Source organism: Ursus americanus, chromosome 24 (genome assembly GCF_024610735.1).
Source record: "Ursus americanus isolate L20-20 chromosome 24, mUrsAme1.1.p, whole genome shotgun sequence".
NCBI lineage: Eukaryota > Metazoa > Chordata > Mammalia > Carnivora > Ursidae > Ursus > Ursus americanus.
Window position 1 is genome coordinate 2,467,213 of NC_142150.1, and position 219,394 is coordinate 2,686,606.

A 219,394-nucleotide genomic window follows, 5' to 3' on the forward strand; every position below is an offset into this window, starting at 1 on the left:
GCCCCGGAGTTTGGTTGCCATTCTGTTGCTGTCATTTAGCCAGGATAAATTTGGGGTGCCGGGTTGTTTCACAAGAGCCCACGGTCCTACCTTTCCATTCACGTTTCCACCATTTGTGTTACCCTCCTTTGTACAAGCCATTGAGCTTCTAGAAACCGCCGTTTTGTAAGCAGCAGCAGCCTCAGCCCTGCTCTCAGAACTTCATCAAACTTCTCACCCTGGGATGGGGGTGGAGAGGAGGAACATGGATATGCCTGAACACATTGGGGTTCACTCTCTCTTCCCAGAGCCGACTCACGCTCTTTCTGGACACAAGACATGGCCTAATAACTGTACAGGTAGAAAACCAGGGAAAGAGCGAGCTCCTCACCCAATAGCCCTGGCAAAGACACTGGGAGACAAGAGTAGCAGGTCGCTTTGCTTCAGCAATGCCTGAACCCCTGATTTGTACCAGGATCCGTGTTGGGTGTGGAGCCCGGGGAAAACGTGGCCTCCAGGCTGGAGGGTCTCACATGCACACACAGACAAGGCCGCACGTCCTGCAAGGGGGCACATTTGGGGCACCCTCCCTGCTCCGGGCAGCCAAGGGGCGCGGGCGCAGGCCCGAGCGGCGCGGGCCCCGAGCGCGCAGCTCCTTCCAGGGCGGAGGGCGGCGCGAGGGAGGGAGAGAGGGAAGGGAAAGGCGAGCGTGAGCTGCCTCAAATGCTTGGAATAATTCCGCTTCCGTTTGGAAAGCCGCAGCCTCAGTCCCGCCGCACCCGCCCAGCGCCAGCTCCGCGTCCCGGCCGGCCCGCGCGCGGCTGCCCGCTCCGCCGCCATGGCCACGTCCCCGCAGAAGTCGCCCTCTGTCCCCAAGTCCCCCACTCCCAAGTCGCCCCCGTCCCGGAAGAAAGATGACTCCTTCTTGGGGAAACTCGGAGGCACGCTGGCGCGGAGGAAGAAAGCCAAGGAGGGTGAGTGCGGCCCGGCCCGGCACGCCGCAGGGCCGGGGCCGAGGGCGAGGGCGGAGGACCGGGGCTCCAGGGCCGGGCGGGACCGCGCCGCGGGTGTCCGACGCGGTGGGGGCGCGCGGCGGCGCGTGCGCGCGCTGCCCGGGACGCGGGGCCGGGGCCGAGCGCGGCCCGCGGGTCGTCGCCGCCGCCCACCTCGGGGCGGCCGGGGGCGGGAAGCTGCTCGCCGGGCCCGGCGGCGCCCGGGTGCGGCGGCCCGTGACCCGGCGAGGCCCGCGCTGGGCTGGGGGAGAGCGCCGCGGGGCCGGGGAGGCGGCCGGGCCCCAGGCGGAGGCGGCGTCCTCCCGGAGGCCCGCGTCCGCGGGCTGGCGTTCCCCAAGTTCCTGCGCAAACTTTCCTGGGCGCCGCGCTCGTTGCCTTCGTTGGCCTTTGAGCTCAGCTCGTTTCCTGGGCCCACGGAACCCCAGAGGCAGTGTTGGCCTCTGGATCCTGTGTCCGCCCCCAGGGCCCAGTCGGGCGCTATTAATGTTTGTTGAATGAATGAGCGGCTTTCCTGGGGTCGGGCCCTGTAATAAATGACAGACTCGCGCTCAAGGGGAAAACCTGGATTAGACACACTTAGCATCGCGCTGTGACCCTTCTGTGAACTCAGGAGTTGAGGGCTCTTGTAAAAAAACATTCTCTTTTCCCCACCAGGGTGAACTGAAGTGATCTTATTTTGTTGCAGGACAGTTTGCGTGTAAAATACTGTCTCATTGGCAGATTCCACATCTTGGGTTTGGGTTTGAAAAATGAAGTGACCGTTCAGAGGAAGCTCTAGTGATAGACGTGGAGATAGAAGTTGCTTGGGTCAAGTTTTTCATAGAGTGCCTTGTGGTTTGGGAATAACCCTTCTGAAGGCTGTGATGCTGCCGTGGAAAGTTCCCTGTTGCTGAGTTAGTTACCTTCAAGTGTAAGAAAGAGCCGCGCTGAGACTTACCAAACTTAACACAAAGGACCGAATTTGTTTTCTGTGTTGGAGTGAGAAGCAGCCAAACACGGCCCCAAACCTGTTTTCCCCGGTTTGGTTATTTTGGTAAACCACCGTCTGGGTAGCGTATAGCTGGTAGCCAGTCATGAAATCCTGGCTTGGAAAGCCCTTTATTACCCTTCTGACTTTTTCCTCCTGGAGTCCTGGTGTGGGCTCGCTCGCTAAGACTGAACAACTCGGAGTTTCTGAAGCTCATGACCTACCCGGTGCGCTCAGCCCACCTTTGCCGTCTCTTTAGGAAGGTTTGTTGTAAAACTACAGAGTTGGTCTCTGTCTAGAGATAGAGACTCTCTGGAGCCAGAGAAGGAGGCTGAGGGTCACCCTTCACTTTTTTCAAGTGGATTAGCCTGTTTTCCTGGAGGCTTCCCTTCACCAGGACAAACAGCCTCTGTTCTTACAGTGGGTCCTCATAGGCATGATTTTATGGCCCGCTGGCTTCCTACCCCTTCAGTTTCGTTTGGGAGCCCTGCAGGAAACACAAGGTCAACTCAATTGGGATTTTGGAAATACTGTAGTGAAGGGACTATTTTCAGAGGTGTGGGCAGGGGTATGCAAGCCCGGAAGGATGATAAGGAACGTGGGGGTTAATGACAGACAGGTGGAAGCTGTTACCGCTCTAGACCTGAAGGGACACGGGGAGCCAACTGGAACCCACAGAGAGCTGGAACCATGGAAGGGGCGCTGCCTGACAGTAACTGTAGCTGCAGAGAGACACAACGACTGTCAGCAATGTGGAGATGGAGCAGGAAGACATTGGCACAAGAGACACTCTGTGTCTTCTTAGTGCCCTTGAATCTTTTGCGGGTGCTTCCGATTGGCTGGACCCAGGGGGAAGTGACCCTGGCAAGGAACCCGGATGGTGCAATGTGTAGGGGTCAGCTCCCTCAGGGCACAGAGCAGTGCAGGGATCATGGTGGGGAGTGGGGGCAATGAAAATAACCAGCAGACCCTTTCAAAGTGAGCTGCCCAGAAGCCCACATAGTAGTGTCGTGGTCTAGTCCGGCCCACCCAGGTTGGAACAGGGCTGCCCCCTCCTTTGTTCGAGCCCAGACACCAGGTTCTAGAACTGAGCCAAGGCTGCTTGTCCTTATTCTGTCGGCTGCATGACACTGTTCGTTCTCCTTGAGGTGGCTACCAGCTTACTCAGAAACATGTTCATGTTTGTGGCTCCTGAACCAGTCTCTTCCCTGTCTCAGATTTACTCACTTGGGTTTTTGAAACCAGGTGCAAAATCTTATTTTAATCCTTGCTATCCTGAACTGTGAAGCCCTGATTTTGTCGTTCAGCCTACTAACGAATCCAGGGGCTGTAAATGGTGAGTTTGCTTCTTCTAAAGGGGCCCACCACCACCTGGCCCCAACTGCTTGCTGTTGTAAGTGGAGTTCTGAGAGCCCATAGAAGGCAGCTGGGTTGGCACGGAATAACCTGGTCTTACTGAGTGTGTGCGGGGTCTCAGTGATGAGTGCTTTACCTGTCAAGGGCCCACTACCCATAACTTCAGTGAGAGTAAGGCTCGATCTTGCTCTGGATCTTGCATAAACTCACAGCTCTGTGCTTTGCGGAAACTGCTTTCTCCTACTGCCCCCCTCCTAATGTTCTAGAACATGATTCCTCAAGGTCACTGATGTGACCTTGAGCATTGCATTCTCCTGGGCCCAGGGACTGCCATTCATTCACTTGACACCTGTTATGTCCCACTGTAGGACAGAGATTGGAAAGACATAATACATATTGGAATATGTAGTCAGTAATTTCTTATAAAAATTTCATATAAAAATGTATCTGCCTACAAATACCTACTACATACATCATAGAATGACTTGTAAGTCTCATAAGAATGTATTAAAAGTAGTCATCACTCCTGTGTTGTCAATAAGAAAAAATAATCTTAGAAAGAAAATAGAGGTTAAAAGCATGGTCTTTGGGACCAGACACCTTTGGCTTTGATTTCTGGTCCAGCCCCTTATTTATTGCTATGACTTAGGACAACTTTATCTTTTGAAGCCTCTGTTTCTTCATCTATAAAATGGGAATAAAGTATGTAATATGCATAGCATGGTATGAATAATGAATGGTAGCTATTAAAATTTTGATAGCTCAATTTGATATAGTCCTGAAAATTTGGAGTAGCCTTTTCATTCTGGCCTGCGGAAGATTCTACAGTTTCTGCAGATAGCCTAGTAGCTCGTGGCTGGGAAGCTCGTAACCCTGCTTTGGTCCCTTTGGGAATTAGGAAGCTCTCCTTGCACATCACATACTCCTGTTAACATAATGTCCTATTTCAGCATTTTTAAAAAAGATTTTATCCATTTGGGGGAGAGAGAGAGAGAGAGGAGCGTGTGTATGTGCAAGTTGGGGGCGGGGCAAAGGGAGAGAATCTTGAGCAGACTTGCGCTGAGGAGCCCCAGGGGGGGGCTTGATTCCACAGCGCTGAGATCGGGACCAGAGCTGAAATCTGGAGTCAGACGCTTACCCAACTGAGCCACCCAGGCGCCCCACATTTCAGTATTTTAGAATATTTGGGCCCATTTTCAGGAGTTGTAAATTGGCTTTTGTTTTTCTCTGTGGATCTTCTCTTTTGTGGTTCCAGCCCTCTTTTGTGCTATACGCAGCCCTCTTGTGTAGGTCCTCAGACAAGCCTTTCAGAGTCCTTTGCCAAAGGGTCACCTTTCATCTTTCTCCGGATCTGTCCTTAGGACTCCCTCTTTCCAGGGACTCCATCTTGAATTGTGTTTGCCAGCTGGAGGTGCCCTAAGCTGGGTCAATAGCAATGATTATTCCTATCACTTACCCATTTATTTATGATCCCTTAGAGTTTTACATTTTGTCCGGTGCCCAAAGTATCCAATAAGGGCTTTAACTTGATAATTTAAAATAATACTAGGACTTACCACTTGGCTCTCATTGGCTTCCAGTGTAACTGGGGAAGATCCCCAAACTCTGCAACATATTTATGGTTTCGGGAGTGGGGGGAGCCCCCAGCCCTGCTGAGCAGCCCTCCTCTCCCCGAATCAGCATGCATTCTCATTTTCCAGAGTGCCGCCTCAAACCCTCACCACCTTGAGACAGAAAACTGAGTACTGGGTGTGAACTTGTTCAGTTTCCCTTTGCTTCCCCAGATCGACACCTCCTTTCATGCTCCTCGCCTGCCTAGTCCCTTCCAGAGAGCTCCCTTGTCCCCTTGTTTGTGAGGCCATTCATTGCTGCTCCCTCCCAGATTTGGCATCGCCAGATACCCTTGCTCTCGTAGCCTCAGTCTCTTTCATGCTGCTCTACCCCTGACATTCTGTAAATACGTTTGAGTCTTTCCATTTGAAGACGATCTCCTGATACCGGTTTCTTCTTAAGCTAATCAACCGCAGGCCTTGAAAGAGTTGCCTTAATGGCTTTCCCTTGCTTATGTCCTAGTCACTTCTTGACCCACTAGCCTCATTCTTTCAGTAATCATTTACTGAGTGCCTGCCATATACCAGGCACTGTGCTGGGATATGGCAGGAGGAAAAAAAAAGGACAAATCTCTGCCCTCATGGAGCTTACAGTCTGGCAGTGGAGACAGATAATACACGAGATAAATTGGTAGATCATGTGTATTGTGAGCGTAGCGACAGGTGCTTTAGATCAAACTAAAGCAGGACAAGGGAACACAGAGTGTTGAGGGTTGAGAGATGGTTGGCATGTAAAATGGGCTGGCTCGAAAAGACCTCCCCGAGAAGGGTATTTCTGAAAGATCTGAGGGAGGACAGGGAGAGAGCCCTGTGAGTGTCTTGGAGAAGAGCATTGCAGGCAGAGGGAATGGCAAATGCAAAGGCCCTGAGGCAGGAGTGGACCTGATGCGTGGAGAGCCAGCACGGAGGTCGCTGCGATTGGAGGAGAGAGGGAGCACAGTTGTGGAAGGTGATGAGGTCTCGGGGATTAGATGGAGGGTAGGTGCGGGTTGTGTAGGGCGCTGGAGGCCATTGTATGCCTGGAGCCTTTACTCAGAGTGAGATGAGACGGTTTCAGGGGGCTGGCGTAGAGGAGTAAGACGCCTGCACTTGTGTTTCAGCAGGATAGCTGTGGTGTGCTGCTGCGTGACCGCGGGGGCAGAGGCGGGAGCAGGGACGTGAGCTAGGAAGCGGGGGAGAGCGGCAGTGGCCTGGAGTGGAGGGGTGGGCGCTGAATCCTGGGTGTAGTTTGAAGAGGTGGTGGGTAGGATTTACTGAAAGGCTGGATGGAAGATGAGAGGAGACTCGAGATGACTCCAGGGATTTGGGTTTGAACAGCTGGAGAGAGAGAGCTGACTTTTACTGAGCTGGAGTAGCCTGCTGGGAGAGCTGGCCTGGGGAGAAGGAGGGTGGGGCCTGCTGGACTTCACAGCGGCCATGCTGAATTCACAGTTGGTTCCGAGAGCCCAGCTCAGGGGGTGTCTGGGCTGGAAAGTAGAGAGGTCCAGGGCCTGCTCCCCGAGGCTTTCGAACATCAAGGACCCATGGAGAGAGGCTGAGTAGGAGTGGCCGTGGGATGGAGGAAAGGGGGAGCACATCTGCCCGTTCCCACAGTGCAAGCTTTGCTGGCTGAGGGCTCCCAGGACCCACGGTCTCCTTTTCCACCCTCATTCCACTTGGGCTCTTGGTGGCATCTGACACTTCTTCAGTTCTCTCTTTTCCTCAAAACATCTTCTCCCCTTACCTTATTCACACTGAAATTGTTCCCTGTGTCCCTGACTAGTCTTTCTCAGACTCCTTCTTGGGTTTTTCGTGCCTGTTTACCCCCTCAGCAGCATTTCCTGGGGTTCCGACGTCCCCAGCTTTGCTGTTTTGGGGTGCTCTTTTTTCCTCTCCCGTGGATTATCTCACCCACTCCCATGGCTTCAATGACCATCTGTCCATTGGTGCTTCTCAAATCCATACCTTAAATCCAGATCTCTTCCCCGTAGTGCAGACACCTCTCTCCACCACCTCCTGGGTGTGTCACGGGTCCCTCCAACTCCACACGCCCTCGAGGGCGTTACTACTCTGTGCCACTTGCCGGACTCTGCTTCTCTCCTTCCACCATCCCCCCAGTTGCCCGAGGCCGTGGTCTTCCTCTGTCTCAGCAACCTCTTCTTAAAGGGCGAATAGTAAATATTGCAGACTTTGCTGGCCCCCCAGCCTGTCCTCGGTGCTGCCCTTGTTACCGTAGATGGGAGGTGAATGAACACGCGTGGCTCTGCTCCAGGCCAACTGGACCCTGACATTTGAATTTCGTGTCATTTTCATGTGTCACAAAATACTCTCATTCTTTTTCAGTCCTTTAAAAATGTGAAAACCATCCTTACTGGTGGGGCTGCATGGAAATAGATGGCAGGCCCGCCGCAGCCTGTGGGCAGTGGTTTGCCCACCTCCGCCCTCTCATGTCCGCGCACGCAGCCGCCTGTCCCGGAGGCCTGTGGGTCCTGCCTTGCATCCCTGCCCCGGGTCAGGCCCCAGAAGCGCTCCTTCTCTTCTTTGAGATTCTTTCTTTCTTTCTTTCTTTCTTTCTTTCTTTCTTTCTTTCTTCCTTCCTTCCTTCCTTCCTTCCTTCCTTCCTTCCTTTCTTCTTTCTTCCTTCCTTCCTTTCTTCTTTCTTCCTTTCTTTCTTTCTTTCTTTCTTTCTTTCTTTCTTTCTTTCTTTCTTTCTTTTTTAAAATTTTACCATTTTTATTTTCCACCTGAAATGTTGCAATATCCACCCCACTAGTCTCCCTGTCTCTGGTCCTTTTTTGTTCAATCCACCCTTCATCTTTTTGCCAATATACTGTTGTTGTTGTTGTTGTTGTTGTTGTTGTTGTTGTTTTAACACAAAGATAATGCCCCCTCAGGGCAAACTTCTTAACATGGCATTCGGGACCTTCTCAGTTGCTCCTTAGTCACCTCTTCTGGTCTTGCCTCTGTTTCCCTTTCAGGAAGCCTCCATTTTAGCCACACCCAACCACTCTTTATTCCCAAAACACATCACGGTCTTTCACATGTGTTAACCTCTATACGTGCTATGCCATATTTCTGGAATGACCTTCCTCCTTTTCCTATACAAGAAACTCCTATTCAGTCATTAAAACCCAGTTCAGATATCCCCGTCCGCTGGATGCCTTCCTCAGCTCCCCCAGGAAGTGAGGTGCTTCCTTCTCTGTCGTCCCATGCCCCCTTGTCGGTGGCTGTGTTGTGGCACTGGCCACATTGTCCTGCGGCCATCTGTGGGTGTGCATGTTACATGCCCTGCTGAGGGCCCCCTTCCCGTAGCCCCCCTGCCTGGCATAATATTTAATACGTGATGATACCGGAGTTTCCATGCGATGAGTTTCCCCATATTTACTTTGGTGAAAATAGTCCCCTGCTGACTGGTTGGGTAATCTTAGGCCTCTTCCTCTTCGCCCATTTCTCACATCAGCGGATTAGGCCACCTAGCCTTTGAGGGCCCCTCTCTTCTATGATTTCTGAGCTCTCGTTTCACCAGGCTTCTCTCAAGTTCAGTTTTATTGTCTGGGTAGGGTGGTCTGGGAATGACATCATCACAAAGACTTCTTTCTTTCCTCCGCTAATGAAGGCACCTGTGTGTCCGGAGGAGGAGATGGGAGCCAGGATAAGCGGGCCCCAGCCCAAGGACACCTCCATATCAGGAGCCGTTGTCTCATGGAATATCTCTGTTTGGTTAACAAGTGCAGTTCATAATGATGTTTTAGCCATTAGTACAGAAGAGATGAAATCCTCATGTAAACACGTGTAAGCATCTAAAATCACTATTCGCTGTCATGGAAAAAAAGAACACATTTGGGAAAAGCTCTACAACGATGTCAGTAATAAAAAAACTTTTAAAAATAAAATGTTTTAAAAAGGGCATGAACATTCTGTCAGGTGTTCAATATGTTCTGGAAGAAATCCCCGTGAAGGTTTCGTCTGAGGACTAGAGCCCCCAGGACAAGGCGGCCTCCTCTAGCTTAGGCCCTGGCCCTCATCCCTTGCCTCCTTTTCCCTATGGTCTCTGGGAGGGCAGGAGTTCTGTCTGTCCTGCTCACGTTCGCACCACGCGTGCCTTGTGTGGCTGCAGGTACTAAACAGTGCCCTGCAAAATGGCGGACTAACTGCCCAAATCATCAGTGGGCATCTGATTCCTCCTGAGGGTGTCCCCAGCTTACTTCAAACTCTGCCTAAGCTCGAATGACAATTCTGGTCCCCTGCTTTCATCCCGGTCTCAACTTCTGGCTGCGTGTGTGTGTCTGCGTGTATGTGGGGGTGTGTGTGTGTGTGCATGCGTGTCTGCGTGTGTGTGTGTGTCTGATAAACCTGCCTCCTCCCACCAGGAATCTCTTCACCCTTTGTGGAAGGACATTACCCCTTAGCCCTGCTCTTTGACAAGCACACTAAGGCCCTCAAGACCAGACGTTTGGGTCCTAGCGTCTATGGGCAGTGATGGTGCAGTGGAGGCAGGGAGGCTGCTGGTCAAGGGTGGAGACCCGTCCGAGTGTAGAGGCCGGCGTTCATTGTTTTCATCCAGAAAACCTTGCTCTGGTGTTGCACATTTTCCTGACGGTGCTTAAATGATGAGGGGCTGAGGTGAAACAGCCTCTGGGCAAGGTTTGGGGGAGACGAAAGAAAGGTGCAGAGCAAACCTCTGCAGGAGATTCAGAATTCCTGTAATTCCCCAAAGCCTGCTGGTTGCCCTCCCCCGCCTGCCTGTCCCTTCCCGAGCTTCTCAGCTTGCCTTACTCACTAGATGCCAAACCAGGGAAATCCAAAAACCAGCCAGAGCAGGGCCACCATCGTTACCCCTTAGCGAGAGCTCTCCATTGCCGCAACGCTGCCACTCCGACCCACCCAGAAAAAGGACCTACTGAAAGGAGAGCCTGGCTCGGTGAGCACCATCTGTGAACTGTGGCTGCTGCTTCTGTGCTCTGGCCTGGGACGCGCGTTTGCACGGAGTGCGGATCGCCATAGGACTTGCCGAAGGTCTGCTTCCGCTAGCATCTGCTAAGTGATAATTCTATTTGCCGTGAACGCACCAGCCTGCCAAAGCCTTAGAAAAACCGTCTCTGTGGCTAGAGACCTTGTGTTCCCTTCAGACCAGCCTTGGGAGAAGTCAGGCCATGGACGGAAGAAGCGCTGAACTTCAGCAGCTCAAACAGAAATTCTCTGTCCTGCCGCACACTCTCTTGGGGAAGGAAGAATGAACCAAATTGCTTAGCATCTAATTTTTTAATAAAAGTGGGTTTTTTTTCCCATTATAAAATTAACCCATGCTTTGGGGGTTTATGGAAAAATAGAAAACAGCCATGCGAGTCCCGCCTCTCAAAGGCAATCGCTATTAGAGTGTGGTTTTACTTCTGTCTCTTCTTCCTCTTGCTTAGAACTTTTTTGTTTTTTATAATTGTAAGTATACCATGTATATTAGTTGGATAAAAATTCTCTATCTGTATTTTTCATTTATTATATAAATATATTTTGTGTTACAAATCTTACCTCACATACTTTTTATAGGTGCATAATATTCATTGAGTTAACGTCATCTTGCTCACGTACCCATTTCTTTTGGTCCTTTCCTGTTTTTTTTCTAGAAATAATGCTGCCTAAACCTTTTTTAAAAAGGAAGAATAATTTTCTTTGAATGGAGCCCCAGAAGTACCGTTACAGGGTCAAAGGGTGACCGTTGGCTTGCTTAACACTGATGGTTTATCACTGATAACCGGAGAGATTCCTGCTTGGGTCTGGGTCGTTTCCCCAGTAGGCTGTTTGAAACGAAAACCAACATCGTTAGGCCGAAAGTTTCTGTCTGCTGCTGGCAGGCAGGACCAGGTCATTGAGCTGCGGGGTGGGGTGGTTTGGGAGGGTGCTGGGTCAGGGGAGTGCAAATTTCCCTCCCGGCCAGTAACATGTTCACGCTGAGCTCTAGGACAGGCAAGTCTTGATTTCAGAACATTCTCTTGCGGCCATCCTTCCTTCCATATGTGGCCCAGTGCATCATCCCAAGTGCCTGCTTCTTCTAACAGGGTCCAAGGGGCCTTGGGAATGGTCGTCCTTGAAGTTCCCCTGGGAGTCACAGCCAACCCCCTGCCCCACTGAGTTCTCACCACTTCATGTGAGACCCAGTGAAGGTTCGGTCAAGAAGTCCCCCCTTGTGTTGATCTCTTCCTCCCCACCTCCCAACTGCTGAGTTCTTGGACTTGCCCCACGCTTGGTAACCACCAATGGGAGGTCATGGCAAGACAGTGAGCGAAGGGCTACGGCGGACAAATTAGAGGTGCCAGAGTCGAGGGCTCCTTAGGACACATGGTGCTTGCAGCTGGAGGAGGAGACCCCTCCCCGCCCCAGGCTGACAAGCGGTAGGATTCCGGAGCTTTCTGAGTGTCCGAGGGATTTTGACGAGAGTGGGCTGGGCCGATGCCTCCAGGGCTCAGGTTCCTCAACCTGCATCAGGAGCCACCGTCAGGTGTCTCACTGCAGCTGCTAAGAGTGGATCTGAGCCAGTTGGAGCATGTAATTATCACACCCAGCACCCCAGAGAGCGTTTCTGGGGAGCCACTGGTGGAGGCCGACCCCCTCCCTGGGAGTGGTGCGTCAGGGCCTTTATTTCGTCCTTGAATCGTACTCCGCTCCCTTCGCTCATTCTCGTATCTCTTTTAAAATCCAGAGGCCCCTCCCTGCTTCTCTTCGTGAAAAACCCAGGCTGACCCTGAGGAGCCCTGAACACGGTGGGTCTCCGGGGCGTGACGACGATGTGGGACTACAAAAAAGTGAGGCTGCCGGCCTGCTTCTGCTCCCTGAGTGACAGCCCCGGGCGCCGCAGACACCAAGGTGCTCTGCGGAGTAGGCTCTGCCCTTCGTGCTCGGATATATTCCTCGGAGAACCGTTAATCTGCCAGTTGTAGTATGACGTTGACTTTTCAACCCAAAACAATTCTTTCTAAAGCAGATTTTGTCGCAGCTCACGTGGCTTTGGCTGTCGGGTGTGCTGGGAGCCCATGTGGAGAGACAAAATGAGAGAGGGGTCTGGGAAGAGGGTCTGCAGCCCCAGTCTCCAAGCTGAGGGGACGGGGCATGCAGGTTTGTTGGGGCAGGTGTTCTCGGCATCTGTGGAGTGCCTGGGTTCTGAATCCAGAAGGCTTCTCCAGGTCCAGGCTGGGGTCTCGGCTTCGGGGGTCTGGGGGCAGACACCGGCAGAACCTAGCAGGCAGGTCAGGACCCTCTCGGAGCAGGGGAGGGGCCAGGCAGGCTACGGCCTCAACGCGGACTCGGCAGTCCCTGGCCGCACAAGCCGAGGAAGGTGAGGAGTCCGCCAGTGCTCACACAGGAAGCCTGGGTCTTGCCTCACTCCTTGCCCCCACCCCCCGACACTCCAGGCTTGGAGATCAACTTTCCTCTAGTGGAGAGGGGTTTTCCTATTTACCATAAGCCTGAGCTATCCCTGAGTCCCAGCCCTGGTGGGGCCGACCTGTAGATGACAGGTGGTTCATAGTGACAGCTGGGAGAGGCAGGGGCAGCAGGAATCAACAGTTTTGATGCTGTTTGCAAAACACAAAAGGAGGGCAACACAGTTGCATTTTAAAGCAACTGAGGACATAGGAAGTGCAGAAATAGCCCTTTGCAAGGAGTAGCGCTGCCTCTTGGCTGACAGTTGCGAGGCCTCTCCTGGAATAGCCCCTCCAGCATATGTCCAACGGCCTGGAGAACAGAACGACCCCTTCGCCTGCTTTTCCTCCATGCCTGTCATTATGGTAAATTACAAGGCTCCCACGATGGCTATGGAGATGGAGAGGGAGATTGATTTGTTCCTCGTGGCTGTCGCTGTGCTCAACGTGGCTGGGGTGATGGGCACCCAGATTTCACACCTTGTAATGGCCCTGCCAGGGGTGGATGTTAGCACAATTGGGACCTGACACTTCAATAAATCTGAGACATTCTGCTGTGGAGATCAAAGTTCAGAATTGCTTAAATTGGTGTTGGAGCAGGTGGGAAACAGGAGTCCGGAGCCACGAATTGGATAGATAGCAATTGTCGTTCAATTTGTACGGCCTCAATGTCAGCTTTTCAAATGATATGACATCAATTTAAGTGATTTGGGCTCCCAGCCACCCAGCCTATTTAGCATGACTGGTTTGGGGAAGTGTGATTCGTGGTCTGGCTTATCTTCTTAAAGGGGGAGGGCTTGGGGACCCAGCCCTGCTTGTACCTGTCAGACCGTTGTGTTTGGGGGGGTTGGTATCGTTGGGTTATCAGTGTTCATGGGGGTGTGGAGGACAGTTCCACCTCCTACCTGGACGTGTCGGTAACCCCCCAAGCTCCATTTCCAGCCGTGACCTCTGTCCTGAGCTTTACACTCATCAGCATGTGTATGTCACGGCGCCATTGCCTGCACACACAGGTGAAGCCGGATTTTAACACAGGCTGTGTCATTCTCAAAGGCTTCACATGGGGTGGGGATGAGCTCTCGTTTCTGACGGCAGCTCAAGTCCAGACGAGAGGTGGTTTGACGTCTGTGAAGGAATGGGTACCTTTTTTTTTTTTTTTTTTTTTTAGGATTGCAGCTTTATTGAGATACAGTTCACCCATTTAAACAGTGTAATTCTGTGGTTTTTGGGATATTCGCAGTTGTGCAACCATTGACACAATTCTAGAACATTTTCATCACCCCAAAAAGAGACCTTGTGCCCATTAGCAGTCACCCCACTTTCCCTCCCTATTCCCTTACCCCCCCAGGAGCCGCTAATCTGTATTCTTTCTCCAGAGTCGCCTACTCTGGACATTGTGTATAAATGGAATCATACAATCAGTATGCGGTCTTTTGCAATTGGCTTTTTTCACTTAGGGTAGTATTTTCTTTGTTTTTCTTTTTTAAGATTTTATTTGTTTATTTGTCAGAGAGAGACCACGAGGCGGGACGGGGGGTGAGGAGGAGGGGCAGAGGCAGGGGGAGAAGCAGATTCCCTGCTGAACAGGGAGCCTGAGGTGGGGCTCGATCCCAGCACCCTGGGATCATGACCTGAGCCGAAGACAGAGGCTTAACTGACTGAGTCGCCCAGGCGCCCCTGAGGGTAGTATTTTCAGGGTTCATCCATGTCGTAGTGTATATCAGTACTTTGTTCCTTTCCGTGGCTGAAAAATAGTCTGTTTGGTGGATAATACCACATTTTGTTTACCCATTCATCGGTTGATGGACATTCTGATTGTTTGCACTTTTTGCTATAACGAATAATGTAGCTATCAACTTTCATGTGCAAGTTTTTGTGTGGACATATGTTTTCATTTCTCTCGAGTACAAGAGAGTATGTTTTGCATTTTAAAGAACTGCCAGGCTGTTTTCCAAAGGGGCTGCGCCGTTTAATACTTGCACCATCAGGGCGGGAGGGCTCCGGGGTCTCGGCACCCCCACCAACACCGGGTACTGTCTTTCTTTTGTGATGGTGGCCACCTCGGTGGTGTGACGTGTAGCTCTCTGTGGTTCTCATTTGCGTTTCCCTGAAAGGTCACGATGTCGATCATCTTTTCATGTGCTTTTTGGACATTTGTAGGTCTTCTTGGGGGCACAGGCCTTCAGGTCCATAGAGTTCAGTGCACATCGGCCCAGTCCCAAGCATGAAGAGGGCTCTGGCCGCTCACCCAGAAAGGTACATGCCAAGAAAGTCTCATCCTCCCATTTTTTTTTTAACGTTGGCAGGGAGTGCCGGAGACTTGCCCCATCCTGTAGGAGGTGCCATTCATCTTGTAGGAGGTGCCATTCATCTTGCAGAAGGGCTGTACTCCTGACACATTTCCTGTTAAGCAAATGCTCATAATCCTGTTATACCACTGGCCGTCAGTGTTAAATTGGAAATTGATTGGAATACAATTTTAGGCCCAGATTGTAAATGTGGGAAATTCCTGATGGTATACTGTTACATGTCAAAGAATTATACTAAAAACAATGATAATACCGTAAGGACACCAGGGGCAAGCACTTACGATGCTGTAGGGGCCAGGCAATGTAGTAGACGCTTCAGATATATTAATGTTTGATCTTCCTAACAACCCCATAAAATAGGTACTATTAAGCAGTTTTGCCCCTTTACAAATGGGGAAAGCGAAGAACAGAGAGGCCAGGTAACTTGCTCAAGGTCAGGGCTCAGGTACTAGTTAAGGTAACACTGGCTGCTATAACAGATAAGCCCCAGATTCTCAGAAGCTTAACATAATAAATGTTTATTTCTTGCTTAAAGCAGAACCCCATGGCATCATTCTTCTTCTTCTTCTTCTTCTTCTTCTTCTTCTTCTTCTTCTTCCTTCTTCCTTCTTCCTTCTTCCTTCTTCCTTCTTCTTCTTCTTTTTTTTTTTTTAAGTGATCTCTACACTCAGTGCAGGGCTTGAACTCGTGAGCCCAAGATCAGGAGCCGTATGCTCTAATAACAGAGACGGCCAGCCCTGCACTCCCAGCCCCCTTGATTGGATTGCCTTCCACATGGTCATTCAGGATTCCAGGTGCCTTTCATCTTACCCTCTTCCTTCTTCCAGGTTCTTTGAGTCCTCACCAATCAATCAAGGGGGTCTGGTGAGAAAGAGAGCAAGACTTCAGTGGGAGGTTCTTACCCGCCAGGCATAGACTCGATGCATATTACTTCTGCCCACTTACCACGGGCCAGAGCTCAGTTGTGTGGCCGCACTTCAGTGCAAGAGAGGCAAAGAGACATAGTTGTCTGCCCAGAGGGAAAGGAAATGAATTCTGGCAAACGCACGCATCATTTTGCCATCGCTAGCAAGTGGAAGACCTAGGATTTGAACCTGGGCAGTCTGGCTCCAGAGCCTCCTCTTAACCAGAACATTCTACCACCTCACTGTGAACAACAGCTCAAAGTCTGAGAAAAATGTGGAGAGTTACACCACTTTTTACTCCATGTTCTTTCCACCTGGATGCTGTGCTTGGGAATTCTATCACATTCTATCCAAGTCATTGTCTTTCAGTGCCGGGCTCTGTTCTATACATTTTACATGTTCTAGTTCATAGAATCCTCACAGTTGCCCCCATGAGATAGGGGATTATGATTATTCCCATTTTCCAGATGAGGAGGCTAAAGCCAAACGCTTGGGTACGCCTCCCCGTGTAAGTAAGTGGCCTCTCTGAGCTTCTCGCACCTTTACACGAAATGCTTGAGCTCGGCGGGGTTTGAAGGGAAGGTGAGAGAAGATGAGAAAGGCCACACCGCCAGACCGCACCTCGAACCTTGTTTGATCCTGCTTCAGAAAAATCAACTTCTATCAGTGATTGTGGGACAATCAGGAAAAAGTAACCACTCAGTGGAGATTTGGTGATATGAAGGAATAGTTATTAACTTGGAGGGTGTGAGAACGGAGTCGGGGTCATGTTAAAAAAGAAGGAAGTCCTTCTCTTTTCCAGGTGCGTACTGAAATGTGTAGTGGACAGCATGAGAAAACGTCTGGAAGTTGCTTTGGATAATGCAGTGCTGGGGTTGAGGCATAGCTGGACAGCATTGCTCGTTGTTGCAGAACGATGACGGGTACGGGGAGGTTTGCTGTACTAGTCTCTCACTCGGGGGGATATTTGAAATTTCCTGTAATAGTTATAATAAACAAGATGACTTTAAATGAATCGGCTTTCTGTAGCCCCCCAGTTTGTAAATGAAGTGATGGGGGGGCGCTCAGAGCACAGAACACGTCCGTTAAGAACAGCTGAGCAGCCTGGAAGGTCTTCTAAAGCAGGTCTTCAGGGGCTCTGTTTGGGAGCCGTTGGCCCGTGTTTGAATTCTGAGGTGCTCCCAGAGGCAGCGTTTTGTGCCCGGAGAACGGAGCTCCTGCAGAGGAGCCTGCGGCCTCCCAAAAGCAGATGCACAGGCTCCTGGGTGAGGACGTCCAGGCAGAGCATGGGCTTTGCCCTGGCCCAGCGGCCTCTGCACATCTAGCTGTGCAGCCAGCGACAAGTACCTCGCTGGAAGTTGCGGCACGACCCCGGGCCCCAGCTGCACTGTAATTAAACAGTGAAAATCCATCCAAGACTCGGCCAGTTCTCTGGGTCCCAGGTGAAGCCCGCTCTCGGCTGGCTGCGGGCCAGGAGGAAGGTGAGCTGCAGGCCCTCCCAAGTCCCTGCCTAAAATCAACAGCCAGGGCTCCGCAGCCCAGCTTCTGACCTGATGCAAATTAAGCTTGGCATTTGGAGATGGTATTAAATGTCCTAAATCAATATTCTAGAGGCAGGATCAGAACAATTAAAAACCCTGATTTCCTCCTCAGATCGTTGGAGTATATATGAACATAAATTGTCCGTTCTCTTTTCAGACTCTGCAGGTGGAGAACGATGGAGGGCGGCCTGGTGATGCTCTGAGCATAGTTGATTCTGTCCTCAGCATCTTTCCCTATTTTTACATGTATGCAACATGTGTCAAGCCCAGGCGGCATTCGTATGTGATGCATCATTTAATCCCTGCAGTAACCCTGGGAGGTTCTGTCGTCCCCACTTTACAGATGAGCAAACAGAGGCTCAGGTGAAGTGACTTGCTCAAGGTCTCAGCTACTAAGTGGTAAGGCAAGGGTTTGAGTTAACTTCTTCAAGCTCAAGTCTGATGATTTGGCCCCTTGTCACACAGCTGGCTTTTCTGCACAGTGCTTATTTTTCATTCATCAATAATAATAATTAATAACGATGAATGAACCATAACAAGAGCAACTATTTAATAATTTAGTTTCTCTAGTCTTTAAAGATATTGGCAGTTTTTATGGTTTGTCCATTTGTTCAACCAACGTTTATTGAGGGGCAGCCTGGTAGGGAGGTTTCTGAGCTTTGGAGGGCACCAGACGGGTCCCAGCACACGCTGGCTGGGTGACCTGGGACACGTTCATCATCCTCTCTGAGCGCAGGCTTCCTCATCTGTAAAATGGGTTGGTACTTGTACCCGCCCCCCCCCCCCGCCCAGGGTTGTCATGGAGATGAAAAGAGTAGGTACTTGCAAAGTGTTTAAAGTAGGGCTCGGCTCTCAGTGGGCATTCTAGAAATCTGAGCCCCTGGCAGACACCGTCAAGGCCCTAGAGGAAGTCCTGTATCTTTGCACTCATGGAACTCACCTCTTACATTTAGCCAGTTAATACTACTGCTCCTATTTTTAATTAAACTAGCTAAACATGTTTATGTTTATAGTGAAAAAAAAATACAAAGGGGCCAGAAATATAAACTGAAAAGGAAGGGCTCCTTTCTACTTTCCTATAGTCAGGATTTAGATAGACTGGTGTAGCCCGTGATAACAGTAATAATAATAATAATAATAATCTATAATAAAGTAATAGTGTGTCGGGAATGCTCTGTTGTGCAAACTTACACACTTGTCTATTTATACAACTGGAATGCCACTGTAAAGGGTGTTTGGCAGTTTATACTTTTTCATTTACCTATTTATCCATCTTTTTTTTTTTTTAAATAATGATATTTTATTATATTATGTTAGTCACCATACAGTACATCCCCGGTTTCCGATGTAAGGCTCGATGATTCATTAGTTGTGTATAACACCCAGTGCACCATGCAATACGAGCCTTCCTTACTACCCATCACTGGCCTATCCCATTCCCCCAACCCCCTCCCCTCTGTAGCCCTCAGTTTGTTTCTCATAGTCCATAGTCTTTCATGTTTCATTCCCCCTTCTGATTACCCCCCCTTTCTTTATCCCTTTCTTCCCCTACTAATTATACTAGTTCTTATGTTCCATAGATGAGAGAGATCATATGATAGTTGTCTTTCTCTGCTTGACTTATTTCACTTAGCATTATCTCCTCCAGTGCCGTCCATGTTGTAGCAAATGTTGAGAACTCGTTCTTTCTGATAGCTGAGTAATATTCCATTGTATATATGGACCACAACTTCTTAATCCAGTCATCTGTTGAAGGGCATCTCGGCTCCTTCCACGATTTAGCTATTGTGGACATTGCTGCTATGAACATTGGGGTGCATATGGCCCTTCTCTTTACTACGTCTGTATCTTTGGGGTAAACACCCAGTAGTGCAATGGCTGGATCATAGGGTAGCTCAATTTTTAACTTTTTAAGGGACCTCCACACTGTTTTCCAGAGTGGCTGTACCAACTTGCATTCCCACCAACAATGTAGGAGGGATTCCCTTTCTCCACATCCTCTCCAGCAATTGTTGTTTCTTGCCTTGTCTATTTTTGCCATTCTAACTGGCGTAAGGTGGTATCTCAGTGTGGTTTTGATTTGAATTTCCTTGATGGCTAATGATTTTGAACATTTTTTCATGTGTCTGTTAGCCATTTGTATGTCTTCATTGGAAAAGTGTCTGTTCATATCTTCTGCCCATTTTTTGATTTATTTGTTTCTCGTGTATTGAGTTTGAGAAGTTCTTTGTAGATCTTGGATACCAGTCCTTTATCTGTAGTGTCATTTGCAAATATATTCTCCCATTCCGTGGGCTGCCTCTTAGTTTTTCTGACTGTTTCCTTGGCTGTGCAGAAACTTTTATCTTGATGAAGTCCCATAAATTCATTTTATCTTTTGTTTCTCTTGCCTTTGGGGATGTATCATGAAAAAGGTTGCTTTGGGCGATGTCGTAGAGGTTGCTGCCTATGTTCTCCTCTAGAATTTTGATGGATTCCTGTCTCATGTCGAGGTCTTTCATCCATTTGGAGTTTATTTTTGTGTATGGTGTGAGATAGTGGTCAAGTTTCATTCTTTTGCATGTAGCTGTCCAATTTTCCCAGCACCATTTATTGAAGAGACTGTCTTTTTCCCACCAGATGTTTTTTCCTGCTTTATCAAATATTAGTTGCCCAAAGAGCTGAGGGTCCATTTCTGGGCTCTCTATTCTCCTATTTATCCATCTTGTGTACAAGCATACCTCGTTTTATTATGCTTTTTTTTTTTTTTTTTTTTTTTTACACACTGAAGGTTTGTGGCAAGCCTGCGTCAGGCAGGTCTGTTGGTGCCGTCTTTCCAACAACATTTGCTTACTTCATGTCTCTATGTCACATTTTGGTAATCCTCGCAATATTTCAAACTTTATCATTATTTGTTACGGCGATCGGTGATCAGTGATTACGACTCACTGAAGCTTGGGTGATGGTTAGCATTTTCTGGCAATAAAATATTTTTAATCAAGGTATATACATTTTTTTTAAGATTTTATTTTATTTATTTAACAGAGATAGAGACAGCCAGCGAGAGAGGGAACACAAGCAGGGGGAGTGGGAGAGGAAGAAGCAGGCTCTTAGTGGAGGAGCCTGACGTGGGGCTCGATCCCACAACGCCGGGATCACGCCCTGAGCTGAAGGCAGGCGCTTAACCGCTGTGCCACCCAGGCGCCCCAAGGTATATACATTTTTAAAGACATAATGCTATTGCACACTTCATAGATTATAATATGGTGTAAAGATAATTTTTATATGCATCAGGAAAACAAAAAATTCATTTTACTCTGTTGTGATAATTGCTTTATTGCAGTGGTTAGGAACCAAACCTGCAGTATCTCCGAGGTATGCACGTGTCTTTCACATACAGATTTACCTCATTTTTTAAACAACTTTATGCATTGCCTGGTGTGCCTTAGTTAAATGTAACCATTTCTCTGTCGATGCACATTTAAGGTTTTTGCAGTATTTTGCTGCTCCCAACAGTGCTGCATTAAGCATGCTTGCGAACAAATAAAAACATTCTGTATCTGTTTGTGTAATAAATTCTTAGAGATGGAATTGCTGAGTCAAAAATTTGTTAGGTCTGAATTTTGTTGGATATTACCAAATTGTTCTCGAAAAAGGAACTACTAGGGAAGGAAAATGCTACCCAACCTTTAAAATTCGTATTTCTTGTGAAGAATTCAGTTTTCAGAGAGAGGGTGGGAATGAAAAGTCAGCCTGATCTTTCATTTTACTGGGAAGGCTTTTCCTTGGCCACACATTTTGAGGCATCACATTCTCAGGCCCCTGTCCTCGGTGCTTGGTACAGACAGAATGTTCTAGATTTCAAGGCAAAATCCTGTGGTGTGCTTAACTGTCTCTCCACTCTCAGGGCCCTTGCCCCGCATTCTCTGAGGGAAGGACTTCTGTTCTCTCTCTAACTTTGAGCATACATTGGCCTCACGCTTTTCTGGAATGGCCTCTCTTTGCTGCAGAGGTCGAGATTTCTCACTGGAGGAGAAAGTCCCGCGAGAGCTGCTTCAAGTGGGTATCTGAAGCCAGGGTGTTGCCAAGTGTCCACCAGGCTGGCCCAGGCCTTTCGGCCTCCTTGGATTCCTCCAGGCCCTGAAACAGCTGGGTGCCGCCAGTGTGCATCCTCCTGCCTCCAACAGACTGACTGCCTTTTAGGGATGACTGCTCCACCACCCCCAGCCAACCAGGAGCAGAAAGCCCAATGACGAAGATCGTAAACGGCGTCCAGGGCCATGGGCGAGGAGGGGAGAGGAATGACTCATGAGCCCCTACATCCTCCTGCTACATTCCAAGAGCTGCCTTCCTCAGGGCTTAAATCACTCCCGGAGAGCGGCACCCCGACCAGACCGACCAGGCTGTGGAGGAAGGCCAGCTGCTGTTTGCTGGCTGGGGGAGGGGGGCGCGGTGAGGGCCCAGGCTGGAAGCAAGTCCTGGATTTTTGTTTTCTCTGCGCCAGCTCTTTTGAACCGGCTGGTGACCCTGGCTCCCCCTGGGAAGAAGGCACAGGGCAGGTCTGCTCTCAAGGGGCTCGTGGTCTAGCCTCTAGGGACCCTGTCCTCCTATGCCTAGCTCAGCGCCCTGGAGGGAGACAGACCTAATAGTGTGGTGACCCTGGGCGAGTCACTTCATGTCTCTGAACCTCAGTTTCTCCCCGACAAAATGGGAAAGAAGAATTTAGTACCGATCTTCAGGGTTGTTCGTAATTAACGCGGTAATTCATGTCCGGTGCTTAGCACGGAAGCCAGCACTCCCGAAGCGCTTCGTGTCACCTGCTGTTAGTACTCCCGCTGCGCTCTTCTTGACCATTTTGCAAGTAAGAAATGAGGAACCGTCGTCCGGCTGTGGCTCTCGCCCCTGCCCATGAGCTGTAATAGTAAGAGTGGACTTTTACGTAGAGCTTCCTGGGTTGTAGGGCTTTATGTACGTTGACTGTGCGACGGCTACGCAGCAGGTCCTGTTCTTAACCCGTCTCATCCCTGAATACCCGAGGCACGCAGAGGCCGAGTAGCGGCCCCTAGTTAGTCAATAACCAGAATTCAGACCCCGGCTGTCAGCTCTAAAAGCCACTTTCTTAACCACTGTATCATCCTGCTTCTCAGCGTACGTTTGCACGTTTCTTTAAGACTGTTTTCCAAAGATACCAGCACTTAAGTGACATGTATTTTCTTCTTTTTGCTTGTATTAAAAAATTGTTCATTTTTCTTATACTAGCCACATAGCGTTATTTAAAAAATAGGAAAATATGGAAGAGGAGGTGGAAGTATTTGTCTACGGCACTACCACCTGACCAGTGGGCTAAAGGCTCGTTCTTTTTTGCTTTCCCCACTCTGTGGACTGTGGTAGCCTCCTGTGTGTGACCGCCGTGCTCGCGTAACCTGTAACCGCCTGCTTAAGTCTGACAGCACGCAAGCTGGTCTATACCCTGTTCACCTGCACGAGTCCTTGGAGCTTGTTCTTGGACGTCACAGCAATAGCAAATTGCCAGAAGTTTCTCCGTTATTTTCTTGTCACGTGAAGTGACACACGGTTCACAGACTCGTGCTGGTCTGTGAATCATCCCCTAAGCAGCACTGACCTAGACAAACACTGTTTACATTTTAGCGTATTTATTTCCAGTATTTTTCTTTTTTTTTGTTTATTTTTAGTCTGTATACACATTTCTTTTGCTCACTACACTTCCCATTACAATGTTACTGTAAACTGTTCTTGAGTATAATCTTTTTTTTTTTTTTTAAGATTTTATTTATTTATTTGTCAGAGAGAGCACAAGCAGGGGGAGCGGCAGGCAGAGGGAGACGGAGGCTCCCTGCTGAGCAAGGAGCCTGAGGCGGGACTCCATCCCAGGACCCTGGGATCATGACCTGAGCCGAAGGCAGATGCTTAACCCGCTGAGCCACCCAGGCATCCCAATTCGAGTATAATCCTTAATGATAACAATAATATTCCATCTGGAAGATGTACCATAGATTACTAACCCAGTCCCTCTTTCATGGAGTTAGTTATGTTTCCAGTTAATTGCCATGATGAAAATATGATGGTAAATAATTTTAGTATAATTACTTTTCTGTATTTAACATTATTTCCATAGGGTAGATTTCCTAGAATGAAATGACTGGGTCAAACAATATAAAGCCTTTTAAATTTCTTGTTCGATATTACCAAATTACTTTTCTTTAAGATTTTATTTATTCAAGAGGGAGAGAGAGACAGAGAGAGATAGCAACAGAGAGCACAGTAGGGAGGAGAGGGAGAAGCAGGCTCCCCTGCTCCTTCCTCGGAGCCCGATATGGGGAGCCTGATATGGGGCTCGATCCCAGAACCCTGGGATCATGACCTGAGCCAAAGGCAGACGCTTAACCGACTGAGCCACCCAGGTGCTTCCCCCCGTTTTTTAAGATGTTATATATTTATAAGAGAGAGAGAGCGGGGGAGGAGGTTGAGGGAGAGATTCTCCAGCAGACTCACCCCTGAGCGCAGAGCCTAACGCAGGGCTCTGTCCTATGACCCTGAGATCATGACCTGAGCTGAAGTCAGGAATCGGACACCCAACTGACTGAACCACCCAGGTACCCCCCCAGATTCCTTTCTAAAAGAGGTATGCCGATACATGCTTCCCACAGTAGTCTGCGAGAGTGCCTGTGAACTACATCCGTCCCTGCATTCATTATTATCATTTAATTACGGGAACAATCTTAATTGTTTTGAGTTTCTTTGATTACTGATGGTTGAACACTTTCCACACTCGTAGCCATTGATATTGACTCTTTGGCTTTATACTCAGTTGAGCACTAGAATAGAATGTTATGACTTGGCACAGATTTCACACCAGACTGGAAGCCAAGTACGCCCATATATAAAGTCCGTAGCTAGGGAATGTATGGTATCTCCATGACTGAGGTCCTTCCCCTTTTCTCTGCTGCCAGAATTGGGGATGCTTTCATAGGCTCTTGATGGTGGTCGTCCTCTTTAGAAAAACCCATCTGAATTCATACCTAATACCCTGTACCAATAATGTGGCAAGTATATGGTCTGAATATTTGTGTACCACACCCCCCCCCCCAGCCCCAAATTCATAGGTTGAAATCCTACCCCCCAAGTGATGATGTTAGTCTCTGGGGCCTTCGGGAGATCATTTGGGGGAGATTAGTGCGTTCATAGAAGAGGCTCCAAAGAGAGCCCTTGGCCCTTCCACCGTGGGAGGACACGGCAACGGGGTGCCGGCTGTGAACCAGGACACACCCACGCTGGGGCCTCGATCTTGACCTTCCCAGCCTCCAAAACTGAGAAATGTACTTCTGTTGTTTTGAAGCCACCCAGGCAATGATATGTTGTGTAACAGTGCGCGTGGACTAACACAGGGACTTCGAGTATTGCCAATATTTCCCCAGCTATGTTTCCTCTGTTTTCCTTTTTCTTTCTCTCTTTCTCCTTTTTTTTTTCTTAGACCTATTTAGGAAGTAAGTATTGCATGCTAGCTTGAAGGAATCAGTTTTTGAAACTACGGATCCATTGGAATTCCTGATGTACTTTTGTTAATTATGGGAGAAGTAGGAAGACCTTTTGAAATCTGGACGATCTGGGGAAATTCTAGATGCCTATTCCTGTGTGTATTAGCAGTGTGGGCCAAGTGAGGCCTGAGGAGTGACGAGGGCAGTTTGGGCTGGAGTCTGGCACTAAATGCTCATCTGTATTTCCCCCAAAGGGACTTGTTGAGGACTTGTTCGCTTTTTAATAACATTAGGAGATATTTATCAATAAGGCAGGGATATCTCTGTGTGCCCCAAAGTGCGCCCTTTCAAAACGTATGCTGATGGCAGAGTGTAGTGGTAATGATGGGACCAAGTATTCCCCTGCAGCCCATGTCCCCCTTGACAAGCCTTGGGTCCCCTCCCTGGCTTAGTAGATATTTTTAAGTAATGCAAAAGACCATAATTGGAACCTGTAGTGACCTTATAGGCAAATAATTAAATCAGCTAAAATATGTGGCTATTAATGGAATTTAGAAAGAAAGTTTATCTAATTTTATATATAGGAAAGCTATTAATAAGTGTCCACAAAAACACACTATGTTCAAATTAGTTCAGAAAAGCTAGGTTAAAAGAGCTTCATTTCCTCCTATTAAAGCTTACTACACTCTGATTTTCCAAAGCAACAGCAAAGTAAGATATAGTATTCAGTTTTTCCAAACTTCTTTTGCCTACGGGATCTTATTTTTCAAGAAGCTCCTATTAACTCCTTGCAAAATAGTTTTTTGCAGTACACAACAGACCATGGAAAATGCTGGAGCCAGGCCAGCTTCTGTGGCATTGATGTTCACATTGGTCATGAATCTTAGGGAGCCCTGAAGCTGGGATTCCTTGTACTGAAGCACAGATCCTTTGGGAAATGGGAGTGATAGCTCATACTTCATAAGGGTTGGTTTTTGAAATGTAATTCTTTGCCTACCAGCCCTCCTTTATGTCCAATGGTAGATCAATAACCTTTGGGTAGCAATAGGGTTGGGAAACCACGATCACAGTTCCAGTCTTTAATGGCACTGAAACTGTTTCTTCCTCTTACTAAAATAGACCACGATCAAGACAGCCCCGTAAGTGGAGACGTTTTACGCATCTCTGTTTAGAGAACAGTATCACACAGTCATTAAGGAGAACACGGGCACAGGGGTACGACCGCCTGTGCCGAATCCAGCCTTGCCACGGAGTGAACTGTGTGGCTTGGGGCACTTAGGGAACCCATCGTAATCCTTAAGTTCCCTAGCTATAGAATAAGGATAATTTCACCCACTAGGATTGACATCGGGAATAAAAGTGCATGTAAAGCGCCCGGAGCCCCGGGTCAGCTGAGGTCCTGGGGAAGGGTCGGCGCACTGTATGGAGCAGTTGCGGGGGGATTGAAGGGACCTTTACACAGCTGTGGGTGGGGCTGAAGGGAGCCAGTGAAGCATCCTAGGGCTGACAGCAGCAGGGAACACGGGCTACCCTGAGGCTTTCCGGGACGAAGGAACAGGGTACTGCCCAGCTGCTGGGGACATAGCTGTGGCTGTGGGAGAGGGAAGCAGTCCCTGCCAGTTCATGGCCCAGCAGGCAGGGACCCACAAGTGAACATTCCACCGCATCCCCTGACTGAACCCAGCCATGGCAGGGAGGGGATATGGAGTGGCAGATGGATAGCTCAGGTGGGAGGAGCTCAGTCCGTGTTGACTACTTTTGATGGGTTCCGTGCCGTTGATTTCCATTTTGACCTCCGTCACTTACTACCTGTGTCACTTTTTGACCTGACCTCATTGTGCCTCAGCTTCTCACTCCGTCTACAAAGGAGATACTAACTAGTACCTTTCTTGTGACATCAGATGATGAGTACCTGTGGGTGTCTGACGTGTAATGTGCTCTCAGTACACGTGAAGTGTGGAGCTGTTACGTTCTGCTTTGTTGCAAGTAATGCTTATTTTCCTCCTGGGTCTGGCCTTCTCTCTGAAAGCTTAGTACCTTGCCGATCTCATGATTCAGTGGCTGAGTCTCCATTCCGGACGTCAGTTCAGTCCCAGAAATCCGAACACATTTTTCGGATGCTTATGGTAACTTTTCTGTAATGTACTTGGCACAGCCGAGAAGGTACGTCTCAGTCCCTCTCTATAATCCGTGCTTAGCTCTGCGCATTACATCTTTGTGCTAAAGTACATGTCATTAAGCCCAATGGCGCCAGTCTCAGCTCCCCACCTCCCTCCCTCCCCACAGAGACCAGCATGGGGCAGCTCTAAGGTGTGGTCTTTTCTCTTTCCCTTCTCTCTCTCTCTTTTCTAAGGCTTCACTGTGAAACTGTATTCCATTCTGCCTTCTGCTTTCCCCCCTCCTCCCCCTCCTCTGCTATTTCTGTTAATCATACTGGAGGGAGGAGGGGCAGGAGAAATTCTCTGGCTTTTCCAGCTTTGTCCTGCGCAGCCAGAGGCCTTGGTTTTGAGGTCACCAGGATGTGGAGCGGGTAACCAGATTAGCGCCCTCGTGGGGGGTGGGATGCCCCACGACCTTCATGGACGCTGATTCCTGGAGGCTTCCACATGCTGCGGGTAGGAGCACCCCCCTTCCAGTGCCCAGCCAGTGCTCTGAGCATTTCAGCTGTGCCGGAGGGCTTCTGATGTGGTGGGACCCAGAAGAGTATGAGCCACGTACTTGAAGTACGTTGTCAGCGTTTATGCAGTGGGGATGGGGAGAAAGTGTGATTTATATAAATAAAGCTAGTAAGCCTGTTTCTTTATATTTAAACTAGAGGATTACATGTGTTTATTTCATGTGAGTTTCTGAACTAAGCAAGATCTTGGAAAATACAGTAAAGGAGTTAAAATTTAGTTACTCAAACACATTATTTATTCCCACGAAATGGCTCCAATGTCTAGGGTTAGTGTGGTTTCAACATTTCAGCTGACCTGGACCTGCTGACTTTAGGTTGCTATCAGCCGGCTGGTTTCAGGGTTGGTGGCCCTGTGTGGCCTCTAGTTACACCTTGCGGCTTGCAAACATATTCACTCAACGTAGCTTTCGGAGCAGAGTCGGCCTTTTTTTTATCCCCTCTCACCAAGCGCACTATCTTCTTTGACCAAAGTAGGACCAATTTCCACTTTACCAGCTGTGGAAGAAGCAGAATGTGGAAACTTGACTTAACTGGTACCACGTTCCCGGTTTATTCCAGGGAGTTGTAGCATTTCTTATAAACTTTCATCTCTGGCTGCCCAACTAGCTCAGGATTTCATATGGCGCTTTTTTTTGTTTTAATTGGGAAAAATGCTTAGGAGATTTTTGCCAGGATCTCAGTTATGGCCTGTGTGCGGTGTGTTTATTCATCTGTTCAGCAAACACTCTGTATTACTCCAGTCTGGATTCCCATTGGGTGTTGGGGCTGCAGGTGATAGCAGGATACTCTGGGGCACCGGTGCTTGGGGGTGAAGGGCTCATAATTTGGGGAGATCAGCCCATTTGTTGCAGAGATGCTGGTACAACAGGGCTCAGTTTCCTGGACGTGCCAAGGAGGGCATCGGGGTCCAGTCGTACAGGGGTTTAGGAATATGCTTTCTCTGGGCAGACCCAGGAGGAGAGAAGAGGGGAAGCCCTTGGCGCTGGAAGCCAATCCAAGAACTCGAAGTTGCCGGCTGGGAGAATTGCTCTTGGATCCCAAGTCTTCTGCCATGGGGCCATCCCTTCATGGGTGCAAGGACAGCAGCTGGCCAGGACCTTCTGCCTGTAATTAGGTGGGGACTGGAGAAGCTGCCGAGAGTGCAAAGAGAGCGCTGAACTTGGCCCCACTCGGGGCCATGTGGGTGGCCCCGCTTGCTTCCAGCTGTGCAGCTTGAGTCATCAAGTGCTTTGGACGTGTAGCAGAGCCCAGAGCCATTTCGGTCCTGGCATCTGACCCCGCCATCCTCATCTTCTCTGGAGCTTAATGCTTCCGTTGTCTGAAGCCCCTGAGGAAGGCTGCGGAAGGCCAGGGAGAAGACCCCATAATGTAACTGACATGGTGCTCACACGGTCCACGTGGGAGAGTAATGAGAGTCACTCACCTGTGCCCCGTTTTACGGTGTACGAAGGAGAGACGTAGGGCTGTGTGTGTCAGCTACCGGTGGACACCTGTGTGCCAACCACTCAGACCTCTTAGCCTTAGTCTCCTCATTTATAAAACAAGGATGATAAAAGTTACTGCCTTGCCCATTTAATGGGTTTTTCCTTCAAGAGAGTAAAGGAAGGGGCAGGAAGCAGAATGGGACGCACAAGAAAGTGGGGCTGGGACGGGCCTGCAGGAAAGACCAAGAATAAACTTTGACTGGAGTAACAGGTGGGATGGCCACTTAAAATCGCACAGTGTCCCTGGTAAATCATACAGTAATTATGTTTTCCCTGATTACATAGGAAACACATGCTTAGAGTAAAAAATTTAAGAAAAAATATTAAGCATAGAGACACCTTAAAATAAACCCTGGTCTTTTCCACTGTTAATATTTGGATATGTTTTCTTTTCTTGCATTGTTCATATACCTACTATTTTAATAAAATCAGAATCATACTATAGATTCAGTTATGGAACCTCGGCTTTTTCAGTGAGATATATATATATATATATATATATATATATATATATATATATATATATATATATATATATATGTTTTTAGCTTTGTTTTTACAAAATTGGAATCATACTATGTATCAGTTCTCTGGGGTCTCCAGAGAACCAGAACCAGTAGGGGATACATATATGTATATGTATTTATACACATACACTTCTAAGCTCATATGCATATGCATCTACATATTAAGAGAGAGAGAGAGATACTCACACATGCACAAACACATATATAAAGAGATTTATTTTAAGGCGTTGGCTCACATGAGCGTAAAGGCTGGCATGCCTGAAATCCGAGGGCAGGCCAGCAACCTGGAAACTCACATGGGAGTTAAGGCTACGGTCTTGAGGCCAAATTCCATTGTCTTTGGAAATTCTCAGTTTTCGCTTGTAAGGCCTGCAGCTGATTAGATGAGGAGCACATACATTACAGAGTGTAATCTCCTTTACGCAGAGTCGACCAGTTGTAGACGTTGACCACGTCTACAGAATACCCTCACAGCAGCATCTGGTGTTTGATTCCATAACTGGGCACTGGAAGCTAGCCCCGTTGACACATAAAACTGACCATCACATACCATATACCCCAACTATATTTTGATTTTTTCACTTTGCATGTCATGAATATTTTTCCATAGCACGAAAAATTTTTCTAAGAACTTGATACTTACTGTTTTCTTCATCCAATGACTTTACTGTGGTTTATTTAGGAACTTCCCTATTGTCAAATGTTTAGGTTTTATCAGGTTTTTACTATACTTTAACACCGTGGTAGACATCTTTGGGTGCATTTTCTTTTCTTTTTTTAAAGATTTATTTACTTATTTGAGAGAGAGAGAAAGCATGCATGTGTGCAGCAGGGGGGAGGGACAGAGGGAAAAGGAGAGAGAGAATCGCAAGCAGACTCTCTGTTGAGCATGGAGCCTGACACGGGGCTTGATCCCACAACCCTGAGTTCATGACCTGAGCTAAAACCAAGAGTCGGATGCTCAACCAGCCCAGCCACCCAGGTGCCCCAGTGCACTTTCTTTTAATGTATTCCTCATTAGTTCCTAGAATGTATCATTAATGGGGAATTAGTGGGTCAAAAGTTATGGAGATTTTAAGGCTTTTGATATATACTGCTAAGTTTTCTCTAGGACAATGCTTTTCAAGCTGGAATCCCTGCACCAGTACAGCTGGAGAGCTCTTAAAAAAGGCAGGTTCCTGGGCCTTTCCCTAGGCCTACTGAATCAGAATCTGGATTTTATGTAGCTCCCCACGTGACTGGTAGCACACCACAGTTTGAGAGGCACTGCCCAAGAAAATCGTACAGATTTTGGCGTCCTCCGAAAATACATCTGTTGAACTCCTAATGTCTGATTTGATGTTATTAGTAGTTGGGAGCTTAGCTAGGGGCTTATGTCATGAGGGTGGGACCCTCATGAATGGGATTAGTGCCCAATAAGCTCCAGAAAGATCCTTAGCCCCTTCCACCATGTGAGGACACGAGGAGAAGGGAACAGCCATGAACCAGGAAGAAGGCCCTCACCAGCGAACTTGACCTTGCTGGTGCTGTGATCTTGGACTTCCTGCCTCCAGAACTACGACCTATAAATTTCTGTTGCTTATAAGCCACCCAGTCTTGGGTATGTTGTTATAGCAGCCTGAATGGACTAAAATATACCAGAAGTACATAGAGACTTGTTTTACTTCACTCTCATCTAAACTGGGCATCGTGTCTTTCTCTTTGTTAATTTGCTACCCCCAAACGATAATCTATTGTTCTTTTGATTTTTATAACGAATTTATTGAATAGGTGGACCACTGTAGGCATTCAATCAGGAAAAAGCTTTTTATTTTCCAAGGACAGCCTTAAAGCATGCTCTGTGATATCTTCGGTGGATTGCATGACTTTCCAGTCTCTTCCAGCTATCAGGGCAGTCTCATTTGGGTCATTATGCAGGTTTGGCGGTCTTATCCCGTCTGAAATCAGAACTTCAGTGTCCCATCCAATTCCATGCTCTGCCCCTACTGTGTGCTCAGCTTGCCCCCTGACTCAGGCACCCATGGTGGAGCTCAGGGAAGGGGGCGGTGGGCCTGCTGGGGCCTTTCACACCTGCTCCACTGCCTCCTCCTGTTGCTCCTGCAATGTTGGTGCTATTATAATACTCTCCTGATTCTTGCTGCCTTGCTGGCTCTTTGCTGATGCCCCATAGTTGGTTCTTCAGAGGCCCCTGTAAGGAATTTCTAAAGAGTTCTTCATTGTGGTTAGCTGGGTTGGGATTTCAGTCTCTGGAGCCCGTGATACAATGGACTTCCCTGCCATGCATTACAGTGATGGTACTCAGAGAAACCTGATGACATCTGTTTAGACTCCCCACACGTGATGGCAAAGTGAACCGACAATTCTGATGTGTCAGAGTATGCAGCTGATGATTAGACTATGGGGGGATCAGCTCCTTTGGCGGTTGGAACCATCTTTTGTCTTTTTTAAGGCTGATTCCTGAACCTCACTTCTCCGTTGGATATCTTCAGGGAAAATGGAGAAGCCGTCGTTCTCTACTGCAGGCAGCAGGTGGGATGGATGCTAGGGGAAGGCCGTAGAAACACGGAATGTTATTCTTTGGAGTTGCAGAGCTTGTCTCCTCTAAGGGATATGAAGGGATATTTTTTTAAAGGTTTCATTTAGGGGCGCCTGGGTGGTTCAGTCGGTTAAGTGTCTGCCTTTGGCTCAGGTCGTGATCCAAGGGCTCTGGGATCGGGTCCCGCATTGGGCTCCCTGCTCAGCAGGGAGTCTGCTTCTCCCTCTTCCTCTGCTACTGTGTGAGTGTTAAATAGATAAATAAAATATAAAAAATAAAATAAAGGTTTCATTTAGAACATGCTTGGTGAATCAAAAATTCTTTCCAGTCAGCTTTTCTTTTTTTTTTTTTTTTCCGGGGGAGAGACAGAGCTGGGTGGGGGGCAGGGCAGGGACAGAGAGAGAGGGAGAGAATCTTAAGCAGGCTCCACGCCCCTCCTGGAGCCCAACGTGGGGCTTGGTCTCACGACCCTGAGATCACAACCTGAGCCAAAATCAAGAGCCAGATGTTTAATGGACTGAGCCACCCAGATGCCCCTCCAGCCAGCTTTTCAAGTTTTCTAAAATCAGGAAACTGTAACTGTTCACTTCGGGGCTTGGGAGAGGAGAGTGCTTGGGCTCCAGGTGCAGGTTACCGTTCCCAGGGTTTTCCTTCCCTCTTGGTTGCTTCCATCCCCTCCCGCGTGTTCCCAGCTGCACAGATGATCCGCGGCAGGACATGCTCAGGGCCTGGAGTGTCGGCTTCTGCCTGTGTCATCCTCACTCAGGGCATGCACCTCTGAGCCCGCTTGAAGGCCCTTAGCACGAGGGCAGGGCTTAATCCAAGGGAGCAGAACCCCAGCGGAAGGCTTTGTGGTGTGCAGCGTTGGTGGTTGGAGGCCTTTTGGCCCCCGTGCCACCTAGTAGAGAACAGGTCTTCCTGCTGTCCAGGGGGTGCTACCTTCCACTGCTAAAATAAGTCTGCCTAAAACACAGGCTTCTATCCGCTCCAGAATCTGCCAGGACTCCGTCCTCCTAAAGGATAAAGCATAAATTCCTCAGTCCAGCTTTTAGGACTTCCAACGTCTGATTTTTTTCCTCTGCTTTCTCATGTGCACCTTCTGCTGACTGTCCTCACGCATGTCCAGCCAATTTTAGGGTCTGTGCCTTTGTTTCTGTACTCCCGTCTACCCCCCCACCCCCCGCCGCCCCAGCCCTGCTAGTTAAACCCAGCCGCTGGGGCCCGCACTGTGCTGTCCCGTGTCTGGCCCTGCAGCCCTTCCTGCCATAGCAGTGAACCCTGGATCACATGCCTTCTGGTGCATCTGATTGTTTCATGTTTTGGATTGGCTTCCTTGACTTGATTAGGAATTTCTGGTTTGCAGTGACCATGTCTCTCCTTGTCTCATTGCCTTCCTGGCCAAACACACAGACCATACTCGGTCATGCTCACTGATTGATTGGGACATGGCAGCCTGGTCAGCAGGCCTGTGGCACTGTTTCCCTGAGTGGGGGACTGCTTGAGAGCTGGTCCCGGTGTTTCCAGCCCTGCACCTCCCCCTGAGCTGTGGGTTTCCGATGGGAAGCTTGGGGGTGGTTGCTTGAGAGGCTAGGTGTAGCATATGGCCTGTGCTGGAATCCTAGCCGATCAGCTCTGGGAACTTAGGCATTATCATTTCATTTCCTCGTTTACATAGTTCAGATTTGCTCATTTAATAACTACTGAGTGCCTACTAGGTGCCAAGTGCTATCTTAGGAGCTGAGAGTGTAGCACTGAACAGGATAGAGATCTGAACAATGAGAGAGGGCCAGCGGTGCGAAGGTCTTGGGGGCGAATGTTGTAGAAGGGGGGGGTCAGCAGGTACAACCACAGAAGTTCGAGGAACTAGAGGGAGGCCCACAATGGCTGAAGCACAGAGGCCGAGCGGAGGCTGGTGGGAGATGGGGCTGGGAGTTGGGACCAGGCTGGATTCCCCAGGGCCTCACATGGCCATCAGAAAATGCTGTGAGTTTTCCCCAACGGCACATGGGGAGCCAGCACAGGATTTTAGCAGGTGAGCGACACAATCTGGTTTATTACCAGAGCCTGCCTCATTGAACATGAACTACCATTAAATGAGATATTGTATGTAAGGTGCCTAGTGCTGGGCCTGGTACACAGCAGGTGCTTGACAAGTAGTAATTATTATTTTCCTGTTGTGGAGAAAAATGGTTGCCTCCTATAGTTTGACCTTAAAAGATGAAGTTTGTGATAGGCTGACTAATGGCACCCCCCCCCCCCCCGCGCGAATGTCCACGTCCTAGTCTCCGGAACCTATACATATGTTAGCTTCCATGGCTGGGGAGAATTGAGGTTGCAGGTGGAATTAAGATGCTAAACAGCTGACCTTAAAATAGGGAGAGCATCCTGGATTATCCAGGTGGGCCCATGTAATCTTGTGGGTCCTTAAAAGTGAAAGAGGGAGGCAGAAGAGTCCAAGGGAGACATGACCATGGAAAGTCAGAGATTACTGCCTTTGAGGATGGTGTAGGGGCCAAGAACCAGAAATGCTGGAAGCCACTGGAAGCTGGAAGAGGTGAGGCAACAGATTCTCCCGAAAGCCTCCAGAAGGGAATGCAGCCCAGCCAACATCTTGATTTTAGCCCAGTGAGACCCATTTCGATTTCTGACTGCCAGACTTGTAAGATAAGAAGTCTGTGTTGCTTTTAGCCACGAACTATGTGGGGATTTGATACAGCAGCAATAGGAGCCGGATACGAGGATTTCACACCAGGTACTCGAACCTCCAGGTGAGTACACTGCAATATGACCTATGACCCATGCATTGTTAAATCGCTGTTCTGTTCAGTATGGCTTGGCATCTGTGCTTTGGGGGGAATTGACCAGCTAGGTGACTTGCTGGGGGTACCAAATTCCTTATGTGCCTCTAGGTGGCACGTTATAACCTCCAAGCACGCTGGGGAAAAGTCCTGCTCTTCCCCGATCTGGAGGGGCAGGGGGCGCTACAGAGCTCAAGGTAAGAGACTGGGCTCTCAGCCCCAGTACCCCGGGCTGGGGGACACAGAACAGGGACTGCAGGGCGGGTGGGATTGCCTTGCACTGGCCTCCCCATCTGCCTTTCCCCAGTCTGCAGGGCCCAGCCCCCAGGCTGCCTCCTCCATGAAGCACCCCCTCCCACCAGCCCACAGGAAGTATTGGCTCTGAGACTTGGCCCCTCCCCTTGCATGGGCTCTGGGCCGGCCTACTCCGTTTTTCAGGCTGTGCTTATTTTCCCTTTACTAACCATCAGGTCCTGTCTGCGGAGGCAGGCCCCGGGCCAGGCACACATTTAGGGGCTTAGCGATGCCCGTGGGTTGATTGGTTGGGGCTGGATACAAAGGGTTCATATGCAAGGGCTTTTTGCTTTATCCTTTTAGGGAAATTCATTCTCTCCAGTTGGTTCTCCTCTTCCTTTTGGAGACATTGTTAGAAAAATCACAGGCACAGGGGCGCAGCGCCTGCACCAGTCCTTCCTTCACACTCTGGCTGCCAGAACGTTGGCTCTAAACCCTACCTCTGACCCAGTCCCTCCTCCTACCCACCCCATCTATAGCTGTGGTTTCGAATGTTTAAATAAGAACAATCATAATATTAGTAAAATCACTGGAGAGTCTTCTTGGTCTATAAAACTCCAAGTCAGGAGGCAGGAAAGCATGGAGTCATCCTTAAGTGTGTGGACTCTGGCCTCAGACAGAGTGGCTTCAAATCCAGGCTCTACCACTTAGTCGTCTGAGCACCCTGTGCCTCGGTTTCCTCTTCTGTAAAATGGGGACGCTGATAGTACCTAGCTCATGGGGTTCTTGCAGAAATCCTGCATCACAGGGTATGTAAAGTACTCAACAGAGTGCTTGGCCAGGCTTAAGTACTGCTGTTCCTGGCCTACAAGCTGATTTTCTAAGTTCTCATTTATAACACTTAATTATCATAAAGCCCATCAGGGACCGTGGTTTGGCTATTTGGATGAACACAGAATTTTTTTAAAAATACATTTTATGTTTTCAAACACTTAGATTTACAGAGAAATTGTGAGGATAATTCAGAGTTCCCCTATGCCCTGCAACTGTTTTCCCCTCATCGTTAACATCTTACATTAGGGTGCATATTTGTTAAAATTTGTGAACCAACACTGATCCGTAACCCTTAACTAAGGTCCGTACTTTTTCAGATTTTTTTCGTGTTTACCTAATGGTGCCGGTTTTCTGTTCCAGGACTCTGTCCAGGATAGCGTATTACATTTAATTGTCCCATCTCCTTAGGCAACTCTTGACAAGTTCTCAGACTTTCCTTGTTGTTGATGACCTTGTCCGTTTTCGGGGGTCCTGGTGTTTCATAGGTATTCTGCAAGAGGCCCCTCTGTTGGAATTCGTCTGATGTTTTTCTCCTGTTAGACAGATTGAGCACAGGAATTGGAAGTCAGTGGGTCATGGATGGCTACTGTACTGTTCTGTTAGCCTCAGCATCCATGAAATTAGAATCAAATGTCTGTGGGAAGCCTCAAGCCCAGTTTGGAATATCACAGTGGGGAAGATGAAGTCCACGTGTCTGGGTGTGGCCTTCTAGGTCCTCTGTCCTCCCCGCCCACTTCCCCAGTGTCCTGGCCATGCCGCGAGCACCCTGGCTTCTCCACGTTTTCCGAAGAGGTCTGGGCTTTGGGGCATGCCCATCCTTCTACCTGGAATGCCTTCCGCTCCTTTCTCCACCTCACAAATTCCTGGTCTCTGAGAAGAGTAAGATCCATACCTCTTCTCTGATGCCTCTCCGACTTTCCCCTCAGACGGCTAGCCCTGTCCCCAGGCTCCACACGACCTGGCACATCTCTTTTTCGACTGCCCTTTTTGGGTCACATCTCCCCTCTTCCTCCAGACTGGAAGCTTCTTGAGAGCAGCAACTGAACCATAATCCTTTTTCCTCATGCCCATTGTGGGGCCTGGCACACAATAGGTGCTCAAGAGATGCTTAACCCATGACTGGCATTGGAGAGAGGGGCTGTATCTGTACCTGCCTTAAGGCAGGTCCTGTTGCCCTTGTCCTAGAAATGTGGGCTACCCCAGTGGATGACGGATGCCAATGAGGAGCCCTTGGGTGGAAAGGCGCTTTCTCCCTGTCCCAAAAGGGTACGAGTACACAGTGTGAACATGGAAAGGGCCAGCAGGGGGCTCCGGGAAGCAGTTCATAAGCCCAGCCTGAGAGGAGGGCTCAGGAGTGGCTTCTGCAGCAAGCCTTGGGTCCGACAGAACCCACAAAGAAAGTGTGTCAAAAGAGAGGTCTGTTTTGCTACTGATGTGCCAGGCTCTGTACCAAGGACAGGATGTACCAGCCTGTTCTGAAAACATGTGTGGGCCCCGGTGGAGCTCTTGCTCCCAGAGGTCTCTGCCTGCAGAAATTGGGACAAAAGATACTGATAGCTAAGAAATAACGTTTGCAGAAGCAAGTGGTCTTGTTACAGCCACGAGCAGACCTGCTCTTCATTCACATTTCCCAATTTCTGCTTCCACCTCCGCATTGATCATTCTCCTTGGATCGGAAACTCTTAATGGCTATTCCTAAAAGTGAAGATTATCACTGAGACGTTGGAGCCAAAATTTCCAGGCTTTCTTTTTGAATTCTGTGAGGAGGGGAAAAAAAGAGCTGAGTTAATTTGAGATAATGAAGCTTGAATAGAAATTGCTCTCTGGGATCAATAACATCTATTATGTTGTTCTTGTGGCTGATATTATTACCGGTAGTAATAGTAATAGTGTATGGAGGGCCTACTCCATGCCAACCTTGGGATGGAGACGTCTGCCCGTGCCAGGCATTTGCCTTGGGCCATTCAAGGGAATTAGACTAACTTCATCCCTGCCCATTCTGCCATAGAGATATTAGCTCCATTTTATGGACGAAGAAACTGAGGCTCAGCACATTGATTTTTCAAGGCTTCAAGACCTGACCCCTTATCAATCCCTTAAACACACCCCAAAAGGATCTAAAATATTTGCTAATCCTAAAACATGATGAGAGGAAGGTAAGGGATAATCGCAGAAGACAGAAATGTATAGACATTACAAGTAAATGCATCATTAATGATAAAAAGAATGATCTTTTACTGTTCTGGGGCCATGAACTTCCTAGCCTTCAGGATAGACAAGTGAGAACACAGGGGGATACTGTTAGAATGTAATACTGTTTGTACTCAAAGACGTTAACAAAAAAGTTTACTTTAAAAAGCAAAGTTATGATGGAACCTCTAAACTCACACTTTTTTCTTTTTAATCACCCGGTGCTCATCAGGACAAGTGCCCTCCTTAATCCCCATCACCTGTTTTGCCTATACCCGTGCCCACCTCCCCTCTGGTAACCATCCATTTGTTCTTTATAGTTCAGAGTCTGTTTCTTGGTTTCTCTCTCTCTCTCTCTTCCCCCCTTTTGCTCATTTGTTTTGTTTCTTACATTCCACATGAGTGAAATCATATGGTATTTGTCTTTCTCTTATTTCGCTTAGCATAGTACTATCTAGATCCATCCATGTCATCGCAAATGGCAAGATTTCATTCTTTTTTATGGCTGAGTACTATTCTATTGTGTGTGTGTGTGTGTGTGTGTGTGTGTGTGTGTGTATACCACCTCTCCTTTATCCATGCATCTGTCAGTGGACACTTGCGCTGCTCCCATATCCTGGCTATTGTAAACAATGCTGCTATAAACATTGGGGTACAAAAAATAAACACCAGGGTGCATGTATCCCTTTGAATTAGCATTTTCATATTCTTTGGGCAAATACCCAGGAATATGATTGTGGCATCACAGGAAAGTTCTATTTTAAACTTTTTGTGGAACCTCCGTACTGTTTTCCAGAGTGGCTACAGCAGTTTGCATTCCCACCAACAGTGCACGAGGGTTCTCCACAGCCTTGCCAACACTTGTTGTTTCCTGTGTTTTTTATTTTAGCCATTCTGACAGGTGTGAGGTGATATCTCATTGTGGTTTGGATTTGCATTTCCCTGAGGATGAGTGATGTCGAGCATCTTTCACGTGTCTGTCGGCCGTCTGTGTGTCCTCTTTGGAGAGATGTCTGTGCGTGGCTTCTGCCCATTTGTTAACTGGATTACTTGTTTTTGAAGTGTTGCGTTATATCAGTTGTTTGTATATTTTGGATACTAACCCTTTATCAGATACGTCATTTGCGAATATCTTCTCCTGCTCAGTAGGCTGCCTTCTAGTTTTGTGGATTGTTTCCTTTGCTGTGCAGAAGCTTTTTATTTTGATGTAGTCCTGATTATTTTTGCTTTTGTTTCTCTTGCCTCAGGAGGCATATCTAGAAAAATGTTGCTACAGCCGAAGTAAAAAAAAAATTACTGCCTGAGCTCTCTTCCAGGATTTTTATGTTCAGGTCTCCTATTTAGGTCTTTGATCCATTTTTGAGTTCATGTTAATGAATGGAATAAGAGAGTGGTCCAGTTTCATTCTTTTGCATGTTGCTGTCTGGTTTCCCCAACACCATTTGTTGAAGAGACTGTCTTTTTCCCATTATTTGTTCTTTCCTGCTTTGTTGAAGATCAGTTGACCATATATTTGTGGGGATGTTGCTGGATTTTCTATTCTGTTCCATTGATCTTTGTGTCTGTTTTTATGCCAGTACCATAGTGTTTTGATTACTACAACTTTGTGATATAACTTGAAGTCTGGAATCGTGATACCTCCGGTTTCGTTTTTCTTTTTCAAGATTGCTTTGGCGATTCAGGGTCTTTTCTGGTTCCATACAACTTTTAGGATTGTTTGTTCTAGCTATGTGAAAATGCTGCTGATATTTTGATGGGGATTGCCTTAAATGTGTAGATCGCTTTGGATAGTATAGACATTTTTTTTTTAAGATTTTATTTATTTATTTGACAGAGAGAGAGACAGCCAGCGAGAGAGGGAACACAAGCAGGAGGAGTGGGAGAGGAAGAAGCAGGCTCACAGCGGAGGAGCCTGATGTGGGGCTCGATCCCATAACGCCGGGATCACGCCCTGAGCTGAAGGCAGACGCTTAACCGCTGTGCCACCCAGGTGCCCCTGGATAGTATAGACATTTTAACAATACTTGTTCTTCCAACCCATGTAAACTCCCGTGTTTTAAGAGACAGACTCCTCCTCCTTTTCCGGGTTTTGACCCAGCTGCACGTGATCCTTCCGCAGCTCTCCTCTGTCCGGTCCCTCAGTTACGATTGTGCTCACACGAGGTGCCCATCAGGAGGCCCCGAGAAGCTGGCACTGGTGGCTCCCTGTCCCGAGGCTGTTCTATCATTTCTGAGGAGGAGGATGCTAAATGGTAAAGCCCAGAACCAAACTTGGAGAACACTTGAGCCCCCAGCTGAAAGACATTAATCGTCCACGGACAGCTTTCTTAAACAAAAGAGAATTTGTAACCGGAGAGCAAAGCGATTTCTGCCCAAAGCCATGACTAAAGGAGGATGTGCAAAAACCATTCGGACTTTTGTCCCACACGATAGCCTCAGTCCCAGTAGAAGCCACTGCGGTTTCCAGGACCGGGTGTGCGTGGCGCCCTTGGCCGGGCCCCATGGGGTCTGCAAGCCACTCGGCAGCCCTGCCTGGTACACCCTTTGCCAAGTTCACTTCCCTGCGCGAGATTCACCCGTGCCAGCACGGAGCTATTAATTATTTTTCTTTGTCAAACCTTTGTCAGCAACTTCATCCCAAAAGTAGTGGTTTATTTTCCCTTTGGCAGTGTTTGCGACTCTAGTAAATAAGAGATAATTATACTCCAGTTTTAAAATTAAAATGGCAAAGCTGGAGATGCCAGTGAAGACTTATTTACATTTTACAGCAGCTTACTTCCCTGGTCAGAGATTCCACAGAGCGAGTTTGCTGTGTTTCATGCAGACTGCAAAGGGTTTAAGTGGTTTACATGTTAAATTTTTATTTTAAGAGGCCTGAAACTCCTCCTCTTTTGCTTCGAGGTAGCCTTCAGTGGTGTTTTAAATTCTTTCGCGTTTTAGTGCCTCTGGAGGAATTTAAGGTTCTAAAACTGCGATTAAAGTGTGGGGCTGAAGGAACCGCAGGATGAAACGAGAGAGCACGTAGTAGCACTTGGAGACGGCTTGGTTGCGTGGTGGCCTTTCCGTGTGCATAAGGCTCCGATTTGGCAGCTGGGGAGAAAGCCGGGCTTGTCTTGTGGCTGCAGAGAATTTCCTTTTTCTTTCTTTCTTTCTTTCTTTTTTCTTTTTCTTTTCTTTTTTTTTTTTTTTTTTGGTCGCCTAGTTTGTGCTCGGAAAGTGAAAATATATTCAAACGGGTCCTTCCAAACATTTGATCTTGTTGTTATAGGAAGTGAAAGGAACCGTGAGAAGGAATTTTAAAAATGGAACTGGGTTCCTCATGTCGTTTGGCCAGTGGCCCCATGTGCGGGCCAGAGAGGTGCCGGGGGGTGGGGGTTAGCCGCCTCGAGGGACATTGAGAAGCCTCTCCTCACGGGGCCTCCACTTTGCTACGTGAAGGCTTTGGGAGGAGAAGATACCTTCCACTTGTGTTAGAGGAACAAATACTCAGATTCAAGGGCCGTGTTTTCAGAGCCTAAGCCTGGACCCAGGAGCCTGCCTGGACGCTGGCTAGACGCTGGCGGGCTGGCCTTGCTCCCTGCTTTTTGCCCGCCTCCCCCACTGTTGGGGTGAAATGTGGAGGACGGTAGGGCAGTGCTGAGGACCTCACCACCTGGGGGAGAGTTCACCTCTGACAAGTGAGCTGTTGGCTGCATGGATGTGGGTGGGCCTGTGAGCCCTGGAAATCTCGGAATACTCCCAACAGGCCCCTGGGGCCCCTGGAGCTGAGACGGAATGAGAAACTGGAAACCAGGCTGCCAGAACAGCAGGGTGGGGAGAGTCAAGCTTTGCCTGCTATGCGTTCCACTTTCTCCTAGGCCTTCGCTTTGGTGAATCAGTCATAGGAGAGAGCCGTATTTTGACAATGCTGCATTTGAGACATACCAGCCACTTGGACGATTAAGTGGCATTGCCCTTCCCACCCCCACCCCAATGTGCTGTGCTAACCTGGCAGCACTCCCTGATGTCATCGATACTGAAATTTATTTGGAGGGATGGGGAAAGTTTTAGCCATGAGAAATGACAGCCATGTTTACTCCCAAGGGGGGTCAGCTTTTACATCGTCTGAACCGAAGACGTTTTCTGGACTGCAGTGTATATTATCATATATCTTCATTTGAGGCATAGACGTTAGAATAATTTCATTTTGAAACATGGTGGTAGTAAAATTCAGCATCAGCATGAGCAGTCAATAATTCAAGCTTTTATTTGCTCTGATATCAAAGGATCTCTTTCTGCTCCCGTTCAGCCAGGGGGCAAAAAAGAGAAATCGAGCATTTTGCCAATAATAGTACTTCTTGCCCCCCAATGTCAATTTTTTCTTTTAGAAGAACCTTCTGATTTATTTGGTCTCTGAAATCCACAGGAGCCCTGTAGAGCTTCCTGGATCTTTGTGGAAAGGCTCCTGGCCTCTTGCACTTTGCTGTTGGCGCCAACCTATGCATGCCTTATTAGGGGCAGAAAGTTTGGGAACTTAGGAGAACATTATGAACATCAGTGGCTCTGTCACTCTCCAGCAGGCAGAGGGGACATGTGCTTCACATTATTAATTCAAGGCACCATTAGGGCTGGTGGAAGCAACTTTTAAGAAAGCTAAGTCTACACATCCCATCTTGCTTCCAGTTCCACTGCAAAAGACAGTCTTAAAGTCGTCCAGGGTTGTGGAACAGCCCCTTCTGATGGGAATGCTGTGTGACATGAACCTTGCCAAAAACTAATGGATCATTTACAGGAAATAAGAAGTTAAAGAGGAGGATGAGTCAGTAGACTTCAAAGCTCGCTCGTTTCCACAGAACTTAAATAATGAATACCAAAAACTGAGGATTTCACAGACCGTTTATACAACTCTTGGTGCAGCTGGGACCTTCACCCGGCTCCGGCACTGTCTGCTTTGAGGAAGGGTCCCCACTGCCTCAGGAAGGAAAAGAAGATAAGGAGGAAGGAAGGACAGAAAGGGAGAGAGAGAAGGGAGGGAATGGAAATGAAAGAAGGGAAGCAATCTTGAAAGGGCGAAGAAGAAAGAAGGATGGATGGATGGATGGATGGACAGATGGACAGATGGATGGATGGATGGGAGAAAGAAAGGGAAGGAGGGAGTGAAGGAAGGAAGGAGAAGGGAAGGAGAAAGGGGCAGAGGAGGGGGGCTGATCAGACGGTGGGTAGTTAAGTCTGACTTTGCACAAATATATTTTGTGCGGCAAATATCCTGGTACATCTGTCTTGTGGATCTCTGTTTAGCTGATTACTAAAGTCAGATAGAATTGTGTATTTTTTAAATGCCACTGAGTCATTTCTGAGCTCATAGACAAGGAGTTTAAGGAGTTCTATTTTGGAACTACTTATAATGGAGAACTGTACTTGAGAAAACCAGGGGCTGGTTCAGATTATAAGCACAGTGCAAAAGTCTGTCACTTTAAAGAAACTTGTGTATCAATGCAACAGACCGATTAGGGAGATTTATGCATATTATAAAAACATTTTGATTCAGCAATTCCACTTTTATGAGTTTATTCTTAAATCACTGGACATCATATACGATTGGACACCAATCACATGGTATAGCAAGTAGTGACATACTATAATGTCATTAAAAACAAAATACAGTTGTGTGTTATTGACATGGAATGATTTTCACAGTATGGTAATTGGAACTTTTTCAGAGTGTTTATACATGTTTACATATGTGTGTATATATATATATATGTACATATAATATATACATATTTATATATTTTCATTGAGTAAAATCTGGGAATGTCTACCTAAAATGTTGACAGTGATTAAATCTGGAAGGTAGGGTTTGGAGTGATTTTAATTTTCTGTCTGTTTCCTAATTTATTTCCTACAGAGAAGACGTATTACTTGCCTAATATAAAAAACAACTGATAGGAAAGGAGGATTTTTCACTCTGAGAGAGGATTTATTTAATAAGCTCTTTTTCCACAGAGAAGGGCCCAAGTTCAGTTTGTGTTTACAGAGCCCCTCCCAATGCTGGGAGGCGAAAAAAACTTTCCCAAATGTCAAAATCCTGTTTCTGGATCTTTTTTGCCTTCAGGGCCCCCTGGCGCCCAGGCTTCCTTCTTGCTTGTAGCCTGACCCGAGTCTCCTCAGAAGGTCGGAGCCAGCAGTTACCGGTCCAGTTTGGGGCGTGGGGGCAGCGAGCCACCTCTGGCCAGGTGACACCCTTACCTCTGACTTCAGTACCCCAGTGCTACCAGGGTCTGATGGGACGTGACCCTAGGCCACTCAAGGCCAGCTGGGGTGTTTTACAAGACTCGGAGTCGAGGTGGAGAGGAGAAAACATTTATTTGAAAGAAAAAAAAGCCCAAAGTGCAAGTCATTGTAAAAGTTCCTGCTGGCACACCCCTCTGGGCCCTGAGGAAAATCAGGAACTGAATTCCCACCCTATTGTCAGAAACTCTCCAAGGCAGTCGGCTTGGACCCAAGGAGAGGCCAAAGTGGAGCATGGCCACCTACCTGGGCTTCCTTGACAGATGCTCCCAGTCTCTGGCTGGGGGGCATGGGTTTGTTCCCTCAGCGTGGGCTTGGCGAGGCTGCCCCGGCAAACCCTGACCACGACAGGCCTCAGAGGTCTCCCCTCTGGATCGTGTGCTTCCGTGTGTTTGGGGGCTGTGGTGACCTCTGGGACCAGCTTCCCACTCTGGTCTTGTTTTCTCTTTGTTAGGTCCAGCTGGTCTCATCCCTGGGGCAGGATGGGTGTGGGAGGAGGACGAAAGACAGTTGGGATTCTTCAGCTGGTGGGCTGTGGGCCTGGAGTAGAGCCGAGCTTCTCGGCCATCCCTCCCCCAGCCTCCCCCAGCCCTAGTTCACGGGTGGGACCCGAGGTCCAGTTCTGACTTGATCTGGAGGCGGCGCGATGATCGCTTCTTCTCCGAAAGGCCATTCTACTTCATGGCAGCCTAACCGAGTCTTCGTCCTGCCACCCACTGGCTTTGGGAGCCAGGCAGATCCCTTCACCTCTCTGAGCCTGTTTCCTCACCTGTGACATGTCAGCTTTCTTGGGATGGACGTGGGGTTGTCGAAGACTAAATGCGGTAACAGGAAAAGGCTTCCAGGAGCGCCTCGCACACTGGAATCATAATAAGCATTACTGCTGTGATAACTGACGTTTATTGAAGAATGCTTTGTGCCAGGCGCTCTTATCAACACTTCAGGTGCAATAATTTCCTTAATCTTCACAATGGCCTGTGAGGTAGGTACGAACAAATCCCATTTACAGATAAGGACATGAACCACCACGGAGAGACTGAATAACCTGCCCGAGTTAGTAAGTGAATTAGTGAAGTAACCAGGCTGTGACCAGGGAGGTTCTTTTGTTGTTGTTTTAATTGTGGTAAAATGCACATAGCATAAAATTTGCCGTCTTAACCATGTTTAATTGTACAGGTCAGTAGTGTCAAGTGCATTCACGGGGTTGTGCAACTCATCTCTGCAGCTCCTTTCATCTTGCAAAACTGAAACTCTAGACTCATGAAACAACAAGTTCCCATGAACCCCGCCACCCCCAGACCCTGGAAACCACCACCCTACCTTCTGTCCCTGTGATTTTGACGACTCTCAGTACCTAGTATTTGTCTTTTTGTGACCGGCTCATTTCACCCAGGGTGATGTCCTCGAGACGTATCCGTGCTGTCGCCTGGTCAGAACTTACTTATTTTTGAAGGCTGACTAATATTCCGTTCAATGTGTAGACCACATTCTGTTTATCCATTTATCTGCCAGTGAACATATGGGCTGCTCCCCCCTTTGGGCTTTTGTAATGCTGTCATGAACATAGGTGTGTCTGTGTGAGTCCCTGCCTTCAGTTCTTTTGGGTATAAACCCAGAAGTGGAATTGCTGGGTCATATGATAGTTCTATTTTTAATTCTTTGAGGAACTGCCAGACTGTTTTCCACAGCGGCTGTAACATTTTGCATTGCCCCCAGCAGTGCGCAAAGGCTCCAGTTTCTCCATGTCCTTATCAACACTGGTTTTCTGGGTTTTTGTAGTGGCCATCCCAGTGGGTATGAGGTGGTATCTGACCGTGGTTTTGATTTGCATTTCCCTGATAACTAGAAACTTCAGTATCTTTTCATGTGCTTTTTGGCCTTTTGTGTATCTTCTCTGGAGAAATACCCATTTAAGTCCTTTACCCTTTTTTTAGTCAGGTGGGGTGGTTTTTTGTTATGGTTGTTGAATTACAGTTCTTTATATATTCTGGATACTAACCCCTTATCAGATATACGGGTTGCAAATATTTTCTCCCATTCCATGGGTTGTCTTTTCACTCTTCTTGGTTGTGTCCTTCGATGCACAGAAGTTTTAAATTCTGACATGGTCCCAATTTATCTACTTTTGCTTCTGTTGTCTGTGCTTTTGGACCAAGGGGTTCCTTTGGAGTTGAAGATCTATAGTTGAAGAAAGCTGGAGGAAGCAAATTCGACCCAATTTTTATGGAAGGTGAGACACGAAGACCGAAACCACCACTCTGCATGGTGTTGAATAGTACAGAGAGACTTAATAAAAAAGATAAAGTGTATCTGGGGGAAGGCAATTTGGGATTGGATCGCAGCCCAAAATCAAGAGAATACTGAATACTGTATTACCAGACACTCTTTGAGGCAGAAAAAAGAAAGGGTCCTGAAGGGCTGGGAGCCAAAAAGTCCAAATAAGAATAAAAAATTAGGAGAAGATAGGGGAAATGACAGGTCTTTGAGGATCTAAGTGGGGGGAAAGGGGTGCACATTGGGGAAGGAATTACTGGGTGAAATTTGAGCAGAGAAGTTGACAAATTCTCCTGGCTAGGGAAAAGGGAGGTTGTACAGACTGGGTTAAACTGGATTTCGCAACTGTGTAGGAGAAAAAGCAGGACCAGGAGGAAGCCGAAGCTGCTAATTAAGAGAGAGGGAGGGCTTTTCAGAGACCCAAGGAAATGACTGCAGAGCTAAATTCTGAGTCCCTTTCAGCCTTCCCCGTAAGGGTGCCAGTAACAGTGAATCCAGCACAGCCAGAACAGGCGAGGAAACAGGCGGAATGGGAGCCCTAAGGAGCACGCAAAGAAACATCTGAAGCCCATGCACGCCCATTGGTTTCTGTTATTTAGTTTTTAAATGGAGGGAGATATGCCGTGGCAGGAAGAACCCTGGCCATGATTGTCCTACCAACCCCTGAGAGGCGGGGCACTTAAAAAAAAAAAAAAAACTTCTTCTTAAATATCCTCTCTCTCTCTCTCTCTCTCCCTCTCCATAACTGAAGTGTAGCTGACATCCGATCTTACGTTAGTTTCAGGTGTACCACACTGTGAATCGGCCATTCTCCACATCACCCAGTGCTCACCAGGGTAAGCATGGCCACCATCGGTCACCACACACGGTATTAACGATATTATTGATTATGTTCTTGGTGCTGTACTTTCCATCTAGAAAACAAAGGCCATAGCAAGTTGATCCTTTTTCAGAGAGGCGAAGAGCCTTAGTCAAATGACCTCAAGGAACGGGGGTTTATTTTAAGGACGCACATGGGTAAGAACTCTGAAAAAGCAGAAAAGTCAGAGACTATGGGCTAAGCAGCCACCGCACAGCGACTAGACCTTAAGGAGGAAGGAACATGGAAAGTGCTCAGAACCCAAGGTAGCAGGAGAGGCTTTGCAGGCAGAAGTTTCTGGATGTGCAGTCTGGTGTGCCACCACCATGGTGACTCTGTCTGCTCCAGATCTTTTTTTCTATCTCTGCTTCTACTTGCCCATCCTTTCTACTTGCAGCAATGATTGTTCTGTGGGCTCAGATCAGAGCCCAAAGACTTGTTTTTAGTGCAGGATGAGGGTGATGGTAATAGCTAACATTTATTGAGTGCATACTATGTGCCGGGCACTGTTCTAAGCACTTAATAGGTCTTACATCACTTCATCTATTATTCCCAGTTGATAGATGGAAACCACTGAGGCCCAGTGAACCATTTTGTTCATGGTCACACAGCTGAGTGAGCGGCATAACCCTCATTCAGGTCCAGAGCCTATGCTCGTCACACCACCCACTGCCTCCCAGAAAGGTTGGAAGGAGTTAACTGCCAGAGGTCTTAAATTCCTGGGTCCTTCAATGGTCACCCAAGCAACTGTCAACTCTCTATTCATATCAACCTGTTTAGGACTTTTAGTATTTCTCAATCTGTAGCAGCTCTGAGAAGTGGTACTATTCTGAATTTACTTACTCTGTGTTGTAGCTTAATGGATGCGGGTGTTTGCCATTATGGGTTGCTTGTCATGGGACAGGCAAGGGGTCTGAGGATCAGACCCAACTACAGAGAGTGGCCCCGGTGAGGACATCCAAGCCTGGTAACAGGGATTACAGACATCTCAGCCCTAAATACGAGTGTTTACATTATATCCGATGAGAAAAATCTAGGCAGGGGCGCCTGGGTGGCACAGTGGTTAGGCGTCTGCCTTCGGCTCAGGGCGTGATCCCGGCGTTATGGGATCAAGCCCCACGTCAGGCTCCTCCGCTAGGAGCCTGCTTCTTCCTCTCCCACTCCCCCTGCTTGTGTTCCCTCTCTTGCTGGCTGTCTCTATCTCTGTCAAATAAATAAATAAAATCTTTAAAAAAAAATAAAAGAAAAATCTAGGCAAAGACATGGGACTGGAATTCGGGGTGGGAGTTGGAGTATTAAGCCATGAGAATGAATGAACTTTCCTAGAGAGAATGTACGAGGCAGTGAGTCCAACTACATGTATCAGATTCTTCTCTGAGAGTCTAAATACCAGATCTAACAACAGCTACGTTTTTCTTTAACCTGCCTTTTAAGATCTCCTACCTTTGCGGTAATTACAGAACAGCTTTGCTGAAATGGACCTCATATGGTCTTAGGATACCTACCAGGGCATATCTCAGCTGCCCACCTAGTGACACCTAACTGCCAAGGCCGTCCTTTGTGGGCAGGCTGGTGATGATTACAAGGGCAGTGATAACGTCAAACCCTCAGTGCCCTAATTGCAGTGTTTTTACTCATTTATGTATTTCAGTGGAAAACAATGGTTTAAATTCTTGAACTGGAATTGCACAAACAGAATCTGGACACTCCTTTCCTTAATCCACAGGATAATTGGAAAAACCAAAAGGATGCATTCTAAAAATGCTGGGGCGGATCTTATCTTTTTCTGGTATGTTCTTTTGGAGCTAAACTGTCCACGCTCTAGAAATATCAGAACAGCTCAGGCCTGGAGCATTCCTGATTGAGCAGTTCATGATCTATTGATAGAATTCAAAGCCTTACCAGATGACCATGCAAGCCAGATGCTGCAGCTTTAACCTGACTTCTTCCTGCATCAGAGGGCATTCCAGCCAGGGAAGGGCTTTGACTCACAGCTGTCGAATTGTCAGCTTCTGAGTCTAATTGGAAATGTTTTGCAGTGCTTTCCCATTTAGGAGTCTTATGCTTGTTTGTTTGTTTGTTTTAACTCTAAATTGTTCCAAATTTACCTCTCCATCCATAGATCTACTACTCACATTTTTTAAAATAATTTCATAGAATCCCAATGAATTGCTATACCCAATTTACTTTACCTGCTCCCCTGTGGTTGGACATTTAAACCGATTTGATTTTGGTTCTTATCAATCTGCTGTTAGAAACTTTGTTCACACTTCTTTTCTTTCTTTTTTTGTCTCTCTCTTCGTCTTGTGTATTTCCTTGGGATGTAGTCCCAAAGAGGAATTAAGGATCCAAAGGTTTATGGTTCTTGTTCCATAATGTCAGACAGCCTGCGGAAACCTTGGAGTCATTGGCCCCAGCAGTGGCTCAGTACATTTGTTCCCAACAGCTCTGCCAATGTTGCTTAATCATTGTCACTTATATTGTTTTTAAATAGGTATTCGGTTATTTTGATTCCTGTTTCTTTAGTACTGAGACGGAACCCCTTCCCAGGTGCTGATTTACCCATTGTGGTTCCCAGCGTGTGTAGTGCAGTTATGGAGCGTCTGACCCAGGGCTGAGACGTACTGATGTGCGTCCTCTCTTTTCTGTCCTTTCGCTCTTGGTCAAGTGGCGTCTCATTGCTGATGGCAATATATGTTTGTATCATAGTGTAAGATTTCATTCCTATTTTTGGATCTTAAATATTTACCCATTGTCTATGTCATGACTTAGAACTTCCTTTTGCCCCCTTTGCATTTGTTACTTTTTATAAAGGAGACTTTAAGTAGACTTTGAGATATTTGAATTCACCTTTCTCTAGTCATACGATACTGTTTTGTTTTTTAGTAGGCATGGATTTCTCTCTCTGCTACAGCTGACATAAATACACAGGTTTTTTTTTTTTTTTTTGCAATGCTCTCTGTGTTTAATTAGTTCATTGACCAGTTTGGAAAGTATTATCGTATTTGGCAAGTTATGAATAAAATCTACTTTTCTTCATAGTAATACCAGAGTGTTCCATGAGCATTTATTAAAAGTGATTCCTTCATCCATTACTGTGATTCTTTGTTTTGTTTGCTGTATCCCAAGGACTTATCAGTGCTTAAATCCATCTCTGGAATCACTATTTGATTAGTCTTTGTCTTGGCTTTGATCCAGCAAAATTCAGTCTTGATGAAGATCACTTTATAATATATCCTTAAATTTGATTATTATATCCTCCTCCAATCTTCTTTGGTATTATTATGTATTTATTTTTCCTTATTAATTTTGCTAGTGATTTATTACATTCTAGAACATTCTAACAGGAATTCAATTGTTCTTATGTTAATCTATTTTTTTATGGAACAATGTTACTGATATTACTCTAAAGTTTACAAGTGAGGAGCAGTGGATGTAACTTTGTTTATTTAGGTATTCTTTTATTTTTCCTACTATGATTTTATCATTTTTACTTCACTAGATATCTTATTTACCTAGATACATAAATTCTCAAGCATTTCATTTGTTTCAGTATTGGGCATAGCACTATTTTTCATCGCCTTTTCTAGCTTTACATCAGTGGTATGCGTTTGGTTGATCTTGCATTTTCTATTTGCTCTATTGTATCACCTGCAAAAACGTGATATTTCTAATTCTGCCTTTCCTACATTTATTCTCCAGTTCTTTTCCATCTTGTCTTGCAATATTTTCTAATATTACCTCCAACGGGAATGCTGAGAAGGGCATCTTAGGCTTCTGCCTGTGTTTGCAACTACTGGCTGCTCATGGCCGTTTAAATTTAAATACATTGAAAGTTAAAGTAGAAAATTCAGTTCCTCTGTCATATTAGCCACATCTGAGTGCGCAGTAGCACCCATGACTTGTTAGGACTGCAGGGGACAGCACAATTAAATATGCCATCGTTGCAGAAAGTGTTAAGGGACAGCACTAATCTACAATTTCCACATAAATAATATTGAGGGCGCCTGGGTGGCGCAGTCAGTTACGCGTCCGACTCTTGGTTTCGACTTAGGTCATGATCTCAGAGTCATGAGATTGAGCTCGTTGTCTGGCTCCGCGCTTGGCACGGAGTCAGCTTGAGGATTCTTTCTCTCCCCTGTCTGCTTGTGCTCTCTCTCTCTCTCAAATAAATAAATCTTTTTTTTAAAGAAAAATAATATTGAAACTGATTTAAATCTGTGATCTTTTTTATCTTGAGGTATCCATCTCCTCTTCCTATTTTGAAGACTTCTTATAAATAATTAACATTGAATGTTAATGATGGCCTTCTCAGCATCCACCAAAATAATTCTTAGATTTAAAAATTGATTTTTTTTATATGAAAATATTGAACTGTCTTAATAATTTCCCCCACCTAATGCTGGTTCTGTCTTTGTAAAATAGCTCACACTTGTTTATTTTTTAAACATTCCCCTTCGTCTATAGGAAATTATTTATGGTTTATTACACTATATTCTTGTACAAGGTAGTCCTAGCATTCTCTCTCACTCAGTGTGGTCCTCAGGTGTTCTGGATCAGGATCTTATTTACTCCGTAATATGACTTACCGAATATACAATGTTGTCTGTATTTTGAAAACTTTTATGTAACTGATATTTGAAAATGTGTAGATGTTCTCTAGAGAATCCATTCAGGGCTTCTTTTAGAAAGGTATGGAGGGGAACAGAATTTTTTTATTTTTTTATTCAACATAATTAGTTCAGTAAGCACCGTCGAATACAGACCTCTCCTGTGAAGCACAGGGCAAAACACTATCTGGCAAGATGGACATGCTATTGGCCATCGAAAAGAATGTGGCTTTTCGTGTCCCCTCTTCCCGGAACTCTTCAAGGCTCTCTCCCACCCCTCCGTCTTCCCCTGTTGTGCTCCCCAGCTTGGAGCACCAGGTCAGTCCTCTCACACACGCCCCAGCCCCAGTACGGTGATCACATTCCCTCGTCCCAACTACGAGTTTCTCTTGCAGAGAATGCCCCTTTCCCCCTCACCTCTCATTCACCCCGACAACCCACCCAAAGTTCCTGTCTTTGTGATTTTTCCGAGTGATTTCTCTCTGCTCTCATCTTAATGTATTCCTTGAGTGTGTCATTCTTTTAGGCAAATAGCTATTCACAGCCTTGTCATATCATCTAATTATCTTGTGTTATTATGTACCTCTCCTGTGTCTGAGGTCCCTGGAGGGATAGGAGTGAAGGTAGATTTCAGGTCTCTTACCTCTTCTCTTTGGCAGACTTGGGCCAGTATGTAGCGCTAAGTGTGTGGTGGACATTCAGAGATACTCAGTGAATAAGTGTCTTGATAAATTAGCGATTCTTACTCTATTACCGGGAAAACCAGCAAACTCTCTGGCCAGGGGCAGGTTTTAGTAGCTTTTGTAAATTAGGATAACCTATTTGGAGAAACAGGCAAAAGAGTTTCCAGAAAGGACCATTCTCATCTTCCCGACTGAATTCAGCCACTCGATCCCACTCGCTCAACAGGTAACTGCTGAGTTCTGCCCTCCCACGTGCCTCAGGTAGGAGATACAGAGTTGAACAAAATAAACATGGCCTCGGGCTTCATGGTGTCCACAGTCCAGTAGCGGAGATTGGTATTAAGTAAGTAAAGGACCAAATAAAGATGTTGTAAGAAATTGTGCTAAATGCTACAAAGGAAAGAGAAGGATGTGGACAAAGTTAGCCTGGCTGGCTGGGCGGGGTCTCAGTCAGATTAGGAAGTGACATTTAAGGCGAGAGCTGAAGGATGTGTTACATTACATTCATATGAATGAAGAAGCCAGGTAGAGGGAAGAGCATGTACAAAGGCCCTGAGGTGTGAGAGAGCTCTGTGGGTTTGAGAAACAACCAAAGGCCAGTGTGTGAGTAGAGCATGGTAAATGTGTTGGGGGGAACTGACATGGGTTGAGGCAGGTCCAGATCCAAAGGGCCCCTTCTGGTGCTGGATTGGATATTTGGATTTTTAACTGGTTTTAAGCAATCTGATATACATTTTAAGAGATTTTTCTAAGCCATTATATGTGCCTAGTATTTCTCCAAGCAAAATACATGTTATCTTATTTAATCCAGAGAAAATCCATATGATGTAGGCACTTTTACTATGCACATTTTCCGGTTGAGGAAACCAAGGCCCAGAGATGTTAAGCAACTAGCCTGGAGTCACAAGTACATTTGTAAAGAGGCCAGTATATAACCAGGTCGTCTTGAGCCTCCAGAGCCCTGGCTCTGACCACTGGGTGCCCTGGCCACAACATCACTTGGCCACCGTGTGGCTTGTGGAGTTGGGCAGAGTAGGAGCAGGCTGATAAATCTGGGGTGTCTTTCAGCAGTGCAGGTGAGAGGTCGTAGCTTAGACCACGGGGTGCTCTGTAATTGGAGAGAAACCGATATTCTGGGGTGGGGCAAGGATGGAGAAAGAGAAACATGATACATGGGAAGAAATAGGTATGATTTATTTAGACATTTTTAAAAAGTCTTTAAAGTCTCATTTTAAAGAATTTGGAATTTAGAAAAGAAAGTAATCAGCAAAAGCACAGCATGAAAAGGAAATAAAAATAGGATCAGAAATGAAATGCAAATCAGACTAATAAAACAAGCTTTTCCTTAATTAATACAGTGGAAAGAAAATAAGAACCGAGAAAGGAAATGTAATTATTCTAAAAGAAATGTGTCATTTGTATGGAATACTGTTTATAACTCCTCGCTAAATTAGCTAACCAAGCCGAAATAGATAAGTAAACCAACGAGTAAATAGGTCATGAAGTTGGTGCCCAGTTTAGTGTCATAGAATCAGATGTGAGGTCTGCTGCCCAATCTTTTCCTCCCCTCCCTTCCTCTCCCTGCCCGCTGAAGTCTGACCAGTCCTCCTGACCCTGTTCACATCCCTCCCCAAAAATAGAAAAATGAAACTATCACCATGAACACGTGGTTGTTTTAGCCCAAATCCACAATTACCAGCAGCACAGATGGCCTTGCTGTACTGGAAGCAAAGGTTACGTTCTGCGCAGACTTTTCTGTTGAAGAGAGCAGGGAAGGGTTTAATCTGCTTTAGAAATGGTTTCTACCCGAGCAGACACATTTTTTTTAAAGATTTATTTATTTGTGAGAGAGAGCAGAAGCAGGGGGAGGGGCAGAGGGAGAAGCAGGCTCCCCAATGAGCAGGGAGCTCAAAGCGGGGCTCGATCCCAGGACCCTGGGACCATGATCTGAGCTGAAGTCAGACGCTTCACCAACTGAGCCACCCAGGCATCCCGAACAGACACATTCTCAACAAGCAAGTTTTGGAGCATGAAGGCATAAAAATTCTCTAGAAACTGACGTGAATCACCTAGTGGGCCGAGCAAAGTCAGAGTGAAGCATCTGTGCGTGAATCGAGGTTGTAAGGTTTGGGGTGAAAACCTCAGATACGGCTGCCATGTTGTGAACTGTATTCTCTTGAGAAAAGGTGAATGACAGGGGTGAGAAGTACAACTCCATCAGGTTATCCAGTGGAGATGGGAGGAGACCTGACGCTGGTTTCCAGGGACCCGGACTGGGTCCAGTCTCGGTGTGTGCCCCCAGAAGCTTGAAGAGTGACAAAGAGTGACGAGAGCAGGAGAGGGTAGCCAAGTGTGGCTGCCATTCCCACCTCATGCCCGCCTTTTTCAACACTCCCTCCTCCTGGGAGAAGTCTCCCCAGCTGTGGCACACCTAGGACAGGGCTCACGACCCGCCTGTGTGACTTTAGCGGGCGAGCAGCCCTTTGAGAGGGTCCCCGGGGCTGTCAGTGAGGGCACTGGGAAAGCTGCAGGGCCGCACGGAAGGCGAGCAGGGCCGGAGGCACGGGCGGGGTGTCAGGCGTGTGCACCAGGCTCTGCCAGGTTACAGACCTTAGGAAAGCAGTCCCGCTTGCGTGTACCAGGATCGGGTCCCCACAGCTGCCTTTTCCTTACAGAGTCCCTCGTGGGAAAGGAAGGAAGGTTAGTAAGGGGTGCAGGAGGAAGAAAAGAAACCGAGGGGGTGGATACCTAGATGCTAATACTAGGCCAGTGGCTCATTCGTGGACATTTGGCATGACTAAGGCAGGACAGAGCCGAGTCCCGGGAACTGGGATGACCAAGGTACAGTCTCAAGTTAGCTTCTTTAGCTAGTCAGCCACATGTCCACGAATACTGGTATGTCCAGACATTCTACGCAAAGTCCTAGATAGAGCGCCTGGCACGTATTTGGTACTTCGCAAAGCCTGGCCACCCTCACATAACCATCTCCGCCGTCATCAGGAGGCTGGGAGAACCTTGAGGACAGGCGAGTTGCTCACGTGCCTCCAAATCTTTGGCTTGACCAAGCGTCTAGTGCGGAGGTCAGAGTCCGGGAACGTATGCGGACCTATTGACTAACTGAATGAATACGTTTCTGAGCACCTATGCCCTGCAGGCACCTTTAAAAGTCATGGAAAAAGCCTGTGAGACTAACCTTTGTCCTAAAACGAGAGGGGGCATAAATAAAAAATGTTGTGAATTGAAAAGCCAGTGCGGAGGAAGCATTTGTGAAGTGCCACGTGAATTAAAAAAAAAAAAAACAGAAGGAGCTTCAGGAATTTGGGGGAGGAGTAAATTATGTGGGTTGGTAGGGAGAGTGTGACATGTATTAATCCAGAATCAGGTTCAGAGTTTGGGAAAAGTGCTAACCCTTTAACCCTGTGACAGTGGGAATGGGGAGAATAAAACCCCTTCCCGAGCAGGGCAAGTGTTTGCAGACAGCCTCGTATTTACCAGTCGGGTGCTGGTAAATATTTAACCACCAGCTCTCTAGGAAAAAAAAGTGTGTGTGTAAATGCGTATATAAATGTAAATTTTTCTGATACAAAGTTTCTGTAGCACAAAATTCACAAATGATAATAAGGTGTCCAGTACTTCCTAGTAACTCCATAAGCCAGTTGGTTGCCATAGAATGTTTTTGTTGATTTTTGTTGAGTTTTGTTGAGTTCTTGTATCCACAGCTGACTTGCGGGTGCAGTTCAACCATTTCAGTAGAATTTCATCCCAGTCCACTAACTCTTTCCCAATACATTCATTGTTATTAAATCTGATAATGTGATCTGCTAAACTACTTTTCACCCCTGTGCATATTCATTAAACTGAAACCTCTTTCGGCTTCAGCACTAACTATGTCAGAACTTACTCATTCACCAATGACATGAACATCTTGGCTGAATCAGGTAAGAGCTTTCGCATACTAGGAGAGCATTTTCCTCTCTCTCTCTCTTTTTTTTTTTTTTAAGAACACTCTTCACAATGTAATGACTACAGATGCGACTCGCTTTTAAGTTTAATCTGCATTATTGACATTCCTTCCATCACTTTCTTAACTCTAGATAATGGACAAAACAAGAAATCAAGCCCTGACTTGTAATGTGTGTGGATTTCCAAGATGCACATATCCCCACCGTGGCCAATTTCGTGAGATCCTTGAACGTGGAATTGGAGGGAACTACACAATAGCACAACATTCTGTCGTATTTCTACCATACAGAGACTGCAAATGTAAATCGTCCTGAGGGCGTGGCTAAAATTAGTGATGAGTCTGAGTATTACCTCTGTTTTTCAGCATCATTTAATTATAAGTTTATGTTTTAAAATGTAAGCATGGCTGTTTTTAACAACCAGCCCAATGAATTCTGAACAATTTAATAATGGAGAGCTGGTAGGAGCCGGCCTTCCTGCCTAATGAGGGCGAGTGTCTCGTCTTTGGGCGAGGAGCTCCGGGCTTTTCTTCACCTTGCCCCTGCCAGACACGCAGGGCTCCGTGGCCCAAGCTGCCTCCCGCGGAAAACCTCAGGCAGGGGTTCACTTCCTTCCTGGGTCTGACCCCACGCGTGCCGCAGGGCCTCGGACACTTAAGCCCCAGGACTCCCCCTCCTCGTGATCTGCAGCGTATTTCCTAGAACTTCACCTTTCACACTTCTTTCCATTGTATCTTTCTTTAAAGACAGAAACAAGAAGGAAGGCTCTGTGTGGCTGTGACAGAGGACAGTTGTACATGGAGCACTTGGGCCGGTCTCCCCGAAGTGTTCTTCAAAAGCTCCCTCCTGACCTGCCTCCCGAAAGAAACCCAAACCTGCCTGACGGGTTGGAGAAGTTCACGGCCTTTTCCGCTCCCAACCGCGTCACAAGAACAAAGAGACACAATTCCTACTATCGCAAACGCAAACTTTTATCGGCAAAGCAAACTTTTATTGAGAAACTGGACAAAAACAAGCTCCCTCTGGCTCCAGCCTCGGCCTTATTTTCCTTTCTTAAGCAATATCCCTTTCACACAGATGTGGAAAAGCGGCCACGTGGGAGGCGGGAATAACCTGTCTGCCCCACTCCGCAGGCTGACTCACCGAACTTTATTTTTGCTCTGGTTGGTAAATAGCTGATCTCCCATCCGCACCAGTGCCCCCTCACCCCCTGCAGGCCCCCTTGCCCCTCCCCAGGCCTCCTGTCCATCCCCCCCACCCCCAGTCTGGCGATAGCAGGTGCCTCCAGACCTGCTCCCACATCGGACAGGACAGTGCCTGGATTCTCCCCATTGCTAAGTATTTGGACTGTGCCCCTGCCTGCATCCTCCCAGTCACAGGGTTTGAGCCACAAAACACCCTGGGTGCTCAGGCCCCACCTCCAGATCCCAGCCAGAAGGCTGAGGCCCACCTCGTGGCTGTGGGACCCATTTTGTTTTTAATAGAGAAGAACTCAGCAGCTTGGAATCCAGCGAGCGTTTTCCGTATCCAATGATTCTGGTCGCGCCAGTCCACGACTGGTTCGCAGGTAGCTTCACTCACTTCCCACCACATCCCAGTTCCTCTAAAACCCTGGGTGCTCTCACTTGCACCGACACACCCCCAGCCCCGCCCACTAGGGCCTTACCACCCCTTAGACCTCCCAAACGTTGACCCTCTGCCCTACTGGGCCTCACCGTGCCTGTGTCCTGACACCCTGTGCCATTCCACGCCCCACCTCACCCTCTCCCGACCTCCCTGACTCTCACGACTGTCTCTGTGCTATCAGCGCTCGGTCACGGTGCCTCACTCGCCCACGGGGACTTTTCCTCCTCTTCTGCTGTGGGTTCTGAACCCCACTGTTCATCCGAACCCAGCTGGGAATTAGTCGTTGGGAATTCCCAACTTACCCTGTTCTGGCTACAGCCCTGGCCTTCATAGAGTTTACATCAGGGTCTCCTGCCTTTTGACCAACATCATGAAAGAGATGGAAGGGAAAGGATTCTGCGAGGGAACTGTAGTGTGATCGATACGCAATCATGATAAAATCATTTTTGCGTTGCCATGAAATGTTTCCCACTCTGCTTTGGGTTGTGGAATTACTACTGAAGTCAAGTAATTAGATCATGGGTTGTTGCCTTTTTTTTTTTTTCCTCCTCATTTTCTTTCTTGCCTGTTGCTTTAAAAACATTGCTCACAGATGTTTAAGAATTTATATTAGAAGTGAATTCCAGTAAGAGGCCTATTGACTAATTATTCAACCTCGTTCAGTAACTCTTTTTAAAAATAATACGCAAAAATAAAACAGGAGTGTTTTCCAGTTGTCGTTTCATGAGATAAATGTGTTGGGAAATGAAGAGAGTATAAATAGATGCGAATGTCGTTTGATCTAATTGAAGATGAATGCTGAATTTGAGGAGCTGTTGTAGAATCGAGTCCCGATTCCAACTTGCCTTGAAAGAGATTTATGATCATGGGATATGAAGCCTTGTCTCCCAGGCTGTCCGGGTGACTGTTAACTCCTTCAGCTCAGTACTCAGCCTCCAGAGGGGCCGGTCTGCAAGGTGGATGGGGGGCGGGGGATGTTGCAGATGGAGATGGTTTGGCAGGTCCACAGAACAAAGCAAAAAACAAAAACACGAAAAAACAAAAAAAAAAACGCAACTGCTTCATTCTGGCCGTGAGATGGAAAGTGGTTTGACACACTAAGAGCCACATTCTGTCCTATGTATGTTTTGCCAATCGGCCATCCCTTGGGCTTTGATGTCTTCTTCTGTTCATATCAAGATTTTCCAGAATGTTGTTTGAAGAGGGAATTCGTAATAGTTCCAGCACTGTTGTTGGTTGTAGACCTTATTGTTGAAGCCTGGCATAGCCATTGTGTTTGAGCTTGTTTCCTACCCTGACCTCTGAAAACCTTTTTCCAGAAAACGGACTGCTTATGTCTGATCTGTGGCTACCCACAAAGGAGGTCGTGGTTAGAAATGAGGGCTCTGTTGTAGTCTCGATGCTGGAAGGGGCTTCCCAGCTGGAATACCGCAAGGCAGGGTTTAAAATATTAAAAGGTGCATGAAATTGAATTGTTTTGTTGGGCTTAATACCCTTCGAGGTTGCTAGGGAAAGCTAGAGTTCTTAATGACCCACTTGAAGAATAAAATGCCCTTGAACCTGTGGGTCAAATGCTGAATTCCTTCTGCAGGTGGAAAAGCTGCACCTTACGAGGGAGGCCAAGTCTCATTTTTGGGATGACCTTACCCATTTGAAACTTTCCTGGAATCTCTTATCATTAGCTCCCCACCCAAAGGATGAAAAACACCATCTGATTTCTAGTTTTTTTCCCATCTCTTATTTGAGTTTGCAACTTTCTTGAATAACAGATGGCCCGAAAATGTGTAAGCCCAAATAAAAGCAAAGCATGGGCTTTACTGTGTCTTCACTGCTGTCAGTTGCTTTTTAAAATTAAAATTATGTAAATGATCCCTTGGCTTTAAGTAGGAGAGTCAGAAACGAAGGAAACAACCCTCGCACTTGAGCGTGTTTTAGTTTGGGTTGTGTGTAGGGCTTTTTTTTTTTTCTTCTAAGCTTTTAATGTTTCCTTTTAAAGAGAAAGAGGAGAAGAGGCATTTGGTAGAAGCATTTCGCGAGTCGCTCGTTCACGAAGCACACAGAATTTCACCGGCAGCCGGCCCCGACTGTCAGGGCTGGCAGAGGCCGTGGAGATCCTTGTTTTAATTGACTTGAGGAGGGAGGAAAAGATTCTGGAGGCAAAGACCAGAGGAGGGCCGGGCCACCCCGGGTTTGGCATCTCTCTTACCTCAAGGAGTTAAAAGTCTGGGTCTGAGCGTGATCAGCCAGATGGTCTTGAACAGTAACGTGGTTCGTATTGTTTAGATTATCCCGTTGCAAGCACCGTGCCTCGTTTACCTTTTATGGAAGAAAGTGTGGAAAATTGACCACAGATGTAAGTAGCCAAGAATGACGGGGAAGCTGTTGTTACCAGGCCTCCTCTTTTCTCTCCAACACTCCTGATCCCGCAGATAAAAATAGAGAGAGAAGTGGGAGGCGGGCCGAAAGCTAGCCTGCCTCACCTCGATGGCGCAGGTCGGGCCCCATCAGCCCTTCTCTGTCGTACGGTTTCATAAAGCCACGGTTGGCCTCGACACTCGTGCGCAGGCTGCCTCACGTTCTGATTTTCCAAGTGCCCTCCAGTGAAAATATCAGACCACGTAAGCAGTTTTTCCATCCCGTTTTCAAAGGCAGGGGGGCAAGGCCAACACGCTGCCACGGGGCCCTCCTGCAGCCCTCCGTTCCCTGCAGGAGAGAAGCGAGGGGCATTTTGCTGCCCGAGGAGCGCGGATAAATTCTGCATTGCCGTTGCTTTGATTGCTATCTCAGCTGCGGGCTGGGCCAGATTAATTAGAACGAGGCCCTCGTTATTCCCCAGAATGTGTTTGTGAGCTTTACAGACGAGCTGGCTACCCAGAATGGGCCAGGCACAGGGAGGGAGCTTGGTGGGACAGGCCTGCGCTTTCCTTTACGGCATGCTTTTTAGGATTATAAAGGCATTTATGCCTTTCTAAACCCTCAGAGGAGAATGCTCCAACCAAAGTAATAAACTAGGTTTAATGAAGTCCTTTTGTTTTCGCTCACTCCCTCTTCTCCTTGTTCCTCAGTTCTGTGCTCCGCTGCCAGGCCCACGTTGACTTTTGCCCCTCGGCCTTCTCTGTGGCACTTGCTGCCTTTCCCTGGAACCAGTCAGGTGACGGGGCATCTGCTTGCAGGTCTGGAGGCAGTGAGGGCCGGAGGCAGTGAGGGCCGGAATTAGCCACTTGGGTAGCAAGGGGCCTCTGGAAAATGGACGCCCCTTCTCAGAGTGGCCTACTGGCTTGCGTTCCCTTGATGTGGGGCCCAACACAAGATGGGGCCCACTCCTCTGCTCATTTGTATTTTCTGTCTTCTCATTCCCATCCGGCTCAGCTCCCCCTTTCTCCTGCCGGGCCCTTCTACTCATCTCTTCCACCAGGCTCTCCCTCTGGAGTCCTGGCTTTACTGTCAAGAAACTCCCCAACATCAGACACCCCCATAACTCCTTAACCCATTCCTCACACACTCTCCCTGGAAACCCCGGCCTGTCTCCGGACACGGCTTTCTTCCCAGGCTTCTCCAGTTTTCCATGCACACTTGCAGTTCACTGTCCTCCAGGACCCCTTGGAAACCTCTCCTCCTTTTAAGCAGAAGTGCCCGGTTAGCCCACTCCCATCTGCTAGGAAGTCCTGGGGGCTGCTTCGCCCTCACCGAGGACTTGGGCGCGTGGTGTTGTCACACACTCCTTCCTTCCTCCCTGGTGAACTCAGTAGTCTCCTACTGGTCTGTCCCCCAGCCACGTAGTTCCTCTGTCTTCTCTGCTCCCATGACTTTGCTGTCTACTCCCCCACATGACTTTGCCACCAGGCTCCTGTCTGGAATCACCAACACTTGATCTCTGAACTTCCCTGCCTAGAGCCTTCCATGTCACTGCTTCTACCGCTCTGTCGTTTGCGTAAGGACCTCTAGCTCCTGCCCCTTTGTTCTCCCAGACCCTTGGGCCCTTCTCACCCCAGCCTGGTGGGTTGTGGCTGATTTCAGCCACATCCTCCAGCAGCCTCCCTTTCTCCCCCGCCCCCACCCCTACTCGCTTGTTCTTCCTCTGCTCCAACCGAGCAATCCCCAGCCTGAATCAATTCACACGGCCTTTATCCTGAGCCTGCCACAGGCCTGCTAAGAGCTGCTGGAGATAATCACTTAATCTGTTTAAATGCCTTGGGACAAGCCCCTGGCTTCTAACATTACCCCAGCCCTCAGTGCCACCCCAGCCCTGCTCTTCGGTCAACTCCTTCTCTTCCCTTCTTCACCAAATGTCGGGAAAACTCATCAGTAGTGCTGCTTTTTTGTTTCCCCTAAAGCATCAAACTGCAGTCTGGCTTCTGCTGCTATCGAAGTTGCTCCATCGAAAGGTTACCTGTGACCCTCCAATTTCCCAGTTTTCCTTCTTCATCTCACGGGTCTCTCTTCAACTGTCTGCTTCTTGCAGTGTCCGAGCGCGTCTTCCTCCGCTGTGACAGTTGTCACCCACACCTCCCCTCTCTGTCTCTGAACCCTTGTTCCATTTTCCCCATGGCTCTCCCTTTTCTTTCGGCTTCTCAAAAAGTGTTATTGCCTTAGTTCCCATCCTCTGCCCCCCTCTCCTCTCACACTAGCCAAGACCTTCATCCTGCAACATGGGAAGAAATGAAGAGGGTGGGCCCTACCAAAGGCCACTTCTGAAAACATCCTTCTCCTTAAACACAGATGGGAAATGAAGCACCCCGGTGATTGGCTAGTGCCTAGCAGTCTGCTTCTGAGATGATGGGCATGAGTCCCAGGACTGAAAAGTGTTCATTTGGGTGGTAAGGGCAAGTGTCCGGGTGGGCAAACCCATGGCATTAGCTGCGGGTTTGAGCCGCCATGCTGGGTGTTCACAATCTAACAGGCCATCAGGGGCGACGAATGGGACGTACCTGGAACCTGGAGAAGAGTTGCCATTTCAAAAGTTGGGGTGTGTAGTGGAAACAGGTGGAGTTTGAATTTAGACATTACATTTCAAATCCTGCTCTCCTCTTACCGCTTGTGTGATCTTGGCTTCTCTCTTGTGAATTGGCTTCTCTCCTGGCTGTACCTCAGTGTTTGCATTGGCAAGGAGATCACTTTATCTTCCTCTTCCCAAGATTAGGGATAATGCACATCTTAGAAAGATACTATTATTTGCTAGACTTAATTCAGTGGGATGATTGAGCTGATATACGCATATTCTCTTAGGCTAACCATAAACCTGACAAAACTGGCAACTTACCAAAAATCACTTAATCACCTCTTTTATGACACTAGGTTCAAAAATCAATGGAGAGCATGAGCAGAAGTGGTCCCTGCTCTCAGACCGAATGTAACCACACGCCATGCAGCCAGAGCCCATTCCCTTCCTCTGTGCATTCAGTAACCATCTCTCATCCAGGTTTCATTGATGTTGGACAGCAGGAGTTCTGGAGATGGAGAGATGAGTGTGGGCCAGAGTAGACGGCACAAGTGGCCTGGGAGAATCTTTGATGGCCTGGAACAGAAATGTCATGTTAGTACAAAGCAAGTAATGAGTGATATAGTCAGAGGCTGCTGCTAAACTTAGGTGGGAGAATTAAAATTGATGCCAGAGGCCCCAGGGAGCCACTGAATATTTTTGAGTGACAATATGATGAAACACTGTTTTAGGAAGATTGGTTTAGCTTCCTTATATAGAAGACATTTTTGATTGGGAGGATGGAACCAGGGAGGCATTGGACAGACCGTTGAAGGAACCAGAACCTGATTTGAAGATATATAGGGTAGGGGCGCCTGGGTGGCTCAGTCATTAAGCAACTGCCTTCGGCTCAGGTCATGGTCCCAGGGTCCTGGGATCGAGCCCCGCATCAGGCTTCCTGCTCAGCAGGAAGCCTGCTTCACCCTCTCCCACTCCCCCTGCTTGTGTTCCCTCTCTCGCTGGCTGTCTCTCTCTCTGTCAAATAAATAAATAAAATCTTTAAAAAAAAAAAAGACATATAGGGTTAGGTCAAAAACGAAAAGATGGAAATGCAAACTATTTTAAAAGAAAAAAAAAACCCATTAAAAGTATTGGTGACAATTTTTGTATTCTTAGTGGACACTGACCAGGTGTCCTACAATTGAGCTCAGTTATAACACTGTTTACCTGGAGATAGCATCAGATTCTGCAGGTTAAAAGCTCAGACCTAAAAAAAACAAAAACAAAAACAAAACTCTGTCCTACAAGACTGTCCTGTCTACCCACCCCCTTCCACTTCAGATGCCACCTGTGTTTGTGACTGACTGACCATAGATTGAAGGCTCCCACGATCCCTTCCTCAAGTTCAGTTAATTCTTAGGGTGGCTCACAGAAATCGGAAAAACAGTTTACTTACTAGATTACTGGTTTATTAAGAATATAACTGGGGAGGGGGGGTGGGTGTGGTGCCTGAGTGGCTCAGTCGTTAAGTGTCTGCCTTCGGCTCAAGGTATGATCCTGGGGTCCTGGGGTTGAGCCCACATCGGGTTCCTCCGCTGGGAGCCTGCTTCTTCCTCTCCCACTCCCCATGCTTGTGTTCCCTCTCTCGCTGGCTGTCTTTCTTTCTGTCAAATAAATAAATAAAATCTTAAAAAAAAAAAAAAAAAGAATATAACCCAGGGGGCACCTGAGTGGCTCAGTCAGTTAAGCGGCTGCCTTCGGCTCAGGTCATGATCCCAGGGTCCTGGGATGGAGCCCCATGTCGGGCTCCTGCTTCTCCCTCTTCCCTGCTTGTGCTTGCTCGCTTACTCGCTCACTCGCAAATGAATAAAATCTTAAAAAAAAAAAATACAACCCAGGACCAGCCAGATGAGAGAGATGCATAGGACAAGGTGTGGGGGAAGGGGCTCAGAGGTTCCACGCCCTCTCTGCGCTCACCACTCTCCAGTACCTCCCTGTGTTTATCAACCTGAAGCTCTCTGAACCCTGTCCTTTGGGGGGCTTTATGGAGGTTTTATTACATAGGCACGATTGATTAAATCATTGATCACTGGTGATTGATTTGACCTCCAGCCCGTCCCTCCCCACTCCCAGAGGTCATGGGGTGGGGTAAAGTGCCAACCTCTAATCATGAGGTTGGTTCCCCGGGCAACCAGCCCCCATCCCTGGGGGCTTTCCAAAAGTCCTTTCATTAACATCAATTCAGGTGTGGTGGAGAGGGGCTTGTTATGATACCAGAACTTTTTTCCTATCACTTAGAAAATTCCGAGGGTTTCGGAGCTCTGTGCCAGAGATGGGGGATGAAGACCAAATATATATTTCTTCTTATAAATCATAGTTTCACACAACTGAAAGCAAAAAAATGACTTAAAAGTAACTCCAACGTTTCCACTGGGATGTTATGAAAATGAAAGTGAAACTTTTCTGTGTGGCAAAATATAACAACGTAAATCTTACATTTTAGCCATTTTTTAAGTGTGCGGTTTAGTGGCGTGAAGCATGTTCACACTGTCGTGCCACCACCACCACCACCACAGAAACCTTTCGAGCAATGTGACATTGCCGCAGCAGCTGAGCATGTGATCAGTGTGCTTGCGTTTGTGTATGCTTTGTTATTTCAACATTTTCTGGTCATTTATTTTATCGTATATTGCAAAACATCAGTCTGCAATGATTTGGAAATTTAAAAAAAAAAGAAAAGAAAGAAAGAAATTGGTCCTTTCTTTCTGGTTGCTTGATAAACACTCTTCTAGAGGAATGAGAAAGGTAAAATGTCCCTGGGAAGGAAGAGGTGAGGTAGGGGAAGGATATCCTCTCCCCTCCTCTGCCAGGTAAGAGCCTACACATTCCCAAAGCTCAACTCCTGGGTCCTTTCCTCCAAGAAGCCTTCTCTTCCCAACCTCCCCCCACACCCCCGAGCCTCACCAGAGACTAACCAGGCCTCATGCTGCCACTGCCCCGTGGACATATTTCTGTTGCTGTCATCGTGGCACTGTACGAACTGACCATCTTGGTGGGCTCCGCCACTGGAATATGAGCTCTGAGTGGAAACCATGGTCTTTTCATCTCTATATCCCCATTGCTTGGCACACAGTAGGTGCTCAGTGAAGGTTTGCTCACATGAATTGAATTGAAAGAGTAGACTTGGATGGTGGATATAGAGCGTGGTAGATACATTTTATAGATAAAAGAACATCAGGGCCGTACTTGGTATCCAAGACTCCTTCGGGAAGGAGGAGGCCATTAATCTGTTGTGAATAAAATGTGTGGAGAAGGCATGGAAGCCAAAGCCCAGAATTGGATTTGGGCAGCCTGTGTAGGAAATGTGTGCTGGGGAGGCAAAGAGAAGAAAAGAGGGAAGGACAGCAGCATGGTCTCTGCTTCCCATTCTCTCTCTGACCTTGCACTTCTGCTGAAGCATTCCTCATAGTTTCTTCATCAATATCCAATCATCAGATATACTTCAAACTTTCTCATTCATTAATTTATTCACTTATTCAACAGGTGTCCACGAAGGCCCTACTCTGTGTCCAGCTTCATGCTACAGACTTTCCTTACGTTATTGCTAACCCCTGAACACCCTTTCGAGGTAGGCATCTCCATTTTGTAGAAGAGGCTCAGAAGGTTGAGTTACTGGCCCCAACGAAGGCAGCTAGTCCATGGAAGAATCAGATTTTGAACCCAGGGCTTGAACCCCTCCTGCCTTGCACAGTGTCAGGAGGCTGGCGCTCCGTAAATGTTGGATCCGTTCTAGGAAAACATGGACCAGGATGGCAGCAGAAGGGAGAGAAGTGGCAGTTTGAAGTTAGGGATGGGCTCAGCCAGTTCACAGGACGATTGAGGAAGAAGGCAGCTGGGGCAGGCGCTGTGGAGCCTGAGTGGCTCTTGTCTCCGGGAAGGCCTCATGACCAAGGAAAGGGAGGGTCTGCGTGGGTAAGACTGTGTTTAGGACAGAGAATGGACAGGTTTGGCGATGTGGCCGAGGAGACCCCTACTAGTTCTGGTCCCAGGGGGACGTTACAAACGGTAACTGCTGATTTCTGAGCTGAATGTGTCCTAATGCACTCTCCTCTCCTGGGACCTAAGGATCAGTGGGGAATGGGACCACTCTGCTGATTCTTCTACAGAACGACACGGCAGGAGAGAGGGAAGAAGGGCCCAGGCGTCTGCGTGGGGAGCAGCCTTTCGTACAGACACTCTTCCCTGCATTTACCATTGCCGCCTGTGGACTTCACTCTTGATTTGGTCCTCAGCCTTCCCCTTTAGGAAGTGGTTGAAACATGATTGGATTAACCAGGGCTGGTCTTAGCTATACTGGGGGCATGAAGTCTTGTCTACCTGACTTGCCTTCTTTGGGAATGGCAGCACCCAGAGGCCCAGCTGAAGGGACAGGCTTGGGAGGCCATGCTCTAGACCTTGTTTGGGTCTCTGACCCGAGAGCAGCCAGTCCCCGTCACTGCCTTGCAGTCAACTCTAGTGGTTTTCCAAGGTCCCTATCACAACCTCTAGACCCTACTTGTCTTGGCCCACACCTTCTCTTCCACCTCATTTCCTGTCATTTCCCCTTGCTTCCTCCATGCCAGCTCCACAGGCCTCCTTGCTCTTTACACATGCCGAGTCCGTTTCCATCCCATAGCCTTTCACTTTCTGTTTCATCTTCCGGAATGTTCCTTCTACCATGTATTTGCATAGCCTGCTCCTTCACTCAAATCTCTGTTCAAATGCCCCCTCTTCCCACCAGGCCTTACTACCTATTTACAAACAGCACTTCCCGTTTCCCTCTATCCCCGTTGCCCTGTTCTGTTTTCCTTTATAACCTATCATTGCTGGCATAACATACGTATTTGCTTGCCCTTTCATTGTCTCTCCCCTCCACTAGAACATGAACTCCCTGTGAGCAATTGATCTTGTTCATTGTTGTATCCCCACAGCACCTAGAATGATCCTTCATACATTGTATGTGCTCAGTTATTACTTGCTGGGTGAATGAATGACCAGCGACCAGCTTCTCTTAAGGAATCTGAACGAAGAACATAGTGCCTTTCTTGGCTGCTGATAGGTTCTGGCCGTGTGGGGTCAATCAGCTTGGGGCTGACAGCCATGTTCATCACATGTAAGCACAGGAAGCCGGTTGAGATCAAAAAGAGAAGCTGAGCCGGGGCACCTGGGTGGCTGTTGATTAAATGTCTGACTCTTGATTTTAGCACAGGTCATGATCTCAGGGTCTTGAGATCGAGCCCGGAGTTGGTCTCTGTGTTCAACAGGGAATCTGCTTGAGAATCTCTTTCCCTCCCCCCGCTCACTCCTCTGTGTGTGTATGTGTGTACGTTCTCTCTCTCTCTCTCTCCCAAAATAAATAAATAAAATCTTAAGAAGGAAGGAAGGAAGGAAGGAAGGAAGGAAGGAAGGAAGGAAGGAAGGAAGAGAGAGAAGCTGAGGGGAGAGAGCCCAGATGTCCCTGAAAGGGGAAGAGAAGGTTTTGCTGGCTGGGGGGCTTCTCTCTTTCCCATTGTGTCCTGAATGTATTTGTATTTGTTTTGCTCACTGACTTGTCTGAGGATCTGTACTCGGTTTCTCTGCCTGCAGGACAAATTATTACAAATTTAGCAGCTTCGGGCCACACCCGTTTATTATCTCACAGTCCTGTAGGTCAGAAGTCCGGGTGGGCCGGGTTCTCTGCTCAGGGTCTCATAAGACTGAAATTAAGGTATTGGCAAGACTGGCCTCTTATCTGGAGGCCCTGGGGAAGAATTCGCTTCCAGACTCCTTCTAGCTTATTGGCAATCTTCAAGTCTCTGCAGTTGTAGGATTGAGGTCCCTATTTCCTTGTTGGCTTTTGGCAGGGGCTGCTCTTAGCTCCAAGAGGCCCCTCTCAGACCCTTGCCATGTGGCCCCCTCCACATCAGATCGCTCCCACAGCTCTCTGACTTCCTCTTCTGCTACCAGGAGGAGAAAACTCTGTCTTTTTAAAGGGTTTGTGTGATTAGGTTAGGCTCTAGGCTTGCCTGGATAATCTATCGATTGACTCGAAATCCACTAACCAGGAGCCTTAATTACATCTGCAAACTTCCTTTTGCCTTGTAATCTAACATTGTCAGAGCGTAACATCTCATCATACTAGAGTCCTAGCATTAGGATAGAGAATCTGGAGGGACCATTTAAGTATTCTGCCTACCACAGTCTTTATATTTTTTTAATCTGCATTAATTAATTAACTTGAAGAGGGGATAAAAGGCGGGGGGGTGGGATCTGTCATTTGAAACCAAAGAGCAATGGCCATAGTCCACAGGGGCCTAGCCTTTGGGAGTAGAGGTGGGGGGTTGCAGTTATAAACTTTGTCCTCCTGAACTCTGCTAAACTGTAGTTCTTTATTTTTCCTCTGGAATTGAGTTCAGAATATAGAGATGTAAAAGATTAGACCATCTGCCATACTTCAGATGCCAAAAATAATGAAAATAGCTCCTTGCCTTCAAACTCTGGTAGAAAACTTTTTTTTTTTAAATGCTTTTCCTTGCAGCTCACTGTCCAAGTGAGATCATTGGTGATCCCCCCAGCCTTTTCCCATGACTTAATTGATGAGGAGAGGACCGCCCAGCTAAATCTCACAGAATACGCTCTGAAGGTAATTGGCTGAAAGCCTCCAGGCTCTTGTTGAAATGAGTGGTTTTGGTTAATCCACACCATGAAGCTGAAAAGCTATTATGTATGTATATTTTTGTCCTGAGGTATTATCAAGAAATTCCATATAGAAGGAAATACATTGTGGTTTGGGAATGAAAAAAAAATTTTTTTAAAGAAAAATGCAAGACATAAACTCTGTTTCCTGTAGATGTAAATCAGAACTTTTAAAGCTTTTTGTGACTCAGAGAGAGGTCACCGACCCAATCCGCTGAGGGAGGCAGTGGGAAACAAAACGGTTACATCTTGGTGATTTTTCCTCTGCTGCTGTTAGCTCTTCCATTGTGCGATGTGACACAGTTTTCCAGAACGCTGTAGGAACTTGGAGATATGCAACAGCTCCTCCAGTTCACTGCCTAGCTTCCAACAACAGATAGTAGGAGCTGGGCGTCAAGCATAGCATAGCATGTGGTAAATGGGGGGGAATTGCAGGGGGGAAGCTTACTCTGTGGAAAATTGCCAGCAGGTTGAAGGGTTGTAAGATGATCGAATCCTAGAGAGCCTCAGAGTTGGAAGGAGACTCACCCCTTGTAGGCTAGTGGTGCCCTTATTTGATGCCTGACCGGCTCAATAACAGAGAGGGGGGGCATCGGCTCTGCTTGATCCCACTCTTTAGAGTGAGTCAGAAGAAGTAAAGAGGCAGCCACTGTGAATGAAGATAAGGAGTCCTAGACCTCGGGTAGTGCCTGGTGCTGCTGCTGGGGGACCCGGCACAACTGAGTCTAAGTGCCAACTGATGATCATGATACCTAGTTAGCAGGGTTACAGAATGAAGTCAAACATGTGGGCAAGCTTTGTAAACCATAGGGCAAACGTAAGCTATTGTATTAGTGGTATTAGTAGGAGGATGTTGAGACGCTCACCCAAGATGGTGGGTCGTCAGTGTCTGAAGAAAAGGTACATGGAGCCCCAGGCAGGTATAGGAAATGCAGGGGGAGACCTTGCGTTCTGGAAACCAACAAGTGTAACACTAGGAGCTTGAAACTGCTTTAAAAAGGGAGGAGGGGATAGCCACTGTGCAGGACAGAAGCCTCGGGCCCGAGACAGAAAGCCTGCACCGATCCAGTGTATATAACTATGCCAGTTAGAGCTCTCGATAGTGCAGCCTAACAACTGAGCTCTTATGAGCTACTCACCAGGCTCCTTGAGAAACCAGAGGCCAAGCTTGAGTCTGAGGACCCGAGGGGACAGGAGCCCGCCCTGCCGCTGTCATAGCCCCTCAATGAAGTAAAGGCAGTTTCCATAGCCATTGGACGGTTGTGTCCACGTGGGCCATGTTGCTTGTTGACTTCTTTAAACGTTTCTGTCCCAAGCTGTCTCCTCTCTTGGGTGACGCTTTACCTCTACAGATGGAGGATTCAAAGATAGAGAGATGAACCCTTAGCGTTTGGCTGTAACAGGGTTAAGTGCATTTGTTCATTTCTTTATTCCAATAGCATTTATTGATGCCACTCTTACTCAACCCTGTTCTGGGCCCCAGGGAATCGGAGATGCAGCCTCGTGGCTGTCGTAGAGGAGCTGGTGTAGTATAATCGTGGCTTTCCCTCCCCCAGGCCTTCAGCCAACAGTGATTTAATATAGTCACTGCGGCTGCTGATTTCTGTCCTGAAGATCTTGCTTCCAGACATGTCCTCTCCTCTGCCTTCAAGTTATAGCTTGAGCCTGCTTCTCCTTCAGAGCCTTACCGGTCTTCTCATGCCTGTGGATCACTGTTTGCCCGTCGTCTCTGCCCTAAGTTTACCGTCTCTGATCACGTTCCCGTTGGCCTCATCCTTGTCAGCCTGGTTTGATGGTCCCAAGCTGGCTTCATGGGTGCTCGTCGAGCAGAACATGGGGCATGTCACTTCCAGCCCTGTGGGACAGCTGCAGGAGGCAGGTTTGCATCTCCTGCTCCCTGACTTCTCTCGGCTCGTGGTTTCCCTGGAGAGTGGCCATATCGGTGTTGCCCCCAAGTGGTACGGACTTGGCAGAGCTGGAATCCAGGTTGTCAATGGGAGCGTGCAGTAGGGCATCGGGCAGTGCTGTGGTTAAAGGTGGGTGAGCAGAAAAAGGAGGTGTGGCAGGGTACTGCAGATGGCACCGTGAGCCCAAGTTCCAAGGCCGAGAAGAAACGAGTCTCCACTAATGAAGGTGTGGGGGCCAGGAACAGGAAGCTCTAATAATTATCAGCCAGTGCTTGTGATGACTGACCCCATCTTTATGTAAATGACACTCAGTCCAGAGTGTCCCGAAGGCCTGATAGAGTCTCTGGCATTCGGTTGCTCCTGAAGAAAGAAGTCGCTGGCTATTGCCAGCAGAGGCGAACCTTGAGTCATTCCAAGACCTTGGCCCCGGCCTGGGGGGAGGGAAAGCAGCTGAGATGGGGTACGAACAGGGTGGGAGCTTCAGGATTGCAAGATGGCGTGAGTAGCTGGTTGCGGTGCCTGTGGTCTGTCCGCAGCAGAGCCATCCTGTAGGCAGTGGGGGGATTGAGAGATCTTTTCCTCCATGAAAGGGTCTGTCCTGAAGATCTTGCTTCCAGACATGTCCTCTCCTCTGCCTTCAAGTTATAGCTTGAGCCTGCTTCTCCTTCAGAGCCTTACCGGTCTTCTCATGCCTGTGGATCACTGTTTGCCCGTTGTCTCTGCCCTAAGTTTACCGTCTCTGATCACGTTCCCGTTGGCCTCCTCCTGCAGAGCTGTCAAGGCCTGAGTGATTACCGAAATCCAGGGACAGGAAAAATGGTATGAGGAGGGGCCACCTAGCAGACAGAGCCTAAGGTGACTCCACAGCAAGCGAGTCAGGAAATAAATACCCCAAGTTCCTTGCTTCCCTGGTCTTCTTGGGGGCACTTCCCATTGATCCAGCTTCAACTGAAGGCAGAAAGTAAGCGTGCCTGTTAGTGCAGCCGCTCCTGGGCAGGAAGCAGGTGAGGAACGGAGATGATCTGGACGGGCAGCAGTGGGCATTTGAAACAGAACGAATTCTGGATCCTTCTTCTGGTGGGACTGACCCTCCCGACACCCTGCCAGCCCTAGTAAGGTTGGGCTCAGGACTCAGGTGAGGTGAGCCTCGGGCTAAAAAATCACCGTTGCTTGGAGTCGACAGGAGCTGAGAAAAGAGGGCCTGGCACTGCACCTTTAAAGTAACAGCTTGCTCTGTACATACAGGGGCCATATGTCCTCAATTTTCCAGGACAGTCTCAATTTCGAATATTCTGTCCCATTTTGCCCATAAGAATACTGGCACTTGTCAGATCACATGTTCCAATTTTTGATTCAGAAAATATGGTCACTGTATCCTTATACCACAACAAATGCCAGATGGTTTAAAGAGCTAAGTTTTTTTTTAATGCTATACTTATCCCAATTGTTGAGAAAAGACAATTTTCTGACTATTGAAGCAATTGAAGAAATTATTGGTGACAAGTTTGATGGGTTCAATTACATTTAAAAAAGAAAACACCTTTTTTTTTTGTACAAAGAAAATCAACAAAACTAAAAAAATGAAAAGAGAAGCAACAGATTGGGGAAATAGTTGCAATAAACATAACAGCTAAAAACTTAATACCCAGACACTTTGGAGTTTTATATAAAGCTTAAAGGGCACAATCAAGACTCACTGGACAGATGGTCAAAGATATGAGTAGACAATTCACACAAGCGAAACATTCACTGCCAACAAATCCCGGGGAGGGATTTTAATAAATTCAGGTTAAAACAACGGTGAGTTACCGTTTCACACCTATCACGTAATCAAAAATAAATAAAAGCTATGAAATATAACACGGGCAGGGCTTTGTGGATACCTGCATTGCAGAAGACGTCGTAAGTCATCTTTTCTTTTTCCTCCTGGAGAACAGTGTGATGATATGTAGTATAGATCACAGAAACAATCCACCACCCTGAGCCAACAAACCCACTTTGAAACTATGGCCTAAGGAAACAATATTGGTTGGTTAGCTAAGTAAATGCTTATTTTTATGTAAGTTAAATGTGTGTGTGTGTGTGTGTATATATATATATATATGCATATATAAATATATATTTATATATTTAAATATATAAACATATGCATATATGTAAATTATACACACACATAAATATATATTTATATATATAAATATATAAATATATGCATATATGTAAATTATATATACATATATATGTAAATTATACATACATATATATGTAAATTATATATATGTATATATTTAAGCTAGGCCAAAACAACCCAAATCACCAACAATTATGTGCTATAGATCGCCTACAGTGAAACACCCCAAAGTGTCAACAATTGTATGATGATTAAATATAATAGTCTAGGATAAATAAAATAAATATTTTATCATTAAAATACCAAATATGTTCACTTTGTGATGACGGAAGATATATTTTAAAATGTTAAAATAACATTTTAAAATGTATTTAAAGCGTTGAATGAAAAAATACAGTGAAAGTCGATGGCAGTACTGATTGTGGTCATGTGAAAGCTAGTTTGGTCTAATTATAAGGATCAGATGAAAGTTTAAATTGTATAGTTCCTCGGTTTCCTATAGTAAAAGTGTATTCTGTGGTGTCTGGCAGATTGCTGCATTATTGTGGGTGTAGGCAGTCTAATGGAGCCAGGTTTCCCACAGAAATGATGAGAAGAGTCAGAACAGGGCTCTGACTCCGGTCTTCTGCAGATCGACTCAGGGGAATGCTCGCTGCTTGTTTAGGTACGTCTCCGTTCAGGGTGGGTAGCTGCTCCCACTGTGGTGCTGTGATCTTCGTCTGCAGAACCCTCCGTCCTCTGTCTCTGCTCCTTGTGTCCTGAATGTGACCCATGAATGCCCAGGCGCCTGGTTCTAACAGGTGGCGAGCTTCCTTCTGTGTGTTGCTCAAATCCTCAAATATAGCAGTACATACTCAACCATAAAATCTTATCAAGTCCATCCACATAAAGATCAATCTAGTTACCCCCGCGGAGAGAGAAAGCCAATACGATCTCTAGTGTCTATTTTTTTGTGGTATTTTTAATGCCTTCAATGCTAATCTGTTCAAAGGAGGAGGGGCAGGGAGAGGGTTCATTGAGCAAATGTGAAACTCGCAAATACCCAAACCCGCGTGCCTCCTAGGAACGCGCAGCTGGTGCGTGGCCGACACTTCGATCTCTGGCATACCTCTTGTCCCCAGCAGGGAGAGAGAGGCCAGGGCACGCCGCTGAGCCCCGAGCCCTGCAGACAGGTCCCTATCTGTTGGGGTACATGGACTTCCTCTGGGAAATCCAGGTCCCACTGGTATCTTGTCATGGGGCAGCGGCTCCCGTAGATGTATAAGTACTTATATGCACACCCCTTGAGAGTGTGGAATTCCACAGCTCATTTCTCTGTGACCTCGAGTAAAGAGCTTGACGCCTGAATTTTCATAGCAGAAACAAATCTGAGGGAGGAGACTGAGGACAGTTGGTGTGAGTGCTCTGAGTTCAGTTGCTAGCTCTGGAAGTGGGTCCCATGTATATTATGAAAATTTATAAAAGGTGAAAGAGGGGTGCCTGGGTGGCTCTGTTGGTGAAGTGTCTGCCTTCGGCTCAGGTCATGATCCCGGGGGTCCTGGGATCAAGTCCCACATCGGGATCCCTGCTCAGCGGAGAGTCTGCTTCTCCCTCTCCCCCGTGCTTGTGCGCTCTCTCACTATCTCTCTCTCAAATAAAGAAATAAAATCCTTTTAAAAAATAAAATTTGAAAGAAAGAGAGAATAGAAACCCTGTAGGGTTCCAGTTACCCAGCCCAAAGACTACTTCCTGTTGTCAGGGAATGGGCCTGAGTTTTGAAGTCAGCAGGACCACCGTTCAGGTGCCTTATGGCCTCTTCCTCATATGGAACACGTTCTTGACAATGTCTACCTCTTAGGACGGCTGTGAGGTAAGATTAGATAGTTCTGTGTGAAGCACATAAGTGAATGTACAGTGCAGAATAAACCTTCAGTGTGTACAGGTTTTCCTCTGCTCCCCTCACCCGATAGGGTGTCTGGCAGACAGGATGTGCTCCATTTGTCCCAGGTACACATTTTCACTGAGTCCCACATGCAGAGCTGCCGTCTGATTCATCTACCACACCGCAGCCGTAATGGTCACAGAGAATGCGATTCTGTTGGTCGGATTGGGGCATAGCCAGTTACCAACAACAGAAGGGGAAAGGCAGGGAGGGGTGGGACGTGGATCTGACTCCTTCCGCGGTGGTAGGATTGCACCCAGACTGCTGGTCCACATGCTCACAGGGAAGATGCAGTCTGGCCACCATGGGGTCCAGCAATCTCTGATTGCCACCCCAACACAGCAGCAGCAGTGAAGGGTCCAAACTGAAACAGTGGGCTCTCCCAGCGGGTAGACTGAGTCCAGCCCCAGGAACTTGAAGGGAAGATGCTCAGATGTTCAGAAAAGCGGGTGGCAGCCTCAGGCAGCCTGACTCTAGGTGGGGGTACTTGTGCAGGGCTTGGGATGGGGTGCTAAGCAGATTCTGGGACAGTAATCAAGGCAGAGGTCAACCATGAGAACTTGGGTAATGCAATGGGACTGCCTTTAGTACCGGCATGAAGCACTGTATTGGGGTCAGGTAATGATGCTGGGGAACCCAAGACAGCCTCAGGTCAGGTTGGATCCTGAAAACCGAGGCAGGAGTGAGTTACAGATGAGGATCCCATGGTCTCAGTCATGGGGATGAGATGGGCTGCAGCAGCTGGGAGTCAGGGTGGACCGACGTTATGTCTCTTTGAAGGCAGATTCACTTGTTGCTACTTGGTTAAAATTTGGAGTCACCTCCACAGATGTCAGTGATCATTGCTCCAAAGTTCTTCAGGGATGACCTTGAAGGTTCCATTTCCCTGGCCTCTTCCCTCTTTTTCCCCTCCCCAGCTTATCTAAATCAGTGTAGACTAACACTTAGCCAAGAACTTATAGCAGGATTTTGGTGCAAGAAGGGAACCATATATAATGGAAAATTATATTTCATATATTATAGTTGCTTTGATGTTTAATTTGTATTGAAATCTCAAATCTCAATAAGGTGATTTTATGTTTATCAAAAGGAATGTAGATTCGAAATGGTCATGAAGCACTATGGCCCCTCTTTTTTTTTTTTTAATATTTGATTTATTTATTTGACAGGGAGAGAGTGAGAGAGCACAAGCAGGGGGAGCGGCAGGCAGAGGGAGAGGGAGAAGCAGACTACCCCACTGAGCAGGGAGCCTGATGCAGGGTTCGATCCCAGGACCCGGGGATCATGACCTGAGCCGAAGGCTGACGCTTAACTGACTGAGCCATCCAGGCACCCTTGGCCCCTCTTCTAAGCTGCATTTGCTGGCTTTCTGTTGACAGGCTCCCTCATTGACCTCCTGTTGCTTTTTTCCTCATGACCACAGATCCTAGCTCTTCGTTGTCTCCCTTCCTCCTGGTACGTTACACTTCCCGGCTGGACCAGTAGTTCTCTATGCGGGTGATTCTTGCTCCTAGGTGGCATTGGGCAATGTCTTGAGACATTTTTGATTGTCATGACTGAGGCAGGGTGTGGGTGGATACTCCTGGCATTTGGCGGGTAGAGGCCAGGGATACTGCTAAACACCCTACAAGGCACAGGACCGCCCCCGCAAAACAAAGAATTATCCAGTCTGCAACATCAGTAGTGCTTCCATTGAGAAATCCTGGGATAGATAGTAAGCATATTATGGGCTGACGGTACTACTAGCAACTAATATTTATCACATTCTTAATGGGTGTTGGGCTTTGTTCCAGACATTTTCTACATATTAACTCATTTAATCTTTTTTGTTAGGAATTACTGTTACTCCATGGTATGGATGGGAGACGTGAAACATGAGGGAGTTAGGTAACTGACCCAAGGTCACACAGCTAGGTAATTGGTGAGACCGCTCAGTAATGACAATAGTCATGGTAATAGCAATGGAATTTGTCTTAATATGTATTACGCACATATTGACCCATTTCATCTTTGCCACAACCCCCTGGGATAGATATCCTGTAATACCCACTTCAGATATGCAGAAACTAGGACTCGGTGGAGCTTGCCTTGTACTTACGAATTTGTACATTTTTAAAATCGGTGTCCATCACCCCCACTGCACTGTGATCCTAAGAATGCAGGGACCCGATGGCTTTCTTGCTCCTTGGAGTAACCCCCCTCTTTAGCTCAGGATCTGCCACAAGAGACTGAAGGACAAGGGAATGGAATGGCGGGGTCTTAGCGCCCATGGATGCTCTCTGCCCTGGTGCTTTCCTGGGACTTCTGCCCTCCACTGGAATCCATGAAAGGGTCTGGTCCTCATCACCATGTGGAGTCCTAAAAGTGGAGGGGATGGTCCAGAGCAACCACTCTGGCCTCTCCTGGCCTTGTCAAAACCAGCAGGAGCATCTGTTTACAGCAGCTAGAAATTCATGACCATGTTAAACCCCAGATTTCCAGGCACCTTTGAAAATTTTTATGACCTGCTCTCAGAGGAGAGATGGGCTCTCTTGTTGGCTGGATACTCATGTCCCTACCTAATGAAATTTGATGACATATGATACTAGGTAGAAATCCTTTTTTTTCTCTTCTGATATCTGGATATTTTCAGAACTTAGATAATTTTATCCTATTTACATCAAACAGGCAGGTAACTCTAGACTTTTATATCTGTATTATTTCTTGGGAGGTATAACAAGATTATGAATGACAGTAATTGACATTACATGCTTTAATTAAATTTCCTTTGCTGTGAATCAAAACCTTTTAGTCCAGTCCTGCAGTGCTATTTCTAGCCTTCTCTTTTACATACTCTGATGTGTTAGGCAGCAGGTATGACATAAATTTACTTTTACAAATGCTGCATCCCATAGACTAAATGAGATCATATGTGTGAGGTCAACCGACTGCCGGCCACGTGATCATTATGAATCCAAAAATGTTAGCTAAATTTGCATACTTGGTGCCTTTGGGGTTTGGGCTCCTTGAAGAATATGGTGCTTCTTAAAGCATAATCGTAAAGCTGGTGGTTGTAAAAGGCCCCGTTTTTCAAATGATTATGTAGCATGGCAATTACATCCCAGGATTTCTCCTTGCAGAGCTTTTAAGTGGTCTGTAAGACCTTGGGGGATTACTCTTTTCCAAAAGGGAAAAGTGCCCCAGATAGCCTTCCAGTCCCTGTGACCCCCAGACAACACCTTCTCCGCCATCTGGAGCTGCCAGCCTGCTAGAGGGGACCACAAAGGAGGGTCGGGCCCATGCCTTGAGCCTAGCTCCCCTCCCTTCACTTAGGAGCACAAAGCGCCTTGCCTTGGAAAATGCACCTGCAGCCTTTTTCAGCCCTCCCGAGCTTTGAGCCTCCTTGAGCACAGCTGCAGCCCTGTCTCCCAGCATGACCCCTACCGTGGTCTTCAGGGTCCAACGGAGCAGCAAGTTAAGAATCCCCTGCTTGATTGGCTGTGGTGCCTCCTTCCAGCCCAGGGCTTTTCTAGGAGGGACGCTCAGTAAGGCCCTCTCTGTCTCCCTGCTGAGTCGCTCCCCTCCCCTAGAGCAAGGGTCCTGGAGGACCGACCGCAGTGGTGGGCATCCCTGCCGAGTCCCCCAGGATCCAGCACCTGGGGAACCGGCGCCAGGTCTCTGCAGAACTCCACCAAGGCACAGATGAACTGGTCCCAGCACCTGAGGAATCCACTTAGCCCAGTGCCAGTGCGGGGGCACCTCCCTGCTTCATCTGCACGCAAAACAGGCGCACAGCTCCGGGGCCTGCCTCCCCCCACCCAGCAGCGCTTTGCGTTAGACCAGCCAGCCCACAAACTCAAAGGGCCCCAGCGACAAACATTCAAATACAAGAGAGCTTTCTTCTTTTTCTTAACACTTGACTGAGATGGTGAGTTCATGCCTAGGAGAAATATGTAGGTACCCTCATACCTTCATTATCTAACTATAAGGTTAGGTTCCCTCTCCTGAAAGGACAGGTCCCCCACAACAACTAAGAAAAGCCTGAGGGCACAGCATGGCTGCTCTGTGGCCTGGGGTCACCCAGCTGTACCCCCAGCCTGCCTCTGCCTAAGGAGATGCTTCTGACCTGGAGTCGTGGCTGGACTAAGAAATTCCCAATCAGCCCAGATGAGACGCACTTCTCCACAGGCCCCGGCAGGTGACCCCTGGAAAATACGGAGTCGGGCCACCGCATGCACCCAGCTCTGACAGGTAGCTCGAGGTGTAGAGCCAGGCTGAGCCGAAACAAGCAGGCCCTCTGGGTTTCCAGTTGCCAAGAGGCGAGAGGCGGAATCCTGCTTGCTTTGCAGCAAGTCTATGAGTCTCATGTGGCATGATATTAAATTATATAGGCAGCCACTTGTTTTCAACTGATGCACTGAGCCGAGAGTTGTATCATGCAGGCAGCATTCTCCTCAGGAAACAGTTGAAAAGATCCCACAGCCCCGCAGACCTCCCAACCTCGGAAAACTGGCCTGACGACAGAGGAGTGTGGGGCCATCGCAGGGAGTGGTGAGCTCTGGGCAGAAGGTACCATGCTTGTGGCTGAAACCCCGGACCATGGGCTGTGGGGCGCTCTGCCCTAAAGGTACGTCGGAGCCTTGACAAAGTTGCACACGCGGCCGTGGGGGTGATTCTCTGTTGGGGGGCCCTGGCCAGCTCCTGGCTCCTCTCTGGTATTGGGGCTTCTGAGATGGTAGGTGCTCCCTCCTTTTGCCTCTGAAAGTTTATATCAACCTACCCCGCACTAGCCTCGCTCTGTTGTTAGCGATAACTGTGGAGGGAGGGTGTGTGTGTGTGTGTGTGTGTGTGTGTGTGAGAGAGAGAGAGAGAGAGAGGGAGAAAGAGACGTTTAGGGGTGGGGGGACGAGATGAGGATGGACAAAGAAATGAACAAAGGAGCAAAAGACTTACGAGAAAGCTCTGCCTAATTTCACTGCTTGCTGTCCTCTGCTCCCGAGTAAGGGTAAATCTAAATGTGCATTGTGAACGTGGAGAAAGAAGCTTTTGGCCTCTGCGAGCCATTAGACAGCTAAGTGCTTGTCCTAAGACCTAACAGCCAGCTCTGCTCCAGTAGCTGGAGTGGAAAGGGTGTTGTAATTCTCATTAGTGACAGTAATATGAATAGGACGGATATCTTACTTGACGAGCTCATAATCAATAATGCCTAATGGGCCTTTGCAATTCCCCAAATAGTTTGGGATAAATCTATTAAGACAGGGACTGAAATGGGTTTGATTGATGTGCACACAAGTTCTTGGCAAGACTTTCCACTCAGTTTCCACCCAGATTAAGCATGGTTTGACAATTCACATGTTTGGGTTTATGGCTGGGCTGAAATGCCTCCTCGTGGATTTTGACAGGTTAAAGGTTGTATCAATGTGGGTTCCTTGATCCCGGTTCTGAAAAGACCACAATTAATAAAAGAGTGAAAAGAGCAGTCGTGAGCACCTTTCGGCCACATGGGGATCTGAGGGATGGCCATGGTGAGTGAGGCTTCTCGGCTCCTCTGAAGATGGATAGGGGCTCCCTGGGCTCTTTCATCACAGAGTAACAGCCCAGCTGCTGAATGTCTACACCCCAGGGTCACTCATTTGTACCCTCTAGGAAGCATTTACTTGACAGTCTCAGCCAGAGAGAATAGCAGTTCTGGGGGGAAAGCAGGAGGTTTTGAGCGATCTGGGGGTTAGAGCTGACCCTGGGGTCCTAAGAAGAGCTGGTGTTGGCCCTTTGATTGATTGGGGTGGTGAGGGAAGCAGAGAGAGGGAAAGAAGGTGCAGAGGGGGTCCTGGGAAGCCCCTGACACGTGTTCCCTTGTTGCCCTACTTCTCCGTGCAAACCCATGGGGGTGAATGTTTCCCCCAATATTTACTAGTTATTTACATATTTTTTTCTTCATATAAATCGCCACTTAATATAATTGATTAACTTTCCTTGGGGGCTTTGTTATTATGGATTTTTATAATGAAGTCATTATATATTGAGAATATTAATCTCTGCTTGCCGCATTAGTTGCATTTTTTTCTAGACTGACCTTCTTCTCAGTTGTTTGCCCCATCTGCCTCTTTCTTTTACAAACAAGCCTGTGGGTTCCTTCTGCTCCCTACACCCAGAATCTAGTTCTTAAGTACCATGACGAATATGCAAACAAGAACTTCTTAATATGCGTATGTAAAAGTAGAAGGAATCCCGTAGCACACCCCAGGGAACCCATCACCTATTCAATGATTAGTCCACGGTGGACCTTGTTGCATGTATACCTCCATCTGACCTGCAGCCCCTTCCGAAGATTCCTTTGCAGTGAATCCCAGACAGATCATTCCAGTACATATTTCTCATTTGTGGCTCTTCAAGATAAGGATTCTTTTTAAAAATAGAATTATATTACATGCAGATGAGAATTTAATAATTCCCTAACATCCTCAGCTATCCAGGCCCATTCTTTTGACTGTTTCATTTATTTATTATGTTTACAGTTTGTTGGAATCGGGAGTGAAATAAGGCCCATGCATTGAGATTGGATGATATTCTCTCACGTCTCTTTCATTCCTCGGTATTGAAGAAACCTATGGAGTTTCCCACAGACTAGGTCTTGCCAGTTGCATCTTAATGGTGTCAGTTAACATGTTCCTCTGACCCCTGTATTTCCTGAAGATTGGTAGGTAGATCTAAGACTGATGCCGGTGTGCCTCTTTGGGGGTCAGGGGAAGGGGAGACATCGTACACCTGGTTGTGGTCTCATTTGTGGGGAGCCATTGGCCATCATTGCCCAGGTGCATTAATTCCTTAGGGTTTTCCAAATGGTTATATTCTAATTCATTTATTCTATCATTTAATGTTAGATTCTCTTTCCCTTTACTTACCAGTTTTCAAAATGAGTGGGTTTCCTAACCTCCTCCAGAGGTGACTTGAGAGGTGTCGTGCTATGTTTTGTTTTGTTTTTCTAGTATTAACTCATGGATTTAAATATATTTGATGCATTTCAATCCATTGTCATTATTATCCTTATTGGTGCTCCATTTTTTCTGTCTTTAGCAAGTGGAAGCCTCTTGGATAGGACCCTACCTGGTGGAAATTCATAGCTTCTGGCAATAAGATGTTTGCCTCAGATCTAGAATCAACCATTTCTCCAAGGAGTCCTGATTCCCTCTAGGGGGAAATGGAATTGTTATTCAGAGGCCACAATCCAGATGCTGTGGGTCCTGAGCACTATTTTTTTCCACCTCTGAAAATTCATCCAACCCACAGTCACTGCTGTCAGCAGCATTACTGCCCATTAGGGTCACCATGGCTGTCACCCCCACTGCCATCACCAGAGAGCCCTCCCTTTTCCTAAGTGTCCACGTTCCAGGCTCCATAACACCCCCGAGATACTCCTTCTTCAACATGCCTGGACACCTTCACTATGCTGCTTGCTCCAAAGCGCCCTTCCTCATTGTAAAGCATTCCTGGGCCTTCTTCTCTGCCCTCTCTCACTGTGCTCTCTTCATCTGTTTGAAACCCACGACAAGGGGATAAATCCTAATTTCTTAAAATCTCCTCCAACTTTGTTTCTGAGCTCCTGCCAATGTCATTCCTATTTCCGCAGCCCATCGCTGAGCAGAGCTTCTCTCCCGTGCTTACACACGTTGCCAGCACACTGGAAAGAAGGTCGGGAAGCACCGAACGTGCACTATAAGACATGTCCCATGAGGCTGGGCACTTGGTGTGTGTTGTTATGTCATCGAAGCTTCATTACAAACTTGTGAGCTAAGTGTTATGATTCCCATTTTAGGGAGGAAGGAAAGTTCAGTAAGAGACGGAGCTGGGGCTGAGCCGAGGTCTTCCTCCAGAGCCCAGGCCAGCTCAGACTGTCTGATGGCGGTACATCCCAGGACGGCTTGTGCGTAGATAGACCCACTTGGGAACTTTCCGCAGCCATCCTGCAAACTTGCAGAACTCTGCTTTTCTTGTCCCTCCGTGGCTCCCAATTGCCTTCAGGATTAAATTCACATTTTGTACGTTCTGGCCCTTGGCTTAATTCTCTAACAACCCACAGACGCATTACTCCCTGGCAATCTTCGTGAAAACAGGCTTCCTTTCCTGTCTCCAGATCTTCGTGAAAACGTGCTTCCTCTCCTGTCTCCAGCTCTTTGATACGCCTTGCTCCCTCTTCACCTACTAAACCCCTAGTCCTCCTTGAAGAAGACAATAAAGCATCTCCTTTGAGAAGCCCTCCCTGACTTGCACTGCCAGATGAGTTAAGTGATACTCCTGTCGTACCCACAGAGTGCGATGTTATACTCTGGGGCTGAGTGTTACTCATCCCTCTGACCCTGGGACCCAGCATGGTGCCTGGCCCGGGAAAGTAGCTGGGAATGCTGTTGAATGCATATTTCAACTGATGAGCGAGTAGGTGGTACCTGCTGTCCCACACTGGGTCCCACGGGTACAATGTTATCTTCTTTGAAATGGCCTTGACCGTTTCTTGTGGCCTGTTTGACTCTGTGCTCCAGTCGTACATGTTTATTTTGTCTATAAGTTCAATTATGCTGTGGGCCTGGAAGATGCACTGGAAGGAGGCTCCTAACACATTGCCTCACCCGTCGTCAGGTCTCAATAATTACCCATAGAATTGGATCAAATGGAGGGTTGCACAAAGGGGAGCTACGGTGGATGTGTCGGGCATGCAATCAGCAGAATGCCAGGCACACAGTGAGAGCATCTTGGATTTACTACAGTTTCTTGTAATAGGTTCTCTGTGTAGATTTGCTGTCAACATGGATTGTTGATTTCGGGGGGGGGGACCCAAAAAAACCAGGAAGCTGCAATGGTTCTTGTGACGCACAATGACCGGCAGCATTTTGCCCCTTCTGGTGTGATGGTCTCGGATTTCCAGTTGGGGATGGGACTTAGTCACTGGTGCTGAGGCGGTCTCAATGATAAGCAAAACACCTCCCACCCAATTCTCGGACCCTCACACTCAGAACCAATACGCACATGCCCTCTCTGCTCCCTCCCTTGCTGCGTCCAGTTCCTTATCCTTCTCTTCTTAAAGCCCAGACCTACCCAGCAGGAATGTGTGGCTGTGATGTAGAAGATTATAAAGAGGTTGGTTTGGCCGTGGGACTGCTGGAAGGGCAGCCTTCTCCGGGGCCAGCATTACCGTACTGGTCATTCATTTGGTAAACACGCGCTACGCACTCATTGTGTGGCAGGTGCTGGCGGTGCAGTAGTGGGCAAGGCCTCCGTCCTCTCGAAGCACTCAAGAGAATGGAGGAGACAGGTGTTCTACAGATATGCACACGGATGTGTGGTTACCAACAGTGGGAAGTGATGTGGGAAAGAAGAACAGAGATCTGTCCACAAAAGGGTCTGGCACCGCTGTCTTCATGAAGCTCTCCCTGATCCCTCCTGCTGCTTCCCCGTCACCTGGAGCCACACCTGGGCCGGCCCTTGGCCCACTGAGATTTTGGGTGTATGAGACCGTGAGCTCCATCTCAGCGCTATGGCTTCCGAAGCCCCTCAGCCAGCACCCCACACGGCCTGGAGGTGTGGAAAGCTAGCACCCTCAACTAGGGAACCTCAACTACGGGGGAGGGCTCCCGGAGGCAGCCTACAGGTTCCTCAGAGAGCCCGCACAGGGGATGGGGCTCAGTTCCCACAGGTAAGCGGCTCAGGAACGCATGCGCCCTTCGTTCCTCCGTCTTACGTCGCTCTCCTTGCCCCTCACCCCCTTTCTCTAGGGTTCCTTCCTGCTTTCAAGTGTCTCCAAACCAAGACACAGGGGAAAGGGGATGACTAACTGTTGGAAATCATTTTCTAGGAAACTCTTCAGGCAAGTCTCTTAAACTCTGAACTTGAGCTTCCTTACCCATGAAAGGGAGAGAATAGCTGTGGCCTGACTCACACGGGTGGTGCATCTGGCTCCCCACGGGCACCGCGTTGTGCACAGGCTGGGCCTGTCGCTGGAGGCCTCCTCACCCTTCATAGCTGGGGAATGACTCAACCCTCCCTGCTCGGCCCCCTCCCCCCACGGTTGGAAAGCACCTAAATGTCCAACAGTTATGGGTGGTTAAGTAGCGTACGTGTGTCCCTTCAATAGAAATTGAGAGCACTGTTTAAAATGGCATTTTTGATGGCGTAAGGAAAGATCATGAGATTCTGTGATACAGAATATAGAGCCATGTGCTGTGTGTGTGTGTGTGTGTGTGTGTGTGTGTGTGTGTGTGCGTGTGTGGAAACATAGAAAACCTGGTAGCAAAATAGAACATGTTAGCAGGGTTTATCTGTAAGCAGCAGTAGTATTTTCTCTCTTGGTTGTTTTATATTTGCAAAGTTCTCTTAAATGAGCCTGTTTTTCTTTTATAGCCAGAAATAAATCAATCTATTATTTAAAACAAAGCAAAAAATACTGTTCATATATCACCTCCTTTTTAATCTGTTTTCACAGAGGCTGAGCCTCCGTAGGGTGACCAGACAACCGGTAGGGCTTGGTATATGCAAGATGATTCACCATGAAACTTTCTCCTAGCTTTACGTGGCAATGCAGCAGTGACCGTGTTCTAGATGTTTTCATAATAAATAAATAAGTAAATACATACATACATACATAAATGGCATTAAACGGGGACAACCTAGAGTATAGTGTTAAGGATGTGAACTCTGCAGCCAGCTGGCCCAAGACCCACTGAGTTCCACTTTCTAGCTGTGTGGCCTTGGTCTGGTTACACACCTTCTCTGGGTCTCATTTTCCTCATCTGTATAATGGGGATAATAACAGTACCTACTCATTGGATTGTTGGGAAGATTAAATATGTTAATATGTGTTTAAAAAAAGAAGTGCCACGTTTCCATGCGTGGTACAAAGGAGGGGCAGTGCAACCGTGTGTGTTCTCTTCGGGTCGCCATTATTGTTCATTTGAGAGAGAGTTCCCACACGCTGTGCTCCTTCAGGATAAACCCCTGACTGACTGGCCTGCAGACAAATCCAGAATTAGCTCACCAGAGAACGGAGCCAGTCAGGACACAGCAATGCCATGTTCACTTGCCAGCCACACCCAGAGCTCATTTCCACGGAGGCCACCACTTGGGAGTGCAAGTGGGCTGGTAGTCGATGTGGTGCTTTTTAAGCAGCATTGAGCCACCGCAAAAATAAATGACCGGCTGTTCAGGATTCATAAGTAAGAAAGATACCGACATGAAGGTCCAGGAGCCACAGAGAATGAAACGAGGGAAGGAAAGTTCACTCAGTTGGCGCACAAAGAGGGAAGCAAGCGAGGTGCAGAGGCCGAAGCACGTCCTGGGGCTCTCCTGCCCTCCCGTGGCCCCTCCGTCTCCCATACATTCCTCTGTTGCTCCCTCCACTCTGGAAGGGCGCTCTGCCCTCAGGACTTGGTTCAGAACCACATGGGGGCCCTTATTCATATTGCATTGCAGTTTGGGTATGTATCTTTCCCCTCCCGCCCCCAACTAAAGCATCCTCTCAGCACTTACTGAATGCTTCTCCCGTGGCTGGCCCTGTGCTGGGCTCTACGGACCCCTGAAGGTAACTTCCCTTTAGGAACCTACTGACCCTAGAAGAGAAGTAATTCTTTATCTGTGTATCCATAGCCCCTAGCCCAGCACCTGGCTCGAGATGCCCGTATATGTTCAGGAAGGAAAGAGCTAGTAGGAGTGCCATTTCCACCCTAGCTGTCCTGGGTTGCTCCTTGTACCCATACTTTCCATGTAATTAGGCAATACGCCAGATCAAGTTCTGTGGTCTCCCCAAGGCTGTCGTGAGGGCTGAGGTGTATGGACGCACACAGGAGTATACATGTGCACAATGGCTTAGAGTTCATCAACTCCCAGGCTGGCACATCCATACCACCTTCTGCTTAAGTAGGAGTAGGTCTCCTTTAAGACCAAGGGAATGGTTCTGGTTCTCAATATAAAGACATAACAGGACATAGCATGGCAAAAGACAAAGAACAATGATGTATTTTTCCCCGGGGACCCTCTGCACCTGTGCGGTGTTTAAATTCCCATGACTTACTCGAGACCTCCACCAATTTTTCGGTTCAGATTGCTTTGACTGCCCAAAGCCAGCCAATGGTGCATCCATCTCCCTCCCCGTTTACTAGTAATTGGAGGGCAGCTGAATCACGTGCTTGGCTGAACAATGAATAAATGTCCAGGGGCCATTTGCTTGGCCGCCTTCCAATTCTGCAGAGACTATAAAACTGACCAAAACAAAGACTCTGGTGGAAACTCTAAGACTCGTAAAGACTATAGATCTCCCTGTCAGCCCCCATCACAACACCAGCCTCTAAGTTCCTTTTTCTGGCTTTGCTCCAAGGGCCGGATTTCAGACCCTGGTGACTAAATCGTTGTGTCAAGTAGAGGGGAATGTGTTGAGACCCTGACAGTCTGCTGAGGCCACCATGGGCTGGCTCCCATGTTTCCCTGATGCTTTATATTATGGCTGCTGAAACAAGTATCCTTTTAGTTAGAAGTAATAAAACTCTAGTTTAAGGGCTGGGATGGAAAGGTTTGGAATTTTGCATTTTCTTTTGGCAATCTCACATAGAAGAAAAGTGAACCCATATGTCATACCCAAGGGTGAATATTAAGAACAGATCTTGTCCCCTTAACCAAGAAAGCTGCTGTAGGCGGAATAATGGTCCCCCCAAAGATGACCCTAGCCCAATCTCTTGAATCTGTGAATATGTGACCTTACATGGCAATGGGAAATTAAGGCTGCAGGTGGAATTTTGGTTGCTCGTCAACCCTAAAAGAGGGAGAGGATCCCATATTGTCCAGATGGGCCTGGTGTAATCACACGGTACTTAAAAGTGGAAGAGAGAGGCAGAAGGACCAGCTCAGTAATGCAGTGTGAGAAGGATGTGGCTCCCAGCCCCCATTGCTGGCTTTGAAAATGGAGGAAGGGAGCCACAGGCCAAGGGATGCAGGTGGCCTCTGGAAGCTCGAAAAGGCAAGAAAATAGACTCTCCCCTAGAGCCTCCAGAAAGGAATGCAGCCCTCCTAACACCTTGATTTTAGCCCAGAGAGACCCATGTTGGACTTAACAAAACCTCCAGAACTGTAAGGATAAGTCTGTGTTGTGTCCAGCCACCCAGGATTTGTCATTTGTTACCACAGCAATGGTAAACTAATACAAAAGCCCACGGTGTGAAAACCCCCATCAGGGACCATGGAGAAACATCGTTTCCAGAGCAGTTCCAGAGAAGAGCATTAAAATCATTGAGGAGACCAGTGTACTTTCAGTGACGGTTGCACTAGTGGGAAAGCAGAAACGGCCTTGCCAGGCATCCTTAAGTTGCGAGGAAGCTTTGTCTTTTCATCTCAGCCCTGGAAACAAACACGTAAGTGATGTCCTTTCTTCCTGGAAACTTCGGTTCCCACTTGGGAATGAGCACATCTTGCACTTGTAGTGTTTCGAAGTGGTCTTTGTACTTGGCCTTCTGCATGGATGCGTTTGGAGGGCTCAGCTACTATTGGATAAATTACCGTTGTCTCCTTGCTGATGAAGGAAACCTATGTGTCCCATAAAATCATGGCTTTCCCCCCAGTGAACACTATATTTGGTTGGGAAAATAGCAAATTCGGGTTGATTTTTGTAATAGATTATTTTTACAGTAATTTTAGGTTTACAGAAAAATTGCAAAGGGGAGGACAAAGAATTCCCCTATAACCTACACCCAGTTTCCCCTCTTATTAACATCTTATATTAGTAGGGTACCTTTAAAATTCACGAACCAGTATTGATATATTATTATTAACTAAAAGTATATAACTTATTCAGATTTCTTTAGTTTTTATCTAATGTCCTTTGTTGATCTAGGATCCCATCCAGGACACCGTATTACATTTAGTCATCGTGCCTCCTTACGCTCCTCTTGGCTGTGACTGTTTCTCAGGCTTGTTTTTGATGACCTTGACAGTTTTCAGGAAGCACTAGTCAAGCATATTTTAGGATGCCCATCTATTGAAATCTGTCTGATGTTTTTCTCCTGGGCTTATGGGTTTGGAAAGGAAAGGAAGAGCACAGAGGTAAATGCTATCTTCTCCACATCACCTCAAATGCCATGAGTTATGACCGTGATGTTGACCTTGACCACCTGACTTAGCTAGTGTTTGTCAGGTTTCTACACTGTAAAGTTACTCTTTCCTTCCTTTCCCTATTGTACTCTTTGGAAGGAGGGCCCACGTTTAAGGGGTAAAGGGTCATGCTCCCCTTCTCTGAGGACACAGGATCTATGTAAATTATTTGGAATTGTACAAAGGAGATTTCTCTCCTTTTCCCCATTTATTAATTAATCCAGTCATTTATATCAAATGGACTCATGGCTATTTATTTTGTGCTTTGGGTTATAATCCAATAATACTTTATTATTTTGCTGCTCAGACTGTTCCAGCTTCTTTCCTTTCTGGTTCCAGACTCATCTTGCAGATTCCCTTTCCAGTCCTAGCATCAGCCATCTTTCCAACAAGCCCTGGTTCCTATCATTGGAGAATCACTAGAAACCAAGATCAGCTGCTCGGTATGTGCCTTGCTACCGGAGTGTCATTACTTTTAGGACTGCTCGGCTAATAGAATAAGAAACTAACCCATGTATGCACAGTTGACCCTTGAACAACGCGGGGGGCCAAGGGCACTGACCCCCTCACAATTCAGAAAATCGGCGTATGACTTTTGACCACCCCAAAACTTAATTACTGATAGCCTGTTGTTGACTGGAAGCCTTCACGGTAACATCAACAGTCAACTAACATGTATTTTTTGTTCTATGTATTATGTACTGTATTCTTAACAGTAAAGTAAGATAGAGAATAGAAAATTTTATTAAGAAAACCATAAGGAAGAGACCATACATTTGCAGTACTCTAGGTATATTTATTGAAAAAAAATCCACATACAGGCACACCAGGCTGGGCCGGGACGGGGACAGGGAAGGCAGTGGTGGGCCTGGCACCCCAAGATGGTAATGTTCTGCAGCCTAGAGGCCTCAGCTCAGCAGTGGCAGCCACCAGGCACACCTGTGGGTGTGACAGCAGCCTAGAGGCGCAGTACAGCCGCTCCATCTGCCTGGAGGGGTACCACTGGCCTGGGGCCATTGGCAGCCGTGGCTACTTGTGAGTACTCTGGCCCCCAGGAGGCCAAGGGGCTGAGGTGCTGCTACAGAAGAGGGGTCCCTACCCAGCCCGAGAGGGTCTGAGGCCTGCAGGCAACCTAGGGCCGCCCTGGAGCTTGAGCGACTCAGTGCAGGGGTGCCACGGGCATGGGGCTCCGAGCACAGTGCCACCCCTGCCCTCTCGACATGTGACTCCACTTCAGCTCAGCCTCCTGCCGGCTGGCCCCGGGTGCTGGACCCGACCATTCTGGTGGCGTATGCGTGACCTGCCTGCCCAGGTCTAGGGCCCCTAGGGGCTTCTGACAGGCTTGGGGGGCCTCTTCAGCTATTCAGGGGGCAGCAGATGCAACCTCTTTACCAGCTGCCTCTGATTTGGTGGGGACTGGAGTGAGCACTTGGAAATAAACGCCTAGTGGCTTTTGCTGTCGACTCAAAAACAAAGTGCATAAGAGTGGAGCCATGCGGTTCAAACCTGTGTTGTTCGGGGTCAGCCGTATGCCCACCGTGCAGTATTTCCGTACGTAATCGTCTGTATCTATATTAAGCTAAACATGAGTGCTTCCTGATATCTCCGCCTCTAATCCATTACCACATAGATTATCCCAGGCCCTTCCCCTGCTTGTCTGCAGCCTCCCACTCCAACAGTGAGAAACCTGGCTCCTACCATCCACCGTCCGTTTACGTCATTGTTTGCTTCCGGTGTGCGTGTGTCACAGCATCAGAACTGTTGACCTGCATCCCGTGGGAAGAAACTTTATCAACTAGAGTCCATGCCCATGTGCGGTTCCTTTTGAGTTGGGTTTCACAGACAGCACTCGTTTCCAACAATATTAGGTCAGCACCATCCCCCTCACCCCTTCCAGTGAGATTGTCTCATACATTTGTAATTCTATTAGGGTCTATTATCACAGGCTGCATCCCACCCTTGGAGCCGCCAACCACCTACATGATTTTTTTTAATTTGCTTACATTGAGGTTTACTCGCAGTGCTATAAAATTCTGTGGGCTTGATAAATGCATAAAATCACGTATATACCATTACAGTATTGTACAGAATAGTTTCACCTTCTTAAAAAAGTTCAGTACTTTGCCCGTTCGAACCTTCCATCAAACCGCTGGCAACCACGGATCTTTTTACCGTCTCTATACTTTTACCTTTTCTGAACGTCATCTATTAGAATCATACATGTGTCACCTTTTCAGACTAGCCTCTTTGACTTAGGAATTATATATTTGAAGTTCTTCCACATCTCTCCGTGGCTTTATTGCTCATTTTTTAAAAGCACCAAATACTATTGCACCATATGGGTATACCACCGTGGGTCCATTTGCCTACTGAAGTATGTCTTGGTTGCTTCAAGTTTTTGGCAATTATGAATAAAACTGCTATAAACATGCACGTGCAGGATTTTGTGTGAATGTGTGTTTTCGAGTCAAGTAAATACTAGGAACACGATTGCTGAATTATACGGTAAAACTACAGCTTTGTAAGAAGCTATCACACGGTCTTCCAAGATGGCCGTACCATTTTGCATTCGTAAGAAGCTATCACACGGTCTTCCAAGATGGCCGTATCATTTTGCATTCGCACCACAATGAGTGAGAGTTCCTGCGGCTTCACCTCCTTGTCAGCTTTTGGTGTTCCCAAGGTTTGGGGATTTTAACCATGCTAACAACTGGGGTGGCTCCTCATTGTTTTGTCGTTCCCTAATGACAAACGATGTTGAACCTCTTGTCATGTTCTTTTTTGCCATTCGTACCCCCTTTTTGGTGACATGTCTGTTTAGATCTGCCCATTTTGTACTTCATTTGTTTTCTTATTCCATTTTGCAAGTTTTTTGGGTGTTTTGCATATAAGCTTTTTATCCAATATATGTTTTGCAAATATTTTCTCTCAGTCTATGGCTTGTTTTTTCATTCATTTTTAACAATCTCTTTTGCAGAGTAGAAATTTTAATAAAACCCAGCTTATCAATTTTTCTTTCATGGATTGTCCTTCGTGTTGTATGTTCAAAGTCACTGCCAAGCCCCGCATCACATGGGTTTTTTCTTATATTTTTTTCTAGGAATTTTATAGTATTGTATTTTATTCTTAGGCCTGTGATCATTTTGAGTTAAATTTTGCAGGAAGTGTATGATTTGTGTCCAGGTTCGTTTTTTACATGTAGCTGTCAGTTGTTCTCCATCCATTCTGCACTGAGTTGCCTTTGCTCCCCTGTCAAACATCAATTGCATGGGTTTGTGTGGGTCTATTTCTGGGTTCTGGGTTCTGTTCCAGTGACCTGGGCGTCCACTCTTTTGCCAGTGCCACACTGTATTGACTGCTGTAGCTTTAGCGTAAGTCTTAAAGTTTGGTAGTGTCAGTCCTCCAACTTTGTCATTTTTCTTCTGTGTTGTGTTGGCTACTCTAGGTCTTTTGTCCCTCTGTGTGAACTTGAGACTCAGTGTGTTGATAACCACAGAGTAGCTTGCTGTGATTTCCAGCAGGTTTGCATTTAGTCTATGGAGGAAGTTGGGAAGAATTGACACCTTAACAATATCAAGTCTTTTAATTCATGAATACTGAATCTATCTTCATTTATCTAAATCTTCTTTGATTTCTTATATCAGAGTTTTATCGTTTTCTGCATATCAATTCTGTACGTATTTTGTTAGATTTATACCTAAGTATTGCATTTTTTGGTGCTACTGTAAGTAATTTTGTTTTAGTTTCAAATTCCAATCATTCATTGCTGGCATAAAGGAAGGCAGTTTTGCATATTTACTTACCTTGTATCTGCAACCTCGCTATAATTGCTTACTAGTTCTAAGAGTTTGGAGTTTTTTGTTCTGTTTGTTTTGGTCAATTAGTTGGGATTTTCTACATAGATAAATGTGTTATCTGCAAAGATAGTTTTACTTCCTTGCTCCCAATTTCTATACCTTTTATTTCCTTTTCTTGTGCTGTGCTACTAACTAAACATACTAAATTTAGTATGATTTTGAATGGCATGGTGAGAGGAGACATCTTTGCCTCGCTCCCAGTCTTAGGGGAAAGCATCCGGGTTCTCACCATTACGTATGGTGTTAGCTATAGTGTTTTGATTGATGTTCCTTCAGGTTGGTTTTTCACATAGACAAAAATTGTTGGGGCTTGCTGACCAGACCGTTATCAGGTTGTCTTGCTGCCAAGAACGTCTATGCGGGCCCTTGATCCATTTAGGAATTAAGGGAGCTTGAGTAGCTTTCAGAAGGACCAGAGATTAATCATCAGGACTCCTGATAAAGATCTAGAACAGCCCAAATATCTCACTGGCGCCCACTTGCCCTGAAGGAGAAAGAGCATCCCAGCTATTCTCTTGTGCTCCCTTGGTATGTTTGGTTTGGTTTGGTTTGGTTGCTGTTTTCTCTGTAGAACAGGGAGCATGGTCCAGGGAGTGCTGGGGAACAGATGAATTCATGACCCCTGACTCTCTGGACCTCGCCTACCTATTTGATCCTCTGTTCCTTCCCCTCTCTTCCCCTCTGTGCCCCCCTCCCCCCATTCCCAGTGCTCAGGCATAATCATCACTCTCAACACCTACCCTGTTTTTACACGCCTTGATGTTTTTTTACACAAGATGTGCCTTTTGTGGGGCACCTGTGTCAAATGAAAAGTTCTATTTTTCAAAGTCCAACTCCAATTCCCCCTTTCTAGGAATCCTCCCCAGTCTTCCATCCAGAGCTACTCTCGCTCTGCCTGAGCTCCCACAGCCCTGTGGTCACATGGCTCTCACCCCTCTGCGTAGCATCCTGCATGTTGTGTTTATGTCTGCCCCTCCCGCCATCCGTGAGCAGATTAAGGCAGATCCCTGTCAGATTCCCAGGCCTATATTCCCAGTGCTGGCACCAGGTCTGCTTCAGGAGAGGTGCCTAGTCATGTTTACTGGTTGAACGAATGAAATTACTGGCTTTGCATAAAGGGACACTTTTGTAATTTGAGAAACCTCTGTCCATTCTTCTCTCCATAGTTGTTTTCTCTGTGGTATTCTTTGAATCCCTGTATGTATTCTGAAGTATAAGAGATGCCTGCAGCTCTTCTGTTTCTCATGGAAAAAAGGAAAGGAAAATTACCATTCATTGTAGACCTACTCTATTCTTCTATCAACTTTATAATCCTGGTGTCCTGTGTATTAATTAGGGAGTTTGAGCTCCAAGCCCCAGAAAATGCCAACTCCACAGCTTAAACAATAAGGGAGCTTATTGTATCTCTTATAACAAGACACATAAAGCTAGAGTGGCTCCAGGGATGGTGGCTTAACGGTATCAACAAGAACCCCTTTCTTCTCTGCCAAACTTAGCATATTAGTTTCTTCTTTGGATTTGGGCTTGCTCACCTCGTGACTACAAAATGACTGCAGCAAATCCAGGCATAGCATCCTGATGAGAAGGATACCTTCTCTTCTTTTGGCCTCTCTTTAAAATGGAGGAAAACTATTGTTAGAAGCTTCTCGAAATTTTCTCTCACAACTTGTATCACATGGCAACACTTGAGTCAGTCACTACCAAGGGAATTAAGATTATCGTGATTAGCCTAAACCAATCAGGATCTTCCCTGGAATTTAGGAGGGAGAAGTGTACCCTGGAACAAAATGAGGGTTCTCTCAGCAGGGAAAAAAGAGTAAAATAAATATTAGCGAGGAAACCAGCAGTGTCAGCTACAACGTTGTCTTATAGAGAATTGTTTTATGCTGAATTTTGGGGAAGTTAAATTGCTTATGTCAGGTCCCACTGCTGATAAAAATAGAAGTAGGATTCAAATCCAGCTCTTTTAAACTCCAGAGCCCATCCTTCTGCTGCTGCACCGCTGGACCCAGAGTCAGCCTGCGTTCCCGGAAAAGCCGAAGCCCCCCCTCTGATGGCGAGCACTTCAGGCAGGAGTTGAGGCAATCACCCTGCTTTCCCGAGCTCGACCTTCAGCTGGGTATTTAATCTGTTTATTAAGTTATGACTAATGGCACTGCGAGACACTGAGGGCTACACATTCAGCCCTAGTTTTAGATTGTTAGAGGAGGTCCCAGGGATAAACATCATAGTCCTATTCTGTGCCGAGAAAATTCAATTGCAGCTCTTTTCTCTTTCAGAGTACAGGGATTGGCGAGGGGCTTCTGCTGCGTCCTGCTTGGGTTTAATAGGAATGAAGCCTCCAGAGCAGGCGGGCTGTTTTGGGCAAGTGGCCACTAATGCGGCCCCATGGGGCGGGGGCCGGGCCTGAGGCGGGCAGTTTGCACATTCACTTTTACAAACAGTTGGCCCAGAGTCAGCAGTTAATGGGATGGGAATGATGTTCCTGTACCAAATCATTTCCTGCAAAAAAACATTTCCAATTGCAAACATATCTCAGCCTTTCTTCTAGGGTTTGTTATGTCTCTGGGAGTGAATTAAAGAGGCTGGGCAGAGGGGAGTGTTTCTGACTGGGGATTTTTCATCTGAAAACATTTTAACAATGATGTACACATAAAAAAGATCCTGTTCAGACCCACCTTTAGGAGTCCTTGCTGCAAGTATTGTATTTCTAGCCCCATTTTGGGGGTGTAAATATCTCTATATTCACAAATTGGCTCAGGCCATGCAACAGTCTTGGAACAGATGCGGCTTTTCTCTCCTTACAAAATATAAGCACACACATATGCACACACATGTGCACACAGGGTCAGGCCAAAATATAATTTTTTTTTTTCTCTGAGAACAAGCTAGAATCCTTCTTTGTATCCTCTACACTGCTCTGGGAAATTCTGGCTTAATTTATAACCCATGCTGTCAAACGGTGGTCTTAACAGTTTGGGTTATTCATTTACTCAACAGGGTGTTTTTTTTTTTAATTTTTTAAAAGATTTATTTATTTTAGAGCGCAGTGCGTGCATGTGAGAGGGGGGAGGGGCAGAGGGAGTGAGAGAGAAGCAGACTCCCCACTGAGCGCAGAGCCTCCAGGGGTGGGGAGGCTCCATCTCGTGACCCTGAGATCATGACCTGAGCCAAAATCGTGATTCAGAAGCTCAACTGGCTGAGCCACTCCAGTGCCCCCATGTAATGTATTTACACAATTTTTACCAAGTATGAGGCCCTAATTTAAGGGCTTAACATATATTAACTCATTTAACCTTCTCAACACCCTAGGAGATAGGTAATATTATCACTCCCATTCTACAGATGGGGAAACTGAGATGTAAGAAGTTAATGAACTTGCCCAAGGTCATGGAGCTGGTAGATGATGGATTTGAATGTAGGCACTCTGGCTCCTCTCTGGGGATCTAATAGTGAACAAAAGAGAAAAAGTGCCAGCCTTCCCACAATTTATTTTCTGGTCAGGGGGAAACAACAGACATATGAATAATTATTATTTCGGGTTGTGATGAGTGCTCTGAAGAAAATAAAACATGAGAGGGAGCAAGAGGCTAATCAGAGGGCCTTGCCGGTGTTAGTAAAGAGTTGGGGCTTTATTCTGAGTGTGATGGGAAGCCATAGGAGGGCTTCAAGCAGAAGAATGTATGATGCCATTTACATCCCTATAGATCATTCCGACTGTGCTGTGGGAAGTAGACGGGGCGGGGAAGATGCATCAGAAAGCAGTGGACCAGTTAGAAGGTGGTTCTGTTGTCCAGGTGAAAGATGATGGTGGCCTGAACTAGAATGGGGTGGTAGAGATGGTGAGATGTGGTTGGCCGTGGATCCTGGTTTAGGGGTGGGGCCCACAAAACTTGCCAATGTATTAGATGCAAAACACGAGGAAGGAGAAGACAAGAAGAACAGGGGAATGACAGTCTTGTGTGAGTGTTGTTGTGGTGGGGGTGAGGGTGTTGTCATTTGTGGATGGGCACGTTCGGATGTATACATTTGAGATCTTTATTAGTAGACAAAAGAGGAGACATCATCAGATACGCCTGGAATTCGGGGTCAGGCCTCGTCTGGAGATTTCAGTGTGGACATCATCAGCATTTGGGTATAGGGGGTCGACTAGGACACCACCATCCAATTGGATTCCCTGTAATGAGGGACATCATTACATCTGTGGTGTCCAGCATGGTAGCCACGTGTGAGCCACTGAGCGCTTGCAATGTGATTGGTACAGCTAAGAAGCCAAATGTTTAATTCACTTAAACACGAATAGCCACGTGTGGCTGGTAGCTACTGTACTGACAGTGCCGGTCCGGGGTGGCGGGGAATGTGGGTAGAGAAGGTCCTGGGCAGGAGCACGCGTCTTCACCGGCCAGTCCACCCAGCCTTGCGCCCCCATTTAAGCGTGACTTGACTTCCACTGCCGGGTGCTTGCACGCTACTGCTTGTCCAGCAGCGGAAATCTTGCTTCTTTGTGAGAAACAGCCTGGAAAAGAAAGCAAACTGCCAGTCTTAGGAGGAACATTGGAAGAAATTGTAGGAGTCTCACGAAACTACAGGAGTCCGTTTGTTTTTCGCCAGAAAACAAACGTGATCTTATGCTTATTCGAATCATTTTAGCCTTGAAGGTGCGGCTTCTGTTTTTCAGTTGTGTTTTATGAGGGGAATTATAGAGAGTGGTGGGTGGCTGTGAATTTGCAGATTCAAGACCATGACTGGCTGATATCCCGTATGAATGTCAAGAGCCCACAGCAAGGGGACTAAATACCAGCTTCATAATGCAAGTTGTGTCTCTTTAGGGTAGAGTGTGTTTCACTCCCTTTGTTAGGCAATCTCGTTCCCAGTCCAACTGCAAACATCAGTGAGTTTGCGAATATGAAAGAACTCTTTGTCAGTGGCTGCCTTGTGCTGAAGAGTGCTTGCAAGTATATGCTGGCAGTCAGGGAGGCCAGAGTCCATAAAAAAAATAAATAAAACAGAAAGATGGGACATTGCTTTTATTACGGCTGATCGCTGCTGCCATATTAGCTCTTTGAGAGCCCTTTGGTGACCACTGCCTTTAGAGAAAATGGTCTTTTTGTGCTTAATTGGTGAAAAGTAATTATTCAAACTGGAAGTGAATAGAGGTGAGGAGATTTCAGTCACTGATTGGGGGAGGGGGGTGATCCAGGGTCAGTGCTCAGCAAGTGCCCTTCACACAGTGGTTTTGTGGTAGGGATTTGTTTTTCACTGAGGCTTCATTTGGAGGGCGGTGGGTGCATGGGGGGGGGGGAGCAGGCTGGAGGTCTTTAATGGCCATTGACCTCTTTTTGTTTTCCTTGAGGAAAGTGTAATTGTAGATTTCTAGGATTTGAAAACTGCAAAAAAGACTCGCAGGCCATCCATCCAGTCGAGCTCTTGACATTGAGCTGAGGAAATGGGCCTAAGTGGGGAGATGCCTGGCCCCAGGGCCTCCTACTCATGAGAGCTGAAGGGACAGGACCAGAGCCCAGAAAGAGGCCAGACTGAGGCGTTCTCGAGCAGCGGCTGGGGTGGGGTGGAGGGAAAAGAGAAGATAGAATGATCAGAAAATACTTAGGGAAGCCAAATAAGGAGAGAAGCCGGAGGAGGCTTGCAGCGAGGGTGGACATGGCTTACAACGTAAATGTGGCCTTGACTTGGTGACCTCATTCATCCCGTTACCGGGCACCCGCTGTGCCCCAGACAGAAAGTCCTGGAAGGAGAGGCAGGCAGGAGGCGACAGGCAGAGACCTCAGAAAGATGTGAGTGCCCACCTCGCTTGTGTTTATGCTGAGAGAATGTCTGGGAGCAGGCAGAGGCCTCCCTGTTTCCCCCGAGGAAGGCGAGTGAGGTGGTAGTTGGAAGATGTGACACGAAGGGGCCTACTTGGTCCTTTTTGCCAGGAGAGGCAGGGAATCTGTTGCCGGCTGAGTTACAGCTATGAGCTAACCTCAGTGGTTTTGGTGTCCGTCTCAAACACGCTTGTTACGGAGCTCCTCCCCGTCGTCGGCGGGCTGCAGTGTGACTCTGCCTGTCTTCTCCTTGCAGTATCGGAACTTCAGGAGGAAGGCATGAACGCCATCAACCTGCCCCTCAGCCCGATCCCCTTCGAGCTGGACCCGGAGGACACCATGCTGGGTAACTGGGTCTCTTGTTCTCTGGGTTGGCCTAATGCCTTCGAGTGGAGCCACCCCCACTGACTGCCTTTTCCTTTTAAAGAGGAGAATGAGGTGCGAACAATGGTGGACCCGAACTCCCGCAGCGACCCCAAACTGCAAGAACTGATGAAGGTAAGAAGAAATTAGGAGGGGCGTCAGCTGCCCTACCCCCACCCCCGGGCTCAACAGGCATCGGTAGACCACCTGCTCTGGGCAGGCAGCACGGGAACCACTGCACAGCAAATAGAAGGTCACGGGCAGCTCAGGGTCCCATAGGCGGACATCTCAGATTTCACAAAAATGGCACATGGCGGCTGCCCATGAATGGTGTTGATCGGTAAGTGCCAGGGAAGTGAGTGCAAATGAGCTCACGTTCGCCAGGGTCTTCAAGTTGACACAGTCTTTCCACTGCTTTTCTCACGGACCCTCAGAGGCACCCTGCAAAGTAGGACTTCATATCATCCCCACCTACAGATGAGGAAAGGGAGTCTTAGAAAAGCCAGTGGCTTGTATATGATCACAGCTGAGCAGAGGAGATGGAATTCAAACAGAAGTCAATAGGAGTGAATTACATCGTGTCCATTGTGCCTGGCACGGTCGTCCCCTGAAACATACTCAAGCCACCCCCTGTGGATTCCCCGTCCTGTGCTGTTCTGCTGTAGTTTCTCCCAGCTGCACTCAAAACAGGACAAAAAGGCACTGGATGCCGAAGTGGTTTGTTCAAACTGCAAATCAGATCTGTCCTTTTCCTGCTCAAACCCGGGTGTAGATTCCGATCAACCGAAGGCTGAAGCCCGTGCTCCTGAGGGTGGTGTTTGGGGTCTCATGCTCTCGCTGCGTCTTCAGCCTCAGATTGTCCCTTTAGAGTCACCACATGCTGACTAGTTACCACTGCTCAGATCCTTCTCTGTCTCCTCCAAATGATGAGCTTCTGGGGGTTAGAGACCACCTCTTTTTTCATCATTGTACCCCCAGGATCCAGCACAGAATGTGACGTGGAGCAGACGTTCATAAATGGTGGGTGGGCGGGTGATAGATGGGGGACGGCTGGATGCAGGGAAGGGAAAGGAGGGAAGCTCCTACCCACAGTAGAACAGTGTAGAACCATGTGCTCTGAAGGCCCGGGCTCCCCCAGGTATGGAAACCCAGCCCAGCTACTGCCCCTGTGATAAAGACAATCTATTTATGCTAAGTTGAAGAAGTCAAACACAAAAGTTGATGTTCTGTGTGACTCCATTTATATAAAATTATGGGTGGTTGCCTGAGGCCTGTCCTTGGTGGGGGGATGGAGGGGGGACTGAGCTCCCACAAAGAGCCCAAAGGAACCTTCTTCTGCTGAGGGAACAGCTCTGCATCTTGGTGGTGGTGGTGGTCACACAACTGTGTACAATGACCAAAACGCACCAAACTGTATCTTTAAAATGAGTTAATTTTACTGTATATAAATAATACACAAATAAGCTGAAAAAAATTAAAATAAAAGGCAATGGACTTGAGCAAGCTTCAACTTCCTCAACTGAAAAATGAAACAAATGATCCCTCCCTCTCATGGGTGTTGTGCAGAGTAACTAAACGGATGCCCGTGGAATGGCTCCGCTCAGTGCTTGATGCCAAGGGCCCTCGGGTAATGACAGCTGCTAAGAGAGAGCCGAGAGAGGAGACAGCGCTGGCCCCACGGAGAGGTGGCTTGGGGCCAGGAGAACAGTCCCATAGAGGGGGATGGACAGGAGTTCGGTTCCTGTGTCTGGCCACGGTCAGCAATGCAACCTTGGCAAATATGTTCACTTTTGTGCTTGATCTCCCCCCGAACATAGGGGTGCTGGTAACACCTGGCCAAATGTCATAATGGGGGGAGAGCTTTATGTATTCATAAGATGCACCTTTAATGAACATTTGGCCCTTGCCATATGTGATTCTTTTCTGCTACCTAAAGTGGGAGGTCTTTTCCTCCTCCATTTTAGAGGTGGGCCATCAGAGGCTCAGAGCGGAAACCAGCCTGCCTCGGATTCCTGGATCGTGGAGGCACACACAGAGGCACACAAATCAGTTAGTGGGTCACTAACCCCAGATTGCGTAACTCCAAAGCACATACCATTACAGGCTACACACCCAAACACTGCGTGCATGTCGCTTGCCGTTGGGGTAACGGGCCCAAAGATATCAACAGGGACCACAGCGGCACTAGAGGGCCCTTACAGCTCACCCACTTTGTGTCATCTGCTAACTCACATGGACCGTTCTGCTGCTTTCCAAATCTGAAGTTCATTTAGATTTTAATTATCCGGGATAAGAAAGCTGATCAATAAGAAAATACCCATGACTCTTCCCTTAGTTGGTGTCTCTTCCTGTAGGTATTAATTGACTGGATTAATGATGTGCTTGTCGGAGAAAGAATCATCGTGAAAGACCTGGCTGAAGATTTATATGACGGACAAGTCCTGCAGAAGCTCTTTGGTGAGAAGGGGGTGGCGTGTTGCGGTGGAGAGCTCTGATCGGCAGGCGGAGGGCTCCCCGACTCCAACTTAGGAGCTGTTCTCCGTTAGGGCAGCTCACGTGCCGTAGCCCAGGACAGTGCAGAGTGTGGGATGACAGACCAGTGGGGCCTTCAGATGGCCTCCCGGAAGATGTTTTACGGGAATGAATTGCAGAGGGAGTTCAATGACCAGATGGGGCTGCTCCCCCTGGCAGTCTAAGGTCATCAGCTGGGTAGATGGAGAGACTCCACTGTATACCGGAAAACATGTCTTACGCCCTCTAGAAAATTGTGCGTGTGTGGCCTCTGTCACCTATGGGCCTGCGCGTGCACGTATCTATGTGTGTGGGGACCTGTGTGTGTCCCTCAGTGTCTCTCTCTCGAGATCAGGGGCACGTATATGGGAGCCTGTGCCTCTGTGACGTTTGGCCTCTGCGTGTCTAGGTGTGTGGTCTCTGGCCGGTGTGTGCCCATTCACAGGGTTCCTGTGGAAATAGAAGGCCTCCGGGGAAAGAAAGGCAAATTCGGGGGTGATCTTAAGTGTTGAAAGGCCAAATTCAGCCTGAATGAATTCGGACTTTTCCTCAGCTGTTCCCATTTTCCCTCTCATCCAAACCTCTGCTCCGAGTTGTAGCCTTTCACTCCTAGCTGCCCACTCAGCTGTCCGCACCTCACGCTGAGCTCATCTACTTTTCCAAAGATGTTTCTTGCCCTCTTTCTTGTTTTGTTTTTTTAAGATTTTATTTATTTATTTGATAGAGAAGGAGACAGCCAGCGAGAGAGGGAACACAAGCAGGGGGAGTGGGAGAGGAAGAAGCAGGCTCCCAGCAGACGCTTAACGACTGAGCCACCCAGGCGCCCTGATTGCCCTCCTTCTTGTGACCCCCAGATAGGTGGGGGGCCTCCAGAGCTCGTTTCTTCTTGCCCACATTGCCCCTGCATCCACCCTCCCTCCCACTTTCACTCGTCTGAACTCCTAAAGCAGCTTCCGGCCTCACCTCTGTGCCTGCCAGCTCACTGCCCCCGCCCGGCGGAGGAACCTTCTCAAACTCAAGGCTAGTCTTCCCAGTTCTTGCTGTCCCGGAGCTCCCGATGCATGTTGACGGGCCGCGGCAGGGCCCTGTAGCGCCGCATGCAGACGGTTCCTCAAGCGACCCCCGGCTGTCTTTTCAGCCTCAGCTCCAGACAGGCTCACACGCGTGGCTTGTGCAACATTAAGGGCTTAGGGTCACGCCTGACACACCATGAATGCCCCATCCATGTCTTCCATCCTTTTCATGGGTACTGGTTTTATTATTGTTGTGATCACCATTGCTACGTCACCCGCACGCTGTGCCTGTTAACATCTCTATGCTCCGCCCATGCTGTTCCTCCGGCCTTGGGCCCTTCCTCTCTCCGGCAGGGAAAACCATTATGGTTCACCTTCCAGTCTCGGGGGTCTGTGGAGCGCACCTGCTCTCGTACCTCCGGCAATCACATCTAGAAGTGATGGTCACGCACCCTCTGTGTTTCCCGGATGTACACACGCATACATACAGATGTGTACAGAACATACATGCCCTTTATTCTACGGCATTCCATGTTGCTTGTAGCTGTCGAGGGAAATGTCCGTGGGCTCCTCAAAGTCAGGGACACCACATCGTACTCGTGTATCCAGGCGTCTCCAGTACCAGCAGTTTGCCTCCACGTGTGGCCGGGCACTTAATCCGTGTGCATTGAATGAATGAATGATATAAAATCTAGTCATTTCTAGGAAGCTAAACTGATTTGGTACTCAAACATCAATATTAGCAAGTGTTAATATTTAAAGGCTTGTAAATGCAACTGAACACAGGAAAAGGCTTTGGCACATGTCCGCGTAGAAAAGCCGAGAGCCTCAACTGAGCATCTCTTCAGTGACTGCAGCTTTTAACTCCCCCAGCAAATTTCCTGGCGGGATCTGAAAGTGTCTTGAAATGCTCTGTGTGGGACTTTCAAGGCAAGGGTGGAATGTGGCCACGGAGCGATGGAACGTGGTCATGAGGTCATCTTGCCTCTGCACGTGGTTCCAGAACTGCCCAGCTTCACGTCCGTGGAGCCCCGAGTCCGGCCCGGAGCAATCACATTCGATTATTTCAGATCTCAACCTTCCTGTTGACAAAGTCATGCTGCTTTTGTCAACCTAAGTTTAGACCCTTTGTAGGTAGATGGCTGGGTACACGTATTAAAAAGCTACAGGCAGGATAGCCGGGTGGAGAGAACCAGCCTGCAGGTAAAAATATGCATCAGGAGCTCCTGGGAGGAGTCAGTCTGGAGATAGAGTTTGGGATGACCCCTCCAACCTCGACTTCCCCTCTGTTTTTCTATCTTCCTCTTTCCCAGCAAAGTTTCTCAAAAGAATATTTGGCACTGTATCTGCTTCCCCACCACTGATCATTACCCCTGAGGGACAAGCTGGGTCCCACCCCAACCTCTCCACCAGCTTTCCCTTCTGCGGTCATCAGTGTCGATTCTGATGACCTCCTATGCTGTGGCCTCTGACACTACTGAACATCTTTTCCCCTTTCCCCAGTGCAGGGTCTCCTGGGGCCCCATGCCGTCCTGGTTCTTTTCTGCTTCCCACATACCCCAGTTGCCCCAACTTCCACATACGCTTTTCATCTCTGTGTAATGGTGGGACTCCTCAGTCTTCCATGCATGGCCCCCTCCCCCCTCTCTCTCACATCCCCTTCCTGGGTGTTTCATCTGCTTCTGCTTTCCAGCCATCACCTCTCTGCGGGTCACTCTCAGAAGCTGTAAGCCACTCCTCTGCCTTCCGGGCATGCCCACCTGGTTGTCAGCTAGGCACCCTGGAACCAACCTGCCCCAAACTGAGCTGCTTCTCTCCCCGCTCCCCACCAAAGCCACTCTGCTTTCCGGAGGGATGAATGGTGTCACGACCACACGGCTGCTCAGATTAAAAACCGAGGCGTCCTCCTCTCTTGCTCCTTCGCTTTCATCCCTCATATTCTGTCAGTCACAAATGGTGACAACCAGACTTGCAGGTGTAATGTGTCAAACCATCCCATTTCTCAACCGGGTAGGGTACTGGCTCCCTGTGTGCTAGGCTGGTGGAACTTGCCCCACGACTTTCCAGCCCTGGTAGCCCTCTGAGAGCTTCCAGATCCTCTTTGTATTTTACTATTTGTCTTAACGCTTCATAGGCCATTTGTCAGTGGGTTTTTTGGGTTTTTCCTACTTTTCTTTTGAACTAATTTTAGACTTAGAGTTGCAGAGAGGGTGCAGGGTTCCTGAGCCCCGGCACAGCTCCCACGCACGCTCACATCTTACCCGACCGCAGTACAAGGACCAAAACTAGGAAATCAACCTCAGCATGATGTTTAAGTTACAGAATTTATTTGGATTTCACCGGTTTTTTACATTCATGTCCTTTTTCAGCTCTAGAATCTAATCCAGGATCGCACACCGCTTTCACTCATCCCCTCCAACCTGTGACAGTCTTTGCCTTTCCTGTATTTCGTGGCCTTGACACTTTAGAAAAAGAACTGATTAGTTATTTTGTAGAATGGCTCCCAACTTGGGTGTGTCTGATGTTTTCTGAGGATTAGATGAAGGTTATATATTTTGGGGAAGAACACCACGGACGCGATGGGTCCTTCTCAGTGTGTCGTATCAGGGAGTGTGTGATGTTAGTATGGCTTAACCCTGATCACGTCGCAGTTACTATTTTTCTCTTAGTAATTCATGTATTTAGGGGAGGGGGAGATAATTTAAGATTATGCAAATATCATTTTTCCTTAAATTTTCCTCACCGATTTTAATTAGTGGAGCATATTTGCCTGATTGTGGTGGTCTAGTGAAGATTTTCTATTTTCTTCATTCATTCATTTTTTTAGAGAGAATGCATGTTTGTGGGAGAGTGGGGAAGTGAGGGTCAGAGGGGGAGAGAATCTTAAGCAGGCTCCACACACACCACGGAGCCTAATGCAGGGCTTGATCTAATGACCCTGAGATCATGATCTGAGTCGAAATCAAGAGTTGGACGTTTGACTGAGCCACCCAGACACCCCCATTCCTTCCACATTTATTAATTGGAATCCTGCTGTAAGGAAAAGTCCTTGTTCTCCATTTACTTATTTATTCAGTATTTGTATCAGTGTGGACAAAAGGGTATTTATTTTATACTTTGGTTTATAATCCAGTACTACCATTGTTCTCCCCCCACCCCATACCTCCAGCTTTGACTGTTGGGAGCTCATTCAGGTTGGCTCCTGGCTACTTTGGACATGCCACCCCATGTTTTTTGTTCTTAGCACTTCCTTACTCTCTGGCATCATGAGATGTTCCATACTCCTCTTACATTCTACTTACTCTGGCCCTGGAATCAGCCATTTCTCCACAGAGCTCTGATTTCTTTTATTAGGGAATGGAATTTAGCGATCGCTATCTGGGCCTATGAGAGTGTTTTTACTTGCTATCTATAGCACACATAAACACCTCTACTCAGGCACAGTACTATGATCTGGTAGTACGAAGATGAATCAGGCATGATCATTTCCAGAAATCCACTTTCAAATTGTCCTGGGGCTGGGTATGGGAGTAGGAGGGAGATGAGGTCGGGATTAGGAAACTAACTATGAAACACTGGCACTTAGAGGAAAATGGAAATGCCACAGGGACCTCTGGGAGTCCAGATGTGCCGGGCGAGTCACATCTCAGGAGCAGGATGTGGAATCCAGGGAACCAGGTCGATGACCTCACGGGGCAAGGACTCAGAACCCAGACATGACCAAGATCTGGAGGCAAGAATCTCTCGGCAAAAAACTGTGTTTTACGGCCTCGGCGAAAGCCCAAGTGAGCATCCCCGAGATGCTAGGCAGACCCTTCAGAGCAGCTCGGGCTGGGAGTTCTCTGACCACAAACTCTGTGAAGGCAGTGTCATCCCTGGGCCTCCCCTGCACAGCCAGCTGCTCCTTGCTCAGCAGCACTCTCTGCTCTACTTGCCTTTCTCAGAGCCCCCAGGCGTGTCTGGGAGGCTGTCCTGCCAACCTTCCCCCAGTCCTCTCTGAGCTGCCTAAGCCAGCCGTCTCTGTTCCCTGGGGCTTGCCCTGGCAGCAGTTCCAAGGTTAGGTTTTCCTGAAAGCAGGTGCTGGGACAGGGACAGGAGTGGAGGAAGTGTATATGAGAGATGATCTCGGAAAGTGAATAATCAGGTGGGGAACATAATAGGGGAAGAGAGAGGCCCGTTTGAGGGTGCATTCATAAGGATGGCGGCTCTCCTTGCACCCAGCGCTCCGTCCTGCGGTGTTCCCTCTGAGAGACCAGGTGACCACACACCTCAAGTCATCCATCCCAGGACGGGACATCACCTGGTGGGTGAGGGCTGCCTGGGTAAGAATTAAGAGCCTCCAGGTTGTACTCCTGCGGGAGAAGCTCTTGGACAGAGCAGGAGAGCTTTAGGGCCGGAGATGGAAACTGACGGCGTGCTGGGTACCATCCGCAGGTGAGCCAGGGAGCTCCGGGAAGGGGCATCCACAGCATCCGGGAAGGTGAGCGGGTACACGTTCTGCCTTAGGGGCTGCTCCTCCTGGCCTGGCTGTTTCTCTGTAGCCTTGGTGTTGCTACCGGAGAAAACGCAGATGCTGGCCCCCCGGGCCTGCCTCTGTATGATGCCACCCCCACCCTCTCACATCTCTCACACCAACAGCTCTGGCCCTTCCACACCTCAGGACAACAGCTTGCTGTATTTGCATCCCCAACAGCTAGGCGATAGATAGGACCGAGAGAGACGGGAGATGAAGGATTCTAGAAAAATGCCTGCACAAGATAATCATTTCATGTGAACATAAGCTTTCCTGACTTGGGAGAGCTCTGTGAGTTTCCTTAGGGTCTGTTTTTTTTAACTGATTCTTATCTTTAAACACATGCATGCCCTCGCCTGTTTTGAGGGATGAAAGTCATAAGGCTCTTCCTTTTGGTTTTCCCAATAGCATATGCCCGAAACAGGAGATCTTCTTCCAGCATGAGATGGAGAAGGGTCCCTTGGGCATAAAGGTTGTGCAGGAGGTTTTTTGTTTCATTTTAGGATGTATGTTTGTGCCTTAGTCCCTGATAGACCCTAGAGAGGACATCTTACGCTGACCTTAGTCTTGTCAATTAATAGTCATTGAGTAACAACCATTTCGTTCGCTACATGCTAACTGCTGAGTTGGGGATATAGAAGTAAACATGCTGCAGTGTAACATAGGATGTAACACAGTGCCTAGTGGTACAAAGGGCTGTGGATATCGAGTAGTTTAGGAAAGGTGCCATGAAAGGGGGGATTTTGAATGGGGCCTTGTGGAAGGAGAATTTCAACCAGGTACAGAAGGAAAAGAACATTCTAGTCAGCACAAGAAAATGTTGCTGGTAAGGCCCTGTTGATTTCCGCGTGAGTGCAGGGAGAGTGTTGCCCAGACAAGGAGTGCTTGGGTAGGTGAACATCAAGATTGGTTGTGTGGGACGTGTGCCGACACAGATGACACCCTGGATGCGATGCCATGAAAAGGGCACTTCGCTTCTCTGGTCTTCCTCCCCAAAATCCATAACCTCAGTCTAACCATGAGAAAGACATGGGAAAAACCCAGTGCTCCTCAAAACTGTCAAGGGCATGAAGAACAAGGAAAGTCTGAAAACCTAGAACAGAATAGAGACACTAAAGGTGACAATGGTGAGAAGGTGTGAACAGAGAAAGGACATTAGGGAAAAACTAGTGAAACCCAATGTATGGAGTTAATAGTCCTGTACCAATGTCAGTTCCGGAGTTGTGACAAAGGTACTATTGTAATGTAAGATGTTGACAATGGGTGAAACTGGATTCAGGATATGCAGGAATTGTCTGAACTATAATTTCTGCTTTTCTAGAAATCTAAAAACCATTCTAAAATGAGGGCATTAAGGAGGGTATGTGATGTGCTGAGTACTGGGTATTATATGCACTACATCTGAAACTAATGATGTACTCTATGTTGGCTTATTGGATTTAAATTTTTAAAAAAAAAAATTTGAAGAGGAAGAGCCTGCATTATAGAGAACCTTGAACAAAGAGTTTTAGACTACGTTGGGTGGGGAGACAGTGGTAACTGCCGATGGCTTGTGAGCCAAGTGACGTGATCAGAAATGGGGCTTTGAAGATGATCTAGGAGCAGTAGAGGAAGCAGTACAGGCTGCATAGAGGAAGTGAAGAAAGTACCAGCAGAGCACCTCCTTGTGAGTTAATGATGATGTCAAACTAGAGGGGGAGCTGTACAGATGGGGGAAAGCTTCAAGAACCTAGCGATGAAAGGAATCAGCAGCTGAGGGGAACCAGTGGACGTTGAATGGAGATGACCCCGGGAATCCCAGGAGGAGCAACATCTTGAAGGGTCTGATCATATTGGTTTTGACACTCACTTCCCCACACCCCAAAGTACGCAGGTGAAGTAGAAGCTGTGCTAAGACTGAAAGAGGAATGAAGAGAAGGACAGAACTAAGTTCCAACCTTGGTTCTACCACTGAAGCATTTCTCTGCAGCTCAGATCACTCTTTTGTCAAACCGGGACGACGGCCTCTGCAGCCTTCCAGCTGAGCTAATACAGTACCGCTAGCCATGTAGCTATTAAAAGTAATCACAAGTAAAAATGTATTTACTTACCCCAGCTACACTTCAAGTGCTCGAGAGCCACATGTGTCTAGTGACTCCCTTTGGATGGTGCCGAAAGGAATGTCTCTGTCATAGCAGTAAGTTCTTTTGGACAGGACGCTCTAAGGTCTTCCCGCTCTAACAGTCATTGATTCTAGAATACTTTCGGATAATGCATACTGCTATTCTTAAACTGGAGGAGGCATTTTCTGGCCTCAAGCTGGACGGCAGTCATTTGATTTTTATTCTTTTAAGTAGTAGAGAAGCTCTCTAAAATCTCTTACTAAGCAAAAGTGCAGAACTGTGCATAGAGTTCACTGTGTTTTTGAGTTGAGGGACACATGTAATGCTTGAGTATGTAGAGGATATCTTCAGTCGTACTCACAATTAACTGCCTTTGTAGAATGGAACCAGGGAACTTGGGACTACAGTGGGACCCAAGGGACTTAAGTTTCATAGCTTGATCCGTGTTTGTATAATATCGATCTTATTAAAAAATATACAAGAGTTTAATATGTAAATTTCAGTAACAAATGTGAATTAATCTATCAGATGTCAAATAATCCTTTATACATTTCAGCAGCTATCCCAAGTGAAACCATAAGAAAATGAAACTACCCAGATATGATAAAGACGAAAACAGTGAATATATTAAATAGTGCCATATCAAAGACATGGTATTAGGAACAAGTCAGATTTTAGTGTTCAACATTAGGTGTTCAGAAAAATCCTCTTGGCATGCTTTAAAAATCTAGATAAGACTTTAAAAATATTTTTTTGTATTGCATGGCTAAACTGGTGTGGAAGGGAAGGAAATTTTTCTGATGCCAAAACGAAGGAAGTAGAAATCCAGTAAGATAAGTATTAATTCCTCATGGCCTATAGCCTAAGGTTTAATAGGTCACACATACAGGGTCAAGAGAAAAAGCCTGGAGGAGTTGGATCAGAGACCCCTGAATAAAGCCAGGCGTCTCTAAAGGGCAACGGCTTTGGTGGGTAAACTAGAAAATCTTGTCCCACAGAGAGTCAGTAAGGATATGTCTGAGCCTCAGATACGTGTGGAACAACAACAATAAAAAGTCTGCCCTTGATAATTCTTTATTAAATGTCTGTACCCACACAGATTTAGGGCTAGGAGTCATGCTACTTATGTGGCTTTAAAAGCCCCAAGACGGGAAGGAGAGAAGAAGATGGCAAAGAAGAATCCTGAGCTTGCCTCCTCCCACAGACACACTAAAGCGACAACCGAGTGATACAGCTCACTCTGAAAATGACCCACGACTGGTAGAGCAGGTCTCTGCAACCAAAGGCTTAAAGAGAAGGCCGTATCGAGAAGCATAGGAAGGGAAGAGACATGGTAGGGAACCAAACCCCTGCAACAGTGGTGACCCACATGTGGGAGGGATATTACAGGCACTAGAGGTCCTCCCTGAGGAGTAAGGAGATTAAGCCCCAAATCTGGCACCTCTGGCCCGGGGGGCCTATGCATTAAGCCCCCATAATGCTGGCTTTGAAATTCACTGGGGTTTAACTCTGGGGGTGGGGATAGGAAGCCAAGTCTCTGCTCTTAAATGGCCAACACACTGTCACTTGACCTGAGACCCAGCACGGAAATAGCCATTTGAAAAGTGCCTGGCGTGTACATCAAGGAGAATTATTAACTTTAGGACATGTGCCAGAGTGGAGTAGGTATCTGCAGGAGATTTCTCTGGGAATGGAGGTGGTGACAGGCATCGTTTTTCTTGCCCTCCTTCAGCCTAGCTACCTGGGCAGTTGGAAGAAACCAGTTGTGACACTCTCCATCTACCCTGTAACTCTAAAGCAGCTCCTCCCACACCCCTGGGACAGCCCCAGACAGCACCAGAGGCCTTCTACAGAAACTCCTTTCCCGGGGGGGGGGGGCGTGAGTCCCACCCCTCATACCCACAGTAGTTACAGCCATCCATGCAGGGGCAAGTGTTGCCCACCAATGTGCCCACAGCAGTTGCACCAACCACAACAGGAAGGCATGCCCAGCACGCACGGGGGACACCCGTGGAGTACTTGTTTCTGGTGACTGGAGGGATTGTGCTACTATTCACAACAGGATGCAGTCTACAGAAGACCACTATTTTCAAGATGAGGAGGAATACCTGACCTACCTAATACGTAGTAAGAGACACAGAGAGTCAGACAGAATAAGAGGAATATGATCCAGACAAAAGAAAAGGACAAAACCCCCAGAAAAACAGCTACACAAAATGGAGATAAGCAATCTACCTGATAAAGAGTTTAAAGTAGTCGTCCTAAACTACTCACTGGACTTGAGAAAAGAGTGAATGAACTCATTGAGAACTTAAAAAAAAAAAAGATACAAAATATGAAAAATAACTAAGCAGAGCTGAATAATAACTGAAAAGAAAAGCACCTTAGAAGGAATCAATAGTAGAGGATGCAGGAAAATGGACCAGTAACCTGGAAGACAGGAAAGTAGAAAGCACTCAAGCTGAACAACAAAAGGAAAAAAGAATTGGGGAAAATGAGGATATGTTAAGAGAACTCTTCATCATCAAGAATAATAACATTTGCATGAGAGGGGTTCCAAGAGGAGAAAAGAGAGACATGGGGGCAAAACTTATTTCAAGAAATAACAGCTGAAAACTTCCTTAACTGGGGAAGAAAACAGACATCCAGGTCCAGGAAACACAGAGAACACCAAACACGATGCACCCAAGGAGGCCTACACCAAAACACATAGTAATCAGAATGACAAAAAGATAGAGAATCTTAAAAGCAGCAAGAGAAAAGTGAGCGGTTACACACAAGGGAAAACCCATAAGGCTATCAGCTAATTTTCCAACAAACTTTTCAGGCCCAAAAGGAGTGACATGTGATATTCAAATTGATGAAAAGAGAAAACCTACAACCAAGAATACTCTACCCAGCAAGGTTATCATTCAGAATAGAAAAAATAGTTTCCCAGACATTAAAGGAATTCATCACCACTAAACTGGCCTTACAATAAACATTAAAGGGACTTTCTTAAGTGGAAAAAATTTCTTAATTAGAAATTTTAAAAATTATGAAAAGAAAAAATTTCATGGGTAAAAACAAACCTACACTAAAGGGAGTAAAGCTGGTACGAAGATTAAAAGACAAGCACTATAAAACCAACTATATCTTTAAAAATAGTTAAGGGACTCAAAAAGATGTAAAATATGACATGACGTACATAAAACATGGAGGGGAAGGAGTAAAAATGAAGTTCTTTTAGAAAATATTGAAACTTAAATGACCATCACCTTAATATAGACTGCTCTATACCTAGGAATATTACATATGAACCTCATGGTAACCAAAAGCCAAAAACCTCTCTTAGATAAAAGATAAGGAGAAAAGAATCCAAGTATAACACTAAACAAGGTCATCAGTGATGAGAGAGCAAGAGAAGAAAGGAACAGAGAACCTACAAAAATAACCAGAAGACAATTAACAAAATGGCAATAAGTACATACCTATCGATAACTACTTCAAATGGTCTAATTGCTCCAATCCAAGACATAGGGTGGAGGAACAGATAAGGAAGAAAAAAAAAAAAAAGACCCATTAATCTGCTGCCTACAAGAGACTCAGTTCAGAGCTAAGAACACATCCACACTGAAAGTGATAGGATGGAAAAAGATATTCCATGCAAATGGAAGTGAAAACCCCAAAAAAGCAATATTTACATCAGCAAAATAGACTTTAAAACAGAGACGATGGGTTCTGGTCCAAGATGACAACTTGGGAAGATCCTCAACTCACCAAATCTATACGTATTTATAGGGTGATTCCTCCTGAAGAAATGAGGACTGACTGAAGAGCTGCCCAACAAAAGATAGACATATAGAAAACAGCAAGAGAGACAGAGACACGGCAATGAAGGGAACCTCACCCCTGATGCTGTGAATTGCATTGGGGAGGGACAGTACTAAGTACTAACAGATTCATCTGCCCCTGGACACAGAACAAAAAGCTGGGCTTAAAAAGGCAACTAGAATATAAAGGAACCAGCCCTAGAGCCCTGTCAGATGGCAAGGGAGCTGCTGGAACTCTCTCTGGGTCAGAGGAGCTAGTGAGCACCATAGTTTACACTTCCTTCCACCTTGGTAGTGCAGACAGGAGCAGGGTCATAGCCAGCCTGCCACCTCAGTGAGCTCCAGGCCACTAGCCCACACCAGTCCCAACATGCAGGGACACAGAAAAAAAAAACAAAAACAAAAAACCTCAGTTTAGAAGAGCAACTGGAATATTTAAAAGTCAGCCCTAGAATTCTGCCAAACAATTGAAAAGCTGCTGGAACTCTCTCTGGATTGGAGGAGCTGGTGAGCACTATGGTTTACATTCCCCCTTCACCTTGATAACATGGATGGGAGCAGGGTCTGGGTGCCTTAGCTGGACTACCACTTCAGCAAGCCATGGGCCCCTAGCCCATACCAGCCCCAGCTGTCCCACCAAGGTGGCCCCAGCACAGCACACAACAGGACACCCCTGGTCCTCTCATTACAGCTTTAGTCATCATGCCAAGGTGATACAGGCACACAGCAACCCAGAACATTCCAGGCCTGTACCACTTCCGCTTCAGATGGCTTGCTAGAGCACCCCCAGCACAGAGTACTCTGCAACCTCCCAGCTTATGCCTACATTGACTCCAGCCAACCTCCCATATGCAACTCCATGCATGGGATGCCCCATATGCAAAGCGCTCTGGGAACTCCCAGATTGTGTTCACCTCGGTTCCAGCCACCCTGCCAGGGCATCCCATGCATGGAGTACCCCAGGACCCCCCATTCTGCAATCCATCTTAGCTCTAGCTGCCCTGAGAGGCCACCCTCTGTGTTGAGAGCCCTGGGACATTCCAGCTTGCACCCACTTCAGTTTCAACTGTTCTTCCAGGATGTCCACTGCACAGAGACCCCAGGGACTGCACCAGCTTATGCCCACTTCAGCTACCCTATCAGGGCACACTCTGAGCCCCAGGACCACTCCAGCCCATACCCACTTCATGACCCATGGCAGCCATAGCTCCAACTAGCCAGCCAAAGTCACCAGGTGCACACAGTCTACACTGGGGATGAATATACTCAGGACAATTCCTTCAAGTTTAGGAGAGGTGGTGCTCTGCCTAATTCTTAGAAACAAACAGAAAGTCAAGCAAAATGAGGAGACAGAAGAATATGCTCCAAATGAAAGAACAAAACAAAACCTCAGAAAAAGAACTTAATGTATTGGATATAAACAATGTGCCTGACAAAGCGTTTAAAGCAATGATCATAAAGGTGCCTACTGGAATGCAGAGAAAAGTGGAAGAACTCAGTGAAAACTTCAACAAGGAGATAGAAAATGTAAAAAAGAACCAATCAGAGTTGAAGAATACAATAATGGAAATGAAAACTACACTAGAGGGAATGAACAGATTCATAGATGCAGACAACTGGCAGTGGTCTGACCAACATTGTCATGGAGTGCTCCCAAGCTGCACAGGAAGAAAGAAAGGAAGGAGGGAGTTGGAAAAAAAGGAAAAATTTAAATGAGGTTAGGTAAAGGGACAACATCAAGCACAATGCAATTTGCATTATAGTGGTCCCAGAAGGAAAAGAGAGGGAGAATGGGACAGAAAACTTATTTTAAGAAATAATAGCTGAAAACATGACTAACCTGGGTAAGGAAAGACATCTAGGTTAAGGAAGCACAGAGAACCCCAAACAAGATGAACCCAAGAAGGTCCTCACCATGACACATAATAATTAAAGAGCATTTTTAAAGCAACGAGAGAGGGGCACCTGGCTGGCTCAGTTGGTGCAGTGTGTGACTCTTGATCTCGGGGTTGTAAGTTCAATCCCCACACTGGGTGTAGAGATTGCTTAAAAAAAAAAATAAATCTTTTAAAAAAATGAATAAATGCAGCAACAGAAAAGAAAACAGCTACATACAAGGGAAACCCCGTTAGAGGCGGTCAGCTGATTTTTCAGCAGAACTGTGCAGGCCAGGAATGGCATGCTATATTCAAAGTGAGAAAAAGAAAAAAACCTACAACCAAGAATAGTCTGCCTGCCAAGATCATCATTCAGAATTGAAGAACAGATAAAGAGATTCCCTGACAAGCAAAAGTTAAAGGAGTTTGTCATCACTAAATTGGCCTTAGAATAAATGTTAAAGGAACTTCTTTATGTGGAAAAGACCATGATTAAAAGAAAAATATGAATAAGAAAATGTAAATGTGACAACGTATACATAAAATGTAGAAGGGAATGTAAAAAAGCAGTTCTTTTTGAATGTGTTTGAACTTAAGTGACCATCAATTTAATACAGACTGTCATATACTTAGATTGTTATATATGAACTTCATGGTAACTAGAAACCTATCATAGATACAGAAAAAATAGAAAGAAAGCCAAGCATGACACTACAGAAAGCAATCACAAGGAAAGAGAGCAAAAGAACAGAAAACACAAACCACTAGAAAACAATTAACAAACTGAAAATTAGTGCATACTTTCAATAATTACTTTGAATGTAAATGGTCTAAATGCTTCAGTTAAAGACATAGGGTAGCAGAATGGATTAAAAAACAAGACCAATCTATATACTGCCTACAAGAGACTCACCTCACACCTAAAGGCGCATAAGGACTAAAAGTGAAAGGATGGAAAAAGCTATTTTATGCAAATGAAAAAAGAAGGTGGGGATGGGGGGAGCCAGAGAAGCAATATAAACATCAGACAAAATAGACTTTAAAACAGACTTTAAGGGCCGCCTGGGTGGCTCAGTCGGTTAAGCAGCTGCCTTCAGCTCAGGTCATGAAATCAGGGTCCTGGGATCGAACCCCACATCAGGCTCCCTGCTGAGTGGGGAGTCTACTACTCCTTCTCCCTCTGTCCCTCCCCCTCCCCTGCTTGTGCATGCGCTCTCTCTCTGTGTGTCTCAAATAAATAAAATCTTTTAAAATATGAAACAGACTTCAATAAGATGCAAACAAGGGCATTATGTAATGATAAATGGATCAGTCCAACAAGAGGATATAACAACTGTAAATATCCATGCACCCAACTTTGGAGCACCTAATACACAACGCAAATATTAACAGAAAAAAAAGGGCAAACTTGGCAGTGATATATTAATAGTAGGAGATTTAACAACCCACTTACATCAATGGGTAGATCACCAAGGCAGCAAATCAATAAAGAAACAGTATGAGGGTGCTTGGGTGGCTCAGTTGGTTCAGCACCAACTCTTAGTTTGGCTCAGGTCATGATCTCAGGGTCATGAGATCGAACCCCATGTTGGGCTCTATGCTTAGAGCAGAATCTGCTTGGGATTCTTTCCCTTTCCCTCTCCCTCCCCCTCTACCCCTCCCAAATAAGTAAGTAAGTAAATAAGTAAGTAAGTAAATAAATAAATAAATATCTTTAAAATATAAGGAAACAGTATTTTTTAATAATATTTTTTATTATATTATGTTAGTCACCATACAGTACATCCCTAGTTTTGGATGTAAAGTTCCATGATTCATTACTTGCGTGTAACACCCAGTGCACCATGTAATACGTGCCCTCCTTATTACCCATCACCAGCCTATCCCCTTCCCCCACCCCCTCCCCTCTGAAGCCCTCAGTTTGAGGAAACAGTATTTTTGAACGGCATCAGACGAGATGGACTTAACAGATACATACAGACCATTTGATCCAAAAACAGCAGAATACACATTTTTTTTCAAGTGCACATGAAACATTCTCCAGGATAGATCACATGTGTAGGCCACAAGTGTCAATAAATTTAAAAAGCTTGAAACCATACTATGCATCTCTTCTGACCTCAACAGTGTGAAACTAGAAATCAATCACAAGGAAAAAAACTGGAAAAAACACAAACACATGGAAACTAAACCGTATGCTACTAAACCACCAATGGGTCAATGAGGAAATCAAAGAGGAAATTAAAAAAATACATGGAGAAAAGTGAAAATGGAAACGGAACAGTTCAAAGTCTTTGGCACACAGTGAAAGAAGTCCTGCGAAATTTATAACAATAAACAGGCCTACCTCAAGAAATAAGAAAAATCTCAAACAACCTAACCTCACACCTAAAGGAATAGAAAAGGAACAAACAAAGCCCAATGTTAGTAGAAGTAAATAATAAAGATCAGAGGAGAAATACATGAAATAGACTAAAAAATGTATAGAAAAAAGCTGTAAAACCAAAACCTGGTTTTTTGAAAGGATAAACAAAATAGATAAACCTTTAGCCAGACTCATCAAGGAAAAAGGAGGACCCAAATTAATAAAATCAAAAATGATAGAAGTAACAATCAACAGCACAGAAATACAAAGGATTATAAGCTACTATGAAAAATTACATGCCAACTAGTTGGACAACCTAGAAGGAATGGGTAAATTCCTAGAAACATATAATCTTCCAAAACTGAATGAGGAAGAAACAGAAAATCTGAACAGACCAACTGCTGATAATGAAATTGAATCAGTAATCAAAACAGTCCCAACAAAGGCCAGGACCAGAATAATTCACAGGTGTATTCTACCAAACATTTAAAGAATTAATACCTATTCTCCTCAAACTATTCCAAAAAGAAGAGGAAGGAAAGCGTCCCATACATTCTGAGGAGGACAGCATTACCCTGGTACCAACACCAAACAAAGACACTACAAAAAAAAAGAAAGCGAAAGCGAAAAGGAAAGAAGGAAGAAAGGAAGGAAGGAAGGAAGGAAGGAAGGAAGGAAGGAAGGAAGGAAGGAAGGAAACTTCAGGCCAATATCCCTAATGAATGCAGATGCAAAAATCCTCCTCAGAACATCAGCAAACCACATTCAACGATACGTTAAAAGAATCATTCATGACAACCACATGGGATTTATTCCAGGGATGCAAGGATGGCTCAATACCCACAAATCAATCAATGTAATACACAACATTAAACTGAAGAATAAAACTCATATAATCATCTCAATGGATGCAGAAAAAGCATCTGACAAAATTCAATATCCATTCATAAAAAAAAAAAAAACCTCAACAAATTGGTTTAGAGGGAACATACCTCAACATAATAAAGTTCATATATGAAAAACTTCAGCTAACATCATACTCAGTAGTGAATAACTGAAAACTTTTCCTCTAAAATCAGGAAAAAAAACAAGGATATCCATTCTTGCCACTAGAGAAGTGGAAGTTTTGGACATAGCCATCAGAGAAGAAATAGAAAAAGGCATCCACATTTCTAAGGAAGAAGTAAAAATGTCAATATTTGCAAATGACATGATATTAATACATAGAAAATCCTAAAGACTTCACCAGAAAAACTACTGGAATAAATGAATTCAGTAATGTCTCAGGATACAAAACCAATATACAGAAATCTATTGTGTTTGTATACACTAATAACCAAGTAGCAGAAAGAGAAATTAAGAAAACAATTCCATTTTCAACTGCACCTAAAAGAATAAAATACCTAGGAATAAACTTAACCAAGGTGGTAAAAGACCTGTACTCTGAAAATGATAAAACACTGATGAAAGAAATTGAAGATGACACAAACAAATGGAAAGATATTTCATACTCATGGACTGGAAAAATTAATATTGTTTAAATGCCCATATTACCCAGGGCAATCTACATATTCAATGCAATCCCTATCGAAATATCAATAAAATTTTTCACAAAACTAGAAGAAAATCCTAAAATTTGTGTGGAACCACAAAAGACCCCAAATTGCCAAAGCAGTCTTTAGAAAGAACAAAACTGGAAGCATCCCAATCCCAGATTTCAAGATATACTAAAAAGCTGTAGTAATCAAAACATGATGGTATTGGCACAAAAATAGACACATAGATCAATGCAACAGAATAGGAAGCTCAGAAATAAACCCACATTTGCATAGTCATGTGACAAAGGCAAGAATATAATGGGGAGAAGATAGTCTTTTCAATAAAAGATGCTGGGAAAACTAGACAGCTACATGAAAAAGAACGAAACTGGACCACTTTCTAACATCATACACAAAAATAAATTCAAAATGGGTTAAAGCCTTAAATGTGAAACCTGAAACCATTGGACTCCTCAAAGAAAACATAGACAGTAGGAGGCTGGAAAGATGGTGGTGGAGTAGGAGGACCCTAAATTCTTCTCATCCTGTGGATACAACTAGATAACACTCCCATCAGCATAAACAACTGAGAAGGTGACTCAAAGACTGGCAGAAGAAATTCCACTAAAGGTAGAGAAGAAGCCACACTGAAGAAGGTAGGACAAGCAGAGATACAGTTTGGAAGTGAAATGGACTGTGGCTGTCTGCAATAGGGAGAGAGCCAGGGGCATAAAGAAACAGACTGTCACCCTGGGAGCCCATATGGGGAAAACCAATCCCCATATTTGGCATTGAAGGCAAAAGGGGCCAAATCTTATAAGTTCTTACAACTAGTGGGACTTAAAGCCTGGAATTTTAAAAATCAGTAGGTCTGTTACAGGAAAGTCTGGGGAGCATTAGGAAGCTGAGTCCTAGCTCTTAAATGACAGGAGGACAAATAGCCCAGGGAGATATAGCAGTTTGAAAAAGACCTGGGGCTCACAGGAGGGAATGTTATTTATTCATCTCAATATGGCCCAGAGAGTCAGGCATCACAGGTAGACCCCTCCGGGAACAAAGGAGCTGGTAGCCACCACTTACTTCCGCTGCCCCCCAGCTTAAACACACAGCCACCTACAGGAACCAGCACAGCACTATACTCACTGCCTAACTTGCTTACACCAAGCCCTGTTGCCGCCCTCCTCCACCCCACACACAGACATGTCAGGGGATCCACCCTTCCCAGTTACGCTTTTCTCAGTACTGGTGCTGCAGGTCCCCTCCCAAGAAGACTGGTGCAAAGTTGGCCAATACCACCTCTCCTGACCCATGTCTTGCAGGGCCTCAGTGCAGTGGTGGCAGGTCTCATTTCAAAAGCAGACCAGCTTACATCTTGTTAAACGTGCCCCACCTGGCTGGGGACCAAAAACTGCCCACAACAGGCAAAAAGAGCCTCTGCAGATGACTAGACTGAAGGAAAAATGAACAGGACACAGCAGCAAGGCACATACAACACACATAGGAGACACTTCCTGAAGCACCAAGTCCTGGGGAACAGAGGACACTACACTGTAGAGCACTGTAGGACTTCTTCATAAAGCCATTACCTTCAGGAGTGGAGATTTAGCTGACTTTCCTAACACACAGAAGCAGTTAGACAAAATGAGGAAACAGAGGAAGATGTCCCAAGGGAAAGAATAGGACAAAACCGTAGTAGGAGACCTAAGCAAAATAGATACAAGTAATATGCCTGATAGAGAATTTAAACGAGTGATCATAAAGATACTCACTGGACTTGAGAAAAGAGTGGAGGACCTCAGTGAGACCATTAATAAAGAGACAAAAAACCAAAAAACAAAACCCAACCAGAGATGAAAAACACAATAAATGAAATTTAAAATACACTTGATGGAATAAATAGCCAGCTAGCGGAAGCAGAGAAATTAATGACCTGGAAGACAGTATAATGGAAACTAATCAAGCTAAGTGAGAGAAAAAAAAATTATGCAAAATGAGAGCAGATTTAGGGAACTGAATGACTCCACTAAGTATAATAAAAGTCATGTTATAGGTATCTCAGGAGAAGAAGAAGAGAGAAAAGGGGGCAGAAAATTTATTTGAAGAAATACTAGCTGAAAACTTCCCTAATCTGGGGAGGGAAACAGATACCCAGATCCAGGAGGCACAGAGGTCCCCCAACAAAATCACCCCAAGGAGGTCCACACCAAGACACATAGTAATTAAATTGACAAAAAATAGTGATAAAAAAATTTTGAAGTAACAAGAAGAAAGTCTGTTACATGCAAAGGAAACCCCATAAGTCTATCAGATTTTTTAGCAGACACTTTGTAGGCCAGAAGGTAGTGGCATGATATATTCAAAGTGCTGAAAGTGAAAAATCTGTAGCAAAGAATACTCTATCCAGCAAGGCTATCATTCAGAATAGAAGGAGAGATAAAGAGTTTCCCAAACAAAAACTAAAGGAATTCATGAGCACTAAATCAGCCCTACAAGAAATGTTAAAGGAACTCTTTGAGTGGGAAAGAAGGACCATAAGTGAGAGTAAGAAAAGTAGGAAGCACAAAAGCAGTAAAAATAGGTGTATCTGTAAAAATCAGCCAAAGGATTCACAAAACGGTGTAAAATATGACACTATATATGTAAAATGTGGGGGGGAGAGGAGTGAAGAAAAAAACTTAAGCGCCCATCGACTTAATATAGACTGCTATATGCAGAAGGTGATACATACAACCCTGATGGTGACCACAAATCAAAAAACCAGTAACAGATACAGAAAGAATAAAGAAAAAGAATTCAAGTATGTCACCAAAGAAAGCCAACGAACCACGAAAGAGAGCAAGAGAAGAAAGGATCAGAGAAAACTAGAAAAAACCACCACAAAACAAGTAATAAAAAGCCAATAAAACGTAACTATCAATGATTACTTTGAATGTAAATGGACTGAATGTTCCAATCAAAAGACATAGGGCAGTGGAGTGAATTTAAAAATGAAACCCTCTATATGCTGCCTACAAGCGATTCATTTCAGACCCAAAGAAATCTGCAGATTGAAAGTGAGGGGTTGAAGAAACATTTATCGTGCAAATGGATGTCGAAAGAAAGCCAGGGATCAATACCCATATCGGACAAAATAGACCGAAAAACAACGATTATAACAAGAGATAAAGAAAGACTATATAATAAAGAAGACGACCCAAAAAGAAGATTAAAAAATTGTAAAGATTTATGCACCCAACGTGGGAGCACCCAAATACATAAAACAGTTAATAGTGAGCATAAAGGAAGCAATCAATAGTAATACAATATTGTTGGGGACTTTAACATCCCACTTGCATCAATGGACAGATCAGGGATAAACAGAAAATCAACAAGGAAACAGTGGCTTTGAATGACACACTGGACCAGATGGATTTAACCAATATATTCAGAACATTCCATCCTAAAACAGAAGAATACACTTTCTTTTCAAGTGCACATGGAACATTCTCTGGACTAGATCATATATTAGGCCACAAAACAAGTCTCAACAAATTCAAGAAGATTGAAAGAGCACAAATACATGGAGGTTAAATAACATGCCACTAAATAATGAATGGGTCAACCAAGAAATCAAGAAGAAATAAAAAATCACATGGAAAAATGAAAACACAATGGTACAAAATCTTTCAGATGCAACAAAAGAGGGCAATTTATAGCACAATAGGCCTACCTCAAAAGCATGAAAAATCTCAAATAACCTAAACTTATACCTAAAGGACCTAGAAAAAGAACAAACAAAACCCAAAATAAGCAGAAAAAAAGAAAATAAGATTAAAGCATTTATAAATGATACAGAAACTAAAAACAAACACAAAAAACAATAGAACAGATGAAAGAAACTAGGAACTAGTGTTTTTGAAAAGATTAACAAAATTGATAAACCTCTAGCCAGACTCATCAAAAAAGAGAGAAAGGGAGAGAAAGGACTCAAATAAACTAAATCATAAATGAAAGAGGAGAAATAACAACAGACACCACAGAAATACAAAGGACTGTAAGAGAATATCACGAAAATTTATGCCAAAAAATTGGACAACCTAGAAGAAATGGATAAATTCCTAGAAACATTTAACCTATGAAAACTGAAGCAGGAAGAAATAGAAAATTTGAACAGACTGATTACTAGCAATAAAATTGAATCAGTAATCAAAAAACTTCCAACAAACAAAAGTCCAGGACTGGATGGCTTCACAGGCAAATTCTACCAAACATTTAAAGAGTTAATGCCTATTCTTCACAAACTGTTCCAAAAAAAAAAAAAATAGATGGAAAATTTCCAAATTCATTCTCTGAGGCCAGCATTACCCTGATACCAAAACCAGACAAAGACACCAGAGAAAAAGAACTGCAGGCCAATAGCTCTGATGAACATAGAGGCACAACAAAATACTAGCAAACTGAATCCAACAATACATGAAAAAAATCATTCACCCCAATCAAGTGGGATTTATTGCTGAGATGCAAGAGTGGTTCAATACTTGCAAATCAATCAGTGTGATACACTGCATCAATAAGAGAAAGGATAAAAACCATATGATCATTTCAATAGATGCAGAAAAAGCATTTGACTAAAGTACAGCATACGTTCATGATAAAAACCCTCAACAAAGTGGCCTCGAGAGAACATACCTCAACATAATAAAGGCCTTATATGAAAAACCCACAACAAATCTCATACTCAGTGGAGAAAAACAGAGCTTTTTCCCTAAGGTCAGGAACAAGACAAGGATGTTCATCACTTTTATTCAAAAGTGGAATCCTAGCCACAGCAATCAGATAACAAAAAGAAATGAAATGCATCCAAATTGGTAAGGAAGAAGTAAAACTTCCACTATTTGCAGATGACATGATACTATATAGAGAGAGCCCTAAAGATTCTACCAAAAAACTACTAGAGAGCTGATAAATGAATTCAGTAAAGTCACAGGATACAAAATCAATATACAGAAATCTCTTACATTTCTATACACTAATAATGAAGCAGTGAAAGAGAAATTAGGAAAATAATCCGATTTACAATTGCACCAGAAGGAATAAAATACTTAGGAATAAATCTAGCCAAAGAGATGAAAGACCTGTTCTTTGAAAACTATAAAACATTGATGAAAGAAATTGAAGACAAAGAAATGGAAAGATATTCCATGCTCATGGGTTGAAAAAACAAACACTGTTAAAATATTTATACTACCTAAAGCAATCTACAGACTTAATGCAATCCTTATTGAAATATCCACAACATTTTTCACAGAACTAGGACAGACAATCCTAAAATTTGCATGAAACCACAGAAGACCCCAAGTAGCTGAAGAAATCTTGAAAAAGAAAAACAAAACTGGAGGTATCACAATTCCAGACTTTAAGTTATATTCCAAAGCCATAGTAATCAAAACAGTATGGTACTGGCACAAAAATAGACACGTTGATCAATGGAACAGAATAGAATAGCCAGAAATAAACCCACAAATATGTGGTCAGTTAATCTTCAATAAAGCAGGTAAGAATATCAAATGGGAAAAAGACAGTCTGTTCAACAGTTGGTGTTGGGGAAACTGGACAGCAACACAAAGGAATGAAACTGGACCACTTTCTTACACCATACACAAAAATAAACTCAAAATGGATTAAAGGCCTAAATATAAGACCTGAAACCATAAAAATCTTAGAAGAGAACATAAGCAGTAATTTCTTTGACATTGGCCATAGCAACATTTTTCTAGATGTCTCCTAAGATATGGGAAATAAATAAACTAGGGAGACTACATCAAAATAAAAAGCATTTGCACAGTGGGGGGGGGGGTTCAAAAAGCCCAGGAAGGCAACCTACTGAATGGGCAAAGATATTTGAAATGATATATCTGATAAGGGGTTAATATTCAAAATATATAAAGAACTTATACAACTCAACACCAAAAAAAAAAATCAAATAATCCAATTAAAAATGGGCAGAGGACCCAAATAGAACATTTTTCCAAAGATGACATATAGATGGCCTACAACACATGATAAAATGCTCAACATCAGTAATCATCAGGGAAATGCAAATCAAAACCACAATGAGATATCACCTTACAGCAGTTAGAATGGCTAAAATAAAAAAGACTAGAAATAACAAGTGTTGGTGAGGATACAGAAGAAAGGGAACCCTTGTGCACTGTTGGTGGGAATGTAAATTGGTGCAGCCACTGTGGAAAACAGTACGGAGTTTCCTCAAAAAAATTAAAAATAGAAATACCCTACCACCCAATAATTTCATGACTACATTATCCAAAGAAAACAAAAACACTAGTTTGAAGATCTACGCACCCCAATGTTTATTGCAGCGTTATTTATAATAGCCAAGATATGGAACTCAAGAGTCCATTGATAGATGAATGGCTAAAGATCTTGTCATTTGTGACAGTATGGGTGGGCCTAGAGAGTATTAGGCTAAGTGCAGTAAGTCAGACTGAGAAAGCCAAATATCATATGATTTCACTTAGGTGGAATGTAAAAAAAACAAAAAAAACAGAACAAATGAATAAACAAAAAGCAGAATTATACATGCAGAAAACAAACTCATGGTTTCCAGAAGGAAGGGGTAGAGGATAGCCAAAATGGACAAAAGGGAATGGGAGATACAGGTTTCCAGTTGTGGAATGAATAAATCATGGGAATAAAATGTACATTACAGGAAATACAGTCAGCGATATTGTAATAGTGCTGTATGGTAACAGATGGTAGTTACTCTTGTGGAGAGCATAGCATAATGTACAGAGATTTTGAGTAACTATGTTGTACACCTGAAACTAATGTAACATTGTGTGAACTATACTCAAAAAAATTTTTAATAAGATGAAATAAAAACCTATATCTACAATAAAAAAGATCACCATGATAGGTAGACTGAAGCAATAATTAAATGAATATAAAACAATCAGAATAATGTCTAATTTGTTGATTTAAAAAATTAAGATAGAATACCAGACAATTATAGCATTTAAGTCAGGAAAAGTATGATTAGAGTCAAAGTATGCTCAAGTCCTGTATTATTTAGTATACAGGCTAAGTGCAATAAGTCAGACTGAGAAAGCCTGTATTATTTCTATTAAGTTAAACACATGTGATAAATCTTTTACAGTGGCCACTAAAATAATAAAACAGAGTGTATAATCTCCCTACTGGCAATAGAGAAAAAATGAAATGAGAGAAAATAGAAACCTTAATCCAAAACAAAGCAAGGATGGAAGGGTGGATAAAAACCAGAAAAGCAGAATAATAGCAATTTGAAAATAAGTTGGTAGAAGTGAATCCAGGTATATTGATGAACCCATTCAATATAAATTGACTTTACCCATTTAAAAGACAAAGATTGTCAGACTAGATAGCCCAGCAACATCTTGCTATACGCTATTTACAAGAGACACTTTTAATTTATGAGGACAAAGAATGGTTTAAAGAGTGGAAATAAATTGGGGCAACTGGGTGGCTCAGTCGGTTAAGCATCTGACTCTTGATTTCAGCTCAGGTCTTGATCTCAGGGTGGTGAGTTCAAACCCCACATTGGGGTGGTTTAAAGAGCGGAAATAATTAACACACACTAGACTAATACTAATTAAAAGAAATCTGGAGTAACTATTTTAATATCTGACAAAACAGACTTTAAGGCAAAAAGCATTACATATTGAGTCTCTACATATTGAGGAGATGAAAGCTACTAGGAAAATACAGACATTTTAAACCTAAATGTATTTTTTTGTGTGCATCATTACATAAAGACGGCAATCAGAATTACAAGGACATGATAAATCGCCATCGCAGTGTTAGATTTTTAACATATATCTGTTAATAAACACATTAAGAAAAAAGTTCATAAGGGTAGAGAAGATTTGGAGAATATAATTAACCAGCCATACCAAAACTAGAGTATTCTTTCTTTTCAACTGCATAAGGAACACTTACAAACTTTGACCATGTCCATAAAGTGTGTTTCAACAAATTGTTATACAGACCAAATTCTCTGGCCATGATACAATAAAAAAAAAAAAAATTCTAACAAAGCCTCTCTGTATATTTGGAAAACACAAATGTAATAATTCAGGAATCACTCATACTGGAGAGTATTTTATGTACTCTAATTCTTGGAAGGATGGTTGCATTAATATAGTATAATATATATACTATATAATATATAGTAACTGTCTTTGCTAGAACATCCCAGTTTTTCTACCAGAGTGATTGAGTTTATTCTGCCCTGTCTTGATACTTCAGAACTTTTTGAATACTATTTCAATGTTTTCTAAAAATAATCTCTCCAAAAGCACACTGGGATGCTAAATTCAAAAACAAGTGAAAGATTCACAAAATAATCCTGAGAAAATTTTCTAAATAGCATCCTATTTCAAAATCATGCCTATTACTTTATAACAAGTTAAACTAATGATGAACAATTTGCAGAACTATAGAAACATGAAAGACACAATTTCATGGAAGAATAAAATTTCAGCAATAGAAAATTTTCATGTAACTAGCTGAAATTAGCCTAATAAAGAGCAAAAGAGAAAAACCAGGAGTCTTGAGAAAGAAATTATCTTTAAATACTTAGCAACAATGAGTGCAATTACTATTTAACTGTAAGGATATTTGAGTGGATGTGTTAAGTTTTGGGGGTTCAATATTTTAGAAATAAAGTAGGGGATAGCAATAGAAGAGGTTCTCAAATCTTTTATTTTAAAATGTCATGAAATTGAAATAAATGTTATAAGCTTACAAAATAGAGATAACTATGTTGTATCTTATTTCCATACCCAGAAAATGTTAAAGACTCAAATAAACAATAATAGAACTAATAAGGAGATTTGGTAAGATGACTCTATTTGGGAAGAAAATCTGTAAGGCAACAGCTTTTCTTTTTACTAGCAATAATCAGCTGGTAACACACGTGTGTGTGCGCACACACACACTCATTTATTGAAACTTTAATACAAATAGGAAAAAGGTGGCTCATAAACTGACTACATATCTACAGAGGAATGGTTGAATAAGTTATAAGTCCCATAATACATTATGGAGATTTTTAAATGAATTATATCAATATGTACTGACATAGAAAGATACTCATATGTTTGAGTGAGACATGTATCATATAGAGAGATGTTTAGAAACTAAAAAGATAATAAGAAAGATCAATGAAACTAAGAGCTGGTGTGTTCTTTTTTTTAAGAGAGAAACAGAATTGACAAAGTAGCTAGGCTCACAGAGAGAAGACTCAAATAAAATCAGAAATGAAAGAGTAGATATTACAATTGGTACTACAGAAATACAAAGGATCATAAGAGACTACTATGAATAATTATACACCAACAATCATACAATCTAGAAGAAATTGATAAATTCCTAGAAATATGCAACCTACCAAGACTAATCATGAAGAAATAGAAAATCTGAACAAATTGATTATTACTAAGGAGACTGAATGAGTAATCAAAAAGTCCCCAACAAACAAAAGTCCAGGACCAGATGGTTTCACTTGTGAATTCTATCAAATATTTTTTAAAAAGTTAATACCAATCCTTCTCAAACTCTTCCCAAAAATAGAAGAGAAGGGAACACTTCCAGGCTCATTTTACAAAACCAGTGTTACCCCAATGCTAAAACCAGACAGGGACACCATAAGAAAATTGCAAAAATATCCCTAATGAACGTAGATACAAAAATCCTCAACAAAATATTAACAAAGTGAATTCAGCAATACTTCAAAAGGCTCATACACCATGATCAAGTGGGATTTATTCCAAGGATGCAAGAATGGTTTCACATCCACAAATCAGTCAGTGTGATATGCCACAGTAACAAAATGAAGGACAAAAATCATATGACCATCTCAATAAATGTAGAAAAAGCATTTGACAGAATTCCACATCCATTCATGATAAAAATTCTCAACAGAATGGGTACAGAAAGTACATATCTCTACATAATAAAGGCTCTATATGACAAGCCCACATACCCAATGGTGAGAAACTGGAAGCTTTTTCTCTAAGATAAGGAAAAAGACCACGATGCCCACCCTAAACACTTTTATTTAACGTAGTATTGGAATTCCTAGCCAGAACAATTAGATTAGAAAAATAAATAAAAGGCATCCAGTTTGGCAAGGAAGAAGTAAAACTGGCACTATTAGCAAATGACGTGATACTGTATAGAGAAAACCCCCAAAGACTCCACACACAAAAAAATGTTAGTACTAGCAAACAAATTCGGTAAAGTTCCAGGATACAAAATCAGTATATAAAAGTTTGTTGCATTTCTATACACCAAGAAACTATCAGAAAGAAATTAAGAAAGCAATCCCATGTACAATCACATCAAAAAGAATAAAATACCAAGGAATAAACTTAACCAAGGAGGTGAAAGACCTTTGCACTTAAAACTATAAGACATTGCTGAAAGAAATTGAAGATCACAAATGGAAAGATATTCTGTGCTCATGGATTAGAAGAATTAATATTGTTAAAATGTCCATACTACCCAAAGCAATCTACAGATTCAGTGCAATCCCTATTGAGATTGCAGTGGCAGTTTTCACAGAATTACGGGAGTGGGAGAAACTGGCTTCCAGTTATGAAATAAGTCAAGGGAATAAAAGACACAGCATAAGGAATATAGTCGATGATGTTGTAATGGAGATGTATCAAGACAAATGGTAGCTACATTTGTAGTGAACATAGCATAGTAAATAAACTTGTTGAATCACTATTTTGTACACCTGAAACTATTGTAACATTTTGTGTCAATTTTATGCAAATGAAAATAAATAGATAATAAAGAAATTGTCCAGAAAAAAAAATAGAACAAAGGATCCTAAAATTTGTAGGGAACCACACAAGACTTCAAATAGTCAAAGCAATCTTGACAAAGAAGAATAAGCTGGAGGTACCATGCTCCCTGACTTCAAACTGTCTTACAAAGTTCCAGTAGTCAAAACAGTATGGTATCGGCATAAAAACAGACACATATGTTAATGGAACAGAATAGAGAGCCTGAAAATAAAGCCACACATATATGGCCAATTAATTTATGACAAAGGAGCCAAGAATATACAGTTTCTTCAATAAATTGTATTGGGAAAACTGGAGAGCCACATGCAAAAGAATGAAAATGGACCACTAGCTTACAACCTACACAAATACTAACTCAAAATGCATCTTTAGATGAACATAAGACCTGAAACCATAAAACTCCTACAAGAAAACATAGGCAGTAATCTCCTTGACATTGGTCTCAGTGATGATTTTTTTGGACTTGATACAAAAAGCAAAGGCAACATAAACAAAAATAAGTGGGACTACGTCAAAATAAAAACCTTCTGCACAGCAAAGGAAACCATCCACACAATGAAAAAGCAATCTACCAAATGGGGGGAGGGAATATTCGCTAGAGGTTAATATCCAAATATATAAAGAATTCATGGAACTGAAGAACAAAAAAAAGGGGGGAATACAATCTGATTTAAAAATGCACAGAAGATCTGAATAGACGCTTTTCCCAAGAAGACACTCAGATGGGTAACAGACACATGAAATGGTGCACAACATCAGTAATCATTGGAGAAAAGCAAACCAAAACCACAGTAAGATACTACCTAACACCAGTCAGTACCAAAATGATGAGGAAATAACGAATATTGGCAAGGACATGGAGAAAAGAGAATCTTCATGCACTGGTGCTAAGAATGTAAATTGGTGCAGCCACTGTGGAAAACAGTATGGGGATTCTTTAAAAAATTAAAAATGAAAATACCATATGATCCACTGATTCCACTTCTGGTTCTAAAGAAGAAAATGAAAATGCTAACTTGAAAGATATGTGCATCCATATGTTCACTGCAACATTATTTACAATAGCCAAGATATGAAAACAACTTAAGTGCCTATCAATGGGTGAATGGATAAAGAAGAGATGGTATATGTATATTTATACCGTGGAGTATTATTTGGTCATAAAAGAACAAATCTTGCCATTTACAACAACATAGATGGACTTTGAGGACACTATGCTAAGTGAAATACCGTGTGATCTTACTTATATGTTGAACCTTTATTTAAAAAAAAAAAACAAGCTCATAGATACAGAGAACAGAGTGGTGGTTGCCAGGGGTAAAGGGTTGGGGGGTGGACTGAGTGGGTAAAGGTGGTCAAAAGTACCCAAAAAATGAATTATATCCATATATATTGACATAGATACTCATGATATATGTTTGAATGAAAAAAAAAGTAGCAGAAAAATATATACACAGTAATCTCATTTTCATTAAAAGAGAGAATGAGAGAGAACTCTGTGTGTGTGTGAACATGAAAAGATACACCTAAAACTATTAATAAAGCTTACTTCAAGATATTCCACCTACTCAAATCCACATTATACCAATATCAGTGCCTAAAATAAAATATCCAACAAAAAAGCAAAAAAAAAAAAAAACCTAAAGCATAACTAAAGTAGAAAAAAAAGTAAAGCAGAATTACATTTTCTCAGAAATTAGTAATGAAAAAGAAATAAGCAAACCACAAAAACTCTCCTCCTGAATAATGCCAGATGCTAAAAAACAGAGCTTTCTTAATTTTAAGAAGAAAGCATTATGTTAGTATTGTGACAATTAAAAAATATTGGCAAAGACAGAAAAAATGAGTGTTCTAGTAGGTGATATCTAAAATCTAGTTTTAAAAAATGAGAACAGAATGGACAATAGTGCAAAAAAAAGTTAGCGAGCTAGAAAACAGACTCAGAGACCTAAGAAGTCCAACACCAGCAGAAGGTTATAAATATGAAAAATCACAGGCAATGATGTACCATGATACGGCCGGCTGGTGAGTGGTTCTGATGCTGCCACTCCTCTCTTCCCTCCCCCCAAGCTCTCTCCCAAGACCCTCATCACTATCCTAACCTGGTGATCTTGTCCACTCAGCCAAGAGAAGGCTTCAGAAGTTTCCTTAACCTAGCACTTTGGGCAGCCTCTACCAATCTACAAAAATTGTGATTGCAACATAAGATACAAACAACTTGAAGAGGATCCAAGATAAGAATTCACAGCCTAAAAATGGAAAAGGCACACATGGTCTCTTCAGGTTTGAACAATCCAGAGGAAGACATTTAAATGTAGGCTTATTAAACCCCTGACATTTGGAAATAAAGAATGATGGCCATAAGAGAAGAGAAGGAGAACACTCGGGCCTTCACAGATGAGAAGAGCTTGAGCTCATTCTATGCAGGTGCAGAAAAGAATTCTTAAATCCACAGAACCTGCAGCAATTCTCCAGTGGACAATCTCATCCTCAAAGAATTACCCAGGGCATATTTGACCTGGATAAGCTACAACTACTGGAAAAAAAAAAAAAAAGAAAGAAATAATATAAGCAATGAGGGGACCATTTACATAAGGTTTAATTCTTTTGTAGGGTAGTCCTTAAAAACGAAGGAAAAGACATTTTAAACCTATTTCAGAGTGTCAATTCTATCAATCCTGAATGAGTTGCAGAGAGTAGATTAGGTGAATCGATCAGCAGATAACAGTTCCCATTTGGAAATCCGAAAGTTGTTGTAACAGATAAAAATTTAGACCAATGAAATGACGTGACTGTGTTTTGCCTTTAAGTCTGAAGGGGTTATGCCATTGCATGCAAGAACAATTGATTTTAAAACATACCATTTTACAAGTACCACTCAGAAAAAGAAAAATCATTGAAATTTCTATTACCCAGAGCTTTCTTATTCCTTAGAATTTTCACTTCCTACTTTCTGGAAGACCCAGTACACCCACGTGGAAGCAGTGAAAATTCTTGTTTTCTGCCCGGCTGACCACAACTGTAGAATGCCATCAATGTGAAGACACTCTGATTTCAGGGATGTTAAAATGGGGGGGGGGGAGTATGCCCTAGAATTCATGAAATAGGACACATGAAATAAGTCACATTCCGGATGGGTTTAAAAGGAAAGAAGGTGCTTAGAACAGATAGCTGTGATTCAGCATGACACATCCGTACACACGCAAGACACATACTACAGGAATGTGCAAAAGGCCTCGAATAAAGCCTTGATCACTGCCCAGGGGAGGCACACAAGGCTTTCTAGTTGAGGCCCAAAGTATACTTGGAGAAGGCAGAGTGGAAAAGAAGGAAAAATCCAGATTGGTGGAAAAGGGTTCAATTATGACAAGCTGGGTTACATGCCCCACTTCTGTGCTCCTGGGAGCTTATCACATGGGGATAGAAGACACAGTCACCAGCTCTCACAACACTGGTGTCACCAGTGCCGCCATCAGATGAGGGGAGAGACTGTCCCTCACATGGAAGGTGCTCAGTGTACACTGGTGGAACGAGTGAATGTGTGAGCACAGCAGTACGTGTGAGGGAATGAATGAGCGTAAGTGCGTGAGTTGGGGTTGTCTGTGGCTGGGGATAACGGCTGCTCTCTTTCCCCCTTGTCACCCCAGAGAAACTTGAGAGTGAGAAGCTGAACGTTGCGGAAGTGACTCAGTCAGAGATTGCTCAGAAGCAAAAGCTGCAGACTGTCCTGGAGAAGATCAACGAGACCCTGAAGCTTCCTCCCAGGAGCATCAAGTGGAACGTGGACTGTGAGTTTTACAAAGAAGGATGGGGCTGCGGTCCCCACCCTGGGGTTTCCCCAGGAAGCCACCCAGGAAGCTGACAGGCCCGCAGTGGGGGGTGCCAACCCATTTATCACTGAGCGGGGCGTGCCCTTCCTTAGGGAACTTCTCCTCTGCACTGCTGGGAAAATAACGAAGTCCAGTGTGGCTTTCTGTGAAAGGCTGTCTGTAGCAGGCTCAGGGGGGATCGGGAGGAGGAAGAGCCCCAGCACAACCTTTTGAGAAAGCTGTGTCTCCAGCTCATAGAGGCTTCAGGGAGTGGGGATCCCTCCGTTCAGGCAGCTGAGGGGCAGGGGAGCAAGGACTTGGCTCTGTTCTTCAGCCCATGCCCTCCCTCTCAGCCCCGTATTTTCCAGATGGAGCAAAGATCTGGCTGAGATTGCAGGCCCTGGAATGGGATTTTCAAATTCAGGTGGCACAGCTAGTGTAGCTCCAGGAGCTGGGAAAGTGTAAACTGGCCATTCTTCTGCCGCCTTAAGGGTTGGCCAGTCTCCTGTGGACACGCTGGTCTGTAACAGAATCAGCGTTAAATCAGCAAATCAGGTGAATCTGGCGGCAACAACAGATTGCTCAGAGGGAGTCCAAAGTTGTTTTGTTCTTTGTAGTAGAGGAAAAGAAGAATTGAGATTAATAAGATGATTTAGATTGTGTTCTCTGCTGTCAAGTGTGAAGGGTTAAGGACTAGACCTTACTGTGTCCAGTTTATACAACTCACAATGGACGCCTTCCCTCCCCACCAAAAACAAAAAACAAAACCCGCCTTTCCAACTTGGGAAAGAAAAGGAAATCTTTACCCCTCAACTTAGAGACCCAGAAGCTGCCTGACGCAAGCTCTTCAGCGAGTTTCCAGCACCTGATGCTGGAGGGGGAACACCAGGCGCCTTCCTGCCACAGGATGACAGCTTTGCGTGCACAGCGCTCGGGGCTCCGAACGGGCATCCGCTGCCTGACAGAAACACCCAAGCGCAGGAGGAGAGGCCAAGCCCTCGGCCCTGGGGGCTGCCCCAGGCTCTGGGAATGCTAACGGTGTTGGGGCGGGGGCGGAGCACGTAATCACGGGTGTAGGAGCTGCGTCTACAATTGGGAAATCCACAACAGTCGTGAGCATTCAAGTCTTCTGCTGAAGACCCCTGCTTAGTTTCACTTCATCCTACGTCCTACTCCCTGAATACGGACCATCTCATGTACCCCTCCAAACAACAAAACACCTTTTCACTTACCAGGGAACCCAGTTTGGGAAAGACTGAGATAGAAGAACAGGGTTTTTGTTTTTGTTTTTGTTTTTGTTTTTAAGATTTATTTATGGGCACCTGGGTGGCTTAGTCGGTTAATCATCTGCCTTTGGCTCAGGTCATGATCCTGGGGTTCCGGGATCGAGCCCCACATCAGGCTCCTTGCTCAGTGGGGACTCTGCTTCTCCCTCTGCCCCTCCCCCCTCATTCATATTCTCTGTCGTTCACTCTGCTCTCTCTCTCTCATGAATAAAAATCTTCTTTAAAAAAGAGAGAGAGCAAGTGCATGCATGGGTGGGGGGAGAGGCAGAGGGAGAGAATCTCCAGCAGACCCAGGGCTGAGTATGGAGTCCAACGCAGGGTTGGGTCTCACAACCCTGAGTTCGTGACGTCAGCTGAAACCAAGAGTTGGCCACTTAACTGACTGAGCCACCCAGGCACCCCAGAAGAATGGAACTTTTTAAAGCCACTTCAGGACCACTGTCTTCAGTGGTTTTTAATGATTTGTTTGGTTCACATTTACCTTCATTTCTTATAGGGAAATATGTATGAGTAAAATAATCCCCTGTATTACTGCTCTCATCTATTTCCATTTTTTGCCCACTACTGTCATATCCATGCGTATTTTTACTTGATGAAGTCACATACACTCTGGTGTTTTGCTTTCTCTTAATACTAAATCATATTTCCTATATTCCCGTGTGGTCTTTGTACTTACTTTTGCTTCTATTTCATGGGATATAGCTAATCCCATAGTAAATTTAAGCCCTATGTTGACGTTGAACCTATTAGGACGTTTGCTTGCCTATGGCTCCCTATCAGATAGGGCCAAGTCGAAAGTCTTAGGTTGTGTCTCTTTTTGCTTCTCTCAAATTATTCCTGTCAGATTGATTTCCGAAACTGAGATGAATTACGAAGTCAGAGGGATAATTATCTCAGTGGCTGACTCCCTGTGATGCCTGTTTACAAGCAGCAGTAGCTTCTTCCATAAAGAATGTGGTGGGCCCGACTCCTGGGGGGAAGTTCCATCCCTCCCGTTCTCCTCTCTGGGTGTTTGACATTGTATCATCTTTTCACTCAGGATGAAGGTGGCAGGAACAGCTATGAGTTACCAAGGCTCTTCATCTAGGGCTTTCGGGAAGTCTTCCTTTTCTTTCTGTTTTATTCACAACAATTTTCGTTATTAAAACTTTACAAAGATAAAAGAAACTTAAATGTGAACATCTAACATATTTATGGTGCTTACTGTATGCTTGGTACGATTCTAAGCAGTTTGCGTCTGTTGATCCTTGTAATCCTCACTCATCTGCGGTAAGAATTCCCTTATTCCCATTTTACAGATGGGAAAATAGAGGCAGAGAGAGGTTAAGAAACAATTTATGTAAGCTTCATGAGTTCAGCAATTTTTATCTCTTCACTACCGAATCCCCAAAATCTAGAAGCGTGACTGGCAATTACTAAGCACAGTAATATTTGCTAAAGGGGTATCATTGTCCAAGGTCACACGGGGGATAAGTGATGGAGCCAGGAATGAGAGTCAGAGAGACTAAGCCTACACATGCTGTTCCTGTAAGCTGCCCACCCAGCGACTCTCAACCAGCGGTGTGCTCCGTCAAGTCGTGCATGCTTATGTGTGTAAGAAATAGGTAAATAAATGTGTGTATGTATACTTACGTAAATATATTTTATTTTTACAAAGATGAGATCAGTCTGTATATGTTTAGAAGATGTATATCTTTACAGATCATTAAATATTCTGTCACTTTTAACATTATGCAACAGGGCATTGTATGGGTATAGCATAAGCTGTTTAATTAATGATGGATTTTGAGATTGTTTTCCACTTATTTTTCACTCTTACCAATATAGCCTGATGAGTTCTCTCCGCTCGTAGCCACAATTACTTCTTCAGGCTAAACACCTAAGAATGGTATTTTAGGGCCAAAGTATATGTACGTTTCTAAGTCATAATACATATTGTCGAATTGCCTCCCAATAAATGACACCAATTTATATTTCCACCACCACTCCTATTTGGAGGGCTATTTCTAACTCAGCAGCTCCTTTGAAATTGTTTTTCAGCTCTTGGTACAGTGGCTAAGTGCCCAATTCACACGGTAGAGCCTTGGCCCTGCTCTAAATCTGCACGTTGTTGTCCTGACTCGAGTGCAAGATCGCAGGGATTCTAGATTCCGTCTAGCATCAGGGAGAAACCCAGCAGACATGCTCAGAGGTGGCAATGAGGAGGGTATCCAATGTACAAAGGTTGGTAGGATTTGTCTTAATGGAAAAAGATGACGTATCTTTAGCCTGAAGAAAATTTTGAAATAGGAAACTACCATGTTTTCATTTTTTTTGGTATTCCTTTCCAAGTCTCGGCCACAAGCACATGTCTGTATGTGTGTGCATGTGTGTGTGTCTCTGTACATATACATATATGTATATGTATCTATATCTGTATACCCAGAAGTGTATATATTTACATTGTTTCCATTGTTTCTGTTTAACATTACATTATTAATATTTATAGTTACATTATTTCAACAGTGATCTTCAGAGCATGGAAACTATTCCATCATGTGGATATACCATAATTTATTAAAGCAGTGATTATTAAACCATGCGTGGCCCAAACTAAGGATTTGCCAGGAGGACCTCGGGCACCACTGAGGAGAGAAGCAGCTGTGGGTGGGCTGCAGTTAGGACTTGGGGACTAGAGCACTTGTACTTTTTTCCTCATCTGTTTTGCCTAATGGCTTTTAAACAAAGGGTTTCTCTGCTTAATAAAAAAAATTTTTTTTGAAAACCACAGGTCTAAACTATCCTCTGGTTATTAGACATGGTGTTTTCCAGATTTTTTTTTAATTGATGATATGTTACCTAATAATTAACATCTTTGCACATGTAGTGTGTGTGAGAGAGAGGAAGAAAGAGGGAGAGAGAAACTGGAATTACTCCTTTTGAAAAAACTCCCAGGAGGACAGAACCCTCATCAGAAGAGACTGGCATCTGTATGGTGCTTATAAAATAGTTCTGTGTTGCTTAGTGAGACGGTCAAGATGACGGGCAGTGTCTCCAGTGTGTAAAGACCACCTTCTCGACCACACCTTCTCTAACATCGTGTTTTGTCATTAAAAGGGAGAGCCTTACCAAGGTCCTTGCAGCCCTCAGTGACTGGACCCATGGTTTGGCAGCTCTGGTCAGAAGGGCAGACCCGATGATGCCTCTGCCTGGCAGCGAACACACCTTGGCAGGAGGTCACTCCCATGCCGGGAGCCTTTTGTGAGGCTGTCACTGTGGGTGAAACTTTGGACGAGGCCCAAAAGCCCAGAACTGAAACTGTCTTCTGGAAGGCTGAGTTAGGAGCAGATCGTCTTCCATTGGTTGGTGTGGAGCTGCTGCTTACAGTCAGTGGAAAACCTTCTTCGAAACAGCAGTGATAACAAGTAACTCTAATGAGTTCCCAAGGAATGTCTGAGTCATTTCCTTTTCTTGGTGATTTCTTAAAGCTGCTGCTGAAGCAGAGTCATCAATCCCAGGGCAGACAGAATGACACCCTAATAATGGGCCCAGTTTGTGCTAAGTATACAAAATGAGCATGGTTTGTTCTTTCCTTAAGTGCCCCCCTGTAAGGAGGAGCCCATGGGGCTAGTAGGACTGGGATGGCAGCTAAGGCATCTGGTGAATCTTTCCTTTTAGGAGAAAGGAGGAGGAGAACATTGACATGACTTACTTGCCTAGGTGCCAGGTATTTCCTCCTAAGTTATAATAAAAAAATATACATATCAACCCTTCCCAGGCACCTGCTGTGTGCTGGAAGCTTTGCCTACATTATCTCTGGAAATTCTTATAACTTCTGTTTCTGCATAGGCACTGCTACCTCCATTTGTGGAGATGAGCAGATTGAGGCTCAGAGGCCTTGAGTGGCCTACCCAAGGTCATGTAGGCAGGAAACAAATTCAGAGCTTGTCAAGTGAGAACTGAAGCTCCAGTCTGCCGACCCCGTGTGTACCCATTACGTCAGTGTTTTTCTCTGCTCGTCTGCCGCAAAGACTGCAACTCAGTGGCTGCCCCCCCTTCTCTAGTACCAGTGGTTCAGTATCTAGCACACTGCTCGGTAGCCCTAGAAGCTAGCTGGGTCATAAACATCCTCTCCCAGCTATTCCCCGAGGGGCGCGGCCTACACTGACCGTACACAGTCCTCAAAAGAGCAACAAAGCCCTTTAGATGTGTCATGCCTTCCTCGAGGGGCTGTAAACCCTGAAGAAAGGAAGGACCCAGTGTTCCTGACTCAGTGTTCATTTATGGAGGATGTGCCTTGGGTAGAGCCGTGGGACACGGGGGGGTGGTGATAACCCAAAGAGTTCACAGTCAAGTGGGACGGGAAAGAGGATGCAGATCAGACATGCTCATGATTATTAGAATAGGATGAACAAAAACATGGGGGTGGCAGAGGGCTGATCTGATCTCAAAATTCAGCAGTCATCAGGGTCCCTACTGGAAACTTGGATTAGAGTGGAGAGGCACTGTGTTGGGAATCCAACAATAACATGATCCAAGAAGCAGCTCTATGGGACTTGGCCAAGAATGGGGGGGCCTAAGGGGGAGGCCTGTGAGATCCTTAGTGGTGGGGGGTGGGGGCATAGAAGGTGCATTGGGTGTGGTACACTTTGAATATCCGCTTATATTTGCCTAGGATCTGGAAGAAGATTCTCTAATTTTTAAATCATCTTTTATTTCAGCTGTTCATGCCAAGAGCCTGGTAGCCATCTTGCATCTGCTGGTTGCTCTGTCCCAGTATTTCCGGGCACCAATCCGACTCCCAGATCATGTCTCCATCCAAGTGGTTGTGGTCCAGGTAAGACAGCACAACCAACATCTGCGCCCTTAAAGAGGGATAGAGGCTGAGTTCGTATGGGAGTGAAGGCGGCCTGGGGAGCTTGTTACAAGGATAGTGGAATGAATGCTGAGTGTCCTTGATGTGCTCTCTGTTGGAAGGCATGTAAGTGCACTGTCTCATATGTGTGGGCAGCAATCAGTGATTGTGCAAAGGATGGAAGAGTGTATCCTTGAGTATGGGCTAGCGTTGTGTGGGGCATGTGCCTGGGGTTTACATGTTGTTGGAAGGAGGGTGTCTGTGTACTGTGTATTTGAGGGTGTGAGGTGTGTATGTTGGTGAAGTGTGTGCAGTAGGATCAGGAGAAAAGGTGTATCCCTATGTGTAAACCCTGCAAGCCATGGAGAATCATTTTTTGGTTAAACAAACGAGCACGAATATTGGGAAGAGACAGACACCTGTGCATGTGAAGGGCTGTGTGTGTGTGTGTGTGTGTGTGTGTGTGTGTGTGTGTGTGTGTTTGCAAGAGAGCCCCTGACTGGCAGTGCCTGTATTCAGGGCGCTGCTGCTTTTCACCTGCCCACAGAAGCATGGCTGGGATCTCAGGTCATGTTTTCCAGATTGTTGGATGGAATTTCCATTCACATATGGCTGTATAATTTCCACAATGAGGGTGTGCTCTTACCCTGTGACTCTCTCACTCTGCTCCTAACCCCATTACATACTCAAATTCAATTTCATTTTCCAACTTTGTGCCCATTTAGGAAAGGTCAGCATTCTGTTTGCTTGTTTCTGTTCTTTTCAAGTAAACATGCTGCAAGGGAGAACGCCTCTAATAAGCAGCTCTCTGGTTAGCCAGGGTTCTGGACTAGAGAACAATATGGCGGCTCTGCCATCTCTTGGTGAGGAAGAGCCCCGAGGGCTGATAGGCTTTGCCTGACCCCGCCAGGCCAAGTCTCCAGGACAAAAGCTGAGCTTTTAGGGATCAGATGTTAGTGGAGGGAGGAGGATGTGAGGGTGCTGCCATGCCCTGGTGATAAAGGATTTCTTCCACACCTTCTGAGGACCTAACTTGCTAACATCAAGGGGATATAATAGAAGTGGTCATCTTGGCCCTGCCTGCCAGGAGACAAGACTACAGCTAAGGAGCAGAGAGAGGCCGACCAGAGGGTCAGAGTAGGTGAGAGTGTGTGTGGGTCAGAGGCTAAGTGCAGCTAAAAGAAACGACAGGTCTCATGTGTTGAGGACTTAACCGTAGCAAGCATTCTATGTCTGCCGTGAATGTGTGACCAGCCCAGAGCATCCTGGCACAGGCGTCTTACCAGTGAGCGCAAGCCGTCACCACTGTGTTACTTTCACCAGTCAATAACGTGTAAATGCATTTCATGATATTTTTTAAAACTCTGATTCAAGATTAAGGGGTAGAATCCTCTTGAAATAGTGGTCACTGCAAGCCCACGTCTCATGCCTTATTTTGAGCTCAGTTACTGGTCACCAGAAGGCTGTTGTCGGTTTCATTTCTCTATGGACCATTTTGTTAGCATGAGGGTAAAAAGAGGACGAGGTAACACAGAATGGCACCTGGCATGTCAGGTGTTACGGGGTGTCTTGCTTTGTCGACTTAAACAGGCATAGAGGCACAGAGGCAGGACTCAGAATTAGCCAGAAGACACTGACTGAACCACAGAGAGAGTTCTCAAGACAACAAATAATAGATCAAGGTGAATCAGGATGCTTTCTGAGGAGTTATTTAACCCCGATTTCCTTTCCCTTCTATACAAAAGCAACGAATTCTGCATGAAGTTGAAGATGAGTTTTTACGTCTGCGAAGAGCCTCACGAGACAAAGACCCAAATTCCATTAGCCCCATGTGAAAATTATACATATGTTGCAGCTGAACTGGGAAAAAGTCTTGATTTATCCTTACTGGATCCCTTTTAAATGATATCCTTCTTTTTCTTTTTTACTTCCTTTTTTACTTTGATAATCTGTTCTTCCTAATCTAGTGCAGATATACTCTTGGCCTTTATCCAGCTCCACCTTTCCTTCCATAAAAGCATTTTGCAAGGGCACTCATTTCTGTGCCTACTAGGAATAGAAGAGAAGGTTCTGGAAGTTTGGGTAGGAGGGCAAGAAGGCAGGTTTCAGCTGAAACAATAACAGTTGGAGGCTCCTTCTGGACACTCTTCTCTGCCTTTGTGGATGAACTTGCTCTGAGGACTGCTTGCCATCCCCAGACTACTGTCTAGGTGTCTGGGAATGGACTGTAGAGACCAGATGAAATAGATCTCCCTCCCCACACCTATCAGAAGGTCTTCCTGAGCCCCAACACTCCTTCACTGGCTCCCATCCCCACACAATGAGATTTAAACTCCAAACCAGCACGCAGTTGACTCTCCGCCAACTAATGGCAGCCCCCATCCCCCCAAACAGCCTCCCGGTTACATTTGTGCTCTCCTGACCTGCCTTTTCGCTCAGGAAGCCTTCTGTTGGAATGCCCTCTCCTCTGTGTCCAGCCAATCCTCTGTGTCCTGTTAAGTTCCAGTGCAAGGACGCCCTCCCCTTGGAAGGGGTCCCTGACCATCCCCACTGAAAGTGCGTGCTCCTGTCCTGCATTCAGCACTTCCTGTCTGCCTGGGATGACCGCATAACTGGTGATGCACGCTACTTTTGAGAGTGAAGGGGGAATCCTACTAGAATAATCAGGTGTAAACCCGGACTGTTTCTTTCTCACATACCTGTTTCATCTACCCCACTTTACTCTAAGTTCTCAAGGTCAGAAGTTAGGTCAGACATTCCATAGTAGTTGCTCTCAGTCCAACATAGGTTCTTGTACAGAGAAGACAGTGATTCATGAAGTAAAGAAAGAAGATAAATTGATGGGAGGAGGTGGACAGACGATGGATGGACAGACAGAAGGATGGATGGATGAGTGGGTGGGTAGGCATGTGGACCTCCAAAGGGATTACCCTTTTCTCAGAGAATAAGCCAGTTACCTGAGGACCGTACTGCTCAGAGAAAAACTCCCCTATTTATCCACTAAAAACAAAAACGAAAACTCCCTCTGTTTAAATTCTCTCAGTTGGCCTCCGTCCTCTCCCCCAGCCCCGCTGCTGAATGTGTTTCTCCGCTTCCCTCTGTGGCCCCAGCTGGAGGGTAGACACACCCTGGCCTTCATTTCCATTCGGTTTACTGTGGATGACTCCAGGAGGCAAACAGTTTGCTTCCAGCAAAATGTCTTCCAATAAAGAAAGAAAAGATTCACCGTCCAAGAAACAGCCAACTTGTTTGGGATAAACACTAGCTGCCCTTAGGTATGAATGGTATGGTCCAGTCCCAGGGGATCAGGGGCCTCGGTTTCCTTTCGGTGCTATCTCCTCTCTGGGCTTCATCTCTTAAACGCCAGTAACTCTCTCAGTATCAGGAATGCTAATCAGTTTTTTGTATTTTTCTAAAGCATATTTTTTCTCTCCTCCTCCCGCCCGCCTCCCCACCCCCGTTTCAGAAACGAGAAGGAATCCTCCAGTCTCGGCAAATCCAAGAGGAAATAACTGGTAACACAGAGTATGTCAACACCATTGTTGCCAGCGAATCTGTAATGGAACACAGATGTTTCTCCGAAATTCATCCATTTGCTGATATTTAGTTTTCATTTATTGGGATTGCAAGAGGGATTAGACTTCAGCCAATGATTATAGTTTAGCCTTTTCCATGCATTCAAAACATGCCTCTCAATGCTTAAGATACAAACTTGGGTGGGGACGTGGGGAGAGGGAATTAGCAGTGATTGAAAAATTCTAATTTTGTGGCACTCCAGGAAAAAGTGTGCCCAAAAAAGCCAACCAGCATGAAATCGTCATGCCATAAACATGGGGTTGAATTTAAAGTGTGAGCCTTCAAAAGGACATTTTTCTTCCTTTTCCGAATCTGATTTATTTGGTCATGTGCCATGACCCCGAAAGCCCTTTTCTACCTCAGAGTGGTGGGTTGGTATTTTGTGTTTTTTTCATTTCCGTTAAGCAATTGGAATCTCAGAATATGTAAGAGGCCTGCCATGGGGAAATTTGTTCTGAGGTAGAGAAGGCAGGACACTGGGGGCAGGGGTCTCGAGATCGTCGGGCAGGCCTGAGCCCTGGCCACAGGCAAAGTACATTTTCAGCATCCCCTGCGGCCCCAGCTTTCCGCTACGCTCCCTTGACCAAGAGCGAAGTGGAAAGAGCAGGGATCTCTAAGCCAGCCTGACCTGAGTTCAGATCCAGACTCTGCCACTTGCGCAGACCTCAGTTTCCATATGTCTGAAGTGGGGAGCGTTTGCCTAACCAGAAAGGTGGTGAGGATTCACTGTGGTAACAGTGGGGTCCCCCATCAGAGCTGACCCACACCTTCTAAGCCTTGCCCAGTCTCTAGGCAGCTTGCTTCCCCAGTGGTGGCTGAGGGAGGTCCCAGGCTCTGCCTGTCCGGACTACACTTTGCTTGTCCCTTCGATAGGACCCAGGTAGGGCAGAGATGTGCAGTAGCCCTTCTCGAGATGCCCAGTTTATGGCCCGTGGAGAGCCTGTCGGGCAGCCTCCACGGCACTCTGGGGGCTAGTCTTGGAAGTCAAGAGGGCAGCCGATACACAAGGCACGCTTCCTCCCTGGCCTGGGTCCTGTGACGTGTCCTTCATGTCTCCTGGCTCAGGCCTGCCCCCCACATCCCCCGCCCTTTGCAGGGCTTGTCCATGCCTGCTGTTTCACATTATGGAAAGGAGAAAGACATCCCTGAGAGGAACGTGGCCTGTGAGAATCTCCTGAACCAGGGGACATGAAGTTTGGGTTTGCAGAGTCATCAGTCAGCTGCCTGCCATGCTTCCTGGGGTCTCCCTCTGCCATCTTGCCATTCAGACGTGAAGGGGGAGGTCAGCTCCTAACAATGGCAGCACACAACACTTTGTGAAGCACTGTTGTATCTATTGATACTCATAATAAATACACAAAGCAATGCCTGCACCTCCTGAGACCCCACATCCCAAAGGTGGAGAAGCAGCTGTTCTTGGTCTATCCAACAGTTAACGCCAAGTTCGTTATTCTTTACAGTACACTCCCCCAAGTCATCGTTTAGTAGGTGATAGATGTACAGTTGGAATAAACCAATATGATAAGAACCAAAAACATATAGAGAAAAAAATGTATTGAGCACTTACCATATACTAGGAATTCTGGTAAAGTCTCTCTGTACATTAAATCACGTAATGCTCATATCCTACTGAGGTATTTACCATTATCATGCTTGTTTTAGAGATAAGAGACCTGGAGCCCAGAGAGGTTCTGTAGCTTGCCCAAGGTCACACAGCAAGCAAGTGGCTCTATGGGATTTAAACCTATGGAGTCTGTTCTAATGCTTGTGCTGTCAATACTTTGCTGCTTCACCGGTAGGAGTATGGGTCCAATTCCTGCCCTCTTTGAGAAACCGATTTTGAGCCAATGGCAGGTGCGGTTTGGTGGGAATCGCAGAATGAACAGGAGAAAGACAAAGCCGACGTCCCCACGCAGATGCCCAGAGCAGCCCGGGCAGCGCAATGGTTGGGAATGTCGCAACCCCGAGTCTGATATTCCTTGTCAACTGTAAGCAACAGTGTGATTTTACGTAGAGCGAGAAATAGCCCTGCAAGTATCGTTTATAGCAGGCTTTGTGTCTGTAGAGCAGAGGGAAGAACAGGTGGTAATGGCGGAAGGCTAGCGACAACCGGAGACTTCGTGCAGAACACAATGCCAAGGGAGAAAGCTTTGTGGGCTCTTCAGTGAAGGGCAGAGAGAGAAGACTCACGCTGTTTTCCTTCTCCTTTTCCTGCAGGGCTCTCTCCGGAAGGCATGGTGAGTTGCATCAGATTATCCTTTGGTACTGGTGGCTGCCACAGGGGTCTAGTTAATTCTACAGCAGCTGGGAAGAACAGGCCCTTGGCCTGCTTCCTGCGTGTGTGTCTGCACTGGCCTGGTGACAGCGCGGCTTAGGAGGGAGGGTCGGCTTCCTGGTGGGAAGAGGCAAACTAGCCACAGCGGCACAGTCCTCTCGTCAGTAACTGGACCACGGGCATTGCCGGGCTCAGGATGGGCCCTGGACATCGGCGGGGCAGTCACGCTCTAAGTGCGTTCCAGAAGTAAAGAGGTATACGTACACACTCGGGACAGTCCAGCCTCCCCCTCAGTCCGGTCCTTCTGGAAGCCGTCTTGTCCCTCTTTCCTCATCACGCGTCCTACCGCTCCGGCTTCCCAGAACTTTGCATTTGTTTATACAGTCTGTGAATGTTCGAGACCTCAGTCACCCCTCTGGCAGTCCCAGATTTACCCATCGGTGCAAGAGCAGGAAAAGGCAGGCCCCAGGACCACCAAGCTTCCCAGCCCCAGGTCCCTCCTGGACATTCTTCTCATTCCCTGCCTCCGATCCTATCCACTATTTTCCCTCTGAGTTCAGAGAGCCTGGGGGCTACAGCAGGGAGAGCAGGGGGCAGGGGGCAGGGCTTTGCTACTTTCTATGACCCCATATTTACTGTGGATAATGTTTGCCATACCCCAATAATGCTAATAAACTCAGATCAGCAGATGTGCTTCAAAGTTTACAGAACACATGCACATACTTTCTTCTCTTTCATCCCTATAACACTCCTGGGGGAGGTTTTTTTCAGCTGGCATTTTACAGAAGAAGAAACTGAGGCACAAGGGTTGAAGTGACTAGATCACTCAAGAGCACACATTCTATCCCGGGGCTCCCAGGCTCCCAGTCCAATCATCTGAGCACTCTACCACGATGTTTGCCGTGGCTATCATGGGTTTGAAAATTAGGGGGTGAAGTGATTCGATGTTTGGATAACATTCTGCCTCCAAAAAGCTTCAGAAACATGACTACATCATGATGTAGTGGATATAAATAGTGAAGGGAAATGACCAATCTCAAGTCAAACTGCCTGACAGATGCCCCCAGCCCCAGCCCAAAAGAGGGTTGATGTAGACAGTGGAAAGAGAAAGAGAGAGAGAAAGCCCCAAGCTAAGAATCAATCCAGAATCTCTGCCCCAAACCCAGCTTCCAGAGTTCCAGCATTGCTTCACACACTGAAGAATTCCTGCCTGTAGTTGATGGTATGGCCACCTTGGCTGGGCCCTGGGGTGGGCTTCTCCACCAGGAAGCAGGTCTTTGCTCCACTTTACCTTTTACTGTTTTTCCAGAACGTGATGCCTTTGACACCTTGTTTGACCACGCACCAGACAAACTCAATGTAGTGAAAAAGGTGAGCAAAAGGTGCCTGGGAGGGAGGGGAGGGAGGGAGGGAGGGGAGCGAGGTGCAACCAAACGTTAGAACCCACGCCGGGAGCTCGCCTGCTTCCTGAAACTGGTGTCCTCACCAGCTCTCTGCAAACTCGGGGCTTTCCCACCCAGGTAAGTGGTGTACGCTTTACATCCCTGTTCCCAATGGGTTCCTTATCTACCCCCTTCTTCTCCCATCAGGATGACAGTGTCTCCTGGGGGTTCTGAGACTACGAGCACCCTGTCTTCCCATCCACACTGAACCCTTGGCCAACCAGGCCTCCTCCCTCACACCTCCCTCCTCCCCAGGCACAGGGACCTGCCCCTAGGAAGGTCTAGAAGGAGGGACCCAGTGAGGTTATTTCTTCTCTGGCCCCCCAGCTGGGGCTAGGACACTGCACCTGTCATTCTGCCCTCTCGGGACTTGCTGCCCCTTTCACAGCCCTGAAACTGGCAATTTGAATCACATAGTGCCTGGGATCACAAAGTCTGGGGGCTGTCCTTTCTTGTGAACTCAAGGAGCTTTGCAGAAGAGCCTCATCGGCTGCTCATTTCACTCAGCTCAGCAGTGATCCCTGGCTAGCACGCTCAGCTGGGCCATGTCCTGCGTTATCACACTGCTCCTTGTCCTCACAGTAGAGTCACAGAGGTGGCCTCCAGGGTCTGACACTGGCAAGAGTCTCCATCTTCATGCCCGACGTGTGCTTCTCTTTTAGACACTCATCACTTTTGTGAACAAGCACCTGAATAAACTGAACCTGGAGGTCACAGAACTGGAAACCCAGGTGGGTGACAGCCCTGAGTGCAGCCACTGTTCCAGGTACCCCATCCGTGCACAGCCAGGATGGCTTTCCATACTGATCCTGAAGCTTTCCCAGGAGGGAGGTGGATTCTGTTCTGCTCAGAGGGGTGAACTGCATGGAATGCTGATTTTTTTCTAATTTTTTATTTTGAAAAGTTGCAAGAATATTCTCATGAATACCCATATACTCTTCACCCACATACACCAGTTGTTAGCATTTGGCCACATTCGGGGTCTGTTTCTCTCCCTCCACCCCGAAATACTTCAGCACACATCTCTAAGAATGAGGATGCTGTGAAATAATCACATTACAAGGATCAGATTCAAGCAACTGTAACGTCAAGATGATAATCTATTTAGGTCGAACCACATAAAGTCGTGGATATTTGACTACTTTTGACAATATCATTGGAGTCAAAGAAACATGGGTGTCTTAATATTCTCAGGCTGCTTTTAACGGTCACGTCTCTTTAGTCTCTTTTTAATATAGAACAAATCCTCAGCCTTTTTTTTTTTTTTTTTTGCATGACATTGACATTTTTGAAGAGTGTGGGCCATTAGGGTCATAGGATGTTTCTCAATTTTTTTCCCTCATGACTAGATTCAGGTTATGCATGTTCAGTGGTGGGTCCACCCCAGGAACACTGTGCTCTTCTCAGGCACTTTGTCCATTAGGCCCAATCCTGGTGACAGTAACTTCGGTCACTTGGTTAGTCTCCACCAGATTCCTCTACCGTAAAACTCCCTCTGCCCTTATAATTAATCATTATCAGGTGGTACTTTAAGACCGTATAAGGCACCCTGTTTCCCAACCCTCTTTTGTCTGCAATGAACTTCTTAAGTATGGTTTTCGTTTGAGGACGTGGGCCCCTCCTGTTAGGTAAGGCAATTCCCAGGTCTGTCACTGAGCTCTCCCCGACTGTGCGGTGTCTGTACTCTATAAAGTGAGCTTTATCTACTCTTTTGGGAGACAGGGAACCCTCTGGAAAAGTGATGCACCCTCGAGAGGGCTAGAATGAGTTCTGGAATTCCCACTTCCGTTTTCATGGGTAAGGAGTGTTCGGAGAGGGAGCCTCTGCCAGGCATGATTGGGGTCCGTCTGCAGGTTCAACCACCACGTCATCAGAACCAGCAGTCAGGGATGGGAAGGTCTAGGTCAGTGGCACTCAGAGTTCTGAGTAACCCTGACCCTAACCCAGGGTTCTCCCTTAAGTAGACAGATTAGATTCTTTTATTCTCAATCCATTCCAGCCACCACCAAAAAGAGGCACAGTTAACTAGTTCCGTGGGAGGGCCTTGATTCTGACATAGATGCTGGGGTCTGCTCTCCCACTATCTTCCCTGGTATGGCCTGGGATGAGTCAGGCTTGGCCCTCCCCCTGGAATTGAAGTCCAGCTGAATGGATGCAGGGAGGAAGCTGCTCCTAGGTCAAGTCCAAGACCAGGCAATACACCCATCTTAAAGGCTGGGTCACAGGCCCACCAGTGGGTCATTCAGCAGAGTTCAGACAGTGGGTCCAGCCCACGTTCCAGGCGGTTGTGTCTAGTTTTAAGTTCCTTGAGATGATTCCAAGAACTCTGACCTCTTAAGAACTGTTTAGCAACTGGGATTTATGCCCATAACGATTTGGGGGCCCCACCTCCTTTAAAAGGTTCTCTAATTTCAAGTATGCATCTGACCTCTAGATCTTTGTTCAGGCCATCCTGTACCCCTGGGAACACCTACTCATCCAAGCGTCCTCCATCCCCAGGCCGCCACTGCCTCCATGAAGCCCACCCCAGTTGCCCAGCTCACACTCTCCTTGCCCTCCCATCAGCAGAAGACCTGCACCTCCCACTTAGCCCAGGAGTCCACTGCCCCTCAGACCAGGTTCCCAGCTGCCCTTGGTGCAAGGGACCAGGCTCTAAGCCTCTTGCTGTGGCCCTCAGCACACAGTCTGCTTTGTCACTAAGAGCCAGGGAGTTGTATCCTGATTGCATAGCTGTCTTCCCAGATAGTAATAGCAATAGTTACTGTTTAGTAAGTGTTGCCTACATGCCGAACGGTGTTCTAGGCGCTCTACGCGTATTACTCAGTTTATCCCCCTGACAACCCTACAGAGTAGTTACTATGCAATCATCACCCCCACTTCACAGATGAGAAAAATGAGGCAAGGTTGCATAACTTTCTCAAGTTACACAGCTGGTAAGGAGGACAGCTGGAGGCCTAGCTCCAAAGCCCACGTTCGCACAGCTACACTGTGCTGCGTCTCAAACAGCAATAAAGTACGCGGTGAAACAGGAGAACGCCCAGGCCTACAGGACACTAGACTTCTGTCCCTGTTGACAAAGCAGAAGTCACCCTGCCATGGGTCTTGGACCCCCTTTCCCTCCCCCGCTGCCCCACCCTAGCTACGCCTGTTCATCCCTCAGCTCTCCATTCGGGCAGAGCCACCTCCAGAAGCCTTCCCTGTCGTCTTCAGTGGAGGGCGAGGACCTCTGTCACTGTCACACAGGCCAACGTGCTTCCCTCCATCAGAGTGGCTGCTGCCTTTCCTCCGCATTGTCTCCCCGCTAGACTGGAGCTCCTCGAGGGCAGGGGCCGCACCTGACCTATCTCTGCGGTGCCCGGGCCAGATCAGGGCTGGGTACAAGGTCAGTGCTCAGGACATGCTAGAGCCGCTGAAACCAGGCCCACGGGCGGTGGCTCCGTGCGGGGCCAGCCAGATGTGGGGTGGGCCTGCCGCAAAGCAGGCCTTCCTGCCTCAGGCCACCGTCCCTCACCCCGGCCAGCAGCCTGCCTGGGGAGGTAGCCTTCGGGGCGCTGACACGGCGACGGATGAGCCCGCCCGGAGAGGTCTTGCCTGGGTGCTCCGGGGCCCAGTGCCTTCAGCTGGCCTTCTCCCTCCAGTTTGCAGATGGGGTGTACCTGGTGCTGCTCATGGGGCTCCTGGAGGGCTACTTCGTGCCTCTGCACAGCTTCTTCCTGACCCCAGACAGCTTTGAACAGAAGGTAAGGGGACGGGACCTGAAGGGAGGCCCCCAGCCCACGTCCCAACTCCCCCGCCCACACCTCTGCTGGGGCCATGCGGGGAAAAGGCAGCGGCTTCCCATCCGCCCAAGCCTTCGGCAGTTGGATACGGGCCGGTTCTGAGGAACCGCTGAGCTGGGACGGAGCTACCTGCAGACTCCTGAGCATCGGGAACAGCTCTCCCTTTGCTTTGTGGTCCGGCCCTGGCCCCCTAGCTGTACGCGCGTGCCGGGTGCACAACCCAGCCTCATCTCTCCCCAGACAGGACAGGGAAGGTGCCTGCAAGGCTGGCCAGACCTGAGGCTCACGCTTAGCCTGGTTCTGATGCCTCTCACGGGCCGCCCCAGCCTGCCCGCTAGGCAAAGGACATTTGGTCCGAAGCAGAAACCGCTCTCTGCCTCTTGAACACGTCTTGCCATCTGATCCTTCCAACTGTGCGCACTCAGATCCCTAAGTTTCACGTCCTGGCAGTTAACACGGGAACACAGTAGGACAGAAGGATCTTGAACTTTACAGCAACGTTTCACCAATAGCCAGCTGGGACCAGCCAGCTCACACTCGGCACGGCCTGCCCATCTTGGTAGCTTTGTCTCTCCTTCACATTAGGGCCCCATTTTTACCTGGCCTGTGCCCCTCTGGCTGTAGTGCCGGCTCCTTCGCTTCCCAGTGTCAGGAGCTGGGAGCCCCAAGGGTCCAGGAATCCGGGCACAATGACACGGGCACCACATTTCTCTTTCCAGGTATTGAATGTCTCCTTTGCCTTTGAGCTCATGCAAGATGGGGGATTGGAAAAGCCAAAGCCACGGCCAGAAGGTACTCTGCTCTTCCCTGGGTTTGTGACAGGACGGAGAGACCCCGTCGCTGCACATGAGTGTTCAGGGTCCTGGGCAAGATCGTATTTGACGTCAGGGGAAGGGTTTCTTCTCTGAGGTCTTCTTTGCCGTGTGTCTGGGGAGGTGGGACAGGGCATAGCTGCTCAGTCCTAGAGATCCTCTGTGAGCTGCCGATAAGGATCCCCGTGCATGGGATTGTGGGGGAGGGGCCACAGGAACTGCCCCGTGCCTAGTTTCCAGGTTCTTCTGTCCCTGGACCGGGTGCTGACCTGTCACATAGCTGTATCCCAGCCAGGCAGGGGGAGATGCAGGAGTCCTCGCCGGCAGCTCTGCTCGCAGCATAATTGCCTCTCCTGCTCTTTGCTCACTCCAACTTTGCCGAAAGAGGAGCCCTGATTTGTTGGGTTCAGATTGCAAATATGAGACTGAATAAAAATGCAGAAGGAACAGACTGCTCCAGCAGCCCTCCCGTGCTCATACTTGGAGCTGTGTGCATTTGTGCATATGGGAGGCTCGTCTCTCCTGGGAGTCTTCTTGGTCGGACGATTATTGACTTACTGACTGAAATATTCCATTTTATCAGCGCTGGTGAGTCAACACTGTGTTGCAGATAATTTTCTGTTTTCCATCCGTGGGCCCTTTTGCTTGCACTTTCCTAGTTGTTTGAAGGAAGGCAGACAAGCAGGGATGGGGTGTGTCCCCTCCCCATTGCTTGTGCCTCCACCCACACCTGCACATCGAGGGGGGCACATGCTGTCCAGGGGTGCAAGACCCCATCGATGGTGACATGCCACGAGGGGTGGGCTGTTCCTGACTTCAAGGCATTTGCCGCCCTCAGGGGAGAGAAAAGGTGCACCCAGCAACCACAACAGAATGACAGTTGTGACAACTGCCATTGAAAGAGGTACGGCTAAGAGAGCAAGAGAATGGAGGAGGCGCCAGCACTTCCGTCTGGGCAGAGGACGGTTTGATGGAGGTGGTGGCAGCAGGGCTAAGCCGAGAGGATCAGACAGGACTTTTGTATTTGGAGATTGGGAGAGGGGAGCCACCCCAGATAGGAGGACAGTGTGAGCAAAAGTCCTGCCTGGGGGAGGGAGAGGGGCTCCGTTTGTGAGACAGTGGAGCCTGTGGCTAAGCTCCTGACAGCCCTGGATCCAGTCCCCAGCCTGCCAGCTGTGGGGCCTCAGGCAACTTACCTACCATCTCTGAGCCTACTTTTCACGTCTATAAAGATGGTGCGCGGAGGGACATACACGTGACAGGATTCACTGTGACGGTGACCAATGCGTATCACGTGCCCCTGGTAATGAATGCAAACAGTTGCCTGTTTGGCTGGAAGATTAAGAGTCTGAACTGGGTAAGAGTTGGTGAGGATGAAGCGAGCTGGTTTAGGTCCTAGAGGGACTTGATGCCGAGGCAGAAAGTTTGGACTTTATTCTGTAGGCAGTGGGAGACACGGAAGCTTCTTTCTTTTTTTAAAGATTTTATGTATTTGAAAGAGTGTGTGAGAGAGAGAGAGCATGAGCAGGGGGGAAGGGCAGAGGGAAAGGGAGAAGTAGGCTCCCCACGGAGCAAGGAGACCGACGTGGAGCTCCATCCCAGGACCCCTGGGATCACGACTTGAGCCGAAGGCAGCCGCTTCACCAACTGAGCCACCCAGGCACCAGACAATGGAAAGTTCTTGAGCAGGCAAGTGACGTGCTCCGAGCTCTGTTCCAGAGAGATCCTTTGGAAGGCCGAGTGAAGAACAGAGAGTTAGCTGTGGGGCAGCAGCAGCAGCACTGGGGAGCCCAGGAAGAAAGCAAGCTTGGTAGGGGACATAAGGATGTCAGCGTTAGTCAGAAAGCTGAGGCATTGACCAAGCGGACTGGAGTTTGGGGAAAAGATCAGGGCTGCAGTTATGTAATCAGAAGTCTTCCACTTAGTGGAAACCCAACAACAAGCAAGCATGCGGAGAAAAGAAGAAGGTTAAGGACACTATCTTGCGGGAATGCCTTTACCTGAAGCTGAGGGGAAAGCAGGGAGCCTGGAGGAGAGAGGTGGATTGTGAGGACACGGGCTGGGTCCCCGTGTCGTGCCTCGTCACAGACCTCGTTAACCTGGCCCCAGCCAACAAAAGCCAATCCCTTATTCTCACTTACCGTCACCTGTTCTAAGCGCCTGGTCACTGCCCAGGGCATCAAGCAAGGTTGGTGTCCTTCTAGGGGCCCTCTCAGGCCAAGGTCACTCCAACCATCCTAATGTCGTCAGGAAAGGACTTTGAGCCCTGCGGCCAGATGACAAACACCCCTTCAGAGTAAGAGAGACAAACACCTCTTCAGAGTAAGAGAGACAGCAGGAGAGTTCTGGCCAGCATTTCTGTTTCCATGTTCTTGAGCCACTTAATATGAAACTTCCTGGTCATGAATCAGAAGTACTCCCCCCATACATCCATTGTCAGGCCTTTATTTCCCTCGACCAGACAGTTTTCCCAGTATCAATTAACCTATAGGGACATTTCAGCATTTAGAGGACATTTCTTGTACAATTACTGACTGAACTGCTTAATATGAAACTTCCTGACCCATAGCAATGGAAAAACCCATCTGTTTTATTTGTTGTTACACTGGGCATCATGCCCACGCTGAAAATTTCCAGTGCGTAAAGGAGAATGGAAATGGCACGTCGTGAAATCGTACTTTGTAAGGGGTATATACCCCAGCAGCCCCTCTGGTTTCTGCGCCTCTCCCTGGAAAGTGAGATTCAGTGGTGAATTTATGCTGCAGATTTTACAAAAGGTGCCAATGTTGGTAATTCTTTGAGGGTGTTTCAAAATCAGAGTGGCTGTGGTGGAGACATTTTTCATGGCAAAGGTTTTTAAGCTCGGGGAAGTGCATTCTCCGCCATGCTGTTTGACCTTCAAATTTCCATCGTACCTTGAAATCTCCTGGGAACTGGGTGTGCACCCCAGATGACTTTTGCTGCCCAGGCTTCATCAACCTTTAGGAGCCCGAGTGTTAGCACCAAGTTCACGGCCAATGAAGCAGGTGAAATCCTGGCATAAAGCTGGTGGCTTCTTATTTAGGACATCACACCACCTGTCTTCCAGTGCACACGCCTACCCCGTTATTATTCAAGTGACTCCTCGCCAAATGTGGTGAAGACTCCGGCATGACAGCCAAGTGGGGACGCAGAGGGAATCTAGTACTCGCCAGGAATGAAGCCTGTCGGTCAGCCAGCAGGCTGATGGGGTATCTACAATTCAAAGAGTTGGAAAAGTTGGGGCCAGACTTCAAGCAATGCTAAAAAATCCCAGGAAGGTGATAGAAGCTGAGGTCCAAGTGATCAATTCATTTTGGGAAGGCCTTGGTTAGTGGCTGGAAATAGCGAAAAGAGTTCCATTTCTCTTGCCCATTCCCTGAGGAGAATAGTGTGCAGACCAGATAGTGGCAAAAATTTCAAACTGATGATATCAAGTGTTAGCAAGGATGTGGGGCGACTGAAAACTGCTGGTGTGAATGTAAATACAACCATTTTGAACGGTAGTTGGTCTTCATGTAATAAGTTGAAGATTGGCGCTACCTTCTATGGTAGACAGAGTGATGGCCCCCAAAAGTCTCACACCCTCATCCCCAGGACCTGATAAGATGTCACCTTACATGGCGAAGGGGACTTTGCAGATGTGACTGAGTTGGAGTGTCTGGAAATTTCCAGTATAATCACAAAGGAAGTGGAAGGCTCAGTATCAGTGTGAGGTAGCAGGAGAAAGACTCAAACAGCCATCTGTGGCTGCGGATAGAAGGGGCTACAAGCCAAAGAATGCAGGCTTCTAGAAGCTAGCCCCTAGCAGCTAGAAAAAGCAAGAAAACTGATGCCCCCTAGAGTCTCCAGAAGAGATCGCAGCCCTGCGGATGCCTTGATTTTTATCCCAGGGCAGCCCATTTTGGACCGTGACCGTGAGAATTCTAAGATAACAAATTGGGGTTGTTTTACGCCACCAAACCCATGATAATTTGTTTACAGCAGCAGTAGGAAAGTAATACAGCATCTGCTGCAGTAACCTCGCTCACAGGCATGCGTGTCCACACACCAGGAAACTAGCCCAAGACCGTCCACGATAGCCGACACTGGTCTGCACACCCTAACAGACTAGATGTGTTGGGGTAGAGTCAGACCGTGGATTAATACCCAACAGTGACAAAAAATGAACTGAGAAATCGGGGGGGGGGGGTGGCGGGAAGGACTTCTAGCTACTGCAGCGTGAAGAGGTCAGTGATACTTCTCTGCAAAAAAAGCAAGTATAAAGCTGGACACCAGGATCCCGCACGACCGCTTCAAGGCACTAAGAATGGACTGTAAATCAGCTTAAACCGAGACCCACTTATTCCCAAAGAACTAGAAAATTAGAGCTGGATAATTATAGTTCTGTCTCAATGAAACAAACGACACCTCGAAATTGTTTAAAAATGAACAGCTCACACAACATAGATGAATCCCATTAACATGATTTTGAGTAAGAAAAAGAAAAATCACAAAAGAATACACGTAGCACGACCCACTGGTGTAAAGCATGAAAACAGGCCAAACTCAAACCAGCAACGACGAAGAAGCGCAAGGAAATGACCACTGTACGAGTCCAGATAGTGGCTCTCTTTGCCGGACGCGAGACGTTTGTGACCGGAACGCGGAGAGGGCGGGGGCACTTCCAGGGCACTGACAATGTTCTGCCCCTGTCGTGGGTGCTGGTTACCTGGGGGTTCTCTTTCAAGCGTTTAAAACCTCACATATATGTTCATGAACTTTTCTGGATGTTTGTCACCTTTCAACTTTGTTTGAATTTGTACAGAAAAGAGCAAGATCCCCAGATAGGGTCCCAGGCCAACACCAATATGACCCATCTCCAGAGGATGGGTCCTAGTGCAGTGGGGAATAGGGAGCAGCAAGGTCAGCCAGGCAGAGACCGAGCGTCAGCTAGCTCCATCAAGAGCGGGATGGGGGCCGGACTCGCCCCGAGGAGCTGGCCTGTGACCGCCCAGGGTATTCCAGCCCCCACCACCTGGGGGCACTGAGCTGCCAGCTGACTTCCTACCCGGCTCAAGGGATCTGGGGACCCAGCAGGGAAGCTTCCGAGAGAGGGGCTCAGCAACTGCCCCAGACTGAGACGAGGGACACTGGTGGCACGAACAGGTCCATGGAGGGCATGGCCACACAGGGCCCTGTCCCTCTGAGTAAAGATGGAGTTTCCACTGTGAAGAGTTACCCTCCCCTTCCTCTGACTTCTGCATCATTTAAAGAACCATAAACTCATTTCGGATGGTCATCTAATGAACAGGAAGAGACACTAATGCCACCAAGCGAGAGGAACAAAAATGGAGCCTTTTCCCCTTGGCCAGAGGCTGTTTTCTCCTTGGAGTAGCCTTGGGTCTGATTTATCTCTCCCCTGCTCACAGCGAGCTAGCCAACCTCTGCTCTGGTTGTTTCTAAACAGGAGCCCCACCATCCAGACTGCTCCCAGAGAGGGGCCCTGGGCCAGCACGCAGAGGCCATCAGAGCAGTACTGAGTTACTAATCACATAGTTTATTTGGCCAGGGCTTTCAAGAGGCTCTGTTTACATAGCATGGAGTCACAGGTCATTCCCAGGAATCCAGAGCCCCTCTCCTGGCTGAGATAGCCCATCTACTGACCTGCCTGTAACTGTATGACAGTTGGCTTTCCTGATAAGGTGATGACCTGGAGGAAGCAGGAACTCAGGTTTCCTAGGGCCTAGTCTATGTGAATGGCACGCCCCCCCCCCCGGAGTTGTGCAGTACACATACTGCACAGCAGTACACAACAGCTCTGTTAACAGGCAAAGATGGGAAAGGGGAAGGGAACTAGCATTTAGGGAGCCCTTAATGTGTTCTAGATGTTTTTCATAAAACCTAATTTTACCAGTGAGAAAACTGATTCAGGGAAGTTAAATGACTTTAACTGGGTTACACAGCTATCATGAAGATGGGCTTCAAACCTTAGCGGGCCTTAAAATTAAATGGTCAGTTTGAGACATTCTCCCATCATGTTGGACATTTTCCTTCTCCAGAAACCTCAGAACTCACCTGTCCTTAAAAGGGAAAAACAAGTCCTCCTGCCTCCATCCCTATCCTCCATCAGGCCCCCAAGTTCTTCCTTTGTGCCCAGGCCCACTGCCTCCAAGCCTCATCTGCCCATTCTGTGGGTAATACTTTGCCTCCCCCTGCACATGGCTTTGCTCCCCCCCAAGCCACCAGTTAGAGCCACGTTCCCTGGGAACTCTTTCCAGTTTAACCCTCTTAGGAGCATGTAGCCCTTCTGGCAGTCTCCTCTTCCTGGAATTTTCTTTCTTGGCTCGCACGACACTGGGCAATCATTCATTCATCTAGCTATCTATTCACACCTATTGAGGTCTGTGCATGCCAGGTACTAGGCTAGGTGCTGGAGCAAGCAAGACCGGCTGTCTGCGATCAAGTCACAGGCCGTCCGGGGAAGAGGCAGACCAGATCAAATGAGCACACAAATCACCGATTTAGAACTGGAGTGTGTGCCATGAAGGAAGAGCAGGGGGGCTTCGAGACCATAAAGCAGGGTACCCTCACCCAGGCCAGGTGTCAGGAAGGCTTCCCTAAGGAGGTGGTGCTTTGAGCCAAGGTCTGCAGAAAGATGAGGAGTCAACCATCTGGGAAAGGTAATCCAGTAGGCACACAACGTGTGCACAGGCCAAGATGATGGAGAAGTGCAGCCATTGGGACGAAGTGAAAGGAAGTCCGTGTGACCCGTGCAGAGTGAACGAGGGAGAGTGGGGCATGAAGTGAGGCTGGGAAGGTGGGCTGGGTTCACATCATGCCTTGCAAAGTCATGATTTAGGATTTTGGACCTTAGCTTAAGTGAAATGGTTGTATGGCCATACAAGTCATGAGCTGTACAACTTCAAGGGGCACCATTTATGTTGTGATCTATGGTAATGATGCCCTGGAAATGTGAATGACGTGCCCTGAAGTTGTGCAGTGTGCATCCTGCACAACCATACCCAGAGACTAAATAGTCTACCTACAGTGGGTCACATGGATTGGAGAGGGCAAGAGGCTTTAAGAGGCCCAGTTAGGAGTGTTGCCATGGTCCCAGTGCCACCCTACCACCCCCTTCCTGCTCACTCCCTTGCTGAGCTCACCTCTGTCCCTCTCTGCTTTCCAACAGTTCCTTCCCTAACTTCTTAATGTTTGACTTGAGTGGAATTTAAGAACTACTCAACATCAAGCAGTCAGGGAAAAGCAGGAATCAGCCTACAGGGCATAGGACTCCACCTGACAGGGAACTCCTTGGATGGGCAGGGCAAGGTGGCAGGGTTTAGCCACCAGAGAGGGTCTCATGTCAAAGGAGGCTCAGTATGTGCCTGAACTGACATGGGAGCAGAAAGGGAAACTGAGCTCCAGGCCTCCCAAGTGGTCCCAGGAAGACCATGAGCACGTCCATCAGCCAGAGAGCTTAGAGCAGGGTCCAAGCCCAGCTGGGATGAGGCCGAAGGGGAGAGCAGGGGGTGGTCAGAGGAGTCCTAAGGGGGTTTCCCAGCCCCAGGCCCTCAGCTTGTGGCCCAGTCAGTGTCAGTCTTTGCAGAGCCTGGGCCCCAGGGCCTGAGCGCGCCTAGCTGTGGCAGCCCCAGCTGCACGGGCCCCAAGGCTAAGACCTGGGGGCCACAACCCAGCCTGTTGGAGCCACCGGCCTCTTGCTCTGCCTGATCTCCAAGAGTCCCTGTTCCTACTGACCCGGGTGTGGGTATAGTTCCGACATCTTCCCCAATCCCTTCTTTCCCGGTGGCTCAGCGGGAGCTCTCCCCGCTTCGAATCCCAGAGCATTTATTATTTTCTTGTCCTTCATTTCCTTCATCTGACCTTCTGCATAGTTAGGTTTTTAAAAATCATTCTTACTGTGCAAAACATCACATATACAGAAAGGTACATAAGATATCAATGTTGAGGTCTGTGAAGTCTCACCCCGCAAGCCACTGTGTAACGATCCCCCAGCTCCCGGGTACTCCTTCCAGCTACTTAATCCTCAGCCTTCTCCCTAAAGGTAACTGCTGTCCTGACTTTTATAGTCATTGGGCTTTCGCCTTTTGCTTTGTCCTTGGCTTTTCCTTATTTTTTATCTAAATATTCACTCCTATATAGTAGGCAGAATGCTTTTTTTATGTTCTCTCTACTCCCTCTCTTCAAAGGACAGGTGGGCTTCCGTGCCCTCTGGGGCCCTCCCTTCCTCCGGGAGAGGCAGCTCTGCCCTCACTCCCCACCTGCTCCCCCCACCCCCGCTTCTCCCCACCGCTCCTGGCTGGCTCAGTGGCACGGACTGAAGGCAGCGGAGCCCCAGGCACAAGTGAGACTCAGGAGACAGGAAGGGGGCCCCTCACCTGGGGATGTCGTTTCCAGAGCAAAGCCTGTAGGCTCTGGGGTCTGCTTTCAGTGAGAGGCGGGGACTCCCCTCATCCCCGCCTAGCACCACTGGCCCTTGCAGCCGCCGCCTACTCCGAATTCTTACTACCGTACACACTGCCCATCCTTCCCCACCCACCTGCCTCTGGGTGTCTGGTGGGGGAGGCTCTTCTCTCCCAACAGGACTGGAGGCTCCTCAGGAGCACCAGATGATGTGCTGGGGGGTGAGGGGCAGGGCACCCACCCCAGGACCAGGCCGGGCACACGAGGTGGGTGGTAGAAGGAGGGGGACGAGGACGCCTGCTGTGCGCTGCGTGGCCCCACTGAAGCGACGTGTGTGTTTGTTTTCTACGCAGACATTGTCAACTGTGACCTGAAATCCACACTGCGAGTGTTGTACAACCTCTTCACCAAGTACCGGAACGTGGAGTGAGGGGCACGCCGGCCCGCTCCCCAGCCGCCTCCGCCCGCTTGTCCCCATGCCCAGCTCTGTGCTCCCCACCCGTCCAGCTCCCGCCCGGGGCGGCAGGGCTGAAGTTAGGAAGGAAAGGATCAGTAGCTCAGGGGGCTGACTCGCACCCCCCAGGCCCTGGGGCTAGGTCCAGATGTCCTCAGCGTGATTTGGGAACCAGTTTAGGCACAAGAGACTCCCCTGAGAAGATGAAAATAAAGGTAATAGTTTCCAGTTAACGGTCACAAACTATGTGCCGGGCACCACGCTAAGTGCTCCGACGCCCTCAGGATTCCCACGGAGGCAGGTATTATAATCCCCTTTTACAGACAAGGAAACCGAGGCTTGCCAGAGGCTGGCGTTGGTTTTTCTTCTTTGAACGTGCTCATTGCCAGCTAGCCCCTCCCATTCCACCCCGCACGCACGCGCTCTAGTTGTGGGGGCGGTGTGTGCACCTGCGTGCAAAGATGGCGGAGCCCCCTCCCCCAGTCTCACCACTAGGCGGGCTGGGTCAGGGCTCAGTGATTCACACTGACATCGGCTAATCCACTTTAACTCAATTAATTGTGTGTGTGTGTGGCACGAGTCATGTCCCTCAACTACTTTATACAAATGAAAATTACTCTTAATTCCTTCAGATTTGTAATAACCCCATACTCTGGTTTCAGGGTGACATTTGGGAAGAATTCTGTTTAAAATTAATGGAGTGGCACATTCTGCAGCCTTTTTGCTTGATTGCATGTAATGGAAGTGCCCTATATTTTCCTGCAAAATAAGTACTCAATTCATTATCGTTAGGCAAATGTACAAATATACTCAGGCACCACGGAGAGCTGGGCGCAGGCCCACGTGAGCAGGGCTTAGGAAGTAGGGCTCTTCAACAGAGACCCTTGAACTTTAAAGAAAGGAACTCCTTTTTGCCTTCTAATTGATCATTTAGACCATTTCTGGCTAAGTCTGCCCACATGCAATTACCGGCTAATTGAGGCAAGGAAAAATGTAAGTCATTTAGACCCAGGCCGAGCAGTCTCCTTGCGTGGGCTCACTCGCGGGCTTGTGGTTACTTGTATCCCCTCTCGGTGAACCCAACTTTGAAATACAGGGCTCTGCTTGTCCCAGGCTGCTGGGTGCTGTGGGAATAGGAAAGGGGCTGAAGTAGGAGTGACCAGGACAGGAAGCATGGGGAAGCTTTGGCATACTTGACATATGGGGGGGGAATACCCCCCAGACAGAGGGATAGGGCTTGTAGTACTTAACACTTGCCCTTAAATTGACCAAGGCCTTGGGGTAAATAATAATTCGTTCTGCTATTACATCTTCATTATAGGATTTTCCTAAATATGCCAGATCGTCACCAGGCTGGATACCCACCCATAGTCTGTGCCTGTCTTGCCACTACGTTCAGCTCACTGCCCAAAGCCCACCTCTAGTTTGAGGAATTCATCTGGATCTCTGTCTCCGTCACTGCCCACCCCCCTCCCCCCGAGTTAGGCCTCCCATATTGTCCCAAACATTTCCTTCCAGCTTCGAAACATTTCCTGCTGTCTACCTGCCATGACTCAGAACCCATAAAATTCAGATACACCACATATTTCTGTGGATATTTTGCTCTAAGAAAATAATGGTTACTCAGCATAATGAGCTTTTAAGATAGAAAGACAACGCAGGCTCTTGTGCCAATTTATGGAAAAGAATACAATTCTTTTTACATGATTACCGAAATACTACGTTTTTCATTAGGAAGCACTAAATAGTGTCATATTTCTGTTTGCGCTCATTTAAATTCCTGATAGCAAATCAAGATAAACCATTGCTTTGTGTCCTTGAGCAGTCCGAAAGCGGGATGAAATAAGAGGAATGCATTCATTTAAACACGCTTTGCTGTACGAATTTTGTCTCCTTTGTTGTCCTTTTATTCTTTACATTCAAGCTGCAAATGTACGAAGTACAAGGGGCCTCATGAAGAGCACCCCTTTTTTATTTTGCGTTTACATGGTAATGGAAACACCTCAGAACACTGGGAAGGTTTTAAATCACTGGTCTCGAGATGGAGGTCTCTGCCTCGGTCTAGAAGCCTAAGGTTTGGATCTCTCATCTGGAGGTTTTCCTTTAGATTCTAGAATCTCCAGCTTAATACACAACAGTGTTTTTGAAGGCGGAGAAAGGCGTCAGAACAATAAATAAACCAAACTCCACCGTCACCTCTTAAAAGAAAAGAAAAAGGAAAAGAAAAGAAAGCAAGTCTCTGTGGGCTCGCTAGGTTTTGTTGTTGTTATTGTGCCTTTTCCCTTCTACATTCATCGATATTTTTAGTAGTTCGTATATAAGTGGCACAAAATTCAGAAAGCATGAATGGGTGTCTAGTAAAAAACCTAAGTCGGCCTCCCTCCCCTCCCCCAGCAGCCAATAACCTTCCCCAGAGGCAACTATTTGGATCTGTTTTGCATATTCATTTCCAGAGATTATCAGGCCATAGAAGGCATCAACACACATATAAAATCATTTTTTTACATAAACAGCATGTTAGACATACTGTCAGGCACATTGCTTTTTTCACTTATTGTATCTTGGAGAGTTGCACTGGACATTAAATTTTTTTTCAAGTGAGACTATGAATACTTTATAAATCCAAATGCACACCTCTGGTCTGCTTGAGCTAGGAAATGAAAGCCCTCCCCTGGAAGGAGGGAATGCTGCCTGGACAGTGACTTCAGACGTTGAAACTGAGAGCTAGTGGGTAGTGGGTCGGCGGTCAGGGGTATGTGACCAGAGACATTCTCAGGCAGCCTATACTGAATTTTTCTTTTTTTTTTGAAAGGGCTCCTTTAGATTATTATGGTGAATGTGTACAATTTGATGAAGTTTTCATTTGTACATATCACTACACCTACTAATTTGTAACCGACTAAGCAAGTACTAATGGTTAGTAAACAGCGTGTGGATTCTGCTACAAGCCTATGGCCCTGCTCGTCTGTTCTCTCCAAAAACTCCCGTTTCCCATGTTGCAGGCCCAGAGTTGGCGTTCCCAAAATCTGGGAGAAGACTCTTTATCAGCACATCATCAGTGTCGCCTTGAGTTGGTTGCGATTTGCAATGGCTATAGTCAGCCCTTTCTAATTACGAATTACTGTTAGCTTAGCTTTATCATTATCAGTGTATTTTGTTGTGGGGCGCTTGGTTAACCCTACGTAGCATACCCAAGCGTATTTGCATCAAAAGTCTTCTCGAACTGTAATTTTCCAATAACCAGACTCGAAGACATGTATACATTGTGGTTCAAATATGAATTGTCCACACTCCAGTGCTAAAGTAAATGTATACATAATCCACTTCCCCCAAATCACCACTAATTTATTTTTCCACTGGAAAATGAGACTAGATGGAGTCAGTAGGTCAAGAAGTTTTGCCCTAAGTGGGGGCTGATCAAACATAATTTTGAGACCCACTGCGTCCACTGCAGCTCCACCTCGGGAACCCTACCTACCTAAACTATCCTAGCTATGCAAGAGGGATAGGTCCTGAAACCTTCACTCGTGCGAATATGGCGTGCAATACACCCCCCCCCAAAATTCACTTAGGTCTATTGGAAAATTCAAGAGAATACTAAGAACAGGAGAACTGCTTTGAAATGAAATGTCATGTAGGAGGTAGACTCGCTCAGCCACTAAGGGACCTGTGTCCACCCACCAGCTTCCCACCACTGGCAGATTCAAGTCTCAGCAAAAGACAAGTCCGTGTGTGCAAGCTGCTACCACGATAACTCCAAAGACCGTAGCTGCAAACACCAAGGGATATCTGCAAATACCAAATTTTGACTGTTTTTCCCTTTCTTTTCCCTGAAAAATCTAAACCCAGGCTAGCTTCACAATTTGCTCACACACCCTGTGTTGCACATGCGAATTCGTGCGTATGCATCCACAAGCGTGCTCCGCGCAGGCCAGCAGCCCCCACCCCAAGCCTGACAGTCTGGAGTTTTGGACTTCCCAAGTCAGAAGCCATTAGTGAAGCAGGTCTCCACGTATATTTGCAGGATGTTAGTAGATGTTAAGTGAAAAAAAGTCACATTCAAATATATTTGGGAAATGTGAGGCTAAAGAAAAGTAAACTTGCTTTTTATAGCTTTGATTTTATTTTTTTTGTTTTTTGTGTTCTAATTGGAGTACATCTCAGAGTTTCCTACACGGATGCGTATTATGACCCTCTACAGGGAGACAGGGCACATCCAGATTACATCTGACCATGGGACCTATGTGCCCCCTGAGAAATGTGCAGGATGAGAGCTCTGTGGAACACATCGGTTCGTTTAGCCAGTGCCAGATAGTCAACAAGTATGTGCCGAGCGTCTGATGTCTTCAGGGTGCCGTGTCTGGTGGCGAAGGAGGCTCCCTTGTGGAGCTCACTCAAGGAGAGGCATAAAAAATCATCACAGATCAGTGGTACCTACAAATGGTGAGGGCCGCGGAGGACAAAGAAAACTATGGAAGAGGTCCCACTAGGTTTTGATGTCAAGAGAGGTCTCTGGCAAAGTGAGGTTTTCAAAGGACGCCTACTCAAGGGAAGAGCTTGCTGTTCAAGGGAACGGCTTGGGGAGGATCCCAAGCCAGGAGAAGACTTGGCTCCCTGGACAAAACTGCAGAAAGCCAGATGGCTAGAGGACAGGGAGTGAGGCAGGGAGAAGAGGTACTGGATCAGAGGTGGCAGAGGCCTGTGGATTTTATGAGAAAATAGCCTCTGGCCACTGTGTGAGAAGCCTGGAGAAAGCAGTCAGCCATTGGGGGTCTGAGACTGGCCTCCATCTGCAAACCTGGGTGACAGCTGGAGAACCAAGGAGGCCAGCAAAGGAGATGGACCCTCGTCCCCCCCAATCTGGTCTCAAGCCGGAGCTGGAAGCCTGGGTGTCCTTAGGAAAGCCTCATCCTCCATCTCACGGGGGCTGCTGGCAGGGCAGGAGGTCCTAAGCCATCTCCAACCCTCCTGCTCTTTGGTCCTCTGAGAAGAGGTAAGGGAACCAGAAGCCGGGAGGGGGCTGTGTGCATGAAATAAAGGGAACGACTTACAGCCAGAAAACTGATCCCTGGGGACCAGTGCTGCCAACCTCGTCACCACAGAGGGCTGTGGTGGTCCCTGTGTGGCTTCAGTGGGGGGTGGAGTGGGGAGGGGAGGCAGGAATGCAGTCATCCACCCTGGGGGGGTTGGGGTGGCAGGACAAGGTATAGGCTTCCTGGAGATGGAATCAAAATTTCATTTTCCCAGTTCACATTAGTCAGCATGAATTACTGTTAGCATGCCTGCCACATTGTATGAGGCCGACCAGAAGTGGGTCACTTAGGCTTCACGGTTAGGGTCTTGTGAAATACCTTTCATTCCCATGGTACATTATTTTCACTGGGAGTTTTGAAATCCCAGAAATATCCCTGGAAACCCCCTCTGGGGAGCAATTTGGCGGGACACCAGTGCCGTGGGTGCCTGCCCCAGAAGGACGCTTCTCCTCAGCAGGCTTTCGTGGCCTGAGCAATCCAGACCTTGGCCATGGCTCCCCTGGGCCTTCCGCGCGCAGCGCACGTGGGCCCGGGCTTTGACGCTGGCATTTCAAAGGGCACTTAGGAAATTCTGAGAAGCCCCACGGATTAAGATAAATGAGGTTTTATCGGTGAAACAGGCTTTTCATTTCTTGTTATCGATTTTCATGTTTTCACATCTTCAGATGCGATTTGCTAGCCCAGGGCCGCATTCCAAGACACACAAACGTCATTAAGGCCACCATTTTAAAGAGTGCCATGTTTTATTGAGGCGGACAGGACAATAGATAAATATTTAATCTGTTGCACATTGGCTTGGTATGGGAGATGGGGTTGGGGCCGTGCGACTCAGAGCCTCTCACATGTCTTCCCGGAAACCCTGACAATGGCCTCGCCAACTGCCCAAAGAAACACAGGGCCCGCCCTTGGCAAACACTTGCCAGTGTTTCTGAAAAGCAGCTCCTGGAAGCCTTTTCCACTCCAGCTTCACAGCTTACCCCATCGTTCCTCATTCGTCATGATTTTGGAGAATGCACACTCTCACGGAACCGGGGGCAGTTGGCTTAAGATAATGGGCGGTAACAATGGTGACCAGCGAGCATGCGCTAAGCCGGGTTCCCGAGGCCATGGAGCCCTCCTCGCGTCGTCCACGCTCTGAGTCAATGGGGTGCCCTCGTGGGTGCTTGCATCCTCTGTGCTGTCCCTGAGCCTCAACTTCCTGCATCGTCAGTTCTTGCAGCTCATCCCCATAACATCCGCCCCTCTCACGTTGGAATTGCTTGGTCCAGACCCGTGACCAGGTCTGTGATTGCCTGTGAGAGACCGAGTTCACCAGCAACCACCCTGACCAGGGGAGCCGCCAGATTTCTTTCATTCATAAAACTCACCTATCTGGAGTAAATGGCTTCCTGACCTGCATGCCTTTGGTGCTCTTTGTCAATAAGACGCAGAGCTTTCTCTCCCGTTCTCTTCATGACGATTCCCATCCCCACAAGATGAGTATGCCCTGGCATTGCTGAGCGGGACACCAAACACCATAGGACAACAGGAATCCCAGTCAGCTCCCTGGGCCAGGCCCCAAACCACGCATGATCAGAATGCAATCACGTCGGGGAATTCTTGTGGCATTCTTGTTCTGAGTTCGGCCCCTTGCCATGCGCAAAAGGAGATCGGAAAGTAGAGGGTCCCTCCCCACATGGATTCCTCCATCCCAACGGAGGTGGGCCACAGATGCAGCTCATTTAAAATAATACGGTGACATGACAAGATAGGACCAGATACCTCTGAGTTTCCCTAGGTAGATTCTCCCAGAAAATAACCCAACCCCAGCTGCCATGTAACCTTTAGGGGCCTCCGCCACCAGGAGCACTGATGTCACGTACCATACAGATTTGCTGCTACAAGAAAACACACAACTCACCCTAAAGCCGAATGGAGATTTAGGGTCACTTGTCTAAAGTCATACTTGTTGCTGAGAAATCACGGTCTTTATTCTGCAAACAGCCAGTCAGGCCCCCAAAATCCAGGCTGGGCTCCATTGCCAGTCACTTGAACACTGTCCTCGCACTCAAAGCTTCCTTGCCTCTCCAAGTCACCCTCTGCTCGGCCCCACTGGTGGACATTTTCATTCTTGTTCCCCAGCGTGGAATTGCTGCAGGAAGTCACAGAATGGCCACTTGTCCGTGCCTACCTGCTCCCCAGACCCCTCCGCCTACTTCCTCCCTGCACTAGGTCTTCCCCTCTTCCTTTACCAAGAAATCAAAGCCGTTCACTTCTTGTGTTTTCCATAGCATCCCAACATCTCACTGCCTTTCCCTTCTTCCCGCCCCAGTTCCCAGGCTGCCCCTCCTCCGGGACCAGCTCCCTTCTCCTCCAGCATCTGGACTTTTGCTCCAAACCATGCAGATTTCTACGGTGAAAAACCACTTGCACTTGAGCCAGCTCTCCAGCCAATTCCACCGTCTGCCCCGGTTCACGTTTTCCCTGGGACACTCTCCTGGAAGGATACAGATCCACTTCCTCGCTTCCCCCTTTCTTTTATGACCCCTAGAATCCACTACTAGTTTTTCAGCAGCTGAACTTGCTCTCAGCAGGGTCAGCTCTTCACACACGGGGCTGGCCCCGACCCCTCTTCTGCTGGCCCTGCAGCATCTGACCTTGCGGTCCACCACCTTCTTCCAGGAACGCAGCTACAAAGGTCATGCACACACTACACTTTTCCTCTTCTCTCCCGCTCTCTGGCTGCTGCTCTGTTGGCTCCTAGGTGGGCTTTTTTCCATCTCCCTGGCCCCCAAATGTGAATGCTGCCTAGGGCATCCTCCATACTTCTGTCTCTGCCTGGCTTCACTAGGGCCTGTCTCCACCCTAGCCCCGACATGTCACCTGGCTGGTTGGGCATTTCCAGCCTCACATCCCCCTGAATGGGCTACTGCATTAGCCCACTTAGCACAGCCGGACACACCCACACTGCATTTTTATCCTCCCCATATCTGCTCCTTCTTTAGACATCCCTTGTCTCTTCCAGAAGTGCTGTCTCCTTCCCAGGGGCTCTCAGATGCACAAAGGAGTTCTGAACTTTCTGCTTCCCCTCCTCTGATCTTCCCCTCCACCACAGCCAATCCGTTCTACTGATTGCTTCATCAACCACGTGTTTTGCACTGCTCTCCTCTTCAGGCCCCGAGTGTTCCCCTAATTAAGGCCTCATCCCCTCATGCCTGGACATTGCAAGGCCCTCTTAACCAGTCTCCCTTTGGGCTTATCCATCCTGCATCTGTTCCCTGCCTCCGCGTCTTGAAACCCAGCTCAGATCATCTGGCCTCCTCTCCAGTAATCCCAACAGGGGTACTTACTGCGCACTTGCAGTGTGGACCTTCTACAGATAATCCCATTGAGTCCTCTCTGCAAGACTGTGAGGCACATACTGTTATCATCCTCGTTTTACAAAGGGAAAAATAAGGGCCCAGAGATTCAGGACTTGATACAGGTTACGTGCCTCGTGGGTGCCAGAGCTGGGCTGTGAGCCCGGCCAGCCAGGATCTAGCGTTTGGGTTCTAACCTCTTGAACTTAGTAGGTCTTCCTCGGCTCCCTCGGCAGTTTGCCCGTCCATAGACCAGAATTCCTTTGCCTGCTCAAGGCCTCTAGAATTCGCGTCTCTGCTGCCTGACCAATCGCTAACTCTTTGCATCCAGACAGACCCGTCTGTTTGCCAGAGGACCTCTGTTTCCTGCCAGCAGCTGTTCTCCTTTGCCTTGTTTTTAAAAGGAATTCCTGAAGCAACCAGGCTCTGACTGATAAGGCTGTCATTCATTTATTCAATACAGATTTAAACATTGCCTGTGCCACCAGACACCATGCGAGGTGCAGAATACTGCAGAGAACGAAACCGCCGTGGCCTCATCCCCATGTGCATACGGTCGAGTGACTTCCAAGCCCTGCTACTGTCCTCTGACCCCCGATTCAGACCCTGCACGGAACCGAGCTGCATCTCCTCCCCTGCTTCTGCTCTGCGTGACCCCCTCCGGCCACAGTCCCTGCTAAGCTCCTGCTAGGGAGTTAGGGGGCTCAGACCCCCTTTGCTTGCCAAAGCTGAGGGTGTTTCCAGGGGACAGATGCTCCCTCTCAGGAAAGCTCAGCTCCAAGCCCCTTTGTGGTCAGGAGGCGGTGAGTCAGAGAGGAGATCCAGAGGTCAAGCAAAGACTTGAGAAAAACTTGTTGGGCTGCCACCTTGTGTCAGGCACAGGTTGGCTTTTGCAGAAAACTGGGCAAGCAACCTCTCCGGGAGGGGCAGCTGTCGTCCCTATTTTACAGAAGAGAAAACAGAGGTTCACCAGCTGGGGCTCAAACCTGGTTCTGACTCTGAAGTCTTTATTGTCCCCACAATTCCCTGCTGCGTCCAGACTCCTAGCATCCTAGATTCCTGGGGCCACACAGGCTAGAGACAGGGGTCAAGCTCAAGATCAGCGGGGTTGGATTCCAACTGTGAATCAGTGTTCCTTTTCACATCTCAAATACTGTGCTTCCTCTTGACTTTATTTAATGTATTTAACTAGTTAGTTGGTTGGCAGAGGGGAAAAGGTACAGTGTTCCTTAACCCACTGGAAGAAACTCTGAATGAAGAAAGATTTAACAAAACCTCCAAAGGTCCATTCTGTGTCTTTTCTTGCCAAACACTTGGTTATTTGGGGTGCTCTGGGAAGGGGCACAGGTGTTACTGGCTGAGGGAGCCTCGCTTTCTCTCCCTCAAAGACATGGCCTGCCTATGCCCTGGACTGGGAACCTGGGGCAGAAAAGTCCAGCCTTGGGCAGAAAAGCAGGAGACAGGCGGAGCATGAGGCTTGTGTCTAGAGGGAGGGGAAGGGCGTGGGGGCTAGGAGAGCTGAGCACTGCTGTGCCCAGGAGAGCAGCCAGAGCTGCTGACGTCTTACAGGTGAGGCTCCCACAGGTTGGACCCAGCTCAGGCAGGGGGACTCCAGAGGTAGGGCTGAGCCCAGGAAGTAAGCAAGGCTTGAGACCAGAGGGAAGGGGCATCATTCACAGAGCGGACTAACCAACTGGCCTCGTCCCCCCCCCCCCACCGGGAGCAGGGGTGGAACCACAGTGCAGGGCAGGGGTGGAGGCAGGAGCTCAGCCTGGGAGCTGGACAAAAGAGCCAGGGAGGAGGGCGCTGCCATACAAGTGCGCAGGCGCTCCAGCTGGACGCTGGGTCTTTAGCGACCAAGCCTCTCCAGGGCTGCCCAGCGGCTGCCTGTGAGCCCTCCCTCTACCCCTTTGGGGTGGCTCCTGCATCTGCTTCAGGGAATGTGTGTGGACCCAGCAGCAGGGAACCGAAGAAGCGTGGTGACAGCCATCCTGGTGCACAGACCAGGCCGGGCCACCCTGCTGAGAGCACGCGCCACGGTTCTGTTGTCCTGGCCTGTGCCCATGTGTGAGCAGACTCCACCGGAAGTCTCTGCTTCCTCCATTCACAACCAGGATTACTCACACTGGCCTCTGCATGAATGCTGTTTGTAAGGTGAAGGTGCCACGATGATGCATATTTACAACAACTCCATGAGATATTTCAAAATGGAATTCCAGGGGAAAGCAAGCAAGCCCCCGAGCAGCCATCTTCTTCGACATTTTCCCCGGAGTGTCAGGGAATCAAGTAACACTGACCCAGGATCGACCCAAGCAAGAGTGTACAAGCACGTGTTTTGGGTACAGCCAGAAGCCCCGGGAACTTCCATTTAGAGCATAGCACCTGGGCTCAAGGCCTGGCACTTGTAGCTGTGTGCTGTTGGGCAAATCACTTTACCTCTCTGAGCCTCTTTCTTTGTAGTGAGATATAAGGGGGACCTGTCCCATGTTCAGTACAGGGCTTGGTTCCGCTTGCCTGACTCAGGAGTCTCCTTCCCCCCCTCACCCTCTTCGGGCTTGAGGCTATGCTCCAATTCTCACAGTAACCATCCCAGACTGAGCAGGACCATTGTATCACCCAGCGCTTGTCGAGGGGACTGAATGAGAGTGTTACTGTGGACATTGGGTAAAGCGGAGAGTTCCATGTCAGATATGAATTCTTACTGCTGTTATTGCTCCAAGCACGGGACCAGAGTCAGCAAATAGCATCATGCTTACTCTGCTACACAACTATGGCAGACATTACTAATCAATCTGGCAAATCCAGCACTCTTCCTGGCCAGTGATGTCTGCAGTGGAGCAGCAGGGAAGTGGAAATATAGAAAGGAAAGCTATTGGCCATTGTGCACAGAGTTTATGGCTTAGGATACCAAAGCGGGGCTCCCAATAAGTGCCTGAATGCTAATCACTAGCCCTGTGTGGGTCAGATGCTCACCCCGGGTCAATTAGCTGCATGTGGGGATGAAGGCACTAGGCAGAATCTGTAAGAAGATAGTAGCTACCATTCAAACTCAAGAGAAACAGCTGCTAGAAAAAAGCATGTTATTCTACCTGGATTTTTATTCTCTAGTAAAGCTACTACCCTAGGTTCTCAGGGGTACCAAGCCATGTGAGAGATGAGCAGAAAAGCCAGAGACGTTAAGTGGTGTGGCCAAGATAACCTTTTAGAAAGGGCTCGAACTACCAACTTCGGTTTCTATGCTTTTTACTTTAGGGCAGGCAGCAAGGTTTGCAAACACCCATGCATTACTCAGCCAGCCTCACAGAGGCCCAGACCCTACAGCCAGAGTCCAGCCCTGAAAAGTGAGACCCAGGGAGCCCTTGGCCAGGATCTAAGCGCTGAGAAGCAACCACAATGAAATCCAGAAGGCTCTTTAGAGAAGCCTGAAGTTTGGGAACAATCCCGCTAAGTCATAAATGCTTCAAATTCCTCAGCTTTTGCCTCCAGAATTTCTGGCAGCCCCGTGCAGAGGGCGAGTGTTCACAGACAGACGCTGATTCTCCTCTGCTGGGGCAGGCCGGGCCAGGCCAGCTCCGAGACCAGGAAGCCAGCACACCAAATCTCTCCTCTAGAAACGTCCAGAGGAGGGACGGGCTGTTGCTGGGGGTGCTACGGCACCCACCCAGATCCCTCTCAGGACCTGGCACTGATCCCCTCCTTCTCCCCAGCCTCCCCCAGGTGTTCCCACTGCACCAGCAGCCTCAGCCAAGGAAGCCTCCCCACCCCAGGGACACAAGGACCGGTACCTTGCTTCCATCCATCCAGGGCGTCTCAGCGCTCCGGCGAGAGGGCTGAGTCCTTCGGGCAGGCGCCTGGCAGGTTGGCTTCTCGCCCCGGCCTCACCGCAGCTGCCTCCTCCTAGGGGCTGAAACTCACAGCTGTGGGTCCTGTGAGCTGTGCTCCCGACAGGCGTAGCCCATGCACTCATAGGTGCTCCTGCCACTGCACCCTGTCTGCCTCGTGCAGCCACCCCGCAACTCCAAGCCCGCTGCGGCCAGGGCACCGAGAAATCACCGCACCCAGCCCCGCCGGCTCGCAGGCGGACAGCCCGCCCAGGGCCACAGTGCTGCCTGGTGGCTAAGCTGGGCCCAGGGGCCTCTGACCTCACGGCCCTCTGCTTTCGTGGGAAGATATTCAAGTCGCTCACATGCTTGACACCCACTCTGTCTGTAAGCATTTCTCCTCATCTTCATGAGCCCATAAGGAAGGGGTCATTAGCATCACATTCTGCAGATGTCGTAAACGAGCTGCCCGAGGTTGCACAGGAGAGCGTGAACACCTTCCTTTCTACTCCAGCCTTCCAGCCTCCCACCCAGAGGTCAAGGGAGCCCAGCTGTTGCAGCCTCCTGGGGCACAGAGAAGGGCAGAGAAAGTTTGAAAGCAGGCCTGCAGGGCAAATGGAGACTATCCACACACCCTCTCTGAAAACATTTTCTTATCCAAAAAAGAGGAAACAATACCTGTCCTGCTTACCTCCAAGGAAGCTGTGAGGATCGGACAGGAGGTTCAGGCTGCAGGGGAGGGGGACTGGGTGACTTCTGAAGACCTTGCAGCTCTCAGAGCCTAGGATTCTCAGCAAATAAACCCACTAGGAGGAAAGACTGAGCAGAGCACCTGGGACAGAGGAGTCTGGGGCAGCTCAGCAGAGCCAGTCTGGAGCCACAGCAGAGGTCAAGGCTGAGTTTGAGCTTAAGCAGCCACCAGAGCAGCAGCCAACCTCCTTAGGAGACCGTGGGTGTACGGGAAAGTATAGGTGGGGTTAGAAGGTCAGGTTCAAATTCTGGCTTTGCCCCCTTACTAGCCGTATAAGGAAAGGTCCTAAATCCTTCCGTCTTAGTCATCCTGAACTGTAAAAATGGGAATAAACTCTCAGAGGCTTGTTATAAGGATTAAATTCGAAGAGATGATATGTCACCATGCCTGGCATACGAGGCATTCTCCTGAAACAGGAGCTCTTCCCTTTCTTAGGGACACAGGCCATGGGAGGAAACAGCACAGCCGTAATGAGAAGCGGTGGAAATAAAAGTGAAAAAGCAAGAGAGCTCAGTATGGGTTGCCTGTGAAACCATTCGCCAAAGGAGGTTTGGGAAAGTCCGCAAGAACCCCAGAAATGCTATAAAACAGGTAACACGAGACTGTAGAGTGGCCCGATGTGACCGTCCACAAATGACTCAGCCTGGGGTGGAACAGAACTGTCTGTGGTCCAAAGCACGTACCAGCCCAAGCCCCAGGTCCCCCTGGCAGCCGGCTCATTATGTCTCCATGACCACATGTTTCTTCAAAGGGCATCCAGTGGCTTCCAGGTACCCCAGCGGTTGGGACAGGCATGGAGGGCAAAGCCTGGAGCGTGCACTGTCCTCTGGGTGAGGAGCTGGCTCCTCATTCGTTGAATGGACAGAGCCTGCGGTTCCAGATTCAGCCCCCGCTGCTCCCTGAGTCTCCTTCTGTCTTCTCTCATCTGCAGAATAAAAGTGATAATGGTCTCCCAGAGGACTCAGAAAGAGCACAGGGAACATGGAAGAGAGTATGCACCCGAGCGTGTGGCGTGATCCAACACCTGTGCCACTGCTCACAGCGCTCCCCGAGGCAGCTGCCGCGGAGAAGCCACAGCGGAGAGATGACTTCTCCTATCAAAGGCCCAGGGAAGAGCTAACTCTTGCCCAACCTGGAGCAGGAGGGAGCACACATGGATTGGAATTGAGAACACAGACATCCAGGCCCCCAGACTCTGAGAGCCATGGTCATGGAAAGAAAAGGAGCTCCCCGCCCCCTTCCTACTCATTGTTGAGAAAAATGACATCGGAGTTAGATTGATTCCTTTCTGGTGTGCTTCTTGGGTCACCAGCTCCCAGAACAATTCCTGGCTCATTGCCAGCACTCAGGAAATGCTTGTGCTGTCATTCCTCCATAGGGTGTCCTGGCATCCGCACCCAGGAAGACACAGTCTAATATTTGTGCCCAACTCTTGGGAGGACTCCTTCCTTCTGGAAGCAGCCCGGACCTAATGTCCTCGACAACACCAAAGCTCCAGGTGCTAGCACCTCTTAAAGGAGAGAAGATTAAGCATCCCAGGCCCAGGATCTCTTGAACTCAGTCCTGGAGTCAGAAGGGGCAGTCTGGACCTTCCTGTGTGTGGCCTCCTTTCCCCACGTCCTATGCCCCATCCTTCCTACTCCAGCTCTCTGGATCCAGATGACAAGAGGCTGTTCTTCCGCAATTCCTGACCATCACAGCTGCTCTGGATGCTGGGCCAGGATCTGGGGCTCCAAAAAGGCCTAAGATTCGATCCCTGCCCTCAAAATGCTATCCTGGCACCTGTCAATTAGTGTGGGTGGGAACAGAAGGTACACAATAGGAGTAAATTTTGAAAGAAGAGCAGGAGTTCGGTCATGAAGGACCGCAAATATCACTCTGAAGGACTATCCTTGTCCCCCTTTCAGGGCCAGGAGAGGGTCTCTGAGGTTGTCCAAGCGGGGAAGGGATAGGATCGGGTGTGCCCGTGCAGAGAGACACAGAGGGGCCCCACCTGCTCTCTGAGCCCATGGCTCCCTAGCCAGCAGAGCCGTGCCTGGTCAGCTTCTCCAGGCCACAGAGTCCAGGTGCCAGGCTGGCTTTGCCCTTGCTCTGTGACTCACTTCAGCCCCAGGCCCCTCACCTCTCTTGCCAGCATGACCAGGGAATTTGAATGGTCTTGTTGAATCCTTAGAAGTCCCCTAGACTTCACAGTGTAATACAAATGTTAGAGCACTGGCTTAGAGACAGGTGAATTGGGTCTGAGAGCCAAATTTCCTCTCTGAATGACTTGAACAGGCCAGGACCGCTTTCTGAGCTGGGGTCCATTTCCATAGGATAGCCGTGCTCATTGCTGTGAGGGTACAATGATATCATGTGTGTCAAGGCAGGTAGTGTGTGGCCTGGGGACCCAGAAAGAGGTCAATTCGTGCTCGCTGAATGTGAACCCGACTAGCAGTTCAGGCTGGGGTCTCTGTAGGAGGAAGCCCAGCCAGGCCCAGCCCAGCAGGAGAACAGTTCCCTAACTGGGAGATTCCAGGGATCACCAGTATTCTGAGACCATATCAGGCAGTCTTCTGACCCCTCTGCTGTCCCAGGGGGTTGGGAGGGGCCGGGGCTCCACTCCAAGGGTTTATAGGCTATTAATAGTTGGTGGCAGTGGGGCTCCAGGCCACTGTCCAAGGGACTCCTCTTTCTCCTCTGCTCTCAGCTGTGCTGCTCTTTAGAAACACTTAGAGTGGTGTTAGTTGGAAAAGTAGGGAAAAGAGCATGAAATCTTGCCTGGAGAAGACCACCACTTTCCCCAAATTGTTTCCCAACAACTGTCTTTATATTTCATTTCTCTGTTTCCAGTAAGGTGAACAAAAGCCTTTCATTTCTGCTTTTTGTTTTGGGCTTTTTCTTGAAAGAAAGTAAGTATCTATAAATAGGAGTTCACATGGAAAGGCACTTTGACGGTGTTTTATTTAATCCTTATCCTGAGGTAGGGGCTACTTTTATCCCCATTTTGCGGGTAAGAAAACTGAGTTTCTGAGAGATTATGTGATGCAGCCAGAGCCGCAGGGCTGTAATGGAATCACCAGGATGCACGTCAGGATGTCGCCCTCCACGCCCTGCTCCTACTGCCCCCCACTGCCTGCCACCTCCCTGGGGAACTCCGTCCAGGGGCTGCGCAGAGTTCGTCTCTGCAGAGCGCAGGCGCAGAGAACTCCAGGGTGGGAAAGGCCCTGCGGCATTTCCCACACAAGGCAGGAACCCCTCCCACAATATTCCTGGCGGATGCACGCCCTGTTTCCCGGAAGAGGAAGCGAGGGGAACCAACATTAACAAGGCCAGGAAGGAGCATATTATCTAGGTGGCATTGGCATGCAAAAAAACACAAGTTCTGACCTGACTGGACTAAACCATAAGGAAAGCTCATCTGTGTTAACAAGAAGTCCAGCACCGGTGAATTCAGTGGCTCCATGACGTCATCAGGGCCCCAGGTTCTTTCCCGCATTCGGCTCGGCCCCGGTCAGGGGATGTGTGTTTCTCCACAAGGGCTCGCAATGGCTGCTTCCTTTCCAGGCATCATAGGCAGCCTCAGCAACAGCCAGAGGAGAGTGGAGAGGTTTTTTGTGGGTTTTTTTTTGGGGGGGGGGGTGTTTGTTTGTTTATCCTGTGTGGCATCCTTTAGTGATATTCCCTCCTCGTGTCTCCTTGGCCAGGATGGAACCTCATGGCCACCCCGAAGCCACTCACAGGCAAAGGGAATGAGATCACCAGGGAGACTGGCCTGGAGAGTGAGGATTGCGCCTCCCTGACTCATGGAGAGGAGGTCTGGAACCCTAAGTACAACCAGGGTTCTGTTTGCAAGGAAAAAGGAGAGGGTGGCTTGGGGGAGCTGACTCTCTCTGACCCTGGGAGATGCTGTTTTCTCAAACTTGGGGGTGAAAACCACCAAGATGGAGAACTCCATGATTTGACTTCTTATCTATTGGATTTTGCCCCTCCTCTCATGCACTGCTATAATCCCAAGAGGGCCCGAAACCATGCTTTACACGTAGGTGGTGCTCAACTAACCAGTTCGGTTTAATGCAACAGACATATAGGCGTTGCCTCCTATGTACCAAGCGGTTTGTAGTGCTCTGGAGTTACAAAGATGGCCGACACAGTGCCTCTACCCTTAAGCTTACCATCTGGTACCTTGTAGTTATCATCATCATTATTAAATAATACTATTCTTGTTATTTTCAACCAACATTTACTCAGCACACATAATATGCTAAACATTTTGGAAATATATAACTTTCCTGCCAGGGCTCGGGATAATTTTTATATCCTGTTTGGCAGATAGGAATGCTTAGGGACTACGGTCTCGTGTTACCTGTTTTATAGCATTTCTGGGGTTCTTGCGGACCTTCCCAAACCTCCTTTGGGGGACTGGTTTCACAGGCAACCCATACTGAGCTCTCTTGCTTTTTCACTTTTATTTCCACCGCTTCTCATTACGGCTGTGCTGTTTCCTCCCATGGCCTGTGTCCCTAAGAAAGGGAAGAGCCCTTTCTCCCTATTTCAGGAGAATGCCTCGTATGCCAGGCATGGTGACATATCATCTCTTCAAATTTCGACAAGCAGCCCTCCCTAAGTCTGTCATTTTTATACTGTACCCACCCACCTCTACCTTCGCTCATCTGGGTTTCAGTTCCTCCCTTTTGTTCACCTTAGTTTTTCTTGTCCCAGTGTCTTTTCCTGGACTCTAAATAAGGCCTTCTTGCCCATAGGCAGTGCTTTAGCCTAGCAAGAACCAGCAGAGGCCTGAGATTCAGGCCACAGTCAGGTTCAAATCCAGACACTTCTACGCACCGGCTGTGAGTCCTAAGGTAAGAGACTCAATCTTTCTAAGATCCAGTTTTCTCTTTAGTAAACTAGGGATGATAGTTCCTACTTCATAGTGCTGTTGGTGGATTGAGTGGGCCCTTTCATGTAGGAAGCCTGGCATATCATCAGATACACAATCCACAGCAGTCAGCACCACACCGTGTAGCCCACCTAAGTAGACTCACCAGTGCTCAATAGAGGTTTCTTGAATTAATCTGAAATAAACATTTTCTAGATTTCCAGGCTGTCCTGGAAGGGTTTCCTCCACCACCCCTACCTTGGTTTCAAAAAAAAGAAAAAAAAATCAGAAGCGGGGCGCCTGGCTGGCACAGCTGGTGGAGCATGAGACTCTTAATCTTGGGGTTGTGGGTTCAAGCCCCACATTGGCTGTAGAGATGACTTTAAAATTTTTTAAGAAATTAAAAATTAAAAAAAAGATCAGAAGCTTGAAAGTGGAGGAGGGACTGGAGAGAGGGCAATGAAGTAAGCCGGATGCTAGAAGCCCGGATTGCCTTTGGCTCACTCTGGATTTGAGGGAAACCTGGAATTACTGCGATTTCATCACAGCAGCTGGTCCAAGATAAACCTGCCAGAACCACTCAGAGGCCAGATCTGGATTGCAGTGATAGCTGGGGCCTGCTGAGAAGCAAGGAAAAACTATTTATCTGACATTTTTTCAACCCCAACCAAGAATTTTCTTTGGCTTGAGATGCCGCTGGGACCGGTTTTCATTTGCATGGAGCTCATTTGAGGATCTGCGCCTCTGACGGTGGAGACTTCTTAGAAAGACTTCCATTTCCCTGCCTCCTTTCCACGTGTGCCTTTCTCATGATTCACAAATAATTACCCATCCAGGAAAACTAATCCCTGAGTCTTATTTGTGCTGGATTGTGCCAGAACCTCACATATAGGTTCTCTGTGATTCAGCTCCACACACAGTCTGTGCGGGCCTAAGCACCAGCAAAGATGGCCGCCAGAGAACATTTGCCCTCCTTCCAAATTGGCAGCCTTCATCTCATTGAAGCCATGTTAACTGATGTGGCACATTTTAATACATTTCACTGTCTCAGGCTGTGGCAGCAAATTTAGAGAGCGAATCTTCCTAACAGCTGCTCCTAGAGTGGCTGTCTGGAATCTCTACATCCTTGACCCATTGGTGCCAACCAAAGAAAAGCTTGTCCATGTATTATATATCGGGGGGGTGGGGTTAAGACAATCCTGTCTGAACTAAAATGCCACTATTCTTATAATACTATTATGAAGACTCTGCACTTTTCAAACAGGTAGCATTTTGGGAGTGGTATAAATATTCTAGGAATTAAAGTAGTGAGTTTTTTTGAGAAAATCATCCAGAATGTATCCGATCAGATCAGCATTATCTGCTTCCAACCAGACACTTTATTCCGATGATATTGCCTTACAATCCTGTTGCATATCTTTGGTTTTTCGTCCTTAGTCAAATCTGGCACATGGATGGTCTTGGCTGCATTGTTGCCATAGCCAAAGATTAGAAACAAATGTTCATTGATAGGGCACTGGCTAAATCAGTTATGATACATCCAATCAACAGAATGGCATACGATCATTAAAAAAAAAAAGTGATGATCTGAAAGAGCACCTTCACCCCAATGTTTATGCAGCAATGTCCACAATACCCAAACTATGGAAAGAGCCCAGATGTCCATTGGCAGATGAATGGATAAAAAAGATTGTGGGATACATATACAACGGAATATTATGCAGCCATCAAAAAAGAACTCTTGCCATTTGCAACAACATGGATGGAACTAGAAGGTATTACGCTAAGTGAAATAAGTCAATCAGAGAAAGACAATTATCATATGATCTCACTCATACATGGAATTTAAGAAACAAAACAGAGGATCATAGGGGAAGAGAGGAAAAAATAAAACCAGAGAAACCAGTGGGGGAGACAAACCATAAGAGACTCTTAATCAGGAAACAAACTGAGGGTTGCTGGAGGGGAGGAGGTGGAGGGATGGGGTAACTGGGTGATGGACACTAAGGAGGGCATGTGATGTAATGAGCACTGGGTATTATATAAGACTGATGAATCACTGACCTCTACCTCTGAAACCAATAACGTATTATATGTTAATTCATTGGGAAAAAAATGAAAAATAAAAATAAAATTTTTTAAGATTTTATTTATTTATTTGACAGACAGAGAGAGAGAGAGCCACCAAGAGAGGGAACACAAGCAGGAGAAGTGGGAGAGGAAGAAGCAGGCTCCCAGCGGAGCAGGGAGCCCGATGCAGGGCTCGATCCCAGGATCCCGTGATCACGCCCTGGGCCGAAGACAGACGCTTAAAGACTGAGCCACCCAGGAGCCCCCAAAATAAAAACATTCTTAAAAAGTGATTCACCAAGAATAATAAGTATTACTATGAAATAATCCCCAAGAAATATAGTGAATAGTTAAATCTGGAAATACACAAGATCCTGGTCATACCGATCATCTCTGGGAGGAGAACCAGGGGCAGAGGAAGAAGTTTTTGTCATTTTCGTACACCCTTGAGTTTTGTACCTTGTGTTACCCATATACACGATGATAAACTGGTCCATTTTTCAAAAACCGCATTCAGGGTCTAGCCTGAAGAAAGATGGTCCAACTAGCTATATCATCCAAACAGAATCACAAGAACTCTCATTTGCTGAGCAATTACTCTGTATCAGCCTCGTGTTAGGGCTACTTACACATTTCATCTGATTTTCCCTTCAAAGCGATCATATGAAGTAGATTTTACCGTCTTCATTTTAGAAACGAGGACACTGATGCAACGAGCTTAGGAAAGTTGCCTGAGGTTACACAATCACACCAGGCGAACCTGGGATTCAAACCTCGGTCGGGCTAACTTCTTCCACTGGTCCCTGAGGACCTTCTCCGATCAAACACTCAACGAGACTACATCTCCTTGTTCTGTCCCCAGGGCCTGGCAGAGTGCTTGGCACACAGGAGGTGTCTAATACATGCTGCACGAATGATAAGCAGAAAGCAAAACAGTGAGAGCAAGACTCAGCCAGTAATTCCCTAAAAGGGATTTTATACATGTTTGAGCATCTTGGAATTGCAGGCTAATGTCCCACTGAGATTACTTGGAAGGCAACAACCTTTATTTAGATGGCTCTATTCTGCTGTGTTTGCTTTAAAAAATAAAATAGAATAAGTTAGTCACGTTGTTTTTAGTCACACCTCACAAAGCCTCATTACTTCAAAATGCCTTTCTGATGGAAGATGATTTCACAACAAGGAGAACCAGAGAACGTGGTTTTCATTAGGCTACCTTTAAAAACAGCTGTTTTTCAGATGGGATCATACGAATAAATAAATACTTCTCTTCTGTTTTATCTTCTGTGTTTCTTTAGGACTGTTCGAAAAGGCCAACAAGCTTGACCATTCATTGCAGGGTGAGTTTGGGACCCAAACAGTTAAATAACCAGCCAATTTGGCTTCCTTGCTGCCTCCCAGCCACGGAGATGAATGGAATGTTCATGAGGTCGCTTGGCAGGGGGCCACATTCCTATGGGAACGTTGCAGCAGTGAGAGCTTTGGGACACGAAGAGGCAAATGTGTGGGAGTTGTGGAGCAAACTGCAAACGATCCAAAGTCTCAGAAAAATGCATGGAGCGCCATTGGTCCAAGGATGCTTTGCAGAGGACCAGCAAAGTCTCCGCCTTCGCTCAGATTGAAAATAGAGACAGGAACTGGCCTGTCCAGTTCTTTCCTACAGCTGCCCAGGCCTTGAATGGTACGAGCCACTTCCAGCACCGCTGCGGATATGAGTTCATTAAAAGAATCTCATCAAGGAGTCCCACTTCTTCAGCTGATCTTTAGATTCCGTTCCGCTTTCTATTTTCCAAAGAAAATGACTTGAGGGGAATTGACCCAATCCCCCCCTCCGCCCCTCCTTTCCCCTGCCCCACCCTGCAGCTGTCCCTAAGGACTCAAACCCAATGCACTTTTATGCTCCTCAAGGGCTTCCTTGTACCCTTTAACACGCACTCCAGAGACCAGGTGAGTCACTAAACTCCCACATGACAGCTCCCTCGGGCCTTTAGAAAGGCTACATCTGATCGGTGATGATGATGATGATGGAAGTCGGACTTTCTCTTTAAAATTAGAAACCTAGGATCTTCGCAGTCACCCTCACAGAGCCGCTCACAAGAAATTTTCTTATCATTACATTAAAAAAGAAGCTCGAGCCTAGCGACTTCTGTGTGTACCCCAAAATATCTCTGGTAGCAGTCATCGGGAGAAAATTCCAGCTCTGAGGAGGGAGCCCTGTGTCCTGATTTCCCTCCCCACGCGGTAGCATTGGTACCAGGGAGTGGTAGCACTTGAAGACTTCTCTGTAGTAACTCGGGCTGTTGAGAAAAGACTTTGTGTCATCCCAGCACCATTAAGCTAGGATATGGAAGGAATGGAATGGAGACATTGGAAGCTGTTTGCAAAATGACCATTCCATATCCAAAGGCTAAGAGACAAGCCAATAGGTCACTGGCTTTGTTAGTGAGGTCTTACCTAATTAAGGCCACTGGAGGCAAAAGTAGCCGTCTCTCCCAAAGCCAAGGAGCCAGGCTAAGAAGCTTACAAGGAAGGGGCCACTTTGGGAAGAAACTGTAGGATCTAGGGAGGGAAACAGCATCCTGACTTTGTTGGTACCACAGGGCACCAAAACCTTACAAGGCTTTTAGGACCAGAACAGAAAGAATCAAGGAAATAACATGGCATGGGAATGACATCAATGAGCTATAATGATGAAGTCATCTGCTCTGCCCATAATCTGCCTTCCAGGGAAGCTGCATTCCTTTGGCCACAAAAGTAGCCCTTGGCTATAGATTTATCTGAACATAGGCCTTGCTCCCCAGCCCCGAGATAATTGCTCGTAAGTGGACACCTGACCCAAACTGAATAATCAGATTCTCTCTCCGCGGAGTTTAGATTTGGGGTCCAGAGACACTAGACATACCAGTTCATCACTTGAATCGAAGAGATGTAATTTGGCAGCCGTGGGGAAGTCATCTTTTATCCTGTAGATAGAAAAGCCTGAAGCCCCCCTCTGTGGAGAGAGAAGGAGGGGAATGAACTGACCAGGTGAACAGAGAGAGAGCGAGAGAGAGAGACCCCATGAAAGACCCTGAGCCTGGCTCCTAAAGGCATCTTTGTTCAGGCCTGGTCCCATCCTAGGATTCTTCAGGGATCGAATTCTCCACCTATTCTTATAATAATCCCTTTCCCCATTTTCTTTGGTTAAGCTAATATGAGTGAGTTTGGGTTACTTATAACCAGAAGAACATGGCCTAAAGCAGGAGTACAAGAAGGCCCACAGGCCAAGGTAGGACGAGAGGGAGTTCAGGTAAGCTTTGCAAGGTAAGGTTGTTTACCTAAACATCAGGATGGGATTGCAACACTTTACCTGGGCTGGACTGCCTTCCTCAAACCCCAACAAGTTTGTTTTTGTTGCTTTCTTACACAGGTAAGTCACCTACGCTCTCTCTTAGTAAAGTTTGAAACAATGTAAAAGGATATAGAGTAAGTACAGAAGTCTCTTATCCTTACCCAGCCTTAGGTCCTGCCTCCAAGATGACCCTTGCTCGGGCCATATTTTCTGCTAGCTGAAATGCGCTCAGTTGTAACACACATCCCCATCTGGGAGACGTGAAAAGACAGAATCAGATATAGCAGTGTGTTGAGTATCTTTCCAAATATTTTCCCAGTATTCCACGTATCTGTCGATTTTTGTATAGCTGTTAGTTTTCATCATTTATAGGTTCATTCTAAGCACATCGTTCTGCGGCTGCCTGAACAACACTTCCAGAGCCTTTGCCTTTTCAGTAGAAGACTTTGTTCCACCACTACTGTATCTCCAGTGCTGAAACAGTACCTGTCCCGTAAGTAAGGACTCAATAGTCAACTAATGAATAACCAGCTTCCTTCGTTCTTCTAATGCCTACAGGTCTTCAATAGTATTTCTTCAACCTTTTTCCCATTAAAGCAACCATTTTTGTTACTTCCAATTTTTTTACCTTTACAAATAATACTGTTGTGAACGTCCTAGCTCCGTTGTGTTTCTGTAACAGCAATACTTATCATGATTGGGTGCTCGCTATGCTAATATAAGCCCATTATATGCACTAACTTACTTAATATCCACAACAGCCATTTGAGGCTAGTGCTATTGTTATCATTCCCATTTTTCAGATAACAAAACTGAGAAAGAGATTGAATGACTTGCCAAAAAAACTCAGCAGGGAATAAGTGGACAGGCAATGATTTAGCCCCCAGGCAACCTTGCTCCCAAAGGCAAGGCCATTTAAATGAATATTCTAAGGTTGAATCGTTATTCTGAGAGAAAGAGCATTTCTCTCCAAAAATTCTTCATCAATTTAATTCACTCTCTCTTCATTTGAGAGTACCCGCTCCCCAACACCCTTGCCGATAATGGGTGTTATGAGTTTTTAAGTCATTTAAACATATAGGTAAAAAAATAATGTTTCATTATTCATTTAATTCGTACTTCCTGGTCTATTCCACCTGCACTCCTACCCACTGATTACTGGCCATTTGTATTTTTCTATGAACCACCTGCTCATTTTCTTTACCCATGTTTTCTGTCCAGTTCTCTGTCTTTTAGTTACTGATTTTTAGGAACACTGAATATTATTACAAATGTGACAAAAAGTTTCACCTTGGCTGTTTTTTTGGGGTTTTTTTGTATGATGTCTTTTGTTACTCAAAAGTTTTTAAAATTTGGTATAATCAAATCCATCAGTTTCTTTCTACATATGGCTTCTGAATTTTGTGTCCTTTCTTACTCATGATGATAAAATATTCTTATTCTTTTCTTCTAACATTTTATTTTTATGTTTAACTCTGTATTCCATCTGGAACCTATTTTAGGATGTAACTTGGGCTCTAACGTTTTAAGTGGAGACCCAATGTCCCTATCACTATTCTTTGATATGCTGTTTGTCATAAATTAAATTTCCATAAATATAAGAGTCTGTTTCTAGACTTTCTATTATGCTTCATTGTCTTAATGCTCTATTCCTGAGCCACAACATGTGTGTAAAGCAGTCAGGCACAGTTGGCACATAAATAACATCAATTAAATTCTTCATCTCTCCTTAACCTCCTTGTATTTTTTTCTTTTTCACAGTTTCAATTTATACATTCATGTCTACATTGCTTTTTATCTATTTAGAATCTTTCACCCTGAATTTTAGGGTACACATCTGACTACCCTAATCTCTAATGAAGTGAGATAACGTGGTCACTTGACCAAGTCACTTTTATAGCATTATAGCTATATATAACATAGCTTGCTCCCAGTCCCATTAAGCCAGCCAATCTCCCCTCATTGATCAGAATAAAAACAGTTGAATTTCTTCTTAGAATTCTTGGAGACAAAATCATTCACAAATCTGCTTGTCAGTCATCCTGCTGGCAGCTGAATGTGAGGTTGTGGGAAAGGATGCAGAGCGGTGATTCCTTCCTATCTTGGCTACATGTGCCGCTTGTGTCCTTTCTGTTCGTTGGGTCAAATGGCATCATTCAAGGTCCCCAATGGCCATGTGGCCTGCCACAGAGTCCCACAGATATCCTCACTACCCCTAGGCTCACCGATTCTCACTCAGGCGACCCACATTCCATCCCTGCCCCTTCTCATAGGACTGTCTCTTGAAACAAAGGTGACTCTTCTGTCGCCATATTCCAGTCCAGTTCCAGTCTCCACAGTGTCAATGATACCATGAGGTCCTTCTCAAGTACTGAAGAAGCATATCAAATGTGTCCCATAAGTTACCCCTATACGTTGGTATTTCAATATTTGGGGCCATAATAATCCAGTCCCCATTCCCACTGTTTCTCCGTATAATGCATTAAGGCATCTGGTGAAGAGCATGGCCCTGCAGGTGAGTTGGCTGTGTCTGAACACAGCTGCCCCCCTCAACCAGCTCAGCCTCAAGCTTCTGTCTGCCTTAGTTTCCTCATTTGTAAAATGGGGATGATAATGATGATATACCCATTTTATGGAGTTGTAGTGAGACTCAATGGATGAATGATTCTAAAGTACTCAGAACAACACCTGACACATATAGTAAAGCCCTGGAAGTATTTGCTAAAATAAGTAAAATGATCCATAAAGCCTTTCCTACATTTTCATTAATCTCCCCACATCATTCCAAAATTGATATGTTATTTATGTTTCTCTCTCTTTAAATATTTATGTGAAAATATTTAAATATATCAACTAGGCTCAGAACATATTTTTCCCATCTTCCACAGATTTCTGAGATTGACAATCTCAGAGAAAGAATAGTAGTAAAAATAAAAATAATGATAAAAAAATGTATAATGCCTATATGAAGAAAACTTTAAAAATCTCCTGAAGGAAATAGAAGATTTGCCTGAGTGGGTAGCAAGACTCAATATCATAAAGATGTCAATCATCTCTGAGTTAACTTGTAAATTAACTCAACAAAAATTCCAGTAAGGTTTTCAGAATTAAATAGAGACCCTAAAATTTATGTGAAAGACAGAAACAAACATCCTGGAAAAGAAGAGAAATGAGGAGGGAAATATGCTAGCTTTTTAACAAAGCCTAATGTGGTTTTGGTACATGAATTCACAGGCTGACCAACAGAACAGAACAAGAAATGAACCTCTGATGTACAATAAAGGTGACATATCAAACCAGTGAGGAAAAGTGAACTATCCAGTGGAGGTGTTGGGGCAGTTAGTAGTCAGATGGAAAATCCACATATGGTTGATTCTCATTAGCAGTAGTGATATTCTATAAAGACACCACAAACACTAAATTAGCGAATCCTGAAACATGTCCACTGGGGGAAATACAGGGTTAGGTTTCTGCAAGCCTCTGGTCACAACGTTTTCATCAACTGATCAATACACACCTTGTTTTAGGTGTTTCTGTTTAAAGCACCTTGTTAATACACATTGTCTACTCATGGCCTCATGGCCTCATGGCCAACAGCACTGTAGCTCTTGCTTGAACAAAGCTTTTCTAAAACACATATTTTCTTCATAAGGCACATCCTAGCCTTCTGGGCTTGAAAACACTAGACAGCACTTCAGTGCTATATTTGGGGGCCACTTTAAACTGAAAAATCACCAACAAATAGTGCAGAGATGCAAAAAATGTGGCACTAAATAGACCACAAAAGAACCCTCAATCACAGTTCAAAAGCTGAAACACGAAGGCAGAGTGTCACCTTGTTCAGCCTCAGCTGGGAACATGCATGTGTCAGGCAACTCAGATTTTTTACAATCCCTGTATGTCGGCAAATGACCGCAAAGGCACTGCAAGTATTAATTTGGGGTTACAATGAATTTTTAGCAAGGAAGTGAATTTATATATACTGTATCTGTGAATAATAAGAATAAACTGTAGTTAGATTCATATCTCACATTATATTCTAAATTCCAAAAGATCAGATACTAAAATAATCATAAGGCAGTAGGAAAATATTGTGATTTTTTTTTTTTAGGGTCTTGGAATGGGGAAGGCCTTTCTAATTAAAACATAAAATCTAAAAAGCCATAAATAAAGACTATTAAATTTGACTACCATAAAAACTAACAAAAACAAACAACGACAACAAACAACTCTAAAGCAAAAAAAGAATTACTATAACCAAAGTCAAATTTAACTTACTAAATAATCAAAATAGCAAAAGATAAATGACAAGGGCAAGATGGTGGAAGAGTAGGGCACCCCCTTTTACCTGGTGCCTTGAGTTTAGCTAGATAACTATCAAACCATTTTGAACACTCATGAACTCAGCCTGCGATATAAGAAAAAAAATAATCTGAAAAGCAATTGCTTTTTGCAAGGTAGGAGGTGTAGAGAAGTGAATCTGAGGAGAGATATTGGAAGATAAATGGAGGGGGAAGGGAGCCTCCATAAGCCAGCCACCGGAAAGTGATATAGCCCTGGAAGGCAAAATAGAACCCTTAGAAATCTGCTCCAGTGAGAGACAGCCCTGTCTGAAAGAGGCTCAGGGGATGAAATGGGTGGGTCAGGACCCCAGGAGTCACAGAACTAACAGGGGTATCTGAGCCAATAAAGGACCTAAGCAGCGGAGTGGGGAACCTGGTTACAGTCAGTGAGCCCAGGTGGGGACTATCAGCTTGGGTCGCCATAAACTGCGAGCTAGGCCAGATCAGGTGACCATTCTCCACCTGGGTGTCCAGCAGCAGACTGGAACTCAGGGACTGTCCACCACCTTCCGGGAGTGGCAGAGCAAGTACATGCACCATCCCGCCAGGGCCCTACAAAGGGCAGTAACACATGACACTCAGACTCCCTCTGGGAGGATTGCTGTGGGCACGCACCACTGGAGTCTACAGAGTTTGGCACACACAAAAGTGAAGACCATGTCCCAGAGGGTTTCCTGAAGATAGGGGACTGCGATCTTTCAGCTTTGGGGCTGGAGATCAGGTGCACCCATTTTTTTTTTTTTTTTTGATCCTCTAAAGAAGTGCGGAAAGCCTTCAGGGAACAAAATCACACAGAGGACCAGCTTACACTGAGCCCAGCCCCCGGCAAGGAGCAGTGCAACTCCACCCAGGCAAGGACACCTGAGAAGCAGCACAGCAGGCCCCTCCCCCAGAAGACCAACTGGAAGAACAGGTGCACAGGTTTATGGAGCCCACAAGACTGTAAAATCCAGCGCTAGGAGAAAATAGTATCTAGAAATGAAATCAAGGGATTTTTTCTCATGATTCATTTATCTTTCAATCTAAAATTTTCCATTTCTTTTTCTCTTTTTTCCCTTTTCAACTAGTTTCTTATTTTATCAACTCTTTGTTTTTAAGTCACTTTTTAACTTTTATTTGTTACATCTACCATTTTATAGATATATGCTTTATTTTTGGCCTCCTTTCACTCTATTCAATTTTATTTTTGTATATATATAAGTTTTCCTTTCTTTATAATTTTGGGATTTAGAATCTTCTAATACACAGACCAAAATTCACTCAGAAACAGGTGGATCACTCTGTTTTGTCCATGCTGTGAAGATTATATTCTCCCCCGCCCTTTTTTTGTGTGTTTTTGTTTTTGTTTTTTGTTGTTGTTGTTTGCTTTTCTGTTTTGGTTTCTGACCTCTTTGGATTTGTCTAGTGTGTATTTTGCTTGGGTTGCGGTTGATATTTTTTTTAAAGATTTTATTTATTTATTTGACAGAGATAGAGACAGCCAGTGAGAGAGGGAACACAAGCAGGGGGAGTGGGAGAGGAAGAAGCAGGCTCATAATGGAGGAGCCTGATGTGGGACTCGATCCCAGAATGCTGGGATCACGCCCTGAGCTGAAGGCAGACGCTTAACCGCTGTGCCACCCAGGCGCCCCTGCGGTTGATATTTTTGATTCTGCTCTCTCACTCATCCTTTTTCCTTTGGGCAAAATGACTAGAAGGAGGAATTCACAAGAAAAGAAAGGACCAGAGGTAATGTTGTCTGCCACAGATCTAATCAATATGAATATAAGTAAAATGTCAGGGATGGAATTCAGTATAGCAATTATAAAGATAATCACTGGATTTCAAAAAAAGCATAAAAGATACTAGAAAATCTATTAGTGAAGAAATGAGATCTAATCAGTCTGCAGTTAAAAATGCTGTAACTGAGATGCAATCTAAATTGGATGCTTTAACAGCTAGGGTAAATGAAGCAGAAGAGAGAATAAGTGATCTAGGAGACAGATTGATGGGAAGGAAGGAAGTTGAGGAAAAGAGAGAAAAACTACTAATAGCCCATAAAGAGAGGCTTTGAGAAATCAGTGATGCCATGAAACATACCAACATCAGAATTATTGGGGTGCCTGAGGGTGAAGAGAGGGCCAGAAGGTATATATGAGCAAATCATAGCTGAGAACTTCCCTAATCTGAGGAAGGAAACAAGCAGTCATGTCCAAGAGGTAGAGAGGACCCCTCCCAAAAACAATAAAAATAGATCAACACTCTGACATATAATAGTGAAGCTTGCAAATTTCAGGGACACAGAGAAAATCCTTAAAGAAGCTCGAGACAAGGGGCACCTAGCCTACAGAGGGAAGAACATCAGACTAACATCAGACCTATCCACAGAAACCTGGCAGGCCAGAAGGGGCTGGCATGATATATCCAGGGTACTAAATGAGAAGAACATGCAGCCAAGAACACTTTATCCAGCAAGGCTGTCATTCAAAATGGAAGGAGAAATAAAGAGCTTCCAGAATAGACAGAAACTGAAAGAATTTGTGACCACCAAGCCAGCCCTGCAAGAAATATTAAGGGGGATCCTGTAAATGAAGAGAGAGCCCAAGAATAACATAGACCAGAAAGAAACAGAGACAAGCTACAGAAACAGAGATTACAGGCAATACAATGGTACTAAATTCATCTTCCAATAGTCACTCTGAATGCAAATGGGCTAAATAATCAAAAGACACAGGATATCAGATTGGGTAAAAAAGTAAGACCCATCCATATGCTGTCTACAAGAGATTCATTTTAGACCTAAAGTCACCTCCAGACTGAAAGTGAAGGGGTGGAGAACTATTTACCACACCAATGGACCTTGAAAGAAAGCTGGGGTAGCAATCCTCATATCAAAAAAATTAGATTTTAAACCAAAGACTGTAGTAAGAGATGAAGAGGGACATTATACTTACAGGGTCTATCCAACACGAAGATCTAACAATTGTAAGTATTTATGCCCCCAACACGAGAGCAGCCAATTATACAAACCAACTAATAACCCAAGTAAAGAAACACATTGATAATAATACATTAATAGTAGGGGACTTCAACACCCCACTCACAGCAATGGACAGATCATCTAAGCCAAAGAAACAAGGCTTTGAATGACACACTGGGCCAGATAGACTTCACAGATACATACAGAATATTCCATACTTAAACAACAGAATACTCATTCTTCTCTAGTGCACATGAAACTTTCTCCAGAATAGATCACATACTGGGTCACAACAGGTCTCGACTGATACCAAAAGAGTCGGACTATTCCCTGCATATTTTCAGACCATGCTGCTTTGAAACTTTGAATTCAATCACAAGAGGAAATTTGGAAGGAACACAAACACTTGGAGGTTAAAGAGCATCCTACTAAAGAACAAGTGGGTCAACCATGAAATTAAACAAGAATTTTAAAAAGTCATGGAAACTAATGAGAATGAAAACACATATGTTCAAAACCTTTGGGATACAGCCATGGAAGTCCTAAGAGGGAAGTACATTGCAATTCAAGCCTCTCTCAAAACATTAGAAAAATCTCAAATACACAAGCTAACCGTACACCTATAGAGGAGCTGGAGAAAGAACAGCAAATAAAGCCAAAACCAAGCAGGAGAAGAGAACTAATAAAGAATAGAGCAGAAATAAATGAAATAAAAACCAGAAGAACAACAGAACAGATCAACGAAACTAGAAGCTGGTTCTTTGAAAGAATTAGTAAGATCGATAAACCTCTAGCCAGATTTATCAAAAAAAAAAATGAGAAAGGACTCAAATTAATAAAATCATGAATGAAAGGGGCAAGATCATGACCAACACCAAGGAAATACAGACAATTTTAACATATTATGAGCAATTATATGCCAACAAATTAGGCAATCTGGAAGAAATGGATATATTCCTTGAAACTTATAAACTACCAAAACTGAAACAGGAAGAAATAGAAAATCTGAAGAGGGGCGCCTGGGTGGCACAGCAGTTAGGCGTCTGCCTTCGGCTCAGGGCATGATCCTGGCGTTCTGGGATCGAGCCCCACATCAGGATCCTCTGCTATGAGCCTGCTTCTTCCTCTCCCACTCCCCCTGCTTGTGTTCCCTCTCTCACTGGCTGTCTCTATCTCTGTCAAATAAATAAATAAAATCTTAAAAAAAAAAGATTTAGAACAAAGACTATTGCCAGAGATAAAGAAGGACTAAAGGGGTTAGTTCACCAAAAGGAAATAATCCTTGCATTAAGAAGATTTAGTTGAGAGGCTGGAGAAACTAAGGTGACTTGCATTTGTGAGACAGAGTAAAGAGAAGATGGAGTATCAGAAAGAGAACTGCAGGGATCTGCAGAGGGTTCCCTCAAGTTTTCAGCTAAGTATTAGCACATGTGTGTGACAAAACTAACCATGGTTGGAGAAAGGACTTCCTAAAAGATTTAGAAATAACTGTAGCCAGTGCTCACTTATAGCTAGGAATGGTGCCCGATCCCACCACCTAAACTGGGAAACTTTATGATTCTCAGAATGTGAGGTGAAGTACACAGAAGTCTCTCGTCTCAATAGTGGGGAATTGTTAGTCCTCTATTGTGCACTACTTCAGTTTCCCTAACAAATTTTAAAAGCAAAACGTGAAAGAATCAAATTGTTTCAAGTATCTTAAGCATGCCCCAGAAAAAAGGGGAAGAACAAAAATAGTCAACATGCGTTAAGGAAAAAAATCACAATGTCTGGAATCCAACCAAAAATTCCCATATAGAAAAGAGAAAGAAAACAAGACCCGTAATGAGAAATTAGTAAGTTAATAGAAACCAACCAGAATGGACACAGTTATTAGAATTAGCAAATATTAAAACAGTTACTACAGCTATATTCTTCATGTTAACAAAAACTAAATGGAGATATGAAAGATAAAAAAAAGAAGAAGAAAGGGGTGCCTGGGTGGCACAGTCGTTGAGCGTCTGCCTTTGGCTCAAGGCATGATCCCAGCGTTCTGGGATTGAGCCCCACATCTGGCTTCTCTGCTGGGAGCCTGCTTCTTCCTCTCCCACTCCCCCTGCTTGTGTTCACTCTCTCACTGGCTGTCTCTCTCTGTCAAATAAATGGATAAAATCCTTAAAAAAGAAGAAGAAGAAGAAGAAGAAGAAGAACCAAATAAAACTTCTAGAGAAGAAATTTGCAACATGTGTGTTGGAAAATACATTGGATAGAAGTAATGGCAAATTAGATTTTGCAGAAGAAAAAGCTAGTGACCTGAAGGTAGAAAAATAAAAATTATCCAAAAGAAGAAAAAGAGAAAGAAAAAAAATTTAATGAGCTGTGGGAAAACTGTAAGTGGCTAATATACTTGTAATTAGAGTCCCTGAGAAAGAAAATGTGATAGTAGAAATATACTTAAAGAAATAATGGCCATCATTTTTCAAAATTTGATGAAAACTATACGTAGACAGAGCCAAGAATTTCAACAAACTCCATACACAAGAAATATGAAGAAAACTATACCAAGGTCCACGATGATCAAACTGTTCAAAACCAGTGATAAAACTAAATAACTTAAAAGCAGGCAGTTAAAAAAAAAACCAATATGTAACTGATGTGGAAACAAAGCTAACTTGCTGGAAACAATATAAGTGAGAAGACAACAAATAACATGTTTAAAATGTCGAAAGCAAATAAACTGTCAGCCTAGAATTCTATACCCAGCAAAAATATCTTTCAAAAATGAAAGTGAAATAGATTTTTTTCAGATATTGAAAAGCTGAAAAAATTCTCTACCAGCAGACCCACACTACAAGAAATATTTCTTTTTTTTTTTTAAGATTTTATTTATTTATTCGACAGATAGAGACAGCCAGCGAGAGAGGGAACACAAGCAGGGGGAGCGGGAGAGGAAGAAGCAGGCTCATAGCAGAGGAGCCTGATGTGGGGCTCGATCCCATAACTCCGGGATCACGCCCTGAGCTGAAGGCAGACGCTTAACCGCTGTGCCACCCAGGCGCCCCACAAGAAATATTTCTAAACATCCTTCAGGCAGAAGCAAAGAGATGTCAGATGAAAATACAGATGTACACAATGGAAGAAAGAGTATTGCAAATGGTAACTACATACATAAATATATAAGGTTCTTCTCTTACTGTGAATTCCTGTAAAGGTAATTGACTCTTTAGACAAAAGCAATCACTATTTAATGAAAGTGTAATAACATATGTAAAAGTAAAATACATGACAATAACAACACAAAGCTTAGAAGGAAAGAAGTGGAAGCATACTATTGAAATGTTATTTTACTAGATATGAAGTGGTATAACATCACTTGAAGCTAGATTATGATTAGTTAAAGATGTCTATTATAAACCCTAAAAGAATCTTTAAAACAATAAAGCATCATAGCTAATATTCTAACAAAGGAAATAAAATGAAATCACAAAAATATATCCAGTTAATTCAGAAGAAGTTAGCACAAAAGGGGAAAGATAACAAAGCATACATGGGATGGATAGGGGAAAAAAGGGAAGGTAATAGACTTAAACATATCTGCGTCAGTAATCATATTAAATGTAAATGGTCTAATTGTCCTAATTAAGAGGCAAAAATTATCAATTTGGATAAACACATGTGAAATCCAACTATGTGTTACCTCTGAGAAACTCACTTCAAATATAAAGAAATCACAGAAGTTAGAAATTAAAAGATGGAAAAATATAACCATGCAAACACTAATTTGAAGACCGTTGGAGTGGCTCTTAACAAGTAGGTTTTAGGCCAATGAATGTTTCCAGGAATAAATAAATTCACATTTAGTGGTTGCTCTAGGGATTACAACGTACATGACTAACTTCATAACCTCTTTGGAATAAATGTTTCACCAAATCAAGTAAACTGTAGATGTCTTACAACCATTACCTTTCTGTTTCTTGTTTACAGTTGTCATATGTATTATATCTAGATGCATTGACAATTTTATAATATTTGATTTCAGCAGCCAGACATCTTTTAGATGTCTTAAGAGACAAAAAAAATACTTACAAAAAGAAAAATCATCTATGCTGTATATGAAGATATTTACCATTTCTGTTACTCTCCCTGCATTCCTGAAGTTCCAAGAATCTCTCTTGTATCATTTTCTTTTAACCTGAAGAACTTCCTTTGACACTTCTTTAAGACCGGGTCTAGTGGTGATGAATCCATTTTCTTAGTTTTTATTCAGATGAGAGTATCTTATTTTACCTTCCTTCTCAATGAACCTCTACCGGATATAGAATTTGGATTGACAGCTTTCTTTCCTTAAAGATTTCATTCCACTGTTTTTTGGCTTTCAAGGTTTCTGGTAAGAAATCCACAGTCTTAAAAATTATTATTCCCTTGTTTGAAATATGTCGTTTTTCTTTAGTTGCTTTCAAGATTTTGTTCTTTTTCTTTGATTTTCAGAAGTATTGCTATGATGGATATATGGACATGATTGTTTTGATTTATCTTGTTTGGGATTCAGTGACTTTTTTTTTAAGATTTTATTTATTTAGGGGTGCCTGGGTGGCACAGTGGTTAAGCGTCTGCCTTCGGCTCAGGGCGTGATCCCGGCATTATGGGATTGAGCCCCACATCAGGCTCCTCTGCTATGAGCCTGCTTCTTCCTCTCCCACTCCCCCTGCTTGTGTTCCCTCTCTCGCTAGCTGTCTCTATCTTTGTCAAATAAATAAATAAAATCTTTAAAAAAAAAAGATTTTATTTATTCATTTATTTATTTGACAGAGGGAGAGAGAGCATAAGCAAGGGAAGTGGCAGGCAGAGAGAGAGGGAGAAGCAGACCCTGCTGAGCAGAGACCCCGATGCAGGGCTCCATCCCAGGTCCCTGGAATCACGACCTGAACCAAAGGCAGACGGTTAAATGACTAAGCCATCCAGGAACCCTAAGTGATCTTCTTGAAATATAAACTTATGTCTTTCACCAAGTCTAGGTAGTTTTTCATAATTATCTCTACAAATACTTTTCCTGGACCCATCTTTTCTCCTCTCTTTCTGCAAGTCTATTGACATAAATATTAGACCTTTTGATATCCCACAGGTGCCTGAAGTTCTGTTCTTTGTTGATCTTTTTTTTCCTTGTTTTTTTAAATTGGATAATTCCTATTGCTCCATCTTCACATTCACAGACACTTTCCTCTGTCATTTTCTCATCCAGTGAATTTTTTCTTCTAGATATTACACTTTTCGGTTTTAAAATTCCCAACTGGCCCTTCTCGCAGTTTCTATTTCTCTGTCTCAGACTTCTAGCTTTCTATTCATTTCAAGAATGTTTACCTTTACCTGACATAGCTTAGTTATTTTTTTTCTTTTTTCTTTTTTAAAAAGTTTATTTATTAAAGTAATCTCTACACCCAATGTGGTGTGCGAACCCACAACCCCAAGATCAAGAGTCTCATGTTCTTTTTTTTATTTTTTTTATTTAATGATTTTTTATTATATCTTAGTCACCATACAGTACATCTCTGCTTTCTGATGTGAAGTTCGATGATTCATTAGTTACGTATAACACCCAGTGCACCATGCAATACGTGCCCTCCTTACTACCCATCACTGGTCTATCCCATTCCCCCACCTCCCTCCCCTCTGAGGCCCTCAGTTTGTTTCTCATAGTCCATAGTCTCTCATGTTTCATTCCCCCTTCTGATTACCCCCCCTTTCTTTATCCCTTTCTTCCCCTACCGATCTTCCTAGTTCTTATGTTCCATAGATGAGAGAAATTATATGAAAGTTGTCTTTCTCTGCTTGACTTATTTCACTTAGCATTATCTCCTCCAGTGCCATCCATGTTGCAGCAAATGTTGAGAACTCGTTCTTTCTGATAGCTGAGTAATATTCCATTGTATATATGGACCACAACTTCTTAATCCAGTCATCTGTTGAAGGGCATCTTGGCTCCTTCCACGATTTAGCTATTGTGGACATTGCTGCTATGAACATTGGGGTGCATATGGCCCTTCTCTTCACTACGTCTGTATCTTTGGGGTAAACACCCAGTAGTGCAATGGCTGGATCATAGGGTAGCTCAATTTTTAACTTTTTAAGGGACCTCCACACTGTTTTCCAGAGTGGCTGTACCAACTTGCATTCCCACCAACAATGTAGGAGGGATCCCCTTTCTCCACATCCTCTCCAACAATTGTTGTTTCTTGCCTTGTCTATTTTTTGCCATTCTAACTGGCGTAAGGTGGTATCTCAGTGTGGTTTTGATTTGAATTTCCCTGATGGCTAATGATTTTGAACATTTTTTCATGTGTCTGTTAGCCATTTGTATGTCTTCATTGGAAAAGTATCTGTTCATATCTTCTGCCCATTTTTTGATTTGTTTATTTGTTTCTCGTGTATTGAGTTTGAGAAGTTCTTTGTAGATCTTGGATATCAGTCCTTTATCTGTAGTGTCATTTGCAAATATATTCTCCCATTCCGTAGTCTACCTCTTAGTTTTTCTGACTGTTTCCTTGGCTGTGCAGAAACTTTTTATCTTGATGAAGTCCCATAAGTTCATTTTATCTTTTGTTTCTCTTGCCTTTGGAGGTGTGTCATGAAAAAGGTTGCTTTGGCCGATGTCGTAGAGGTTGCTGCCTATGTTCTCCTCTAGAATTTTGATGGATTCCTGTCTCACGTCGAGGTCTTTCATCCATTTGGAGTTTATTTTTGTGTATGGTGTGAGAGAGTGGTCAAGTTTCATTCTTTTGCATGTAGCTGTCCAATATCCCCAGCATCATTTATTGAAGAGACTGTCTTTCTTCCACCAGATGTTTTTTCCTGCTTTATCAAAGATTAGTTGCCCAAAGAGCCGAGGGTCCATTTCTGGGTTCTCTATTCTGTTCCATTGGTCTATGTGTCTGTTTTTGTGCCAGTACCATGCTGGCTTTGTGATCACAGCTTTGTAGTACAGCTCGAAATCTGGCATTGTGATGCCCCCAGCTTTGTTTTTCCTTTTCAACAGTTCCTTGGAGATTCGGGGCCTTTTCTGTTTCCATACAAATTTAAGGACTATTTGTTCCAGTTCTTTGAAAAATGTCATTGGTATTTTGATCGGGATAGCATTGAAAGTGTAGATTGCTCTGGGTAGCATGAACATTTTAACTATGTTAATTCTTCCGATCCATGAGCATGGAATATTTTTCCATCTTTTTATGTCTTCCTCAATGACATAGCATAGTTATAATAGCTGCTTAAACTCATTGATAATTCCAATGTCCGAAACACGTTGGGATTAGCATCCGTTGTTGCCTTTTCTCTTGAGAATTGACCACATTTGTCTGGTGTTTTGTATGTCAAGTAATTTAAGATTATATCCTGGATAACTTAATATTGTATTGTAAAGGTCTGGGTTCTATTAAAATCCCCTGTAGATCGATTTTGGCAGTAAATCTGGTGAGATTCAGACTGTAAATTCAGTTTCTTTTTTTTTTTAAGATTTTATTTTTTTATTTATTTGACAGAGAGAGAGAGACAGCCAGCGAGAGAGGGAACACAAGCAGGGGGAGTGGGAGAGGAAGAAGCAGGCTCCCAGCGGAGCAGGGAGCCCAATGTGGGGCTTGATCCCAGGACCCTGGGATCATGACCTGAGCCAAAGGCAGACACTTAATGACTGAGCCACCCAGGTGCCCCTGTAAATTCAGTTTCAAATTACAAATTTTAAAAGCAGTTGAAAAATGACCAAAAAAATCTACCAATTGATAATGGCACTAAGTCCAAATGGGTTTAGAACCGAGCTTCATCTAAGCTGTAGGACACATTATAACAATTCTATTCAAATTATTTCTTTTTTTAATTCAAAGTATATCAAGCCACATAAATATATAGAGAACTCTCCAACTCATCTTATTAGCAAACATTGTAATAATCAAATTGGCTAAAGATAGTACAAAACAAACTAAGAAGATCAAGATTGCCCATTTACTTAAAAAGAATAATTCTAAACAAAGTATTAGCAAATAAAATGAAGGAATATATAAAATAATAATACCCTATGATCAACCGGGGTTGCTTCTAGAGAATAAAGGATGGTATGCTAGCAAGAGTTTGATTAACATAATCCATTAGAAAGAAATCAAAGGAGGAAAACTGTATCATCATTCAGCATTCCTTAAGATATTCAAGATTGATAAATATTAAAAAGCGTAGGGGAGAGAGAGTGAGATCATTTGATTATGTTTTCAGTCCCTGAATTCTAATTGTATGTAATCACTTCATTTGTCCTTATTTACATAAACCAATACATTTCTATTTTTTCCTTAAGCTAGTTTGAGTTGGAATGCTGTCACTTGCAATTGAGAGTATATACTAATACAAATATCAAGAGAAAAACTATTAGGAAGTAAAAGATTGTTCAATAAGGTAGTCACATACAAGATAAATATTTTAAAGTCAATAGAGAACCTTCATACATTGCTAGTGGGAATATAAAATAGTGTAGCCACTTTGGAAAACGGTTTGGCAGTTCTTCAAAAAGTTAAACATGAAATTACCATACAACCCAACAATTCCTCTCCTATGTATCTACACCAAATAAATAAAAACATATGGCCACACAAAACTTCATGCAAATGTTCATAGTAGCGTTATTCATAATAGCACAAAACTGAAAACAACCTGAATATCCACTGTTGGTGAATGGATAGAGAAAATGTGATATAAACAGTGGAATAATATTCAGCAGAAAAAAAAACCCTACTAACACAGTCAACGTCATATATGAATCTTGAAAAAAATTATGCTAAATAAAAGAAAGACAGACACAAGAGACTATATATTTCCATTTATGTGAATTATCCAGAAAATTTATAAAGCCAGAAAGTAGATTACTATTCACCTGGGACTGAGGATGGGAGCTGGGGTTAACTGTGAATTGCCATGTGAGATCTTACTGGAGAAAGGAAAGTATCTAATTTATGGTGATAATGGCATCACTCAGCAATGTTATTAAAAATCATCAAAATGCACACCTAAAATAGGTGAATCTGACAATATTATAGAATTTAGCTCAGTAAAGCTTCTTAAAAACCAATAACTAAAAGCTAATAGATTTCTGATATACAAACAATAATCAAGTTAAATATATGATAGAAGAAAAGATTCCATTCACAACTACAGAAAATTATAAATTATCCAGGAAAAATGTAATAAAAAATGTTTAGGATTTATAAGAAATCACCCGATTCTACTAAGAAACATTATGTCTGGAATAAATGGAGAGCAATATTTTGGTTTCTTTAAAGTAAATTTTGTCATCATGAATTTTTCCTAACTTAAACCATAAATTCAATGTATTCACAATCAAAATCTCAGCAGGATTTTTTTGGAAGAAGGGATTTGAAAAAAATGATTCTTAACTTCATCTAAAATTATAAACATGTGAAAATAGCTGGGAAAATCCTTTTTAAAAAAAGAAGAGCAGAAATGGGATCACATCCTACAATACATTATCATAAAGCTACGGTCCTTAAAATAGTACAACAGAATGTATAGATATATCAATAGAACAAAATTTAAAAGTTGATAAATTAGCAAATAAATATACAAATTTAATATATTATAAATCAAATTTCAAAGCAAAGGGAGAAATACAGAATATTCAATGCATGGTCTTTGGATCGGTGTCAAGTCATTTGGAAAAACATAAAGCATGATTCTGACCTCACTTCGTGTGCCAAAATAAAATCCAGATGGATGTTATTTTTAGCATAGCTGAGTGGAGAGGACTTCTCTGAGCATTTCACAAAGATCAGTGTCTACAGAGAAAAAGATGATAAATTGGATTGCATTTTAGCTAATAGCGTCTGAGACCTCACTCCATACCAGGCACTTTGCTAAGCATTTTACAACTAGTAATGTATTTAATCCACACTACTGATAGCCCTATAAAAGGACCTATTTTGGGTACATCCTTTTAGTATCTTAGTCTCACTCGTCTCCTGGACTCCCGGACATTCGCTCTGCTTCACTCACCACACCAGCCAAAGAACTTCGTGCAGGCCCTCGTGGTTCTGCTGCTTGAGGCTGGCCACCCACTTACCTAGAGTCTATGGTTCCTCCCACAACCGCAGACTCAGATGAACTGTCACTTCACAGGGTATGGGATCTGACTGCCCACAGCAGCCAAAAATCCTGATAATCAACCCAAGAGTGAGGGACAGTGAACTCGCAGTCGGGTAAATGTTGACTAGTAAAAGACAGGAAGCAGGAGGATAAACACGAGCATCTTACAGCTTTCATAGTCATGGACAACAGGACAGTAGCAGGATAACGGCAGGATGTGACGTGTAAAATTTGTAAACACAGATTTAACTTCACGCATTACCTCCAAGTTTAATCAGGTCTAAGACAAAAAGAATCCCATCATCCCATCCATAACTACCTAATATGAGATTTCTCTAGCCCCTAAAAATTTTTTACCAATTGAGTTTATATTAAGAGTGTGTCATTTCTACTTCACAACTACATCCTCATCAGGACACCTATACCAAACATTTCTATTGGTAAAATACTAAAAATCCCATTCCTCAGCCTCCCGGGGGGTAGTTATCCCAACTAGCAGAGGGGTGCAACCACAGACAACCGCAGCTTTGTTTCTCTTTTAATGTCAGTATGATAAACATACAGCGTTGTGTTAGTTTTAATTAGTAGAGTTGTATTAGTAGAGCACAGTGGTTCAGCAGTTAAGCGTGCTCTTAATCCCCCTCACCTGTTGCACCCTTTCCCCCCTTCCACCTCCCCTCTGGTAACCACCAGTCTGTTCTCTATAGTTAAGACTCTGGTTTTTTGTTGGTCTCTTTTTTTCTTTGCTCATTTGTTTCTTAAAATTCCACATATGAATGAAATCATATTTGTCTTTCTTTGACTGACTTATCTCACTTAGCATTATACCCTCTGGATCCATCCATGTTGTTGCAAATGGCAAGGCTTCATTCTTCTTTGTGGCTGATTAATATTCCACTATAAATACATACGTACCACATTTTCTTTATCTGTTCATCTGTCGATGGACACTTGGGTTGCTTCCATATCTGGGCTACTGTTCATAATGCTGAAATAAACATAGGGGTACATATATCCTTTTGAATGAGTGTTTTTGTATTATTTGAGTAAATACCCAGTAAGGGAATTACTGGGTCATATAGTAATTCTGTTTTTAATTTTTTGAGGAAACTCCGTAACTGTTTTCCACAGTGGCGGCATTCTGACCAACAGTGCATGGGGGTTTCTTTTTCTCCACATCCTTGCCGACACTTGTTGTTTCTTATCTTTTTTATTTTAGCCATTCTGGCAGGTATGAGGTGATACCTCATTGTGGCTTTGATTTGCATTTTCCCGATGCTTGATGATGGTAGCATCTTTTCATGTGTCTGTTGGACATCTATATGTCTTTTTGGAGAAATGTCCGTTCATGTCTTCTGCCCATTTTAATTGGATTACTTGGTTTTTTGGTGTTGAGTTGTTTAAGTTTGTATATATTTTGTATATTAACCCTTTATCCAACATATAATTTACAAACATCTTCTCCCATTCAGTAGGCTGCCTTTTTGTTTTGTTGATGGTTTTCTTTGCTGCGAAAATCTTTTTATTTTGATGTAGTCTTAATAGTTTATTTTTGTTTCTGTTCCCCTTGCCTTAGAAGACATATCTAGAAGAGTGTTGTTATGGCCAATGTCAGAGAAATTACTGCCTGTGCTCTCTTCTAGGAATTGAATGGTTTCAGGTCTCACATTTAGGCCTTTAATCCATTTTGACCTTATTTTTGTGTATGGTGTTAGAAAGTAGTGCAGTTTCATTGTTTTGCATGTAGCTGTCCAGTTTTCCCAAAACCATTTGTTGAAAAGACCGTCTTCTTCCCATTGGATATTCTTGCTTCCTTTGTCAAAGATTAATTGACCATGTAATTGTGGGTTTATTTCTGGGCTCTCTATTCTGTTTCATTGATCGATGTGTCTATTTTGTGCCAGTACCATACTGTTTTGATCACTACAGCTTTGTAGTAGATCTTGAAATCTGGGATTGCGATACTTCCAGGTTTGTTCTTTTTCAAGATTGTTTTGACTATCCAGAAATTTTGTGGTTCCATACAAATTTTAGGATTATTTGTTCCAGTTCTGTGAAAAATGTTGTTGGTTTTGATAGGAATTGTATTAAATCTGTAGGCGGTTTTTGGTAGTATGGACATTTTAACAATATTTTTTTCTCCCAATCCATGAGCATAGAATATCTTTCCATTTGTGTCTTCTTCATTTTATTTCACCAATGTGTTATAGTTTTCAGAGTCCAGGTGTTTCACCTTCTTGGTTTAGCATATTCCTAGGTATATCATTACTTTTGGTGCAATTGTAAATGGGACTGTTTACTTGATTTCTTTTTCCAGGCAACTGCAGTTTTAATCATTACTGTTCTTTTGCTTTTGACATTGGCTTTGAACCTTGCCCTTTTCCCAGGGATTAAACCAATAATGTCCTGATAAATGTTTAACAACCAGATTTCAGGAAGGCAGAAGCTGATTTTCACCACTTGCTGACTTCCATGGTGTAAGTACTCCACAAAGGACCGCTTCAAGAGACCTGCATAATATCACTGAACACTGAGTTAGGAAGAGATGCAGAGTGGCACACCACTGCATGTATTTTCACCATTCAGTTTCAATAGATATAAACAACTCAAAAGCATAGATAATAGAAAATTGTAGTAAAATAATTAGGAAGTGATGAGTTTCGAGTTTATATTATCTTCACTGTTAATATAATTTTAAATTATATCTTTATAAAATTTAATTTTTAATAATAGTTACAGCTAATAATCAGCTCACAAAGTTCCTGAAGATTTAAGTCAGTTCTTAGGAGCTGGCACACCACTGAATTCAATCTGCCAAGCTTTTTCATGGTTCCAATTTGAACTTAACTTCCCGAGATTTCTCTTGACTCTTTGCAGGTGGGAGACATATATACTCCACACTGAATTCTTTGGGGGCTTCCACACTCTGCACAAACAGGTGCCTGCATCACTTACCTCTCTTGTCCAAGCCATAAATTTCCCTAAAGACTATATTGTATTCACAGCTTAGGTCATTTCCCTTTTCTTCCCTTGAGTTAGAAAAAGGGAGAAATATGCCTACTAAACTAAGCCTAACACTCATTATATGGAAGTTGTAAAAGTTAATTATATTCGTTGATTAATACAAAAAGACATGGGTCTTAATCCTTATTCTGCTACTTACGAGCTATGGGACATCATTCGACCTCCCTGAGTTTTGGTATCCTCATTAGTGAAATGAGAGTAATAATAACCTCACGGGTTGTTGTAAAGATTAAATGAGATAATGTCTATAAAACACCACAGTGTCTGGCACTGAATAAGTGTTCAAATGGTCCATTTTATCCATTATCCAAATTGCAACCATCCATTGCTATTATTCACCAGCTTTAGGTAGGTACACTTAGGATGCAACACATGGAAGTTGCTAGTTATCCTGATTAACTAGCTCATTACCAAGGCAAAATGCCTTCCAACATTGTTTCTTTTTTTTTTTTACATTATTTCCATATTCACATGCAAATATTAAAAGCAGGAATATGCCCTTCAGCCACCAAAACACCCAACACGTTTTTTCATAGACATGCAATGGAAAGGTACATCCATTTATTAGTCTGGTTTTCCAGGCATGGGAAATACAGCATTTAACAACATTGACAAGTTTTGCTCTCATGAAACTTATGGCCTAGTGGGGGACAGGGACACAATATAATCACACAAATATATAATATCATGCTGAAGTTGAAGAGCAAGGAAAAAGATGTTATGAGGAATTACTTCAGGCATATCTTACCTGGTCTGGAGTGTTAGGGAGCTTTTTGTTAATAAGAGACATTTGAGCTAAGATCTAAATGGTGAGCAAGAGTTAACCAGTCACAGATGGGGAAAACATTCCATGGTAAGGGATCAGCCTTTGCAGAGACCTTGAAGTGGGAGAGAGCTTGGTGTGTTCAAGGCCCTGAAGGATAGGAGCCACAAAGTGTAATACCCATAAAAGAAAAACCACGTTTGTTGTTAATAACAATTGTATTTGCTACTTCCCCCGCACTCATCTCCTACACCAGCTTTCCTACTCTTTCTAAGAGGGTAGATCCTATACCGTAAAGAACTCTTTGTGATATATTTGACTTACACCAGTTTGGAGGCAGAAATTGGAACCAAGTTGAAATCAAACTTAATCGTTCAGCACATGAAAGGAATGGGAAATTTAAGACTGACCCAGAGGGAGAAGCTGAGAGCCAGTGAGGCTGTGTATTGGGGAAGGTACTTCTAGCTAGTAGAAAAAGCTTGCAGAAGATCAGAGGCTAGAAGGAGGGGAGAAGCCAGGGTTTTTACTCCCTATCTCTCTGCCTCCAGCTGGGTCTCCAGCAGCAGTTGCATCTCCACTGTAACTTCAGATCCTGCCAGATAGCCCCTCCACTTTGGTCCCAGCTCTCATCAGGAAGGCTTGACCATGTTGCTAGCTACCTCTTGATGGTACCAAGTTCTAGGCTTTGGAAGCAATGTCTCCTCCCAGTGTTCTTTCAACTCTAAGGAAAAGTATGTCTTCCTGCTCTTCCTAATCTCTGGTTGCCTCAACTTCCCTTGTTTCCTTGCTATTCAAAAAGTGGTTAATGGACCAGCAGTATTGGCTTTGTTTGGGAACTTCATAAAAATCCAAATTCTCAGGCTCTACTCCAAACCTACTGACTTTGAATTTGCATTGAAAAAGATCCCAGGTGATTTGAATGCACATTAAAGTTTGAGAAGTAATAGCCTATTTGTGTCTTCAAGAAGACCGTCCTCTAAAAAACAAATCACCTGTATTAAATTCCCTCTGTTTGCAATGCCTAGATGGTTCCTGCTTCCTGGCAGGACCCTAACTGACACAGTCAAGTTTTTATGTTCCATGTTTTACGTTCAAGTTTGTTTTTAATGCTTACCACCTATCCTATTGTACAACAATTTAACACTCTGGGATTATTTTAGATTCATCTCTCACTTGGTTTCTCTGACAAAAATGTGGTTAACATTTTTCCCTTTAAAACTATGCAGACATTGCTCAATTTTCTTAAGTTAATCAGTGCCACCAAAGAGAAATCTGATTTTGGTTCCTTTGTAGATAATCTGGGGTCTTTTTTTGTTTATTTTGCATGCATTCTTACAGAATTTTTTTGTTTTCCTTCAAATTCAAAAAATATGATCAGGAATGTATATTAATGTCACCTGAAACATACCAAACCATATTGATCTCCAATTGCTTGCCTTTCTTCCCACTGAAGAATAGTTTCTTTTATTAAAAGTTAGATTCTTATTTTTGTTTCATTTATTCCCATCTGTTCTTCAGGAACATCTGATTTTATAAAATTATGTCCAACACTGATATTATTCTTAGTCTTTTTTTTAGGAGTTGACTCTCAAGCTCCCCTTTTATCTCAAACCATTGCTGATAAAACTCACTTATCCCTTTTTGAAGAGCCAGTGCCTGCTTGGATCTTATTGAAAATAATAAGGAAATGTCTTTCAAAACCTTTTCTAATTCCTGTAAGTAATTTTTAGAGTTATGATTTTCCTCTGCACCTAGAGAATAATTTTCCATTTCTTTTGTGCTATAATAATTTGTATAGGATTCCTTTTTTCTTACTGTCTTATCCTTAAACAAGGCCCAATCGTTGCCAACAGGTGGGAACCGTGTACTCTCCTTGGTTTCTCTCCCAATGCACTTGAGTACTAGAGTATTCCTCTTTATGATCTAGGCTTAGAAGACGGATAGATGTACGCAGCCCCCGGTCCAGGGCTGGGAGGTGAGCATCTCATTGACTGAGCAGGACTGAGGTGAGATCTCCTCTCTCCCTGATGTTTGGGTCAGATGCTTTCATTAGTTCTTTTGTCAGAGCATAGAAGACCGCATCCTTTTTCCAGCCTCTTCCTCCACCACTATCTCATCTCTACCGACTGCACTGTTCCCAAAACTCTACCATTTCTACCAGAATGTTTTTTCTTGGTAATACTCCTTTTAGGAAGAAATATATCACACATCCTGAGAATTGCAGCTTTGGGATATGTGTGGAGTGAAATTTATGGAAATGAGAGGATAGGACCACATCTATCAAGCTCAAAAGATAATCCCCAAATGCAGAAGGGATGTAGCTGCGTAAGGTTTGTTGATATTTGGGATCAGTTTAGGCTCCTTCCCAAAAGGGGGTTCTGTGTTTTCTGAAAAGACTGTAGTCCAGATGCTTATCTTTATGGACAGTACAACTGGAAGAATTTCCCCCTCAGACATTGGTATATGGTCTTCTTTAGCTTCCAATGTTTGTCTTTTTTTGCATATCTCCATGGATATTTTAATGGAAGGATATCAGAAAATATATATGACCCTGCTAATCTGCTACCATCACAACAATCATAAAGGCTAACATTTGTTGAGTGCTTACTGTGTGCCAGGCGTTGAGCTTAGTGTTTTGTATATGTTACATCATGTTCATTCTCACAATAACACTTCGTCGTAGGTGTTGGAAGCAGCCTCCCCTTCTGTGGCTTCATGTTTTCATGTGGAAGAATCCAAGGTGGCCTCTTGCTCACCCCCTCATCTCCCTGGGGAGAGTCGTTCATCCCATTGGTGGGTTGGGGAAAGAGGAACCAGACAGAAATGGCTTGGCTACATCCAAGACCACACTTCGATCTGCCTGCCTAAAGAAAGGATGCATTTTGGTCCACTGGGGAAGCCTCGGAGTAAGCTTTGTGGAGCAAATCTATCACAGAAGAGTGGCTGGTAGTTTCCATTTCTGCCTGTGCCTAGTGAATATGTTTAATGTTGGGGCACGGTATTAGGAAGCCCTTCATTTCTAAATATCCAATGTTTTGAATACAGCTTTATTAGTATAAAGCAGCATTTGATATTTGCCTATCTAATTTCTGCCCTTTCAATTAGTTCAACCCTATATTGGAAAGATGGGAAATTATTAATCTCTTAAAATCCCCAAAGTAGGTATTACTAGTATCTCCAGTTTAAGCTGAGTAAACACAAGCACTGAGCCAACTTGTCCAAGGTTTCCCAGCCCATCAATGACAGAGAATGGATTCTCACTCAGTTCTGGTTAAGCTAGAGCAAACATTCCACTATCCGGCCAAGCTAATCCCTGCAACTTCATTGTTCCCCACAGCTGACCATCATAAAATCTCATCAGGCCATTAAGACTCAGTGATAGCATCATCTGAGGAAAACCCACCTATCCTTGGAAACTCTTCTGTGGAGCCTTCCCCAGTTCTCCTGGACAAAGTTAGTGAGTCCATCCTCTGTGCTCTTTGTATGGCCTTTTGTTGGAGAGTGAAGTTTCATTCAGTTACTGATTTATTCATTCATTTATCTCCCCAACCATAGCATTTAGCACAGAGGAGGCGCCAGTTCAATTTTTGTTAAATGATACTCACAGAGGGGCACCTGGGCGGCTCAGTTGGTTAAGCATCTGCCTTCAGCTCAGGTCATGATCCCTGGGTCCGGGGATCAAGCCCTACGTCAGGCTCCCTGCTTCTCCCTCCCTCTCTGCTGCTCTCTCTGCTGCTCCCCCTGCTTCTGCTCTCTCACTCATGCTCTCTCTCAAATAAATAAAATCTTTTTTAAAAAAAGGACACTCATAGAAACAGATTAATGTCAAGTTCTCCAAGGCAATCACTTTAAGTACAAGGTCTACACAGATTCCAGGATGGATTGAGCTGCCCTCCAGCATTATTTAAGTTATGGGGCCTCCCTCTGTTCCATTTAATTTGGAGGAAGGTTTTTGTTTTTGTTTAAGTTCCTTTTATTCTTGCCCATAGAAGTTGTTGTTCTGGGAGACAGTAAACTGGTTGCAAGGTGATGTCCATTCACATTGCTTTACTGCACCTGGTTTAATCTCACCCTGAATTGCCACAAGAAGCCAAAATAGTTACAACATTTACAAACATGAAAATAATAACTACCATCCATCAAGCACCTAACAGGCGCCAATCATATGGGTTGTACAAATTAGCTCCAAGCACAACAAGAAACCTGTGAAGTAAGTGTTATCATCCCCATTTCCCAAGTGAGAAAACCAAGGCTTGATGAGGTAAAGATATTTGCCCACTGCCACCCATCAGTAAGTGGTGGAGCAGAAGCTGAATCGGTGCTGTCTGGCTCCAGTTGGATCTTTTTCCTTTATTCAGTACCCTCCAGAACATATAGCAGCTGTTGTGATGGTTGGAGATGGTAATGGGTGAGAAGGAGCTTGGAAAACAAGAACTAAGCATGTGTGAGATTATGTAGTTGAGAGCTTCAGCAAGGGCACTGTGATAGCAGCCCCCCGGGGGGGGGGCACATTGATTTGGCTGGAGTCGAGGGGCATCTCCTATTATGTAATTGGTCTGGATTCAGTATTTCTGAGACAATGGAAATGCAGACACTTCTTTCTTCATGAAACAGTCCTCACCTCTGGGAACAAAGATAGGAGAGCTTCATTTGGTTTAAACCAGTTATTTTCTTTCCAGACAAATGAAAGGGGGACAGTGGTGGTGTCCACTTGCTGTTGGGTCCCAGGCATTGATTGATTCTGGGCCCTGCTCTGAGTGAGAGCAGTAACTTACAACACATGCTGAATGTTTTTTCGTTTAAAATGCATTTCAAAAATACAATAGGGCTGCATGCTTATCCTCTGAAATATAGCACAGCAGAATGCACAGATTGTTACATATGTTCTGAATGTTTCACCAGACTCCAGAGGCAGGGAAGGCCTTTTGTTCTCTCATTAACCCAATAAACACTTACTGAATTATTTCTATATGTGCTAGGCCCTGAGGAACAAGACAGGGGCCCTGCTGTCAAAAAATTAAGGCTAGAGTAGGAGACAGACCTATAAACTAACATTTTAAATATTATAATACAGAAATAAGTGCAATGATAGGAATAGATGCAAGATAAAAAGAACTGAATGAGAGAGTGATGCTCTCCACCAGCAAAGTCTCCTTTCAAGAAGAGATGTCTGAGCTGACGTTTGATGACCAAACAGGAGTATTAAACCCAAACCCTCTTAAATGCCCTGTTCTCCACCTATTTGTATCTGGTGCTTGGAAACACACTGAAATATTATTTATTTTAATAATTACTTACGAAGTACCTACTACATGCAGAACATTACGTTAATATTTGTGCTGGATGCAAAGAAGAATAAAGCATAGTTCTACCTATTAAATCCATCAAAACAGATATCAGAGTACACAAAACAAGACATGTTCCAAAATAATAGATGAATGAGCAATAGTGGGGAAAATATTTACACAACACTGGAGATGAAAGATCAAACAGACAAAATGTAAACTCTGAATCAATGGGCAGAGAGTGGGCTCAATGATCTAGACTTCCACCTTAAGAAGCTAGAAAGAGAAAATTAAGCCCAAAATTTGCAGAAGGAGAGAAAAAGTAAACGAAGAGAAGAAAATGGTAAAATTTAGAACAAACATCAAACAAAACCAATGAAAATAATAACTGGTTCTCTGAAATGATCAATAGAATTGAAAAAACTCTAGCTAGACTTTCCAAGAATAAAAGAGAGCAGATACAAAGTGCCAATTCAGGAATGAAAGAGGGAATGTCACTATAGATACTACAAATATTAAAAAGATAATAAAGAAAGATTATGAACAGCATAGTATCAACAAATTCAACAACTTACATGAAGCGGACAAATTCCCTAAAAGAACGCAACTTACCAAAACTGACCCAAGAAGAAATAGAAAATTTGAATAGGCCTATATCCTATGTTTAAAAAATAAGTTATAACTAAACACTGCTATGAACTGAACGTCTATGCCTTCCCAAAATTCTTGTGTTGAAGTGTATGTATTGTATGATTCCACTTATATGAAGTTCTGGAAAAGACAAATCTCATCTATAGTGACAGAAAGCAGGCTAATGGTTACCTGCACTGCGGGTGGAAATGACCACAATGGGGCGCAAGGGAACGTTTTAGGATAATGGAAATATTTTATATTTTGATTATGGTAGCAGTTACAAGGTATATGCACTTGTCAAAACTCATCAAATTGTACACTTAAAATGAGGGCATTTTATTATAAGTTAATTACATCTAATTGGAGTTGACATAAAAGGAAAAAAAATATTTTAACAAGAAGGAGGTGTGGTATAAGAGATAGATTATCGACTGGTAGTCAGAGAGATTGGGTTCAAATCTCAGCTCTTTATATGCCAGAGATGTGGCCTTGGACAGACCATTTTACCTCTAAGATCCTCAGTTTTTCTCATCTGTACCAGTGAAGTACTGATAGTTGTGATGAGGAATAAATGTATATATATTTTTCCCTCAGAGTAGGATAGTTAACAGTGTTCTAATAACGTTAATCCGCTTCTATTTAACTTCCACCGTGGAGATGAAAAAACCGGAAGGCTGTGGTATTTCTTTGAGATGTTTAGCAAGCCCTTTGGACCCAAACAGTCCAGAAGTAATTATGGCCCCAAGTCACAGATCAGGCCAGCAGACACTACTTTCTTCCCTGGATAACAAGACAAAACACAGGAAATTGTGGCTTGGCAGCAGTTCTTAGATAAAAAGAAGGCGTGTAGAACAAACCATAGAGAGGGAGGAAGATGGCTAAGAGCAGGGAAAGGAGATACAAGTAGAACTGTGGATAATAAAGCTTTTCCTCTCTGCTGTGATTCCAAGTTTTTTATTCAGCTGTTTGATTGATAGTGTCTGTAGGTAACAAATAATTACTGTGTTCAGTGCAGGGTAGCCCGGTGGAAAGAAAACAGCCTTTGAAGTTCTCAGCGCTGGGCTCGAATGCCAGCTTTTCCATTCCCTGGGTGTGTGATCCTTGGCAGGAGAGGGAGGGTTTCTGAATCACAGTCTCCTCATCTCGAAAACAGGGATAATGGAAGAATCAAGCTCACAGGGGTGTCCTTGGGGATTAAATAGCACGGGCTTCCACCAAAACTGAGTGTTAGAGACACGGTTCTCGAAGACAGGAGTTTGCTTGAGTGCTGACCGAGAACAGTCAAAGGCAGCACAGAGCTGTGGAGCCGGTCACCCAGGGACAGGTCCAGATTGGATGAGAACGCCCCTTAAGCCAATTGGTGAGGCACAGAGACCCTGAGCAACATGGGTGAGCTATGTAAGATTCGGAGGGGTCATGAAAGGCTTTGTCTTCCTCTGCTCTGGTCCTCAGCTATGTGTCTCCAGGAAGACTTCAGCTCAGTCCCCTATCACTGTTTATCCCCTTAACCCTGGAATCCCAGAGCAGGTTAGTGCATCCTCCCCCTGGGGAAGCACTGCGCCATAGCTGGGTATTTTCTGTGAAAGGTATTGAGCTGAGGGAATGACCTCTCTCCTCCATGGGCGCCAAGGCCTCCTGGCCCAATGGGGACTGGGCCTGTCCCACAGCGGCCGCTAGGGGGAGCCTGGGCCGGGAGTTCTGGGAAGTTGGACCACTCTGGAGACATCTTCCATGCATTGGGAAACTTGAGGTGGCCGGCATCGATTCCTGAGAGGACCTCATTCTACATAGACCAGGATTAAGAGAAGGTTTGAGAAAGGAAAATTGTCCAGTGCTGAAAGAAAAAGAATTAGAGAACATCCTGTTATCTCCATAATCTCCCCTCACGGACTGAGTGACTATTCTGTGTCTTCCCCGTGTGTCCTTTTAAAAGAGTCATTTCAGAAGCTGTGTAGTGCAGTGGAAAGGACAAGGGGCAGAAGTCACGGATTCAGGACTGTTCAGGACTCTCCCTATGTAGGAGAACTCGGGCATGTCTCTACTTTTCTGAGCCTTTGTTTATTAATGATGACTATTACCATTCACTGGCTCTGTTCCATGTGTCATGCTGCCAAAAATTATCTCATTTAATGAGATATATGGAATATGAAGGAAGTGTTTGCTATCCCCATTTTATAGATTAAGAAACTGAGGCTTAGAAAGCAACTTGCCCAAGGTTTTAATCCAGTAAAGTCACTGAGATCATTCTGACTCCCAAATTTAAACTAAAGTATTTTCCTATCTCGATATATTCTCACTTTTCAAATAAGCCTCGGTAATGATGAGGATGACGATGAGGATGCCTTTGTCACATATTGTGCCTTGCAAACTTGAAAGTAATTCAAATGATTATTTATATTCAAGATTTTATCAAGGGAGGGGCACCTGGCTGGCTCAGTCAGTAGAGCACGCGACTCTTGATCTCAGGGTTGTGGGTTCAAGCCCCATGTTGGGTGTAGAGATTGCTTAAAAAAATAAAATCTTAGGGAAAAAAAAGGTTATATCAAGGTCACAGAAAGACCCCGGGTTTCAGGGTCTAAGGGTCCCCTCCAGAGAGGGCAGTGTGGGATAAGAAGATCCGTGGAGAGGGAGGGAAGCAGGACCATGATCGTGAGCATGACATTGGCTGGATCAGAGCCCAGCACAGGAGCCCTCATAATGGCACCAGCCATTTGCCGCTGCCTTCTCCCTCCCCTGGCACTGGTGCTGAGGCAGGAGACCCCACCTCTTCCAGGCCATTCCTCTGCCCCAGGCAGAGGACTGCGGTCCTCTAATGGCGAGTCAAATGAAAGAGTTCCCTCCCCTTCGCTCAGCTCTTCTAACTCAAAGCAGCTCATTGCTGACTTTGTTCTTTTGAAATTCACCACATCTCCCTCAAAACAAAGCCCTTCCATTTATGTAAATTTTTCATCCATTCTCCTTCTCCCCTTAGCCCCAGAAAGTGAGAGACTTATAATAGCTAAAATGTGGAGCAATCTAAACGTCCATCCATAAAGGACTGATTAGATTAGTTATCCTTACCTTGGTAGATTCGTCTCCTAAAATTCAAGTGTAGTTGAAATAAATACAACTCGAATTGCCTGAGGTCAAAATACAGGTTTATCCTATAGCTGACGCAAGGATATATAGCTTCAGATACCATGGGATCCAGGTATTCAAGCAATGTTATCAGGGACCTGCCTCTTCCCATCTCTGGTCTCTACTTTCTTCCACATAGGCTTCATTCTCAGGCAGCAAAGACAGCCGACAGCAGCTCAGGATTTATTCCACAAAATTCGCCATCCCAAAAGGTAAGGAGTCTCTCGTGCAGTAGTTTGAGCTGTGGCTGCCCATTTCTGGACCAATCTCGGTGATTCAGACCAGACCGAGTCTTAATCAGAGAGAAATACAACACAAAGCCTAGACCATTACACTTCTAAAAGAAAACATGATAATATCTTTACAGCCTTGAAATAGGGAAAGATTTCCTTAAAACACCAAAAAAGCAGTAATCGTAAAAGGAAAAAAGTCACAAATTGAATTTAATCAAAGTTAAAAACTGTTGTTTAAAAGACACCGTTTGAAATGAAAAGGTAAGACTCAGACTGAGAGAAAACAATAAATATCCCTTAAACAGTAGAATAATGTTGCCGATGTTAAATGACACATACCAATATGGAAAAATGGATTTCTGTTTTATTCTACATCTCTATCACCTAAAATTGTGCACAACTAATATTTGTTGAGTTCATGAATATTCTTCAATAAAAAATAATGCTATGTAGAGGTTGATCTCATTTATGTAAAAAAATATTTTGCATAGGTGTGTAAATGCAGAGATATAGGATTCAAAGGGAGAAGAGAGATCTGGGCTTTTAGTTTTCACTTCTTAGGCTTATGTAGACATTTGATTTTCCACTAAAATAAATAGAAAAAATAAAAATCATAAGGCTGTCTTATTTCAAGGCCTGGGCTTTCAGCCCTCAAGCTGTGCCCTGCCTGGAGCAGAGGAGCCATACCTCCTGGTTCTGGGAACTCCTCCAGACTCGGCCTCCCAAGGCCACTTCAAAGTTTCACTCACGATTGATTTTTCAAGTTTTAGTCCAGTTTGTACACAACCGAGCTTCTTACTTTTGACCCAGCTCCTTTGAATTGACAGATTGACTGCCTAGCTTTTAATGTGCTTTTCCTGTAAAATGCTGTCTCTCTAGCCCTTCTCTCAGACCATCCATTCCAGCTCTTTTATGGATGATACTTCAACACTGACCCAAGTTCCCTGGACACTATCTCCCCGTCTAGCAATGTCCTCCCAGAACAGGATGCACAATCAAGCTGCGTCTCCTGCTAGGGCGAAGACGGCAAGATGGCTTCCAGTGACTGGAATTCTGTAAGATAAGAGTGTGGGGAATAACTACATCTGTTTGACATGGTTACTGTTTTCACAGAAGATGAGCAGAACAGAGTTGCTTCATTCTTCCCCTTTTAAAGAAAGGGAGAAACTGAAACCCCAAGTTTAAAAACAGGCCCTAGGTCCTACAGCTAGTGAGTGGCTCCATTTCAAACTGAAGTTTCTTTGATTAAAGTGTATTCCCTCTTGTGCAACTCCACCAAGTTGCTACCAAGGAATATGTGCAGATAGCAGGACCCGGCTTATCACCAGATCTCCTTAGGAAAATATGGAACAGAATTCACCCAAAGAATGAAGGAAGTTTCTACCCTAATCTTAGTGCCCCTGCTTATCCCACAGATGATGTCGCTTTGAGAGAGCTCAGCTACTAACCACCATGAGCAGATGGACATTCTATCACCCGGAATGTGTCCCAGGTTGGCCTTAGGAAAACTTTAAAGTCTGTGAAGAAAAGAAGCTGATGACCCAGAGGAGCTGGACTATGTCCTCTCGCGCCCTCGTCAAAAGGAGTGGTTTCTCTGGAAACACAAGGACTTCAGAACTTTCAAAAGTGCTTCGAGGAAAGCAAGTGAGGATTTAAAAATTTGTCTTATGAATAGTAGGCTCGGTGCAAAGTGGCAGCCCAATACGCTGTCTGACCAGGTCTCCCGTCACGGTTGGTTGGACCAGAAACGGACACCTGAAATTGAGCTGGTCAGACTCTACCTCCTGGTTCAGATCATCTAAACTCAGAAACAACTCAAGAACGTGGGGAAGCACTGGACTGAATATGGAAAAAATAAGTGGAAGGTCATTAAACTGAATGGTGAGACTTCCCAGGACCTTGAAAGCCAGAGTGTATCCCTGCTCAAGGGCAAGGACCTACATATACTGACATTCTGATGTCCCCTCAAGGAAATGGCCAGGTTACCCCTAATCAATGAAAAAGTCTATTAACAATCTCTCTCGCTCTTTCTCTCTCTCACACACACACACACATGCATGCACACGCGCACATCTCCACTGCATTTAGTGCCTCGTTTTTAAAATACATATTTTTTAGGGGCGCCTGGGTGGCTCAGTCATTAAGCATCTGCCTTCAGCTTAGGTCATAGTCCCGGTGTTCTGGGATTGAGCCCCGCATCGGGCTCCCTGCTCAGCGGGAAGCCTGCTTCTCCCTCTCCCACTCCCCCTGCTTGTGTTCCCTCTCTTGCTGCCTCTCTCTCTGTCAAATAAATAAATAAATTATTTAAAAAAAATACATATTTTTTTAAAAAAACAAGGCTCACCAGACATTTGGAGAAAACTTGTTTTAACATAACAGACTGTGATAAAACAAAGAAACAGGAGGAAGAACAAAGGAAGAGAAAGAGTAATACAGAAAAATTAGGAACAATCCAAGAAATGAATAAACTCTTAAAAATTATAATACACGCAAGAAAATAGCAGGTGAGGTTAAATTAAGTAGTGTGGGACTAGATAATAAAACCACACTTCTGCTGAGAACGTCTATAAAAGGGGGCAGAGGGAGAGGGAGAGAGAGCATCTTTAAGCAGGCTCCACACCCACCATGGAGCCCGACATGGGGCTTGATCTCACGGCCCTGAGATCATGACCTGAGCTGACATTAAGACTCAGACACTTAACCAGTTGAGCCACCCAGGTGCCCCTGGATTTGTAAAAAATTGTAAACCTACTTAGATTGTGAAGAACCAAAAACTGCTGGACCAAGATGCAGGAGAGGACAGAAACATGGAGGTAGCAAACCTAGAGACACCAACTCCAGAAGTGTCTTAAAACAACAGAAGTCCATTGTCTCACAGTTCTGCAGACCAGAAGTCCAAACTCCATTTCATTGGGACAAAATCAAGATGTCAACAGGGCCATGTTCCTTCCAGAGGCTCTAGAAGAGAAGCTGTCCTCACCTCTTCCAGCTGCTGGAGGCCATTGGCATTTTCAGACAAGTGGTGACATCACTCCCATCTTCACGCCCAGCATCTTCGGATCTCTCTCAGTCCCATCTTCCGGTGACCTCCTCTTCTGTGTGCCTCGTCAAACCTCCCTCTGCCTCTCATATAATGATACCTGTGATGGCCTTCCTGGTCCATCCAGATAGTCCGGAACAATCTCCCCACCTCAAGATCCTTCACCTAATCACATCTATGAAGACTTTTTTCCAAATAAGGTCACATTTACAGGTTTTAGGGATCAGGACCTGACATCGTTGGGGAACCATTTTTCAGCCGACCAAAAGTAGCACCGAAAAACCTCAAGTATCTAGTAATAAGTATAATGGAAAGCGTGCAAGACCTCTACACTGAAGACTGCAAAATGTCTTCCAGAGAAATGAAAGTAAATCCAAATAAATGGAAGGATGTATCATTTTCATGAACGGAGAACTTAACATTTTAAAGACACCAATAATCTCCAAATTGATCTCTAAATTGCATCCAATCCTGATCACGGTGTCAGCCATGTTTTATTAGGGGAAACTGACAGAGGCCATTTCTAAAGTGTATATAAAAAAGCAAAAACTGAGAAGAGCCAAGACAAACTTGAAAAAAGGACACTGTTGGAGGAATTAAACAACTAGATGTCAATAAAAAGCTAAAAATATAGGGGCACCTGGGTGGCTCAGTCGTTAAGTGTCTGCCTTCGGCTCAGGGCGTGATCCCGGCATTATGGGATCGAGCCCCGCATCAGGCTCCTCCGCTATGAGCCTGCTTCTTCCTCTCCCACTTGCCCTGCTTGTGTTCCCTCTCTCGCTGGCTGTCTCTCTTTGTCAAATAAATAAATAAAATCTTTAAAAAAAAGAAAAAGCTAAAAATATAAGCACATTCCTCATGCAACTGAATTGTAAAGCAGCATTTTTAAAACGTTCATGCACGTAGGGGGAACTGATAGGCATAGCACTTAAATTCTATCTTTCTCACTCACTGCCCCTCACCTTCCAGGAAGCACATCCATTGCAGTGAGGACTTTTGCTTATAATCAGCAGAAAAATCAGAATTTGGTAAACACAGTCAACAATATACTTCTTTCATTTGGATATAAAAAATAAAAAAAGTAAAAAATTTTTTAAAGTTGGATTTCAAACATTAAAAAAATTTAAGATATAAATAAATAAATTTCTTAAAATTAAAAAAATAAGCAGAAAAGTAGGTGCTCAGAAAATATTTGCTGAATTGACTCTCATAACCCAATTCTCTTTGCAATTATTAAAATAATAAATATATCAATGAAAGGACTAACACCGTCCCATCCACGTCCATTAGTGATTTGGGGATGTGATAAGTGGTCGTATACTAAACTTAGATATCGGATATCGGATATCAGATGAGTCTATGAAGACTTTTTCCAAATCTAATTTTCTACAGACCAAGAAGACAGCGGGACCAATTCTGTCTTCCAGCTGATAGATGGAAAGCACACGGCTCATTGAGTAACCCTCAGGCTAGGTGTGTATTTTACATCAGTACCGTTATCCACACAAATGGCCCTAGCACCTCCCTCTATTGTGATTCAGCAAACAGTACTGGCTAGTGATCCTGAAAT

General features: G+C 45.6%; 1 protein-coding gene and 1 long non-coding RNA gene across 2 annotated transcripts; one reads left to right on the forward strand and one right to left on the reverse strand.

Moving 5' to 3' along the window:
* Positions 1-692: 692 nt before the first annotated feature.
* PARVA (parvin alpha) lies at positions 693-163,002 on the forward strand. Its single transcript, XM_045796503.2, has 13 exons — positions 693-953; positions 99,737-99,826; positions 99,908-99,978; positions 102,198-102,300; positions 134,078-134,218; positions 140,226-140,341; positions 143,826-143,884; positions 146,153-146,172; positions 147,520-147,581; positions 148,315-148,383; positions 151,291-151,392; positions 152,151-152,223; positions 161,018-163,002. The coding sequence occupies exons 1-13, from the start codon at positions 818-820 to the stop codon at positions 161,092-161,094; spliced, it is 1,119 nt and encodes a 372-aa protein (XP_045652459.1). The 5' UTR covers positions 693-817; the 3' UTR covers positions 161,095-163,002.
* On the reverse strand, positions 153,747-174,359 carry LOC148107833 (uncharacterized). Its single transcript, XR_015721525.1, has 3 exons — positions 174,002-174,359; positions 173,275-173,393; positions 153,747-153,969 (listed from the first exon to the last, which is right to left on the reverse strand). It is a non-coding gene; the product is annotated as an uncharacterized LOC148107833 (long non-coding RNA).
* Positions 174,360-219,394: the final 45,035 nt, after the last annotated feature.

Excerpts from the sequence above, each read along its gene's own strand:
- PARVA (XM_045796503.2), top strand. The coding sequence starts at position 818 with ATGGCCACGTCCCCGCAGAAGTCGCCCTCTGTCCCCAAGTCCCCCACT. Across the intron at positions 102,301-134,077 it reads AGTCCTGCAGAAGCTCTTTG|AGAAACTTGAGAGTGAGAAG; the intron begins GTGAGAAGGGGG and ends TTGTCACCCCAG. Across the intron at positions 152,224-161,017 it reads GCCAAAGCCACGGCCAGAAG|ACATTGTCAACTGTGACCTG; the intron begins GTACTCTGCTCT and ends TTTTCTACGCAG.